The sequence below is a fragment of the Coloeus monedula genome (genome assembly GCF_965178545.1).
Source record: "Coloeus monedula genome assembly, chromosome: 6".
Classification (NCBI taxonomy): Eukaryota; Metazoa; Chordata; class Aves; order Passeriformes; family Corvidae; genus Coloeus; species Coloeus monedula.
In genome coordinates, this window is record NC_138786.1 from 58,267,728 (window position 1) to 58,511,498 (window position 243,771).

The 243,771-nt window shown below is 42.3% G+C and overlaps 4 protein-coding genes across 7 annotated transcripts; 3 read left to right on the forward strand and 1 right to left on the reverse strand.

Moving 5' to 3' along the window:
- The first annotated feature begins 654 nt into the window (after positions 1-654).
- Positions 655-17,643, forward strand: WDR89 (WD repeat domain 89). 2 transcript variants are annotated; one of them, XM_082283646.1, is made up of 3 exons: positions 655-689; positions 1,295-1,377; positions 16,027-17,643. In XM_082283646.1, the coding sequence occupies exon 3, from the start codon at positions 16,058-16,060 to the stop codon at positions 17,225-17,227; it is 1,170 nt and encodes a 389-aa protein (XP_082139772.1). In that variant the 5' UTR covers positions 655-689; positions 1,295-1,377; positions 16,027-16,057; the 3' UTR covers positions 17,228-17,643. The 2 variants fall into 2 exon arrangements, with proteins under 2 accessions (XP_082139772.1, XP_082139771.1); XM_082283645.1 differs by lacking the exon at positions 655-689 and adding an exon at positions 751-917.
- A 25,977-nt stretch (positions 17,644-43,620) lies between these two features.
- Positions 43,621-117,362, forward strand: PPP2R5E (protein phosphatase 2 regulatory subunit B'epsilon). Of its 3 annotated transcripts, none has more exons than XM_082283772.1 (14): positions 43,621-44,148; positions 46,781-46,944; positions 85,166-85,362; positions 97,578-97,679; positions 100,319-100,411; positions 104,416-104,546; positions 104,631-104,690; positions 105,319-105,427; positions 106,409-106,462; positions 106,561-106,611; positions 107,424-107,543; positions 108,650-108,777; positions 110,574-110,675; positions 113,288-117,362. In XM_082283772.1, the coding sequence occupies exons 2-14, from the start codon at positions 46,788-46,790 to the stop codon at positions 113,385-113,387; spliced, it is 1,404 nt and encodes a 467-aa protein (XP_082139898.1). In that variant the 5' UTR covers positions 43,621-44,148; positions 46,781-46,787; the 3' UTR covers positions 113,388-117,362. The 3 variants fall into 3 exon arrangements, with proteins under 3 accessions (XP_082139898.1, XP_082139896.1, XP_082139897.1); XM_082283770.1 differs by having other exon boundaries at positions 44,014-44,148; positions 46,784-46,944; XM_082283771.1 differs by having other exon boundaries at positions 44,015-44,148; positions 110,574-110,660.
- A 16,631-nt stretch (positions 117,363-133,993) lies between these two features.
- GPHB5 (glycoprotein hormone subunit beta 5) lies at positions 133,994-136,168 on the forward strand (the record flags this gene model as incomplete). Its single annotated transcript, XM_082283477.1, has 2 exons — positions 133,994-134,197; positions 135,980-136,168. 2 exons carry the CDS (start codon positions 133,994-133,996, stop codon positions 136,166-136,168), a joined length of 393 nt encoding a protein of 130 aa, XP_082139603.1.
- Positions 136,169-140,881: 4,713 nt separating this feature from the next.
- Positions 140,882-201,506, reverse strand: RHOJ (ras homolog family member J). Its single transcript, XM_082283397.1, has 5 exons — positions 200,876-201,506; positions 157,056-157,114; positions 151,577-151,741; positions 149,818-149,913; positions 140,882-148,526 (listed from the first exon to the last, which is right to left on the reverse strand). The coding sequence occupies exons 1-5, from the start codon at positions 201,051-201,053 to the stop codon at positions 148,380-148,382; spliced, it is 645 nt and encodes a 214-aa protein (XP_082139523.1). The 5' UTR covers positions 201,054-201,506; the 3' UTR covers positions 140,882-148,379.
- Between the last annotated feature and the right edge of the window lie 42,265 nt (positions 201,507-243,771).

Consider the following 243,771-nt stretch of genomic DNA (forward strand, 5'->3'; position numbering starts at 1 on the left):
GGAAATTTAATTGGAAAATCTAACAGCAAGCTCAAGGAAAAGGAAACCTAATTAACCTTCTTGTCTTTCTTAGTGTTTGGGTCCCTCCTAGGAAATAATCCTCTGTGTTCCTGCTTTCCTGGGGGATGCAGCTCCGTGTGCCACCCCTGCCCAGCTCCACATCCCAGCTGCCCAGCGCAGGGTGCCAGCCCGCACCCTGGAGCGCGTTCCCGTTTCCCTGCGCCCCGTTCCCTCGGCGAGGCTCCCGCCGCCCCCGAGCCCGCGCCACGTCCGCGCGCAGCCGCGCCGGCGGCCCCGGGGCGGGGCTTCCCTGCCCCAGCCAATCAAACAGCGGCGCTTCCCGGCCGGTCCCGCCCCCTCCGCCCTTTGCACCAATCCCCTTCCCGTGCGTCGCTTCCTTCCCCCGCCTCTATGGCCGGAAGATGGCGGCCGCAGCAGCCAATGGGGCGGCGGGAAAGGGCGCGGGGGCGGGGCTGGCAGGGGCAGCGCGGCGCGCACGCGGCGGCGGCCGGGGCGGCCGGGCTGGGAGGGACCGGGACAGGGATCCCATGGAGCGGCCGGGATAAGCATCCCGGGTAAGGAACACTGGCAGGGACAGGGATCCCATGGAGCGGCCGGGATAAGCATCCCGGGTAAGGAACACTGGCAGGGACAGGGATCCCATGGAGCGGCCGGGATAAGCATCCCGGGTAAGGAACACTGGCAGGGACAGGGATCCCATGGAGCGGCCGGGATAAGCAGCCGGGGTAAGGAACACCGGCAGGGGTTAGGGGTAAGGATCCCGGGTAAGGCACACCGGTAGGGACAGGGATTCCTGGAGCGGCCGGGATAAGGAACCCGGGCAAGGAACTCCTTGGGCGGCCGGAACAAGAATACGGGATAAGGAACCCCTGGCGGAACCGGTGTAAGGATCCTGGGTAAGGAAACCTGGGGGAGCTGAGACAGGAACCCCGGGTGAGGAACACTGGGGGCGCCGGGATGAGGACCCGGGGTGAGGAACACTGCGGGGCCCGGACCAGGCCGAGGGAGGTCTGGGCTGAGGCCGAGCCGCGGGCGCTGCTGTGGGGAGGGCGCGGGCGCTGTGCCCCTGAGGGCCCGTCTGTGGGGGATCCCGGGCAGGGCTGTGAGGGGCGGGCGGGGGTCCTGTGCCGGGGGTTGACCCTGTGCGGTTTGTGGTGGGGCAGAAAGGGGTTTGGGCCGGGAGAGCAGCGGCCCGGACGAGCTCCTGGACATCGGGGCTGGGCTTCTGTGGCTGTGCTGCCCTCCCTCACCGCTGCCTTTCTGCTCCCGTTAGGCTGAACTGAAGCGGCGCTGGCTTTGCTGAGAAGCTGCGCTGTGTCGCTGGCGAGATGTGAACCAGGACGCTCGACTTGCGCTGTGAGTTTATCCCATCCCTCAGCACAGCCTGGGAGCTTCGTTCCCACTCTGGGCAGGGGCACCTTAATGATTGTGTGATTCAATAAAATGTATGTATTAGGAAGTTATGCTGGTAAGCACCAGCTGACCTCATCTAGGTTTGGTGCAGATGGGGATCTTTCTTAATAATAGTAACAGTCTAAAACAAACAAAAAGCCCTGCACCCAAACAAATCTGGAAAAGGTCAGAAGAAGAAATGAAAGCTGCGGTTTGGGTTTTTTTGTTTGGTTGTTTTACTCCCTTGGGAAAAAAGGAAAAGAAACTTTTCTGTGGTTTTGAATAAAAAAGTAGTTGCAGAAACTACTGTCAAAGCTGTGATATCCATATCCTTAAATTATATTTTATATAATCAGCAGATATTTCAAAATATGCTATGTTGCAGAATTAACTTTTTCCTACAAGGTACAGGGAGTAGAATTATCAGTTCTGTGTTGTGTTACTGACTCATATTGGTTATAATCCTGTAATTCTAATTTTTCCTAGAAATGTGTTACATATTTGAAAGAATGCAGAAGCACAAGCTCTTTCTTAGTGTGCTGGGTTTTAGGTCTGTAAAAACTTTGTTCTCAGAACAAAGGTATGTTAATGGCTTTTATTTCCTAATATTGTCAGTATTTCCAAATATTTTCTGTTTGAGAGTATAGTCAGATTCAGTGAAGTGTGTGTGCAGAGCAGCTCCTTGCAGATAATTGTCCCTGTCTGCAGAGTAACTGAACAGGTTTGTGTTCATGTGTATCCCATGGTTTCTAGGTGCTAATTTTACATGGTGCTTGTTTAAAGTTTGCATCTTGGTTTCTGTTTGTTTAGAGTTAAAGACTGGTGGAGCTGTTTGTGTTTTCCCCCAAATATCTTTTTATGGTGTTAAGGAACAGCCCTCTAGGGAAAGGTGGGCCCAGAACTCCTGGGCAGCCTCTCCATGCATTGACATGACCTGGGGCCTGCCTGTTTCCTCTGTGGTCTCAGACCTCTTGGAAAGAATTATCTATTTTTTTTTCCACATAAGAGTTCCTCTGTGCATGGGATGATCGATGACGTTCAGGTGGCTTTTTAAATGTTTTTTAAAAAAGATCATAGAACTATAGAATGGTTTGGGTTGAAAGGGATCTTAAAATCTTGTTCCAACCCTCTGCCATGGCAGGGACACCTTCCATCAGACCAGGTTACTCCAAGCCCCATCCAGTCTGGCCTTGAACACTCCCAGGGATGGGGCAGCCACAGCTGCTCTGGGCAACCTGTGCCAGGGTGTCCCCACCCTCACAGTTAAGAATTTCTTCCTGCCCTCTCTCAGTTTGAATCCATTCCTCCTTGTCCTGTCACTCCAGGCTCTTGTAAATAGTCTCTCTCCATCTTTCTTGCAGGCTCCCTTCAGGTACTGAAAGGCAGCAGTTAGGTCACCCTAAAGCCATCTCTTCTCCAGGCTGAATAATCCCAATTCTCTCAACCTTTCCAGATGTTTTTTTTTAATGTTTTTTCTTTCACTGCATCAGTTTTGCTAGGCAAACCTTGGGGTCTGGTCTGTACTTGACAGCATGGGAGGTCTCCTGAGAGACCAGATGGTTGTTACCTGCTGGCAGCATTTCCCAGCTGGGTTCTGCAGCTTTGTTGTGCTTTTTACTGGAAGTATAAAAATAATGGTATTTCCGAGCTTTTCTGGGGAAAAAAAGAAAAAACGGCAAAACAGAAGGAAATCAGCACTACCATGCAGCATGCTCAGGTGTGTTGATACCAAGCTGCCTCTGCAGACAGTCTAAGGCTTGGGTTTATTTGGTGAGTAAAAAGATGATTTTTATGGGGCTCAGCTTCTCTCCTGTGTGAGGACAAACCCATTAGTGGCTTTCACACCACACATTAAAAAAAAAGGTGTTGAGAATTGTGGATCAGAGACTTGGCAAGGTTTTGGAGTGTGCTTTGGGACTTGGGAACAGTTCAGGTGCAAGATGGGCAATGGAAGATGTAAGAAAGGCAGAAAAAGAGCATATTTGCCCAATCCCATGGGGGTTAGAAAGTTCAACCTCAAACATGCCTTTGCCATCCTCAGACTTCAACCTGACCCACTACCCCCTTCTCCCTGAGCTCTTCCCCTTCTCATGTCCCTGCAACTGTCTCTTTTCCTTTAACAGAGAAGTTAAACACTAAATAATTACATAAATTCTTGCTGGTGCATTTTCCTGTCTTATTTCCTCCTGCATTTAATTTAGGGCTGGTTAGTTAAGTATATACCATGTCCTGCACGTGACTGAGAGAGTGGTTTTTTGGCTTCTAAAATGAATGGGAGGTGGAGGGACTGGGAAACGGGATGGAGATGGGTGCTTTGGTAAATAAAGCTTTAGACTGGGAGTGAAGGATGTCTGATGCCAAAATACTGCCTTGGTTGAATTGTTTCTGTGATTTATTTTTGCCTTAGCTGACACTTTGGTGCAAGTTTTAACAAAGTATTTCAGTGAGAACAAAGCAGTGGAAATGGGGGTGGGGAAGAAGCAGCTAAGCCAGTGTACAGGACTGTAAAAATCACACTCAAATTGCAGGACAAACACTGGTAATTCCATTAGGCTGTTCTGATTTTTCTGTCCTGTTTCTAGGTCTTACAGGATGAGTCTTTTCAATGGTCAAAGTAATTTAGAAGTATTGGCAGGAAGCAAACTTTGCAGCTGTCCATTTTAACAAGTTCATATTATCCTATAAAGTCTTCAGTCTGATAAATTTTTTTCTGTTTATGTCAGGTGTTAAAGCCCAGAAGATCTGTTACATTATCATTATTCTTGTTTGTAACATAAACCATCTGTGCTGTCATTTATACCCTTTACAGACTTTATCACCCCTTTTCACATGAGTCTGAAAGCACTTCTTGCAGATTATTAATATTATCAGGGCTTTGTATTATTTTTTATCACACTGTTGGTATTGCTAAAAATGTTTTGACATGACCTTAATGTTTAGTTTGAGACTTTTGCAGCAGATAGAGGAATGCAAGTATTTCAAAACTTGTTAGCTCCTATTGTTTTCCTCTTTGAAACTTGTTTTATATAAGAAGGTACTGTGGCCTTGAAAGGGCACTTGGTATTTTTTTTTTTTTTAATTCTGTAGTTTTCCAGCTAAATGAAAACCTAATAAAAAAATCAAAAAGAAAGGCTTCTTTGTTTAATATGGCAACTGAATCTTATCTGTGAAAAAGCATTAAATCACTCCTAGTTCATATGCTGAACTAAATTAAATTATGCAAATCCAAGATCAGTTTTAAAGTAAAACAATTGTTTTGCTGTATTGTTCATAATCTTCCTTGCAATTTCCTTTTTTCTTCAGCAGAATCTTGATTTTTTTTTTGTATTTTTAATTGATTAACAACTTTTCACTTGCATCTCTCTCTGCACCGTGCCATAACTACCAAGATCTCTTTTTTTCCCTTGTCTGTTATTTCAAGGCAAAAGCATTGCTCAGCTTCTCATTAAAATAAGATGCAGAAGTGCTGTACAATTGGTGAGCAGTTAAATTGGTGAAAAGACAATGCAACATTTAACTAAAATTGGCAAACTGGAGTTGTATGCTGGCACTACCTGGAATAGGGAACTTCAGATATTGTTTACTTTGCAGTAATTTGAGGATCTTTTCATAATAATAATCTGTGTATCCTTGTTGCTATGGGAATGCGTGGTAAAGCTGGAATTAAGTGTTATGGCTCCTTTGTGCAATCAGAAGGGACAGGCAGATAGCTGAGAAAGCAAAAATTCTTGTTTAGAAACATGCAGCTCCTCTACTAGCACTTCTAACTTACTTGAGTGTTTATGTGGTTTATGATGGAGTTTTTTGAGGTGAGAGAATTTGATTTTAGTTTATTCAACGTCTGTCAGGATACCTAAGGAAATACATGACTCAGTTTTGAAAGGGAGGAAAACAGATTTAAAGAAAGAAAGGTTAATTCTAGTGGTTTAATGTCTTGGGCAACTATTATTTTGCATGTGCATTGAACACTCCTGCTTCAGGAATGTTTGTGGGAGATAGATATGAGTGTAACAGATTGAGAGAGGAAGGGTTTGTAGTTGCTGGGTCTGGTTTGTTCATCCCTCTTCCCTGAAAAATTTGAGTGATGGGTGTTTCTGGACTCAGCATTTGCTGGATGCTAAAAGAGCAAATACAAGTGCACACCAGTCAGTCATTCCCTGTATGTTTATGTGTGGATTGCATGGACATAGGAGTCTCATCTCACATTATTATGAAGTCCGAATGATCAAAATCTCTGAATTGAAGTCACCAAATGAGACTTTATTAAGAACATGAGTATATTTTTAACTTCTGATGGTTCAGAAAGAAAAGTTGTGGCATAGTTGAATTTGGTTTTTTTCCCTTCAGTTTTTCGTGCTAGACAGTTGTAAGTGAAGCATGTCATTTTTGATTAATGGTCTGATTTGAAGAACGGAGGCTTTTAAAAAGAAGAAAAAATACTGGTACTTTATTAATGCTCTTGGGATCACATAAATCATGACGCCCTCTCTGAGCTGCTCTGGGGCGGTCACTGGCGACATCCGGTGGCCGAGTGCGGAATAACAGCCTCTGGCAGTCTGTCCCGAACTCCTTGGGATTCTCCAGCCAACAGCCTCTGGCAGTCTGTCCCGAACTCCTTGGGATTCTCCAGCCAACAGCCTCGGCATTAGATGTGGCCGGGTGGAGGGGCACGCTCAAGTCCTTAGGCTGCTGTCCCGACGGTCCCAGCGGCGTGGAGAGGAGGTCACGTTAAGCTGGAAGCTGCGTGCTCTCTCTGCACGTACATGCCCTCTTACTAAGGTCTTAATGCTGCTTTTGGAACTATGGACTGAGCAAATATTGTGTCTTGCTGTTGTCTGCCTGGCAACGTGGTATCTTCCAGAAAGGAATGATGAGCCAGCTTATCTCAGAGTTGCTTGTTTCTCAGTCTGACTTCCCATTTGGGTTCTTTGCTGTGCAAGGACAGTGCTGGGTGCCAGGCTGGCGAGGTTATAAAAGCAGATGAAGACAGTTAAAGTTTTTACCCCCACTGTTATAATTGGGAAGTATTTTGTGAGATAAACTTTATGATTTCTGTTCCATATTTTATTTATGGTCAGTTTATACTCTTAAACTCTTGTGCCAGTATTGTTCTTGAGTAGCTCCCCTCCCTCCTCAGCATTTATTCCTTTGATGTATTTGTAGATAGTAATCGTATCCCTGCTCAGTCTCTGTCTTTGCCAAGCTACACAAGGCAAAGCATCCAGCGGCTTCTTGTGAAATAAACAGTCCATTACCTGCATCATCTAACCCTTCCTTCTCTGACTTGATTATGGCTTAATTATCAAGACATTGGCCTCAGCAAAAAGCACTGCTGAGAGCCTGCTATGACCCTGTGAAATATAGGTTCACTTAAGCATTGTGGACAAACGTGGCTTGAGAGCAGGGTTATTAAAATGCATAAAGCTCTTGACTTTGCTTTTTATCCCTGTCTTATTTTGGGGCAACAGGCTGCTGAAGACATTGGAAAGGTGTTTGTGGGTCTCAGAAAAATAAGTTCCCCACCCAGGGGTTCATGGGTGCTAACAAAAACATAGAGTTGTGTTGTGATTTGCCAGCAGGGATTGTCTGTGTTGCTGGTTACAGCAGATCTCTTGATCAGAATGTCTGGAGTGGGAATTCCTGCATACTTTCTCCTTTGTCCTTCCCTTTCATTATTTTATTTCTTATGACTGAGTCCTAAATTACTTAGAGTGAAAAAACAGTTAAACATGAGGTTCCAGAGGAGTATGGAAAAATCACTGTGCATTTGGGTATCATGGAAAGGAAAAGCTGATTTATTTTTTAATTTTTATCTTTTATGGCATTGGTGAAGCTGCTGCTGGAGTTCCATGTATAGTTCAAGAGTAAGCACTGTCTAAAGGCTCCTGGAAACGAAGAGCTAAAGAGAGTGCCTTGCATGGGTTCAATGTCCACATCCTTGGTGCCTTAGCATCTTTCATGGAGACTCAAAAGTAAATTTTCCTATATGGGATAGAGCCAACATAGCTTTGAAACCCTTTATTTCAGCCTCTTCTATCCTCCTGTTGTCACTTAGATGACATCTTTTCCTTTTGTCTGCTACAAAACATTGAAAATTGAGCTTAGGGCATGATAAAGATTCAGCAGAGCCTCCAGCTGTCAGACTGCACAAAGAGCATGTTTTGGAAACTGATAGTCTGTGAACTGTCACGGGCACACAGGGATCTCAAGTTTCTCTTGTGGCTTTGAAACTGGAGAGGGTCTGACAAATTACCTTGACGTGGGGATGTTCTGGAGTAGCTAAATATAAAAAAATGGATATTGTGGGATGTGACTAGCGAAGACATGTTAGTGATCTGCATGTTCTGGGGAAGCAGGTGAGGAAAATGAGGAGAAGTTTTCCCTGCTTAGGCTTGGTAGATGTTTGTGCCTGTGCAATACATCTGGAACTTCAGAGAATTGCTTAGGCAGTGATGTTAGAGTTGGGGCTTAGAATTACCAAGCACACAAATGTTGTGTGTCTTGTATTCCCCTATATCTGCACATGTAGGGGATTATCTTCTTACCTGTTCACCAGCAACTGATTTAAGCTTGGGTTGTTAAGAAGAGAGTCTTGAAAACATAATAGTTCTGTGTTTTGAAGAATGAGCTCTGATAATGAAGTGTACTTGAAGTAAATTACTGTTGTGAAAGAATTTCTAAAATATTCCAGTAAATAAAACATCGATTTTATGTCATTGTAGGTATTTTGGCACCAGTGTGTGGTAGTAGAAGCTCTTTTTCCAGTTATAGCAAAGTTTCTTCATATCCTTTTATTATGGTTGCTGCTGAATTCAGGCTGAAATTTCCCAGACTTCCTGTGGTTTAGAAATAAATTCTTTGGAAGAATTTCAGCAAATTTTATTAATCTTTGGGAAGACTTCTTACTTATTTCCAGGTTTCTTCTATATGAGGATGCTGGTAGTAAGTGGCAATGTCTAAATTGAAGGAATTAAATGGTGTTATTTCAGAGTCACTAAATTATTAATGCAGTTGTGTAAGTAATTTTTTCCTTTCACCTTTCTCTGTAGGGTGGATCATTGGTGTTGCCTGTTCATGTGGTGTTTTGCTCAGCTTAAAATGGCCCTGAAAATTGTCACTCTTGGAGTCCTTTCTTGTAATCCCAAACTTGAAAGGGCATCAGAGCACTTTTTGATTGTGGAATTTGCAGGTGCACCACAGTGTCACAGTGACTTTTGCATTGTATCTTGTAGTGTAGACATTCAGAACAAGGCTTTTTCTGTGAAAGTCTGCTGCTGACTGTACTTACTAATGTTTGTGTGCCCAAGGATTGTGAGTTGGGCAAATACTGTCCTTGTTTCATTGATTGAGAAAGTGATGAGTGACTGTTGCCCCTTGCTGGGAATTATTCAGCAAGCTGTGCTGTCACAGTCAGGACTAGAAAGTGTTTGTAGGCCAGGTTCTTGTTCAAATCCACTTGGATAAATACTTTATTTCTGTCTTATTTGAGATAACCATCTCGGGGCATAGCTCTAGTGCCAAGTCAGACAGCAAAGCTGTTGGACCTCTTCACAAAAGAAAATGCTGTTAGCGAGCATGAACCTCCTCTGAGCTGCTTGTGGCTGTTGTGTTGAAATGGGAATGGATCAAAACTGAATACTACATGCAGGTGACCATTGTAACCTCCATGTTTGATTTGCAGCAGCTGTTGGCTGTGTGTTATTTGAGAGGCTGATTAGTTCTGTATCTTCTTTCCTATGTTTGTGGTTGCAAGAAGTCATCTCAATATGTTGGGTTCAGTGGGAGGTGCTCACAGGAGAAAGGAAATGACTTCTCTGTTGTCGCTGTGGTCTGATGAGATAAGCACAAGTGCAGAAGGCTGAGACTTGGATTCTCTTCAAGGTTTGCAGCAGACTGGCTGGATAGCTGTGGTTCCATTATAGGCAACAGGCACAAACCTCATCTTTGACCCCCATGGCAGAGCCTTGCTCAGTGCAAAAGCCAGAGCCCAGCACTGGGACAGTTTTCCTGTCCTCTAGAATCCACCTGAGGACGCAGCATTTGTTGTTTAGCTGTTCAGAGGCTTCTGAGAGTGCAATTTCAGCATAGATTAGCTTTCAGAGTGTTTTCAAATACAGTGTTCTTTGCCAGAAAAAAAAAAAAAAGAAAACATAATATATAGAATTTAGAATACAAATAGCCCAATTACAATATCACTTTCTGTAGTTTACCTTTTGCCTGGGACTCTTTCAGATCTGCCTTTATAAAATAGGATTGCTTCTGCTGCAACTTCTGTCAGCTTGATCTGAGAATAGCCATGAGAGTAAAATAGAGCATCTCTTATCCTCTTATTACTCCTTTATTGGATGACCACCTCATCCACACCTTGATGCAGTCACATCCTCTACCTGGTGATGTCAGTACAAGGAAAGCTCCCCCTCACAAGGAAGTTCTTGGTTGGGTCCAGCTGCTCATGGCAGAGTGGGATTTGGGGGACAGTTTCCTTTGTGGCTCCTCTGTTAGTAGGTCTTTGTCACCAGCATGGAATTGGATGAAAAGAGAAGATTGAAAAGGGGTATTCTCAAATGTGTTTGAAATATTATTTTACACAGTTTATTAGAATATTTAGAAACTATGTTTCCCATGTTTATGCCAGGGTCTTCTAAATTGTTCTAAGAAAGTAGGTTAGCAATCTGAGCATCATATTTTAAAATATTTGCCTTAATTTAGAAGCCAAAATTTGTGATTTGGCATTTTTATAATTTTGTATAGTGCTTTCTAGCTTGAGTTTTATAATTGTACATTGGATTATTCTACACTTTTTCAATTGGCCATCTGGTCTTTTGCAGCTCTTTACCATCTCTTTGGTTCATGAATTTCTGTCAATAGGCTTTCAGTTACTCAAGTTTGAATGTTAATTCATTGCACTTTGGACCTGAAGGCATGCCTGAATGTTCTAGATCTCACCTGTCTCCACCATATTTTCTAGTGTTCGATGCAAAATCAGGCTAGGTCTTTCTAGTTTGAATGCAGAATCTTACACCAAAAAAGAAACCAACCTGAAAGTTTTCTTTTGATGAAAATAGTCACTGTATGGTTTTTATGATTTATGCATTTAAAGCTATGCTTGATCCAATCCAGGAGTTGTTTTTGCATTCTCTTTCTATGGATGTGCAGTATAATATTCTAAACAGGTTTTGTTTCTGAATTGCTGTGAAGACCTGCTTATGTCCCCAAAAGATGAGTTCACAAAAGTGGTAGTTTCCATTTTTAAATTTTTTTTTAAATTATTGAACCCCAAAGCACTGAGCAGCTGGGCCTTTTTCCCTTTATTCTCTCTGAGTCTTATTTTTTCCCTCCAACCAATACTGTTTAAGGCCATTTCCTTGGTTCTGTCTCCCACCTACAGCTCCTCTTTCCATTGCTAAACAGGATTGTACCCTGAAGCTCAGTCCTGGTGGGAGGGCAGGAATTGATTTCATAAAAGGCAAGTAGCTTGGTAGACGTAATTTTTTTGATCTTCCCATAGACTTTGTGTTTTATCTTTTTCCTCCTTTCTATTCTACTGATACCATTTTCTCTGTGCTGCAAATGAAGAATTACATGGAGCTTCTTTCTGACTGTGCTTTACATTTGGAAGCGAGATGTAGCTGATATGAGAGGATGAAATAATTCTCTTGGCAGTTACATCTTGTCTCTGCACTTTAGTGTAGCCTCTCGTGCATTTTATTCCCTTCCTGCCTGATGACTTAAATGCTCTTGTCTTTGCCTTCAGCAGGCTTTGTGGGAATGCTGGAAAAACCCCTTCTCCCTCTGCTTGGGTAAAACAACAAAACCAGCTATGGGAGCGTGTGTCCTGGAGAAACTCTGCATTCCTGAGGGGTGCTCTGTGCTTCCCCTCAGTGCCCAGATGATTTGTTGATCCATCTTCTGCTGGGGAGTGGTGCCAGTGAGGAGAGGTCTCTGCAGGCTCCTGCATCAGGGAAGTGCAGCACTGATGTGTTCTCCCTGCCTTGGCAGCTCTGCTTTCAAATGCAAACCACATGTCCTGTGCATGCATGAGCTGCTTCCCGCTGCCCAGAGCTCCACATTTGTTCTCAGCTTGTTCTTGAACTTTTAATAATGGTGAAAATAAAGGGAGGGTCTGTTTGTATTGTTTATAGTAGGAAAGAACAGTGCAAGATTTCATCTACTGCTGCTCAGATCCCTTGCTATTTTTGGTATTTGACCTCTGCAGAGAAGACTGCCAGAACTACAGGTCATTTTCATTATGTATTTCTACCCTCCTATTCCTAAGTTACTCTTACATTAGTGATTAAATCTTTGAGAATGTGCTGTTTTTCCACATTTTCACTGTATTTTTCAAAGGAAAATTTGTAGTTCTATATATTTTTGAGCTAACATTCCCTTTTGGAAAAGGGAACTATGCAACTTGGCAGCATCTTCTGTACACCACTCAAAGGAAAAGGGAAATAACTTATGATTTGCTGGTTTATCCTTTGAAAAACGTTCTGGATTGAAGAGGACTGATGAGCCTGTTGGCTTGAACTGAGGCTGCACAAACAGCACAGCAGTATGTGCTGGGACAATGCTAAGTGCTTAGTTTCTGCAGATAGGTACTTGCTTTTCATTTCTCCACCATTGGAAAGGGCTGCTTTTGGCACAACTGTTTGCTTCCAGTCCTGCTGTGTGGTTGTTTCTACACTCCACCAGTGAAAAACACGTAACAAAGGCATCTGAAAATCCTGTCCTGCCTCTTTGGCATCACTTCCACTTCGTGCCTTCTATTCTAAACATTGAGTTTATTTCTTTTTTAAAGGAGCCTTGTAGGATGCCCTGGAGGTCAAAATATTTCAGAGAACTGTATTTATTCTGAGTTCCCAAGATGTAATGAGTTTTGAGTATTCTTCCAGGAGCTTATTGTTTTTGGTAGTTGTGATATCCAGGAGATGTGCAGGGGTTGCATGTAACTGTGTACTTAATTCATTCACGAGTATAGTTCCAGAAGTCTAGCTATAATAACACAAAAGTTTCAAGTTTAATTTATAGAAGGTGGCTTTTCCTGGCTCGGAGGCTGCAGGTGTGAATGCAGCTGAAAGATTCAGCTGTTCCACATAAGGAATGGTGATCCCTAGGGATGGGATTGCACCTCTGTTTCAAAGACAAGTGACTGGCCAGAGCCAGACACCTTCAGCCAGGTACTAATGTGTCATCCCAGTGGTGGTGGTTTCCTGGCACCTTGACATCACCTGGATTTTGTCAGTATTGAGACTACAGATCCAGACTGTGGGCCACTGTGAGCTGGAGAAAGTGAAAAACCTGAATTAATTGAACTACCTCACATTCTGAGCAGAGGAGGAACCATGGGGAAAGAAGAGCTTTTGGCCAGTGACCTCTGTGATTTCTTCTGAGACTGGAGCAGTCCAAGAGCAAGCTGTCAGTGCCCTACAAAGTCTTTGTGTCAGAGAGTTTGTCACATGAACATGAGCAGTTCTCCTCGCTGATCATCACAACTGGCTGTTGTGCTTTATCCACAGTATGTCACGTTTCAAAGACTCTGATTTTGCCAAAGGATTCTTTGGAAAACAGATACCTCTGTTGTTGAACTTAAGGAACTAAAAGTGCTTCAGTGCAGAGGACCATGTGCTCTGTATGTGGCTGTACTCCAGTGCTTAGTTATCTTCTATTGTGCTTGGAAGACCATTGTTTCCTATTTGTCTCATAAATTTAACACAGATCCTATTCCTGCCATTTAAACTTTCCCATCAAAATACAACAGTGACTTCCCTTTCTGAAAAGGAAGGGCTGGCAGCTACACCCTGAAGTTTGAGCATGAATTGTTTATATAACCTTCAATCACAATTTCATAATAGTCTTTCTTACCAAGGCAGACATTTTACTGGGTTTTTAGCAAAAACCTGGCTGCCATTGAACACAATTTTAAGGCTTCTTAGTTGTTGTAGTGGAAATAGAATTGAAAACTGAACCCTTCACCTTCCTGATGGTAGAAATTGCAATTCTGTCTGAAAACATGAACAGCGTTTTGTGGTATTTCAGAATAGCTGTACTTAAGTCATTCTGGGCAAAAGTTTAAGAGTTGTCTTGAGCTAATTTTATTTCCCAGAAAATATTATTAAAACTGAATGAACCTGCTTTTGCAGACTCTGGCTTTTTACAACTTCTGGGTATTTGTAGACTTCCCTCACCTTCCCCAGCAGTAAAAGCTCTGACATGAGTGTTGTAGAAACTGCTTATTGAAAGATATTCTCTATCACAGTCAGTAATATTTAAACAACTGCAGCTTGCCTTCCAAATGGATGACATTTGTCAGGAACATGTCTGTTTGAGTTTACTTGGCCTTTTGAGTAGACAAAGTCTGAATATTTAGAGCTTAAAATTCAGGTCAGCTTGGAAAACTACATTTTTCTTACAAGACATTTACAGAGAGAACCTGATTTTTTTAGTAACCATAGCACTGCAGGAGAGCTGGTTTGCAAAAACTCCGTTCTCCACCCTCAAGCATGTGTGTTTGAAACTCTCTTTAAATAGAAGCTTCCAATGTAATTCTCCAGTAAATTGAATTAAGTAGTTTTCCTAATTAATAATGTTAAAATATTTTATTTCTTCAGTTTATATTATTAATTTGCATGGATGTTTAACAGTTTTGTGTTTAAGCAGTGTGGCAAACAGCATTTGAGAACAGTTGGCTTTATGTAATAGTTCTAGTAAAAGCTTGTTTCATTTGAGGACGTACCCAGAAAAGTAAGTAAGGAACAAGTTCAGTGGGTAGGTTGTACACAGGGTAATCCCAGAAAACACGCTGAACTCCTTTGCTTCAGAGGGGAAAGGAGTTTCCACAGGATGTCTGCATTTTATGGCAAAAATGACTGGTAGATGTTCTCTGAAAGGTTGCTTTGATGTAGAAGATTAACCTGGGGACCTCATTGTCCGGATACTAGTGAGGCAAATCGCTTAGGGAGATTACTTGTGACTTGGGAATTAAGTTTTTATGTGTGCCTACTTAAGCTGTTTTTTAAGAATTTGCTTGTTTGTCACATGGTGGTGTGAATATTTGTGTGTACCAAACCAGAGGAGGAGGGAAAGCAAAACCCTGAAACCACAAACAGCACCAAGAACAAAAAAAGCAGAATGCAGCTTTGTCATAGCAACTTTTCCTTTGTTTTTGGTCTCTCATGGGCCATTAAAATAATTATGGCTAAAGCAAGTAATACATGGAAACTTGCACATTCTGCCCCTAAAAATCCAGCCTGAAGAATTTGCAGAAAAATTGATGATAAAACAGCTGGGAAGGCATGAGAATATTTTCTTGCATTCTGTGTCTGCCTGATTTTTACTCCATTTCTGTTTGGATTTCTTTTTTAAAGGGTCGTTTCGTGCATGTGGTACCTTGGATTGGCTGCTGGCCCAGACCTTAAGGAAATATCAGTACCAGTGAGAAATCACTGGAGTGTTGACCCCTTAAAACCTGCTGTGATTCCCTCAATGTTTGGGTTTTGATTCTTTTTAAACACAGAATAGTGGTCTAATTGAATGTGTGTTTTTAACAGAAGTGGATGACTGTATTAACATACCTGCATCTTCTTTAAAAAATGGCTGTAGTTTGTGAACCACTAAAACCATTGCAAATATCTCTTTAAAATGTAAATACTGCTGTGCTTTTTCTGACTCTGAATTGATGGTATCTTTACTGCAATTACAGAATAGAATTTTCTGGTGTGTTATAGAAAGGAAAACTGTATTTTTCCTTTTAGAGCATATTTTAGAAGTGAATCTATGAGAGGATCAGGAGAAATTTGTTTAATTTTGGTTTTGCTGGGTAAAGTTTGCATTTGTGTGCATCACTGAAATAGTTTGGGTTTCTAGGGAGGTTCAGCAGTGCCAGAGAGGAATTGCCTCTGAAGGGAAGATTTTTATCAGCTTCACTAAACATCAGTGTTCTGTGGTTTTACCGGAGGCTCAGAAAGCGTTGAGGTGCTTAATTGCAGTGAATTCCACGTCACGTAGCCCGTTTAGGTGGTCCATGATACGCTGGCAGGTGTTTCTGTGCGTCATTGGGCACCTAAATACTTGTAAAATTACCTCACCAGGCCATTTCAGGCTGTAGTGCTGTGTAATTTTGGTCTTGTTCTCTGCCTCCCCTGTGCACGTCCCTCAGCACAGAAGTTCACTTAAGAAGTCTCCTGCAGTCGTACTGTTGCAGCTGTTTGTGGGCTGTGCTTCCTAGAACAAAACTTACTCCTCCTCAGGTAGAGGGGGTGACTTAATTTTGTTTCCACTTGTGGAGAACATCACCTTACTTTATAAAAATAATAAAGCAAATTTAGCTAAGTGACTCTCCCAGGATTCCCAGATAGACTGTTTAATCTGTTAAGGGGATTATCTGGTGTAGTGCTTACAGATGTGAGAGATTGAACTCCTTGAATCAGGGAGCCCTTTCCTGTTCTGTGTTCCTGTGAATGAAGTTGTGGTGGGCAGGACATTGGGATAATTGAATTTTAGCTCCACGCATCACTTCTGCACGAGATGCTTTCTCATACGTGATACGTGTACTTAAAGCTAACACTGTTTAAGAATGCTGTAGTTAAAACTCTCCTTTTCTTTTATTTATTCCAGGTTTCTGGCAAGGCTGCGGAGAGCGTTTGAGATGACGGCAGTGGAGAAGGTGGAGGAGCAGCTGGCGGGTCTGCGCATAGCCAGGCGCTGTGTGCCCAGCGAGGAGCCCGCCTACCTGCTGGACATTGACACCTCCACAGCTGCCCAGCCCGGGAGCAGCCGCTTCGTGGCAGTTTCCTGTTCCAATAAATCCATCAGGGTGTACGACAGGGAGACGCTGCACTTCCTGCGGGAGTACAGCGGCCATCCCGGGATCCTCAGCGGGGTCAGGTTTGCACATGTGTGTGACAGTGTGGTGTTCTCAGCCTGCAGTGAGGGCACAGTGAAGTGCTGGGATGTTCGCTCAGCCACGCAGAAGCCTGTGCAGGTGTTCAGTGGCTATCCTTCCAATGTCTTCATCAGCTTTGATGTCAGCTGCAGTGACCTCATTGTTTGTGCCGGCACGGAAAAAGTTGATAAGGACACGTTTCTGGTGTTTTGGGATGCAAGAGGCATTACAGACTGTGCCAGCACAACTAAAGAACCCTTGGGAGTCTACTCTGAAAGCCACAATGATGACATCACTAAAATCTGTTTCCATCCTATCCAACCCAATTTGGTAGTGTCTGGGTCAACTGATGGCTTGGTGAATGTGTTTGACATCAACAAGGATAATGAAGATGATGCTTTGATATCAACTTGCAATTCAGATTCATCAGTGAGTTCTCTTGGCTGGTCTGGGGAAGATTACAAACAGGTCTATTGCATGACACACGATGAGGGGTTCTGCTGGTGGGACATGGCTCAGCTGGACACCGAAGAACCAATAACCCTGCTGCATGTTCTGGATGTCAGAGAGTCAGTCTGTGCTGAAAACCACGGCCTGCATTACCTGGTGGGTGGCTTGTACCACGAAAAGGCAGGGAAACTCTTCCTGATCGGGGGAACCTCCACAGGAAACATCCATGTGATCAGCTGCAGCAGCGATGGCCTGAGCCTGGTGGGGACCCTGTGTGGTGGACACTCGGCCACCGTCCGCTCCTTCTGCTGGAGCCCGACGGATGAGTCTCTGCTGACGGGTGGAGAGGATGCTCAGCTGTTGCTATGGAAACCTGGAGCTGTGGAAAGGTCCCTCACAAAGAAAGCATCTCTGAAGGTCTCTTCTTCTGTGCAGAAGAGAGTGAGAGTTCACAACACCTCCCTCAAAAGCAGGAAAAAGTAAATTGCCTAAAGTGGGAATCTCTGCTGTGTAGAGCTTTCCTGGTGTTTAATCTCTAGGCAATACTTGGCCATGTTTTGTTTGGAGGTTTTCTGTGGAAAGAGCTGTGGTGCTTGAATTCCCCCTGGGAATGTATTTCAGTCATCAGAAGAATGCCTTTTATTTTTTTTTTAAGTTGCTAATATTAATCAGAAAAGAGTAAACATTTTCTCCTGAGTTCTTGAACAACCAATGTTAAATCATATTATATAAAACTGTTTCTGTGGTTATTTCATGTCTCAGACAATGTTTAAAATACATAAGACAGGCCTGTGGCTTGCATAGTTTGTTACCTTTTCAATGATATTCCCTGGCACATTTTAAAAGCTTTTGTATTCCATGCTGTATTTTGCTTTCTTCACAGAAAACTTAATGAAATTGCTCAATTTAGTAAAAGATTTTATGTCACATCTTAATGCCTGAAGGAATTACTTCTTGATGAAACAGAAAATAAGTAGTTTTGCACTGTCATGTCACTGGTTTAGAACAAGCTCATAAAGAAGCAGCTGATAGAGCCATATTTTTCATAGCAGATATGAATGTATTCAACCAAACAGCAGCTAATTTGTATGAGTATGAGAACTGTTAAACTGGCATTATTTCCTGCATGAAAATACCCAAGAATTTTGCAAGCAGCTTCATTCTCTCCCCCTAATTGCTCCTGGAAGACTGGGGAGATCTTTGGTGAGTTGGAGAAACTGGTGGGTGTAATTACACTAGTGGTGCTTAAAATCCCAAACCCTGACTTGAAAGAAACTAGTATCACATGCCAGGTGGGGATGCTGAAACCCAAAAATGAACACTGCCTTCAGAGACTACTTAATGGAGGAACAGACTGATATGAGGAGACTCTAACAAAATATTTTAGAGGTCAGCCTGCGTCCTTTAAGAAATGTTTCTCTCTGCAGAGAGGTTTTATGTTTGGACATCTCCCCAGGAGAGCTTTGTTTTATTATTTCATCGAATACCCATTGCATGGTGCAAAAACAGCCCTGTACTTGTAAAATGGGTGAGACTTTATGCTTATTCTTCTTTGCTGGCAGACTCCAACCTGTGCCCCTGGCTCTTCATGCACACTCACCTCCAGCCTTTCCAGGACCACTGCAGGTAAATGGTGGTGGTATTTAGGCTGTAGTTACACATGTGCACTACAACTGAAACCAGCACCAGAGTGTTATGAATTGCTCTGTTACAGATTAGCTGGCAAAGGATTTAAGAGGGGTTGGTTTATTTTTTTTTCCCTTGAGAGTGGATAGGTAATTCTTTCAGAACAAGTCCTGAACATCAGGTTTAGAGGATTATCCTGGAGTTTAGAGACAGTTTCTGAGGTACAGAAGATACTCTAGTGTACTCTAGGTTACAGCTGTGCTGAAGATGCCTGAATCATCTCCGGAATTGAATCCTTTTCAACCACAAGTATCGAGTTTCCACATGATGTTTCACAAACTGTTAATACCCTTTAGCCACAACTGTGAATCCATAGTTGGTTTGGGTTTGCCTCTTGGTGATAAGTAAGATGATTCACTTGGTTTTGTTACTGCTGGTTATTTAAAAGTGCAGCTTCAATTTAAAATCGCAGTTCTCTACACTTTTTTTTTCATTACTTGTGTTAAATTCATATTGTTCCCAATGTCCTTATCTGTTGCTTTCCAAATAACATTTTGCTATTTTGAGATGAGGTGGGTAGTGAGTGTCAGGGCTGTGATGCACCTGGATCATGTGTACTCCCAAGATTTATTATCCCAGGTCCCTGTTTTTTGCCTATTGTGTAACCGAGTGGACCAAAAGCTTCAGGCCCCTCTGAATTCACTGTAAAGCCCTCGTGGGTCTGACTTGGTTCAGTGCCAAATTGGGGGTGGGGGACTGAAGGATGATTTCTGAGACCTATTTCATTGCAGGTACAGTGTATAACTTGCTTTTTAGATGTTTATCCACTCTTTTCCTGGTATCTTGACACATTCAGTGGAGTAAAGTCATTGGGTCTGTCTCCTGCTTGATTTCTTGAAGACCAGTTTGTGTGCACATAGAGAAGTGTACAGAGAAGGGAGCTTGTGGTTGCCTCCACTTGCTTTTAAGTGTCTGCTGAGTGAAATTCCAGTGTGCTCTGCCAGCTGCCTCTGAATTAAAGCAGCAGAGGTGGGAGTTGTGGGACTGAAGAGTTTGCAGTATGCAACCTGTGTCTGTTATCTTGTTTCTGAATTACAGGGATATCGATTTGTTCTGTATCAGTTACAGCCATGATTTTCCCTGAGAAGCTGGTTTCTCCCTTTTACGTGCATAACAGAAATAGCAGCAGAAGGGGAAAAATGTGTGTCTGTATCTTAAAATTCTGCAAAGGCACAGCAGCTGTCACGAGACTCAGGCTTGTGTTGCCTCTGAAAATACTCAATTTTGTTGTTTTTCTTTTGTGTTGACTTAATTTCAGGTTAATACCCATAAAATAAACATAGATGGAAACCACATGTTAACAAGTAATTAGCACTGCTTGCTTCTGCAAGCTGCAAACACTATTTCATAGACCACAGAGCACAGGCAGAATCCTTGTGTGATCACATAAATAATAATAGACTCGAAATCAGGTTAACTTTGTCTGACTGTATTTAATCTCTTAGGTTAGTTTTAACATCTGTAGATTGGCTTCAGCATTGGTAAGAAACTCTGAATCATGGAATCACAGAATGGTTCGAGTTAGAAGGCACCTTTAAAGGCGATTTAGTCCAACTCCCCTGCAAGGAGAAGGGACATCTTCAACTCAACCAGGTTGCTCAGAGCCCCGTCCAACAGGCCTTGAGTGTTTCCAGGGATGGGGCATCCACCGCCTCTCTGGGAAACCTGTGCCAGTGTTTCACCACCCTCCAATTCAGAAGCATGCAGTAGGGGACTGTGTCAAAGGCCTTGCAGGAATCCCGACCTGACCTTTATAAAACTTACATAATTGGAAGTATGTGCAAGTAACTTTCGGAAATCATCACTGTGTGAATTGTTTAACCCCAAGGGAAGCTTTAATTCCGGAAGCGGTATCAGATTTGTTCCAGTAAATGAAAAGCAGAAATCCAGATAGCCTACTTAAATGCAAAAAACAGTGTCCGTCTTTATTCAGAGTTTATAGTCAACCTGTTGTATGATGTATCTGAGCAGAAGATTATCCTGCTGTAAACACGTGAAAATTAACTTACTTGCAGTTCACACATTCTGAAATTTACTCTTTGTTTCTTTTTCTTTTCTCTGTAATTAAAATGCAATACTTGCATGCTCGACACTGTTTTTCAAAAAAAAAAAAGATGTATGAAGATAACATCCCACAGTTGGTGGACAACTTCAGCAATTACTTGAGTGTAGGAATTTTACCCACACTTTGGGGTTGAGGTGGAAATTTATTTGACAAATCTAAAGTTGTGAATTCATTTCTGGGTGGAAGTTATTTGGACAGTTGCCAGCCATAAGTTATTCTGTGGCCAGATTGTATATGGAATGTGTCCTATGTATTCAAACCATATATCTACATTCAAATATCCCTTAGCAGAGAACCTGATACAGTAAAACATTTTAAAGACATGAAGTGCAAGCTTTATACTGTTTCAAATGACAGCTTTCTCTTGGCTTCTAGTGTGCTGTGGCTCTGTAGGTCAGAGTGTTTTGTGAAGCAATACATTTTGTCATGGGAAGTGCTGACTCGGCCCCTGCACACTCCTGGAGCTATATCTTGTGTTGTACAGGATCCCAGACTGGTTGGGGTTGGAAGGGACCTCTGGAGATCATCTGGTCCAACCCCCCGCTCAAGCAGGTTCACCTAGAGTAGGTTGCACAGGATTGTGTTCACGCAAGGTTTGAATATCTCCAAGGAAGGAGACTCCACAGCCTCTCTGGGCAGCTGTTCCAGTGCTGTGCCACCCTCACAATAAACAAGTTTTTCCTCATATTCTGATGGAACTTCCTGTGCATCAGTTTCTTCCTGTTGCCCCTGTCCTGTCACTGAAAAGAGCCTGGTCTCATCCTCTTGGCACTCACCCTTAAATATTTGGGTTTTGGGGAGGGTCCCTTCTGTCAGGAAGGGGTTGGGTATGGATGCCGTTAATTGCAGTGCAGTTTATTAGCAAAGCTTTTGTACTCTTGAAAGAACTTGCCCATCTCCTAAAGCTCGTCTGCATTTGCCGTGGTTAATTTGGAATTGTTTCTCTCCACCGCTTCAAAATGATCTTCTGTTGTTTGGCTTCTTGGTCTCTTTTTGGATGGGGTGGTAGTGAGTTGTGGTGGTACCTGCTTTTCTGAAGAGATGAGTCCTGTTCCTTTCCTCTGGGAGCTCTCCTGCCCTGTGCATGGGCTGCTGGACTCTGCACTTCCATACCACACCAAATGGAGGGTGGGAAACGGAGGGAAGAAAAAGGGGAGGTTGGCCCCAGCTGACCCTCTGACAGGGCATCTCTCCAGGGAAGCTTGATAAGGAGCTGGACCCTCTAACTTTTGAAATACATGTGAGAATTTGTTCTTGAGCTTGATGTAAGCTGGATAGGACCTCAAATAAATTATGCAAGACATAAACACCCTTCAAGCATAAAAGCCAGTTCCTGTTTGTCTGTGAGATGAACAATTTGGCAGTGAAGCGTGTGAGAGGCAGAAGGTGTTCACTCACCCAGGCTGGGTGTTCTTTACTCCAGCAGCAGTGAGCACAGCCACTGGTTGAGCCACTCTTGCTCTCCCTGCTCTGCAGGAACCAATGGATTTGGGGATTCCAGGTGCCATGAAAAAACAGGAGGGCAGGAGTCAGTGTGGAGATGACAGCTAAAGGCAGCAATTCAGTCTGTGAACTTGCTGCTGTTGGGTGATTACACAGTTCCCTGATTCCTTATCAGTGTTATTTGCTGATAACCTATCAACCAGTTCTGAGGATCTTTGATAACTTCTTGGTTTCTGTTTCCTTTTTCTGCACCAGTTTGTGACCTGGTATGGCTGAGGGGAGAGGGGTTACCTGCAGTTACTGCCACTGCCTGGGTGGCCTCAGCTTCCTGACAGGCTGTTCTTTCCTGCTGGGATTTCTACACGTGTATTTTCTTCCAGCCTTCCTCCTCATGCCTTTGGATACTTTGAAATCTATATTTTGGATGTTATCTACTTTTCTGGAAATAGAATGTCAGAAAATACTATTCTGTATACTCTTCCTGCAATCTTGGCACCAGTGTTTTTAAGGAAATAGATTACATTTTCAATAGCAATTTCAGTCTTACTCGCTTGTGCTCTGACTAAAGATTTGATGGTGCTCTAAGTCCCATAAAGGTGGTACTTGAGCAGCCTGTGGCTGCAAGAACTCAGAACTGGCAGTGAGAAATGCTGGGAGGAGTTCAGGAGAGCTCTCAGTACTGATTTAAAATGATCATTTTGAGAAATGTCCTGAAAGTGGGGAAAAAGAAGGTCCAATAACTCAAAATACACAGTAGGGCACTGAAGGACTGCTGCATCCCAGGTAATATATTTAATATTACTGATTTGGAGAGTATATTAGATAAAAGCTGAAGCACTTTTAGAGACTGAGAGTCCACTTTTCTGGATGTTTTTAATACAGGAGTTCTTGATTACTAAAGGAATTGAATACTTGGAAGTACAATGTCTGTCAGCCCTCTCTACTTCAGGTCCAAATTAAAATATTGAATATGCACACAGCAGGCCAAAGAGCTGGAAGTGGCTCCCTTAACTTTTACTGGGACTTCTGGAGAGCAATGCCCATAAACCAAGCACAGTGGTTCTGATTTATGTCGTTGATTTCAGTAATGCAGATATATGAAAAATGAAGGCAGAAAGGCAGGCTGGTAAAATGTTTGTAACGGTGTCTTAGATGTTATGTGAGCTGATGACCCTGTCTTGAAAAAACTGAGGCTGACACACTTTGCTTTTGGGAACTCTGACTGGCACATGGAGATCTCAAAGGTTCCTTTAAAAGTTTTTCCTCAGACACTTAGAGTGCATTGTTTTCTAGCAGTAATTTGGGCATCATTTGAAGAAAGGATGCTCAGGGCTTCACCCTAGCAATGATCTGGGTGATATGTCTCAGTTTAGGACTGATACATGAGGGATCAGGATAAACAGGAGGATGTTCCTTGGATCAACTAGGATGGTGGTATGCTTCACACCCCAAAAATCAAAGACTGGCTGAGACCAGCACTGCACAACCTAGTGTTCATTAGAAATGAATGAGCATTTAATAAAACAGTCTTGTTTTGATAAATGAAGACACATAATGCTGTATGGGTCAGAAGGATACCTCTAGATAGCAACCCATCAACAAGGCAGTAATAAAGATCTTGTGTAGCTTTCTAGATGCGTGTGGTATTAGAGCCACAGGTACATTAAATGATTGTTGGAATTAATTTTTATAGTTGGGTTGAATTTATGGAGTCCTAACTGTTGCAAACAGGAGAAAGTATGAAGGCAAGTCAGGAATGGAGTAATAGGAGCACACAGGCATCCCACCAGCTGCCAAGGAATGAATAGTGGTGCTTTGTTAAAACATTTTGGCTAAAATAAGTCCAAATCCTTATTTATTCTTAATAGTGTTATTATTTTAACATTTCTGTTGTGGTTTATTGCCTGGATGCCTAGACAGTGAGTGAGCTGTAACTCAGTTGTTCCAAGCGAGCTCAGGGCCACGTGCAGGGGGTGAGAGCTGCTCTTCCCTCTCTGTCCCCACCTGCCAGCCAGGACACTCCTGTCTCCCAGGTTTCACCTCACTTTTATTTTAGATGTTCTAAGTCTGCAGATTTATTCTATTTCATAGAAGAATTTGCTCCCATTTGTTTTCCAAACTGTTACAATGCCCCAAGACTGCATGTAAATGGGACATAGCTGAAGTATTTGTGGTTTCTTCCAGGGGTGTGCATTAGACCCATTTGCTGATTTATTATTAGGCACATTTAATAGATTTACTAGTTAGCACCTGGAGAATTACCTATTTATGCATTAATACAGCAGTTTTAACTGACTTGTCAATACTCTTTAAATACATACACACAAAAAATCTCCTGAGACTTGATTATAGTTGACAATTTCTGTAGGTGGGGGTGTTTTTAGAGAGTTTTGTTGATGAAACAATTCTGAAAAGCTCCACAGTATCTTGTAAATGAAGAGCCAGTGTTTTCCAGATGGCTCTATAAATAAATTTGGTAGATGCAGAAGTGAAGGTATTTCAAGAGCTCCAGGCGTGTTTTTGCACACAGTGCTATGGTGAGCTAATAGAGGAAATGAACTTCCTTTTGTTTGCAAAATACAAAACCCCTCCAGTTCTTAACGTTTTTTCCACCCCGCCGGGCGAGTTCAGCCCCGGCGCAGCTTTTCCGTGTGGATCCTGGGTTTCCACCTGTACCACGGTCAGGAACCTGGGGGAGAGGCCACAGGGAGCTCTACCCAGCTCATGTGGGTGCAAACCAGAGCATTCTGCTGGGTCAGAATCCAAGGTCTGGGAGAGTAAAGCCTGCACGTGTGCCTGGCCTAGTGAAGCAAGAGCTGAGAGCAGTTGCTGCTGCTTGTGTCCTGCCGTTCTTTTCCCTATTTTTTTTAAACATTAACTTCCAATGCAAGCTGGTGTTACTGAGAGGGTTACTGAACTAACACTTGAGACAGGAGAATCCAGGTAGCCAAGAAGGCCAGTGGCACCTGGCCTTTGTCAGGGCAGTGATCATCCCCTTTGTGCTGGGCACTGGTGAGGCCACACCTCACATCCTGTGTTCAGTTCTGGCCCCTCAGTTCAAGATACATCAAGGGGCTGGAGTGTATCCAGAGAAGGGAAGGGAGCTGGGGAAGGGTCTGGAGCACAAGTCTGATGAGGAGCAGCTGAGGGAGCTGGAGGGGTTCAGCCTGGACAAAAGGAGACTCAGGGGAGATGTTCCCACAGCTCCTTGACAGGAGGGTGCAGCCAGGTGGGGATCAGGCTCTTCTGCCAGGTAACAAGGGACAGGATAAGATGAAATGGCCTCACACTGGACCAGGCAAGGTTTAGATGGAACATTAGGAAAAATTTCTTCATGGAAAAGATTATCAAGCATTGGAACAGGCTGCCCAGGGCAGTGGGGGAGTCACCATCCCTGGAGGGCTTTAAAAGGTGTAGATGTGGCACTTGGGGACGTGGTTTAGTGGTGGCCTTGGCAGTGCTGGGTTAATGTCGGACTCAATATTAGAGGTCTCTTCCAGCCTTAGTGATTCTGTGGTTCTGTGATTGTCTAAGAACCTCCTGTTCCCTGCCTTGCTCTGCTTGATCTCAAACAATTTCTGTTCTTTAGGCAAAGGTGAACTTGACAGTTAACAGGAAAATTCCAACTCTCTGTCTCACCACACAAGCACTGGGACAACACCGAAGAAACAGGAAACATGCTGTTCTAAAGTAAGTACTTGTAATCCCAAACTGCAAGCCTGTTACTAAGTGCTCTAAGAGCACTCTCTTGCTTGCTGATGTTTTGGGCTGTGGGGCTTTGTGCAGGATATTGAAAGAAGAGTGGGAAGTGCAGGGCATTGTGCCCACCTGCCCTGTTACCTGTTGGAATGTGCAGAGGGATCAGGTGTGTGCACCCCTGCTCAAATGGTGGTCTGAGAGACACTTTGCTCCACTTTGTGGAGCTGGGAATTGCTTATGAATGCAATCAGCTATCAGAAAGGTTTTAATAGGGTTGATACTAAAGCAACTGTGTAAATGGAATAGTCTAAAATATATACTTGGAATAATAAGCTTTTGCTAATCTCCTGGAAGGAAATGGCGTTCTGTCACTCAAAAGATTATTTTCCCCAGATTTTAGACCAGATTTAAGCTGGGTTCTGCACCCCCCCCCCCCCCCCATTATCTCCAGTATAATTAAAATGAGCCAGCTAATTTTTAAAGGTATGTTACATAGTTATTGTCAAGCAGTGAAATTTAAAAAACCTCTACACTGTAGAACCCAAGTGGAATCTAAGTTTCTGAAAGCACAGATTTTTTTTTTTTTTTAACATAAAAAACACACATTTTTTTCCATCAGGAGGGTTTAATTACTATATATTTCATGAGCAGAATGGTCTTGAAACCCATTAATAAAAAATGGTACAAAACAACATCTCCCTTTAGCTTCTTTGAGAAACTCTTCTCTGAGTGCCACCAACTTTTGTCTGACGTGTTCCCACCTGCTCGTGGTATTCATTGTGACCAGCAGAGCCCAAGGTTTTCCTGCACGGATGAACAGCTCCGTACATGCTGCATGTGGTGTTTCATGGATAAACAGTGGATTGTCCTGCCAGAGAGTTTGTCCTTTGAGTGTCTCAAACAGGGAGTGGATGTTGTATTTTTCATTTTAGAGAGGGAAAGTGAGGCAAAAACCTCCCCAGCTGCATGTGCCAGAGCTGATCAGAGTCAAGAACTCCAGCCTCTCTCCCATTCCTCTGCTGCTCGAGGCTGCTGCTGCTTTGGCCTCTTGTGGAGTCCGTAATGTCACCACCAGGGGTAATTAATTTTCTTAATTTAAAGATTTGAAGCTTGAGGTCTGGAACCCCAGAAGGCAGAGGGACAAGAAGCTCACAGCCCAGGTACCCAGGGAATAAACCACTTAAGGAAGGCGACATCAAACCAGAAACCCCAAACCCCATCATGGACATCAAACCAGAAACCCCAAACCTTTCCCCAGCCCCTTCCCAATTTCTGTCAAGCTTTTGTGGACCAGGTGGCAGGGAGGTGAATGAACACATGACTTTAAAGAATTCTTGAAAGAGAATAAAGCAATGGCTTGGTGTTCCCCTGAGAGCCCCTGGGAAGAGTGAGGAGGGGCAGCAGGGGGGAGAGCAGGAAAACATTCATTTGGAAGTCAGACAAAGAGGTGATAAAACTCCTCCAAGATGTGTATCAGGCAGGAGTAAGACAGGTGTAACCCGTGTGGCCTGTCCTGTGCTCCATCAATGCTAAATTCCAAACTCAAAGGCTTCTGTAGGGATGGCAAGGGGCCTCTGAGGCCCCGGAGTCCTGTTTTCCTAAAGAAGAAAGCCTCAGAGAGCTTGTGTGGCTCCAAAATGTGCTGGAGATGCAGCGAGGCTCCTGTTGGTGTGAGGCTGCAGGGCACTGACAGATAATGATAAGCCTTCAAAAAACCCAGTGGGCAAATGTTTGGAGAGAGGAGGAAGAGTCAGGATAGCTGTGACCGAGATGTGCGAGAGGGGCTCGGCACAGCACAGCCAGTGTTTGGGAACCAGCTGAGCTGTCACCCATGGCATTTTATGATGATGCCCTGCAACGTGATCTCTGTTTACATTTTAATAGATCCATTAAGCAAACGCAGTGCTGGGATTGCTGCCAGCTCTGTTTTCCTTGCTAATGAGCGTGAGGGGAAGGGAAACACAGGCAGGGAACCGCTTGTGCCAGTCCTGCAGGAGCTGGGCCTGGGGCTGAGGGGAGTGGGGCTGAAGTTTGTGCTTAGCCCAACTCCTCTCCCCGAGCAAGGACTTTTACCAAGCTCTGCCCTCTGAAAAGTCCAGGCTGTGATCCTCTGTAGCCTCAAGATAAAGCTGAATGGAGGCTTTTTGCCATGGGTGGCACTACAGCAATCGATTGGTGTTTTCTTTTGTGTGTTTTGTCCCTAAGGAGCTGGATGGGAGAACAAGAGCAGTGAGGCTGAGGCTGATATGGAGGAGATGGTGTGAGAGGCCATGGGGCACACAGGGACTGTTGCCTTCTGCCCTCTGCTGCAGTGGCTTGACTTGCCTGCTGTTGCTCCTGAGTGGATTTTAGAAATTGTGGGAGCTCTTAACACCACACACACTTGGGATACAGCATGAAGTGTGTGCAGAAGCCTGTCTGTGCTTAGTGCCATTGTGCATTATGTAGGAAGAGATGATAAACCAACTCTGTTTCGTTTCACTTTAGTCTGAAAAACCCATGAGTCTCTCCTGCAGCTCTGCTTGGTTACCAACACTTTAGCAGTGTTGTATTTACTGCCCTAAGGGCACTGACAATCCCTTTAAAATCATCACTCTTGGAAACCAGGACAGGTCTGAAATGGCTGTGAGTGTTCACAGCCAGCCTCCACCACGGGAAGGCTGAAGATGTTTTTTGTACTGTGCTGGGTCTGGCTGGGATGGTGTTAATTATCCCCACAGCAGCCCTCACAGGGCTGTGCTGTGTGGTGGTAGCTGGGAAGGTGTTGATAAATAACACACCAGTGTTTCGGCTGCTGCTGCCCAGCACTCCACAGCATCAAGCTGCCTCTCCAGCATCCTCCCCTCACCAGGAGGCTGGGGGTGGACAAGGATTTGGGAGGGGGCACAGCCAGGACAGCTGACCCCAACTGACCAAAACCATTATTGATGGCCGGTCATCAATAAAAGCTGAGACAGGAGAAGGAGGGAGGGCATTCTGTCCTTACCCCTGCTCCATGCTGAAGCACTTCCCGGGAAGTGGCTGGACCCTGCCTGCTGGTGAGAAGTAGGGAATAAATACATTGTTTTCCTTTGCTTCCATGCATGGCCTTTGCTTTTGCTTTATTTAACTATCTTGACCCATGAGGTTTTTTCCATCTTAGCTCCCCATCCTGCTGAAGGAGGGGACTCACAGACTGGCTTGGTGGGCACCTGGTTTCAGCCCACCACAAGGAATTGTCCTTTCTCTAAGAGCTGTAACTCGAGTACAGTGTTTAATAGAGCCTGTGTGCCACTGAGATCTGTTTACATGTGAGAAACATCCAGACTTCAGCCATGTTTAAAATTTCTTTTGCAACAGAGCCTTCTGTGAAGACATCACAATTAGTGGTAAAATTAAATAACAGTCAAGAATACAAGTATCTAATCCTGCCACACACCTGTGAGAACTGCTGAATTCAGATTTGGTGGGATGACTACACAGAGTGGGATGCTTAATCTCATCAATAATTTTCTTGCAGAGGTCACAATGTACAGGGAAAAAAAAGCAACCCCCAAAAGTACAAGCCTGGCTTCAGGACCTCTCCTCCACTGACCCTGCAGTCCTTCCCCTGTCCTGGGCTGGCAAAACCACAGGAGAGAAAACAGAAGGTTTTAAGAGCTGCTTATCCTGCTTGAAACAGCCTGTGAGCACTGCAAACTCTGATCTTCAGTTTCCATATAGGAATAAATAATGACAATATTTATTACAGTAATCAACATATGACAGGGTGAATGCCTGGGAGCCAAAACTGGACATAATTAGAAATCAGGTACATTATAATGGCAGAGACCAAAATTAACCATTCAGCAACTTGCCTTCACCCATACAAGACCACAGCACAGGAAATACTAAAATTAAGATTGGGTTTCCTTCACAAGAGATGACAACTCCTCATTTACTAAAGTATCATAAAATATTTTCATACTCATATATACTTTTCATATATTTCATATATTTGAAACTTTCATATACTTATAAAATTTTCTTTTTTTTTCTCCTCAAAATAATTTCCCTGACAAATTGCAGAATGGATCTTTCAGCTCTTTAGCCAGGAGTATTAACTTCCATTGAATTCTTCTCATTTCTTTCCCTCCCAGCTAAGAAATTGTCACTCTTGTTAATTAAATTTAATAATTCTCTGAAAGGATCATGCCCTCTTGCACTCCCATAAATTCTTGGCTTTTTTCTATTTGTTTAGCTCAGATGTGTCATTTACCAATTTTCAGGAAAAAGCTGCAGTAACTTGGTGCATCCTTGAACAAGGGGATTACCAGAAGCCACTAAAGGACAATCAGGGGACAGTTCTGTCATTCTTAGAATGATGCCTAAATACCCTGAAGCCTTTTAACTTGAATTTGTAACACAGATGAGAGCAGCAGGAATGAAGATATATTCAAATACATACTTATGTATTTCATAGTTGTATTTGAATGGTGTTAAAGAACAACAAAGTTATGAGAGAAAATTATCCTGAGAAAGAAAGAAAAGCAATAAGCAATTCACAGGAATAGAAGTAGGAGATGGGAGAAACTTGCCTGATAAATTCTGTATTGTGAGGCATTGAGTGGTTTTATAGTCTCATACATGTGTGTTTGACCATGGTATTTTTGCCCCAATTTCCCCACAGGTTAAAAGCTGCAAAGAAATCATCCTGGTTAAGCTAAAAATAATGGAGAAATGGGTGGTATTTCTAGAGGAGAGGTATTTTTCACTTACTGGGAAGGTCTGAGAATTCTGCTTGCAACACGACTGGCCCTGGTTCATCTCTCTTGTTTATATTTTGAATTTTCAAGTCACATACTGAATTATGCCAAGTGACAGAAGGGAAAATGTCTGTGTGGAGCAGAGTCATGCCCCCACAAGGAATTGGCTTCCTTGGCACATCAGTGTTTTCAGGCACTGGTGACCCTCTGAGTGAGAAATGGAAAGAGGAATGATGAGCCAGATTTTCAGACAGGCACGCACAATTAAACACATTTGAATGTGCCTTATTTGTGCTTGTGGGGAGTTACTTGTATTTCTCTCCTGAACAGCTTGAGCCTACTGTTACCTTCTTTAATTACCACACAGGTCACTGCCCTCCTCAAGGGCTTGATGAGCTGGACCTTGTTGTTCTCTGTGGCAGTGCTGGAGCCCCTGACTGGGTAGAAGATATTTTGGGCAGTGTAAGGCACCCACAGCAGTTACAGGGGGAAAACCATGAGTTGGATGTAGGATATACATTGGGTGTGGGATGAGTACGGAGCAGGAAGGTGAGAAGCTGAGTGTGTTTAACAAAGGCTTCTGGCTGAGTGTGTTTGAGGCTGTGACTCTGATCATGATTTTCATAGGAAGCTTCTCTCCCACTTAAAATTTGCAAGGCTGTGCACATGGCCCTTTGCTTCTGATTATAGCAAACATCAATAGAAACGGATCAACAGAATGGTTTGGGCTGGAAGAGACCTGAAACCTCGTTCCAAGCCCCTGCCATGGGCAGGGACACCTTCCACCAGGACAGGTTGCTCAAAGCCACATCCAAGCTGGCCTTAAACACTTCCAGGGATGGGGCAGCCACAGCTTCTCTGGGCAGCCTGTGCCAGGGCCTCACCCTCACATTGAAGATTTTTTTTTACTAATATCCAATCTAAACCTACTGTATTTTGAAGCCATTCCCCCTTGTCCTGTCACTCCAGGCTCTTGTAAAAAGTCCCTCTCCATCTTTCTTGTAGGCTCCCTTCAGGTACTTACACTTGATTCCAGCTTTCTTGTTGAGCACTAACTGATTTTGATGCCTTGTTTGACCACTGGTATCATTTACGATGATTTTACTCAAGCCCACCTGTGCCAGAACCATAAACTTTTGTAGAGGTGGAAAAGTATTAAGAAAAATTTCTTCACTGAAAGGGTTGACAGCCACTGGAACAGGCTGCTCAGGGAAGTGGTAGAGTCACCATCCCTGCAAGCATTCAAAAAATGTGTAGATGTGGCACTTGGGGACATGCTTTAGTGGTGGGCTTGGCATGTTGGATTAGTGGTTGCAATCAGTGATCTTAGAGGGCTTTTCCAACCAAAATGATTCTATGACTTTAAGCTTGTCTCATTTTGCATTGTTTATACTGTTGTCCCTCTTCCCAGATGCACAACCACGTGGCTCACTGCAGCAGGCAAAATGGTTCACAGATGCTTTTTTACGTTAGAAAAACTCAGTGGAAAAGCCCAAGAGGCACTGATGTGGGGAAAAACTGCAAGAAAAAGGGCAAGAAATAGATACAGCTTTGTGGTTCATACTTTATTTACAAACACCTTTGAGTGGGTCAGTACAACCAGTTGTAAAATCTTTTTTCTTGATTAAAGAACCAAAACAAGAGCAGAAATATTGCAATTCGCAAAATATACTCAATTATTGGCAGAATTCCATGGCTGCAGGTTATCCCCCTGATTTCAGTGCCCATCCTTCTGTGCCCAGGATACATAATAGAATAAAGCAAATGGAAACTCCTCTCTTCATAAGGGGAAATGTTGATAGGTTGCTTTTTTCTGTAATATTGATTTTTCTGAGCACAACCCTTTGTAACAAAAAAACATCTCAAGAAAGTCTTTGGCTGCACACCCCAGTCAATGAGACTTAGTCCCATTAGTGGGAAAAAAGACATAACCATCTAGGCAGTGTCTCTTCAAGTACAGAAGCAGCTGTTGGAAGACAGGATCAACAATCTCATCTCTTACTCCAACTAGTCAGAGGTTTTGACCAACAGTGTGTTGGGCTTAACAACAGTTTGTTTAAAAAACCCCAATGAATTGTAAAGGAAATTGGAACTGTGAATAACTTCGATTTAGGAAATAAAGAAGACCATTTCGGACTGTGACTGTGACTGAATCCTTAATGGAAATATGCACTCAGGAGCCACTGGGAGCTTTCTACATTGGCATGATGGAGGAAAATATCCCATGATATACATTAATTGTGTATTGGGTTTGCATGACCAGAGAGGTTCTGGCTGATGAAGGCACACAAGGATAGTTAATGCTAGACTGGATTGCACTCAGACATTTTTGTAATCAGTATATTTGGAGGAGAAACATCAGAAATGTCTTAATTCTTCAAAATTACTTCCTGGATTTGATGATCTTGGAGGTATTTTCCAGCCCTAATGATTCTATGATTCTAAACAAATGGCATCATTTTTAGGGCCTCTGAATGCAACAGAACAGATGTGTAGCTCATTGAAGATCATCCATGCAAAGAAATCAGTACACAAGTTGTAGAAGAATGCAGGTGTTCTTTCAAAAGCCTTCTCCTTTGATGCTAAATACTCTAACATGTGATGGAAAGTGGGCACAAATGGCTCAGACTGAGCCTGTTGCTCAGTGGAGAAAAATTTTAAGCAAGAAAAGATGAAGCCCCCTCCCAAAATGCCCTTTCCTCAGAACACAACATCCTCAGCAGACCTAGCAGAGACTATTTGCCTGGACTTCCAGCCCAAAAAAAACTCCTTTGTTGCCTCCTTTTAGGAAAAAAATGAGTGGGAATGGGTTCCTGAACACACCACACACAGGCAGGGTCAAGTTTCAGGCTGAGAAAGGTTGCCCAGAGAAGTTGTGGATGCCCCATCCCTGGTCAGGCCCAGGCTGGATGATCCTTGGAGCAACCTGGTCCAGTCAAAGGTGCTCCCGTCCACAGCAGGGGGTTGGATGAGATGATCTTTGAGGTCTCTCCCAACCCATTCCAGGATTCTGTGATTCCTGCTAATTCACCCAGGCATTGAAGTGCCCCTGATGCCAGACCTGGGGTTAAGCACAGACACATCAGGGTACTGCTGCTGCAGGGAACCAGGGTAAGGACATTTGTCTGTGGCACATGTCCCCTGAGTGTTACCTGAGGTAGAGAAAATATGCATCACCTCCTGCAGATCCTGCCAGGATCGTGAGCAGGGACTGGCTCTGAGCATCAAGGAAACCCAGTCATTCCAAAAAACACCATTTATCTCCCCAAGACACTTAATCACAGGGAGAAAAAATAAACCTACGCAGACTCTAACAAACAGAAGTATTGCACAAAGAATCCTTTAGTATTGCACAAAGGTCCTTCAGGCTTGGTATTTAAAGACTTCCACGTGGAAGCTGTTACCAGCCCACCTGCAGCTTTGGCTGGGTCAGCCCCACTGTACATCCATCCCAAAAAGCAAGAGGGGCTGAGCTATGGAGAGTCACCACACAGGACTGATTTGGGCTAAACTGCTTTGTGGCTGGATCCATGTTCCCACCTTCTGGAAGTATACTGGATTTGGATTCCAGAAATAAGTCTACTGCATGGGAAATGTGATCCATCCTATTCTGCATGGTTTGCCGAAGCAGCAGCCATCTGCTGGGGTTTAGAGAAGGCTGAGGAACACAGGATGTTTGCTTTCGTTCAGAGGTGCCGTGGATGTGCCTCGTGTGAGCAGACTTGTCACAATCCTAATAGAACAACTGGGACATCACACTCAAGAGGAAAGCTTGCCTTACGGGGTAAAATTAAACTTGAGCAAGATGGAAAGCACTACAAATATACATGCACACATGCATATACATAACCATTTAAATAAAGGTCAGCAGAAAACAGGCCAGACAGAAATTCCAAGCAAATGCAGCACTAACTTGGAGACTGAATTAAATGCTTTCTGAGGTGTTTTATGGAAACCAAAGAAAGAATCTACAAAAGGTAAGATAAAGAATGGTCCAGTTGCAAAATAAATGTACATGGCAAAATTACAAGATGAGATTAATTCAGATAAACTCTCCCACGGGGGATTTGGGATTACTGACAGAACTGAAACGTGGGTGTGGATTCACAGCGTGAATCCAAGACTTCCGAGGACGAGACAAGAGGCATTCCCTTATCACTGGCAGTGATCATCAAGGCCACATAAGAGACTTGAGAGGGAACTGGGCTCAGGTGTCTGCAGCTGCAGGAAAATGTCATCCCCAATGAGAGTAACTCCGAGCTGCTGTGAATGTTAGCCACAAAGGGGAAACATTCCCACGGGAGTGCAGAGGATGCAAACAGCATTCTGCAAATGCAGGAGGAGAACGAATCCAAGGAGTAACCAAAGATGCAGATGGAGATGCTGGCAAACAGCACGAGCAGCAGCTAAGGTTGTTTTTGCCAACAAGGGAAAAAGTTAAGTATAGTAAATCAAATAAAATTAAACATGCAGCAACAATGGATGCCCCACTTTTCTCTGCAAACGTCTTTTACCCTTTTTTCCCCAGGAGGTAATGAGGATTTCTGTAAATCTCTGTTGAAAGCAGACAACCTTGCTTATATTTCTGTCTAGTGGCTTGAGAAAGTAGAGAATATTTCAGGTAGCAAATATTTTTGCAACTAAAATAAAACGAAAATTTCTACATACATGGCACTGAGGTTGAAATATCCTGTAGATGATCACCAGCAGGACTAACACTACTGGTATTTTTTGTAAAGAAACAATTTGAATGGGATGATAGGCACTGCATGAAAGCTTGGGTGAGTGTATTTGTCAGAATTCTGTCAATTTTTCTAAAGCAAAGCAGTGAGTTGCAGTGGGGAACAGGGGACAAGTTAAATTGCTTACATGGATGGATTAAACCAGTTTGCTGAGTTGCAATGGTACCAGGAATTATGAAAAAAGTCTCCCAAGTGTATTCACTGTCGTGTATTAGAATGGTAGTGTGTAACTTCCTGTAACATCCCAAAAAAAAATCACTGGGTCACACTGGGAGAAGGCCTGAGGTGGGTTTCAGTGGGGGTGGAATTCCATTGGATGCGATCGGAACAGTTTGAATGAAATTCTGGATCAAAACCAGTGTACTTTGGAGGAAAGTTGAGTAACTCAGAAAGGATGCTTTATGTAGAAGATGAAAAAAACCTATTTTCACATCTTCCAGGATGTGACTTACATAATATTTTAAGATCCTGAATGAAGCTGCAGTGAGTTTTCAAGAAGGAACCCAAGATCGTAATATGAATTTGACCTAGGTATAAATCAGAGAAAAGACAAAAACCTACATTTCAGAATTGTACTCAAGCGGGCATTAAACAGCATTTCCCTGGAGTATCTCACACACATGCTACAAGATGGTGATAAAATTTCAAGAACAAAAGGCTCTACAGAGATTATGGAACTAAAAAAATGTCTTAACAGCCTGTCATTAAAACCCAGTAATTGCAAGAAACTATAATTATTCTAAAACAAACTTGCTGGGAAGTGCTTGTCTGAAGGGCTCTCATTAGCCATTTGTGTACTAAAAGCTTTTAGTATTTCAGTGTCTAGTGCATTTTTGATGGACTTTAGCACACGAAGTACAGGTGCACCCCTGTAGAATTGCAGTTAGAAATGAGTCTGCTCCAAGGTAGGAGCTCACCTAGAAAGGCACATACTAGAACTAAACATGACTCAGAAGCACACAACTCTCTAAAACACTTCTTTATTTATCTGTATTTGAGCTGAAATGGCTCATGTGGGAGCTACAATTTATTTGGATGTACTAAATATAGCCTAAGACGAATTTTCCAGGTGTCCTTCTGGTGCTACTTGGTGCCCCAGCAAACTGGTTTTAGCTTCTCCTTGCTTCTTCTTAAAAAGGGAAATCTCAACTCTGTTTTTGATCAGCTCTTACTCAGTCCTTGGCTATTGATTCTTGCTATAAATTCTTCCAGGTCCCACCTGACACTGGATAATGTTGAAAATTCCCCAAGTGTGGGGACTGCACAGCATGCCAAAGAAGCCACCCAATAATGGTAATATGCCAAATATTACCACATCACAGATTTTATATTGGCTCAAATTCTTCTGTATTTACTGAGCTATCTTACCCTAAATCTGGTGTCTAGACTTCTCTATAGAGCAGATTTTTAAAGCTGATAGTGGTGCATTTTTATTATTAGACTGGCTTCTCCACTCATTAATGTGTTGTATGTGTCATGTATGTTGTAATTAAGGCAGTCTATTAAAGAACAAGGACAATTTAATCTCCTTGGTGCCCTTGAGCATTTGGTTTTTAAAATTTTGCTTTATTGAACCTGTTCAAACCTTTTGCCTCTCTAACAGGATGCGGAAGCTTGCAATATTCCATCTTGCCAGGTAACACAAAAACAAATAATACAAAGCAGTTTTCATAAATAAGTCACTCATTCACCAATGGAGCAGTGCCGGCTCCACTGAAGACCTTGACAAACCTCTGTTAAATTCAGCATGAAGTTTTTTAAATTCTGAGATCAAGACCACCAGGGTGTGAATCCCCTCCTTCTGTAGGGATTGTACCAAGCCATCTTATTTCTTGGTTTTCTCTAAATGACACAGAGTTAAAGATAAGGAAGGATGCACAGTGGATTTGTACAGTGGTATAAGGATATTTCCTGTTTATTTGCTATTCTTTTCCTAACCTTGGCATCCTCATCTCTTTTGGCCATCAGGAACAGGGGAGGCTTTAATGCTGTTCCTTTTCAGTGCTTCCTAAAAATCAGTTCTATCAGTGTGCTCCTTTAAAGTGAGACAGCCTCATCTCTTCAACCAAGTTTTTAAACTTCCAGCACTTGCACAGAACACCAGTTTTGTTCTTGTTCCAGTTATCTATTTTTGTGTGGTCTGCTTAGTCAGGAGATTATTTAGGTGTTTCTTTGCTATGTTCTGTCTAAATCGAATCAATTTCTGCCTTTTTCTAGGATTTATAGCTTTTGGATTTCAGCTCCAGTTCCTGTCTCACATGAAGTCAGTTCTTACTGGTCATTTATAGGGTATCTGAAATTCCTGTACAGGGTCATGACAGAACTACAACCTCCTTATTCACGTAATTTTTCTCAGGCAAGATTATCCTATTTGTTTAATCCTGACAGTGGATGACGGAAGACTCTAGAAAATGCTCTTATAACCTTTATTTTTCCATCCTTCCCATTTTGGCAGTATTCCTACATATCTATTCATTCCTACTGCAAAACTTGGAATGCATTCAGACTTGTATTTTAAACTTAAGGGCTGCTAGACCCCCTCTGATGTTAAGCATTCTTTACAATGCTGAGCTGAGCAACTGACTATAGAACACTTTCATTTGCCTTAATTTGAAAAATTAAAAAGGATCTAATAGGTTAAAACTGTACCACAAATTAGAGATAAAGCAGGTTAAAAAAATACAACATGAATATTTGTTTTTCTCTTTTACAACAAAGAGAACAAGATTATCTGTCTCAGCCTCGTCCATCCTCAGGGTCTCTCTGCTTGCAGAAAAATCCAAGAGTTTTATCAACTGCTGCTGTGATCACGAGAGATGCACCAAGCTTGGGAGGGAGCTGGTAGTTCTTCAATGGAGACTGGGAAGTGCTACAGTTCACACACTTTCTGGGCACCTTCACCACACACACACACACACACACACACAGAGGTATTTTACTCATCTGTTCTCTCCAGGGTGTGCAGTGGCAGGTAGGAAGCTGGGCCACAGCAGAAGGTGCTCACCTGAAGAGGATGGTTTTATGGCAGTGTATATATTAGTTTGTAACGCATTAAATGCAGAGATAACTGAGGAGACAGAACCAAGGAATGGGTTGGGTTGAGAGAGACCTGAAAGATCATCTTGTTCCAACCCACCCTGCCATGGGCAGGGACACCTTCCACTAGGCCAGGTTGTTCCAAGCCCCATCCAACTTGGCCTTGAACACTCCCAGGGATGGGGCATCCACAGCTTCTCTGGGCAACCTGTGCCAGCACCCTCACAGTAAAGGATTTTTTCGCAATACGTAATCTCAACGTACTCTCAGTTTGAAGCCATTCCCCCTCGTCCTGCCACTACACGCTCTTCAAAAAATTCCTCTCCATCTTTCTTGTAGGCTCCCTTCAGGTACTTGAAGGAGACTTGATCACAAAGCAAGGAGCAGAAGCCGAGCTCATTTCACTTGGGACTCAGACATCCCCCATTGGCACAGGGGACCACGTAACACATGTGGCTGTTTCCAGGCAGTTTCAGGTGCCAGAGGCTGCTCTGTGGGTGCTGCCCTGGGAAAAGGGGGAGCACCAGAACCTTCTGAGGCAGTTGTAGGTGACAGTTGAGGTGGGCAGGGACAGCTGGGGAGGGGAGTTGGCCCAGCAGTGCAGCGCAAAGCCCAAGGAGGGCAAGAGGTAAACAGGCAGCGAAGGAAAGCGAACAAAGAATTCAGAAAACTTGGCTTAAAGGAGTGCCCGGGGCCTGGAGGCAAGTTAAGACGCTGGGGGAGGGGAACAAAGAAGGAACAAACCCATGAATTGGGGAATAAGTGAGAGCAGTGTTGTGCTGGAGGAGGCAGCTAGCCAGCTGCCGAGGCAAGCAAGCTCCTACTTATCTTGCCATGTTGACTACAGAAACAGACTTCAAATGACGCAGTGTCTATAAACAGAGAGGAAGAATTAGTTCCCATTCTGGTAGTTGTGTCTATGACCCTAAAACGCTTACCCCACACGCACCAGGAATTCAGTTCCTAAGGGCACTGACAGTGCCATCTCACAGCGGATACAAGGAGGAGCAGGAGGAAGGAGTAACAAGCACTTGCTTATTATTAGAGAAACTTGGTATGGCAATTGCAAACACTGCCTAAAAGCCACACCATTCCCCCCCAAAACCAAAAACATGAATCAGGAGTCAACTGCAGGGTAAAGAGACTTAAGTAGAATGCTTTCTTGTTACATGTGAATTGGATTCAAAAGTAAACAAAAAAAAAATCTCAGATTGTACCCTTTCAATCACAGTGATGGAGCAGGACAGTTACTTTGATGTGGCATTCCACTGTGTTCATTTTTGTTAAAAGATGCACCAGAAAAGCCTTGTTCACATGCTGATTTGCCTCTTCAAACAGCTCTGCTGCTTCCTCCATAACAGTTGTTCTTGCTGGTCTTTTTCCTGATGGTCTGAATAATTAGTTCTCTGGGGAGATCAAGTGTTTTCTTGCTTCCTAGTATTGGAACAGGGAATATCTGGACTAATCCCATGGTACTCTGATAATGCTCCTTTTGACATACAGGAGATCCTTTATGGAGCATTACGTGATCTTTCCTGTAGACAAACACGTCACATGTGCCAGGTGAAACAAGCTCCAGCTAGATCCATTTATGTTTATCACTCTATACAGCAGGACTTCCACAGTGGTATCTCTGCAGCAATCCTGTTTGATAAGCTGCTCTGCAAAGAGCAGAATGCCAATGTGGATGAGAGCTCCGTATTCCTGCCTGGGTGGCCATAACAGATGGTCTATAGTGGAACTCCAATCACACAAAAAAAAGTGAAGTGGCACAAATCTGAGTCACTGGTACAAAAATCTCTGTTCTGGAGGGCTCTTGACTGCTGTTCCGACTGTCTGGGTGCTAAAAAGCAGAGCTGAACTGGTGAGGAGCTGGCCCTGAAAATTCCTTTCCAGCTATTTTTAAAAAGCCCTTTTGTAGGAGAGTGAGGCAGTGTAACTTTTTAAAAGGATAGGCTTGTCTTGTACCTTTGATAGAAATGGAGAAATACTGGTTAAAAGAATTTATTGTTGTCTGTAGATCTTTAGGATGGACTGCAGGTACTGAATGTGCACATAGATGCTCACACACTTGCATGGGAAATGTTGGTCATGTGAACTTTTATCTGACAAAAATTAATTTTTATTCTTGCAAATTGGTATTACATGTATTTATACAAACACATACATAAACATATACAGATACACATCTATGTAAAACACTTGTAGTACTCAGTTCTTCTCCATCTCTGCTTGGGATTCACGTAACCATTTTCAAAGTAGCAATTTTTACAAAATACAGGCGAAACAGAGAATGGGAGAAGGACAAGTAACAGTGCCCCTTTGAAACATCAGCAGTTTTACATTCATATCTTATGTTGTGCTCTGAAATCTCATCACAGATGAGGACTTCACAGATTAAAGTAGAAAAAAGAAAGCGACCAGGCGATAAATGGGAAGCCTACTCCATAAAATCTGATGGCCATGGGATAAAGAAAAGGTAAGATTTCTGTTTATTCCCTGATAAAGCCTGTATTTTTTCTTGAATTGTTACTGTCCAAACATTACCCGATATAAAACACACCATAAAAATGCTTTACACAGCCAAAATGGACCAAACAGACCACATGATGACCATCTAAGAAACGAATTAGCTGAATGCATTATTTACCAGCTTGTTCAGCTGTACTGAAGAACTAATTCTGTAGCTATTACACAAAGTCACACTGAAGAGTAAAAACATCTGTGTGCACTGGACAGTGGACTTGGACAGCAGTATTGATTTTTATCCCTTCTATGGCAGTTATTTTAATAGATACCTACATCACAGGCTTCAGTTCTAGATTTTTTAGTGTTTTACAAAGATGGATTAGTCCCATACTAGGAAAACTGAAGTACAATCATGTAAAATTATTTGCTCAACTGCACCTAGAGTGCCAGTGTAGCCATCAGGCTGTGCTAGAACCTCCCTTCTGCAGAGTGTGCTGCCAGTACCTCTATAAGCTGCTCATTGCACTGTTCAGATCAAAAGCAGCACACAGGACAGTGAATAGAACTGAGGAATTCTGAGCTAACAGAATTAAGCACAGGTAACAGCAAAACATATACAGATACAGCTTCTGTCCCTCACTAATGGGAAGTTACACTGTTTTTGCCAAATTTTACCTTATACTGGTATAACCCCAACCTACATTCTTTGTTATCCACCCTTGTTTGCATTTAGATTATTTTAGCTGGCTTGGTTTAAGCAAATTTAAAGTGTCTACAAATACATACAAATCTCTCTTCTAAATTTAGAGTTACACAACCCTTCTGTAACCGTGGCACAGTTCAATCTTAGCTTTGCTTTTTAAAATACAATTCTTCCGAGAAGTACAATCGATTTACAAAGGATGACAAATTCTACAGTTCTCTGACTTAACATCATGTGGAATTTCATTTTAAAAGATGTCTTGACTGCTTGATTATAAAATAAAAATGAAGGCATAGCATTAGGGCTGTTGCAGGAAATAATTTCTCAAGCAGCATTACTGTCTACTTGAGGGAGAAATAACTGGCTTGGGAGGTCAGCAGAAATGGATGCGGGGGTAAAACAGGTCAGCAAGATTGTGAATAGATCAGACTGACTCAAAAGCATTTGTACTGGCACGTGTAAATAGGAATGGGATCTGTGACAGGCAGCACAGCAGATGCTGGCGTTGTTGAGGCCTTAATTGTAGTAATGTCCAGTCTTGGGTGCTACAGTTTAAAAAAAAAGATGTGAATGATTTTGAGATGACACAGGGAGAAGAAATAAGCATCTTAAAAGGTTTAAAACTATGCCACACCAGGAAGGATTGAAAGGAAGTGAAATTGCTTTGACTATAGGTAAATAAAAAATAGGGGAGACATATATCTTAAGATACGAAGAGGCATTTTGAGAGATGAGAGGCAAAACCGCTCACATCCATTACAGTTATACTGCAGTGGCCAAGAGTTTTTAACCAGTGTTCCAGGTTCCTCAGTGGGAGCTGGACCAGGGAACTGGCTGAAAATTAGCAATTTTGAAAGTAGTTTGACAACAGCTTAAATCACTTTAAATCAAGTCTGACACAGTCTCACTTCCTCTGTTATGCCAAAAGCTGAGTCAGGAAGCTGAGTGGGACAACAACTAGATATCGTTTGCAGGGTTAGTAATGTTGAGAGGATTCAGTACCTGCACAAACAGGAGGGATGTGACTGACCCACCAAAGCAACGAGCTTTCAAACTGCCTTTGAGCTCATTTCCCAAAAAAACGTCAGAGGGACTTGGTCGTATCCACACAGGAGGGCTGCTGCTCATAGACGTCAACTTTTTTTTCCTGCCAGAAATACAGGTTAAGCGGTGGAGCCTATTTTAAAGCATAACATTCATATTAACACCATTTACAGAATCACACAATCAGTTATGTTGGAAGAGACCTCTGAGATAAAATCCAACCTATGACTCCACACCACCTCGTCAACCAGACCATGGCACATCCAGTCTTTCCTTGAACACCTCCAGGGAGAGTAACTCCACCACCTCCGTGGGCAGCCTGTTCCAATGTCTAATCACCCTTCCTGTGCAGGAATTCTTTCTAATATCCAACCTAAACCTTCCCTGACTCAGCAGGGATGTTCCCTGACATCCCATACTGTGTCCCTTCATCCTGTCACTTTTCTGAGAGAGAACAAACCAAGCCCTGGCTACAGCCTCCTTTCAGGGATTTGCAGAGCACTAAAATCACCCCTGAGCCTCCTCTTCTCCAGACAAAACATCCCCTGCTCCCTCAGCTGCTCCTCATAGGACTTGTGTGCTCCAGACCCTTTCCCAGCTTCATTACCCTGTAGCCATTAGATGTATTTTGGGAAAACCTCCAACAAAACCAAACAAACCAAAACCAACAAACACCAAGCCATCGGGTAGATAAGTTTAAACAAAATTTATGGTATTTAACCATACTATCTACAAGCAGTCGTTGAGCTGGTCCCTGATTCCAAGTATATATAAATATGTTTGGGGGATGAAAAAAAAAGGTGATGCAGACAGCGATCACACACTGGGCTAAGAAACCCAAGGGTGCAGCAGGGAAGAGCGAGGGGCTGCAGCCGCCGCTTCCCAAAGGAGGGAACTGCCAGGTCGGTCCCTCCGGCTGCACCCAGCGCGGCCCCTCGACCACAGCCCGCCCCGGGAAGCGGCTCGGTGCCCCCCGAGAGGCTCCGACAGGGCTTTACCTCAGCCTGAGCGCGGTTTTCCCTCAGCAGCGCCGGGTTTCACAGCTCAGCCGACGGGCCCCGCCGCTCTCCCGGGCGAGGGATGCGAGCGACGCGCGGGCGAGAGAAGCGAGGGATGCGCGGGGCTGCGGGGCCGCGCTGCCGGGGGAGGGGGCGGCCCTTTCCCGGCGGTCCCGGCGGCCAAGGCGGCTCCGGGCGCCACTGAGGCGGCGCGTCCCGGCGGCGGCTCCGGTGGGCGGTCGGGGGCGGTCCGCGGGCGGGGGGCGGTGGCAGCAGCGCGCTCGGTTGTGAGCGAGAGCGAGTGCGTGCGAGCGAGTGCCATGGCTGGAGCCCGCTGAGAGCCACAATAGGAGCGAGACCCCGACGCCCACCGGGACCCCCCGCTCTCTCTCCCCCGCGCCAGCCGCCGGCGGAACAGCAGCGCTCCCCGCCCTGCCCGGCACTGCCCCCCTCCGCGCCCGCCGCTCCCCCTCGGCTCGGCTCGGCTCCCTCCCGCCTCGCAGGGCCCTTCTCCGGGAATGTGAAGAGGCAGCAGCACCGCAGGCAGCGGGGAGTGCACGGGACTGAGCGGAGCCGCCCGCGCCTGAACCCGCCGCCGACGCCGCCCTGCGCCGGGGAGGCCGCGCTGCCGCCGCCGCCGAGGCCGAGGCCTACAGGGCTCCTGCGCCGCCGCGGCAGCGACCGAGCCCGGCGAGAACCGCACTCGGGCCGCCGCCGCCGCCAGGCATCGGCCGCGCTCCGCCAAGGCCGCCGCCGCCTCCCTCCGTCTCCGGCTTCTCTACCAGGAGCGTCAAGGTAACTCCATCGCCGGCCCGGCGGTGCGGGAGGAGGCGCGGGGGGCTGCGGGAGGACATGTTCCAGCTGCGGAGATCCCGTCTGGAAATGACAGCCGAGAGCGGATAATTGCGCCTCTGCTCCCTTCCCCGCCGATATCCGTCGGTATTTTCAGTTCACCCCCCCCACCCCCGCCCCCGGGACCGGCGGATCTGATGAGCGTGGCTTCGTATTTACCAAAATACTCGGGGAATGGAGCGGAGGAAGCAGGGAGCGGTGGCCGGGTTTGCAGCTTTCCCCCTCGCACACAATAAATAATCTCGGGCTTTATTCCCCCCGCCCCCCCTCCCCCCCACTGTTGGTGGAAACAGAGTATTTCCCTATGATAGTGTATGCAGGGCAGCGAATGTTCATTTGGAGAGACGAAAAAAAGATCAGTGTTTACTGTAAGGTTGTTAGGCTGGATGTAGTCTTGTTGAATTAGAATTAGATTTTAATAATTTATAAAGCAGGTTAGGGAAACTGTTACTAAATTTACAGCAGAGAAGTGTCAGTAAAGCGCCTTGCTGACACAATGATCCTGCAGTTTAAGTGATCTACTTTAGTCGCTGTCCATTATTATTATTTTTTTTTTTTGCAATTTAATTTGGAGAGAGCATGCAAACATTTCTGCAGGAATGGTTACACTTTAATGATGCACACGATGAGAAGGGGAAGCTTTCTGATGAGATGAAATAGGGCCAAACCGATTCAGGTTTAGGGAATATATTTTTGCTGATATTTTCGGAATTTGGTTTATGTAACAGGTAACTTTGTGTGTTTTTTGGCGGACTGTTGAAATCTTAGAAGTGGGTTACTAAAGTACAAGGCATTCTATTCCAGTTTATCTCACTTTTTTATTTATTAATCTTTGCTGGGGCCTGAATGCCCTGGTGATGGTGGCATTTTTTTTTTTCGCCCGGATGATAAACAGGACCAGTTTAAGGTACGGGTTCATGTTGCTGATAGTATATTATATTTAGAAAGCCTAAGCCGGTAGTGAAAGAATACCTCAGGAGAAATCAAAAAGATGGAATAAGGGTTTTTCATTATTGTAATGCCAGCTGCACAGTTCAGCTTCTGGGTGCTGCACATGCTTCCTTGAAGAAGCTATGGAGTTTATTCTCCATTTTTGATAGATTTAGTGTACCTATATGTAATTTTGCATTAAATAGTTCTTATCTTCTGGAGCTTGTTTACACTGTTGCAACAAAGCATGCTTTCGAAAGCTTTTCTTACAAAAGACAAACCCAAATAATGCCTGTTTCAGTGGATTTAGTAACCTATGAAGCACATGAGTAACCAGATATTTCAGTAAAAATAATAAGTACTCGAAAGTGTTCTGTATGTTGTGGAATCAACTTCTTGTAGCACACGAGTCACTTTGGTAATTGAAGTCAACAGACATTGGGGATGAGTAATGCTTTCCAAGGACATGTTCTAAGACCCTGATCCTGCACATGCTTACGCCGATGCTTAACTCTGCACGAGTGTCTGTCCTGGCCGAAATCAACAGGGCTGCTCTCGTTAATGGTCATGTCATTAATGCAGATGAGGCTGCTGATTTCAGTGGAGCTGCACATGCTGGTGAAGTTAACTGTGCACCGAGCTGCTTGTAACGTGTAGGCCTGAATTCCTCCTGTCTCCTTTCCCTTGAGTATTACTCATGTATTTCGTCAAGCTCTGATGGGCCTTTTTAACAGACAGGACCAGACTGGTAAATAAATTAGCTGGGTGCATTAATTCAGTGTTTGCTAGTGGTACAGGATCAGCTACAGGAGTACCACCAAGGCAGGTTTTGTAGGAAGAAGCAATGCCTATTGCTTAGGCCAGCTGAAGTTGGGAAACACACAAACTTTTGCTTGCAGAAGCCTTTTTTGGCTCTCTGCCTCTCCTTGCAAACCTTGCCTGTCTCATGCCCTTAGAGCAGTTACCACACTGCTAGTCGTCCAGAAATGCCAGGACATGGAATAACTACATATAAAGGGACTCACAGGAAGATAACTGAGGATTTCTGAATGGAGAATAAAGAAGTAATATGTACAATTTGTCAGTGTTAGTGAAATTGTGAAACATAGCAGTGCTTTTTACTATACTTTATTGAATTTCTATAAAATCCTGTATGTAGGTGTGGCCAATAAATGGAATTTTTGTTCTGTCTTGTGTTTTTTGTCCTGTGCATGTGAGTGACCTTAATACCAAAAAACCATCTGTACCTTTTTGTGTATCCATTCTTTAGCGTGCCTGGTCCTTTGCAGAGTGAGTTGAAATGACTTCATCCCAAAGAATACATAATTTAAAGTTACAGCCAGGTCTACAGGTGTACGAAGTTCTGTTCTGACAAAGTTTTGAATGCAGTGATGTCAGCATTAAGTCCGAAATTTTTGGCAAATGGGAGACACAGATGAAAAAGTAGGCAAGAGGAATTACTGCCCTAATAATTAAGTTCCATTAAGTTTATTCCATCCGTAAGATGGGTTAGATCTCTTAACAGTTTATCTGTGTGAGTTGTCAACAGGAGAGTAGTGCAGAAAGAAGATATTTGGAAAATTTGGGTTAATCTTTACCTGTTTCACTCAGTTGGAATACATTTCTAACTTGTGCTTTCCTTCAGTAGGGATATGTCCTCAGCACCAACTACTCCTCCATCAGTGGATAAAGTAGACGGATTTTCTCGGAAGTCCGTCAGAAAAGCCAGACAGAAGAGGTCACAAAGCTCCTCCCAGTTTAGGTCTCAGGGCAAGCCTATCGAGTTAACTCCCCTGCCTCTGCTAAAAGGTAAGATCAAACACTTTTTTTTAATAAATAAAACAATTTTTGCTCTACAGCCAATTTCTAAAATCCAAGAATTCTGTCATCAGAAATTGCAGGGAAATTTCGCCAGCATTGAGAAATGTTTCATGCCAAAAATATATGTATTTAAACTCTACAAAATATTTTATCTGTGACTTGAGGGTGTGGTAATTGTTTGCAATACTTTTGAAAGTTTTAAATGCTGATGTTAACCTGTACCATGACTTGAATCTTCAAGGCACTCAGGCTTTGCTTGAGAGTGTTTTGGTTTGTGATTCCTCAGCAGCTGACATAAATCAGCAGTAATTTTGGTAAGGGTAAATGGACTCGTGAGCAGAAGGAAGCTGGTTTTTAGTATCTTTCCTCAGCCCCCACAGCAAGAGAGGAGGTGGGATCCCCTCTCATACCATTTGTGCATGGATAGCTCCCAGGTCCTGCCTTCTGCTGGATTTTGAAATGGAAAGGTCCCATGAGCTGCAGCCTCCTGGGGAAAAGATGCTGCCAATCTGGTCTTAGGCAAGGCCCTACTGTTTTGAGAGCTTGCATATCCCAACTCTGGTACAGTTTCTCCTGGCATATTTAACCTCTAATTTGAGAGGGAAAATAATGATCCAGCATACTACTCTTAAAAGGATGCCAATATCTCTGTGATATCTTGAATGCTTCCCCTGAATTCTAGTTGTCACTGGATTTCGGTACAAATCCAGGGGTCAAAAGCACCTCTCAGAATGTCTGTCTGGTGAGGAAGGGGAAATTACCTTTCAGAAGTATTCAACACTAGCTTCTCAAATGATTTATTCTGTGTATTTTTTTCATTGCTATTCTTCATTTCTGCTGTAAGTAGTGAAAATAGGCATGGCTGGTGCTGATAATCCTGGAAAATAGGAAGTTTAATAGGTTTAATCCTCTGTCCCTTTTCTTCCTTTTTGGGCAAGTATATTTTCCATATTCTCTCATCTACCTTGTTTGACAAATTTGTTAATCAGAGTATTGAAATATGTAATAAATGTGGAACTGCACTTTGGTTAGTTCTCAACCCCACTTCATAAGGATACAATAGTTGCAAAAAAACACCCCCCAAAAACCCTAAACCAGCCTCCCCAAAAATCTCTCACCTTAATGTGTGTCTTTTAATTAAAAGTAGGATTCCAGTATTAGTTCTAGTGGAATTGTCATTAAAATATTGTGGGCTTCTTTCTGTGGGCTCCCTGTAAGAATGCACAAATGGAATATCCTGAGTCAAAGGAAAGGTGCACCCAGCCCCCCTGCACTGTGCCTGGTGGGGACTGACTTGGATTCAGTATTGTTCAGTTTAGGGTTGGTTGGTGCCACTGGATTTGACTTTGTAGCCTGCAGTGAATATTCTTTGTGATTCTTTGGGTGATCCTGTGCACGGCCAGGAGTTGGACTTCAAGGATCCCGTGGGTTCCTTTCAACTCAGGATATTCTATGATTCTATGAATTTTTTTTTTCTCTTTGTTGTTGAACTCTTTGTTGTTTTGTGACAATATGATAAAGTAACAAATACTTCTTTGTAATAATTTTAAAGCTCAGTTTTACACTTTCCCAGGTAATTTTCGATACGCAGGTTATTTTATACCAGTTGCTGCGCTTCAGAAGGTGACTGGAGTTTATCCTTTGGCTTAAGTGATGGGATTAGTGCAAAACATTGAGATTTATATTTGTACAAATGAAGAAATTGATGTAATTATTTCACTCTTATTTTGTAGTCCCATTCAGGGAGTAAACCAGGCATGGGCACAAGCATAAGTAAAACAGTGAGAACCTGGAGTTGCAGAAACACAGGCGTGTCCAGGTGCTTAATTTGACTACTGTAGCCAGTCCTGAGGATTGAGATATAAAACTATAATACAACAAACAGATGGGGAGCAGAGTGTGTTGGTGAGACATTTATGATTAGTGTCATAATAAGTTATAGTGGTCCAGCTTCAAATTAAGAATCAAATCCTACAAGTTAGTTTTCCCTCTTTGCCTTAATGCGGATTCCCAGAGGCGCGGGGATCTACCTGTGCAGATTAATTTGTAGGATTTGGGCCTAACAGTCTATCTAAACAGCAGTGGCATGAAGAGACACTGGCAGCTAAAAATCATGCTGCTGTTTGGAAATATTCTTGACCTACATTAATATTTGTAACATTGAGGATTGTTAAGTCTGGAAGAAGCGAGGAAATTATTTTCTCCTGTGTTTTTCATACTTTCCTCGACCAATTTAATGAAAGTCCTGATATTTTTTTAACTCTTAGGTTTACACTTGCCTTTAAACAAGTGACCAGTCCTATTACTTCTGTCCACTAGCCATATGATTTCCAGTTTTATCCTGGAAAATTTTGTCTTTTAAACCAAGATAGAGAAGAGATACCAGCAAAATAGCTTTTTAAAGTCTCACAAAACTGAACTTAGTTTGGAGATGTACAATTGATAAGCTTCCTGGTTTGGGTAAGTTTCAAGTTTAATTAAGCCTCTTCAGAACCATTTCAGTATGGGAAATTTTTCGAGGACAGACCTCAAATTCATATTCATCAGGTGTATTTCATATTCATGGTGGAGCGGTTTTGCTTACAAAAACATAACATGCTATGCTCCCTTCTGTTTTGTTTTGTTTTGTTGGTTTTTTATGAATATATTGCATACTGACATTGGCAGTCTGCCTTATCTCAAACAGCACTTTACGGCCTTCAGTATCTTCTGTGATTACAAGAATCAAGTATGCAGAAAACTGGGTAACTGCTTGGTCCATTCCTTGCAAGTTTTTATACTCTGCCTGTCACCATAATGATTTGAGCACCTTCCAGTAGTGTATTAAGTGACGTGACTACACATCTGTCACATCTTATCTGTTCTCCTTCCTTTCCCTGGGGGCAGAGTCACATATAGTGAAATGGCTTGTTTTGGTAGTGTTTTAATGCAGTCTGTTGCCTTCTGTGAGCGTACAAGCCTGTATTGCAAAAACAGATAGATAAGTCAGCCTTGTTGTTGTTCATTTGGCAATAAAAATATTTTGGGAAAGAAAAACAGAAGAGATGCTATGTTTTGATGCTGTGTGCAAGTCTGAAGGATAAGCTGCTTTTTAGGAAATGTTGTAAGAACAACTGGAATTTTCAGTATTGCTCATTTCAGAAGAAAAATAGAGGAATGAAGTTGTTGCTCTTGTATTTTTTAAAAAAAGTGTGTGTATGGCATCAGTTTGTAAACAAACATTTAATGTATTTAGAAAGTAAGGTGTTCTTTCTGAGGCTCTGCTGGGCTGAGTTCAGGCTTTCAAAAGGCACAAGTCAAAAAACTGCCTAGAGTAAAGACTTAAATTTTTAGATGGTTTCATTGTATTTTTTTATTGCGTTGTGACTAAATCTCACTTGAAGTTATCTTTGTAAATATGGCTCATATATATAGTATCCAATATAATGCTTTAAACCCAGTGTTTTCTCCTTTGTTTCAAGCGTAGAGGAATGGGATGAGAAGTGCACACGGGAGTTGTGATACAACTGTGTTTTGCATAGGTGTGCTCTTCTGTATGTTTCTCACATGCATTTTTTGGAAGGTTGCATGTTTTTCCCTGCTGTATCTTGCAGTGCATGATGGATTTTGGCTTTACTTTGAAGAAGCTGTTGATATCACCCAGGCTGACAGGTGCCTTGAGTAACTGGCTTGTGGCAGAGCAGTCCTGGTGAAGGGTCCTTTTGTGGGATTGAGCACTTCCATCTGAGTGCCCTAGTCAGATCCTTCCTAGGTTTGCTAACCAGGTTTGTGGTGTGCCTGAAATCGTGTTTGTTCTGTAGAGGAAAATAGGATTGTAGATACATTGGATAGGTGTATTATTTATTGGAGGGCTATTTTGCTTTCATTTTGTATAGCTGCTCTTTTTACTTAGAAGTCTCTAGAGGTGGATCAGCAGGAGTGCAATGTTAGAAAGCATTTGGCTGGAAAAAGAGTATATTGTAGTGCTGGACATATGAAACAGAGCAATTTCAGTATTACCTGCAAAAGGGGGAAGGGGAGTTCATTTGTGTTTCTGCCTGGTGTCTGTAGAGGTAGAGGAGTGTTCAGAGGATGAAAACATACATATAGATGATTAAAAACATCATGGGCCTTATGAATGCACATTTAGCATCCTGAGAAATGGCACAGAAAGCTTGCATGTAACCCACAGCATCACACCACCCCTCTTGCCCTCGTTACAAATACAGAAGTTAGGCAAAGCAAACCATACAAAAGCGAGACTGTTAATTGTTAAATCATTTGTATCCCATTTTTGTAATTCAAGGTGTGTTTTCTTTCCCGTCATCCTTCCACATTTTCCAGTGATTTAATATAATTAGTGTAGGTTACTTTCATGTTCTCTGCAACTATTGTATGTTTTTGTTGAAAACATTTCAAAGTATGATTTTTATTTTTAGATTATTTTTCCTCCTTAAAATAGGCGCTCAGAGCAGAAGTTCTCTGTCAACAATACCAATTGCTTTGCTACCTCGGTATTATGAAGTTTATTGAGCTTCTAATACATTTATCAGATAGTTTCCATGGCATTAAAGAATTGGTGTAGTGGCAACAAAAGAGCATTGCATAGTCAAAAAAGGAAAAATCTCTTTCCACTTGCTATTTGCTTTTGATCATTAAATTATTTCCCTATAGCTGAGATTTTATTATAAGCTTTTCTTATGAGTCTTATCTATAGGTCAAATGTTGAAGTTCCTAAATAGTAAAAAATCCAAACAATTTGAAAAGACTCTTGACTGAGAACTGCAAGATGTGCACCTTCTTGTTCAAATGCAGTTACTTTTGAATTTTTAAAATATTCCTTTATCCTAACAAAGTCTGGCCTTTTCAGACCTATAGATGCCACCTAAAACTGTTAATATGGCAGATAGTTATGATTTGAATTGTAGAAGAAGAAAGAGCTTCTGTTTTCTGTGGGCTTCTATGGGAGCTGCCTGTTTATCTTGTCTATGCTGCTCTTCATTTGAGAAATTTGGAATGTTTTACAGATATCAGTTATAGAAATATCAGTAAACTGCTAATAAGATCACTAAGCTAAATGCTTTCTCCTAGTATATAAACAGGAATTTAGGGTCATAGTGGTTATGATTTCCCAAAATAAAATTCAGCTTTATTTACAGAATTAGAAATAGATCTTAGGACTCCTAATTTATTGCATGGAAGAAACACTGGAACTTGGTTTGTGCTGCACGTACATAATCGGTGATGAATCTTGGAACTACTTCTAGGAATTTTGTGCCCATTCTGGTTGATATAAATCTGGACTTAATAGGCCATCTCTGTATAAGATTTGGGAACAGGGCCACAATCTCAAAAGGAAGGACTTAGCCCATTTAGTATTTCTCTTATGAATATGTACGATGTTGTAGTCATAAGTAATAAATTTCTTCACTTTCTTTGTGCTCTTGTCAGTAGGTTTTTGACTATACACTTTCATTTTAATTTGTTAACATTCGTTGGTTGTAGAGTATTTTTTTTCCAGTAATCTTCAAGGTTTCTGGTTGTTTCTAAAAAGTATTTGTTTGATGGTGTTTTAGAAAGGCCAATACACTAATTACATTCTGGCCTTTTTTTTTTTTTTTTTTTTTTTTTTTTTTTTTGGTTGCTTGTTACTGTCTCCAGCATTTGGAAGAATGTAGTTTTGTGGGGCAACATTTGTAGAGAATGGGCAGGCTTAGAACTGCTGACTTCAAGTTAAGTGAAAGAAATACCCTCCCATCTTAACTTTCTTTAACTTAACTATCTTTCCTTGAGTGAAAAGTGTAGTTGGTGAGGAATTCTCTCAGCTTTACCCCCTATCTTCAAATGTTTCCAGTCAGTGCTCTGCATTCATTTCTGAGTCTCTCCAGGACTGGCAATTTTCCTATGGTCAGGATAGTGGCGGGTTATTTTTTCTTTTTTGGGGGAAGGTTGTTTTGTTTTGTTTTGCTTTGCTTTTGAAGCCTCCAGTGTAATTGTTTTACTTCCGGAATTTCTCAGTCTGGCTTCTGGAAGTGTTCAATGATGATGATTCCCACCTTTTCCTTTTCTTTCTTTTTTTTTTTTTTTTTTTTAATAATTTTTAAAGTGAAGTAATTTGTAATGACATAAAACGTCTTTCTGTATTATTCACAAGACTGAGTCTAAAACTTGATAATTTTCTGCAGGATGTTTAGACTTTATCATAGAATCACAGAGTCACAGAATGGTTTGGGTTGGAAGGGACCTTAAAGATCATCTCATTCCAACCCCCTGCCATGGACAGGGACACCTTCCACAGACCAGGTTGCTCAAAGCCCCATCCAACCTGGCCATAATCTTGAAAAACTTTTGGTTTCGGTCTACTTGTACAGTATGTCTTTATAACATTTCCCATTAATACTTATCTCTCTAATAATATTGCCATTTTCCTTTCTGTGCCCAAGTGTAACCCTATGGGTCTGTAATAAAACCTCCTGTTTCTGTAATAAGTACCTCCTTTGTATTCCTTTCCTGAGGTACCTTCAACAAATACAAGTTCTGGTTCAGCCAAGCAATTATTTCTGTATAGTGCACATGATTGTTGAAGTATAGTGCTGCCTTTATAATTGATTATGTTATGGAGCTTTACTGTTGGGAAAGAGCACATTTTCCATATCTCTGGAATTATGTGTGTATTTATCTGTGTTTGTGTATAGTACATGTGTAGAATATATCTGTATATATAAATAAGCTATAGATATATTTAATGTCTTATATAAAGTTTACATTTTGAGTTTATTTAATTTTCTCTTCTGTTTTTAAAATGGGATATTGCTTCTACTGGTAGAGCTTTATAGTAAGGCAGCAGTCCTTTCACATTCATCCATTGTAAGCTACTGCCTCCTTGAGAAAAGAGCACTTTCATTAATGCTTTCTGGGGAGTGGGAGGAGGACACACAGCTATTTTTAGGTTCAGGGTAACTTCCTTTCACCTACAGTTTTTTCATTCAAGTTATTACTGTTTCTTTGGCTTAATCAGGCAAAAATCCTTAGTAACAGAGGAGAGGACTTGGGGAGTTCAGTGAGTTTTGGTAGGGTGGGTATTTATGGATTACTGTGATCTTGGTAACTGTATAATTCACAAGCATCAGCAAATGGGCACACTTTGCTTCATAAAAGGTTAAGGTAAATCCATTAGAAAAATTCTAGAATCTTCTTCCAGCAGGATCTGATTCCTCTTCCTTTGAAACCTCCCTGGTTGTGTCAGTCTGGTTGCAGGTGCAGTGACAGGAGGGTTTTTTCGGTGGCAAAACTTCTTTGAGAAGTTCTCGAGCCAAGTGCAGCCTCTCATCTGCTGAGACAAGTGTCTGTGGGGCCACAGTGTAAAACAGATTGTTAGAAACATTCCACCTCCTTCTGATTTTAGTGATGTGCTTGATCCTGTGTCCTCTCAAACAGTAATTCAGCAGATCTGAAATGCTGGTGGATATTCATGTAGGGTTGATAGTTTCTGTGTCTGTGGTTTTCTGCTTAAAGTGAAAAATAGTGCAGCTACAGTCTGAGGATCTTTATCAAGCATTTCGAAAGATAAGGCAGCTGTCCAAAGAATCAGTGTAAAATACTTTTCTGCCCTTAGTTATTGTAAACTTTGTCTGTTTTCAACAAAGTCTTGAAGTCAGACTAAAAGGGGATCAGGAATAATAATCATCCACGGTTATGGAAGGTTTTTCAGCAGTAATTTTTTCTAATTGTTATATTAAACAAATCTAAGAGTATGTACATTTTCAAAATTATACGTCAGTATTCGTGTATTTTTGAATTTCCTGTATGAAGTTTATTTTTCAAGTCACAATATGTCTGATATTAACCATTTTTTTTGCTTGAAAACAAAGTATATAAGATTTTATTTTAAAACACTTTAACATTTTTAATGCATTTTATTAAAAAGGATCATTATTTTGTATTTATTCCCTTTATTGGTGTTCACCGCTGTCTTCCTTTCCAATATTATGACAGATTCTTAACTGTGGTATTTTCCTTGTGTGTGAAGTGCAGGGTCCTTCCTGTAGCATCTGCAAGAATCTGAGGCAGAGAAGGAAGATAACGTAGCAGAGTTGCTGTAACTGGTTAAATGGGCAGAAAGCAAAGAAGTGAAATGGATCATTTCTGGGTAGCTTCCTAAAAGAAAAATTAGAATATCAGATTGCTGTAAAGTCTGTTTTACGTTGTTGGACATGATGCCAGCTCTTCTGTAACAGCAGCTTCTTGTGTTCCCCGAGCTGAAGAGCTTGTTTTAATACCTTAATGTTGGACTTCAGAACTGACTGAGTTAGAAGAGATGTGGAGACAAGCAGTCTGCTGTTAGGATTACAAAAGTTTGTGCATAATTAGGGTGTTTCTAAAGCTTTTTATGAATTGAAAAAGGTGTATCTCTTGCAAATCATGAATTGCAGATTCAGCTGTCCTTACTTGATGGTATTTTGTAGGAGCTGAAGTAAGCCATCAGTAGTATCTCAGAGGTGATGAATAAATGCTGACTCCTGTGTGCCCCTGCTGGTAAAAGTACCAGTTTGAGAACTTGACTGCCAGTAGGAGATACGATAAAGTACTCAGTTACAGCAATTTTTATTCTGAAAAATCAGGTACCATCATGAAGAATAAGGTTAAGTTGAAATTGTGTGTTGTCTGGAGAAGTTCTTTGCTGTCAGATTTTGATTAAAACAATGAAATAAATGTAAGTTGCATGGTTATCCATTTTATGCTTTTCATTGTGAAGGGTGGCTGGGCATGAATGTAGTTCAGGTAATGGAGGAAGCATTTCTTTGAATATTCTTTTATCATAAGGTTAAGGAGATCTGTCATTAGAATTGTTAATGAGTTTCTAACTCTTTGAGGAGTATCAGAAAAAATGTTTAGTGTCATTAAGAAGAAGTATCTGTAGTTTGTGTTGGATGTGGTCTGTAGTTTTCTGTGGGATTCCTGGAAGGTTTTCAGGAAGCTTTAGGGATACCTTGTGTGTAATGTATCTTTTCATAGTGCTCATGATACATCTGCCTAGTCTGAGTTGTGCTTTTGTTTTTTGGGATTTCTGTGCTTCTTTGCAGTGTCATGAGTTTAGTGTTGTTATGACTTCCTTGGTTTTTTTTTTTTGCATGTGCTTGTACTGAAGTTGTATTTTCAAGTTTTACAATTTAGGTGATAACGAATTTGTTTGTTGCTTTCAGTGCTTTCGTCATATAGATTATGTTGCAAAGGAAATCTACTGCAAGTTAAATTTCTCATATTACACATTGATACCGTGGATAATCAGAAACTGAGGGAAGGATGATTTCAGATTTTAGAGGAATTAAATGTTTTTATTTTTCCTTTATGTTGCCCAGTAGGATGTACTGTGAATGCATAAACTTTTGTTAGTTTTCTTGGCATGTTTCACTCACGTGCTCTCCACTTTCACATTCCAACAGCAGGACATAGATGTTATATGCAGTCTCCGTATAAATTAAAAAGCCTATTTAGTGTTTAGTTTTCTGATTTCACGTAAGGTTAACTGCTCAAAACTGTTTATAGAGAATATGTTTTCCCATCTATGTGGAAACAAAAATGCAAAAGATGGTGATTACAGCTGAGACAGTACTTGAATCAAAGCTGTAGAGAACAAAACTTACTTGTTGAATATTGTCAGTGTTACCAAGGGAGAGTAAATTTGGCAGCTTGCTCTCTTGGTGTTTTCAAATAACATTTTTGGGATAGCTTTTTGAAGAAGTTGAGGTGGTACTGTGTCATCTTGGTTCTCCTTTACTTTCCCTTTTTTTCAGCCAGCCCATACTTCTCCTGTTTTCTTCTTTGCTTGTTCCTTATCACTGCCTTCCTTACTCCCACTTCTTTTTCTTCTTGCACCCTCTGATGGCTATGATTATGTATTTTTCCACAAGAAGGTGATAAAACTCACATGTGTCCCAGGTGGAGGGGATTGCAGAGGTTGTTGACAAACTCAATAAAATAAAATTAGCTGTATTTATACAGAAAAATATAGTCTGCTCATCTTCAGCTCCATCCATGTGTTACAGTGGTTGGTTGTGTGCACTTCTGGAGACAAGACTAGACCTGTCAGGGCTGAGATCCACCCTGGGAAGAACACACTAGCTCCATCCTGCCTCTGTTGCAGTAATCAGACTTTGTTGCAAGACAGTCTTTCATAGCTGTTATTCATGCAATATTTTTCCTTTTCCTTTCTTCCCCATGCACTCTCGTGAGTATTTCTTGCTTCCCCCCCCCCCCCCCCCCCTCCTGCTTGTTAGGAAACAAAACCTTCATCTTCACTGGTCCTAAGAAACTGCAGTGGTTGAAATTTCTACTCATCTTCAAAAAGTGCAGAAGGGATGAAAAGGTGAGGCAGAGAGAGAGAAAAATAGCCACTGCTGTGATTTGTGTTTAATAGAGAATCTTAGTAAAAATCTCTATCTGTTTTTGACTGAACCCAGACTTGTAAAAGTATTTTACTCAGGACTAGATGCTGCTCCAGTTTCTCTTTTTAGGACTAGGAAGGATGATGGAAATAAGTGGTTATTAGTCCCTCTGACAAGAGCAGCTCCAAAATTGTGTGCCTTAAGTGATGGAGACTGTTACTAGAGTTCTGGCACCTGGGCTTGGCTCTTGGAACAGCAGTATGGTGTGGTTGGATGACAAAGATATGGGAGCCAGATCCATTATATATGTGGGAGAGGGTTGGGATGCAGGGCTTTTTAGAAGATCTTCAAGAAGTCAGCATTTCAAGGTGGTTGTTAGCCTATATTTTGGATACCATAATCTCAGAAGAAGTGTCCATTGCTGTAAATTGCTTTAGTATATGGTCTGAGCTGCCAGATTAAATCTCTTTAGTCACAAATAAAAAGAGCTGCTGTGAGTCTCCTAATATTAGAGAAATGAGCAAATGAGTTCTATACTGTGGGTTAGGCATAAGCCAGGCAGTGAAAATGCTCCTGGAAAAATTCTAAACACTTCATTGCCATGAGTCAGCGGGAATCATGGCAAGGAAGGAGAGAGGAGCAAAGTACTTGAGGTTATGTTTACTCCATTCTCCCATTAACTGTGAAATTCCAGGTCACAAAGTGAAATTTCTCACTCTTCTTTAATTTCAGGAAGAACAAACATGTGTCCCAAGTAATAAATAAAACAGATTCTGTCTTTTTCTTAAAAGCCACAGAATCAATGATCTTGTCAGAATCTCTCTTTTAGTATTTTGTCTCTTTTTAACTGTAGGAGATTCCAGTGGCAAGAGAAATGTGTTGAATTTCTCAGGACAAGTCTGTCCCTCTTCCTGTTGTTTTACTGTCCTGTTTGTCCCTAAACTACCACATCCATAATGTGCACAGTCAAGTTCAACAAACAGCATTTGAAGCTCTTGCTTCATGGGCAAGAAGGGCTGAGTTTAAGCTTTGGTTCAGGTATCCCATAATCTCAAGTGGGACAGAATCTTCCAGTTAACGCTCCTGATGGGAACATCCCCACACTCACAGCAGAAAAAGCAACCTACAAACCCAGATAATACCTAGAATTTCTGTATATGCTTCTGAGCTGATTCTGAGGGAGTGTAAGGGAATTGGGGATATTCTAATTTCCATTAGCAATGTAAAACTATTTTTCTTAAGTTTTTGGGATGTTCTTATAATGAAAAATGCCATAATATCTGGAAAAACAGGTAAATGGCTAGAAGCAGGTTTTGAAGTATCCCTAAGCAAGTTTCTCTTACTTCCTCCTTGGTAAGGAACAATCATTCCTGTTGCAGAAACTACTAATCAAGGACTTTGCAGAGAGGAGGATTGCCATTCCCTTCATATAGATTCTGAGATGACCTCATTTGACTCGAGTGCAGTGTTGGTTTGTCTTCCCTTGTTTTGTACAGTTGTTCCCAATGTGAACAGGCATTGCACTATGGCAAAAATTCATTTGAGAGCCAAAATCGTCAAAGTAATTTCAGTTGTGGTGAGATGTGCCAAAACTTCATGGTCAATAAAAAGCAAATGGTTTGGAAATGAGCATATTTTCATGTTTATTTGCTTTTGGAGAAGTATTATACTTCTGGATTAAAGAGCTCCGATATATCAAATATAACAAAAAAGCTCTATAGAGCTTATACAATATATATAATATAGAGCATATACAACATATATAATATAGAGCATATACAATAAAAAATTCAGAGTCTTTTTTTTTTGTTTGTAGTTGGTCTTTTAAGCTAAAGCACTCAGTACTTGATAGTATTTTTTGCCCCTGTAGTTTTAAATATCTCAGGGAACAGGACCTATCTCATGTCCAGAGCTGCAGCCAAGAGTGGAACAGAGCATCCAGCCCCGTGTACTTCATTTTGGGAGAGCTGTCAAATGGGTGAATGGAAGTAATTCAGCCTTTCCCCCATTACTAGATTCAGTGGCTGGACAGATGCTCCCTCCCTCTCTTTGTTTTTTTTTGCTCTTGTTGCATTTGTGGTTAATGCAGTTTTTTCTGCATTGTTGTTTCCCAGGTTTCTTGTCCATATTGAATATCTATATTTGGGATTATTTTTCCCAGATGTATTAGCTGATGTTTTTCCACACTGAACCTCACATTATTTTCTGGCTGTGTAAGGAATTTGCTTAGGTTCCTTTGTATTATTTCTGACTTCACTGCTACTCAAAGTTCTCTATTTAATATCCTCAGAAGATGTTATCTATATGCTATTTTAATCATTGGATCATTAAGGAAGTTATTAATGTCTGGACTAAATTGATTCTTATATCTCACTGGCATTTCTTTCCAGTTGGATACTTGGAGATTTTTATCCTTTTATTTCTAGACTTTTTGGCAGCACTGTGTGTGTCAGCCTCTTCTATCCAAAAAAATTGGAATCCGTTTTGAACGTAGGACTTTGAGGGAAAACTGAAGTGTGATTCATGCTGGAATAGAGTAAACTTTGTAAATCCAATCACAATTGAAATTGAAGCTGTGTTGTAATCATTGCATATATATCTTCACGTGGATTTCGATATGCTGTCTTTTGTACTTTCATTTGTACAGTAGTAGTTCGTAAATGATAAATTATTAAGTAAATATTTTCCTAGTGGAATGTGCTTTCTATTTTTGTATATCATCTCGAGAACAGAATGTGATTCCTTTCTGGAGGGTCAGCTATTTGAAATACTTGCCCGTGTTTGTTCTAACTGCATAATCTATAATCCTCAATATGTCTTTAATCCACTTTCTCTCCTATAGAACTAAATCTTTGGAATAGGGAAGAATATAGTGTGATAGATAGCATCTAAGGTTATAAAGTTTGGGAAGATTAAATTTGCTTCTGAGGTTGGTATTGCTAGATTTTGGCAAATAACAGATAAAAGAAATGACTAGTTAAAAAAATAAACACTACTCATATTTTCATGCCTATGGAATGAACAAATAATAAGTAACAAAGAGGTTTTGTAGCATTTCATCTCTAGAAATAAGATAAAGATGAAATTTCCCACTTGGCTAATCTTAAACATGTACTGTAGTATTAAGCAAAAGGAATTGATTTATTTTCTCTTAATTCTTTATTGTTCTTGTGTGAAGTTGAATTGAACTTCAAAATGTTTACCTTTGTGTGCATGACTAAGGCAGAAACCAGAGTGCACATTTCTCAGCACTGACCACTTGGGAGTGAGTGGATGCATTAACGTGAGCAAATTTAGCCTTGGGTTCAAGGAGGGGGTGTGTGCATTCACACACGTGTCTTGAAGCCTGTCCTGAGAGAAATGAGCGTGTCCTGGGATTGTTTAGTGTGGCTTTGACACTTTGGGATGCTGGTTTTCTCAAGGATTGCACAAAGAGCTTCTGTGGGATTGCTTCCTTAGAGTAATGGAAGGAGAACGCCCCCTGAAAAAAACTGTCTGTAGTCTACATGTATTAATAGGCAAAATTAACAAAATTATTCGGGGTCGGACTTTTGATGGACTTGATAAACTATATATTTTAAGGTAGGAGAATAGGGAAGACCAGTCATCAGCGGTCAGATATCAAAAGTCTCAGGAGCTGTTTGATTTTTGTATGGTTTTTGTTTTATTTATTTAACCACAGACTGGTTGTTTTTGTGTGCGAATTTTGGATAGAGTATTAGGTACTGGAGTGTTAGATGTAAATACAGCTGATCATTTCCCCCCCCCCCCCCCCCCCCCCCATAAGTGTTGCTTTTGTATGTTTTGGTAAATGACAGCACTTGAAGATCCTTAAATAAAACAAATTATCAAAGGTCAGGTGTCTGTGTTTGTCTAATAAAGGTATTAGGTACCATTTGTTAGAGGATGATGGATTTGTCATTTCACCTAGTGATAAATAATCTGATTTTATAAGGTGTTTGGGGAGTGAGGGTAATTATCATTTCAAATGGCAGGCTTGCACAGAGCAGTCTTTTTTTTAATGAAGCCACACTGCATAGCAGGCCTGGGTTCAAAGTCCACAAGTATTTCTGAGTCTTTTGGTTGTTTTGTTTTAAGTAGTTGGCATTAAACACAAATATTCCTGGTTTCATATTTTAGAAGAAGCAAGATGATCTGCAATATTAAGTAAATCCAGCTCATCAGTCCCAATGTTTGTTCTTACAACAACATGCATAATACTGAAAAAACCCACATTCTTCTAATACTAAACAGAAGAAAAAAGTTAGTGTGGAATTTCAGTATAATATATGTGTAAAATTTAGGAGAATCCTGTGAGGAGATGTAAATTGCAGGGAAGCTTATTTGCCTGAGTAGAGATTTCCTTTATAGGGGAAAAAAAAAAGGTACCATGTAAAACATGGCCCTGTCTGGTACAGGCCCTTAAAAATTATTCCATCTGATCCATTCCTGGGAAGGGATGGGAACTGGCTGACAGGGCTGTGATTCTGAACACTGAAATGTCTGTTTTGCCACCTGCATTTACCACTGTGATGGCATCCATATGGCTGCAGGGAGGGAGGGCCTGCATTTTATTTTTTCCAGTGAGGAAGTAAGTGGGATTTCACTTTTTTTTTTTTTTTTCCTTTCAGGCAACAAGAAGTTTTCTCCCAGCTTCACTGCTTAGATTCATATTGTGCTCTCTGTGCTGCCATACCATTTTCAGTAAAAGAGCAGTTGCATGGAGACAAAGAGGCTGCTGATTTAAGTCTCAATAGAGAAGTCTGTTAGGCTTCAACTGTGGGAGGATGCTAAATGTAGCTCAGAGGTTGGCAGATGCTACCTGGACCAAAACTACTTGAAAATATTAAGCAGCTGTTTAGTAGGTTTGCCTGAAAAAAAGAGACATTTAATGACTGGAAGAATTACTGGGACAAATACAACAGAGGTCGTTCAGTTTAAAAATGTACTTACTGTCTGGATGTGATTTGCTGCTCATGTTGAGTAAAAAAAAAGTCAGAGTTCACCTACAAATATTTTGCTAATCTTGATGGGAGAGCAAAAGAAATCCAACCCCAAGCCCTACTTTGTCTTCCCACCTGTCTTAAATTTTTTTTTGGTTTTTTTTATGCCAGTTTATGCAACATTTTGAACTTGGTTTTCAAAGAGAGCAATACCGTTTCTGATTATGATTATGTAAATTAAGCTGAAAGCTGTGGAGTGTTGTTTTCTGAAGTTTTCAGAAAACTCAGGGTTACTACTAATGTTTTTCAAGGCTATAACACAATGAAAATTTACCTAAAGGCTTTATTTTGTGCTGCAGCCTTTGGGAGCACCATAACTGAGGTGGTAGGACTGGGCCTGGATTTCTCTTGGGTGTGTGTAGTGCTCCCTGGGTGATCCAAAGAGGGGAAGTTTTCTTCATCCTTGCACAAGCCTCCTCTGCAGGTTGGATAGTCCTGGGAGCTGCTCTGGTTTCTCACCTTGTTGCTGAGCCAGAGTTTAAAAGTTCTTTAGCTGTTTCATTTCTGACCTGTGAGATGCTATGTGGGACACATGAAATGAGCTATCCTGGCTTTTTTTTTTTTGGTTTTTTTTTTGTTTTTTTTTTTCTCTTTTAGCGATGGAGAGGGGAGATAAAAGTTGTGAGAAGCTGTTGTGCAGCCTGAGTGAAACAGAGAAAAGGCCTAAGGAATCCATTGCTCAGGACCAGGGTAGTTGATTTAAACAGGGAGTATGAACTTCAAATTAATTTCTAAGTGGGGCTGCCTTTATGACCTGTTCCATGGGGAGAGTTGATGAGAGGATCTCTGTGTCAGGTTACTAAATAGTTAACTTCAAGGGAGATAGGTTTCCTTCAGAAGCAGAGGTTTGTGCACGTGTGGGTAACAAAGCATTTCCAGTAGAGCACATTTGATACTTAACCTGAAAAATGTCAAAAGAGGTGATTAATGTTTTGTACCTTTGGAATAGGTTTGATTTTGTGTGCCTGAAGCTTCTAGCAGGTGCTATAGAAACCAGGGAAAAACATTATCTTTTCAGCATGTCGCACTCAAAGTTCACATTGAGCCACAAAATAATATTCAAATGAATGACAATCTCTTGTTTGAATCTAAATGGAAAATTGACTTTTCCATGGCCTACTTATTCTAGAAATGATCATTTCATTGTAGGCAAATTTAACTAAAACCTAGGAGACTTCTTCAAAATTACATGAAAGGAAAAAAAATATTATTCACTTTTAAGGTGAGGCAAAGAAGTGACAAGAGATTTTTCAGAGGGTCTGTGTTGATCTATCTTGCCTGCTAGTTCTGCTTCTGAGAGAAAGCAGTTTTCAATTTTCACAAATACATTCTTGGTTGTTGGCTTACTTTTTTCTTTTGCTACTGTACTATACAGTAATGTGACTAAAATTGCTGTATACAGTTTCTTAAATTTCAGGGGTTTTTTTCAGAATTTTTAAAAATCTATTTCTAAAAGTGTGCATGTTTGCCCACATGAACTGGTTGCTTTAGAACTCCCCTAGTGGTCCCATGCTGTTTGTCAGGGGTAGTGTTTGTGCCCTAGGTCAGCTTTTTGCTTTGTCTGTGAACACCAGCCCAAATTAGGCTGAGTTCTGAGACAGCAGAAGATTACTGTGTGTAACAGCTAGATAGGGTTATCATAATTAAGAATGATCAGGCATTTTAGCATCTGTTATTAACCAGAGTGTACATGTGTCATTCTCACGGAGCAGATGAGGGTGATTTGTTTCCTCTGAGGTGTGATGGAGGCATCGTTGTTAGTTCTGGCTGGGGCTCTGGTAAAATCAATATGAGGATGCATCATAGCCATACTTGCAGGAGCAGTAGGAGGATAAGAGAGATGCAGACCCATTAAATGATCGAAGACCCAGAGAAGATGCCTTATGCAATACAAAAATCAGTTTGAATAGTTTATTAAAAGGCTTATGGACAGATATGGTCATAGTGTCATATGGGGAGAAAATACTGGTTAAATAGAAGAACTGATGCTGTCAGCTAAGGCAGGAACCATGTGGTTTTAATAGTGAGGAAAAGTCTGTGCTGGCAGGAGCTGTTGAAATGGATGATAAATTCTCTGTGAGTTTCCTGAAAGTCGTGACTTGATTTGGAAAGTTACATTGTAGCTGAGCACACATTACCAGATTAATTCGTGGAGGGTTGCTTCTGTAGGATATCTTAGGGACTGTTTTCCTTCAGGTTAGACTGCCTGCTTTTGTAGCCCCTTTCAGCTTGCAGTTTCCTAAATCTGCAGCTCTAAGACCCTAGCTTTTCCCACTTTAGAAGCTGTGAAAGTTATTGGAAAGGCAGTAAGGAATTTGGGAAGAAAAGTGAGGCTTTCATGAGTTAGACTAGTGGGATGTTTCCTTGGAGGAATTAGCCTTTGCTGTTTCCTCTGCTCTGTGTATGTTGGGTGAATCGCTGCTAGTTGTTGAGAACTGCTCGCTTGCTGCTTTTGCTGCTCAGCCTGAGACACGGGGTGGTGAATTACAGAATGGATGATGACTCAAAGTGCAAGTGAACTTGGTGGGAGCTAGTCCTAAACACCACCCAGCACTAAGTAAACATTCAGAAAAATTGGGATGTCTCCAGCTGGGCATTGAGAATTAATGGATGCTTTTAATCTGACTCTTTTTATTTCTCAGCATTCCTTTAAATTGGTATCTTGTGAGTAATACAGCATAAAAATGACAGTCTTAAAAAAAATTACTATTGTCAGGTTTGTGGAAAAACAAGATAAAAATTACAACATTATGCAAACTCTTTAAGATTCACTGCTTTTATTACAGCTAAGTAACTGAAAGATTGCTCTAATTTTATTTTAATAGAAACAAATCTGATTGAATAATTTCTGTTTTTTCTTTTCAAAAATGAGACTATCACAAACATTTAAAAAGGTCTTGATTAGAGGTGATGAAGTGCCTAGTGAAATTTAAGTATCCAGACTGGAGCAGTGTTGCTTCATTGGTTTGTCTTTAGCATGAAGTCTTGCTTTTCAATCAGATTCTAATTTTTTTTTAGGAATAAAATTTTAAAATTAATTATTCTGGGTTTTAATATATTACAGTAATTCCTGATGTCATTATGCAAAATTAATTTTTTCTCCTAAGAGTAGTGTACTTTGAGTTTTTTTAAAGACTTTTAACTGAAATCCATAGTTCATTTTGTTGCTTCACCAGATCTTTTTTCTTCTCTTAGCACATTTTAGCAAGCCTCCCCAGGTTAAAGAAAGGCCATAGAGTTAAAATAATTTTAAACTGTGATCCTGCTTAAGCTCTTCTATTTTCTCACTTCCTGACTGAGTACAGCTATCTTTGCCTGCCCTTTCTCCCCTCTTTTGTTTACTGCTGAGGACAGGGCTGATACCACATGCATTGGAGATCCTCATTGCCAGCTGAAAGGAGTTCAGGAGCAAATGCCTTGTCTTAGGGAGTATTGAACAACACATCCCTACACTGGGAAGTGATCTTTTATGGCATCAAAAAGTTCATCTGTGTGGGCTTTCAGTGTTTATTGTACTAATTTGGTAGTGTGGCATGCAGTAATTTATTGTCATATGTTACCTATTCGTACATCCAAAAAAAAAGGAAAGCAAATTAAGGTTTCCTGCCTGTTTTATTATTTTATATGACCTCCTTAAATCTTGCTTTTTGATTAACCTTTCAATAAGTTTGTAAAAATGAAACAGTTTGCTGATGAATCTGGAATTTATGGAGATTTGATATGTATATCTATCTGTATCTATTCTTAAATACATGAAATGTTTATATCGGTGAATCGTTGTTCAATATATCTTGTTGAAAAATGGTTATGCTCTTGTTCTCTGAAAATACAGGCTTCTAATTTGAGTCTGCCTTTTTAAGAGTTTCCTCCAACGTTGTCTCAAGGTAGAGTTTGAAAAAGGAAGCAATTTGTAAACTGCCGAAATACAGCTCAGTGTCGAAGCAACCTAAGAATAAAATGACTCAAAAAAAATAGTTGCTCTTATTTTGAAAGTGAGTCGGAGTGGAGGAGCTTGCTTTGTGCACAGCTGCTATTGGCTGCACAAACCCTTCGTTTCTGTGGTTAACACTAGATAGGAATATTAATAATACAACTCACGCCTTGTCGTATTTTGCTGCTTAATCATCTTGTTTGGCACACCCCCGGTCATGTTCTGTGTGGCCATAATTCAGGAAAGAAAACTCACTGGGGCACTGGTATTACAGTGCAGCAATCAAGGAGGCTGGGATTATGCAGATGATGAAAGGACTGGCCGGCGTGTGTTTATCCAGGAAAACTGGAGTGAAGTTTTAGCCAGCGAGGAGCTGCCGAGCCGCCTCCCGTGCCGGACCATGGCCGTGGCTCCCGTGTCACGGCTGCCTTGAGGATCCAGGGTGGGTAAGCAGAAATCAGGAGCACTGCCAGGCTCAGAGATTGTGTCAGCAGGATTGCTGCAAGGTTCTGCCACCAAAAAACTCCAGTTCTTACAAGTCCTTCATAATGTTGTCTTCCCTGTGCTGTTGCTGCTGTCAGAAGTGGTGTGTCAAGGAGGCTGATAATATTTTGTTGGGAAATACTTGATTACGTTAACATAGTTTGGAAAGATAAAGAGGGGCTCTAGCATGAATCTGAATTCCAGTGGAAGGGAAAAGCAGTACTTTTTTTTTTTGTTTCATTTTAATTTTTTTTTTTTTTTTTACAACTACAGTTTTAAAATCTAAACCTAACATTTCCTCAGAGGCTAGAACTGACCCCTGTAAATTGCTTATAATTCAAAGTGTCGCTATATTAGTCTGGATAACTTCTGAAAAAAATGTGGAATAGAAAACAAATGTTTGGCTTGAACCTAAAGGTGGTTTAGTTGAGGGGTGCTGTAAAGGATAAAATGATGAGAGGATAAAAGGAAGTATCTAAAACAAATCAAAGGGAAACTAAATTTGATTGGGTTTTGTTTGGTTAGGGTTTTTTGGTTGTTGTTTTTTTCTCTTTATTTTGTTTTTAAAAATCAAGAAGCTCTGTCCCTCTCTTGGTTTTTAAGTAGTTTGATCTTTAAATAATGTAGGTTCTTCCAAGAGACCCATGATTTTTTGTGAAGTGGCTTCCATGCTTTTGTCAATGCATGAATAAGAAATAGTAGAATGGGTGGGGAGGAAGTTGATTGTAATTTGACTTAAAAGCATGAATGTTTTGACCTCAGCGATTGGCAGTTTGAAAAGAATGATTTGCTGTGCTGTTTGTGTGAGCGTTGGGTTGTTTAGTGTTAATCACCATCCAGTTATGAATATAATTCACTCGTTAGACAAGTGAATTAGACTGTAGGCTGGTGCTGGACTTCTAAACATACCTTCAGTAAACACTCAGGTTAAAAGGAAGGATGTTATTTGAAGTGCCGTGTTGATGGAAATTTCGTATTCATCTTGTGGAAATATCTTGTGGATGTAATGAAGGTAACACTTGTCAAGCTGGAGAGGTCTGTAAAAATAAGAAATTTTTATTACAGTTTCTTATATAGTTAAAAGGTGTATTTTCTGAGATACAGTTTTGAGTGACTAATTGTGAAATTTTCATTCCTAAACAAGGGATAAGGTGTTAGGGTTTCCTTTTTGGTGGGGTGTTTTTCTTTGCTTTTTCTAGTGACCTATGTTTAGGCTCTTAAGTTTCAAGTAGGATCCTTTTTGGTTTGGTTTATAACTTAAGTTGACTACTTAAGCAACTGACACCATTTACCATAGACCATATCAGAATATTTTGTCTGTGCTTGCTGTAACAAAGCAGTGGAGTCAGAGGAAAGCTGATTCTTATTTTTTTAAATGATGCTTTTGTTGCTGGATTTTAGAGCTTTGAACCAGTGGGTGGAAATCAGATCAACATACAACCTGATCCTATCTGCAGAGTTCTTCTAGGCTTGAGAGGCCCAAAATTTGAAGAAGCGTAGGATCAGTCCCCATGTTGTAACAGTTTTTCTTGCATTTCAGAATTAAGATCAGGTTTTGTGATGCTCAGAAATAATTCTCATTTGATTATATTAGCACTTTGCCTGATTAAGTAAGGATTGCTGAATCAGGTTCAGTGTTTGAGAGGTGAAGGGAGATGAGTGTTAGTGTTTGTGGTACTTTGGCTGGTGTGTTTTGTGGTAACATTTTAATAAAAGCAAGGGCTGATTGCTGTGTTGAAGGATGTTCAGAAGGACTGTATTTGTATTCTAATTCAAAAGAGATTTTCAGTTTATTTTTTGCCCATCTTTTTGCTGAAGTTAAGACAAGTTTTGAAGTCGCCATTGAACATGCCAGGGCCTGAGTTGGTTCTCCTCCAGCTACAGGTAGGGAATTATGCTCAGAATAAAGGTAAAATTTACTTTTAAAACCAAACTAGAATTACAGTTTTCAAAGTTTATATGTGAAAGTTATAAATCCAGAAGTTTTTGTACCAGTAATGTTCTTAAATATTTTCATAGGAGTGAAATACTGTGTTTCAGTTTGGTTTAAGAAAGGACATCAGCATTGCTTGTTAGGCATAATAAAAAAGTAGCTTAGTTTTGAAATACCAGTCCAGTGGGAATTTCATACACCTCCTGTGTATTCTCCCCCATGGACATTCAGAAAACATTAGGAGTTTCAGGTACTGTAAGTCAGACATTTACTGTGGTCACAGTTTTGTTTTGTTTTGTTTTTCTTTTGTCCCCCCTAAACATTTTCAAGTAGTTATAAACTTCTTCCTACAGATTTCAATGAGTTCATTACATACAGTGAGAAAATAAACTTCCTGTTTTTTGTTGTTCTTGTTTTTTGGTGGGTTGCTTTTTGTTTCTTTTAGGAGCTCAGGAAGCCCAAAACCAGAAAATGACCAATGATTGTTGTCTTAGACCTACCTGAAAGTTAAGGGTTAATGGCAGCTCTCGAGCTGGTGCCAAGGAAAGGTGGGATGATCAGGGAAGGGGGAAAACTGAGGGAAGTTTGTTGCTCAGTCACAGAATGAGGAGGCAGGGAGGAACTGGCCAGACCTGTTGTATAAGAGGAGCTGTATCAGGTTCGGGGCAGGGAACTGGAGCTCCCTGATACCGGCACGAGTCGGGTCCAGCACAGAGGAGCGGAGGGAGCTCTGCTCCAGCCCATTTATCCTGCAGGGGAGAGGGGGGAAGTGCTACTGCTGGCAAACTGCAGTGGCTGAGCTTGCTCTGAGAGCTCAACTTTTCCCTCAGCCTTTCAAACTCTCAGCACTTTGTAACATTGGAAACAGAAGAAAATTCAAGGCTTACTTGATCTGCTGTTCCATGGACATGGAGAAATAATAATAAAATTTTATTCCTGAACAGATAAAAATACACTATTGTACAATAATACAATTGTGTTTGCCTTACAATGACTTTAATCAAAACACTGATGCATAAGGCTACATCTGTCTACAAACTAGTTGAATTTTGGAATAATTTGATTTTTTTCTCAGATATCTGAGCTATTGAAGGGAGGGCCAAGAGTAAATACTTGCCCCATGAGTGCCCTTAGGTGGTGCTGATGCCTCAAGGAAGGATTATCTCAGAATGGGAAGAGTAATGCCCAAAGCAGAAGAACCTGTCATTTTCCTCTTCATTACACAAGCAGCCTTTTTAATTTCCTCTGCCTTGCTGAATCCTGATTGAAACCTTGCATTAGGCCAGGGCAGCCTGGGTGCCCAGGTAGGGCTGTGTGCAGTGAGAGAGGATGTCTGCCTCAGATACTGGATGAGAGGAGTCTCCTGTAAAACCATCAGGCCTTTGCCTGGGCAAAAACTACTTGGGTACACCTGAACCAATTCTTGGAGAGTTGGAGTGTGTAACTAGGAGTAACCATGTCTGTCCCATCAGAGTTGTGTCCAGAGCTAGAAACTCCCAAACACTTTTTCCAACGTTTTGGATGAGCCACCACAAGGTTTGGGAGTTGAAGTGAGAGGGATGCTGTTGAGCTGGGTTCTAGGGCCCAGGTTGCCTGGTGCTCTTGTGATGGGCTCTGTGTCCCCTGTGGGGTCTTGTTCTCCTTCTGCTCGCTCCTTGCTCTCTCCAGGCACTGGATGTCCCTCACAGTGCTGTGTCGTGGGAAGCAGGGATTCCCCGGTGGTTTTGAGGTACCATGTGTTTGAACCCAAAGAGATGTGCACACCTGTTCTGTAATTAACTTGAGTCCTCAGTCAGGACCAAGGTTGTACACAGCCACATGGAAATGTCTCTTTAAAAAGAGAAAGAACCCCAGCCAAACCACACTAATGTGAGAGTGGGAAGTAGGGATGTGCCAGCTAATGGTGGTGGTGGTGGTTTGTTGGGCAAGGATTTTGCAGTCTGTTGTATGTGTTCTTTCTTTTTAGCAGAATCACATTTAAAGCAGATCCTTTTAGCCTTCATTTGAAGTGAAAAGAAGTTCCTTTCTCAGCAAAACAGACCATCATAGAAGCATTCAATTTCTCATTTGCAGAACAAATGATTTTAAGTTCTCTCAAGTCCAGCATGCAAAAAGTACTCCATCGTTTTACTGGATGCTGTGTTCTCCAAAACATCCCTTTTTTTAAATGGCTGTTTCTTAATGATCCACAGCTGAAGGTTCTTTCCTTTACTCTTGGCAGCCTGAGCTGTCTTCATAAGGTGGAACAGGATCTCTCTTCCGTCCTAGGAAATAGTATTAATCCTGCCAGTCTTGAACTGAATCCAGAATTACTAATCTGTCAAAACACTACTTTTAGTTATTACAGATGGTATTCACGATATTTGAGAGTTGCATTCATGTTGTCAAAAACACATGATGTGTTTGTCTGTGGTAACCTCAGAATTTCTAGAAGGGATTCGTTATATTACTATTAAATAACTGCAGTCTTTATTAGTAAAAATGAGTCAAGTTCTCTTAATAAAATGGTAATTTTCTAATTACATACTGTATTTCTAAAGTAATGGCTTTTAAATACCAAGTATTTAAATTTGGCTTTTTAGTGGAATAATAAAGTATTACAAAGGCTGTCAAGTAATTTAGGATTAATTCAGATCATTTAGTTATTTTTCTCAGTGTTTTCCTAGTATAAGATGCCTAACTAGTCTGTCTTTCTCATGATCTGTTTTTCCTGTTTGTATAAATTTGGTTGATAACTATACAGAAGCAGAATAGTTGGGAGGAAATTCCAAGATGTTTCAGCTTTTCATTAGCAAAGTGATTGAGAAACAAGGAGGGTTCACTGAGATGTCTGAAACATCATTTTGTAGCTGTGTAGCAAGCTGGGCTGTGTCATGCTCATGAGAAAGAAATCTGTGTGGAAAAGCACCCTCTCCAGAATGGGTTGCTTTTATGTGTGTATTGTCTTTGCTTGTTTCAGTCTTTAAAAATCTAAATTTACATGGGTTTTCTGTCATTTCTTTTGAGTAATCCTTGCATGTTTGCATGTTGGTGTAGGTAATATGTTGGGGGAAAAAAAGGCTGGTGAATAGATAGGGTACCGTTGATCTCTAGTGCTGCAGTTATCTCCTGTTTGATATGGTGCTTTCTTGCAGGATTTAGAACTTTAAATGTCTTGTGCAGGAAGGCCATTACTTAAAAAAACCAGCACGTATGAGGGAAACTGCTGTAAAATCTTAGAAGCTAAATTCCGGTTAATTTGTGTTAAACCCTGGAACAAATTTACTGGAAGCTTCCTTGTCTGAATGAATGTGAGACATACAGATTCCTCAATGCAGCAGCTCAGAAAGAGTTACTCAACCAGGTTACTTTTCCAGTTGTGACTAAGGGGCCAATTAGCAGCATCCGGAATGAGACGGCAGCGCCTAGGTAAAAATAGATGGCATTTGGAGAAGCTGGGGGCTGGCTTGGAGGAGGTCTTCAGCTGTAGACTGAGAGAAACAAGAGAAAGAGGCACCCTTCAGAAAGGAGTGTTATAGGAGTGTGTGTGTGTGTGTGTGAGAAATTCCATCAACAAGCAAAGATACAAGCAGCCCAGAGGAATAGCAAAAAGCAATACCAAGCTAGACCCTCAAACCAACAGGCCTCTGCTGCCAAAGGAATTCCTGAGCTGGGCTCTTACTCCCATCTGACAAGAGCGATAAGGCTGGCATTGATGTGAAAATGAAACAAGCTGTAGCATCCTCTGAAAATGACAGGAACCAGAGGTGTGGGTGTACAGCTCGCTAGATTGTTAGCTCTTATGTTCAGGATTGATACATTAGTGCCTCTGTCAGAGGCAGGAGTAAGTCACACACGAGTGATGCTTCAGTTGATTTGCTTGAAGGCAATTAGTTGACTACTGCTGGCATCTCTGAGACTAAATAATTAACATGCAAGGTACAGGGAGGAGAACTGGATGGGCTGGGATTTTGCTTTCTAGCCTTTACAGTTACAACTTAGTCCTGTGACCACAACAGCTTCAATGGTCCTTCTCTGCCGTTTTCATAGGATACTGAAGCTGCTGGATTAGTATAGTTAAAAACTCTTTTGTTGCTCACTGACCTACTTTGGCTGTGCGTTAGCTCTTGGATTGGGAAAGGGCCATCTGTATACATGCCCGTTGGTACAGCCTGAGTGTAAAGAGAACATAGGATGCTGTCTGCTTCTCTTGATAAACCTCAGTCCAGTGGAAGCAATTACTTAAAATACTCGATTTTATTGTGAGTGGCTTGCTTCACTCGGCATTTAATAATGTATTAGTGAATTCGATGGAAGAAAGAGAAGGCATGAGGGATGCACCTGAAGTCCTATCTTTAAATACAAAGGATGTGTGTAAGTTAAAGACTTTTTACTAGTGGTCCAGTAATGAGCTGGCTGCTTCTTAAAAAGTATAGGCAAGCCAGGGAAGGTGTGATCTGTGTATTCCCTTGGACAGATACAAAGCATGTTTGCTGATCTGTACCTGCAAAGGCTCTATAAAAATGCTTTCAGAATGTTACACTAATTCACTGGTAGTGTGTTTAGATCACCTCACTTTTAGAGTTATCTGTATTTGTATAAATCTGCAAACCACAAACTTTTCCTGCTGAGTTTTTCTCCATTAATTTTTTGTGGAATACGTAACTAATGAGACTGCTCTTCCTTTTTATTTTTTCATTAGTAAGCAATGAGCTTTCTGCCAATTGGAGCAAAGGTGTAATCACAGTTGTAATGAACCAGAGTAACACTTCTTGACTTCAGTTTGGCCAGGGTGCCACTTCAAGATGAAGTTTGTGACCTCAGCACAGCTGGGGATAAATATTGCTGGAAATCTAATTTCAGTTTATCATCTTCAACAGAGAAGCAGCTTAACTAATGAGTAGCTTGGAAGAGGTAGAGAGGGTAGCAGTTGATGAGGAAGGGCATTGTTTGGTAACCACAGAGGAAATGTTTTAATGATATTTAATGCCCAAACTGTTATGTCTGGTTAATGTTTGTAACAGTCCAAATTGAGAAGGCTTTGCAAAGTGACTCAAAGCCCAGCAGAGCTATACCTTTGGTTATGTTACTTGCATGACATAACCGTGTCTGTATAGTTTCTAATTTTCCCAGACTTGTTCTTGAGAACTTAATAGAGAACTTTTAATTTGTTATGGGTCAAATATTTATTTTTAAAAGCAATATGCTGTTGTAGACTGATAGTAATATTGCAGAGGGTCTAAGTAATTTCTAGAGAAATTCAGGTGCCAACTCCCAGTGGCCATCAGATATATTTGTCTGTCCAGGAGCAGACAGCGTTTCTGAAGAACAAAAACCCCAATAATGGATTTGCACACAAGCAGGTAGATAATATTCTGCCTTAAAAACCCTGCATTATTTTATTCAGTGTTTTTGAAGAGGTTAGAGGTAAAGATCTTCTGAAAAAAAGTCTATGTACCTTATGCTAGTGTGAGGTTATGATAAAAGTTGTTCTTTAGACAATTATAAGTATTCTGAAATTAGGTCTTTGGTCTCTAGAACCATGTTAGGGAGATAAAATGCCTACCCCATTTAGGGTTCAAGAAGCATAATAAAAAGTTTCTGTTCAAAAGAGAAAAGTGGCCTAATATTCTGTCAGTCAATTTTACGAGTTTTAGCAAAAATACCTGGTTTAGGTATAACAGAGCAATAGACTCTAGAGGTGGGTAATTACTAGTAGATGAGTTTCTCATTTACGCTGCTTTGAGCTGAGCTTATTCTGTGATGGACAAGATCCTATTTCTAAAGGAATAGCTGTTATTTTTGCATAGACATATATAATGATAATACATAATAACATAAAATACCCAGCATAACACATATTAACTTGACAGGTTACAGACGAGTATTATATAAATGTCATGGTTTTGCCTTCTATTGCTGAGTTGTTCCAGATCCTGAATAATCTGAAGATTAAAAAGTTGCTGTAGAAGTGGTATAGAATGACAATGTGTTTCTGTGCACCTAGGAATGTGAGCAAGCTCTACGGTAATTACAAAAGCAAAATAAAGTAGATTTATATATTTATTTCCTGTCATTTAGACATATGTACTGGGCTTGGCAATGTGAAAAAGGGTGTTCCCTTAACTACCGGCTTGGCTGATTGGAGTTATTGTCACAAGGTGTTGAATAACAGAGTGTGAGCCTCAGAAATGACTGTGTCTCAGGACGGCTGGTGGAGCCTGAGCGCTGGAACGCCTTTTGCAAGGAGTGTACGTGGAAGGAGGGGCTGGTGTTGTAACCGCCCTTCTTGACAAGGAAACCACATGGATTGTTTGTGGATGCAGAGTCCTCACGTAGCATCTTCTGAGTAATGCTGTTGAGTTTCTTAGCTGGCAAGGAGCTGTTATCCCAGTGTGCAGATCAGGATTACCTTCAGGTTTTCCTGTGTTTTCCCGTGGCTGGGACGTAGCAGGAATTATGGTCTTGTGCTCAGGAAACACAGTGGCTGGTTCCCTGAGGGACTTGCTGCTGCAGATGGAGCATCCCCTGCAACCCCAGCTTGCTTTTGGCATAACATTAAATCCAACTTGAGGTGTTGGTTCTCATCTTGGACATCTCAGTGGGCTGAAACTAGTATTTAAAAAACTAAATTAATAATGAAAGCCAAACCCCATAATTTTGTTGTTGTGTCATGCTGGACCTCATGCAGGAAAGAGGAGAGAGGAATAAGAATGTATAAGAAGTTGAGCCTTCAGTGTGTCCATTTGGGGACTTTCAGATGAATTCCCAGCTTATTTCTGCATCTTCTGTCATAACTTTGGGGTATGTTTACTAAATACTGGGGTTTTTTTCTTACACAAACATAGTATCTTAAACATGTGCAGTTCCATAAAGTCCTTACTTCATTACACACGTTGGCCCCTCTGTGGAGGGAGTGAGAGAGCAAACAGTTGGATTGTGTAGCACGTTACTGGAAAATGTTGGGAGACTATTGTGGTAAATTAGCATAAAGTATAATGTGTTGCTGACTGAATTCATACTGCCAGATGAGAAGGGAATGGAAGTTGTGTTTTCAGGGTTCAATAAACTCTTCTCAATGTATAAACAGGGCTATAGAAATGTATATTTTATATGTATGTATATTATTTAAGCTAATAAATGTGAATATTTTAAAGTATAAACCTGATCTCTTAGACAGTGGGTTATATATGTAGAACAGCTCTCACATAATTATTTGTTTCACTTGAGAATGAAGTATTCCTGTGACTTCTGGGATAAATTAGTGGGTCAGTATCAAGCAAAGTAGCAATTCTGGCACTTGCTCTGAGCCTGCTTGGATAAGAGTTATGTTTTGGGTTTCCTGTGCTCTTGGTTCAAGCTTTTTTGCAAGTGTCTGAGAATTTCTTTATAAATTTCACAGAGCAGCTCTGTAGTTGGAGCAAAATGAATATTGCATATTTTATTTGGACAGATGGCAGTTTCAGAGCTCTTACTAAGCAAGATACAATTTCTGCATTCTTACAGGAAGCGTGTACAGATATATAATTTTATCATTATTTCATTATGTACTTAATGCATTGAAGAAATGAATTGCAATGCAAATCCTGGACTGCCTTGTGACTGCATTTAAAGTGGAAGGTAACAGTAAGATTGCTGTGACGTGTTTGTGTTCTTATGTTTAATGATCATTACAGAGCACAGGCCTCTCATGTCATGCAAAAAAAAAATTGTGATCTGGTAAGAATCTTATCAAAAGAAAGACAATAATCCTCTTAAGGATTCTTCTGTCTTAGGTCAGGAGGACATCATGGGGTTTTTTGCAAAGGTGTTTCTTAGTGTCCTGGAAGTTGTAAACACTTTTTTAGATTTTTCTGCCATCCAAGGAACCTGGAAACAATGTACTGTTCAGTATAAATGGTTGGTCTTGCCTGATATCGCCATCAATTTACAATGCAAAAAATAAATTAAATTGTACACGTTGTAGCAAGATAAAGCTGAGGCTGCAATGTAATCCATCATTCTCTCTAAAATTAACAGAAAACAAGTATGATATAAAAGAGATTTGAGCATAGCATGACCAAGTTGAAATAACGAGCTGAGACTTGGTGTCTATTGATGTTTTGAGTTCCAGTGCTCTCCTAAGAATTTGTGAATGGAAGGAGGATGGCGGGGTCCTAGAGACCAGCCAGGCAATTAAAAATACACTACCAAGCACCCTGAAGAACTGTTAGAGATTTTAAAGGAAACGAAGGCAGCAGTAGGGTGATCTCCATAGAGCATTAAGCTACCATTGTGCAGCTTTGCTCTATATTGGGTGTTTGAGAAATCCCTTGGAGAACAAGGTGGCTTTGTTTATATGGTGTTCTTGCCTCTGGTCTTTGGGATGTAATTTAGAGTACAGGAGCTGAGCACATAGGTAAGTTCAGCTTGCTTTCCATTTGCTCTACGTGTAGCTGCTTTTGCTATTCAAATGTCTACAGAAAAACCTGACTAATTCTGGTGTGCAACTCCTCCTGGTAAGGGCTAAAAGGAGCTGGTGGAGGGCTCTGCACTGGAGGCATTACCAGCTAGAACTGAGCAAAATTGTAAGGAGTAACACTTAGTGACTAAACCTGGGGTCTCATGAAACCCAGCTGCAAGGATTTTTAATGTAAAGTCAGTCTTGTGTTTGTAACGGAGCATGACGCTAAAATTTGGGAGATCTTTTAAGTTTGTGGATATTTTGATTCTTACACTGAGAATGTTCTAACAGCTCTGGGAGTTGCGAAGCATGAGCTGATTGTACTGCGTTTTAGTGTTGTCTCCCAGGTTTGTTTGGTTTTTTTTTTTTAATACAACTGGGTAAATTAACAGGTTTATGTCAGAAAAGAGACAGAAACAATAAACTGTCCAACAAACAAACAAAAAACCAAAGTGGAGAGGTGCTTATGGTTATCTAAATGTACAAATTAGAAAACAAAGAATGGGGATTTTTTTTTTGTCTTTTTCTTTCTTTTTATAGAGAACATTTACAATCCATTGCTTTTTTTTTTTTCCTTCTTGGAGAAGACTTGAAAAGTAACAATTAAGTGTTTCATATGTAATGCTAGATGGTGTTAGGCAGAAAGTATGTGGCAAAAGTATCCTGATAACTTCTTCACAGGTCAGTGTTTTCAAGTGGCAGGACAGAAAGCTCTCTTTAGTGACTGCTCAGCAAACTCAGTGACTTCAGCATGTACTTTGAAAGTGCCATTCAGTAAAAACCTACTTAAAACAACTGGCATGAGCTTTCTGAACCAGCATAAAAGAAACTTGAGTCACTCCCAAGAAATTGGCCATAGTAACTCTGTGTTTCAGCAAAGTATGTTTGTCTTATTTTGGGACTTTTTGCCATGTGTTTAATTTAGGGAATTGAAATAGTACTTATGTGTATTTTTGCCAGCTTTCTTGCTTCCCTGAAAAAAAAGAGAAATCACCAATAATTGTTTCTGAAATATTAGTAAAAATTGGGTGGAGGGAGCGAAAGTAACCTACAAAACCTTTGATTAGCCTGGGGCTAAAATATAAGTGTTAATTTGATGTCTAGGCAAACTCACCGTAAGTAATGTAATTGGATACATTAACATGTCAGTGTCAAGAACCTCCAGATATGTGGCTGCTTAATCAAATCTAGCCCCTAACCTCTAACTCTTTCGTTCTTGTTTTGCTTAAACACTTTGAGCTACTACTTCTTTTCCTTTTAAAATATTCTGCTATTTTCATTGTGTTCATATTCTCCAAACAGTTTTTTCTCTGTCTTCCAAGTCTCGTGCTCTGCCTCATCCTCTCTCTTTTGGTCTTTTAATAATTTTTTACATTGTTTCCCTGTCTCTTTTAGTTTCCCACTGTGTACCCTTCTCATAATATTCACAGCTACTTTGCTGTTCCTCCGTATCTAGTGAAATGTTTTGTTACATTTATCTACCTGCTCTTTTTCTATAAATTTTGCTCTAAAATCTTGTCATTTGAATCCTTTTCCTTACCTTCTTTTTTACCTCCTTTAACCTGGATCGTTTTTGGCTTGAATGTGCTTGCAGGTAGAATGGGTAAACTTTGACTGTCTTGGGGTTATTTCATTAAACTCATCCCATTTCTTGAAGAACTAATGTGGAAGTGTTTAAAATTTTGTCAATTTTACCTAAGCAAGAAGGTATTGCTGGTTGATTATGAAGAGACACTGTTCTGCTGAGTGGTGATTATCAGTCCAAGCATAAGGGATGCTATATAGGCCAAATATGTCACGAGTCTGTCTTTTTGTGGGACAGCAATCAGTGTACCAAAATAACCTGGCAATCGTCTTCCATTAATTGCTCGGGAATTCTCACTATCCTCCGTGTATTTCCTTGATTACATATTATCCAAGACGTTTGATGTAACTGTTTCATAACAGATTCCTTGTGTAGGTCAGTGAGTAGTGAGAGTGCCCAAACTTATAAAACCTAGGGCACCCTGGAAGCTCTCCCCTCAGTTGAGGGTGCACATCATCAATGCCAGTTTGCACTAATATAGAGCCTTTTCAGCAAGTATTCATGTAACAATGTTTTGTTATGGCTCATAAATAGCTTTGACAACCAGACTTGTGGTCTTGGTTCCCTTCCAAGTTGAAAGATGCTCACAGCACAGACATCACTAGGGAGAATGTGCAAGTGTTGGTCACAGATTAACAAAGCGTAGCCTAAAGGAGGACTGCCGTGGCTCTGGATTGAGCTGTATGAAAATAAAGAGATTTAAATTATTGCGTGCACTATGCCTGCAGTGGAAGTAGGCAAAAGGTTCAAGTGAAACTTCATAAAGTGTAAAAGTATAGTTTCTAAAAATATGGTTTATTACATTATTTTTATTGTCAATTTTTAGCCCTTCATCCATTTATTATTCTATTCAGGGGCTGAAACTCGAGCTACTACTACTATATGAGTAAAAGCAGAATTTTGATTAATACAGCTACATTACAAATTTTGGCAGTTTATGTGACTAAGAATACATCTATTAAGGAGTACTCCATGTTGTTTGTAATGCTGCCCCATCTGCACTCAAGGCACTCAAATGACACGTTAGAGGTACACTGAGTTTAGAATACCCACCCTAGTAAATGATGTTTGTTGAATATCTGTGAGATGATTGGGGGGTGTTGTAAGGAGTGGAGGGATTTGCAGATCCAGGATCCCTGTGGAACTACCCAGGAGACTCCCACTTGGTGAGAATTTGCTCAGTTTGATTCGGGGCAAATTTATGGCCAGGGAAATAATTCTCAGTTTTGTGACAGATTATTTGAAGAGACACTGATTATCAGGAAATTGGTGGATTATGTCCTGTGTTGCACTTCTAATCATGCAGTTTGAACGTGCTGGAAATAATATGTTAATGTTGTGCTTTTTCTTTCTGCGTGTGTTCACTCAGGAGAGTCAGCTTGAGTTTGTCCCACTGTATTTATTGCTGTGTGAATAATTGTACTAGTTAGGTTTTACATATTTGGAACGCAGTGCCTAACTGCTGCCCTGCCTGTATAATTATTAAGTCTAGAGAATGGGTTGGGGAAACAGCTTTGAGAAAAGCACCTCTTATAAATGAATGATTACTGACTTGGCAAAGCATTCATAATATTGACAGCCAGTTAGGAAAATTAAATCAATGCAATCAGGATAGTGATTATTTTTCTTGGGAAGTGTATGTGTAAGAAAGAGAGCAAACATTTGTACTTCTTGGAATGTTAACACCAGTATTCTACTGTGAAAAGTGAACTGTAGAAACATGGTTGTTCTGTATTTCAGGACTATAAGTTAGGGAAAGTTTTGAGCTGGGTGTTGCTAGACCTTCTCTTGAAGTGAACTTCTCAAAGAAAACCAAAAAGCTTTCAATTTCAAATTTGCAAGTTTTATTGGAATGAAAGGTAACTTCTTCCAAAATAAAATCATCATAGTGATTTGTGAGAGTTAGATGTAAGAGGTTTATGCACCACTGCCTGCTTTGTGCAGGTGTGTCTTTGATGCAGTACTTGGTTATATTCAATGTTATTTGGTGACTGGCAGCAAAGCATGAGCAGTTTGGGGTTTGGGAGCTTTTTATATCACAGGGAGATCTTACTTAAATAGAAAAATAATTGTCCTAGGTTTACTTAGAAACTGGAAGATATGAAAACTAAAGAAGAATTGAGGAATTATTTTGCCCTTAAGTCTAAAGGGAAAGTTGAAATTTTGCGGTTTAGTTGAAAGAGGAAACAATCTCAGAGGTGGAGTGAATGCAGAGTTCTCAGATGTTGGGACATTATAAGGAAGTTCTTAAAATTAATGTGAGTGAAAATGTTATTAGTCTCTCGTCCCCATTTCAGATTTACATTGGTTTTAGTATGTGTTTTTATTTTTCATGTTTAGTGTGGTGTTCGCTTTTACTGTCGTACAAGAAGATGATGCTAATTCTCCATGCAAATGTCATCTTCAAGCTAATGAATACCAGTGATGTATATACTGGAAGCAATAGTTATTCTGAGAGCATTTTGATTTTAGTGATTCATAAACGTTCTGATAGTGCCTGTGTGGGTGAAGGGTAGCATGTGCGAGCATACTCTAGTTCTGCTTAATACTTCATATGTTATTACATCTTTTGTCTTGTTTTATTCTGATTTTGGGCCCTATACTGCCCTGTATCGGCAATCCCTTGGCTTTCCTCACAGTTGCCATGCTGCTTTAAGCAGCTCAATCCCTCCCTTCATCTTCACTTCTTCACTTCCCAGCATTGTATCCTTCATTGTGGAAGGACAGGCAGGAGTGGATCAGGGAACTGATCCACGTGCTCCCCCTTCCTGGTTGTTCACTTGCCAGGGAGAGGAGAGCCATAGCTCACTTCTCTGGATGCAGTTTCTCTGGTGCATGGTTTGTTTCCTATAATCGAAAATGAGTTACTTGTAAATTACTTTAATTGAAACGTGAATGTAGTATAAAGATTAATATGTTTTTATCGATGTTAGAGACTTGAAATAAAAGTGTGCTATCAGATTTTTTGTCTTTAGTTGATAAAAGGATGCAGAGTCAGAGACTGATGAGAAGGGATGGGCTGGTTGGATTAGGATTATTTTGGGAAAAGGCTATTAAGAGAGAAACAGAATTGCTTTAGCCATTTAGGAATTAGTATTTCAGTTCTTGCAGTAACAATTGTTGGTCCATGTCTAATAAAAATTATAGTACTTTCTGTCAGTTTTTCTGATAACTTTATAAAAACTTGACTTCAAGGCTCTGATTCTGTCTTGATTGTGAGCATTCAGATGTAGTAGTGCTTGCTTTCACTAAGCCGATTTCTTTTGAATCTGTGAATACTCACTGTATTTCAAAAGCTCTGTACAGTTTTGAATGGCTAAAGAGAAAACTGACAAGCCTGAAAATTAAATTGTAGCAAAGACCTGAAAATGAGGAGAGTTCTCACAGTCATCTAGACAGTAACTTACCGTGCTTTAAATTTTGGTTTTAATAAATGTATACTCCTCTGTGCATTTGACAGAAAGCATGCATACCACTTAATAGTGTCACTTTGATTTTATTTTATGGTTATTAAAGTATTAGGTGTATTTACACAGATTTATTAGAGCAGTTGCTAAATTTTCAGTTCTTTTATGTGAAAGTAGATACAATGGTAATATTGTAGGTTATTAAATTTTGGGACCTAAATGTTTGGCTGTGTGTTAGCATAGGAGTAAAATTCATTGAAAGCTCTTGAGTATCAGCTGAGAAGAAAAGGGTTTGCTGTCTTTCATCAGCCAGCTGTGAAAATCTGTAAGGAACTGTGTGTTTCATTCCAAGTTGTTGCATTCAGGAGTTCTGCTGTGGGGTCTGTAGGTCTGTGTCCCAAATACCAGAAAAAGAACCTCCCCACCCCAAAATTTCAAACCGGCTAATGCCATGGTCTGTGTGGGAAGGCTGGGAACGTGGAATACTGATTTTGTTTATTTATACTGCCCTTTTCTTATCTTAGGACTGCCTAATTTTTCAAGTATATTTACTCTCATACACTTTTCCTGTTTCCAAGTACAAAAAACCTCTGGTATTATGTGTTACCCTGTTCCCAAGGCACCCCAAATTCCCAGGAACATTGAGAAAAATTACTGAGCGGAACTTCTTAAGAGCTGTGTTCCCTAGTGTGAGTGGCAACTTGCTCAATAAAGAAAAGCAGATATGACCTGAACAATTAGTTTGTGGGGTTTTATTCTGTGGGGCTTTAAGGTTCTTTTGTTGTTTGTAGGTTTTTTGGTTGGCTGTGGTTTGTGTTTTCTTAGCTTGCCCCTATGGTTCATATGGCCTGTTGATGTAGTCAGACTGGCATGAATTTCACGTAGTGTTTTAGAGTGGTTTTTCTTGAGAAGAACTTAATTATATTTTTTGTTTTGTTCCCACACCTCCAGATATTTAACTGGAGAAAAGAAAACAAACTTCTATGACTTATTTTAATGCTTTAGTAATTTTAAAATTTTTATTTAATACAAACCCTGCTTAAAATTAGTGTAATCTTGAGTCATATATATGAGTCTGGTTTTAACTTGTGCTGAATTGTATCTTAATGGATTCCCACTTGATTTCAGCCTGTTTTTCTTTGACTGTAATGTCCTTGTTGGTCAAAGCAAACATGTAAAAGTCATGTAGAACAGTGCAACCAAAACCCCATTATAGTAATGTAACAACATAGATTGTATTGATACCTTTTAAATATTTTCAAGGTTGGTGGTGAATTATAGGTAGTATAAGAAGGAGTGGAAGTTTTAAAAATAATACTTTTGAAAAGTAACCAACTGCACTTTTTATTTTTGTTTTCTTTTTCTCAGCCTGTATATAAGGCTGTCTTTGGAAGAAATTTTTCATCATTTGACTGTTTCCTGCTTGTTCATAACAGTGAATTCTGAAGTCCATTCTCATTCTCTATGATTTGAAGGCAGGTAGTCAAGAAAGCAGTCACAGAACTCTGCTTCCCCAGGCCCTTTATGTCCTGTAGGGCTGTAACCTTAGAAAGGTCGTGTATAGAAATGATCTTTTTTGTAATGGGTGAAGGCTAATGAGTCTGTGTCTCCTTGGCTCATCTTAGGTTTCAGCTCTGCCTGCTCTGAGGTGTTTGAATGTGTGAGAGAGACCTGGCCAGTGGAATAGTTTTAGGGTGCCTGGTTTTGGGACTGTCAGTATTCCAGAGATGTTTGGGGAGGATTCTTCTCCCGTGTAGATTCCCTTTTGAATTCTGTCACTACTTTAGTGCTGTAAACAGAAACAGGTTGAATAAATGGCTGCATCTTTATTTGTACTGCAATCCATGTTTATTCTTTTTAGTGTTTAAGCACTGGTTTTAATTAAATTGAAGCACTGTGTTTAAGCAAAACAGATTCATGGTACTTAAGCCTTAAAACTACGTAAACTACCACACAATTACTAACAGCTTCCAGCATTTGCCAAGTATTCCTTACTAGGACTTATTCTTGTGTCAGTAATAAGAAGTTCCATCTTAAATTGGCCTTTTAGAAGTCCAGGTTTTAAGAAATAAACATAAATTCTTTACTATTAAAGTTTTTTTAAGGGAGATCAGGAAGGTTAACCAATGGATTTTGGTGCTGAGGCAGGCATTGGTGCATTAAATAAAACAAGGTAGCTCAAAGGAGGTGAAGTGCTCACTAGTCTGAGGGCAGACTTTCAGAATAAAAATGTGGATTTCATTTCTGCAACTTTCACTATTGATATCCTATTGTGTACATGAATATTGGATAAATGAAGCTGTCTGTGTATTCTTTCGATGCATTTGGTAAAGTAACCAACAACTAAGAAGTTGAAATTCCTTTTATTATTATAGTAAGTCTTTTTGTTTGCTGAGAATTAAGCAAACAGAGCAAAAGTAGTGAGTTCTGCTTACTTTATTGGTCAAGCACATATTATTTTTTGTGAAAATGTTCCAGTTAATGCATGTTATGTGTTCATAGTGCAGCAAAAAAATCCTCACTGTATTTCAGTGAAATTGATTTTGCTGTGGGGAGTGTCAACATGAAGGTAATGATTGAAACTCAAAAGTTGCTTATGGAATTGTGGTCTTGCTGTGTATTCATATGTATGTATTAATGTATATTCATGCAGGGTTATAAATGACACAGTGTTTCTAGAAATATAAATTAATCAAGCTCAATGTGTTTGACAGTTTTTTCATCCTTCTTTGGAGTGTAAGTTAACAATGGTGAATACCAGCCTCCAGTCAAAGTAGTGGTTTATTGTAAAATTAAGTCTTGAATGCTGGTATTTTTCCATTCTTTACTTCAGCCTGGACATTCTTGGTGAACTTTATTTTCTTAATAGCAGGTGATGATTAAATTCCTTCTACAATACGTTCAAGATCTCAAACACACAATAGTAATACAGTTCCTATAAGTGGTTCATTTGTTAATCTGAGCTCTGTTCTACAAGATTTGTATGAATGCTGCTTTCCTTTGAAATTGATCTTCAAAAAGAAATCCTGTTTTGTATAATAAGATGCCAGACTCACGAAGATTTCCTTTCTTGTTTCATAGACGTTCCATCTTCAGAGCAGCCTGAACTGTTCCTAAAGAAACTTCAACAGTGCTGTGTCATTTTTGACTTCATGGACACGCTTTCAGACCTTAAAATGAAAGAATACAAGCGCTCCACTCTTAATGAACTGGTGGACTACATTACAATAAGCAGAGGCTGTTTGACAGAGCAGACTTACCCTGAAGTAGTTAGAATGGTGAGTTCCTTCTTTCTCATGGTATCTCTTTAAATACACTTGCAATTCCAGTTACACACTGTGGGCGAAATTGAACCCTGGAGTAGGTGGATTAAATTATGCCTTTGGCTTGTATTTGCTAATACACATCGCTTGGGGATAATTCTTTAAAGACAAAAAGATTAATTTTTATATATTTTTAATTAAAGTCAAGTAGATTTTGGTTATTATAGTGTCACAAATGTATGGAAGGAAACCTGGATTGTTTCCCGATGGAGAAAGACAGCAGCCATAAAATCAGAGTCCCTCATGTTTCCTGCAATCTACCTTGCCTCTCCTCCCCAGTGTAAATAATGGAATAATTTTTGCAAGTTTCTTATCTTTCATTGAACTTTCTCCAAGCTCTTGGGTGTCTACTTTAGGTGGAGATAGCTTAAAGTATGCATGGGTAATAATTTAAAAATAATAAATGCTAAAGATGTATAGAATTGTTGGGAACATTTCCTGGTTGCGTTATGTGGATTCGTAGCAGGTGCTGTTAGAGTGAGCAAGATTGCTCAACAATAAAGCCATACCTTGTATATATAAATGGTCAAATAATAGCATTTTCAATGTAAAAATGGAAACAGTACCAGATGCTGCATGGTGAGGAATGTTCATTGCAACTGGCAAAATCAATCACTGCTATAAAATGTTTGTTCTGGACTACTGTACAGAACCCTTAAACCTGTTCTCTAAATGAGAAAACAATTAAATATAGATTTGGGGATGTCAGTTTCCTAATGATACTGTGTGATTGTGGAATCCATGGCCTATGTGCTGGAAGAAGAACATGAATAGCTTTTGCATTGCATTGTGTATGTTTCTCACTTCTTTTCTGACACACAGATACATGCTGTGTTGCTTGTCTGTAATACTTAAAAATAGCTGTAAATTGTGACAGCACCATCAAGCAGTTAATCATGAAGGAAAAAACCAGAATTAAGTGTGTATGAAAAAATCCTAATACGGCTTCTTTGTGTGTATGCATTGTCAGAAATCCTTCTCCCTCTCTCTATCCCCCTTCTGCACTGGACCAGTCTTGTGAATGAGCTGCTTGCTGTGTTATTTCTTCAGTATGTTATTTCATGCACCATTCAAATACCAGGCTGAATACAGAATGACTTTTTTTTTTTTTTCCCTCAATTTTTCTGCTGGTGCTGCACTGTAGTTCTAAATGGTTTGCAAATGTTAGTTTAATCTAATGTGTACCCCTTGTGATGAACAAAGTGTATCATACCCTTTGCATGGAAAGGATGTTGATGCACAGATAACTTCAATAAAATGGGGGGCTTCTTCTGTGTGTAGCAGATGCCTCCAAACTCACCCCTCAGAGAACTTGATAATTTTTTTTAGCATTTTTGTTACTGAGGTTGTATTCTTGTGTCGACTTCGGTTATAGTTGTTTACTGCAGCAATATCTTGTGAATAAAAACTCTGCAAGTTAGTCTTGCCTTTGCTTGGGCCCTAAGAAACAAGAAGAATTTGATTGGTAATTGCTTATGAAGTTCAATTTGAATCATAAATCAAAGTCTATGAAACAAGGTGATCTTGAGCTATGGAAGATGTGCAAAACCCCTTTGGCATCACGTCCTAGTGTCCCCACAGTCACTTGTGTTGATTCACACAACAGTTTTTATCTTAAGGAAATTATGTATTGCCTAAAGAGTTTAAAAAGCATGGTTTTAAATAATTTCTCTAAATACAGTCTGTATCTATGATATGGAGGAGTTATTGGAAAGAAAGACACAGCTTGAATCTTTCCAGTGGATTTCGTAGAGGTTTACTAATGGAGCTTAAGAAATTCCAGTTTCAGCCTAGCTCCTTTTTCATAGAAAACTGTTGTCTCATCTTTTCCTTTCATTGCATCATGCCCTTCTTTATTCTACTTTCTTCTACTTTCCATTTGTGTTGTTGAACCCAGGCTGTTTTCAGTGCCGGGGTATTGAAGCAGGGGAGGACTGTGAATACTCTCATATCCTGTGTGTTTGGCTACCCAGTGCCCCCTGACTGTCCAAACCTGGATTTTTTTATAAATAAAAAGATGCCCAAGTATTTAGGGAAGTGAACATGATTTTTTTTCCTAAAGAATTTCCGTAGAAAATAGTATTACTTAGATTTTGGATGAACTCTAGCCTGCAACAGCCACCTCAGCTTTGGGGAAGGTGCAAGCAGTTGAAAGCTGGAGTCTCCTAACTGTGCCTGTCACAGCCAGCGGCGTTCTTGGTGCATGTGCTGCTGGAAAAGCACTTTGGAGGTTGTATTCCATGGGAGCAGCATGCAGTGCTCTGCTATCGAATTTGTGTGAGTGAATCCATAGCAAATGCATGAATGATTCTGTCGATCGTCCCAACAAATGCTGTTGCAGTGTTTCTGCTAAACCACATCGCCAGGGCTTTTGAAGCTTGCAGGTATTTTGTTTTTTGCACATAGGCTATCTGGAAAAAATGCTTTTTTTTCCTCCTGGTCTTTGCCTATAAAAGCAAGACATCTTCACCACTTTGAGCACAGTTACAAAGGCCCTAGAGGGAAAGGTAGTTCCTCTAATATTACATAGAATAAGTTTTCAGCACCTACTGCCTGGTGAAGAGATGGCATTAGTTACTTTGTGTGAAGCACTGTTTTTGCTGTAACTTGTTCTTCACAGTAAGTGCAAGTTCTTTTTTGAAGCAGTTTTCTGCCCATAATCATACACCAAGACAGACTTAAATGTGCACAGTTGACTTCATGAGCACAGCTACCACCTTCATGTGCCCTTGGGGATTTCACCAAGGTCTCCAGCTGTGTTCACAAGGGAGCTGTCATGTTGACAGTCTCAGACCTGTCATAATAGTGAAGAAAACAGCAGTATCTGTGTCCTGACCGAATTAGCATCCCCACTGCCTGCCTGCCACAATTGTCATGGGAGTGTTTCCACTGAAAGACCGGGATCTTAAAACTGATCAAAACAGAGCCCGGGTGTTCTTTGTCCCTTTGAACGGTGTCTTCCCTGTTATGTTTAGTGTTTATCAATCTAGGAGTTAATATTTCCTGCTTTTCCCTTTGGGCTACTGTGATTTGGAGGTGAAGGGGAAAAAAAGTTGTTCTTTTGTGAGTTTTAGCAGGAAACTTTTTCCAGGAGCAGGAAAAAAAAAGGTGCACCAGTCTAAAACTGGTATTTTTAAAGTTACTAATAGAGAAGAATTAATACCTAAAGTGTTTTCTCATCTTAATCATCTAAAATGTTCAAAAAAGAGCATCTGTGGAGGAGACTTTTTTTGTTTTAAGGTTTTATAATGTGTGTGTATGTTAATGATCTCTGTGACCCTAAATACTGGGCTAGGAAAAGGTTGCCAGTAGAATTCTTCAGAAGAGCTGAGATTTTAAATTGCTTCTAAAATATAAGGGTTTGAAAAAGTAATTTGTGGTAGCCAGATAACTTACAGATGTTTTTTATGCCAACCATGTAAAATTTATGCCATTAAAAGCTTTATGCATGCTTGTAATATCACATGTTTTCATCTTCTTCTCTTGAGCATGTGATATGATGTTGTATATAGCTAAATGTGAAACCACTTGGCTGTTTGTCAACCTGCGTGCAAATCTGCTTCCTTAAACCACTCTCTGGCTTGATACAGTGTTTGGCATGTTATTTGTTATTTTAAAAAATAAAAGGAATTTACTAATGGCCACCAAAGCAAGTTGCAGAGGGTTCATCCCTGTCATCAATACCAGTTGATGGGAAGAGTGATTGGGATTTGCATTAATGGCCATGAGCTGAACAGATTTATTCAGGAGGGTATTGCTCAGCGTGCTTCCCCTGCAGTTTGATGTGTTGTTCAGAAGGGCAGATGACATTCTTTAGAATTAGGCAAGTGCTAGGAAAAATGGCCTTGCCAATTAAGCCACACTCTGCTAAGGAGGAAATGCCAGTAATAGGACTTTATGAGCCAATAATTGGACACTTAATCTAAAATTTATTCCTGTCTGAGCAAAATGTGGAGGCTTAAACTAATGATACTGATTTTGCTGGTAGATTAAGCAGTGGTAGTTGAATGAAATAAATGTTTGTTATTATCTGTGGTATCCTAAAGGGTGTATGTGGTAGAGCTGTTTGTGTTTTATGGGTGTTAAGACATAGATTGAGGAACCTGATCTATTTCATTAAAAAAATGGATGAAAAAATTGACAAGCTGTAAACTGAGAAGTCTGGATGAATCTTTGTTGGTGAGCAACCTCTCAGCTCTCCTGCTTGCTTCTTTAGAAATTGTAAACCCAGGCCCTCACGTTTACGTAACAGCAGTGTGTGTTTGCCAGCCCACAGGAGATGGCTAATGAAACTCTCTTCAGATACATCTTTTAGAATGGAATAGTGATACTTTGTTCTCTTTTCCAAGTGCTGAAATGCCTCTGGCTTCCCATTGTCATCTTTATCTTTTCTGTAATGGCAAATCAAGTAAAATAAGACTGTAATTTCTATATAGCCAAAGTGAAACATCATAGGAGATGTCATGTGGCATAGAAGCTGTGTTGAGCAACACAGGGAAAAGAAACTTGGTTAGAGCAATACCCAAATAAGCTCAAAAAATGCATTTTAAAGGTCAGATTCTGGTTTGGGTTTGTTTGGTTTTTTTCCCCCTCCCTCTCTTCTTTCTACTGACATAAATCTAGAGAGATTGCATTCCTTTTTACTGCAGGTTTGTCTCAACAGATGTGAAGGCAGAGTCTGTTCAGGAGTTTGTTTGTGACAGACCTGTTAAACATAAAGAATATCTTGCTAAGCCATGATTTTTTTAGTATGTTGAGGAACCTATTTTTAGGAAGTGTTCTAGCTGTTAGACTTCATAGGCATCATGGTTTTTATATTTTCTATAGCTTTAGCTGTGTCTTATGACTAAGTACGACATTTTTGAGTTTCTGTATTAAAATGTTCTTGGATAGAGATTTTTCTACAGGTCCACCTATATTCAGTCTTACCTTTTGATTTAACAAAAACCCTGTATGTATGTTTCTGTTGCTTCTTGTATTAGATTTCAAAATGTAATACTGAATGTCATTTTGAGTTTAAGGGAAATAAATGAAATCATATACTCTCACAAGAATTGACAAATTGCATCCCTTTCTAATGCGAATTTTATATAAGTTCAGGAATTTTGTAAAATATTAGGAATTAATCTTGAACTTAACTTGAATAAGTGGAAGTGGAACAGATTGTTTTGAAGCCATCTGAAATGCTGAAAGGAAAATGCAGTGTCCTTTGACCACCCCCCCAAATGTTTTTTGATTGAAAATTGTCATGTAGGTGCAGCCATAATGGAGCAAGCATGCTATTGTTAAAAAAATACGTAAAAATCCCATCATATTTTAAATTCTGTTCTTCTTTCTTTAATGTGAGGGTTATCAGTTCTGTAGAAGCAAGAAAAGAGTCTAACTTTGATTTCTTTTATGCATTATTTCCAAATACTTTTGTCAGATATTTTTGTTATTCACATTCTTTATACACCTAGCTTGTATTAAACGTACAATGCTTATTAAAAGAAGAGACTCTGATGATCTGTGCTCCTCTCAGAAAGTCAGTTGGAGGCAGCTCCTCTTGCAGCAGTTGTCCCTAATAATTTTTCTGGACAGTCTGTAATTACATTTACCCGTATCCATTATTCCTGCAGTTGGTTACATACGCCTTGCATCTGTCAGACCTTACCTGCATAACAGTTCAGTGACTAGGTCTAAAGCAAAGAAATAAACTGGAAAAACAGTTTCTTGTTCCAAGAAGCACTTGTGTAGACCACAGCTGTCTTTATTTATTTATTTATTTTCTGAAAGGACCTTTACATCTCCACACCCTGTTTTGGCTGTGTCATCCTCTTAAGTACCTTTCAAGTATTTTGTCTACAGACAAGCACAGTGTCAATCTTTTTCTGAGGGATTGTCTTCCTGGGTTCTGAATTGTATGTTTTGTTCTTCATTGTGGAGTCCAAGACAGCATGAGTTTTGTAATGCTGTCTAGAGTGCAAGTTCATGCATTGGCAGGCTTTCACGTGATCTGGTGCCTGCTCTAGACGTGAAGGGCTCTTTCTGCTGGTACTGTGCTTTAATTTGTCCAAGATCCTTGAGCTACTGCTATGATTTTTCAGACTGTATTATAGAATTGCCTGGGCACACATTAAATAAGTAATTGTTCTATTGAATCATCTCAAAACTTAGTTACAGGGAAGCAGTGAATGGGGTTACTAGTAGGGTGCCCAGATATAGTTCAGGTCTAGGTGATCTAGAGTGGAATTGCAGAGCTCCAGTTTCCAGCAGTGAGAAGGTTGTACCCTGGGCTGCTGCCTGGGCTGGGGTCTGGGCTAACTCTTAAGTGTCATAATCCACCTTGATTCTTGTTATAGTGAACAAGGTTAGAACAAGGGGTAATTGCTTTAAACTGAAAGGGGAGGACAAAGCGTAATGGCTTGAAATTGGAAGAGGACAGGGACAGATTACATGTTAGGATGGAATTCTTGACTGAGGTTGGTGAGCCACTGGCACAGGTTGCTCAGAGAAGCTGTGGCTGCCCCATCCCTGGGAGTGTTCAAAGCCAGGTTGGATGGGGCTTGGAGTGACCAGGGGTAGTGGAAAGTGTTTCTGCCCGTGGCAGGGTGGGTTGGAATTAGATATCTATAGAGTCCATTCCAACCCAAGCCATTCTGTGGTTCTATGAGAAGTCTCAGGGTTTGTAAATTGGGTTTCTTTTGGGCAAAACATCTACTGCAGGAGTACAGCTACTGCTTTTTTCAGTGTAAGAGATGACTAGAAAGAAACTCCTCCCTCTAAACACACATGGTGCGGACATTGCACCTGAGCACCAGCTGTTTTGTCCTACAAACCCCCTCTTGTTGCAGTTCCTGCCAAGAGAAGCATTACCCAAGGATCTCAGGTTTGTTGCTTCCTCATCTATATGGGTGGAAGTTCCTACCACCACTGAAGTGGGTGCTGGTAATATAACAAGTTTAGGAGCCCTGATCCAGAGCTAAATTCTTGCAGGTTGTTGATTGAATTTTTAGGAGACTTAAAAGTCAAGGGAAAATGAGAAGGATTGTTTTCCCCCCAGCCTGTGGTCTGGGTTGTTGACTGTGTTCACAATCCAATGTAGTTCATTTTGATGCAACCAAGTCAAAAGCAATGCTGCTGGGCAAAAGAAGGCATATAATATTAAGCCCTGAAAGAGTGTATTCAGGCAAGCAGTGGTGCAGAAGAGAACCTTAGCATTGTGGATTGCTATCGTGAGTATCTTAATATGAATTTCTGGTACAGTGCACTGTTCAAAGAAGTGAATGTCGATAAATTAATACCACAACATGCAGGAAAAAAGAGGGAGATGGTCTGGCTTTTTATGTATACCCCAGTGCACTTGTGCACAGGTGGGAGGTCAAAGGAAGGAAGCAAAAATAATCACAGGATTAAAAAGAAACAGAGAAACCAACAACTGCCCGGGTTTAGGAGCTTTGTTTTTCCATTTAACGACACAGAGGTTGAGAAGTGTCATGTCTATGTAAAAATACCTGTATATAGATAGACACATACTGCATATGCAAATAGATCTACGGGTGTGAAAGTGATCTGGTGGTTTAACGAGAACCAGCGGGGAATCAGGCAGATTCAACCTTGAGTTCAGAAGGACTGCTGTAGTTAAATTAGTAGTAAAACTTCAGGAGAAGAGAGCTAGTGGAATAGTTTGTAATCTTTTAAGATAAAATTAGATACTACATTTTGTAAAATGTTCTTTAGTCAAACTTCTGGGAACAATTTAGTGGGTTTTATGGAGAGATTATAGCTGAGTGACTGCAGTAGTTGCTTCAGGCTCTAGAAATGTAAATCTGTAAACAATATTTAAAAACTCCACATTTGCAGATATGTTTCAGAAGGACAGGTCCAATGTCTTTTCCAGGGGCCAGTGTTGTTTCCACGTTAGCATGGCTTCATGTTATGACTTAATTACATTTTATTGCTGCTCTATGTTGTTATTGTGCACAGCAGTTAAACATTGTGAGCTGAGATACTGGGTTTCAATTTCATATGTACATGGGATTTATTTGGATGATTCTCCACGTATTTTTAATTGAAGAACAGGTGTTCCCTGTAAGCTAAATGGGTATCCACTTACCCTGGTTTTACATCAAGAATATATTAAACTTTGCAGTGTGTGTGTTTGTTTTCATTTCAGGTTTCATTCAGGAAGAATATTACTGATAAAAATCTTTGTTTCAAGCAGCACAGAGGAGAAGTGCTCAGCTGCAATTGAATTTGTGAAGTGTTTCTGTTACAGTTTTGTCACTTTTATAGCACTCCAGTGAGGGACAAAGAGAGCACTTCTCCTAATATACATTTTGACTTCAGACTTGAGCCTCTATCTTCTTTTCTAAAAGTTGTTTCAGATATAAATGTGGTGATAAAGTTTCTTGAAGCTTGATGCTTTTAGCTGTATATTCATAATTTTGTAGTTCTGCATTGCCAAGTACCAGCCATCAGATCTGTTCAGAAATTGCAGCTCACTCTCTGGGGGGGGTACAGAGCAGCCTTCCCTGTCTTGTTTGTTTTTAATGAATTGATGCTGACTTGTAATTGCCTGGGAGAGTTTTTGTTTTGCTTCTGGTTGGAGTTAGATGTTAGATCAGACCTTAAGAAGAAATTCGTTATTAAGAGGGCAAGTGAAGCACTGGCACATGTTGCCCAGAGAAGCTGTGATTGCCCCATCCCTGGAAGCCCTGGAAGCCAGGCTGGACAGGGCTTGGAGCAGCCTGGTCTAGGGACTGGCATCCCTGCCCATGGCAGGGCATTGGAATGAGATGGCCTTTAAGGTCCTTTCCAACCCAAACCATTCTGTGATATTGTGAGTTGTGCCTGACTGACACAGTGACACAGAACTCGGAGATTTTTGGGCAGCTCCAGTCTAAAAATCTGTTGCTTCAGCATTTCCAGTTTGATCTTGGATGTTTTCGATTCAGTGCCAATGGGTAGATTTATCTGCTTTCTTAAATTGATTTCTGGCTCTTGGGTGTTCAGATTCTGTGTGGTGGAGGAGCTGTGGTGGGCTTTTGTACACCCAGTTTGGTGTGTGCTTCTGAAAGGTACAGCCATGGAGAGGAGGGTGCAGGTGTTTTTGAGGACGTAGAGGGGACATCTGTCTTAATACAACTTTCTAGAATATAGGAGTTCTAGTTTGCCTTCCAAAAATATCATTTGGGCTTGGAGGCATTCCGAATTAGTGGCAGACGGAAGTCAGTATTGATCCATAGTCATTCGTGTTGGCTTTGGGAGAGGAATCATTGGGGACTGTGTTTGCAGGCTGGCAAGGATGTTCTTTGGCTTGATGATCCAAGAGAGGTCAGAAGAGAAGTGATTCAGCTATCCAGCTGAAGGAATTTTGGCATGCTGCTTGGGCCCAGGGATAAATCCTAAATAGCTACCTTATGCCTGTCTGAGAAAAAGTTTCCAGATCTGATGTAGCGTATTCCTGTCTTAATGTGGTGGCTGTCAGAGTCTCCAGCATACAGCTGGGCAGTTCATGCATGGAAGGACTTGTTGCCTTCAGTTCTCCCTTAGAGGCTTATAAACATTAACTACCCAGAGGCTACTGATTTAGATAAGCATGCTATAAATTGACATGGCATGTAAATGAGCTATCATGCTGTGTTGTGGTGATTAATGTAACTGTAATGGCACACATTATCTCCTAAAGTTATGATAACCTGGGGAAATCACTTAAAGATAACCTGTTCTGTCTGTTCTCCTCAGGAAAATATCTGCATTTTGGCTCCACATAGTTTATCTTTACTCCTAATGCAAAACAGAAAATTAAAGAGAGCAAACTGCATACTAGGACCATATTCTAGCTTGCACTGCATTTACTCCTGCATGTTCATTTTCTTATGCAAAAAACTTGCTTTTGAGTTGCCTTGAGACTGGCATTTTTTAATTGGTACTCTCCAGAAATCATACTAATTTTGTCCCAAGCTTAAGATCCAGGTGTCAGTGCTGGCACTTCACTAATTGTTGCTGAACCTCTCATACTTCTGTCATGCTGCTAAGGCCCTGGCACTAACTGCTTGAGGCTTGGTTTGACTTAAATTAATTCTTACAGGAATTTGTCTTTGTTTAGCTTTTCATTCTGAAAGTATGTACTTTCCCTTGCAGGTTTTGCTTGTGCCATAATTCAGTATTTGTTCCTGTTTCTAAACAGAACAGCTGATGAGTGATCTGTAGGTACAAGTTTCAATAATGCATGTATAGTTAAATTTGCAGAAAATTTTCTTTCTTGTTTCAAATGAAGTTTAAAGCAGAAAAGGAAAAACAAAAACTGCCTTTGGTTTTCTTAGTTTCTTATTTTGATCCAAATCCTGAGAGAGCTTGGATTTTTGACTGTGAAGCATTAACAAAAAACGCTTGGGTTTTATTTTAGAATCCCAGATGTTTGGATTCAAGGTACATTTCCCAATTTTTACTTTGGAATCCTTTGGGCTGTCTACCCTCTTTTGCATTCTGCCACAGAAACTCTGTCTTGCTAATTCTGATCACTCTCTTCCTCTCCCTGCGTTTTTGTATCAGGGATAATAGAAGGAGGAACTCAGGAATCCTTGAGGAAAGACAAACTGTAACATGTGTGTATTCCTGGAATAGTTATTTGACCTCTCATGAGATTAGAAATGTCTTTTTGTGAAGGGGCTCTTGAGAGAAGTGAATGAGTTGGGGAGGAGGCTGGAGGAAGGAGAAAGAGATCTTCTCCTAATGAATGCTGGCAGTCACTTGGCAGGTGTGGGTACAGGGCAGGAGGAGGAGTTCAGTATCCATCAGCACAGGCTGGAGTAAGTGCTGTGTCTTTCCAGGCTGAAAGCAATGCCGAGCTTTAGAGAGTGGGGCTTCTGGAAAGCCTGCAGGACTGGAACTGCAGTGGCACACACCCTCTTGTGGCAGGAAGGGACAAGTCCCAGCACAAACCAGTGTGGCCTCTTGTTTTTTGTGCTCAGTGGTTTGCCTTGCTTACTCTTTTGTGTTCACTGAACATCCCTCATTCGGGTGCACCACATGTGCTTTCTTGCACTTACCTCTTTCATCTTTCTCTTTATGCAGTGCTTGAATCTGTTCTGTTTATCTTGCAAATTCTAAAACTTCACCCTATTTCAATCTGGTTTTATCAGTATTTGGATTGTATTTAAACTCTGGGCTTCACAGTGCCCTGTCTCACTAAGTTGCCAACATATTGAAAATATGTCTTACAGACTAAAACATTTACAGGGGCAAAAAAGCTGGAAAAATAAACAAGGATGCTGAAGAACACAATGGTTTTGTTTCTTAAATGGCTTAAGTTAGTCTGAACTACTATGAAGGGGTCATGTATAGATTAGGGGATAACATGCTGCTTTTCCCAGCTGTTTGATTAACCAGCTTAGAGATGGGTCAAATGCGCAGGAGCAGAGCACAAGGAAGGCACATCATCACCTTCTAAGTGCAGAAAGGGCCCTATAGCATGTATGCAGTTTATCAGATTTGCTGCATAATAAGCTGTATGCTCCATTCAGCACTCTAATTAACCCAGGAAAGCTCTCTGGCTCAGTCTTTGCTGATAGCATGAACCTCACAAAGCCAGGCAGTCTCACCAAAGTACCTCTAAATAAGATTAAGCAGAGCGAGTCAACCATGAAATAAAATGTAGGCTAAGTGTCGAGCAAATACTATTATTTGCTTTCATTTAGTACCAAGTTCTGTACTTGGCATGAGGTGTCGAGGCATTTAGTGTGTGAGTAGTACTGGCAACTCCTAGCAAGTGCTGACAGATGAGACCTTAATCATTAATGTTTCTCTGTACAGACAAAAATAACCAAGAGTTGTATGACAACACTTACAACAAGTTGATGGTATTTGCTACAACTTTTAAGCAGTCCTGGCTCCCGCTGATGCCCATCAGGATTGGAAATTACATGTTGGTGGGCTCCTCTGGAACATGGTGGCAGACTGGGTAATGCTGAGATACCAGAGGAAAGAAAAAAAGCCAAGTCTGGTGGCAGGTTTGTAAAATGACAGGTTCCTTAGCCCTGTGCTGTTGCTGAAGATCCTTGTCAGACAGCGGGAAAAGGAAATAGTGTTTAGGTTATGGAGGCTAGAGCAGGTACAGAAATACAGAGTCCTGGAATCTATTACCTGTTCGAAAAATGGATCTCATCCTCCTTTCTTTCCCTTTTCAGGTATCTTGCAATATCTTCAGAACTCTCCCACCTAGTGACAGCAATGAATTTGATCCAGAAGAAGATGAGCCCACCTTGGAGGCATCGTGGCCGCATTTACAGGTTCTTGATTATTTACCTCAGAAGATATTCTTGTCATTGCTTAGTGTATCTAATAATTTTCTCAGCTTTTTTTTAAACCTGTGAATCAGAACTAGTCTGTGAGGCACTAACATTTATTAATACCGTTTATGATTCTAATATAGTTCGTACAGAGATGGGAGAGAACTTCGTGATATTTGCAAAATGTTAGAGCTTTCTTTCAAAATTATATTGATGGTGTCCCTCATATTCCTGTTTTCCTTCATTGATTTAAAAATTATTTTGCTTTCCCAACTGCTTTGATGCACAAGTGTTCTTCAACAACTTCAGCAAGAGCATTGTGAGGATGACACTGCTGGCAGTTTTTCTTTACTGAGGATGGTTAATATTCATACGAAAGTGGACAGGTGTTGGCAGCTGATCAGAAAAATGAATGAGAAGCTGCATCCCTATCTAAGTTCTCCTTCGTCTCCCCGAGTCAAGTTTTGCTTCCAGGTGTTTGTAGCAGGATGCATGCTCACTCAGTAGCATCCCTTCCTCTGTATTTCAGTTGTTAGAACAAGGGATTTTGAGACCCCCATGTGGAGTAACACTGCATCCAGATGTGGAGTTACGAGCACAAGATAATTGTGGACCTGTTAGAGTGTGTCCAGTGAGGAGGGCACAAAGATGATCAGAAGGCTGGAGCACCTGTCCTGTGAGCACAGGCTGAGAGACCAGGGGTTGCTCATCCAGGAGAAGAAAAGGCTCCAGGGAAACCTCGTTGCAGCCTTCCAGCCCTTGTGAAAGGGAGCGCATAAAAAATCGGGGGAGACTGACTTTTTACATGGTTGGATAGTGATAGGGCAAGGAGAGGTTGAGATTACACTTTAGTAAGAAGTTCTTAACTGTGGGGCTGCTGAGGCCCTGGCACAGGTTGCCCGGAGAAGCTGTGGCTGCCCCATCCCTGAGAGTGTTAAAGGCCAGGTTGGATGGGGTCCTGGTTAGATGAGCTACATGGTCTAGTGAAAGGTGTCCCTGCCCATGGCTGTGGGGTGAAATGAGATGATCTCTAAGGTCCCTTCCAGTCCAGACCATTCCATTGTTCTATGATTTTGAACGAAGAACATAAGCTAATACTGGAGAAAGCATCATTGATACTAATGCAGTAAATTTCTTTATAGAAAATATAGATGAAGATCCTGTGCGTATTAGTCAGGATAATGACTCACACCACTGGTATATTTGCAAGAAGTTTGCTTGAGTAACAGTTTGTGGAGTTTGGGAGTTCTTGTGAGCAAAGGAGCACAATTGATCTCAGCCTGAAATGAGGATTTTATTTTACAGCTGCATGCACAATCCTGTGAGCGGTTTGTTTCACTCTTTTGTGCTCTCTAATTCAGAATCTGTTGAAATGTAGGTTCACCCCCATTTATATTTAAATTTCACAAAAAATAAGAATCTTCAAAACTTCAAGGCAGCTCTGAGGAGCTGTGTCTGCCTGGAAACAGCACATTCAATGACACTGGTGCTGTAGTTCAAAAAGTCACTACTTGCATGGAAATGATGGAATTTCTTATCCAGTGGATGACTTACCATTGTCAAGAAGAAATTCACTGAAGTATTTGTGAGAAGTCGATGGAATTGATTTCCTGATGATTTAGTGTTAGCATTATGTAAGCTGTCACTTTGCCCACAACTTATTTCTAAACCTCTCTCCTGCTTTTTGATTTCCCGTTGCTTCCTTTGAGAAGTCCGAGATCACTGACGTAAAGTAGCAGCAGCAGTTTTGCAGCATATTGCTGTCATGGAAAAGTTTAAAATGATTTTAAAATGTAATTTTTACGCTTCCTTTCTCCTTTCAGTATCAATATTCATACTCACTAAAGACAAAAAGGAAAAAGTTTTCAATGGCTGCTCTTTATGAAAAGGTTCTGCAAAGAGAATGGCTGGCTGGTAGCTCATTATCAGTGACAGATCAGAGTTGCTGTCTTATGAGGCCGCAGCAGTCTCTGTTTCACTTCACTTCTTCATTCCCTGGTTTTTATACTCTTCTTTTTCTCCACTAAATGAAAAGTCTTGCTGTCCCACTGAATAGTTTAGGTAGAGATGGAATTGCATGAAAATAAGCAGATTTTCTCCAGCCCGGAGGCTAATCTTTACAGTGAGTTAGGAACTTCTGAATAAATTCTGGTTTGTATTCTTCTTCTGTGTTTCAAGTTGTACTAGAACACTACTCTAAGCAGTTTCTAATTTAATTTAAATATTTCCAGCTGTTTCACCAACCCTTTCAGAATTGTAATGTCTGTATTTGATGTGACTTCAGCAGTTCAGAGGGCAGTTTAAATGTGCTTCCCAATTACTCTAGGAAACTTTACAAGATGATAACAAGCATTACAAGATGGCAGTGCCTGTTCTTGGTGATGAAATGTCTTTGACTGGAGTTAAATAAGCAAAGGCAGCTTAAAAACTCATGTAATTAATTCTAACTAAAAGGTGGCAATTGCATAAAGGAGAAAAATATTTTCCATTATTTTAACCCTTGGTTAAAATAAGGAATTTTCCCTTGGGGAAAAATAAGCATTTAATCTAGCAAAATAACTTAGGGAAACACTAAAAATATAAAGAGCAACTAAGTCATAAACTACAAACCCATTTTTTGTTTATTTTTTCTTTTGCAGCTTGTATATGAGTTTTTCATACGATTTTTGGAAAGCCAGGAATTTCAGCCCAGCATTGCCAAAAAGTACATAGATCAGAAATTTGTATTGCAGGTAAGCCAGTGTGTTTTCTTTAAAGGCTTAGTGTTGCTCTTGAAAAAAAAAATCCTTTAAAAAGGTTTTGTTCAGAAGTTGAAAGTATAACTTTATTTGCAACAGAAAAAGGCTAAACCAGCACCTACAATGAAAGTTTTCAATCTGTGGAGATAGTGGAAAAAGGTGTGTGTGTGTGTGTTTATGTGTCAGTCTCTGTTGCTATAGATACATAAAATAGATGGTTTGGATCCAGTTTTGATACCTCAGTCAAAATATTTGACTTTCTGGTTTTGAGAGAGAACTGAAACAGTAATTGAAAAATGAAAAGTTTGCTATCAAGTAGTTTGAAAATGCTGCTCTCTCTATCTAGAGAGACTACTTAAACACCAGTTTTAATGTGTCTTACTTAATATTGGTTATATATACGGAGGTGGTTGAAGGAAGTTGTTTTCTGGGATAAGCCAGGACACTCCACAGATACATTTTTTGTCTTCAGATTTGACAACAGGCCTGTCTTAGGGTTTCTTTTCCCTTCATCAATTTTTGTATAACTGCAAAGTCAGAAAGAACTTTGTGCTTGCTGCTGTCTATAGCTTGCTTTTGAAATCAGGGGAGTTTAGAAAGATTCCTACTTAGTTAGAAAAAGGAATTCCTTGCAGGCTGACAGTTGAATGAGAAACAAACTAGAGTTGGCAGGAGATACTCAGCATTTCTGAAGACCTTTCTCTTGCCCCGTATCACTTGTGGAGCTTTTATTTTCCCCTCTAGTTCTCAGGCAATAAAAGTTGTGCTTTTACTGTTAATGTATGTTGTTTGGATGAAGAATACCTGAAAAACGTAGTGAAAAGAGCAATTTCTGTCCTAACATTCAAAGTTTCGAAGAAAGGACTTCAGTTTCCTTCTCAGTATCACAAGGCCACCTTCACCCTATGAAAGCAATAGGATATAGTTACGTTTTTATTTTATCCACCTCCTAAATACAAGAGAATTTTTCATCTGGATCAAACTTCTGGTGGTTTCCTTTTTGTTCATCTCAGTAGTGATTTGAACAAGGAGGTGCACCAATGTGTTCATCCAGTACCTGGTGGAGATAAAAGAATATGCATGGTAAATCATTCCTGACAGGTTTTTGCAGGCCTGTTTTAGTTTGATTAGATAGAGCACGATTGCATCAGGATGAATGCATGTGCTCTCCTTCAAAATCTAGTAAAAATAATTCTCAGATGCTCCTGTTCTGTGCTGCTGAACTTGGTCATGACTGGCAACATCCCACTCACACCCTTTTAAGACTTTCAAAACTGTCAGTTTGGCACAGGAGAATAGGTCTAAACCAAGGATCTTAATTTTTTTTTTTTTTAATCCTGCTGGTTTTCATTAAATCTACTAAATGGAAGAATAATATCTACTGAAAGAGATGAACATGAGATTTTAAAACCTACGTATAAGAAAATGTATGATACGACAATTAAGAGGTCAAAGGAGTTCTAAGGGTTCCTATGTTCTTGCCATGTGGTTTGCTGATGCACGTTTTTACATCGCTGTGCACAGTGTGTCAATTTAAGATGCCCATTTTTCTATAAAAAGTTCTATTCAGCCATATATAGAGATGTAGATATATACACACACAAGCAAGTAGATATAGTTCCATGTGTGTAAATACTTTGTGGTGAGCTGTAGGAACTGGGGTGGCCTTCCACTTCCTGTTGTTATTTGTTGTGTGTCAGGAGTAACTCCTGAGTATTTGCAACTAAGACCACTTACACAGGAAAGCGATTTAAGACTTAAGAAAATTAAGTATTTTGGTGTCTCATGACACTGACAGCCCAAATGGGACAGTATTTGGAATCAGCTTTTTCTCAAAACTGATTTTTTAATTTTTTTTTTTAATTTTAATGAAGTGTTTCTTGGCAGTAAGGATGCCTTTATGGAAAAAAAATACAAAAAAAGATACAGTTTTTTTAATGGACTTTTTTCAAACTTTTTTGCTTGTTTACTTGCTTTTTGCATTTGTTTTTTTAAGTATATCTGTGTTTCTGGCTTTCAGCTGTGTGTTTTAATAAAATACTGTATTTACCAGTGTAGCTGTTCATTTCTAAAGCCTGCTTATGTACAGTTTGAAATGGTTGGCAGTGGTTGCTAAGAGACATACAATTCAAATATATCCACAAGTCTCTGTGTTATGTAGGTTGCTATTTTGGAAAATTAATTTCCCTTTTCTATGTATGTTTAGAATAGTCAACATAAATTATAGAAGTCTTGCAGCTTATCCATAAAAATAAGACTTTACTGTTGAAACCTGATAACAAATTGGACATAGCAGAATAACTGTCTTATTTATTTATTTTTTTTTAATGAGACACTGAGTCTTAGTTTAGCAGTGTTTTCAGAGAGGATCTGCATAAGAGAACTGGAAATATAAATACTTTTCAATCCAGTAAGAAAACGAAAAACCTAAGTGCTTCCAGCTGTTTGCTGTCTTAGGGTGAAATGTGCTATTTGGGGAAGGATGAGATGACTATTTATTTATTTAACTCTAGAACTAATTGAACAAAGTAATGTGTTTATAACCTCTGGAGGGCAGCTGACAAACCTCATACTTTCCTCATGAAATTCCCACCACAGATTCTTACTGCAAGGAAAATACAGTGAGGTCTCATTGCAAGCCACAGAAATGTTCAAAACAATGAGGAAGAATGTGTGCATCAATCTTAGACCTGGATGTTAGAAAGTAAAATCCCAGACAGTGTAACAACTTTTAATCATATTTTTTCTTATCTTTTTCACCTCCTCAAAGTTGTGTAGCAGTTTAACAGAGATCAGGTGTAGCATACATACACTGACATATCTACTTGTAATAGGTATTTATAATTTATCTGTTTGGGAACCTAAAATAATCTTGTTTTCTGCCACTCCTGTAATGATTTTCTGACAGCATCTTACCCATTTGTAAGACCTGTTTGACAAACTGTCTTTATTTCTCCTGCAAGACAGGCACTGCTTGACAGTTAGTTTCTTTTTCATGCAGGACAGATAGGGTTGCTTATAATTACTAAAAATTATCTAAAATTCCCTGTTTTCTGCATGTTTGTGGCAGTTGGTTGGGCTTTTTGCTTTTAAGTAAAGTTTGCCTCTGAATTTATTCCATCCACCAGAATAGCCAATGTTGTGGTGTCACAAAAAATGAAGAAGGTGGCTAAGGGAAAGCTTATCTTTCGTGGCACAGGATTCAAGGGGAACAAAACAAAGATCTGCAGGTGATATTCCTGCTGCTCATTTCATGCAGCTTCAGGTGTCAGTGTTTGGGATATATATACAATACCAGACACTGGAACACCTCTCTTGACTGAGTCTCACATAACTATTTTGCAGTTTATTTAAGAGCTACTTAGTAAATGTGGGTTTTCTGTTGTTGGGTTTTTTTCTTTGTTCATTGTTTTGGTTTGTTTTTTTTTAATTGGCATTGATAATGAAATCACCGTTTTGTTCAAAGTGAAGGATTAATTCCCTCTGATGCTTTTGATTTGTGTCAATTGGTGGAGATCCTGTAACAGCAGATCCAGTGCTGGCATGGACTTCCCTGTTGAGTCTTTCCACAGTGTGAAGGCCATGCAATCACTAGGAAGGCTTAAGAGCTCATCATATAAATTACAAGCAATTAGAAAAATGTGACCTTGACACAATGTTGTAGAACAAAGTATTAGAGCAAATGAGGATCTTTTGGTTCTGCGGAGTCAGGGAATGGTGGATTGTAAAAGGCAAACTGTCTTATCATGTTTATTTTTGGGGAGAAGGAAGGCGGCATTTGGGAGCCAGTTAATCACAAATTTATTATTCTGAGTTTTGTGATGTTGTACTGAGGTTCCAGCAGATTTTTTTTTAATACTGGATATCTACTCTTTGGGTACCATGGATGTCAAATTCTTTCATTCACGAGTTTTCATGAATTCAGTTTCATACAGAAGCCTGTGTGCCGTACTTGTCAAATGTCTCCTGTTTCAGTTCTCTTTTTCCTTTAAACGCAGCTGTTGGAGCTGTTTGACAGCGAAGACCCTCGAGAACGAGACTACCTAAAAACAGTCTTGCACAGAATTTATGGCAAGTTCCTGGGTCTTAGAGCATTTATCCGAAAACAGATTAATAATATTTTTCTACGGTAAGTTGTGGAAGAAGGTGCTTTTCGCTTATGATCACTTTAGGAAACTGATATATCGCTTATATTTAACTTTTCTTTTTTTAGATTTGTTTATGAAACTGAACACTTCAATGGCGTAGCTGAACTGTTGGAAATTTTAGGAAGGTAAATGGGTCTTTATTTATTATCTAACTCGACTTCCCTTGTGGACACGTCAGGATAGTGTCAGATTCAGAAGAAGTATTACGATAATCCCTGATTCTGAAAACAGATGTGTGCACATGCTCATCTTTAAGCCCATGTGCAAATCTCTGTCACATCTTTGCCAAGAATATATAACTGTATGCAAGTTATAGCCAAAGTGTTGGATTGATTTTATGTGTATGAGTGCATTAATTATGGCACACTTCATCCTTACATGCTGTAGGATTATTTTCTTCTGAGCACACTTAGCAGAGTGAATATTTTGAGTGAATCTAATTTTGGTAGGTTAATTACTCAAGACCACCTTGCTTACATGAATTTACAGACCACATAGACAAGGTCTTATCTGTTTGGCAACAGGTTTGTGCAGCTGTTTATGTGATTATTTCTAATGGGAGCTGGATTGCTACCTAGGTATGTAGTGCCCTGCTAATATACAGCAGGACCAAAGTCAGCACCTGTTTACAAATAGCATTTGTAAACAGGTGCTGACTGCTAAATATATTTTAATCTAGGAAGTGCTTGTTCAGACCTCAGTATTGCTTTCTGTGATGATGACACTAACAAATATTTCTTTTCTGATTTTCAGTATTATCAATGGTTTTGCTTTACCTCTCAAGGCAGAGCATAAACAGTTTCTGGTGAAGGTGCTGATCCCTTTACACACTGTCAGGAGTTTATCACTCTTCCATGCACAGGTAGAAATTACAGAAATATTTTTTTGCTCAGTAAGAATTATATGTATATTTTTTAAGGTTGCTTTGTGAATTTCATTACCTGCACATAAAAAGTGGGGGGAAGTTCTGAAATGTGGAAAAAAATACAATAGATTTTTTTAAAATTCATTCAATATACATTGTATGATAAATATCTAGCTTCTCTTCTGATGAGATAATTAAAAGCATAACATACATCTGTAATATTTTGGAAATTTTATTTAGTGGTTAAGCTCTCTCACTAGGTTTTCCTCTCTACTCTTTTCTTATTCTCACAAGTGTGCCTTTCCCATCCTCTCTCCCAAGAGGATGTTTGGGTTTCCTTAGTCTTGTGCTGTCAAGGCTCTTCTTCAACCTGGCAGCCTTCTGAATACTAATACCCACATTTTTGCATTTAATATTCTCCCTCACAGATTCCTTAATACTGCATTTATGCTCTCATACATCTTTTTATACCTCCAGCTTTCATGACGTAATTTTCCCTTTGATAACTGCTACCTGTTGCCTTTCTCTCTGATTTTCAGGTAGTGCAGTATTTCTTATGGTGATAAAGCTCTGCTTTCTAAAGATGTTATTCCAGGTTTTAGCTGTGTCCACTCATCTTGCAAGAATTCTCATGACTTTGCTGTATAAAATTAGTAAAAAGACGCAGTTAAAGAGAATAGCAGAAGCTTCAAAACATTGCCTGTATGACTGTATTTAGAATTCCAGGTTGTTCTGATTTTTATTTTATATGTTACTTTGTCACTAATTGTTTTTGCAAAGTGTTCTGTTGTTTCTTATAAACTGAACTTTGAGTGGATTTGCACAGTGCAAACTGCATCTCAGTTTAAAATTTGATGCAGTTTGAGAAAGCTGAATAGCATCTTGCCTTAAGTGTCTCTTTTTCAAAGAATTAGGGTTTCGTGGTTTCTTTATAGAAGTGTTCTAATTTTGTTCTCTTAAATTCTTACCTCTTTACAGCTGGCGTATTGCATAGTACAGTTTCTGGAGAAAGACCCCTCACTCACAGAACCAGTAAATATTTCTTTCATACTTCTTTTTTTTCCACTATGAATGGTTTACCCTGTTGAGAGTAAAGTAAAAAATCTAACTTCTTTTTCCTTCTAATTTAGGTCATTAGAGGTTTAATGAAATTCTGGCCAAAAACCTGCAGTCAGAAAGAGGTAAGTGATATGCTAGTATTTAAAAAAAAAGTTATTTTGCTCTAGAACATAATAAGCAGGGAATCTTTAAATATTTCCTCATTGATAGCACATGCTGAAGTGAATCTTGGTATTATTTCTTGTTACAATTTTTCTATACTTTAATTCTGTTTTTGTGAACAATTTTGACTTTGAAAAGTTTGATAACTGTGGTTTCTATTCACAAAATAAGTACTGGTATTTCTGCAGAGAATTTTTTAGAAAGGAGAATGTAAACACAGATGAGGATAGGTTGGAAAACTGTTAGATTTGGAATTATTTATATGAGAAGGTAGTGTTTTTCCAGTGAGGATGAAAGATACTTTGTGGTGTTTACCTACTAAACATGTAAAAGATGCAGTTAAACATGTGCATTTTTGTTTCAGGTGCATATCAGTTTCCCTAATGAGGTTTTGTGGAATAGCAAAACTGTTATTTTGAATATTGCTCTCAAAAATGAAGTAAAATTAGGAGAATCTCCTTAGTTATTAAAGTTTAAGCCTTGGACAGATCTTTGTATGAGACAAGGTTTTCAGCATGGATATATATACTGGTGCAATTCTGAATTTCGTTGTAAAAAACCACTTTAAAAGCAGCACTTGAAGAAATGTTTTAAGGGACTGAGTCGAGAAGCTGCCAAAGGTAGAACAGGTGACGTTTTTTGAGAGAGGGTCTTACTGAGCTAGCGAGGTTTCCATTTCTCCCTGGAGCAGTAGAATTTGAAGGTTACCAGCATTCTGCAGAACAAGATGATTTGGAGGTTTTATACTCAATGCTTTCTTTTTTGTCTTTAGGTCATGTTCCTAGGAGAGCTGGAGGAAATCTTGGATGTAATTGAACCATCACAATTTGTCAAAATCCAGGAACCTTTGTTTAAACAAATTGCCAAGTGTGTCTCTAGCCCTCATTTTCAGGTCAGTGGCAGAGGTTATTGTTTGTATAGGAATGTATAGTCTTCAGTTTCAAACATAACACCCCCCAAATGTAAATATTATGTTATGTTATGTTTTTACATACTTGTCTTCTGTCGAAGAGGATATGTTGGGGTGGAAGGTTAAGTCTGAGCTCCTTGAAGACTTGTTAGAAGTGTTTGGGGTTACAGCACAGAACTTGTCCTTCTGAGCCCCTCACAAATCCTTAACATGTGTCCAGGCAGACTTTGAGCCCTTCTCACTGTGAGTGACTGGTCCTGGCCATATAGACCATGGAGGATGTATTTGCTGCGTGGTTTTGGTGCAATATTATGCAGTTCTTGTTTTCTGACTTGCTTCCTTCTGACCACGTAACCACATGTCTGGTTAGAGGTGACAGAACCTGTAGCCTGTTTTAATCACATTGTATAATGGGAAGAAGGGGAATGAATGAGAGGTAAATGGATATTGAAGAGGATAAGAGTTCATGGCCTGTAGTGTCTCCATATTAAGCCTGGTGATCTGTCCTGGCACAAAGACAGATGTGACTTTTCAGCTCTTCCTTGGACTATATCTTTTTTGTCATAATTTAGATCAGCATCCTCCTTCCTACCCCCCAGCTCCTCTCCAGGGTAATTACTGTCCTTAGGACCTTCCCCACACCTAAAGTTTCTCCTCTCTTATCCAGCCCAGCTGCTGGGCTTTTCCCTGTCTCCTTCCTCTGGTATCCCAGCACTGCTGCACTACCAGAGGAAGGAGAACTGCACTCTTCCTGATTTTCAGGGAGAGGGGCAATGGGAAGTCTCTCTGCTCTCCCTTTCCCTCTCCATCTGCAGCACTAATGCTGTGTCTGCACCCAGTTTTTGGTGAGCAATATAACACATTGCTCAGGAAATAGAGAGTGGGTGCTGTGGGATCAGAACAACAGGATAAAAACTTAGTTCCATTAATGTGTGTTATGCTACTGATTAGAGTTGTTTAATTCCAAAAGTAATGACTCCTGTTAGCTGATCTTTGTGAAGTTTCTCTGTGATTAGTTTTTCCTTCAGAAAATCACAAAATTACAGGTATCTGAATTCCTGTTAATATTTTATTTCTTTGACTCAAAGGTGGCTGAAAGAGCGCTGTATTATTGGAATAATGAATACATCATGAGTTTGATAGAGGAGAACTCAAATGTTATACTTCCCATCATGTTTTCCAGCCTTTACAGGATTTCTAAAGAACACTGGAATCCGTAAGTTTGTGCATTTATGCTTTATGTCACCGTTTGACATCCCACTGATAAACTTAGGGAATGTCTGCTGAAGAACATCTGAATGGGAGAGATCCAGGCCCAAAGCTGCTTTGAGCAAGTGCAGCTCTGTTAATGCCAGTATATATTAGTCTGCACTTGAGTTTGTCTCAGTGTTTTTAATTAACTGTTATGTGTACAAAAATGGTTACCTTGTGGGATAAAAATAGACTTTCTCACAAGTTGGAAACAAGAAGAAATTAAATGTTACATTGTTATCGAAGGAAAAATGTTGCTCATCAAGTGTTTCTCCTACTCATTTTTTTTTTTATAAATGGGTTGGCTCTGATTGTAAATTGTCTAGAAGATGATCACTTGGCATTAATAAACTTTGTGGCTGTATCATGGACTGATACCTCTGGGAGACTTTTGGTGTTGGCATTTTTTTAAACATTCATGAAACATACAGACATCAGTATATTCTTAGGTTGGGTTGTTTTTTCTAAATTTGTTTAAATACAGCTGTTCTCTATTACAATAATTGAGCAGTTACTTTATAGTGATATCCTGATAATTAGGTATTTTTATTTTAAACTGAATGACCTAATTGTTTTCATGAAAAATTCTCTTACAGTTAGATGACATATATCCTATATTTTAGTTAGAAAGTTTTTCTAATTCAAGATGGTTACCATTTAGTAAACACAGGATTTTTAATGAGCTGTGCTATGTTCAGGTCCCAGTTGCTTTGAGACCTTACTGTAAAATATTTCATCTTTTCAAACATTGGTCTTTTTGTTTTGTACCTAGTCAAACTCTCAAGTTTGTGTGCTTACAGGACAAATCTAATGCTGCTGGAAAGCTTCTGTAACTTAACACTGATCACAAAAGAGCACTTTCCATGGCACAGTATTCCAGTACCAGTCTCCAACCTTTTATATTAGGCACTGGGATGCTTCTGGTAATGAGAATATTCCAGTATCTCAGTTCACAGAGTTTTCATACCCATAGAAATTTTGTTACACGAACAGGTAAAGATGCATCGAAAATAAAGGAGATATTTAAAGAATTTTTATATTTGTAAGAAAATTTTTCACGTAGGCAACAAAAATGAAAGTTTATTTAAAGAGATGAGAGAGACAGGGGTGCGTGGGAAATGGCACATAGTTTATGTGCTGTAAGGATTAGCTCCAAAGGTTCCTGGCACTTGTACTGTTGATTCACTGCCTCTTGGCTAAAGAGCTGTTTCTTAAGCAGCCCTGGGTCTGAATATGGCAGCCAGAGTAGTGGATCAGGAACTGTGAAAGGGAAAATGGATATGAACTGTATGAGCACAAGGAAATCACTCTTGAAATACAGCTTTGTATTTTGCATAGATGCACTGAATATTCAGCTTCATAGAAGAGTCATAAGGAAATATGAATCACTCTCATTTTGTGTTTGAATTCTATTCCTTCTGCCAGCGTTGATGATTTGAATCTCTGAAGTTGCATTCAGAATTGCTCCACAGCATGAGGGAAGAGTCTGTAGTTATATGTAATAGCTTTCTGTTGTTGCCTTTCACCCTAGAGTTTTGGCCTGCTCCATTTCAGTAGTAAGCAGGGACATGAAAGCTGATTCTCACCTTTAAGTATGTTAATCAAAAGTAGTTTCACTGAAATCGAAGAATTTACATAACCATACTTGCAGGAACAGAATTGGTCACAGAAAAGCTGGGAAGAGAAGACATTTTTATTTCACGTTTGATTTCACCTGAAACTAATGGATTCCTTTCTTTCTTCTTCTTCCATGTTTCACAGGGCTATTGTGGCTTTAGTCTACAATGTGTTGAAGGCATTTATGGAAATGAACAGCACCATGTTTGATGAGCTGACAGCCACTTACAAGTCAGATCGTCAGCGGTAACTTTTTAAAGCTTTTTTTTGCCAGCTGTGCATACAGCCTGCAGTTTAGTTCTCCCCTTACACTCAGGTGCAATTGCATAATCTCACACATAATAGACACTGTCCCATTTTTGTCCTTGCCTGCTCGTTAGGCTTCCCACTGCAGGATGTGAGATTGTGTGCAGGTTGTTCTTTAGCCTTTATTAAATACAGGATCCATTGCGTTGCTTGGGAATCCACATTCCTCATGCAATTCCTTTTTGACTCCACATTCCAAAAGATGTAGGTGTATCAAGAGCTTCAATAATAAAAGAAGAACAAGGGTTTAAAGATAAGACTTTGCTTAAAGACTTTAAAAAAAAAAAGTTACACTGAGGTTTGGAAAGAGACATGAGGGAAACCCCAAAGATTTGATTTTCCAAACTGCTGTTTGTAGGCTGGATGTGGTCTTAAAGCAAAGAGACATCTCTCAGCCTTTATGTTCTTATTCAGAGGTTCTGCTGTATCTGAGTCTTTCAGCATGCAAGATCCATTAAATACACCACTCATAGAGGCATTAGTTCAACTCCAGTGGCTCCTTGTCTTTTCTCCTACTTTCCTTAATCTTTATTTCTCAGTTACAGTGCAACATCTTTTCTCAAAAGTTTCACCTTATGCAAAGATTAGGTGGAAAAAAAGGAGGAATTTTCAGGACCTTTGAACAGTTTGCAGCTTCATTTAAGTCATACCTTTGCTGTGACTCACAGTTCCCCCAAGCAGTGCAAAGGACACTGCATGTCAGCAGAGGTTTTTTAGGTAGTCCAACCTTGAAAGTCTCTTGGCTGTTGCAGTTATTAGATTTGTGTGACTGGAGTCACACTGGCTTTTCATTCCACTTTGTTCTATACCCCAAAAAATCTGCACATAACAGGCTAGTTCATTAATACGGTGTTTTACTTTTAGAGGCTTGTTTAGAGATATATTTAAACTAAGCCAGATATTCTTAATATGTATTGATAAATAAGTGCCAAACTTCTAGTGCAGTTGAGACAACACCGTGTGGTTTCCTAGTGAAAAGGCAGAGAGTTTTTAGGACTGATGGTCTAATCCAGCTGTTCACTGAGGCAGCTTGGTGACCTAAATCGATTTGTGGTTGCACTTTGCCCCTTAAGATGAGGAATTTTGCTCTGAACAGGACCAGACACTGCAGTGGTGTGTCTCATGTCTGGATAATGGGGGAGGTTTAGTGGCTGAACTGCATGAAGAATTTATTTTGCACCTGCTGACATTATTTCCTACCAAGGCTGGTGCTAACCATTTATCCATTTTTATTTACTTCTTATAATTTTAAAACCTGAATGTATAAACTTTTCTACCTTACTGTTTCCAGAAAATTTTTAGCATTTAATAAAACCACATTTCAAAAGGATAGCTTTGATACCACTACAAGCTTGAGGAGAAATATGTTCAGTATTACTGGCTAGGATAGGTCAAATAGGTAAGTGGGGTGAGGTGATCATCCTCTAACAGGCCTTTAGGTAAGCAGGCATGTATTTCCTAGTGATTAGAAGATAAATATTGGTAAGTAGCCTGAAAATGTAAGGCTATTTCACTTATTTTTGTATTTAATTTAAAATACTTTCTCGTAACAATAGGCTCATTTTTTTTTTCTTTACTGTTCTTCAGGGATTTATCTGAAAGTTGTTTGTATTTTTTTACATGTTCAAAATCCTCTTGGGAAATCAAAATCCCAAACAAATGAGCCAGATGTTGGCATTTTGACTGAAGCAAAATGTGTAGGAATGTTTCTAATCCACTGAAATACTTTTCAAGACTTGTGTAATGTGACTGGCAGAGAATCTGTGTATCTGTCATTGTTAGATTTCCATTTCATCTAAACCTACAAGGTGATGTAATAGAACTTGAAAGCATTTTGTGCCTTGCAGTATCAAGGAGATTTATTAACAGTAAGCTATGGCAGAGACAGGAAATTTAGGAAGCAAACAATGCAGGTAAAGTAAATGTTAGGTTTGCTGTTTAATTTCCTCAAATCAACCACTGAAGTCTGTTGTTAAAGCAAATGCTACATAGATCTTGCAGGAATTTGGTGTGGAAAAAAGAGTAACTCACTGAACAAAAGACACATCTTGTAGGTTGAACTTTGCCTTGGTTGGTGCCTAAGCTATAGGGAAGCCAGCAGTCAATGTAAGTAAAAGCAGTGATTCTAAAAGAGTCAGGGAATGCTTTCCAGAAAGTGGCTGTGATTTATAAAATTATTTATATGCTTAAATAAATATAAAAATAATTAAATAACTTAGTCCAAAATGTTAATTTTTATAATTTTGACAGATCAATTCTGTAATAAAAGTCCACTGGGTTTTTTAATTTCTCATTGCAAATTAATGTCTTTGAACACTGTCACTTTGCTCAGCTAATATTTTAAGCTCTTCTCATACTACTTTGTTTAGTTATATTTATGTAGGTAACAATGAAAAAAAAAGAAAATATAAAAAATAATTAAGTATGTTAGGAAAATTGCAGTTGTGTTCAAGAAAATTAGTGCAGCTAATTAATGTCAACTGTATGTTTTTTAACATAAATATTATACAGTCTTCTCTCCTGCTAACTCTTTGTTTTATTTCATCTGTCAGTGAGAAGAAGAAAGAGAAAGAGCGTGAAGAACTGTGGAAAAAACTGGAGGATTTGGAATTAAAGAGAGGTCTTAGACGTGATGGAATAATTCCAACTTAACAAAAAAACAAAACAGCATTATTAACCTGTGGAGTCACACATTTATGTAGTAGAAGATGGAGCAACAGTTTTCTGTATTGTGCAACTTTACAGTAGATTTCACATTTGTTTCATTATTACAACAGCACTGTATATACCTGTCTCTAAGTAAAGGAAAAAAATAAGGACTTTAATCCAAAGTTTGGACAACAGATGGACTTCTCAGAACTTTGCAAACATAATCATTGTTTTAACCCTTCTTTAAAACCAGTCTTCAAAGATCTGTTGATGAAAATTGCAATGTCAGATTCCATTGTCAGGACCTGTTCCTTATTTATCGTTAGCAGAGAGTATAATACGACTTTCAAATGTGAACAATCTTAAAATTTAGCTTGTCTTTCTGCTAAACTGTTACGTGTATTTATAGTAAAAGAGAAAAAAGACTGTCATTTCCTTATGAGTTTGTGTAACATCCTCCTTCTCTGGATAACTTTACTGTAATTTGACTTTCTTTTCCTTTTGCACATCTTCATAAGTTGAATGTCCATTCAGATCAGGGCCATGAAAAACAGTGGTCCTGAATAAAAGTTTTGTTTACTGGTGTGAGCATTTTTTTAGTACCAGGCTGTCTCTGGTGCTTCCTTAATTTGAACATTAGGAGTTAAAAAACAAGTAGGTGATAAACATAGTAGGAAAGGGAGCTTTGGATTTGTGCACCTATTTATTGCAAATCCAAATTAGTGTCCACAATCCTTGGGAAAAAAGACGGGCAATGGTAACACCCTGGACTTCAATACCTAACCAGTATTAGTGATGCAGCATTGGACAGACGTACCAGAGTTGGTTTAAAAACACTAATGGCTAAATTATTACAGTATGTTCTTACTGGACCATTTAGGAGGAATAAAGACACATGCTAAACCACCCAAGTGTGAAATTGATCTCCAATGGTCATGGATCTAATTGGAAGTTGAGTTGAGATTGCAGTTTGGATAGTTTGGAGTTGTTGCCTTACTTTTTAAAATGTATTTATAAAGTGTTCCAGCAAAAGAGGATGTAGCCTCTAAGAAACATACTCTAGTGTTTTTGTGGTTCTAGTACTATTACTCATCACAGTACCAGCCCTATGGTCTTAGCTGGAAAGGATTCTGGATAATACACTTCTGCATTCTCACCTGGATGCTCATTCCTAACTACTGTATTTGTTACCAAAAGTGGTTCTACAAATGCTACTGAAAAAAAATTCTGGAAATCCTAATGTTCTGAGTATTAATAATAAAGTTTAAAATGCTTTTATATCAAAGGTGCATTGTGACCAAATTGTTTAAAACAAAAGAGAAAAAAAAATACAAAAACAAAGAAGAGGGCTGTATTATAAGTATACATTATTGGCTATCTGCTTTGTATTTGAAAGTGGAATCTTACATCTTTGGTAGGTAAAATGCTGATAAGACTTATGTACAGTATATATTTAGCTAATGCAGTTGCATTATTCTATACCGGAAGGTATGTGTTTCAGGATTTTTCTCCAGGATGCTTTTGAACTGTTATAGACATATGACAACGGTGAATTGATAATCCTAAACCATCAATCCAGCAGTATTTACAGTATAAAAATGAATTGGTGTTCATGAGTCTTTGTGATAGTTGCAAACATGAATTTATGACCTGTTGCCATTGATAGAAATACAGTATAAATACAAGCTTGTATATTTTTCTTCCTACCATTTAAATATACAGTAGAATTTGAAGTTTTCTTGTTTTCAGGCACAGAAAAGAGGTAAAAAAGAATTCCCTCCTAGACTACTGACTGTTTCAGGATTATCAGGTCACAGTTTGTACTCCTGGGTCTGCACACACAAATGTTGTAAACTCAAGGTTTTGTAAGAACTTGACACTGTTAATTCTGGGGGAAAAAAAAAAAAAGTGGAACTAGTCATATGCAACACCAAACACACCATGATTTTATGGGATTAATATGAGCTTCTTTTAAGAACATTGACTGGGACGCAATGTAAATTAGGCAGTTACTGTCATAGTTGAAACATTTTATTTTAAAGTGCTGAAGCAAAGGTGCAAGCTGAAATACTGAAGATTAAATAAATTTATAACAAATCATGTCCCTTAGCCCATTGATTTTGACAGTCTTTTATTTCTGTTACAAAAAAACCCCAACAACTTGCTAGTGTGATTTCTGTGTGAAATGATCATTTCGCAGTACAAGAGTGTGGACTATGTTCCATTGTGAAAAACTGAGAAAGAATGGAGGAATAAAACTTCATGTTTTTCACCTGGTGGAGTAAAACACAACAATGTAAAATTAGAAAAAGCACCTTGTCCTGTACTTAGAGTTTAGGTGAGTGTTGTTTGTTCATAACTCTTTTTGGTTTTGCCATGTCATTCTGCTCTTGGTCATACAAAACTGATGAGAACCCGTTGGGTTGCAATATTTCATTACCTCTGCCACGGGGACAGTGGGGAGTGTCTGAGGTTTCCAGATGATTTATCACTTCTGAGAAGGGATGTTCCTTTAAGGAGGAGGAGATGATGTGCTGTTGTTCTGAAGTCACTTGACTCTAAAGGCTGGCTGCTGCACCTGAAGAAGCACTTGCTGCCAGGATCCCCCGTGTGCCGCCCTCCCAGCGCGATGTCCAGCCCCGCAGGGCTCCCACTGCTCCCGCTGGAGCTGCACAAGGAAGAGGAAGGCAGCCCATGGGCCTAAGTGTGATCAGTGTATCATAAATTATACTTTTGTTTGCTTCTTGAGTTCCACAAACCACCTTTGTTTGTGTCAATGTTGTTCTTGACTGCTCGTCCGGCAGGCATTGGGTTGGTCCTGCGTGTCCTGGGCCATATTGGTCTCAGGGGGAAGGGTTGAGTGCTGTCTGCTCACAGGAGAGAGCTGCGAGGGCATTGGGTCATGGGGATGTAACAACTGTACAAGTAAAGTTCCTCTCATACCCTCTGAATTGACCACACGTTGCTTTCTTCATCTTGCACGTCTCCCTTACTGTTTTCCTTTCATGGCTTTCGAATGTTTTTTGTCTCTCTTCCAAAGGATGGCATGCTTTAAATAAAAGTATTCTAATGCTATTGGAGGGTTTGCTAGCAGGGTTACAGTAAATTTAATCTTGGTTTTGTTAGCATAAGTAAAAGGGTTTAATTTATTTTTTTATCTGTTCTCATATATGGAAAAATCAAGGGTGTTGGAGCCAAGAATTGCTTGAGTAAGAAATGCAGCAGCTGTACTTACATTATATGTGCATAAGTACAGCCTTAGGCTGTCTCACTCGATGGAAAAGAAAATAGATTAGGAGCTCTAAAAAGCTGTTTTGTGAGGAGTGCAGAAGATGAGATCCTTCTCCCTCCAAGTAAAACTAACCTAACTTCCTTTGAGTTCTGTCTTTGAAAACAAAGATGCTCTTTTCTCTTATTTGTGTGACACCACTCTCTCCCAAAGCAGTCGCCCTAAAAGAAGACAAAGGTGACGATGCTCGAGATTGGAGAATGTTTTTATTTACATGTGGCTTTTTTATTTTGCCTCATGTGCTCCCCTTAGCAGCTCTGGAGTGAGCCATGAATTAGTTTTTCCTAGTTGGTATGTGCAGCAGATTTTATGTAGCCCAGTTTTCCAGTTTTCCATTTTGAAGTCTATGAAACAGCATCTTGAAACAGAATGGAACTAATTTTGATTGAAAACTTTTATCCAAGTGTTGCTTCCCATCCACAGAAGCGTGCACTTTGTATCACGACCTCTCTTAAGAGTTTTTGTTACTTGGATCACCTGCTGTAAATATGTTGTATTCATAACCTCATGGAGCCACGAGGAGTTTTCAAATATAAATAGTACTGATACATTTCTTGTTGTCCTATTTTTGATTGTAGTATAGTGAATGACCTGTCATGCTTTTTGTTTCAAGGTTAGCATTAGATCCATAGATCTTAATATTTTAGCATTTCATTGTTTAAGCAGGAGAGGGCAGCAGAAGTTCGTTTTTCCCCATAGGAATGCTCTGGTCCCAGTACTGTTTTTAAACTTAGATGCATCTAACTATTTGTGGGTAAGGGGGAAAAATGAAACATTTTTTATATATATTAAAAGGTGCATATGAAAATATAAAGACTGGTCCAACCAGACTGTGAAAATGTCTTCTACTCTACATCCAAGTAATAATAAAAATATCTTCCACCTCTAGATAAAGTACAAGCAGGTCTTAAGCTCTTGGATTCAAATGTCATTCTTTGGAAACAGTTTACTTTCTTAAAAATGGTATCAAAGAAACTCAAACTCAATGGTGCTCCCAGCTATAAATGTGTAATCTTCCTCTTTTGCACATGCTCAAGAGGCTCTGTACTGTGGGTGCATCTAAATAAAGAAGCAATGAAGTGTTTTCCAGGTGCTTGGCTTTTTTTTCCACCTCCTCCCATGTAAACTTCATGAGCCTTTTCAGCAGTGAGCTTGGAATAATCAGGTACCCATCCGTGTATATTCAATGTAAGGACTCTTGTCTGGAGAAAAAAAAAAAAACAAAAAGAAAAACCAAGCAATGAGGTGGTAATTTAAATTTCAGCCGGAATTACCATAGTAAACACTCGGTTTTTATTAAGTTAATTTTTTTCAGAGGTCCTCTGATGATGGTGAGTATCCTTGTACCTCACATAACTCCCCCTGTGACGGAGGTCAGGAGCAGTGGATGCAGGAAAGGCATTAAAGCCACACAATGTTTTTTAGGAGCCCTCTGAGCCTCACACTTTGCAGTTGGTGAAGGAATTTGTTCTTCTACTGTTTCAGTCCTCGTGCTGTTCTGCCTTGCAGTTTGGAGGCGAAGGGAAAGGCTGAAGATGGTGCATGGGGGAAACCCTCTGGAGAACCATGGATAGAGCCTGGAAAGGGGCACTGCCAGTGAATGGCTTAGCAGCAGTGTAGGAGAGCTGGTTGCTTCAATAAAATGAGAAAATATTTATTAAACACCTGATTTTTAAATACCACGTTTTTAAAATGAGTTACTCCAATAGTCTAATCCTTAATTCTTTCCATTTTTTTTTTTTCCAACTTAAATTTTCAGCTGTTGGATCTTGCCTGTCTTTGTTAGAAGAGCTCATTATCACAAATCTCTTTAAATACTTGTAAGACAATATTCAGATCACTTAACAACTCCACGTCTCTCTACTTTCTTGTTGCAAGGCAAGTATTTTCTAAAGGAGTTAAAAAAAAAAAAAAGAGCATGCAGTAAGTTGGCCTCCAGAGTAGGATTTGTCTTCTTGCTTGCAAGTTGGAAATCAACCTTTACAGGATTGGAATTAACAACTTAAATTAGTTTCCTACTTTTGGTAAGGATAATTGCTTTGCTAATTTTTCATCTTGGTCTTTCCTTCTCAGGGATGTTTTGGTTCCTCATACAGCAGCAGAATGTCTGGTTTATCCTGCATGAAGTTTGGATCTCAGACCACAAGTGTGTAGCCTACAAAAGTAATTTCGTGTGCAGGTAAAGGCTGTTCCCAAGGCTGCATTAATTAGTGCCTCAAGGTACAGTGAAGGAATAGCTCAGGAGTTTAACTGGAAACTGATACAAGGTCTCAAATTATGGTCTCTGTTTTTTTTAAAGATTAAACACAAGCTGAAGCAAATATCCTGAATTTGTTAGTAAATACCTTGAAAATAAATGTACTAGGCCACTGTGAGCAGTGACCACAGGCTTTTCTGGGAATTTCCATGACATGAAAAATGGTCATACAGAAACTTGATCTTGCGCTATTTTTATGATTGATTGGTTTTGTTTCCCCCCCTTGTCCATCTTGTCTGTTCAGTATTAGCCCCCTTGAAGTCACTGAAGGTGTGAGAAGTTGCCGGGGTCACTTGGGAAGGATGAAAAGCTTGAGATGCATTTAAAGAAATGTCTATTTTTATACAGTGGTTCATACTTTGATACACACTTGAAAGTGTCTGGGAACTTGGCATTATCCCTGGATCTGGGAAGGGCTTCCAAGAAGAGAATGAGAAAGGAATATTCTACACAACACCTGAACCTTGTCAAAACTTTTACTTTGCAAGCTTCCCCTTGTGTAAGAAGCCTCTGCATTTCCCTGACAGGGGAAGCAGTGACCCTGCAGTGAGTATTCCTGGAGCCCCTGGGCAGCAGAGGATCCTGGGGCATAATGGCTCTGAGAGCAGGAAAGAAAGATCTTGTGTTTGCATGAGGATTTGTGCAGCCCTTCAGCAGTAAAGGCAGAGGTTACCTGCAAACCTTTTGTGAATTGAGCAGACTCGGGTCAGGTTAGAATCTTTGCCTTTTGAACCTTCAGCACACATGGCTGAGCTGTGTGAGCAAACTGGACAAATGATCCAGCTCAGTTTTTGGTTTTAGTATTAATTCTGCAAAGTGTACTGAGTAGGATTACAGCTTATGCTCGTCTGTCATCCCAAAGGCTGTGCAGCGACTCCCCTGCTTTTTTAGATATTTGGCAATGGATACGATGTGCATGAGTGGAAAATCACTGTATATATAACTGTCTCCAACCAATATGGGCACCTGCATTACATAATCTTCCATTTCAGGCATCTTGGAGGCACCAGGTTCAAGTCTGCAGGTGACAGATCTTGAAGTAAACTGCAACTTGGCGAAGGACGCTCTAGATTTCTGGAGCAGGGAAATGTGGAATTCAGACAGTGGTAATTAGTTTGTTAGTCCACAGACTGTTTCACAAGCACAAGGGGATATTATTGCTATTTGCTCTCCATGACACTCATCAGACAGTAATTGTCACGGTTAGTGGTTATGCACATTTCAAACATCAGTTTTGGCCAGACAGAAATGACTCAGGAATACAAAGAAAAGAGTATTTCCTACTGCAGTGTGGTACCCCCAGCCCCTCTTTCTCCTGTGCTGCACTGAGTCTCTGCAAACACAAGTGTGAGGACTTGCAATGGGCTGAATTTAAGCAAAATGTGCTGTTCTAGTCGAGATTGTCAGAAGGAAAACATAACTACAGACCAGGGGGCGTTTCAGCCTTTTCCAAGCAAATGCCTTTCCACGTGGACAGCAAAAGAACTGGGAGATTTTTAGAGGTCCTTCCGCTAGACCAGGTTGTTCCTAGCCCCATCCAACCTGGCCTTGAACACTCCCAGGGATGGGGCAGCCACAGCTTCTCTGGGCAACCTGTGCCAGGGCCTCAGCACCCTCACAATAAACAATTTCTTCCTAATACCCCATCTAACCCTGCCCTGCACCAGTTTGAAGCCATTCCCCCTTCTCCTCTCACTATGCACCGTTGTAAAAATCCCTCTCTGATCAATATCTGCAAAGATCCAAAGCTCACAATGTGCACAAGCCTTATGCATTCTTCTGCTGATACAATTTAGACAGGCCAAGCACGTGCAAGAGTTCTTGCTTGCTTGGAGTTTTTTATCTGAATTTGGGAGAGCAGAGGTGGCCGCTTGTCCCATGGAATTTTAGTCCCTTAACTTTCAACTTTTTCAGCTTCTTTTTTTCCCTGAAGTTTTCATCTGGTTTTCTTGCAGTGGGTGTGTGTTAGTGACTTTCTCAGCCGTTCAAATGCAGTCTAGTAACAAAGATCCCCTTGGTTTGCATCAAGTGCTTCAGACTTGACCAAAACGAGAAGGGGCCCTGGCATTCAGGTGCAAGAGAACTTTCTTCCAGCAAGAATCAGGTGTGCCCAGAATGTACCCTTTACCCTATGGTTTCAGTTGCTTGGAAAAGAGATTAACTAAGTTGGACTGTTAAAATACACACACACACACACACACACACACACACACACACACACACTCTTCCTCTCCCCTTCCAGTAATAATTATATAATTTATATCACTGCTAAATCCACCATCATTAAACTGCTTCTCATTTCCTATTCTAATTTACCAGCCCTTCTAAAATAATTAGCATGATATGAATGCTGTATGTAACTTCATGGGACAATATCCAATCTATTAGTGGGATTTGAAATCTAATAATTAAATTTATATGCTTGAATTCATTGTCTAGGTAAACAGAATCTATAAATAAGCCATTTAATGTCATAGTGTTTTTTTTTTTAAATTTGGTTGTCTATTAGTCACTGATGTAGAATATCCTATTTTGATTTCATCATCACTGCAGCAGGGAGTGTGGGCATGGAATCCAGATCTTGCAGCAATAAATAAAACTTGGTTTCTAATGCTTAAGCTGTTGCTTCAACGTAAGCTTGATTTCATGGTGTTGCTGTTGGGCCAACCTTCATTCATTGTGGCAGGACAGTTCAAAGCAGAAACGGATTCAGTTTTATATCCCACTCCTTTATTGACCAGAAACAGAAAAATCAGATGAAAGGAAAGCATTTTTATCACAACAATCTTTTTCAGTAGCCAGGGTGGGCAAAATACAGGTAAGGCTTAGGAGCAGTGATTTCAGGCTTGCTATGGAAATACTGGTAGTCAGTTAAACTTCCATGACCTTACTTCCACACTGGCTTGTCTCCTTCTGTGCTGCCTGACTTGGCAGCAGAGGAACTCCCTAAAACACATCACTAGAACGTGTTTTCCTTTACTGTAACCTTGAATTGTTTTCCATGTGTTCACATTCTCTCATTCCCATCCATTACCCTCATCAGTCTGTTCATGCTAGCACGTTTTCCAAGTAGGGTCTCACCTTCTGGAAGTGTCTCTCTCCAGAGCTGGGGCTGTTACCTCTTTGCCTTCAAAACAAGGACTGAGAAGGTGAGAGGAGGAGGAGGAGGAGGAGGAGGAGGAGAAGGATTTCTGGCATCCCTGTGCCAGTGGGATGGGAATGTGAGATTCAGGGAGGACATCCCTGCTCCATACGTGGTTCCTCCCTTCCCTGGGGAGGGAGGGCTGTGGGGTAACCCTCACCCACTCTCCATTGGATCCCCAGTCCTTAGGTTTTCCATCCCACAACACACTTCCCTGAGTTCTTCACTTCCCAAAGAATCAGATGCCAGGAGGGGAGGTTATGCAGAAAAAAGATTTGTGTTAGTCCAGAATAGAGTTTTTCCCTCTGCAGAAGAGGATTTTGTTTAAATCCCAAAGATAAATCAGGTGTTTTTCTATCCATGGATAAGGTTTGGGGTTTTTTTAAAGAACATTGTATTATTTTAACCATGACTGCACTCATATGAGCTTGAATGATGGAGATCTTGCCTTTTCCAAGTACGGAAACACGACGAGACAGATTAAGTACAGCTCTTCTGTAAACTGCAGGACTTAATTCTCTTCCTGCCAGAGTCAATGATGGAAGTCCTGCTGCTGTCACCAAAAGTAAAATAAAGATCTGTGAGGAGATTGGACAAATCTGCTGTGTCTGTGTGGGAAAGTGGTCGGCACTAACAGGGGTGATGTGGACTCATTTCCTCTTCCTGCAGTAAATTGATCCTATTAATATCATCTACTATTGTATGTACATTATCTGCGTGACCTCTGGAAAGCTTTTATGGATCTGAGCTTCAGAGGGAATGTGTGATCCCGGTGTGCTTCCTGCCTGTTTTACAATGACACCCATCAGCTCCAGAGAAAAATGGAATAAGTCTCTGCTGCATTATTTGTGATCAGTACCTGAGCACCCAGGTAAACACTTCAGCACATGCAGCGAGCCCCAGCCCTGGGGTGTTAAGTGAGGCAGTTTTTCTGAGGCTGTCTAGACACAATGTCTGCTGACAAAAGAATTTGGTTATGAACAGGGCAGCATTGTTCAGAAGATGTTATTCTGCTACTGGGGAAATGGAAAGGATTTTTTTTTCTTTCAGGAGAAGGGAACTGCCCTTTCCTGGTGCAGTTGTCATTTCATTACCAATGTTGCTAAAACTTTTCTCCTCTGAGACTCTCCATTATTATGAATTACATAAAACATGCTGTCTTGAGAAAGAAACTGCTCCCCTATTCTTTGACATGAGAAAAAAGTGGAAAGTAGGAAGTATAACTTCTCTTTCTTTGTTTGGGGAATATCAAATACATCCAGGAGAGGTATTTTGTATGGACTGCAGTAAATGTCACTGTGATGCTGAGAAACAAAGTGTGTACCATCTGTTTTGGCACCCTGTAATGGAAGTGGACCAGCACTTTGCAGACCATGGAAAAGGGGAGCTTGTGTGGAGTGGTCTGCTCTGACCCAGACCTGAGAGGAGAGGGCACACTGGGGAAAAATGTGAGTTTGGGATGAAGTTTTATAGCTATAGCTGTGAGGTGAAAAGACCAGTCAAAATCTGTTCAATCATTTATCTGCCTTGAAAGATGATCAGATGTTTAAGGAACTAAGGAGGCAAGGCATTTTTGAACATGTCACATGTGTCTTATGTCCAGGAAAACACTTCTACTGCCCAGTGTATCAGGATATGGTTGTCTCAGCCATGTCACTCAGTGTGGATCTCATGCTCTGACTGCCTGGGAGTGCTGGTCACCAGTGGCTGAACATGAGCCAGGTGTGCCCAGGTGGCCAAAAAGGCCAGTGGCACCTGGCCTGCATCAGCAAAAGTGTGACCAGCAGGAGCAGGGCAGTGACTGTCCCCCTGTGCTGGACACTGGCAAGGCCTCACCTTGAGTCCTGGGTCCAGTTGGGCCCCTCACTACAAGAAAGACATAGAGGGGTTGGAGCAGGTCCAGAGAGGGACAGCAGAGCTGGGGAAGGATCTGGAGCACAAGTCCTGTGAGGAGCAGCTGAGGCACCTGGGGGGGCTCAGCCTGGAGAAAAGGAGACTCAGGAGAGACCTCATAACTCTCTACAGCTCTCTGAAAGGAAGCTGCAGCCAGGTGGGAGTTGGTCTGTTTTCCCAAGTAACAAGGAGTAGGACAAGAGAAACACCTCAAGTTGTGCCAGAGGACATTTAGATTGGGTATTAGGAAAAATTTCTTCACCAAAAGGGTGGTCAAGCACTGGCAGAGGCTGCTTGGGAAAATGAAATCACCATTCCTGGAGGTATTTAAAAGATTTGCAGATGTGGCACCTGGGGACATGGTTTAGTGGTGGGCTTGGCAGTGCTGGGTTAACAGCTGGACTCAGTGGTCTTAAAAGTATTTTCCAACCTTAATGATTCCATGGTTTTACCTGTCCTTGTATGTGACTATTTAGTCTGAGCTCTGTGTGGGGTTGAGAGGGGTTGTTGTCCATCTCTTCAGTGCTGAGCAGAGAGTAACAGGAAGAATGGGGAGCTGTATTTGGTGCCTCCAGTAATTTCCTGTTTGCATGTGCCAAACAGGTTTGGCAGAGGAGAGATTCTGGATAACACCATGTCTGGATGAAACACCCCAAGCCTTTTTTAAACATGTATGAAAATTCAGTGTCCAATGGCTTCGGTGATAAAAACCCCATGACAATGATGGCAAGAAGACCAGACCAGACCAAGCAAGGTTCCTTGGACCATGGTTTGAAGTTCCCACTTTCCTGTGACATGGAGAGTCCTTCTCATTCCAGAGTTCCCCTTGGGTCAGGTAAAATCTGTATTGCTCAGCTGCAGCCACTGTCTGTTTCTTATGTATTAATTAGGTTTGGAAAACCTTTGCCTGGACACAGTCCTGTGCATGCACTCCAACAACTGAAATGGGGGAAGAGAGCAGATTAGCCAATTGTGATCTATCTGTCAACACTCTGGCTCCTTGGATTAAAAAAAATAAGGTGATTTCTCAGTTGAAAAAGGCTGTGCAACCGTGATGTCCAGAAGCTGTCATTGGTACCAATCTCTTTAGAGACACATTATAGAGCTCTCCATGCTGTGCAGGGAATGTCACCCAAAGCAGGAAAATCAGTAAATGTTGGGCTGTGGCCCTGCAGGTTGTTCTATTGCTTTTTGGCACCCTGTGGCCAATCTCTGTGAGGAGGGTTTTCCAAAGGAAGTACAGACCAGCAGTTTTCCCCTTTCAGTGTCAGTGGAGATTTGGCCATTGCTAACCCTTGTAAATTTAACCTACAGTACTTGTTGCTCTTGGGTGATGCTAAAGTGTTCAGTGACTGGAGCCTGCAGGACAACTGATCCCTGATGCTAATTAAAGAGGCAAATCTTAAACTTAATTTTCTGGTTTTATGTTTCAAGTCAAACCCAGAACTTTATTATCTTTCCAGCTTAATCTGTGAGTCATTTGTAATGCATTTTCCTTGTAAAGCAACATCTGTATATTGTATTCTTTACATGTCCAAGAAGTTCGGAGTCTTTCAGTGCTTTGAGTTGAGTGGGAATCCCTGGGGTACAGTTTGGCACACACCTCTGCAAACATACCTTTTACTCATTTTACTGCTGGGTTAAAACTTAAATGAAGGATCGAGGATTTAAGCAGCTGGATTTCAACATCCATTTGCCACATGCCAGCTGCAAGCAAAGCAAGAAATTATTATACTCAGCTGTGATTTACATATTTGACCTTTGAACATCAGAGGATATAGCTGACATTGTCAGAGTAAAATACTGTGTGAAGCTCTGTGAAACACAAAACTTGTCTTGTTAGACTGTCCGATCTTTATAAATTAATGTCTGGTTTGAAAGTGTCTTTAAATGACAGAAATGTTTTGTTTTAATCACGATTTATCTGTCTGATCTAATTAAGGCAGACATAGCTTACAAAGACTGCAGAATAGAAAGCATGCTTGAAGCCAGGCAGAGGTGTGTAGCATTAGCACCATAAAACTGAATTTGTGGTACTCTTTTCAGTTAATCTCTATTGATTAATCCATATGCAGGAGGGAACAGACTCTGACCTGAGCTTTCAGCTCAGGCATGAAATCATTACTACTGTGATATCAGAATTTGTAATTAAGATGTAAGCTATAATGAGTGATGTTAATTAGGAAGAAATTCTTCCCTGAGAGGGTGGTGAGACAGTCACAGTGTGATGTGCCTGTGGCAGTGATGCTCAGAGGTGAAAGATGGATCTTTGTTATCTCTCACTCTTCTTGTGTCCCTTCCCTGGTGATTCTTCAGTTGCTGATAGGTTGATGACTTGAGATAGCAGAAACCTGGCCACCCTCTGGTACCTCAGCTCTCTCTGTATGGTGGTGGGGTTTGCTTCTGGCCTGCTGGAACCTGTTTTTCTTCCTGGTCTCTGTGAGCCCTGCTGGTCCCATGACATGGGATGACTCTGCGCCCACAAGGAACTTGTTAAAATCAGTGGGAACAGGGTGAAGAACTTAAACTGGAAATGGTCTGAGGACTCAAAGTGTTGAGTAAGATCCACATTTCCCTAGAGGGTAAAAGGAGTTCAGGCTGGAAGATTTGGTTCTGTCTGCTGCTGACACTTCTTGCCTGTTACTGTCTGGGTCAATGCTGTGCCGAGGTTTGATTTGGCCAAGTGCCTCTCTGGGGTTTGGGACTCTCATCATGTTTGTTTTCCTGGCTGGATTTTGATTAGTTCAGTAGTTCTATGAGTTTATTCTGTCAGGATTCACAGGAAGAGACAGTAGCTTTGTTTCAGGAGACTTAATTTCCAGCTTTGCCTAATTTGTAAACTTCACTCAAAGCGAAGGCAATGTTAAAAAGGGAGCATTAGCACTGGGGGTGATGTGAGTTGAGACAAGGGGTCTGTTTTCCAGTGCACTGGCCATGAACAGTAGGGAAATTATTGAATTAAGGTAATGTGTCTTTGAACTTCTCTACTTTTGATCAAGAAGCTTCATCTTCAAATTCTGAGCCCTGAGCAGCTGTGTCATTGCTCACTAGTCTGTCCTAAAAGACTAAAATGTCTTTTCAAAAAAGACTATTAGAGGAAAGCTATGGAGTGCAGAAGTGATTTGAGTTAAAGTGCTTATTGTCAGCCACATAAAATTTGCATAGCATCTGTATTTATTAGAAAAATATTTTCCACACTGCAATGAACTCAAATCAAATCTCCAGGAAATTCCCTGGTGTACAATTAGAGAGCCCAGTTCTTGCTCACATCAATATTCAGCCAATTCCATTGGATTTGAATTCTTGGATTCAGATTCTGGACTGAATGTGATCAGCATCATCACCATAAGGGGACAGTTTAAAAGACAAGAAAATGTGGCTGTGGTTGACGACAGTGTAAGGGTGCACACGCTTCCAAAGTGCCAGTGAAAACTGAGAAGAATGTTGCCAACGTGGAGAAGTGGCGTTTGCTTGCTTACATTAGGAGCTATGCTTGACAAATACACCTTTGTGTATTTGCAAGGATGTGGCAGCCTTAAGAAATGAGCCTCCTTACTTTCCTAAGGACCATGACAAAGGAGTTCCACAGCCTGGGCTCAGTGTTGTGCCTTTCCTCTCCTCCTCATCCATTCTGGATAGGTGTTTTTCTGGTTTTCCCCTTACCATTGCATGTATCACAACCCCTAAACCTTCAGGGAACTCCCCAGGAGTGCCCCTGCTGCCGGTAAATTCTTCCTGCCAGTCAGTCTTTGAGAAATGTGTCTTCAGCAGTTCTTAATCTTTGCAACATGTAACTTACTGCCACAGTAAAGTAGGACTCTGGAATCAATATTTGTGCTAGTCAGACTGGGACAGATATGAGACAAACATCACCTCTTTTATTTTAAATTTTGCTATCCTTTACCATTGGGTCAGGATGAATTTTGTTGGAAGTTCTTTCTTGACCATGGAGAGTCTTCACTTCCCTTTTGCCTTTATATTTTTCCTTCTGATTTCTGCTTGCAGAGCATTTTGCTCAAAGTTTAAGGTTTGAGAAATTAGCTTTTCTGAGGTACCCTGTATATAAACACCTAAAAAAGGAATTTTAGTAAATGCGTTCAAACTATAGGAGAGAGCTTTTGTCCATATAGTATCAAATCAGGTTATGATCAGGTTCTAAACTGAACCTGCAGTTCTCCTATGGATTTATCTTTATTGGAATTACCTTGTTTTGGGTGCAATACATATATGTTAGAAATTCTCACTACCAAATTTTAGAATCTTTCAGCTCTTCTAGTGTCTGTAGGACCTTCATTAGTTCTCTTCTGGATTGAATCCATCATAGCTACAGGCCTTTTTTAGCAAAGAGTGTTATCTCACCAGGATAGATGTGCCTCAAGCAAACGGTGGATTAGAGTTTTTTGTTGCTGTTAAGCCTCACCCTTGGACTTCATTTTCCAAGTCTGATGGAAAAGGAAGAGAAGAATAGTGTCTGACAGCTTCCTTGTGACAGCCCTGCCGGTGAGGCAGTGTCTGTGCAGAAGCAGCTGCGATACTGCTGCAGTCAGCACAGAGCTTTCCACAGCACTTCAGATCTGCAGGGCTGCATTTTACAGATGTGTTCATTGGGCTGTTCTGCCATTCGTAACACAGGTACCCCCACAAGCTGCAAGAAGTGTTCATCTCCTGTGTAAGATGGGTCGTTCCCCCCAGTACTGAGTGTGGGCTGAGTTACTGCTACAGCAGCCTCAAGAAATCCTCTTTCCCGACTGCATTCTTCTCCCCCTAATGCTCATTCAGCCGGTGCCAGCTCGCGTGGTGTTAAGCCCAGGAAGCAAATGATCAGAAAGTCTTTTAAAGCAGAAGGGGCTTTGTGTGCCCGAGACCTTCAGCAAGGACTGGTGTCCCATTGTTCGCAGGGAGAGCCCAGGTTTATCCAATTCCCGCCCGGGAACACATTTCCTGACGGCTGCATTGTGCTCCCTGGGCTGGCACTTGGCAGGGCTTCTGTCAGAGCCTTTCGAGGAGCTTTACTTGCTGCCTTTGATTTTCATTTCCAGATCAGCCGTGCCCTCTCAAGGTTAAACCTGCTTTGTCTGTCCCTTTGCAAACCAGCTCTCTGCGTTCTTTCGAAATGTAGAAAATGACGGAGAGTCGCTCCAAGACAAACACACAGCAGCTACGGGGATGGATTAAATAATCTCAATGTGCTTGTTTGAAATGCTGTTTTCAGGACATAAGGTTATCTTTTTTTGCAAAACTACCAGCAAAGAGTAAACCACCTATTGAGAGAAAGTCCAATATTAACTTGTATAGAGAAAAGTGATTCTGGTGTTATTTTTTTTTCAGTGAGTTCATCCAATTACCTCTAACATTTATAGCCATGTGTCCTGCCTGATAGTTTAATGACTCACTCAGTTCTAAACTGAATCCTAACCTCTCTTGGATGCCACCTCCTGTGAACTTGGCCAGCTATCCCATACCACCTTGATTCCTCACCCATTTCTCCTTTTGTCTTACTTTTGAGCTAACACCCACCCTTCCAAACCCCTCTCGTGTGCAGTGCATTAAATATCTCCTGTCCAGTCACTCTCTTTGCTTGCCTGAATGGTTACCACGTTCTTTTGGCCTGCCACTGCCTATGATGCCTTAGGTTTTAACTTTTATATTTTTCAAATCCTGTACTGCCTGGTATGTAACTCTGAAACCCAATATAGCCTGTTAGCTACTGTTCTCTCGTGCTGGTTAGACGTAACAAACCCTCTCTGGGCCTGAACTCAAGGACACTTTGTTGTCCCAGGCCCCAAAGTATGTAAACTAAAGCAGTAATTACATCACTACATGAAATTAAAATTGGAGAATTAACTCTAATATGCAAATGGACCAAATTTATAAAACTGTGAAAAACCCGTGACCCAGGATCCATCTTGGTTGGAGCCCCTTGGAGGCTTTTGACTGCCCTTTTTGAAGGTCCTTCAAATAAACACATGCCTTTATTCTCTTAATCTTGTCTAGCCTCTGTTTTCAGGTAGCCACTTCAAGGCATCACCTACATGGCTCTCTGCAGTGCTTATTGTGTGCAGCCACTCAGCAATGTTATTTCCTTTGGTCTGTCTCATTAAACAGCACATCTCAGCTCCTTTCTCATGAGCAACCCAATCTGAGATCCTAGTGGTACATTTATCGATTAACTTAAATAAGATAAACTCACAGAACAGTAAGACAACAAAACTCTGCGTGGGAAAAAGCCAGCACTCAGGCCTGTCACTCAAAACAATGCAAATCCTTCAGGAATTGGTGTCTGTCCCACAGACAGGATTTTCTAAAGACACAATAAGTGAGAGTCTGCAATTTCTCTTTTGTTTTACTCTAAGAGGCTGTTCAGTACAAATGGAGATGAGAGAACAGGATCATAGTTAGCTGAAGCCACTGAAACCAAGCTGAATTACAGAAAAACTCCAGCACCTGGTTTTTTAATCCATAGAAGAAGAGGGCTCTGTCAAAGCTGGTTCATCTGCCATCTGGCATGCATTTCCTGTACCTGCCTCTAATCTTGGGCTGATTTTTGTTGGCACATTTCCAGAATTGAATAAAGGAGACTTAAGATCAGTATTTTCACTTTTTCATGCTTTCCCCGTAAGTTGGGAACTTTTAAACTGTGTATTACAAAAAGAAACTTTAAAAGTTTATTTTCTAGCTTTATTTTTGGTCAGTGAAAATTGCAGAAGAGTAGTTTTAGGGTTATTTTGGTGGAAAGTTGCTGATTGTTTTAGAGCAGTGACAAGACTTTGGCTGATCTGTGATCTCATTTGTCTTTGAATTTCCTGCTTTTCCCTCTTGGTTTCAGTGGGGGAAAAAGGTGTCTAGAACAATATTTGGTGATCTGATGGAGACATTTACAACACCTCCATTCAATATTCCTCCTCCAGCATCTCACCTGATCACCCTTCACTTGAACGTGGAGTCCTTTACTGCCAGGGAGACTGGGAATAATAATGAGTGAGAATACTGGGGTAGATTTTAAACACCCCCTCCCTCCTAACTTCAGGACAGTTTTCAAATTTTTATTAAAAAATCTGCTCCTTTTTTTATTTTGGTTTCTTTTCTGTTAAGTGAATCAATTATTTGAAGCAGTTGTTTCCCGTGTCATGATGGCAATAGGCAACAGCACTAAATGCCTGCTGCTTTGCTGTTTTTCAGACAATCCTTTCTCTCTTTCACTTGTTCCAGTCACTATTTCCTAATTTAGATGGAAAAGGTAGACCTTGAGAGTAAATAACCAGCCTTGTGTGGCTGCTGCAAGCTGAATAATGAAACACAGCAAGTGCTCTGGGCTTCCCAGGGGCTTGAGCACAAGTGTGAGCCCTGATGCTGCACCAAATGTGGGCTGCTGACCTTGGCAGTGAAACAAGGACCTCGAGCCATGGGTTATTCACCCTGACAAAGGGAGAGCACCGATGTGATGTGGCTCATTGGGTCCTGAATGGTTCAGTGTCGCATTTCCTCAATGGTGATTTGTTGTTTTCTGTAGCTCATACTGCAGCAAGCCTGAATGCAATCCATCAGAAGTATGTATTGGATATTTGTAAGGTAAATTAACAAGCTGATAACAATCACTGCTTCGTATTTAATAAAATGCATGTTCTGGACATCAACAGATGCTGTTTTACTTGTTGTTTTTTTGGTTCTTTTCCTCTACTCATTTTTTGCCCTCTACTCGTTTTGTTTTTCACTCTGAAACGCTGTTGCATGGGTTTTATTTGAATTAAGGTTTCCTCTGTGTTTTCTGTTCTCTGGGCTGGGTTGTATTGCTGTGGCTGCCTTTGACAGCATCATCCTGAAGGGTCCAAAATCCCTGACACTTGCCCTGCCTTTTCTGGATTTGCCTGGGTACTGGAGCTGGGAAGTCACTGTCCATCCATGGTGGAAAGGAAGGGAGATGACTTTTCCCAGTCACTGTGTGAGCATATGGCTGCACTTCTCTCTCCCATGCATCTTCTAAGACCTCACTGACCAGCAAGTTCTCCACAGAACCAAATTCCTCAGCTGCTCCCTGTCCTGTGAATAGCTGAAAATTTGGTTTGCAGAGTGAAGGCAGAGGACATGATTTCTAAATTTCCTTTCACAGTGGTTTCAGCTGCCTGGCTTGCCAGGAGAACACTTTCTTTCCTTGCAAGCTCACACCTCCTCTCTCCATCCCTTGCCCTTGCTTGTACGGAGCAATTGAGTAAAAAAAAGATCTTCTGCAGTTGACAAAAATCCAGGCAGTTATTTTGTAGAAATATCCAAAAAGTGTCCCTTGAGGATGTTTACATAGGGCTTGTTAATTAAAGGAGTAATGATAATTTCAGAGCCAACTTCCAATTCCTTTACAGAGGTGTTGATATTCCATTATGGAAAAGAAGATCCTTTTTGCCCCAGTGCATGCTCATAATTTCACTCACCGAGATACTCCTTTTTTGATCAGGTTATGAAACAATAACCTGCAAAAACAATCATTCCCTTGAAGCTAATCACTGCTGGAAAGGGGAGCCTTGCTTTACAGTCAATGACTTTGATGCCTTGGGTAGTTCAAGTAAGGATCTGCCTTGATTGACAAGACCCTTTATATAAATTTGAGCAATTAGACATCCCAGTAGCAGCTGCTGGGGAGATCTACTGATCACAAAGCTGACAGAGATTGCAGTGCAGGTCTCCTGCTGCTCCCTCTGACATCCTGAAACACCACCTGCAATTTAAAACTGCAAAAGGAATTCTGACTCCAACGAGTTAGGTGAGTGCATGTCTGTGTTTGCTCCCTGTCATGGCTCTGGCTCATGAATAAGGCAGCAGGATTTGCTAAAGTGGCAAAGGATAAATATTTGATTTGTTCTAAAGTTTGTCTATTTTGCTCTCATACATCTTCTTTTAAAAATAAGGAATTTTAGCTATTTTTTTACCCTGTTGAAGGTTATCTATAAATATATTCTCTTTAATGACGTGTAAGATTCCAGTGTGCACACAGTGACATATGTGATGCAAACATCATGTGCTGATCTAAAGCTCTGATTTAGCAAATTTAAATAATTTTGTTTAACAGGAGCTTACAGACTGAAGCATCATCCAGGCAAAAGGCAGTCCCAGCTCACTTAATTTTGGTCTGTCCAGCTGAGAACAGACCCCAGCACACACCAGTCTGTGCCCTGTGTAGTTGCTGACTTTCTCAAAATTGTGTGAAATCTCGGGTTTCTAAGATGGATGTATTTGAATGCAGTGAGAGTATGTAAATTGTAAAATGGACCTTGTGGCTTAGAGCTACTTTCCAGCTCTCTCTTTTTTGACAGAGCAGCTGTTCCAGAGATGCTGATTGCTTTCCTTACCAAGACAGAAGGTCAACAGGTATCAGAGGGTCTTGGTGGATGCTGGGCTGCTCAGGTGTGAGGATGTCAGGGTTCCTCTGGTCACCTTGGCCATGTCCCCCCTTGTCTGACCAGCTCTGACCACTGGCTTGGCAGCCTGGGTTGGGTCTGAGGTGGCTGTAGGGCAGTGTGTGCTGAAGGGACAGCCAGCCCCTCTGGCTGCAGCCCTGGGAGAGGAACAGCACAAGTCCAGTGCACAGGGTGTTGGTACTGGCAACTCCAGTAACACCTGGGGGAGATGCTGAGATTATAGCACAGTTTCAGGGATACTTGGCTCCCAGCTCTGCAGCTATTGGCTTTGTGTGAGTGCAGGGCAACCCAAAAGGGGTGCTAGAAAGGCACATGCTGCAAAACAAATCTGCAGTATGGAGATTTCAGTGGGGCTGAGGTATAAGCTGGTGACTTTATCTCTTCCAGGCAAACTCCCACTGCTGCATTCTGTGACAGAGCTTTTTACTGAGATTTTCCACTTCTGGGAGTAGGTGACCACTCATTCCTCCACCTGCCCCTCTTCTCTCAGGCTGAGTGAGGATGTGTTTGAAGGGAGGAAGGGCTACCCCTGCCTCAGCTAAGCCCGTCCACTTGCACTTCTTGCCTGCTGGGCTGTGCTGGCTCTCCCAACCCTCCCCTCCTCTCCCTTCTGCCTTCAGCATGAAGCTCCACTGCCTGATCCTGGGAGCTCTCCTTGTCCTGCTGCTGTCCGGCTGCGGCGCTGCCACCAAGGCCTCGGCCATCGACCTGCGGACGTTCGTGGGCTGTGCCGTGCGGGAATTCACCTTCCTGGCCAGGAAACCCGGCTGCCGTGGGCTCAGGGTGACCACAGACGCCTGCTGGGGACGCTGCGAGACCTGGGAGGTGAGGCTGTGAGCTGGGGACATCCCTGGCTGGTACTTGCCCCCCAGGAAAAGCCCTCTAAAGACACCCACCCAGTGTCCTGCTCCATGACCCCCTGGCTATCGCTGCCAGCGTTTGCTGTTGGTTGTCCCCTCCCTCCTCCCCCTGCCCCAGAGGGGATGGAAGCCATGTGATGATATTAATGAAGCACTTATGTAATGCTCTTACTACGCAATCTGAAAGCCTCTTACAGCTTGAACACTTAAGGAGAGGAGGACTTTATTACTTCGCTTGAAATAAAGAAGTCCTTTGAGATTAAGATGGAGCTCCCAATTGATGGGTAATATATGTTGTTCCAAAAAGCAAATCCCAAAAGGTAGCGTCTGTTTCTAATTTGGTCCCGTTTTAAGTCACAGCCCTGTATAAATATGAAGTACTTAGGTTTTAGGGGTGTACAGAGGGAGAAAGAAAGAGCGTAAGTACATCCACACACGTCAGAGAACAAATTTCTGACTGTCTTTGCCTTTCTGCAGCTGGAAGGCTCAAGGGGCCAATCCTAGTTTAATTTATTTGGGAAATCTTGAGTGACTCAGAGGGGTTTGTCCACATGAAGACAAGGACTCCACATAAGTGACCAGAGGAGGAGCCAGGGTCTGTGTGCCAGCTCTGACTCCCTTTCTTCATGACTTGGTGGGATGAGGGGAAAGGTCACCAGTGGCCATATTCCACGCTGGGATAAGGTTCCTTTGAGGGACCTCTTGACTCCTCGTTCCCCCTACTCCCAGGCTTCTCCGGCAGCTCAGACCTTGCAGCCTCTCTTGCTGTATTGCAGTACCCCTGGGGTGTAGTTCAGCTGAACCCACCTGGCTGTGGGTTCAACAGCTTCCAGAAGGCACCACGAGGTGTTTGGATGGGGGCTTTGCAAAAGTGAGGGTGTCTGCACATGTTGCTGAAATGTTGCATCTGTTCTCTCCCCTGCCATCCTTCTTGGTTCCCAGGGAGGGCTCTTTGCACAGAACAGAGGGAAAGAAAGAAATTAAAATGTCTTTTGGCTGTGTTACCTTAGGCAGTGGGCTCCCATGCCTGTGTGTGCTGCCCATTCCTGGAGTCTTTGGAAAATGGGTGTCTCTGTTGAGGAAAAACTGATTTTTCTGCAAAACCAATGCCCCTGTGATACCACGTGGCAGAGTGGGTTTCAACGCCTTCAGGCTCCCACCATCTCCTGATAGCTGAGGTCTCTGGCCAAGCTGATTTTCTCAGGAGGAACTGCAGACTTCTATGCTGGCTGCTGTGCCGAGAGCTTTCCCCACAGTGTACAGCCATTGGGATTTGTGGGAAGTGCAGCCTGACAGGGAAGACGGGTCTGGCTGAGAAAAAACCCCAGCCTTTGGCACCTGGATGCACCCCTGCTCTTAGGCAGCTTGTGCACATGAAGGGTTTCCAGCAGAATATGTTTAATGGAAAAGCAATGCTTTTGGAAGAAGGCAGCTGCTTTTGGCAGCATTTGGTCGAAACACTCATACTCTGCTGCAAACCAGCTTTTGGGATAATCTTGTCTTCCTTCAAGCAGGTTTTAATTGGAGCTTTATGCTTTAAACAAACTGAAACACATCTATGAGCCCACTCCCCTCCATGGCAGGGCTCCAACAGGCAAGTGTTGAAGGATATAGCCTAAAACTTATTTCCATGGCCCCTTCCACCTGATCCAGTAGCTCTTCTATTTACACTAAATCCCCTTGAGGAAACTGAGGCTCCAGATGTTTGTCTCGCTTCCTGCCTGAGGCCAGCATTTCCCCCCCGCAGAAGCCGATCCTGGAGCCGCCCTACATCGAGTCCCACCACCGGATCTGCACCTACAACGAGACCAGGATGGTGACGGTGAAGCTGCCCAAGTGTGCCCCCGACGTGGACCCCTTCTACACGTACCCGGTGGCCATCCGCTGCGACTGTGACATCTGCTCCACTGCCACCACCGAGTGTGAGACTTACTGACCTCCCACCCCAACCCAGCCGAGGAGGGGCCGAGTTCTCCCCCGGCTTCATACCCTCGGTACCTCCAGCGTTCTGGAGGGTGTAAATCAGCCCAGAATTTGATCTCGCCCTGTAATTCTCCTAATCACTGACTTTTCTGGGCAGATGAGGCTTAATCCCCCCTCCTCATGCTGCTCAAAGCATGATTGCTGTAGAAACCCAGTGCACAGCCTCACAATAGCAAACCCCGTGGTAAAAAGAAATGATGTGGTTTCCCTTCCTCCTCATGAGCTTTTCACTCCGTGTGACCTTTTTCCCTGCACAGAGCGCCCATGGACTGAACAGCCACTGGGGTGTGGAAACACCCCACAAAGGCATTGCCTCCTCCATAACAGCCTGACTCATCTGGGGTTTAGCTTCTTCCCAGTAATGTAAGTGCAGTTACCAACACTTCCACCACCTCCCCCTCTCCCCTCCATCAGTTAATCTTACCCTGCAGTCATTCAGGAATAACAGTTAAAGAAGAAGGTCTCAAGGCCAACGAAATGGAAATAAGTATTCAGATCACTACCTTGAAATTAGGGGGGATGCATACTCAGCCCTGACTCAGCCAAGGACTTAAGCTCCTGATTAAGTGTTTTGCTTAATATCAGTGCACTTTTACAGTTAAGCACGTATTTCAGTGCTTTGCTTAATTGGGGCTATTTCATTGAAAAAAAAATCTTGTCTCACAAGGGACAATTCCTGAAAAAAAAGAATAGGAGAGAAACACATTAAATGTGCAGAACCATCTGCTTTTGTCCAGGGATTGGAGGGGAAATGGCTTCACGTGGAACCAGTGAGACTCTGCAGAGCCCAAGGCATCTCTCCTGACAATTTCCACTGTCAGAGTGACCAAGCCAAAATGCAACGATCACAGTTTGGTTTCAGCGGGCCCCTGGCTGAGGTGGTGGGAAAGAGGGGGCTTGTAAAGGTGTTCCCTGAGCTGCTAAGCTCCATGGAGACCTGCTGCTCTGAGGGTGCACACAGAGCTGGGGGACAGCCAGATGTGCTTGCAGGAAAGCTGTGGAGTGTCCAGTAGTGGTGGGTGAGACAAGTCCAGCACAAGAAAGAGAGCAGATATTCCAAAGGACAGTTCACACCTCCTCGGACCTGCTCTTTACAAACCAGGGGGACACCTGAGGGCTGCCACAAGAGCCCCCTGTGACCACAGCCACACAAGTGCCTTCGTTCACTGGTTCCCACCTGCAGGAGGACACATTCACATTCATCCCTCATTCCTCCCCTGAGCAAAATGGGCGGTTAGGTGAAAGCAGGAAGATTTGCCAAGTGGGAGAGGCCCACAGGAGCTCACAAAACAAAGACACCTTCTCAGATAGCCATTAGGAGAGAATTGCTGCTGAGAGTAATACCTGCACCTGTCTTCCCTCACTCAGTGCCTTGTCTCCTGGATGCAGTAACAGGCATGCATGCTTGAAACTTCCCCAGGTGTCCTGACCACATTGAGACATTTAGTTTAACCTGTAATTTATTAGTTGATATAATTTTTTTTATCTGTAAAAGCTGCACTGTGACTGAGTAGGAAGAAGGTGATTTTATCACCTGCCTTCTGTAATTCTGAATAGAGACTTCTGTGCCCAACAGCACCAGGAGCAGTTTTTTGCTGATGGAGAGTTTAACTACCCTTTAAAAAGTCCTCATGTTTTGCTAGAAATTGCACATCACGATCCCTCTGATATTGTCAGCTGGTGTTACAGTTATTATGGGGAACCTGCAAATTGTTCTGTGTCCTTAATAAACCTCAAAACTGCAGTATGAAAGCAATTTAAAGCAACGTGTCCCACTTCTTCTGCGTGTAGAGATTTCTCATGTAGAATATGTATAAGCTCCCACAAACTCTTTGCCAGAGCTATGAACACCTGCAAAACATCTTCTTGGTGTGAAGTCATTTCCTTCGCTGAATTTATCTGATGGAGTCTGGCTGTGCTGCAGTCTCAGGATTAGAGGTAGGGTTAGAAAGTGGCAAACTTCCTTCCTTTGCAGCCAGCAGGAAATCAGGGCTGTACCCAGACACGGTGAGACAGTAGAAACCTCAGCGAGTGATCAGAACAGAACACTGCAGGGTGGGAAAAGGGTTTTGACTGATGCAGCCAGACCAGGGAGCAGAAGGCGGAGGTGGGAAGGATGTACTGACTGAAACCAAGTCAGCAAGAGGCCACTTTGAGATGATCTTTCAAGGAAGAGAGCAAAAGAGATGCTGTGGATTTGCCCTGAGGGACAAAAGTCCAGCCACCACCAGAGCTCACCAACTCATTTGGCAGGGAAGTGGTGGAGTCGCCATTACTGGACGTATTTAAAAGACATGTAGATGTGGCACTTGGGGACATGGTGGACCTGGCAGCGCTGGGTTAATGGTTGAACTCAATGTTCTTAAAGGTCTTTTCCAACAAAAATGGTTCCAAAGTTCTATGATTTGACTGGTGCACATCCATCTTTTACAGGCGTTGCTGGGTTCCCACGAGTAGGCACACAGCACTGACTTAATAACAAGGAACCAATTTCATTTCTGGTCCTGGTAATTGCAAATCTGGAACTTTTCCCCAGAAGTAATTATACTAGTAGGTCTTAGTTCTGTCAAATTCCCATCGATTTTCATACTTAAAGTCACAGAACAGTTTGAGTTGTTTCTAGACCAGCCCACCTGCAAGGAGCAGGGGCATCTTCCACTAGACCAGGTTGCTTCGAGCCCTATCCACCCTCATCCAGAATGTTTCCAGGGATGGGGCATCCACCACATCTCTGGTCAGTGTTCCACCATCCTCACTGTAAAAAACTTCTTGTCTAAATCAACCCTCTTTTAGTTCAAAAATTACTCCTTGTCCTGTCACAACTTGTGAGCAGGTCTTTAGTTTTCACATCCTTTATGCTGTAGCTGGGGGGATGTGTCCTGCTCAGAATTTGCAGGCAGTCAGCACAGCCCACACATTTCAGAGCATGAGGAGCTTCTTCCCAGGCAAACTTCACCTCCTTGGGAGCATTTTAATGCTCTTTAAAGCCACGGATTTAGATGTCATCACTCAACCTGTCCAAAGCAGTTAAACAGCCTGTCTGTCTTTGGTGTGTGTTTGCAAAGAGTGTTTGTCACAAAGGCTGTGACACCTCAGGTATTCTCTCTCCCATGAAAAGCAGTGGATTTCTTTGTGCCTCAGTTTCCCTTTTGGACACTGGCAATGATGCTACAGATGACTTTTCCTCTCTACAGTGTGTTTTGTAGTGTACAGGCTTTAAGGCCCCTTGTGACCAGTCACATCTGTACCCTGCAGTGCACTCAGTGCCTCAAGGTTATTGTAGCTCATTTAACAGAACAGCAATTGTCACTGCCATGCAGTGCTTTGATTTGCCAAAATACCCTCCTGTTCTATGACAGCTGCAATAGTCCACTGGCCCTGGAAGCTCAGCTCCCCTGCAGTTGGTGTGCCCAGCCCTGATGACCATGACAGAAGTCAGAGTATTTTACCTCACCTTCAGACCTGAGTTGCCATAAGAAGGAGGGCAGGAGGCCTTCCTGGATGGGTGTTCCCTGCACTGACTGGATTTCTCTTTGGGAGGCAGGACAAGCAGCTCCCTCCTGCTCTCACTGTACTCACATGAAAACACCAGAACCGGTGCCCTGGGTCAGAGCAAAGCCTGTCACTCCCAGCATCCTGCCAGGGAGTGTAGCCAGCCGTGGGTATTGAGGGAAATGTGAAAGCATCAGGGCTGCGTGGAGATATCCTTCCCTGGCTATATCCACCCAGCCTTATCCAGCAGCAATTTACGAAGTTTTCTGCTCTGGGGGATACCTTTGGCACCTTGCTGTTAACTCCAGACGTGTGGGTCCTCTGTGTTACTTCTTCCCAGATAGAGTCATGTCATGGAAAGTCTGGTGAGTAATACCATCTGCCTCTGGGGGAAGGTGAATAAAATATATTCCAGGCTGTATGCTGTGCCCTCCTGGATTGTCCTGGCTCTTCTGAGGATGTATCCATTGATAGCATACAGAGATTTGGGCTGCAGCACCTGTTTATTAGGAATAAACCCTGATATGCTTTGTCTTTGCTCTGCAAGTGCTCCAGGCAGGACTGGTTAAACCTGCTGAGGTTCATGAGCTGCAGGAAAATGAAAAGAGCCTTCCTCTGGTGAAACTTTCTTTGGCTCAGTCAATGTGAGGGATGTTGTTCAGGAATGGTGGGGTTTCTAGGCTTAACTTGAAGGCCGGACCAGCTGGTCAGTGAGATTGCTTCTGGTCTTGAAACCAATTGTAATAAACAGCTGGGTAAGAAAGGCATTTTGGCACTTTTTAAAAAAATTAATTTTGTTTTTTTTTAAAAACAAGACCCACATCTCTGCACTGAATCCCTGGAAGACTGGAGCCGGTCATATTCTTGTTTCCAGTCCAGCAGGGCTGTCTTTCCTCATGTAACTACTTCATCACTGTAAGCCTTTCACTGTCCCGCCCGACTCTACCTGCCCTGGCTTCTGGACCACAGGTTGCACAGCTCATCATCTTCCTTGCCAAAATGTTGGTAGGTGTTTTTCCTACCTGAAACATCCTGCAAGGTGCATGTGATTAGCAGCTGGGAAAATAAACACAACAGCACACGTCCCCAGATGGATGCTGTCAAAATACTTCGTAATACATTTATTTTGTTAAAATAAACTATGTACAATAAACGATATTAATGTGCATTACAATATACAGTAATTACATGTTTAAAAGATGATAAACTAAAGAGTACAGAATTATGTGCTGTAAATAGGAAATTAATAGTGTTTACATGATTTTTAAACTATGAAGAACATATTTGCTTGAAAACTGAATTGGCCTTGGTTTGAAATTGTATTGTTTTGAATTCTGAAGATTTTGTTAATCTTGGAAAAAAAGGCATACCACCCAAAAGTCAGACATACTGTTTTAGTGCCCATCCTTTGGTTTCACCAGCCCCACATTCCAGCAATATTGCACACAGCAACTTTTAAGAGAGAAAAATTCAGTTGCTCACATCAAGTAAGTGACTCTTTCTCCTAACTGGCTAAGACCTGACTGGTGATGAGTTAGATCCTGATTTGTGCTGAGGCCATTACATTTGCTTCACAGACTCAATCAGAACAACTTGTTGAACTGTAAGTTTTAAGCATTTCTAAAGAAATAATTGTAAGTAGTACTATTAAGTAAGCACAAGAAGAAAGGAATGAAATGTGTTTGTCCTTGTGTTCTCAGGGGAGCAGAGAATCTCTTTGCAGTGAAATGCTTGTATTTGCCAAGTGCATCAACATCATGACACATTGAACTGGATTCAGTTATCCTGGCACTCCATCTCCCTGCTCCTCTCTGCAGCCTTCTCTGAAGTCCTCCCAGTCTCGAGGTGCTGCTGAGCCCCAGGTAGCCAGGTGTGACTCCACAGAGGCACCTCCCAGCCCATTCACCACCCTCAATCCATATTTTTTGGGTCAGCAGGGTCACCATGCTGTGCTTTGCTCTGTAGCATTTCCCACCTGGCACCCTGGGCTCACCACCTTGGATCACTTCTGCTCATGAGTGAAGAAGAATTTGCAAGTGTCTTTCCCCTCTCGTATAACTTTTTGTTATTAGTTATTAATGAATTAATATCTACAAGCTTGGGGAGAGTTTGGGCTCATTTACACCTTGCTGACAGTGCCTGCTAGGTCTGTAATGCAGTTAGAGCAGCTGCCTGTTTTGGGCATAAGTACTGGGAGAGATGACATGATGGTTACACTCTGGATATGATTTGCACCCAAACTACTTTGACAGACATCAGACAAATTTTTCTACATGTTATCAATAAAAACAAATGTTGTGTTGGAAGATCTGGAAACTGTGGACTGGTGACAGCAGTTTACTCTGAATTCATTAACCTCCAATCAAAGTCAAAATTCACCAGAGTTGGTATCAGTGAGAGCTCAAACTGATCTTCACCAAAACCACATTGAACCTGGTGTCCTGAATGGGACGAGACGAAATTAAGTGACAGCAATGAGTTTAGGGTCTTTAAGCAAAGAAAATCATATGTCTTGAATATTACACTGTTAATGTAACCACTTTCATCTTCAGCCTCAGTAGTGGTTGAACCAAGGCTTTTCAGATCCAGCCTCCAAACGTGAGATCAGCAAAGTCTTTGGATGCCCTAACTCCTTTCAGGAGTCCTCAACCAGCAGCCAGAAGGTATAAAAGACTCTTAGGCCTGGCTCAGTACATGTATATAACAAGCTCAAAGCTTGTTCAGCCAAAATAAAATGTCAGGAAAGGAGGAAATATAAAGACTCTCAAAACATTTTCCACATTAGTCATGTGTGGATCCCACTGAAATTTTCCATTGCCTTCATGAGAATTTAAATGAAGCCAACATAGATCATCTTTGAAAATCCCACCCTACCATTATAGTTAGAAGCAGCCAAACACTGCATTATGGTCTGTACAATCTGGAAAAGGATAGGGATCCATATTTTCAAAGTTAAAGAGACTTTTCACCACTGACAGCAATTCACATGAGTTTTGCTTGTTGCTCTGGGTTTCTGAACTAATTTTCCTCTTACAATGAGCTTCTCACTCTTTTTGCTGTCCTGGTGTGGTTTCTGGAATGCACCAGGAAAATCGATTCTTGTTCCTGTGTTTCTGAAAGCTTTAACTGAAACAAAGCAAAGAGAATTTGAAGATTTTTTTTTTTTTTCGATCTAGTTATGGGCGTCCCCTTAACATCTTAAAATGAAATTTAAGGTTTAGGATCAAACTGACTAATTGTGGCTCTGGGCCCTGATTTTGCAGCTCTCCCCTGAAGCAGAAGTGATTCTGTTGCATTCATGGCTTCTAATAGGTGATTTTGTCCTGACTTTTTGATGCAAAAATATTTCTATTCCTGTTTTGTTTTGATAGGTGAAGACAGCTGAGATCACAAGCCACTACCGAAATCAGTGGGAGGCTTTTTCCTGCTTTCAGATGGTCTTTATTCATGGAGAGGAAAATAAACATTCATAGTGGAAATTTGTCTTCATTTTTGCAAAGAGCTAGAAGTCATCTGACGTAGGTCACTCCATGCTCACCTCCTGTCACAGCAGATGCTCCTCCAGTCCTACAGAGTTGTGAACCAACAAAATGTTCTGTTATTTCCAGATTTTCCTTTTTTAATGTAGGATAAAACACATCACAGATCCTCCTCAGGGAAAAAGAAAATACATGGAGAAAGGCATGTGCAGCCAGATTCCTGCATTCTACCTCTTTGTTTAACAAATGGTCCCTGGGCCAATGTGAGCATATGGATTGCTTTGTTGGAGAAGACAAATGTGCTTTTAGACAATCCTGGCCTAGGACAGACTGATGCCACAGAGAATTATTTTTAATCCAGATGAGGTTTCTGTATGGTGAGTCAAGAGGTATTTGCTAGGCCACCTGGGGAAAAAAGGTACAGGAAAAGGTCATGGGCTCTAAGCAAGGTATGAAAGCAGATGGGTATCTTTCATATATGAATTCAAGGGAGAGATAGGCTGCCCAGGGAAGTGAATGAGTCACCATTCCTGGAGGTATTTAAAAGAGCACAGGCCACCAACACTAGAACAGCTGGAAGAGGTTTCCTTGTAATTAAACTACAGGGACAGATTACCAGTGGCCATATTCAGCTTCCCTCACGACCTGAGTGGTGCCAGTGGGATTGAATGAGACATGAGCAAGTTGGAGACAGTTCCTTGTGAAGTGAGATTCTCTTCAGTATGAAGAAGACTGCCAAAATCTGTCCCTTTAATAAAAGTATTTGGAATAACTTTATTTCATATTAAAATGCAGGGCTATATTTAATTCTGTGTCTGTTTTGAATGGATGCAGTGCTTCAAAAGAGAAAAAAGCTGAGAAATAACAATGTCAGCTGCTGAAATGATAGTTTTGATTGTTATACTGGACTTGGGGAGAGTTCTGTAACTACACAGGGCGTATATCCAGTTGAACAAATGAGGATGGACCTGAGTGGGTTTAGAGCCTCGTTTCTGCCTTCTCCCCAACTTTTCAGAGTTCTGGGAGGCACAGGACAAACTGTGGGAGTCTTTGTGGGACCTCCTTCAAGTCATGCTGGAAGTGGCTGAACTGTCCTCATTCCACTGTCCTGGTGTTTACACAGGGCTCTGAAGGGCAGAGGCATCTGTAGGTTGTTTTAATGTGATAGCAACTCTCTGATGACTGGAGATCTCTCTCAAATACCTCTAATATCTTCTTGCAGGAGTTCTCATGAAAATACTTTGGGAACTCTGCTTGAAACTGCAGATTCAGGTTAAGAACTCCTGGTAGAACATGAAGGTTTTGGAAGAGGCCAAAGGACATGGGTTTTTTTGGATCCAACAAGCTTCCTGTAAGTTGTGAGTGCTTTTGAAATGACAGCAGACTATTAGCAAAGGCAGGTCTGTCAGGAAAGACTTTGACATCAGCTGCATTAAGGGGACATTGTCAAATAAGTTCCAGGGATGGTTTCTAACCTTTGTGACTCTTCTTGACAGTTTTCCTTTTAAGGTGAAATTGGGATCTGATTTCTAGCTCCTCTCACAGTGAGTAAACCTATCTCCTTTCACCTGGCAGTCCTTTATTGATTTTCTTTCCTTATTATTAACAGTTCTCGAAAATAACTTGAAGTTTATATCTGTGGCCTTATGCCTGCACTTGCACCATGTCTGGTGTTGTGGTTTTGCTGGAAATAAGCTTTGCTGCCTGTTCACACACCATCTGCTGCTTTTAAAAAAGGCATTAGGTATGACTTGCCAGATAGTCAATGACTCTCCTTGCATCTGCCTACAATCCCTTTCTAGAGCCTGTTGGCCTGTGCTGTCCCTGCCTCCCCAAAATAATAGTGTAACAGGGCAGATCCTTGAGTAAGTGCCACATTTCATGGACAGGTGTGTGTACATAACCTAACACAGGAATAATGTTTATGGGACCTGCATTAAACATGGCTTATTAATTTTTTTTTTTCTGGAAGAAAAATTAAAATAAATGGAGTTGCAGAGGCCATTTCTCAGTGGATTGTGACCAATCTCCCTCTCTTGCAGCTCCCAGAATTCAAATTTTGGTCAAAATCAGTTTGAAAAACTTGAAATTTTACTGCCTCACAAGCTCAATGTGCTCAATTTTGTAAGTGCAAAGAAACCCCTGCTTAGCCTTAACATTTCTTGTATCTATATCAACACTTTTCTATCTGCTTCATCTATGCAAGGATTTGTTCAGGGTCCTGCAGTTTAACACATTAGGGCAGCAGCATTTTAGCCTCTCCATCACCACTTGCTTTGCAGTTAATTTCCCTCAAACCACTGTAGTTACATTAAGGCTACAACTTCCCACTTGATTTTTGATTTTATTGCCAATCCTATGCTATTCCATTAAGATTAATAACCACCCCTGGTACTCAGTGGCACACAAAAATTTGATTTGATTATTTGTGGCTTTCCCTGATGCATGCCAGGGTGCTACATCTCACTTTTCCAGTGTGCTCATTATGTTAGGATGAGCTCACCTGTCACTTTTTTTGAAGCTCTAAGAATACCAGGGAACTCCAACCTGAGCATTTGCATTGTGCTTCAGCTAAACCAGACTTCACCTACTTCCACCAGAGAAGTGGTGAAGTGATACATCGCTCTCCAGCAACCTACGTGAGCTAAAACAATCATCCTTATTAATTTCCACTGAAGTAAAAGGCAGCACAGTGCAGATATAATTTTCCCTGAAATCTGCTAAAGGCTTTTTTTTTTTTTTGTTGCTGTTTCAGAGGACTTCTAGTCATGTTGTAAGCCTAAATATTATTTAATTCATGCCTAGTTCTCCTCATACTCCTCTAATATCTTTTACATGTTCTAGTTCAGCTGATAGGCAGTGTCCTGGTGAGGTGAACACTCACTGCTCTGCCTGGGGATGGACACAAACTCTGAAGCATGGAATGGACCCCTGCTCCTCAGTCTGAGCTGTGCTTTAGCAGCCAGGCCATCTGAAGTAAATGCCTGGGACATAATAAAATCAAACAGAAAATATGCACAAAAAGTTGCCAGCAGTGAGGAGAACTTTCTTTTGTCTGTCTCAGGTGTGGCACTACTGTGTTTTCATCCATGTAGGTATGCAGCAAGGAAGGGATGGTGAGTGGAAGCCACAGGGTAACAACAGCAAAGCATTTGCTTGGAGTCTGATGGCTGTTGTCAGAGAGAACTGTTGATTTCTACCTGGAAATGTTTTGGGGTGTCAGAGCTGGTTTCTGTAGGTGTCCATGCTAAATGGGGGGGTGGAATTAGATGATCTTTGAGGTCCCTTCCAACCGAAACCATTCTACAATTGTATGAAATTGAATTTGTGCTAAAGGAAGAGCTCAGATCCATAAGGCTGGTCCTGATGCAGGACTGGAAACTGCACCAAGCTTGGTCCCTTCCATGTGCCTTGGGTGCCGTTCCCATTGTCCTGCTGCGGTCACTCATTGCTCCTGGCAACACCAGGTCTGGAGTTCCCTGGTTTGTCTGGTGACAGGTGTGTTGTCAGTCAGGACACTGTGCTTCCCAAGAGGAGAGGGCTGCCAGTCTCTTGGAATGGGGTGCAGAGGGGAACAGGGCCCATGTCCCTGGGCTGGGAGGACACACTGCTGTCACTTGCTCCCTCCTGGCACTTCTGGACACGCTGGCTACAGACACGGCTTTTGCAAGGAGTTACATCTTCAAACCTCTGTGTGCTGGCGCTGTGGTTTCCTGCTTGGGGAATGAAATCCATAACAAGACAGTCTCGTGGCACTGCCAGGATACCCAAAGGCAGCTGCAAGTAACAAGATGCCCTTCGAGTTCACCTCTGAGTGTCTGTGTTGCTGCGATGTGCAAAATTGTAGGATCCTGGGAGAGACTTCAGTGAAAAGGCACAATTTCTCCAGCAGAAAAGGGAGCTCACAGGCAGCTTCCCTTCCCTTAGGGGCTGGAATTCCCATCTCCATGCTGTTGGCTGCCGTCCATCATCTGCCACTTGTGGAAAAGTCCACTCCTGAGGACTGCAGCCACGCTGCAACTCCAACAGCACTCGCATGAAGATGGAAAAATGGGAGCAGAGAGAGAAGCAATGAATGGGAGGAGGGAGGCTGCAATAAGTCAACAAGTTCACAACTCCACTTTGATGAGGTTTTTTACAGAAATACTTCATAAGAAAAGGATAATTTTAAGGCAATTGGATCACCTCAAAGAACTTGAAGTCAGTATGACCTTTGGTTTTATTATTTTTTTTTTCTATTCTTGGCTGTTGGGTGAGATGTAGAAATCCAGCTGATCTATAAGGTAAATTCTCAGTTGCCATGACAATGTGTCTCATTCTTGTTCTCAGCTGGAAGAGAGATTGTTCTGTGCTGCTATTTCGTGTCTAGGGCAATATTCTTTGGTGCCAGAGTTTCTTTGTTTCAGTACATTAATGCTACAACTCTGTACTTCCTTTCCTAGCTTTTGGAAACATGGCTCAGCCTGAACATTCCTCTATAAAAATACAGTTATTTGCATTTTTTTTGTTGTAAGAACATTCCTTAAGTCTGGAGGTAAATGTTGATCCATATTGATAGCTTGGGTGCAGCAACATCCTGACGCTGTGAAGTTTCACCATTAAGTGAAAACAAACTGGAATCACTTCACCTTTGCTTCCATGTGGTTTGAACAAACTTAAGTATCTCCTGAACTAGCAAGTCTTATAAAAGAAAAGCAATTTAAAAGTACATCCTACCTATAGTGTATATCTTACATATTAGATTTCTACAGATCTCCATGTGCTTTCAGTCAATTCAGATTCAATTCCTAAGGACTGCGAATTCCTAATTTTGATCAATTTTTACTTAAGGCCACAAATTGAGTTTCTCCTGTGTCTTTGTCCATCTTTAGTTCTTTGTTTTGTCACATGCCACCTTCACCTTATTCCTAAGGCGGGGAGCCAAGCAGGAGCAGGCCTCCTGGCTTCTGTTGGTGCAGTCTGCAGCAGTGGGAACAGGCTACAAAACAGCTCTGGAGGGTTAGGAAAGCACAGAGACAGGAGTTGGCCAAGGGTGATACAGCTTGGAGGTTTCACAGAACGGAGAGCTCCCATATTTGGGTAAGAAGGACCCTTTTCTCATCATGTTCCCCGTTTCAGTCGCACGTGACCTTCATTGCCTTTCTAACCTGCTTGGTTTCACTGAACTCAGCTCGCTCTGCTTCCCAGGGGACGTCACACAAGGGTGCAGCATCTGTGGCACTTTGCACAGCGCTTCTTCTTCTTCTTGGGGTGGAAAATGGTCATGATTGCCTCATCAAAGACAGTCTTAAGGCCTTTCTGTGTGAGTGCTGAGCACTCCAGATAGCACTGGGCTCCGATCTGAAAGAGAAGAGAGAAAATGTGAGTGAGTATCCACTGATGGGAGAGACAGAGTGATGCTGTTCCAGCGTCTTTCTACGTTTAGAAGGGAGGTGAGGAGATTACCCTGTTCTGTGTCTGGCTGCCTATGGGATGAAAGGAGCTCAGGTGGTCATCCTGAGAAGGGAGCAGGAATCAGCAACAACATAAGTGTCTCACCACATGTGGGTGAACGGGGAGGGGGAATTCCCTGCACGACCCTCCAGAGAGAGGGGGGCTGCACCCACATTCAAATGCTGGACCAGGAGCTTGGCCTCCTGCCTGTGCAGCTGGGGAGGCTTTCAAGGAAATGCTGGGTTGTACCTGAACTCCTTCATACACTTGGCTCTTCTCCCCTGAACTGTCCCTCTTGTGTCCTGTCTCCTGCAATGCCAGGGAGCTGCTACCTGGGGAGGGCTTCCAGCTGGTTTCTGGGAATGGGGAAGCACCATTTTGAGATGGGAGTCTCACAAACACAAACACACACAGAGGCCTGGGAAAGAAGCCTCAGCTTATTAAGCAACACCGTGGCTTATATTATCAGCTTGTTCTGCTAATGGATGTTCTTGTTTTGAGGGCCAGGGACAACAGCAGCACCTGCAGCATATGAAGCAGACAAGGCCAGTCCAGAATCCTGCATCCCAGGGCTTGGGAAGTGCTTCTATCCCCCTACCTTCCCAGGAGAAATGTACAATACTACAGAAACTTTGAGAGCACCTTCTCTGTTGCTTGAAGTGCAATGGATAAGTGAGCATCAAGTTGTCTGTGCTTTTGTAAGGGATAGGGAGGAGTTTGACAGGAGGTGACTGCAGAGATGGGTTTGCCACATGCACCTTGCAGCAGAACCCTGAGCAAGAAACACTTGACTTAGGTGAAATAGGCAGTAAAATCTCTTTTGATACCCATTTTCTACCTGCTGCCCTGGGCTCACAGATGCTTTGCTTAGACCTTGGCCATGGCACCTGCCAGAGATCAAGAAGCATTGGGACAATTCTCTCTGAGGTGTGATTTTTGGGGTTGTCCAATGACCAGGAGTTGGACTTGTTGACCCTTTGGGGTCCCTTCCCACTCAGGATATTCTATGTTTCTGTGATTCAACTGGGAATTGCAGCAGAAGTGCAGGCTCAGGGGTCACAATGTGTGCCCAGCCTGTTTGAACAGAGACTTTAATCTCTGTCTGGGACCAATGGGCCTTGGAGGAGCCTTGAATGAAAGAAACCCAGTGGAAAGCTGTGACCAGTGGGCTTGATGGGACCTCAGAAGAAGCTGTTACCTCCTTTGCCAGCTTGACTCCGTGCTCATAGGTGAGTGGTTTCTCCTTCATGTAAAGCAGCCGCGCCAAAGTCTTGGGATCATCCCGGAGATCAATCTAGTAGAAAGTACACAAACTCTGTAATTCCTGAGGCAGATATTTACCACAGGGGGTCCGATGCTGGTCAGCACCAGTGTGCCACGACCTTCCTAGAGAGAGCATCCTGCAAGGAGCAACTCTTCCAGGGGCAGTGGCCGGCCTCCCTGGGCAGCAGGGGATTCCAGCAAGTGTAGTGATTTCCCAGCTACAAGTGATTCCAGCTCTTGTGATTCAGCTTTGTGAAATCACCCAAGGCGAACTCGGGGACAGAGAGACAGGAGCCTCATTTAGCAATTCCACAGAGGTGGCTTTTATTGTCCAGCAGCCCCTGTGAAGGGAGGACCAGGGACAAAATCTCCCTGGTCAGGGGCAGAAACAGGGGCCTTTTATGGGAAAGGCAGGGTGTGGGATAGAAACCAATTAGCCAGCTGGGTACGGGCTATTACCATATAGAAACAAGGCGTGCTGGCATGCTGGAGGTGGCTCACTTTGCCACCATGACCCCGAGGAAGGTTGCTTGTCTCTGGGGAAAGTCTCTTTGGCCCCAGGCCTGTGTCCTCCAAGGGAGTGCAGAGGGCTCTTGTGCCAAGGGCTCACAGCCCTCCACAGATACTCATGGCTTTACAGACCCACATCAGGGCATCTGTATCACTCCTCAACTCTGGTGATACTTCAGAAACAAATTGCACATTTACTTTCTTTTTCACCTTTTTTCCCCTCAGTTTACCATGAATTATTTCTGCTTTGCAGGTTATTGGGCCACAGTTCAGATGGGTATGGTACAGCAAAGAGCCCCACTGGAAGGGGAGGCTGCTGCAACCCTGCACTGCACCACCCAAATTCCACCCTGACAAGCCAGACACGGCTCAGTCTGTCTAACTTGAAACAAAATCCTTTATTTCCATGGAAAACATCAAAGTGAAGTATTCTGGCACTTCAAACCTGTCCATTTTCAGACTGAATGGTCTAAAGGATAATGCTTTTATTTTTAAATGGGTGGTTTAGATCATTCCGGTGTAGAAAACAAAGCCAGTGTTTGAATGATTTGCCTTTCCTATGGCATGAAGATTTTGGTTTTGACCAGAATTTGATCTGTTTCTCTAATTTGACTTAGGTTACTGTCCAGTGTTCTGTTTTTTTCCGTGTGGTTGTATCACTAACCTCACAGTCTCTATCCACTCTGTGTCTTGGTAGTAAACCTATGTTTAAGGCATTTTTATTTGATTGACAGATTCATAGATTTGAAGGCCAAAATAAAGGGGTTTGATCATTCAGTCTGACAATCACTGTAACACAAGCAGGATGGTGAGTCACCAGTTGTGATGTTGATGTAAAAGCATGAAGGGAAGTTACTTCCTTCCCATGTCATTTGGCTTATTATTCCCATTCTTAAAACTTAGTTTGAAGTTTAGCTTCAGCTTCTAGCCACGAACTTTGATGTTTTGGTTTTTTTCTCCTACATTAGAGACCTGTAAGAAAACTTTTCTCCCTGTAGGTGTTTATACCTTGTTGTCTCATTAATAAACATTTGAATAAAAAGATGGTATGAGCTTTGCCAGTCTGGACATCTTCACATTGGCTTCCATTCCCATGCCCTGAGTTTTCCTCTAATGGGAAAATCTGGCTGAATTTCCCATGAGTTAAATAGGAAACCTTTCCAGGTGCTCAGGAGAAGCTTTACCTGTGTTCCTATGAGGACATAAGGCACGTTGGGCATGCAGACTTTCAGCTCAGGCACCCACTCCTCCTGCACGTTGTGGTAGGAGGCAGGATTCACCACTGAGAAGCAGATCAGGAACACGTCTGTGTTGGGGTAGGACAAGGGTCTCAGCTGATTGTAGTCCTCCTGCCAGGGGAGAACAGCAAGAGTGTTAAGAAGGGAGGATGATGGCAAGTGGGGGAATCAGGGTGGATTTTGATGAAGTAGTCAACACTGTCCATACTCATTCACACTTCTAAACTCCAGGGGACTGCTGGAGAGGGGGGGAACCACCCCTCACAGGCCAAGGGTGCTGATTTGTCAGCACTTTTATCCAAAAGAGCTAAGATGCCCCATCTCTGGAAGTGTTCAAAGCCATGTTGGATGGAGCTGTGATCAACCAGGTCTAGTGAAAGATGTCACTATATCTGGCAGGGGCAGGGTTGGAATTAGATGATTTTGAAGCTCCCTTCCCCCTCAATAATCCTGTGATTGTGTGAACACATTTTGTTTGTGTGTGTGCTATCTGTGGAGATGTTGGTGCAGAGGGTGATGCTCAGCAGTCCTGCACAGTGCACAGCAGTGTGCCAGTCAGCAGAAGACACTCCTGAAAGCAGAAAGCAGATCAAATCCAGCCTGCAGTGCCTATGTGCATCACTGTGGGTGATTTAATGTTTCCACAGGCCCTGGACAGCAGAAGGAGAGATGTTTTCTCCATGGGTTAGTGGTGAAGAGGGTGAGTTTTCAAACACTCCAATCACAGCTGTGACATGTCATGAGCTGGCTTTGATAGCTGAGTTTCAAGGACGAATTTGGGTCGGTTTCAGGCTTGAGAAGCTGAGAGTGAGCAGAAGTTTTGCAAACCATGTGGAAGGGATAGCCTGGCTCTTTCTGACAGTGAGAGCATTTGTAGCTGTGTCTGAAGGGTACTGTCCAATGAAACCTGTTAGAAAACTTCAGTGCAATGGAACAGATGCTTTTTAGAGGGGATACATCTGTTCCAAAGGCTTTTATTGGGGGGGTCCAGAATTAAAAAAGGGGAAAGGAACACAAAGCTGGAGTGTAGGAAACAATAGTACATGCTGCAGTCAAGCCTGACTGTGATGTAGATCTGCAGTTTATAGTTTCTGCATTCTGGACAAGTCTCAAATCTCTGCAGTCTGGCCGCTTTTGGTTATAACTGTGTGAAAATTCAACTGGTGTGGATTTGCTTTGCAGATACTGACTGGTTAATAAAAGGAAATAAGGCTAATAAAAGAGGGAAAAAAGGCACCTGGGTGCTGTTTCTCAGACTCGAGAACATTTATTTTAGGCAGGGAAAACCCACATTAGGGGCAGGAGCAATTCAAGCTGCTGCCTGTCCTGCAGGAGAAAGTGATGCAGGACTGTATCACTGTGTGTCAGATTAGATGGTGATTTAGTTCAGCCTTACTTCTGCCTTGCTTTGGTTGGGTCAACAAATGAGAGGGCTTAGTTGTGAATTGAGACTGGTAAATCACCTTTCTGAAGTCTCTTTTTCACTGACTATATCCTAATAAGTTGACACAGACTCCTTCTGAATCAACACTATTTTCCAAAATATACTAATGAATTACTTAAAAAAAGTTTGCACCAACTTCTTCTAAAAAAAATCCCCAACATTTAAGTTATTTATTCTGAAAGGAAGCATGAGCCCAAATTTAGCTCTGTCTCATGAAAGAGAAGTTTAAAAAAGCATCCTAAAGCACAAACAAAATGGTTTTTTTTTTATCTAACTGGATGTTCATTGTCCCAAGTCCACTTTGACAGGAAGAATAAATTCTATTAGTACCTCCAGCCCTCACAGCCACAGTATTTGGGATAAAACCAGAGTATTTTCCAACGGATATAATGATGTCTTTCCAATGGCATAGAAAGTGTGGATCTGGATTTACAAGAGGAGATGTTTGGATATATCCCCTCCCAAGAAAGTGGATTCTCTACATTCAAGGAATAGCAGGAAAAAAACCCTAAGAGATGTTTATGGGTACATCAGTGGTGCAGTTCATGAAGAAGCAAAGTCGGTGACAGGAGATTTATCCAAGGCTCTGGAGATGTCAGCCAGCTCCCAGCAGAGGAGTTAATAGAGGCAGAGTGGACGCCAAGGCGATGGGATCAGAGGAGAAATTGCATGGTAGAGATAGTTTTATGTGGACGCTGTGGGCTAGGAAAGCCTGGCCTGATTACGGGACATTGTTTTAACCCAGAACATCAAGCCTGAGATCAAGATTGTTTGTGGCAGAGGCACCACGGGCTGATACCTAGTGCTTGGCCAAGGCCCTTTCTGTGTTTTTGGTTCAACTGCTGCAAGTCGGTCTCCTGAACCAGCCACGTGGTGGCAGCAAGCCTCAAGGAATCCTCATCCAGGCGTTTTGGGACGAAATTGGCTAAATATAGCCAGTTTCAATATTCCAGACGTGCCTATTTAGAGGGGCTGGGACTTACTGTACCATTAAAATTACAGATGAAAGCCATGAGCGCTCTGCCTGGCTGTGACAGCTACAGGAGCATGCATTTAATTTTATTTTCCTTGTTCCTTTCCGAATCCCTAGAAAATCCTTTTTCAGGAAGAGCATTCCTGGTTTGAGCTATTAGCACAGAGCATTATATAAGCTGTAAGCAGGGACAGCCATGCATCTCATAGTAGAGGTCTCACCTCCCACCAGGACACATGGGATTTTTCACAGACAGGTTAGAACACAAATATCATGGATTAGAATTGATCTGGGCTCTTGTTCATGTACAGGAGACTCCAAACCACATCAGACAAGGACCTTCTCTCTGTTCATGCTCTCCAGAAGGCTTTAAAGCTTTGCAATGGACCTTTAGGAAAGACAGCCCTACAGGGTCCTTTCTCATTTGGAGATGGCTGAAGTCAAGCAAACAAATAATATAGAAAAGGGAGTGAACATTTGCACGGGTGTGGGGCGTATCCAGGGGTGCTGCAGCGAGTGACAGTCATGTTTGGGAAGGGACACGAGCCCTTGTGGGCTTGGGCTGTGGCTGATCAATAATTCATTTTCCCAGCTCGTGTTAGCACTGTGCTGCCTGCTATTTATGGAGCATGAGGCTTCCCAGTTAACAATGCCTGGCCACTGGCTTGGCATGGAAATGCCAGTGCCAGACCTGGCCTTCCTGAATTATCTACCTGTGACTTGCCAGGACCAAGATCAGCTGGTGCTGCTCCCTCCCCTCTATCTCTGCCATCAGCTCAGCAGTGTTTGGGCCCCACAAAGGCAGAAAAACTGGCTTTTATTTTTGTTTTTACGTTATTGCTGTGCTGCTCTCTTGTACACTCTGCTAAAGCATTTCGCACCTGAGTCCAACACAGCAAAAAGACCACAGTTTTTTTCCTCCTAGGACTGTTAATGCCAGGGATACAGAAAGCCAGATACCTAAAATCTGGGGTCTCTGCCAGCTCTCCCTTCAGGCTGACAGAGGGTCCTGCTGCAGGAGTACATTTTCCAATTGTTATTTCATTAGCATATGTTTTATAGCATCGCAGTGTCAAGGGCTATTTCTGGCTATGACTTCACACTTTGCCTTTGGAAAGCCACACAGCACAAGGAGAAGGAGGGAGGAAGCAACCCAGATGATCTGTTGTTATAACTGGAGCATGTGGGAAGCATCATCCCTCCAGCCTCCACAGAGACAATCTAGTCATCAAGGGGTGATTCACGCTCTGAGTTCTGGCTGGATGGCCACATCCTCTGGACCAGGGTCTGGAAGGGACATGAGCTTGGGGAGTTAGAGAAAAGGCTTGGAGGCAGGTGGTGAACTGTCTAGTTTGAAGCAGGGGATGGCAAAATGATGTGGAGGAATGGATGGAGAGGTGAGGCTTGTCAAAGAGACAGCTGAGTGTTCCTTCTGGCTCAGGAGGACAAATGAGAGGAGGTGTTGCTGCGGAAATGGGCGGCAGGTGGAACTGTCAGCCCTACAAAACAAGTAGAAATATTAAGGCACTGGGTGAAAATTGACTGGCAACTGAATATAACTCCAGTTTGGCTTGCAAAGGCTTGCAGGGCTGATGGAGCGTGACACAGGCTCTGAGCTCTGTGTTTGTAAGCACAGAATAGAAGATTGAACAGGCTTTGGACATGGGGCAAGGACTTGGGTCATAGTTTGGGACTGGCTTTTGGATCATCATGTGAATAGGCAGGATGTGTGGTCTGTGAGGGCCACCAAACCAGCTAAGACTGCTGCTGCCTACAGAAACATGGTAAGAATAAAATTAGTGAAACCCAAAGCATCAAAGCCCCAGTCCTGCTGAGAGCAGGTTTTTCTGGAAGTGACAGTCTGTTCTGGTGTGGGTTTTTTGATCTCCCTGCATAGTGCTGCAAAGTATATTCTGCACGAAGTGAACTTTTGCAGACAGGAGGGTCTCCTCCTGCACTGTTTGTGCCTTTCATAGCAGTCAGTCATGGCCAAAACTGGTACAGCCAAGAAGAGCTCCTGGTGAAAGCAAAGCCCTGCATCCAGGGCTGCTGGAACCCAGAGAGAGTAAAGCAAGTTCCTCAATCTGCTTTCTCTCCTGCTGGCTCTGGTGTCAGCTGCGACTGGAGGAGCTGGTGGATGTGGATTGCAACATTCCCAGGCTGTAAGGAACCTGGAACCTGCTCCCTCTGCTCTCAGCAGATTAATTTTTGCAATGTTTCTGTGCAGACTATGTCCCTTTCTTTATTTTGTCAGTCACTGGCATTTGGAGTCAGGAGAGGAAAATTTCACCACAAAAAAAGTCTTGCTCCCTGTACTTTCTTCTGCCCTTCTGCTGGCAGAGAAAAGCAGTGAGAAATAATTTCTCCTGCTCTCCAGGGGGTGAAATTATCCTGCAAGCTTTGAGTACAATCACACAGTATCAGACTGTGGACAGTGGAAACAGTAAAAGCATTCTAAGTGTAAGTAAGCCTGGGATACAGACTCCCTTGTAAGGGACACTCTTGTCCTGGGAGAAGAATGTTGGGATGGATGCAAATCTGGCTGGGTTACCACTTAAAAAGTCAATAGCTAGTGACTGATAGGCTGGTGTTATATTATACCTGTTTTCTGATCTTGAAAATGGGAATTCTTCTCTGTCTCTTCAATGCCACCATGTGGTAAAGGTAAGAAAACACTGACTACACAAACATCGTCTTTGCAGTAGGAGGTGGATGTATGGGGGGCTGCACAGCCTCATCAGGCTTTGTTTTTTTGATTAGGCAAAACACAATTAGGGATGAGTGCATTTGTGTGTGTTTTACTGCTGAAACAGAATGAAAACAAAAGGAAGAGAGTCAGCATCAGTTCATCCATTCAATGAATCAGTTCAACCATTACAACTGATTGTTATTATTTGTAAAAAAGCCCCAACAAACTCCACAAACATCATGAACAACAAACCCCAGTGTATGATAGTAACAGACAAACCATGGGAAAGGAAAATGATAAATGTTTTGCAGTCCTTTACCTGCCCTGCCGTGTCATAAAGCCCCAGCAAATGTTGTTGTCCTCCCACAGTCACGGTTACTGGAAGAGAGAAACAAGAAATGTTGTTTGTGCACAAGCCAGTGGCCTCATTTTGATGTGTTTTAATCCCAAATGCCAATAGACACATTAGCACGTGTCCTACATTAGGCATCCTGAACCAAGCACATCTATTCAACCCAAACTGAAGGCAACCTAAGTCACAACAAAAGCAAATCCTTTATGCCAAGGTCTTATTTCTATACAGCCAGCCAAGGATGAAGAGCTGCACACACTGCTGGCATCACAGTCCCAGGGACAGGGGGACATTTGCCTCTCTCTGCAGCCACCAACTGCACATCCCGGACTTGAAAGCACAGGATTCCTCCTTCCTCACCACAGGCATTGGGGTGGGCTTGTCATGGATCACTGGGAGGGTTTTTTATTATTTTATTTCTTCCAGGCTGTGGAATGATGAAGCATTCAGCAGTGGCTGGTGTTTGGTGGGTCTTACTGGAGGTGCAGCTGTCCTGCCCTGTGCCATCACAGGTGAAGTGGCAGTGCTCAGTACCTGGGGCTCTGTGGTGGATGCTTTGAAGGACTGGAAGGAAGAAGAGCTTGAGTATTTTCAGGGATGTTGACCACATTCTGTCACAAATGAAGGAAAGCATGGCTTAGTTTATTGATCACACCCAGCATATTTACTCCTTTAGCAGAATTCACTTTGAACTTCATTTTAAGCCTGTTGGCAAATTTTGAGCCCACTGGTGTTGACAAAAATGTTTTCTCATTGCCTTTGGATGAACCCCATTATTATCTGATTCCTGTAACCAGTGTTATTTCGTGTAAAGGACATGATCTGGGTTAATGGCATTCAGTTAACCAGTTAATCTGCTTAAATCATTACTACTCAACTGCAAAGAAAGGGGGGCAGTCCAGTTCCACCCATTAGTCAACAGGAAGCCTTCAAACATTTGTCAGGAAGGTTGCTTAAAATAATGATATTGTTACAGCATATGGACTAGCAATTTTTTAAAACATGAGGAAAAGTGGCTGAACATAGGAATGAACATGGGGAGCTGTGTCAGGGATGGGAGAAGAGGCTCAGACTGCTGCCCATCAGGTGATCAAAACTCGCAATTAATGAGGGCTGGGAATGAACAATAGTTATTTTGGACAAAAAAAGAGACTTGAAAACATCATGCAGGATCTTTATGTTTTTGATATTTTTTTTTTTTTTTTTTTGGTGATAAAAATTTTGTAGTAGAAAAGCAGCTATGAATTTATGGAATTTAATAGCTCCTGCACTGGGGAACAATGTCCTGTTTGAAATCTCTTAGACTGAAAGTCTCTGCCAGTGTGACTGGACAGGCTGATTATTCAGCAGCTTTACTTGCTTGCAAAGAAACACTGTAATGTTGTCAGCACATGAACAGAGCAAACCTGACATCCTGGAAGTACAAAGGCTCAGTGAGGACCAGAGCTGCTGATGAGAGCAGGATGGGCTGCACTCACCCACTGCTGGGGCTGCTCTGTGATGTGCACTGGAAGAGGAGATGGGGAAGGGGAGAGAGCTCTCTCTCCTCATTTCAGGAGGTAGCTCCTGCACTGTGCAGCTCCCAGGGGAACTCATGGACATTGGGCATGGATGCCCAAGGGTGGAGGAGCCTGGGGAAGAAGCACAAGAGTGGGGAGATGGGCACCAACACAGACAGGAGACAGCCCAGATGCCTCACCCCTTCCTTCAACCTGACTTGAATAAAACAATTCAATATAATCCTCCCTGGTGCCATAGTTTTCAACTTCTTGTGGTGTAGGGAGTCCCAGAATGTCCCAGCAGAAGTATGAACTGTGTAAGTTACTGGCAACACTCCTGCTTTTCTCAGCTGCCTTCTCAGAAGCAGTGGGGGTTACAGGTGGTCCGGCACAGCTCATGGGAGGCAATGGGAAATGTGCTTTGTGCTTTTTTCCCTCCCAGTTGCAACCTTGGCAAGCCTCCAATCCACCCTTGTGCCAAGAAATGCAGGAGCCAGACCTGCTCTGCAGATTTTACTCTGCTCAAGGACCAGCTGTGGGAAGATGTACCCTTCAGCTGAAGGCAATCTTCCAGCTGCAATGCACAGCTGGCCAAGGTGGTGTTTAGGAGGACATGTGGTTTCTAGGACTGCAAACAACAGTTGCACTGTCTGTCCTTGGTGGAATTTGCATGGAGCCTTCAGAGCTCCTCCGAATCAGGATGCTCTTAGGAGAGCTGGGTGGCTGTGAGGCACATGGAGGTGCAGGTCAGCTGATATTTCTGGTGAATATGAAGAGACATGTGCCATACATCAGTGCTGACAGAGTTGTCCAGCTCTGCCTCTCCTGCTGGCTCACCCTGAGCACAGGCAAACTGGGCTGGGTCCTGCCTGCAAAGATCAGCTCAGGTCTTCAGTGTTTTAAAAACTTAAAAGCTGCACTGAAATTTACTCTGTGGTGAAGCTTTGTTGGCCCATCTCTTTCTTGGTGGCACCTGACTGAGAGAGCCGCACTGGCAAAAAGCCCTAGTGCAGATACAAATTGCTGCTGTGTTCCAGTAATTAATATGGTTTGGAGATAAGCTGTTTGGATAGAGGATCAGTCCATCTCGAGTGTGCTGTGCTTTGCCAGAAGGATATAATTCCTAAACTCTTATCTGTGCTTTGTGGTCCATGAAGTCACGGTGGATGTTTTGCAGCAGGTCTGTGGAGCCACACACTGAGCAGTGATTGATGGTTTGTGCAGCTCAGTTTGGCTCTTGGTCACCTCTGGGAAATGCTGAGAGGGAATGAAGAGATTGGTGGCGTCCTACCATTACTCTCCCCCCACACAGGGATAAGAAGTGAAAGGGCTTTTGGAAAAATACATCCCAAGTCTACCCAGCTTGCATATCACATTTTAATTCTCCTTGTAGCATCTTGCCTATTATGGGTCCTGCTGTGAATTTCTGCACGGCACCAGTCCTAGATTTTTACTTTTTCTCTTTTTCTCTGTTTCTTTTTCTCCTTTTCTTCCTTTTTTCCCCCCCTCTCCTGCTTTTTCTTTTGCCCATCAACCTTTATATTTTCTTTCTTCCTGTCGACTGTTCTAACCCGTCTCACCATCAGAAGATATTCTTCCTGCCCACATCACCTCTCTGAGTTTGCAGCTACCACCCCAGCAAAACTGCCTTGTTGGCTAAACCTCAGCAATGGGCAGAGTGTTGTCTTTGGATTCCTGGTTCTGAATGCAGTGGGGACAAAACGGGTCACACTGGCAAATCAAATGATCCCTGGCTCTTGAAGCAGGGATGTCTAGATTAATGTATTGGTGCTAAAATTTCCACCACACTTTCAAGCAAGCAAAACAGATGTGAAAATAAATGGCTTTTGCCTGTGAAAACTTCATGGTGTTTTTATACCAAGAGTTTATCAGGCTGCCTCTGACAGGGAAAAGGCTGTTCAGAGTATCCACTTGGTGGGTCGTATTTATGAGCTGAGATTGCCCTGCTAGATTTGTAGGCCTTACTTTTGGCTTTATTCCAGTTTACTCTTACTTACCCTGTTATTATCTTTTCCTGTTCTCTCAGTGGACAGGCCTATGGGAAGCCAATGCGGAATTCCTTCCCAGCCACTGGGGTAATGCAGGCTCCTCTATGGGATTGTAAACTCAACTTTATGAGCAGTCTTGGAGTAACACAACAAATATGAACTCTCCTTGTCATTTACTGACTATATTGATATATTGATTAAGCACTGAAACAACCTGGCCTTGAACACTGAGTGCAGCAGGGACTGCAGTAAAATGAGGCTGAATATTTGCACAGTCCTGACCCTTATTTCTCTCCAGTCTGGCTTGCACCAGATGAAACAGCAGGGCAGATGTTCCCCTCCCTTCACTAGGTGGTTTTAATCAAGTGCAGAATGTGTAAAATGCTGCTTTTAAAATGGTAGCTAGGTAATAAATTAGCTGGGTATTGCTTACTAGAGTTTGAATAACTATTTTGGGTCACTTCCAAGGCTTTGTCGCCTGTCTGTGTGTCTGGAGCTCTGCTAATGGACTTCAACAGAGAGCTTGAACACCACAGCAGAAGGGCAAGGTGTAGATGGATATTGTGAGGGATGGACCTGGTGTGTAGACTATGAACCAGTCTGAGCTGGGAGCTCTGTTTTCACATCTGTGCTTAGTTTGTGTTTCTGGGGACGATGTGACAATTTTCATTGATGTTCTTGATGCCCAAATTGCCCCAAATCCACCTGTCTGTGGCCAATCTTTGTCAAATCCTTCTCCCATTGTGCTTGTGACTTCATGGGACTGAACTGCACCCGTGGAAGAGCCCTTCAGCCAGACAGCAGCAATGTTCATGGCCTGCACTGACAGAAATGGGACATAAATTGTCTGCTGAACTCTCAAAACATCTTATGTTTGATGAATGGAGCAAAGCAGCACATAAATCTTTGGTATGACACCAAACTAGGATGCAATATCTCAGCCACGCTTAGCTGTGGCACAGGAGAGTGGATTTGCACATCAGGGGGAATTTTTCCATGCCAGTGAAGAAGTGCTTGTAGAACCCAAAGCCTGTGAAACCACCAGCCAGAATACACACAACAGCTAAGCAGCATCTGATGGGACATCAGACAGGAAAAGTCATCTATTTATTCTAGCGCCTTCCTGCCAACAAATTAAGGTCCAGCTGCTTCAGAGAAAGATGCCAGGAACCTGTGAGCAAGCAGAGATGGTGGCACCTGCCTGGGAGGAAAGACTTTCTCATGCTTTTGGGCAAATTAGTTGGCTTCTAGCTTCAAACTTTCACAAGGGCCATCTTCTGCCCTAGCCATCAGGCTCTGAGTGTTAGTTGTGCATTTTTCTGTTCACTACTGTTTTATGTACCAGATGAATGTTACTTAACACAGACTAATCATAGAATGATAAAATAGTTGGGATGAAAGACAATCTAGTTCCAAGGCCCCTGCCATGGGCAGGGATATCTGGCACTAGACCAGGTCGCTCAATGCCCCCTCCCTCCTGGCCTTGAACACTTCCAGGGATGGCCACCAGTATAAGAACAACTGTAGTTCTGGTTGACCTGCTGGTACTAGAAATGCCCAGGTCTGTTTCTTTTTCAGCTGGGGAAGAAAATAAAATCAGAAGATGGGCAAAAGGACAGATCTTGGTCAGCAAGTTCCTTCTAAGGCACCTTTCAGAGTAATTTCTGTGATGTGAAGTTACCAATACAGTGGATGTGGTCTGTTCTCCAGCAGCTGATGTCCCTGGGGATACTGACTGTATCTTTGCTCACTGGGTAACATTTTCCTTCCTTCCTAAATGCAGTTTCTTGAAATCTCTTGTAATGAACTGAGAATTAATTCCCCTCCACTCTACAGATGTCTTTTGCTGTCTGGAGCTTACCCCAGACAGGACAGAAGTGTTCTGGTAGGAGTTTGTTTGAAGAAGAGTGATTTTAAAAATCTGTTTTATAAATTGTCTTCTTTTTGTAGCACATAGCTCCCAAATAAGGGTCTCAGTGGCTGGAATTTGAGGATCCCAGTCCCAGCTAGGGACTGAAACTCAAAGGCATTTAGATCAAAGACATTCAGATCTCTAATTTCCTTTGGTTCCTTTTGTTCAGGCATCTGAGTAACTGAACTGGAACTACATAACCCGGGTTTTAAGAAATAGCAGCTTTGAATAGCCCATCAGAAAACAAAGTGAATATGGGCTGTGCATTTTTATAGTACCTTGTAAGTGCCTTGTATGCATTGCTTAATCCCATTTGGAGTCATATTTTTCATCAGAATATCTTTCTTCTGCTAATCCAGGTGAAGAAAAAACTGACAGGGAATAGGTGTCACAAACTGCTTTGATTTAGTTTGGGTCACTGTCTGGGGACTTAATTTCAGTTGCTGTGGACCACCCTTCAGAAGATGTTGCACTGCTGCAGCTGAAGCTGGGAATGCTCTGGAAACTGCAAATCAAAGCCCCGAGGATGCTACAATCCAGCAGCAATCCAAAAGAAGACAGTCAAAAAAAAGAGTAAGAAAGATCTTAAGGACATACACCTAGGCCAATCCATAAAAATCAACTCAGCTGAGCTCTGTGACTGGTTTCCACTTTAGCCAGGAGTCTCTTTTGCATTGCTGCTCCTTGAGAATACCCCCTTTTGCTCTGGCTGAAAGGCAATCCTGCAATATTTTGTGGCCAACACACCCAGGACAGGTAAGAGCTGATGTTACAGGACCCTTGGCTCACCAGGGGTCTTCCAGTGCCCTGTGACTCAAGCCTGGGCCTTTCTTCACTTCCAGGCATAAGGGTCATCTCCAGGAATTTGAGTGACTTGATGCTCAAGGAATGTTTCCCCACTCCCTCCTTCATGACAAACAAGATTTGATTACAGCCAAATCAATGTTCTACCCCAAACTTATGCTGCAGCTCAGCTACACTCTTCTGAAAAGAAAATCAAAAGCATGCTATTTTGCCCTGTAATTGGCCTAAATACCTCACTTTATATGTAAATTCTACAAAATGCTTTTAATTGCTCCTGTAATCATCAACCAGCAGTCACACACAGACCTCTGAGAGCCAATGTTTTCCAAAAGACGGGTTCTGAATAAACCTCACCATTTTCTGTCACCTCATCCATGCATGAGATCTATGTTCTGCTGAGCAAATACTTCTGCCCATCTGATATTTACAATATCTGAAACACATTTCCAGTCTGCTCCCCGTGGTGGGAGCACAGAGAGGCCTCCAGGGCTGGGATTCAGCTGATTTCGCTCCATGTAGCTCTTGGTCTAATGAGGTGGTGAGGAATTCGCTGCTTTGTCTTTAGGCCACAGACATTTACTGATTCTAAAGCCAGATAGGATTCATAGCATCATTTATTCTGCTCTAAATAGCTTATCTAGTGTCTTCCTACAAGGCATATTTTCTTGTTCTTGTATCATTCTTGCAGCTGTTTTCCAAATCTTTTGTTGAGAAGTTGCTGTGACCAGACAGTGTGGTCTAGCAATGGTTTCATTAATGATCTAGCCAGAGGTAACATGACTTTCCTATTCCTACCTGTCATCTCCCAATGGCTCATCTAAAGCTCTCATTGGTTGATTATCCTCATTATTTAATGAGTCTTGCAGTGCTTTATTCCTTTCTTAAGGCTAAAGTCTGGTCATTCTTGGTTTTTGTATTTGCAAACCTCTTTATTACATTCTTTTTTAACTCTGTGTCTGAAAATCTGGAGAATCTATAGCTCAAACACCCACTGAAGGCATCTCATAGAAGTGGAGGAGAACAGCCACGCTTCTGCAATGCAACCAGAGCATGGAAGTCAATGCTAAAGGATTTTGGAAGTCTGGGATTGTCTATGCAGTGACAAGCTTTTTCAACAGAATGTTTCAGGTCAGAGAAACGATCTCTAAACACTATTCCATGTTTCCTGTCCAGACATCTCTCCACTTTCTCTAGGGACTGCTCTTCATCTTGGGCTTTTATCTCCCCCACGTGGCAAGGGGCACCACTTCCCCTCTTCCTTTTCCATACAGGTTTGAAGATTCCAGTGGAATTAGTGGGAAAATGCCCAGTCCTGGCTCCTGTTGCAGCCTCACTGGGAAAGGAAAGTGGCACCAGATGGCAACTCTATTGTCCCACTCTGCAACAGCAATAGATTCGTGTAGATGGTGCCATCCTAGAGGAGGATTCACGACTTGTGTTGTGTGGTTTTTTGGAACCTGAGAGGAAAAACGATGCAGCTCTTCACAGCTGGGTATTTGCTACTCAGAGACAGCAAACAGAGGAGATGCACCAGTCCACCAATCATTTTTAAACAAGCAGCTCAAATAAAATGTTCTAAATCTTTCAAAACGCATTGAGAAGTCAGACTTCAGTGTTGGCCAGCATACATGACACAGAACACAAAAGCAGTGGAGGTTGATTAGGAAAACGAAACAGAATGCATTTGGTCCAGAAATGGATGAAAGAGAATGGAAATTCCCAAAGCTTTCAGAACAAGCACAACACTACAACATGAGCCAGCTTCTTCCCAGTCCGGAACATTACTTATTTATAGACAGCATGAATGAAGTTGATTTATCGGAATCATCGACCTCATTGTTTGTAAAATCAGCACTGGAGGATTTCCCCTGCATCTCCATGAATTATTGCTGTGCTAATCAATCCTTGAACAAATTCAGCTCCACTGATAGCAGAGTCCAGGGAACGCTGGGGTCTCTGTTTGCAAGAAAACCGTGCCCAGTTTCTCCAGTGACACAGTGTGGAGGGAGCTCTTGGGACCTCAAGGTTGTGCAAAGCCGTGCTGGATGGAAAAGGCAAACATGATTACAGTGCTTGGGGAATTGAAGAACAATTGACATTGTGTCCAAGAGAGTGTTTTGTTAGATTCTCTTCTGTCTTAAATGGAGAGCTGAGCACTGCTGCAGACTGGGAGGTGCTTCCTGAGTGTTTCAGCTCCCTGTGCACCTCAGCTGTCCTCATGGAAGGCAGTTCTGCTCCTGTTTAGAAACTAATAATAACTCACCAGATAAATGCAATGAATTTGCACTCAAATAGGCTCTGATGTGTGAATTTCAATGGTAATCTAATTGAAGGTCTTTTTGCTCTTTACTGAAAGTTACAGCACTAAATCCAACCAAATGCGAGACAGAGTAACAGCTGCAGAATTGAGCAATATTAATAAATAGAACCTGATCATATTTTTTAAAAAAATGTGGTTGTTCCTAAACAATGAGGGATACTGGATAGTATCTTAATCCTGATGGAGGGGAAGTGCCCTTTCTGAGATCATGTGATTGTCTGTGGCATTGACATGAGTGAAAGAACAAAATTTTGGCTGTAGTGTTAACCTATTAAAAAAGAAAAAAAAAGCAACCTGTAGATTACTTTTTATATTTTTAGCTCTACTAAATATTTTTGAAGTTTCCATAACTCTAGCACAATATTTAAGATTATCTGTTTTTTGAAGCTGGGTTTATAACTCAAGTCAATAGCAAAGACAGTAAAGCTCTGAGATTATTAAAGTGTAACTGATAATTGGAGTATCTTTATTGGTATTTTAACTAGCTGTGCTGACCTGACCTGTAAAATACCAGATACTACGGTATTTTCTGTTTCTTTTAACACAGATAAAGTCAGTAAGGACTCTTTAGTAAAATCTTGAAACCTAACAGTGAAGGATGTATTTGGAGTTTCCTAACAATGATGCTGAGCTCATGGTAAGCAGAGAAAGGAGTGGGAATTTCCTGCCAAAGACAAAAAGTGCAAATAAAGGGAGAAAAATACAGGAATGAAGAGAGTTTTTGACCATTTTCCTGTCTCCTTTCTGCTGTCCATGTGAGGCAAAAGTCATTCCTCTAACTCAACTAAATGCTGGGGAAAAGAATATCCCCAAAGTTATGTCAGGCATCTGGTTATCAAGGGAACATGAGACTTGGTAAATAGCATCAGAATAAACGGGAGATTAGTGGCAAAATGAGACAAATTGCACTGAAATGTATCCAGGCAATACACAGGGTGTTTCCCAGAGCATGGGAGGACAAGTCACTCTGTGTGGTTGGGGGGAATCAAGGCAGCTCATCCCTACACTTCTTGCACTGTTCAAATGTCAGATTTAGGGGGATTTTTTTCCTTGGAAATGAGAGGAATGCAGCCTGGAGAGGCAGTGCTGCCTTACAGTGCTGGCTCTGCCCTAGGTGTCCTTCTAAAGCTTGTGGTGATCTGCCTTGATCTGGGTTAGATGACAGTGGGAGCAGATAATGTTGATGGAAAGGCACAGGAAGTCAGCTCTGCAGTGGGTGGGTTGTCCCCACTGTGGGCTGGACCTTCTGATGATGGAGTGACTCTATCCCAGTGACTTACAGAAGGCCCTATCAATACTGGCAGAGCACTATGGCACATCCTACCTCTGCCAGGTGTGATTCATGGGGAAAAAATGGCTTTTCTGCTTACCAGCATCTTCAACAAAAAGTACAGATACCAAAGCTCGAAAGGAAGAAAAATTTGTCAGCGATATACACAGATGGGGACAAGAGTGTGTTTTCTATAAGGGCCTGATATTAAGGGAAATATGATTTATAATATAATATAGAAGTATAAACCAGGAACCAGCCACAGCTTGGCTGCTGTTTGTGCAAAGAGCCTGGGACTCCTCTTCCTCACACTTAATGCCAGGTAAGCTGGGCAGACCTGCCCTGAGCTGGCTGTGGTACCTAAAGCCAAGACATGTCTAGTGCCAGGCTGAGGTGTTTTGGGTGCTGTGTTTGGGCACAGACCTGCAGGACACATGTGTGTGTGTCCCTGGCTTTGCCATGAGCACTCGAGCAAGACCTCTGCAGTCAAACCCCCTCCCTGGCTCAGCAAGCACAGCGATGCCTCGGGCATCATTCCAGAGTTCGGGCAGCGTAACTTAAAATAGCATCTGATGACTCTGGGTAGTGTGACTTAAAATAACATCTGATCCTCTGAGCTGTGAACTGATGGGGCAGGGACACATTTGGCACACTGAACTGAATCCAGCAGGCTCCAGTGTAATGCTGAGGTCAGTGTGAGAGCTCAGGAGCATCAGGTTTGCCCAAACTCCAGCGCTTCTGTAGCTGACATTTTACATGCCATCAGTCCTGATTTGGGCACGGGGAAGATTAAATGGTATTTTGCAGCTGCTTCCAACACCAGCCTCTCTGATGCTTAGCTTGCATCTCGTTTAAGTCTGACCTTAATGCTGGTTTTTCTCATGCACTTTTTCCCATGAGGGATTGCTTGAGAGGCCTGAAAGCGAAATACCTGTTGCTGAACCTAAGGAGGACCGGGACAGAAACTCTGCTTTGCTTTTCCCAGAGAGAAAATCAGACCCATTGTCCTCAGCACCAGCACCAAACCTCAGCTGCTATTTACCCTGCAGCTTCCAGAGATTAGCCAAACATTTGGGCAGCAGCTCTAAGCCTATATGACTTAAGAAGCAGAAATGTTAAACACTGTAAACAAAAGTCTTGAAAATATTTAAACTTTCTGATAAGAAAATCTGAAGTTAGGAATTATTATTTTTTTCTTGGCTACCACAAAGGTCTCAAATGCTGCTAATGCTTTCTCTACACCCTGCTGAGGATCTTTCTGCTTTCCTGTCCAATGTGGCAGCCGCTGCAGACAATGAAGTGATTGTAATATTGGAAAAGCAACAGATGGAGATGGATGAATGGTCTTAACCTTCACTGTGTTTTTGTGTGCCTGTGAAAGGGAGAGGTGAGAGCAAACCTGAGCTCTGGACACCCTTACCCTTTTTTCCAGCACGGTTGCACTCACATGAAGCAGAGGGTGATATCCCATGATCCCAGAAGTGTAATTTCTAGGAATGATTTGGTGGCCCTTTCAGAACAGAACTGGGTCTTGCAGCCTCCTCTTGGGAGAGCAAGAGGCTGCAGGTTGGCTGCAGCCCAGGGTGTACAGAAGAGGTGCTGAAGTGCCTGGTTGAGCTGAGGCCAGAGGATTTTTCCTTTGAACAGAAAAAATAAATCCAAATTCCTCTGTAGAGCTGGAGAGGAATTTTCAGCTATAAAATGTGATTTCTACAGAATCCGAAGTTTCCATGGGAAGCTATCGCTTTCAACAGAGGAGTTCAGCTGTTTCCACTGGGAGAAATGAGGTGAAATGATGTGAATTAACTGACCCTGATCTGAACTGTTCCCTCTGTTCAAACGACCTGAGCCAGTTTAAGTAAAGCTCTTTCCCTGACAGTGACAGTAACTCCTGTACCTGGGGCAGTGACCCTCAACGGGAACACAGCCCTGGGATGCCAGGGAGGCACCATGGGCACTGGGGCAGTCGGTGGCTTCCTGGGCAACCAGCAATGCAGCCTGGACTGGGAGCAAACACAAATAACCAGATCTGGTCCTCCAGCTGTCATGGAGTGCTCTACACAAAGGTGAAAACGAGGTTTAGCACAGAGTCCAGATTTTTCAGCCTGTTGGAAATGCATTAAACTGCTGGTGTGGATAGGCATGACCCTCACCTCGATTTAAAAGTTTTGAAGTGAAAACTATTGAGTTTTTTTCAACAGATCCATTTATTTACCTTTTTTTTATTTGCAGAAAGTTTGTTCTTATGAAAATGTTATAATTTTAAACCTTTCATTCACACGCACAATGAAAATGAATTCTGAAATGCGTAGCTCTTCCAAGTGACAGGAATTTGTGATGGGTTTCTGCTCTAACCAAAGCTCTTTAAACTTCTAACTCTCATGTTAGGATTAAATAATTTAACTGTTCTGTTAATCATTCCATGCTTGAATACAATTTCTGAATCCAGTGTTCTAATTCAGTGGTATTTCCAGGAATTAATTGTACTGCCTGTTAGCTGTAACTCCATTTAGACTGTATTTACTCTTGAAAAGATTTATTAGGTTTAATTCACCTTCTCTGCTGCCTTGTGAACAACAGAGGCAGCTCTGCTGAGCTCAGAGGAGTTACTTTTGTTTGGGAGAAACATCAATCACGTAGCTGAAAAAAAAGTGAACTACTTTTGAAACAAGCAGCGTATATTTTAATGTAAATTGCTGTTAAAATGTTATGATCTTAAAATGGAATGGTCACTAGGTGCAGAGAGCAGAAATTTATGAGGAAATGATTATTTTTATAGCATTTAATCTTTTGCCTTAGGTGAGAAAGGAACAAAGTCAGAAAAATATAGGATAGCAGCAAATAGCTCAATTAAAAAATCAAAATATTAGCCTGTATGAAATTGGGCATCTCTCCAACTTATTCTTTTACCTGGCATAAATATTATTTCTTTTATACCTAGCTTTATTTAAGGATGTATTTGCTTAAGGGCTGGCTGAAATACACAGCTCTTAAGCATTCTGAGAGAGTGTCTTAAACATCATGCCTGGTAATTTTTCTATTTCCCACTGCTCTCCTGAGAGCCCAACAGTTCATTCCCTCTTGTTTTCTGGAGCTTTAATCTATATTAGAAAATGTTGACACACTTCTTCAGCTACATGAAAGTGCCACTAATGGGGATCCCATCTGACTTTAGAGGAAAGGGACTTTGAAGAAAAATCACAGAAAACTGCAAATAAAGGAGAAATGAATCAAGGTAAAAAATCCACAGCTACTTCCTGCAATTGATTACCAAGTATGATGTGAATTTTGCCTTTGATTTGAGTTGCTGCTTAGCACAGTGAATGGATTTTAAGCAGCGTATTTTACACAATGAGATACATGAAAAGTCTTGTTTTGAAGAGAGACATTGTTCACCGTTTCTATTTTTGCAGTGGCAACACATCGGATTATGACTCCATTGTACGAGGCTGGTGCAAACAGGCCAAGAGAGGCCCTGCAGAGCAAACACACCAACAATGAAGGTGGAGAAAGGAAATTTCCTGTTTTACAGCGAGGGAAACAAGGTGCACAGAGGAGATGTGGTTCTTCAGGGCCACGCTGGGCAGCTATGGTACAAAACCCTGAGCCTCAGTCTGTGGCTTCACCTCACCACAGAGGTTGGGTTTGGCCATCCTTGCAGGCAGGACATTCTGCTGAGTGATCACAGAATCACAGCAACAACTGGGTTGGAAAAGACCTCTGGGATCAGTGAGTTCAACCTATGGCCGAACACCACCTTATGGACCAGACCATGGCACTGAATGCCCCATCCAGTCTGTCGTTAAAAACCTCCAGGGACAGTGATTCCAACACCTCCCTGGGCAGCCTATTCCACTGTCTGATCACCCTTTATGTCAAGAAAGTCCTCCTGATGTCCAACCTAAACCTCCCCTGGCTCAGTTTGAGGCTTTGTCCTCTTGTCCTGTCGCTGGCTGCCTGGGAGAAGAACGCGACCCTCACCTGGCTCCAGCCTCCTGTCAGGGAGTTGCAAAGTAATAAAGTCCCCCTGAGCCTCCTCTACTCCAGGCTAAACAGCCCCAGATCCCTCTGTTGCTCCTCACAGGACTCGTGCTCCAGACCCTTCACCAGCTTTGTTGCCCTTCTCTGAACCTGTTCCAGCACCTCAGTGTCCTTCCTGAACTGAGGGGCCCAGAACTGGACACAGGACTGGAAGTGTGGCCTCAGAGCCTGGCCATTGTGTCCTGCTCATCCCTGCAGGATGGTCCCAGGTCACAGAACCATAGAACCATAGAATCATAGAACCATTAAGGCTGGAAAAGATCTCCAAGATCATCAAGTCCACCCTTTTACCCATGCCACCACACTAAACCATATGTCAGGTTCCATGTCTACTTGTTTCATGAACACTTTGCTCTCTGTGCAGGGAGAAGCAGAGAACAGGGTGCATTGCCCATGTGTGCTTTTGGAAAGTGAAAGTCCCTGCAATATTTTATTTGAGCTGATTTCCCTGACAACATGATTAGAGTGGCGAAGCATCGCTGCTGCTGGAAATTGAAATTGAACAACAGCAAGGCATGTGTTTGTCTCAGCCACAGCTGCCAGGCAGGGCTTGCTTCTCTGTAGTCACTGGGATGTTGCTGAGTTTTCAGGCATTCTTCAATTTTCTATTGATTTTTAATGAAACAGTGCTGATGCTTGTATAAAAAAGCACCTCAGGGTCTCTTGCTGACTTTCTCCAGAGCTGAACTTATCAGATAACATTTTTTCCTAGTTCCTGCCCTGTCAGAGCAAAGTGTCTGACAGGCACACAGAAATCCATTCAGAAAGTACATCCTCAAAGAAATCAGGCTGCCAGATTAAGTAAAACAGATATTAACTCAGACACCTCTGAGCTCAGCTGAAGTGTACTTCTCTGCACAGAGAAAAGCAGAGTTGTTTGCTTTTATTCTCATTTAAAAGGGTTTTGAGCATTTTTGTGCATTCTCATAGCAACAGCTTTAGAAAAGACTGAGAAACTCTCACCTCTGCTTTGGTGTCACAAAATTGGAGTGAATGGAATAGTCTGCAGCATTTTAACCAAGCCCAGAGACATTTCAGATGGCACATCACTGGAAGTGTTCAAGGTCAGGCTGGACGGGGCTTTGACCAACGTGGTCTGGTAGAAATTGCCTGAGGCAGGGGGATCAGAACTAGATAATCTTTAAGGTCACTTCCAACCCAAATGATTCTATGATTCTTGGATGGGTTTAGCCATTTTGTTCCACACTCTTGCTCGTGCCAGTGGTGTGAGTGAGCTCTGGGGTGGAGCACTGGTTTAGGAAGGCTGCAGGGGTGGGAACTCAAGAGTTGCACAGGTTATAGTGGGGCCAGGGCTCTCATGTATCAATGCCAGGTTGCATTTTGAAGATCTTTGTTGCTGCCACAGACTGGAATTATTAAGGATATCCCTTTGGCTGCTTTCTAACCCATCCATATAAGGAGAGCTGCCACCGAGCTGCATCGGGAGAGAAATTCAAGGGGGAGGATGCTGCTGGTTTTAAACCCTCTCTGACGCTGCCTGCATGAGTTGGAGGCAGCACCCTGGACATCTGGGATGTGTAAATCTGTCTGCCCAGCTGCCAGCTAATGCTCTGATGCACTGGGAACTCTGCTCTGCAGTCAGTGACCACATTGTGTGCTCAGTCACAGCTTGGGGAGAAACAAAGTGGAAGGGGAGATGAAGCAAGTGTGGACCACAGAGCTGTGTTCAAAAGCCCGAAGGCACTGCTAAAGTATAATGAAAGGAATAATTTTTGTTTAAATTTCTGATATTTCTAGTGCTCTGAGCAAAACATCTTTCCTATTTTCCTTCTGCCTGTGTTTTTCTGTTCTTGTTCCACCCAACATTTCTCACAGGGAGGCAGGGCATAAGTGAAATGCAGAAGGCAGAAGGAACTCAGTTGCTTTCACCTAGTGCACTTTATCTGTCTGTCTTTTTCTTTGATCCCAGGGTTATCCAGAGCTCTTACATCAAAGAAGAAACAGGACAAAATCTGTGTATAAAAGGGTTGGCTGTAGATGTTACACAACCAGGGAGGGAGCAGAGGCAAGGGAAGGGCTGTGCAATGTCGACCACGTGGAGCTGGAAGCAGGAGAGTGAGGAAAATGCTGCTTGGGGTGGTGTGTTTATTCCAGCCTCAGCCTCGCAGCCCCCCACTCCCTGCACTGCTGCCCCTCTTCCAGCTCTCATGGCAGCAACACCAGCTTCAGGGCTCCCCATCAGCTAGAGCCCCTCTGCAGGTCAGGGAAACAGCTCTGCTGTACCTGAATTGACCCAGCCCTGATGAAATACGGATGCTTTACATGTCCTTCTGAGAGGCCATGATGCAGTGCAGACCCCAGAGGACCCTTTCCCAGCAGAAAGCTCTGTGTGCGTGCGCAGCGTTTGCTTTCGTGTGACGTGCCCCTCTGCCAAGTGACATTTTCCACAGATGCTGGCTGGGATCAGTCTGCACCTGCCCATGTGTGTGTAACTGAGGCTGTGATTAGCCCATTTGTTTGAACAACTGTGGTCTCAGCTCTTTTTTCTTTTTTTTTTCCTTCGCTATGCTCACAGCTCCCCTTTCTTACAATCTGATCTCCTGTATGCACCAAACCTGTGCTGCAAATAGATGCACTGCAGTTACTGCCCTTTCCTACCACACAAAGTGAACTTGCTGTTCCTCTCTTTCTCCTCTGCCAAACAGCCACTTTGTTGTTTATTTTCAAAGCATTTAGCATCATAGCTGAAAAGTGAGCTGCAATATCTGGGGGCTCTACCTACATTATTAAATAAGACTGAAAATATTAATGGAGAACAGGGTTTTCTCTGGTTTAACACACATACTTTCATATCAGAGCGACAGGTTTCATAGAATCACAGAGTAATTAAGGTTGGAACATAAGATCATCAAGTCCAGCCATTAAACCCATCACTGCCGTGTTGCCACTAAACAATGGCATGTCCCCAAGTGCCACATCCACATGTCTTTTGAACACTTCTAGGGATGGTGATTCCACCACTTGCCTGGGCAGCCTGTTCCAGTGCCTGACCACGCTTGCAGTTTGCTATGGTTCTTAGAGAGATGCTAGAGGAAATGGGCAGCTCTTTCAGTGGATATAAATATGGCAGCATTGAAAGGCTTCCTGGTCTTCATGGAGAGCAACCATTTGGAGACAGAAAATTGGGAGTGACTTCCTGGCTTGTTTCAGCCTTGGAGACAACTTAGATTGGAGAGAGTGGTAGCCATGTAAAGTAGTCGACTTAGTGACTGTTGAAATATGTAAGGATTAGGGATCCTTTGTAAGTCAGAACCAGGATTTGGAGGAGGATGGAAAAGAGAGCACAGGCATAACTGCAGCCTTCTCTCATTGCAGGATTTCTCCCTGCACCACATGGCATCAGTTTAAAACCAATACAAGAGCTGTGAATCAGAATCTGTGGTGGAAATCCCTCTGCCTGAACCCAGTGGAGCCACAGCTCTGTGACAGAGGGATGTGATGCAGAAGCCTGGCATGGGGGCAGGATGGATGGATGGAGTCCCTCCGTCTGAGGTGCACAGCACTATTTTTGGCAATTTAACTACACGGTCAGTGATGAGTCTGGTCTGATGCAAGCTAGCAGGCTTCACTGCTGAGGCTCAGATGGCAAGCACTGCTGCTTGGTGCATATTCTTGAGTAATTTCCCTTTCATCTTGCCATACTTCTGTCTTCTCCGGCTGTTTTGAAATGTGCCTCTAGTCCACATGCACGGAGTTGTCTGCAAGGCAGTGCTGTCTGTGCCACCAGGAAGGAACAGCACCTCGCCCTAGATACTGAAATATCAGTACACCCTTGCCATCCTAAAGATTTATGCAGCAGTTCTTCCTGGAGAGCAGGAGACTGCTGTTCCCCTGTGTGTCTGGATAGGCTGGTTAGATATTCTGGTCCTGGTTTTACACACTCTATTTTTAAGAAACTTCCACCACAGTGTCTTTTCCCCTGACTAATGTAAAAAGGCAAGCCACCTCTAATCTGGTTATTAGAAGATCATCCAGCTCCACAGGTCAATGAAGAGTCAAAAACATCATTTAATTCTTGAACTTTGCTGCTGGCCCCTGGCCGTGGCTGGTGCTTGCCGGGAATCCAAAGCAGCTGCACAGAGAGGAATCATGACGTGTCTGTGCAAAGGCAGCCCAGGGCCAGAGGCCAACTGCTTCCCTGAGTCGGTGGCATTTTTTTCTTCCTGGAATTTTGCTGCATTGTGACTTGCAGATCATCTTTCTCTTGGCCAGGGAAAGAGGCTGACACCGGTCCCACCTTGCTCAAAAGGGCTGATCTTACGATGTGGGTACAAAGGAGGAGGGGGACGCACTTCCACAGGGTTTATTCCCAGTTCAATACACTGCCAGGAAAGGCCTGATAAATCGCTTCTGAGGATGTTCTCTCAAATGCTGGTGTCTCATTTCCCCCTTTCCCCACAAGGTCATCACTGGCATTAATCTTGCTCTGGTGGTTCATGCTGCCCTGTCCTGCAGCCCTCCCCACTGGGGGAGAGACTTCCTGCCTCTGAGTCAGTCCGGCAGCAGGACCAGAGCGAGCAGATGGAAACAGGGATGGGCTCTGCTCATGCACTGCACCCTCCCTCTGCACTCTGACAAGGAGAGCAGCGTCCTCCCCACACACACCAACATGGAGCAAAGCTCTGCCCTGCTCTGCCATGCCGTGCTCACCCCACAGAAACCCAGACTTTTACAACCACTGCTGGCTTGCAGGCCCAAGACTTGTGTTTAGGGAACAGCAGGCTCACTTCCAGCACGGGGATCTGTAGGACTCATATTACAGTGCTTAGGAAATACCCATAAAATATCAGCTCATTAGACACACTCAGTGGAAATTAGACACACTCGGCATTGGAGGTACATCAACAATGAGTCAGAGTTGCTGTTTGTCACTGCAGCTCATGGCTGAAGTGCTCTGAACAGCGGTGGGGCTCCCTCGGCTGCGCTGTGTACAATGGAGAGAGGAAACCAGGGAGGTGCTTACTGTGCTTATGGCTTGATCTAATGTGGTCCACTTCAAACAATTCATCTTCTGAAGTCACAGAATCATGGTATCATAGAATCATAAAATGATTTGGGCTGGAAGGGACATTAAAAATCATCCCCCTGGACCAACAAGGTGCCTGGAGTGTTAAAACTAACTTCACCAATGAATGTAAAAAAAGAATATTTCCCTGTGTCCTATGCTGGCTTTTAATAATACGTTCATTTAAAAGAATGGCCATTTCCTAAGAAATTTCCTTTTAAATTAAAGTCTATATAAGGAAATATTTGTCTATGAAAGGTGAAACTGATTACTTTTCTCTAAAGACAGCTTAAGTGGGAGCTGTAGGTGTTTCTTTGGAAAATATTGAATTGAATAAAATTATAGGGAGGAAGAAAGGAAGCTTGGTTTTAATTAGTTCTGTTTAGAATTGTGGCCAGCACAACATAGCTCAAAGAAGATACGGATGCCCCACCCCTGGGAGTGTTCAAGGCGAGGCTGCAGGGGGCTCTAAGAAATCTGATCTAGAGGACAGTGTCACTGTCAGGGACGAGGAGGTTGGAATGAGATGATCTTAAAGGTTCCTTTCCATCCAAACCATTCCACTGTTCTATGATATCTTTTATCCACACCTCAGAAGGAAAGAAGAACACCTTTTGGATCTGGATAGAAAACATACAATTTTTCTTCTTCCTGTATCACAGGTTTTGAGTGTTGTCCACATTCACCTCACCGTCCAACTGCTTCTGTGCATGTAAACTTTAAAACTATTCTTAGGAAGGTTACTTTACGTGTGGACTTGCAAACAAGTGACAGTTGTGCTGACAGCAGAGTTAAAAGACAGGGAAATGCATCTGACAGGCACGTGCTTTCCTTGCAGAGGACTGAGGAGATGGTAGCATTCATCCGAGTGGATACGGTGCTTGCGTCTCTGGACTTGCGTGGTTATGCTACAGACTTCAGAGTTGCGTGACTGCCTCTGTTGCTCTGTGTGTGAAAAGATCTTTTGTCCCTTTAAATGTCACTTGCTGTCAGATTGAGGAAAAGCTTCGAAGCCAGTGTTGACATTTATGCAAACAGATCTAAAAAAACTTTCTGGTGAGGTTCCACTGATAAACACTTTGGCCGTGATCTTGTGGTTGGATGTGTGTGGGCAGATGCGTGTGTTCCAGCAGAGCCTCTGACTGCTCAGAGAGGACACATATTTTAAAGTCAGCTATTTGCCTTAAGCTTTTTGCTGGACATGGTTTTAGCAAGGAGTTTTGAGAGGGAGATGAATGACAGAAGAGCACAAAGCCACCAATTCTCACTGAAGTGAAGTTCTTTTGAAATTCTAAAGTTGCTTTATTATTTAAGAAATATTGTCTAAATCTTTCTAATTTTCCATTTCCCTCCTCCAGACATTTACACTTTTCTATACTGTTAAGTTCTACCTTGTTACCAGTCATGAGGGCCTGAATTTTGCCCTCAGCTGTTCATGCAAACCCCTCATGTTCAATTAATTAGACACCAACCAGGTAAAGGATTATATTAGCCTTGCATGGAAACACACAGAGATCCATGGGGTTTGCATGGGCATGCTGCATATGCAGTGATTCCTGGAGAATGCAGAATCATTAAATTGTCTAAAAACAAAATTATATTCTAAGCGAATCTTGGTTTTTACTCAAATCTTTTTGATGACAAGCCAGCAGGCATTAAAATCACAGCCAAACACTTAGTTTCAGATATTAGGACCTGGGTTTTGTGAGTGCACCCAAGTTTCTCCATGGCAGTAATGAAATGGAGAGAACACAGCTCCTGTAAGGTTTGTGACAGTGAATTTTAAGTGAGAACACACCACTTCTGTCTTTCTGTCTTTCTGTCTTTCTGCTGCTAGAAACTGTCCCAGAAGTTGGTCCTGCCAAGGCAGCTGTTTGTTTGTCTGTCAGTGACACAGTCTCAAGTTTGTCTGAAGAGCATTTAGGAGCTGTGCTCTCAAGAGATGTCTGCTCCTAAAAGATGTCTTCCCTTCTAGGCTTCCCAAGGTCATGCTTCACCATGAGACTTGAATATCTTACATGACAGCAAATGACAATCTGGTAAGTACACTCAGAGGCTGAGTAAGTTGTCTTTTTTTCTATTGCTGTGTAAGCTTAAAGACATAGAGAAACTCCATCAACTATGCTACCAAACTTGGTGTTCTTCAGCCTGCTCTTCTGCTGTTGTAGTGACTTTTGTGTAGATGCCCAGAGCCCCCCGCCTATCAACTTGGTTATGTTTTCTGTTCTTTGGTATTTCAGCATTTCTGATGTCTCTCTGGGGTTGAATCCCAGTGAGCCAATGGAAAAGTTGTTTTGATAGTATTCAAAACAGGAACTGGCTCTTAAGAGCCTCTTCCTAATCTGACCTTGACACTAACTGCAATTCACAACATATGAAACTACAAGGGTAATAGTAGCCCAGGAATAAAGATTAACTGTCACCCTTAAAAGTGAAATCACTATGCAAAGCGGATACTTGTGTTTACCCCTCTGTACTCATTATGCTCTGGTCTCAGAGATCCTTCTTTAAGATAGTAGTGATCATTGGCACAGGAGGTTTAAGAGCTGTCACTTTAAATATGAAAAAAGAAAATCATGAGCCTTGTCAGATGGTTTAAGCTGGTGCTCAAGACCAGCCAAACCACAAGAAAATGGTCATTTGGAGTTGTGTCCCATTAATAAATCACAGGAGATTTACACCTGATATGATGCTCCTCCCACTGCTCTATGGAAATCAGCTCTCAAGCAGCACAGGGCTGGTATGATCCAACACCAAATGACAGCTGAAGTTTAGGGCACTGCTTTAGACTCCCAGATCACCCAGGAGAGCTTGCCCTTGCTCTGAAAGCAAGCTCATGGACTGCAAGTAATGATGAAAAAGGATGATTGCAGCTGACCTTGTCGGCTGTAATACTCTGCTGGCTTCAGCCCAGACACAAGAGATGTTGCTCATGTCATATACATATTTGGACTAAGAAAGTAGGGGAAAGGAAGAACAAAATACTTCAGGAAGAAGCTTGCAGAAGCACCAAGTCCTGAAGAAAGTGAAGACTCATTTTCACTTCAGAAGAGAGGCGACTCTGGATCATTTGCTGTACACAGATGTGTGTGTGTGCAGCATCTGGAACACAACGGGGTCTCCATCTGCTGGGAGTAGTGAGGCTGAACTCTGCACAACATGAAAACCAGCCAATGCCTCCACTGTATGCAACGAGAATGGCTCTGTTGTACCCAGCTTTCTATAGTAAATGAAAGAGCCTGCATTGTCCTTTCCAGGCACAGCCTGAATGCAAATCCATAAATATGGTTAATATTGCTGTTCTGCTTTAACAAGTTTGTTCCTACAGTCTCTACTTACTAAAATGTTAAGTCCTTAATCGAAATTCCACCTCCAGTGGAACAGCCCTCCATCAGCTGTCCCTGGGAAAATAGAGCAATGACAGCAAAAGCATTGTGATGAGCTTTTCTATCCTCTCCTGGTGTTTTTCGAAAATTTTCCATTATTTTGGCGAAGAGGTCAGAACTGGTCTGGACACTAAGTTGTGCTTTTGATTCTCTATTATTGAGCAAAACATAACATAATTTAAAACAACTACCGAAATCAGAAACCAGTCCTTGCGTAGCTTGGGAAGGGCCTGCTTTAATAATTTTTTTTCCAGTGATCCTGTGACTCAAGCAGCACTGAGTTACCATACCCATCTGGCTGTATATATTTAGATATAAATGATTTTTCACAGCAGAGAATGTTTACACATAATTTTACATAAAGGGGTGAAAGTTGTCGTAGTTTTCTTGTCCTCCTCTCTCTCTCTTCCTTGTCTCTTTAGATTTAATTATTGCTTTTTGTCCTTGTTCCTTTGGCAAGTAACCTTTAACAGAAAGCTCTCAGCTCACGCAACACAGATCTCCAAAAAAAATTATGTGAGGCTTGAAGATACTACAGGCATGTCCATGAGAAGGGATAGGGTAGAAATAGGGTCCCAGGAAAACTCCTGACTACATTTTTACCTGCCAGTCCAAGGCAAGCCACTGGAAACAGGAAATGGCAGATAGCAGGAAAAAACCAGATGGCAGATATCTCCCGGAGCTCCTGACAGGTAACTCAGTGTAATTTTGCACACATATAACATCTCATGAAGATATGTTAAAAATGGCAAAACAGAATCTGCCATAGGCTTTACTATGGATCTGGTTATCCTTGTACTCAGTTGACATTCCTAGGGGACTCGTTTACACCAATAATTAGTATTTTAAAATGAACTGGTGTTTGTAGGCACATGTTTACACACACACATGCACTCACATTTACATTTAGAAAGACTTTCAGATGGACATTGCAGATTTAAAGCACTCTCTTGGCATCACTTGCCATGAACTGGCTTCAACCCCTTCTCTGACCAGGAGACTCCCTCACTGTTTGAAGAGATCCACCTCCCCCAGGTTTGACTTTGGTGGAGTTGCTCCTGGTTTCCACAGTTTGAGGCAGGCAGTGATATTTTGTAGCTCTGAAATTGACTGGGAAGAAGAGAAGAGAGGAAGAAAACACAAAAGCAGAGGGGCAGGAGATAGGCAATACATCAGACAATGTGGATTGTTTCCCAGCATCATTTAATGACTGCTTTGAATGGCTGAGAAATGACACCAGAAGCCTTACAAAGGCAGAATATCTGTTTCAATCTATAATTATATGGTTATATTGTAGTCATAAGGATAATCATCACAATTAAAAAAACCCCAATCATTAATCTGTGCTCTGTCTTTTCTGTTGTGTTTCTGCATTACAGCTATTTCATGCATCATAAAGTATTATCCACTGCAGGATTTGAAAATTACTTGTTTTATGTTGTTGTGGTTTTATTTTGCATCAATCTCTACATGTTGTCACTGCTTATTTCTTGAGAACAATTCACTGGCAAATAATACTGCTGAGGACCAAAATATCTCTAACCAAATTCTGATGCACATACTGCCTGCAAATGCTATCCCAGGTGGCTCAGGCTGTCAGGATCTGACCCAGTCCACAGCATTTCCTTCACTGATTGGCAATCTCTCACCTGATCCATGTGGGCATTTTATGGAGCAAAGTCCTAAATTTCAAGCCTTATAACTTGCACATACGTTCCTGCCACCCACAGTGGGCTAGTAATATTTCAGTTCAAACAGGCTCTCTTGATTTTGCTTGCCTTGCACATGATACATGAGCATGCTTGTTTATGTGAAATTTGGGAGAACAAAGGCTAATTTGATCCCACCCTTCCAATAGGTTATATGTTTTTTCAACCCTGAAGCAAAATTCTATGTCTGTATGTTTTGGCTTTTAAACTCAATAACCTGCAGGCCTCAACCACGTCAGAAAAGAAATGGAAATCTCATTATTACACAGAAGGTTTAAAACTTAAAACCAGAGGCTATATCAACAGCAAATGGGACACCACAGACATGCCCTTCTCCTTGGGACTTCCACTGGATTGAGACTGGAGTGATGCTGTGAAGGTTGTTTTACTTTGCCTGTGCACTCTTCAACCATCACAGTATGTTGAGAGTACAATGGCTTTTTTTGGATATTACTGTTGATTCTTATTTGGCCAGATAAAACAGCACAAGAGCAGACGGTGTGACTTTTGAAGGTGAAGATGTGATGTTGGGCCATGTGAACGAGTGTTCACTCCCTGCCCACTCTTCCTCCGGACTGCATTTCTGCAATGACTGTGCCACAGGAATTTCCCTGGGCAGTTGAATTTTAGTAAAAAACATTTATTTTAAATTTTGGGCTGTTGAAGGTCATTTAGGCTATTCTGTATGTATGAACTCTGTTGAAAAAAGAGGATCCTTTTGCCCTGAGCTTCCTATTCTCTCTTTCTCCCTGCTCACTCTGGACTTTTACGTTTCTGCTCTGTATTACTTTTTCCACACAGTCCCTGGCTTTGATGTCTGTAGTGCTGGAATTTTTTTTTCCTTTACACACCTTATTTTCTAAACCTTCTATTATTTTTGTGAACTTTTGGGATACTTTCCATTTCAAGAACATTCTTTGCAAGACAGACTTTGCATAGAGAGAAATAATCGCAACTTGGTCTTACAGGACATGTTTTTGCACCCCGTTAGAGTGTGTTTTTAACCCTGCAGTGTCTTACCCCATGTTCCCCCAGGTGCTGTGCACAGCTCCAGTTTGCACCCACGGGAGTGTGGAGCTTTCCCAGAGCTGTGTGGGTTGCTGTATTGATGGGGAAGGCTGTCTCTGGAGGATGCTGCCACCAAAAGCAAAATGCCTCTGTCTGCCATCCAACTGTTTCCACACAACCAACAGTTTTAAGGCTTTATCTGCACGTCTATCCCCTGAAGGGAGTCTCTGGTATCCTGCACTGTTGGCTTCCTAAGAGGAAGAAAAAAAATACCTGCTTGGAGCAGACCCTTTGAGGGATTCAAAGTTCCCTGGAGGAATGTGGCCCTGAACCAAAGGCGTCAGGTGCAGCTGATCTCAGGAAAGCTCAGGGCTTACGAGGGGCTGAGTTTGCCACGGAGGGTGGAAGGAAGGATTTCTGGCTGGAACACAAGGCCAGGCAGCTGCAGATTTACAGCACTGCTCTATCTGCCCTGATTTCTTGGATGTGGAACAGTCACTGAGGTGTGTGGAGGGCGGTCGGGGACTTGGCTGGTTAAACACAAACCGCAGGTTTAAAATCAGAATTGCAGCAAGGAATCGTGGCTTTTCAGCTGCTGGATATGCAGGAACCTATATCCTGCTGGGCTGGGATATACAGGAACCTCCAACATTTTACATTATCTCTGTGTGTTCTGCACATGATGCTGTTTTTCCAAAGGCAAGCCCTAGAAAGGGTGGCTGGCTGATGTGGCTGCCAAAGCTCTGCCACACGGGCTTTGCTTGTCAGAAGTGAAAAACACGGCCGGTGCTTAAGGCACTCCCAGAGTAAACACCAGCAACAGTCCCTTCAGTTTTGGGACAGGCAGTTGTATTTAAAAATGCTTCAGTCCTAGTGAGAGAGGCTGTGGGTCAGGGGACTGTTTCCCAGGGTTTGTTTTTAACCCTGTGGATATTTTTTAGGGACTGCATGTGCTCTCCTGAAGTTTCCAGTTTGGCTCTGCTGGGGCCAATGATGCTGGCTGGTGTCTGAGCCTACGCAGCGGAGACAATGCTGGATTGTTACAAATGAAACTGGTACTAAACAGCATAGAGGCTTTGCATCATCTGCTAAATACCAGGAATTAAATTATTTTTCGCTTCCACCCTACTGAAGAAAACTTACATCTAAACCTTCAGCCCATGGTAGTCTTGGTGAGACAACCCTGTATAATTTATGCAAAACCAAAGCAGGAAGATGATCATTCCCACTCCCTATAGGCTGGCAGACAAAATTATTTGGATCACTTTAGTAGGCCCTTATGAGACACAGGAACAGCATCATTTCATCTGTGCCTGAGTCCTTCAGCACAGACACAACACTGAATTGATAGCAAAAGTGTGTGGCAGCAATTACTGCCGTGGAGTTGCTCTGGAAAGAAACACAAAAAATTCATTTAACTCCCGCACTCACCACTGTAAGGTAATTTGGACATGCTATATTCCCAGCACAGTTGTAAATTTAAAAATAAGCACAGCCAGGGCTGTAGTTGGAGAGGGACTGGATGGTGCAACTGATCAAAATGTGCTCCAGAACACACTGGAGTAGAGTTTACAAAAAGCTGCCTTTTAAATCTTATGCCTACGATCTATTTCTTTCTGGAACAAAATACGGTGCTTCCAGCCCACAATATGAAGTGAGTCATAGTATTGCCATTCGGCTCCCAGCACAACTGGAGCATACCTAGGGTATGAAGTGGGAGAAATATTTGGCCCAGAAGAAAGCTCCAGAATGTTTTTTTTTATGTACTGTCAAGACACGCTTAATAAATGGAGAGTATTCTTTCCATATTGCGTAATTCTGACTTCCCTCATCCTGGGTTTTTTCAGCAGAACATGCAAGTGTGTGCTTATCTTTAATGAGTGTTTAGCCCAGATGAGTGTAAACGTGCATATGGGAAGGACTTTCCTTGCCAAGCACGGAGGCAAATGTGTAATTACACCTGCACAGGGACTGAATGAATGTATGGATGGTGGCTGTTAGAGACAGAAAGCACAAGAACTTCCTGTGGTCCTTAGTCCCTTACTCTGTATTTCTGCTGTTCCCCTCAGGACAGATTTCAGTGATCACCAACATCACTCGTGTGGGCATGGACTCAACAGCACTGGGAGAAACAGCCTGAAGGGCAGTAAAGGGAAAGCCTTGTTGCCTAGCAGAAAGGCTATGGGGCAGAGGGTGAAATCCCTGTCCTGGCCATGCCAACGAGAATATTGCCTTCAGCAGAGTGATTTCACTCTGTGTGTATGAACAGACACCAAAACAGAGAAGAAATCACGATGAGCTTGCCAGCTGGGAACTGCTTTGGCAAAGCAAACAGGGTTTAAACCTCGAACTCTTCCAGGGGAAAAATAAAGGCGGGAGCAACTTTTGTGCACACGGCAGGGGCAGGCGGGGCGGGGCGGGTTGTGGGTAAGGCTTTGGTCCATGACACAGATGATTTGGCCATGATTCCTGCCCTGCAGCTGTGTGACCCTCCCAAGCCAGTGTTTCCCTCCAAATAAAATGTGAATATTGACACAAACCTGCTTTTATGTATTGCTGTGCTTATACTAGAGATTGCTTAGGGGTTGAAGTTAATGTTTGCTTAATATATCCTACTCCTTGATGTTAAACACTGTTACTATTAACTGCTGTGATGCCTGCTGCCCACAGGGCTTTAATGATCAAGATCATCTAAAATAACAGTGGTTCATTTTGTTTTTAAGCATTCAATAGTGTGCAGTGAGTTGTTTAACATCAGGCAGCGTGTGCATTATTATGCTGCGCTCATATATGAAGTGTGTTTTTTGACCAAACAGCCCAGAAACCTTTCTTGCTCTTGGTAATGAGAGCTCCCAGAATCGGAGAGCCCGTGAACATTTGAACCCTCCAGAGTGTGAAATAATAATGGCCAGCTGGTGCCATTTCAGTGGGGAAAGCAGTGAGCAAATGGCAAAGTTATGAGAATTAAATCTTGTTTATACCACACCACTGAGGACCACTAAGAAACTGGTTTGGTTTGGTTTTAAGAGGATTTCAGAACAAAGGAGTTTCTCAAAGATCTCTGCCCTTTTAGAACATCAACATTTTTCTGTACACGCAGGATCTTTGGACTTTGAGTTGGGAGCATATTCTTGAATAAAAGATGGATTGACCACTACTGAGACCCTCTGGAGAAATTAGGATGAGAAAGCTGTCAGGAAATGTATCCCTATATATCTCTTCAAACCTATCCTCTTCAGTTAAAAGGCTAAATTGTTGCTGCTATGTTCATAAGGCAGCCTGGGATGCCTGAGCAGACTCCCTAACATTTAACAAACGGATGGATGAAGTCAGACACTTCTCAGGTTAGTTCTACCTGGTCACTGATGGATTGGTGCCCAGAAAACCAGGGCTAGAGTAAGCTGGGGGTGAGTAATGGAAAAATTGTATCTTCTTGTAATCACAGGAATGCACCAGGGACAAATTAACTGAATCTTATGAATAATTTCATCACCATAACCTTCTGTTCACTTTGAAATTATAAGGTGAAACAAGGGCTGTATCCTTTTGAACTCAGGACCGCATCCTTTGTGCTGCCACGTTTGCCTATATTTGCTCACTTCAAAAAAGCTCTTTCTTTACCAGGGGTATGTAGATGATGGCAAACTGCAGAGGTTTTTTCCTAGCAAATTTGCTTTCCCTCTTGAACATTTTTCTCTGGAGTTTTTCCCACCCCTGTTCCTTCAGACATATTGATCTCCACAGTCTCACTTCTTCCTGGTATAAGATCTGTTTTCTTTTAAGACAGCTACAAGTCTGGGAAACACACACCCTGCTGTCCAAGAGGGCAGAGGGAGGTATTTCTAGAAATAGCTAGATGACAAACAAACCACTAGAAGTTCTAGTCTTGGCTACCTTACTGTAAACTCAGCCCATAGATATTTTTTTTTCAGAACTGAGGTTTCCCATCTGCCAATGGGTGAATATAAATTCCAGTAGATGTTAGAGACATCTGGAGTGTATCCACTGCACTCCTTGTGTCAGTGATCATCTCCCAGTTACTCTGTATTTTTGCTGAGCTAAGGGAATTTGTAGCCTTCCCCCTGACTGGGTGGCTGCAGAAATTGTGATGTCAAACATCCTCTGCTACAGCTACCAAGAGTCTCTGATACTGAGACTCCTGCTTAGCACTTGTGTTTCCACAGCCAAGGGTTTAACAAGCCCCCAGAATGAGGCATTCTATAAACTAATGCAGTGGGTGCTAAGGGTGGGCTTGCTGCTGGCCTGCTGGGAGGACTCTGATGTCTGTGATAGGACTCTTGGCCATGGAGGAGCTGGGAACCTTCAGCAGCTCAGGAAACTGAAGGAGGGGATTTGAACTTCTTGGGAATCAAAATGAGGGGAGAGGATTTCCCAAGGAACCCAAAATGTCTGTTTCCAAGCTGAATTTCAAGGGGCTCTCCAGCTGTACAAGATGGCTTCAAAAACCCTGACCTGATTTTCCATAAGAGGTAGATGTATTTTTCATCTTCTCACATCTGGCCATGGCCTGAGGTGCCCAGGCAAGAGAGAAAACTTTTCCAGCCAACTACATATTTTTCTACCCTGGGAACAACTCCATTGTACAGCATGAATGCCAAAGTCCAGTTTCCTTCTGGGCTCTGCAGGTTTTTTGAAGTTGATGTTTATTTTGCCTGATCTGCCCTGACTTTCTGGTTCCTGTTACTGTTCTCTCCTATTGTCACTGGTGAACTCTGGCCCTTACCAGGATTTTGGTGGGGTTGCTTTTCTCTGAGCAGGTACACAGGAGATTTCCCATGACTGGAGAAATGAATCTGTATTCCCCTGCTGATCAACCTCTTTTTCCTCTGTATATTACAAAACACAGAGAGAAATAAAGCTCATTAATGAGCCCCTGTAATTAACAGGGGGTGCATCGGTGAAATGGCGAGGGACATAAGAACTGTTGTCTTTGCTTAGCAAAAGGCATCTGTTAAATGATTTTGGGGAAAATTCCCTGAAATGGAAACTATAGGTACTTCTCTAACTGTTTATACAAATTAATACAACAAGGAAAGAAATTGGGGAAAAATCCCCAAACATATGGCTTCTTTGTAGTCTAATTCTTTGACAAAAATAAAGCATAGAATTATCAATATATGAATGTTTCCCCGCATGTTCTGCAATATATATAAGGGGAAAACTGATACTTCCTTCTTGAGAAATTATCTCCTGCGTGTCATAAATATCTTTATTCTGATTTCTTGGGAACTTAGAATTTTGCACAGAAATGCGCTAACTAGAATACCTGCTTCTTTGTCTTATTTTATTCACCTATTGTCAGCTTTTTATCATATATCACACATGCCTTCACTTTAAGGATTTCCTGACTTAGATTTGCTTGGCCCCAGATCTTTGAGCCTTCCAAAACCAGATGAACCCAACAGTCTTGTGTGAGCATAGCCAGCCTTGAAAAGGATTGCCTAAAAATCTATTACTTCTTCCTTCTTCAATCTGAAAATGTATTTACCACAATTTCTTCATACTGAAGATCGTCAGACTAAAAGCCATTTATTATGGCAACAGGCATAAATATTTACAACTAATAGAGGCTATATCTAATTTTAGGCACCCACACCCACCACGCTGACTGGGAAAGGAAACCAGTCTCTTTCAGGTTATGCTTCCAGCTCTTCTAAGGAAGAAAATCCATTAGGCACCATCAGTAGTGACTTCTCACTACTTCTGTTGGCTCTGTTTTATTTCTTGCTTGACAGCTCACAGCAGGAACACATTCAAAAGGGTTGCCCATATAGGAAATCTGAAATTCAGTGGTCCTCAGGCACTCCAAATGAACTTCCTTAGGTCAGATGTAATTCATATTTTTGACAGGATTTTGAGCCCTCCCTGGAGAAGCTCCTGGGAAGGACGGACTGTTTTAGCTCCAGGCTTATGGAATGAATCCCTCCTATCAAACAGAAGTGCCTTGGTTTGTTAACATGACAGACAACAGAAATGCAGATATATGGGAGGGATCCTGGAGCTGATGGGTCAGAAATGGGAATATAGGTTGAATTTCAAGTTCAAACTGATTGCACACAACCCAATTCCCCTAACTGTAATGGTGTCCTTCCTAAACGAGCATGGCATGAGCTCTCAGTCAGGTCCTTTACTGTATATTTCCTCCATCATTTACAAGCAGCATTTATAGAATGTGGCCACAGACACCTCTCTCCATGTCCACTGGGCATCACAGCTGAAGTCCTTGTTCCAGTGTCATGAACTTTGGGGACCCCTCACTGGAGCAATATTATGTCTGGCAGAGTGTAGATGTCCTTTGAAAACCTTTGAGAGTGTTTGGGCTAACTTTCTTCCTCTGGGAATCAAATACATATGATATTACAAATCAGAAATGTGGGTTTATTGGACATTTATGTGATGACAGAAGTCATCAAAAGAGAAGAGGAAAGAACCCCTCTGCAGTAGCCTGTACCAGAGAGAGTCAAAGGCACAATGAGCAACACTCAGCTCAAAGACTGTTTTCCCTTCTCCTAAGCACTTGCCTGGTTTTGCCATCAGGTTTGCCAAGGCTTGTGAGGTTTGCCAACCTCTTCCTGCAACCACTGCAGCTCTTCATGCTGAGAGAGCTTAAAACCACACCTGAACTCATGCTATTTGAAGCATTTTCCTTGGAAATTTTTGTCTTTGCTGCACAAATATTTCATTTAGAGGAAGCCTGCCCTTGGATAATAACAATTGCAATACAGTAACTGTAAAAACGATAATAACAGCAACCAACTAGAACTGGCCAGGGGATGATAACTCAGCTTTGTGACAACTTCTGAGGTTTTACAATTTGTTTTCATTTTACAATGGAATGAAAACAAAACCTTCAGATATTATGTTTTCAATTTGGGTCTTTTTTGCTGCACTGTCAGAAATAACCAGAGGGCCCTGGACCTCAAGAATTTGTCCTTTCAAGTATTTTAAAAATGCTTCAGCTTTCATGAATCAGCATCTTCTCTTGGTGGGACAGTTCATCAAAAATGCTCTGGCCAGAACTTTTGCTAACCCCAAAAGTTCAAAACTATGAATCATATCCCCCAAAACATAGTTGTTACAAATCACTTGTTTTACAATTTATGGACCTCTTTTGGACTGTCTGGTCTTAAACATACCTTTCCCCTCCATCCTGTAAGGATGTACATTTCTTTCCCACAATTCTCCACTTCTTCTCTCCCACTTACTTGGGCATATTTTGGTTCTCATGCAGCTCCTTGGCTCATTTGACCTTCTGTAGCTTATGCACAAGAGGCAACGCTGAGATAATATTTTTATGGAATGCTGTGGCAGGGGCTTGCCAGGAAAGAGGTGGCTGCTGGAATGGATAGTGGTCACTGTGGGGTGGTCCCACTACCATCCTGCAAAGCCCTGTCTGGCTGCTTGCTGGTTCTCACTCATCTCAGATGACATTTTCCATGAGGCAGAGCTGACATCTGTCAGGAGGCAGAACATCTGCTCTCGTGCCCTTGGCCCTGGCCAGCTCAGCAGCACTGGAGGGAATCAGAAGAGACACCCGGTAATAATTAGCACCCAGGGCTTGTGGAGCAGCCGCTATGTGTGCAATGTCTGTGGTTTGGTTTTGGACCCAGCTGGCTCAGAGGTGGCTCTGCAGGATCCATAGCTGGTTCTGGCCAGCTCCATGGCCTATGCTGTACCCAGGAAAGCTTTGGGAAGACAATCTGTCTTTCTTCTTCTTTAACATTTCAGGTGGGAAGACCCTGCTCACGAGAAAAAAAAAAGCAGTGTGGAAAATAAATACCAAGAAAAGGAAATTCTGAAAGCTGGAGGGAGCAGCAGAAAGGAGATCAGGACCTGGAAAGACTTTATGTGATGGAAAGTACAAGGTGCTCTCTAGTTAGGAGGTCTTTGTAAGAACTGTCTCATGCACCTCACCAAGACGTACTGTGAATGCATTTGGTCAGGGACAAGACTCTCTTGTGTCCTCAGGATTTTCCACCCTGTTGGGCACAGACTCAAAATACTATTTTCCTTGCAAAATCATTGCAAGACTTGTATTATTATTTTTCTTCTCCTAATCTCTCATGTTCATGCATTTAAATAGAAGGCAGGGGGAGAGAAACCCAGTTGGGAGCACCATATGGAGAGAATGTAAGTTATTGCTGTTCCCCCATTATCTTGGCACAGATTTCCTTTGTCAAACATTACTTCAGATTTGGGACCTCATTTTGTATTCACACTCCCCGTTGCTTCTTCCTTCCTTGGAAGCATCAGGAGGGACTTATGGTATTGCTACAAGGAGCTCTTTACAGGAAAGGAAATAAATTGGGCAATGTGATTCAAATAATGGAAGAATGAATTATTTCACCATTTTAGCAGTTTCCCGTGAGGGACACTTGGGGGAGAAAATGCACTTAACACTCTAAAATATTAAAATAAAAGAACCACAGCAACCTCACTCCTCTGGACTTGAACCAAACCGAATGGTTTAGGTAAGTGCCCAGCAGATCTTCAAGTGGCACAACGCATGAGAGACTATTTCTATGCATGGCAAGGAAAATTCTCCATATTAATGATATCATGAACTGGCTCAGCTAATTTGGACTTCATCCATAAGGCCTGGTTTCTGGCAGATCAGCTGAATTTTTTTTTTTTTTTTTGCGTATGAACTCCTCTTTTAATGTTGAGTTTCATCCTGTTTTCATGGCTGATATTCCTGGAAAATTATTTTCTTAAAGCTGTACTTCCCATATATTTTTTTTAATGAGAGATGTTGCTCCCTTGTATTCTTGGAACAGGCTTAAAATATCCTGAGCAGTAACTGGAAGGTAACGAGATGAAGAGAATTGTGCTGGATTTTGGCAATTCACTGGTACATTACTGGCTACCTAGGACAAAGCAGAGCTGTACTGTGGACGTAAAGGGCCTTTCTAGGAGCTGGAATAACAGCATCCAAATGGCCTCCTAGAAGTCGTTCACCCTTTTGCTGAAAATTTTAATGCAAAGTTTTCAATGAGCAAACAAGCTATTCTACAGTCTCCTTTGTGTTCTTGACACAGCTGAAAAGGTCTATGTGTAGCTCTAACTAAACAAAAATAAAGATGCAGCTTCAAACCACCTCTCTAGAGCAATTTTGTGATTTATATGCAGATACACCACGAGCCCTCAGTGAAGTTTGTGTGCCCATGTGGAGCCATTTGGGAAGTAGGATCATACAGCCCAAACTGTCACTAGCAGTGCTCTCATCCCAGCTGGAATGGACATGAAGTCCTGGGCATTACTGCCACAAGCCATTGCTTGATATAGACAGCATAAAATAGATGGTCTCAGGAGGCATTTTCAGTGTGAGTTTGTGCCAGAGCTGAGATTCTCTAGTGGAAAGGCCTCAAATTTTAAATAAAAAATGAAATCTCTGCATTTCTGCTGCTCGTGGACAGAGTCTCTAGCAACTGGGCTCCCAAAATTAGACATATATATTGACTTTACACCTAGAAAACCAGTTCTGAAATGGAGCTGGGGGATTGCTCAGAAATCAAATGTGTCCTAGATGGGGAGGGTCTGGCCTGTGAGGACACAGCAGCTGGATGGCTTCCAGCTCTGGAGGCAGAGCATGAGACAGTTTGTGAACTTAAAACACATTTCCCAACCCTATGGGATTTTCCTTTAAGCCCGTTCTCAGCAGAGCAGCATATTATTGCAAATAGATGCTCTTTTGGTCCCATCTCCCAGGGGATAGAAACTAATGTTATGTTTGAACATGTATGTTTTCCCACTCATTGCTGAAGCTGTGCTTTTCCTTAAAGTCTGCAGAAAGCCGAGCATGAGTAGATACTGTTAATGCCATTACTTCAAAGTTAGAGCTGGAGTCAGTGCCAGAGAGTCTTTAGCAAGCAACGTGGCCTCTGTTTGCAGGGGTTGGAAAGTAGTTCCAGTGAGTCATCTCAGGCATCCTCCTGCACTGTGGCAGGACCTTTCTGTGCAGCCCCTCTGCACAGTCCTCTTTAACTCTTTCATGTGCCTAAGTGTTGGCTCCTGTGCTCATCCCTGGGCCTGCTGTTTCCATGAGACACTTGCATGCTGTCCTGAAACAGGAGTGAGGATGCTGCTACAGCACTGTGCTGCTTTTTCTCTCTTGCTCCAATGCCATCACCCTCCTGACTGTGCCTCCTGTGCCACTGTGCTTGGGAATATTTTTACAGCTGTCCATCTCCCTCCTTTGGGAAGTTTTTTGGGTTTTTTTCCCAGTGCTTCTCCTGTCAGTGAAAGTTTTTTTCCAGCCTTTTCTTCCCCTGAGGGTGGTTGGCGTATTTATGGATTCATTGCTGTGCCAGTTCCCGAGGTAAAAAGGCAACTCTGGGGCAACCCCACTGATGGCTTTGCTGCTCCACTGGGCACACACTGAATCTGGAGAACTGTGTTAGCCAAAATAACAAGATCTCATGGCCTTTCATGCCTTCCCCTTCCCTGGGACCCCAAACACATTACTTTGGATATGAGGACTGGCAAGGGGACAACAACTCCCAGAAAGTGACCATGTCCCCCAGGACCCAAATCATCTTGCCTCACACATGACTTTCCAATTAAGAAGAGGGTTTTGCTCATGGACCTAAATCTGTGAAGGTGAGAGACCTCTCAGTTTGAATGCAAATAATGTCAGATATTAAATAAGGTAAATCAACATTTTTTGTAATCTTTTAATTATTAGACATTACCTTAAACCTCATTTTTCCTGGTACTATTTGGGGGGAAAAGGGATATGAATACTAGTTAAATAACCCAGTTAAGAATTCATTCATTCACTGCCCCTTGGCATAAAACATGGGATGACAATTCGTAAAACTTACATTCTTTAGTAACATATTCCCTGGCTTAGGTGGAAGACCATAGGTTGAGGTACAAGAACAATATAACTGGGGAATGGCAAATGGTCACTCTTAAAAGCAAACAAAAAATATAATAACTTGGATTTTTTCATTGCAAAGATAAATAATAATTTGACAGGAGATGTCATTACTGTTTAATGACTTTGTCTGAACAGAACAATTGAAGGAAATATGTTTGCTCTTCCTCATCCCTCGCCATTTCCATGATGTCATTAGGTCTGGCCTTAACAACTGGAAAGTTAGAACATAGGAAAGACACTGCCTGCATGGCAAAATAAACTCAGTGATGCAGAGCAGCCACAATGTGTATCAGTAGTGCAGACATCAAAGTATCAACGTTTATCAAGAGAGCAGAAAATGAGAAGCAAGTTTTAGTGGAGGTACTTTGCATTGGTTTAATCAGTAACAGCCATTGCAATGATGACTTAATGAAAACACTGCCACATCTGGCAGAAATGAAGTTCTTACATGTCTGGGAATTTGGGTTGCTTAGACTTGTCCGCTAAATTTTTGTTTTTCTTTCCTGCATGTGGGGCATCTTCTGCTGTGAAGCATCTGCTTGGCTGCCTGGTCTGGCACCACCCATAAAGTGGCTTTGCCCCCTCATGTGGGTGGCTTGGCCACACGTACTCAGTCAATTATTGATTTTGAGATAGTGGATGTGATTTAGTTCAAGCTGTAGAGATTGTCCTTCAAGGGCCAGAGGCCACAGTTTCATTTTTGGTCTTTTCAGCTGATGTTACCTCCTGCAATGCTACACAGATGACAAAGGGAGGGAAAGATCAGACCTGACTGTCTTGGAGTAGTGGAGAAGAAAAGGGTCATTTTTTCAAATCCCTCCATGTCTCTTTGCAGCAGCCCATTGCTGCGTAAGCAAAATTTCAAAATCAGTTTGCCCATCCATGTATCAGAATAATCACTCCAAAAAGCTCTTTTCTAAAGCTCTGAGCACAAGGGTGCTAGGTTGGGCCAAACTCACAAACCAGTGTCTTCATCTCTGACACAGCAGTGAGCAACTTTAAGATAATATGCCATTCACCAGAGCAAATTTAGGTCTTGCCCTGACCTCTAACAGAAGGGTGTGCCAGCTCATTTCTTGCAGAAGTCTTTTTCATTAGCTTATGACAGCACTCAACCACCCTCATACATGGTTCAACCCCCTTTTTTGCAAACCTTGTTAAAATTTTGTCCTCAAGAACTTTTATACAGTGATAAGTTCCCTGGGTTAATCACATACCATGCAAAGAAATATTTCTTTTTAAGCCATTTGACTTTTCCATCTTTCCAATCCATTCCCTCAGGCCTGTGGCTGACCTTAAGAAAAATCCCATCATTGTACATCCAAACCACCAACACACATTCAAATGGTCTAACTCCTTGTTTAGTATTCTTCATGATTCCTCTTGCCCTTCAAGCACCACATATCTAATACAAAAGAATAGACAGTGGGGCTTAGGTGGAATTTAGGCTGGATAAATCTGGATAAAGCAACATGGCTGCTTCATCTACTCCTCTAATTCCTGGCACTGTCCTTCATGACGTGCACTGTAGTTTGCTTACTCTCTACACCCAGCTTTCAGACTGCCAGTGTCATTCATGGTGCAGTGTTGTCCCCTGCTGTGCTTGATGCACAAGGACATCCGCTGGCTACTGACACGGGCTGGAGGAATCAGCTCTCTGAATTGAGCTGCTGCAGCTCCTGGGCTGTGTAAAATCAAACCAGGAGTGGCAGCAGTACTAAGAGAAGCTGCATAACAGAGCCAGAGACAAAGGTAAGAAGCAGCTCAGGTGCTGCAGGCTCATCTCCAGTCACAGCTGTAGGGGCAGGGGACAATGGGGACTTTGTCACCACAGCACTCAGAGCACTGCTGCAGAAACCATCTGCCCTGAGAAACAGAAAGCCAAAGCACACACCTCTGTCTCCATGGGCTTCAAGTGGATTGTGCAGCCACAGGACAATACAGGGATGTGTGTGAGGAAGAGATAGCAGCGATAGTTATCTCGGGTCTTTGCATACTGAAAACACCTTCAGAAGGAAAAAGCCCTAAGATGCTTAGGGGTGTATGTGGAGCCTCTCAAATGAGTGTGGAATAACTATGGTGATTCAGGCAAAAGGCATCTTTTTGGTATAAAGACTATTCAGGCTTCCTGGATGTGAAAAAGCCTGAGGATCACTACACCACCTCTGACTTATGTGACTCAGGACACAGAATTAAATCTCTTCTGTGGGGAGACTGAGAATTAGTGGTTCTGTAAAATTCATCCTCAAAAAATCCAGCCGTGAAAACCTTTGAATTGCACTGGTGGGTTCCTGTTGTGTTGTCATGCCTTGAACATTTCATTGAGATCCCTGGTTTATTCTGGATGAGGCCAGGAAGATTGGCAGAGAAGTCTTTTTAGCTCCTGAGAGGCAAAATGAACATAACTGTTCAGTGGCTGCCAGTTTAAAGAGCCAGATCTTAGAAGAGTCAATGGTTTCTTGTCTCAAGGATAAAGTTCAAATCTGTGTGATCAAAATTGGATGAACATTAAAAGGAAAAAAACCCCACTGCAAATATCCATGCAAATAAACATTACAGCTCTCTTTCAGTGCTATTTATATCTATTTCAGTTTAATGACCCCAAACATTGTATGAAGGGTTTCTCTAATGTGCTACCAAGACTGTTTATAGGAGACAACTGTCTCAAGAATGTGGTAGTGTGAAGACTCCCACGGCAGCACCCATGCAGAAATTGCAAATCTGCTTGGGCAGTCTCTTCCTGTTGGAGTTTCCACAGGGAAAAAAAAAGTGATGCTCTGGGGCTTAAGTTATCACTTATACAGGGTGGCAAGCAAGGATGGGTTGAAACCAGTATGCATTAGCAATCAATTAAAAATGGCTAGCACACCAAAAGTGTGGACAGATGTCCTCTCATGCCTGTAGCTGGAGAAATTTGGGATGTTAGGGTTCCCACTGGCTTTCTGCCATGTCTTGGCTGGTGGCTCCTGCCCTGTGGGGAGAGGCTGCAAGGCAGAGCTGCCTGGTGCTTGGCCTGTCTCCCTTGGGTGCTCCTGCCTGCCCCAGGACAAAGAGCAACCAGCCATGGGCAGTCCCAGGATCACTGATAGCCCACTTCCAACTCCTCTCTTTCATGGGAGGACATGAGGAGCAGGGATTTGGGTCAGTGCTGTGACATACAGGCAGCCTATCTGCGGATTTGCACAGGTACAAGCTGCCTGCTCTGGGCAAGAGCAGTAGTACTGCTCCTATGCTACTAAAAATGCCAGAGCAGGAGACTCTCCCTTCTTGCATGGATTGTCTGGCCAGCACGGTTGGGATCACTGCTCCATCAGACTGGTGATGCTCCAGCCCACTTCAGTGCAAAGTCAGACGGATTACATTGAATCACCACTGAAGAGCAAAAAATGTGTCTCCTAACAGTAAGTAATGTCTCTCTTCTTCTATATTGCTTTTAATTTACAGAGCCCCAGCCAGGGCTGAGCTATTCTGTATGCTATTAATTAGCTGATCACATGCCAATGCTAATTTTTTTCAAATGGGTTCACTATTTATAAATGTTCACCAGTGTGTGCTGACACACAAAGGAGGGAGGGACATATTTACACCATCTACTTTTTGCAGATGCTTTGCAGCTCTCCATTGGAGGGATTGACCTCTCTCATTTACCAAAGATGCAACTTTGGCTCCTAAAGATGTTTGTATGGTATTCATCTCTGTTCTATGCCTGAACTAGAGTTGAGTTTGACTCACAACCCTCTTCCCCTCAGACTTCAGCCATCTAATGAGTCAAATCACCTCTGTCTGCACAGTGGGCCAAGTTAGTTGCATGCCATTGTTACTGCTCCTTAAGCATGGAGAGGTTTTTTTACTTACAAGAAATGCACTTTTGGAATGGAATGGAATGGAATAGAATAGAATAGAGTAGTTTCACTTAGATGGGGCTTACAGTGATCATCTTGACCATTTCAGGGCTGACCAAAAATTACAGCACATCATTAAGGGCATTATGCAAATGCCTATTAAACACTGAGAGCCTGGGGGCATCCATCACCTCTCCAGGAAGCCTGAATATAAATTTTAGGGCGAATAAATTTCATGCTAAAAATTGCTGTGTTTTCAGGCTTCATGAATATAAAATTGGATGCTCAGTGGCTGCCTAAGTAACAAATAAACACTTTTTTCTTCTGTATTTCACAGAGCAAGCCAGCTAACTTTGGTACTATTAAACCAACTCTGCTAGTAGTTGAATTGAACTTTTTTGTTGGTCCAACCTCAGCCCTAAATAAACATTTGTAACCTCACATAGCTGGGCACAATACAAGTCACCCTGGCTGAGAGACCTTTGCTCACGGAAAACCAGCATTTGATGTTCAAAAGACGGAATGGAACCAGCATGTTAAAGCATCTACTCACTATCCAAACAGTCCCCATTGTTACAGTTATTGCCAGCAATATCCTGTTTGTCGCCGGGATAGCACTTTGGTTCTCCTGCCCTAGAAACAGCATTTGCCTTGTGGCTAAACACTTCCAGTAAAGGACTTGGAAATTCACCAAAGCAAGGAAATGTACTTAGGGCTCTGGCCTCCAGCAAAACCTCTTCAAAATGCCTTGAGAAATAACCAGACTCATAAACTTCAGGCATCCAACGAAAGAAACCATTTTCACATCCAAGAAACAAATTTGCCCTCCCCATCTGTCTGGCATTGCACTGATCCTACTCTACACCCATCACATCCCAACCCTGGCAACAGGCCCTGAAGAAATTCAGTTTTGTGGACTGTGGGTGAAATCTGTGGCAGAGTATTACTAGTGTGGAGCTAATAACTGGTCTGGACTTTTGTACAGTGCAGCTGCACACGTGGTGAGCCACCAAGAGCTTTTTGTGCCAGGCACCACCGCATACAAGTTGTAAATGCTGTGTGAGCTATCTGCAGGCATATCTGCTCCTTCCCTGGGTGACATTCAGCTACTGCCTTTGATTTTCTTAGAGGCAGGTTGGGCTGAACTTTTATAAAGTGGTTTCAAGCTCTTTCATGTGAAAGGCACTGAAATAAGCACTGTGCTGATCTAATTCTGCTGGAGCTCAGCTGTTTTCTTCCCCTGGATCACTCCTGTTTCTACATCCACCTGCTTCACCTGCTCCACGAGCAGCTGACCAGGGAAGGAAGGAAAGAGATGAGATGCAACAGGGCAAGTGCACAGAGCTGGTGCTTCAGGGCCATGAACAGTTAACGCCTTGGCCACGGCACTGGTGCAGCTGGAGCTTTTCCCAAAGCTGGGCTGGAGAGCATCACTGTCTCCCCCGAGTTGCTGGAGTCGTGGCAGTGAGAAACTGCTCTGAGATCACCACTGGAATCCTCGGGTTTTAATGCTTCCCCTCCCCACCCCCTACATTTTCCATTAGAAAGAAGTAAATTGGTAAATGCCCCGGGACTCACAACCAGGCTGTGACCTGGTGAGGCAAGAGGAAGCCCTTGCTAACACACCACTGCTGGTAATAATGCCTGGGTGGAAAACCTTCCATGGAAAGTGAAGCTTTACAAACATCTGCAGCAATTAATTGCTTTTGAGCATTTCCAGCACAGAAATGAACCATTGAATCTGATGTTTTCAGCTTGTTTTCAACTGTTGAAACAGTTGTTTTCAGCAGTGACAAGAGCAGGGGTAGACAAACCAGCTCCCTGGGGTAAATTCAAATGGCATTTTCCAGAGACTCCTACACCCTCCATGATCTGCCCATGTATGCAGCTTTCCCATCCCAGTGCTGTGCTGCCTGTGCTGTTGTTGGAACCCTGCAATTTTGTAGTGAAATCAGCTTAATAAATGATAGGATCCTCAAAAAACTGAAATTCCATTTTTGATCAATGCTAGTTTTGACCACTGCCGCTGGACAGGGATTGTCTCAGAATAGCATGTTCATATACAGAGCTATTTTTTCCCCCTTATCTTTATGACTTTTCTCATTGAAAATACTTTTAGTTTATATTTATGTGCTATAGTAGTTAAGAAGACAGATAAAAATAGCTGGAGATATTTTAGAGGCTAAATCTTCAAACCCTGAAAATGAGGCTCAATTTAAAAGTGCCTGCATACTCCTTTTACCCCAAGGAAATCAGGATTATGCTCCTTCATCTTCCCATCCTTCTATTAGCCCTCATATCCCCTCAGTAAATTTTGAGCCCACTGGCAATTTCCACCACTCTGACAGAGGAAAGGGAATCAAAGCAAGTCCCTGGGAGTCGCCTTTAGCTGGATAGGGAGGAGAAGCTCAGAGTAGTGCCCCCACCAAGTGCCAGCCTGCCTGGCTGGCATCAGTGCCCTTGTGTGTGCACAGCCCCCATGCACATGTGTGTGCCCCCAGGCTCACACCAAAACCACTAAGACTGATCCCCACGTGGTCTGGCACCAGCTGTTGGATGGCTTTTTCCATAGGCAGAGGTATTTGTGGGGCAAGGAAGAGAGTGGGAGAAGGGCAGGGGGCGCTGGGACCAGCATTTTGTGAGGGATGAGCAGATCTGAAGTTATCATGGGAAAGTGGGTGCTGTTGCAATATCAGGCAGCCCTTAGGGATTTTGGCTCATGGCAGTACATGTTTCCAACAGGCAATATTCTGCCCTGTATCTTGTCTGGGGAAATGTATTTTTCCAGAGTGATCACTCCATCTCTCTGCTGGGAAGGGAGGCGGAAAGTGAGAGCTCCTTGCATTAGAAGTGACGCTGCCCACTCTTGTGGAGGAAAAGGTCTTCACATTTCCATGGATCAGATTCTGCAATTACACAGCTTTCTTGTTTGGCCAGTTCATCTGCTAAACCTGACATGGAGCCAGAATGCAAACAGGGATTTTTCCCATTACAGAATACCAAATCTATGATAAGCTATGCCATGAAAATTCAGTTTTTAAGGAGGTGGGGAGAGAATGAGGGAAACTCCAACTGCTGCTGCAAGATAAGCAATGAGTTTTGCAGTGCTTCTAGAATCTGTGTGTCAGGGATCTTGTAAAAAAACCCCATAAGCCAAAGGAGCACTGTGAGAAGAAAAACAGTAGAATTTGGGATAGTAAAATTTAAGCAGATGTTTGAACACCAGTTTTAGCCTATGAAACATCTGCGTGATAACTTTGGACACAGCTGGATAAAGTCAGTAATTGCTATAGAAAGAGGCCTGTGAATATTGTAATAATCTGTAGGTCTGTTCTGTGCAGCAATGCAGAATATCATTGATGATCGTGATTATGTTTGTATTTTTTTCTTATACTACAGATACCCCTACTATAAAGTATTCAAATCAATCACCACTTCTGCGTTTCACTACCATCTAGTTGTAGTATTAAAATCTATTTATAGATGGAGTAACAAATGTCTCTGAAAGGAGAGTTACATACTGACAGTTTGGAAGACGACTATGCTGGTTTTCTCAAAGATCACTCCTTAAATAGGATATATTCTCAAAGATTATTCCTTAAATAGGATATAAATATTGTAATTTATGCATCATTTGCCACAAGGGACAAGATAGTGATAGCATATATTTTTATGTATACATATATATAGTCTTCCTAACTGCAGACTGCAAAGTTCAGAACTTCAAAAACTAACCAAGAATACAAATTGATAGAGGCTGAATTATATTTGTTGTCCCAAAACACAGTAGATTTAACTGCACCCCTAATGCTTTTTATTTGCCAAAAACAAGACAAAAATCAGAAGCAAACAAATAAGTTCTCTGAATAAATCCTGCATTGCCCCAGTTTTATGAGCTGCCATCTAAGCTGCCTGGCAACCATCCAGGCCTGAATGACACTCCTGGACGAGAAGTAACCCATGCATCCCTTTTGAACTGTCCTCTCCTCAAGCTTCCTTCACCTCCCACCTGGCTGTCCTGCAGCTCTCGATTAATTTCTTTTAAAGCACTTCCTTACCTGCATAGTGGTCAAACACAGTGGGGACATACTCCTCTGGGAAGGCATCATTGGCGTAGCTCATCAGCAAACAGGTTTTCCCAACTGCACCATCCCCAACCACCACGCATTTTAGCATCTTCTTGGTGTTACTCCTGCTCCCGTCAGTGCAGTTGTCATTTTCCTCCTTGCAGTTCATTCTTGCTGCTGCTGCCGCTGCTCTTGCTGCTCCCAGGACTTCCAAGTGCACATGAAGGAAAAATGAAGTGCGATTGTATTGACTTTTCCTGAGTTTGGAGAAGGAGGGGGGTGGGGGGGAGCAGCAAATCTCAAACTCAGGAAATCATACTAATGTTTCCAGGCTGTCACAGCCGCTTCTAACAGTTACCAGATCAGTCAAGAGGATCATCGAGGTGAATAAATTAAACACACGGAGAGGAATATCGTAAAATAAAAAGTGATCTGTCCTTTTTCGTTTGTCCCAGTCAGGAAATCCTCATCCTGCCCGACCGTTCTCAGTCTTTATTGCGACTTCAAAAATATCAGCAGCCTGCGGCTTCGATCCGCGTCTCCCTTCCTCCAGCCTGGCCGCAGGAATCGGGGACTCCTGTTAAATCCACTCCATTTTCCATTTCATTTCTAACATGGAGGAGAGTCTGGAGGTTTTTAATGGAGTTTTTCCTTTCTTTCTCCAGCTTGCTGTGTGTCAGGAAATCATGGGTTTCCTGCTGAATTCCATATTAGGATCAGTGGGCTTGTGAAGGGCTGCAAACAATGGGAGCTCTGTGTGTATTTGTACTTTGGAGGAACTCTGCCAGGACATGGAGAAAGGAAAACACTAGAGGTCCCCCTGCAGAATGAAGTTTTTTAGGCTCTCTGCTCCATCCCGCGCTCCAGCTGCTCTCCGGGCTGCCGGCACCGGGACCGGCGAGGAGGATTTGGGAGAATACGGAATACGGGAGTGTGGACACACACGGCCAGGCGGGGCACGGGGAGGCTGCGAGCTCTGCCCCTGTCCCAGAGATGTCTGCTGATCCCAGGCACGACCTCCTCTCATCTCAAATAGGTATTTTCTCCCAGTTGGGAAAGGGAAAGGGGGAGGTGGAGAAGCACAGAGGAGGTATAGTGGCTAGATAATGTCAACTTTTTATCTCTATAGCTCTTTAAAGCATTTGCTGTAAAGAATAAATAACTGATTTTTCAGTTCACACACTCAAAGTTTCTCTTGCATTTCCCCTCGTCCCCCCCTTTCCACCCTCCCCCCAAGAGAGACAGATTTCCCCCTCCTAATGTAAATACGTAAACACAGATAGAATAAAGTGGAATTAAGAGTTAGAGAAATTTAAAAATTAAACAAACAACCCCCTGCACAGTAGTCTGTGAAAAACTAGCTTTGAACTGCATGATTCCTGCCCCCTCCTCTGGTTTGTTCTGGTGCTTCACGTGCCTCCTAAGCCTTCTCCCCATTTAAATACACAACAATCTGCATGTACACGAAGAGCAAAACTTCCCGCTCCTTGCACAGGAAAGATTTTGCAATTTCCAGCAGAAACGAGCCAGACATTAACAGAAACCCCAGTGCAGCAGCCCAGCACATCCTGCTGGCTGCATTTCCCTTCCACGAGGCTCGAAGGCTTTGAGAGGGGGAAACACCCCCCTGCTGGCACTCCACTGGTGATAAACGCTTCCCCTGCCCTGCTCACACCTGGTGAGAGATAAATGCCCAAAAGTACACAGGCTTGGGGCAGTGCACACCTGGAAGTGCAAAGACCAACACAGCCTTAGAAAGGAAGTCTTTTAGCCCCAAACTGCATGAGTAAAGACAAACACAGTCATAATAATGAAACTCTGTGGTCCCAAAATGTGTGTCCTTTTCTTGTGGTGAAGGGGCATGGCAGACCCACCTGCAACCTCCCCTGGACAGGCTAGGAGTCTGTCAGAGCTCTTCAATGATCTGTACTGGATCAGCTCTGGACACCTTTCCCAGGACGTGGTAGAATTATAGAATCCTGTAACAGTTTGGGTCAGAAGGGTCCTCAAATATCATCTAGGTCTAATCCCCCTGCCATGGGACACCTTCCACTAGCCCAGCTTGCTCCCAGCACCATCCAGCCTGACCTTGAACACTCCCAGGAATGGGAAATGGATAAAACACATGAGCAAGGGTGAACAAGGTTTATCTGGAGAGCTCCAGGGAGCTCCTCTCTTTTTTGCTGTCTCTAAGCAGGAGTCTTAGTCATTCAGTAATTTGTGCCCCTTTATCTTCACCTTATTCATCCCCCCCTGCCTGCTGATAACAGAGATCTTATCAGGCAGTGTTAGGCCCAGCAGGACACCTGCTATCAGGGGCATCACTAAGGTGTTTCCCAGAGTTAGGAGATCAGGTGCATCCTCTTAGCTTCAAACTGCGGCCCAAGGCTGAGCTTCATCCAAGAAAACTTGTGAGCTCTGGGCATCAGAACCCCCATTCTCCAAGCATTAGCTCTGCTGATCATTTCCACCATCAGCAGCCTGGCTGGGTCATCCTGAGGTGCAGCACATGTTAAAGGGATTTATTCTTTAAGCTTATTTCTGGTTGTAATTGAGGTCAAACTCCAAGTCTGTGCTCTGTTTGGTGACTGTGCAGCTGAGTAGGTACCAGCACCCTGACACCCTCTGTGCATTTGCTTACCAGCCTGGTGACCCTGTGGGGAAAGTTTGCCAAATACGTAGGTGCATGCTGTTGCAAGGGAACTGCAGAGCCTGAGGAAGAAAAACATTCCACCAATTCATGGTTCAGCACCCCCCTGCCTCTATCAGACAAAAGCAAAAGCTATCTTGCTTCCTATTTTACACAGGCATAATCTATCTGCAAGCTTTTTCAACACCAGACAAACTCCAGTTAAGGCAAGATTTAATGCTACTTGGGCCACATTTAGGCCTGCAATAAAATCCCCGTGGATCAGTCCTCCCTGATCAAAAAGCTGGGCAAGACTCAGCAGGACTGTGCCTACCTCCACTTTTTTGCAGGAGGTTGAATGATGAAATTTCCTTGCTGTTTTTCTAGAGGGTTTAAGTGACTTTATTTGCTCTTCCCCTTTTTAAGAAGGATCTTCCAAAATGTAAAGGTTTTCTCATGCTATCAAGGGCTGAACTGGAGGATCATAGAATCAGAGAATCCCAGAATCATTAAGGTTGGAAAAACTGTCCAAGATCAAGTCCAACTTTTGCTTCATTATCACATGTCAACTAAATCTCAGCACTGAGTGCCACATCCAATCACTTCTTGAACACTTCCATGGGTGTTCCACCACCTCCCTGGGCAGCCCTTTCCAATGCTGCACTATCCTTTCAATGGAGAAATTCTTCCTGAATTTCTTAGGTCTTTGCAGACCCTCCCAATTCTGAGCTCTGATGCACAGGACACTTTGTGGGGAACCAGTTTTAGTTAAGATGCATCAGTAAGAGGCCTTACATCGCTCAGTGTGAGTAAGGGAAGTGCAGCCATGAAGCTAGAGCCTAACTGATGGATGGCCTGGAATAAACCAACAGGAGGAGTTTATCTTGAAGGTGAAGAAGGCTGACATCTGACCTGCAAAACTCAAACTCAGTGCTACAAGTTTGCTTTACCTGTACAGGTGATATGTGCAGCTTTAGAGGAGTTATGATAAAGTTATAAAATAAGAATTGTATCCAGACTAAAACCACATGTTTTTTTAATCTCATGACTTTAATTTAGTTTGGCACCATTTAGATCAGCTGGATCAAAACATTTTAAGAGCTGGTTTAGATTCAGTGAAGTTTGATCACATTGTTTTACACCACTTTACTCGGGGGACTGAGAGAGTGTTAACCCCTCTGCTACTCTGGGGTTGTATCTTTTACTTGTCAAGTTGGCTCTGGTTTTGCTGTGTGAATTAACAGGCCAGACCTCTCATCTGGCAAAGCTTGAGGCAATGCTATTGCATTTTACAGAAGATCTGTTGACCTGCAAATGGCAAGTGGCAATTCTATAAGTTAAACAGACCCTTCTGCACTGCTGTACAATTTCCAGCTCCTCTAAGAACACTTCTGAACAACAGAGCTGCCTTCAAGCCCCAGACTGGAAGTCACAGAGTTATTGGTAATCATTAGCAAAGGTCAGAAGGTCTAATGATTTAGTCTAGATCCAGGGCTTTTTTTTTGCTATTTCACTAATCAGGTTAGAATTGGTCAGATTTTTTCCTAAGATTTCAGTCATTACCATCTCACAAATCCACAAAAGTAAGAGCAGGCTGGTTACAAGCCACATTTTGGAAAGACATGGCTGAAGCAAAAAAAAAAAAAGGTAAAGCCAACAAGTCTGAACGCTTGGAAATCTTGTTTAAGTGTGTGTGGTTCTCAGTTTGTTTCCCACTGATTTTAAAAGCTTCTAGCCAAGGGCACCACGGCACAAACAGACAGGGGCAGGTGCTGTGAGCACTGTGGAGTGAAGATGTCACCTGAGGCACTTCCTAGCACAGTTTCTCAAGCAAACTCTGCTCTAGATGAAGTGCCTCTGACCTTTTGTTAATTAATGAATTTACTGGCAGCTGATCTATTCCTAAGACTGCAAGTATCTCCAACTCCCACGTGCTGTGGGGATACGTCAGCTTCATGTTCAGGTCAGACAGGGGGTGCCTGGCACTGCTTCCTTGGGGATTAGCAAGTTCAAGGCTGGTGCAAAAAAGTTAGGTGAGAAGATCTGCAGGACATAAAGTCCTTGCAGGACTTTTTAATTAGCTCTGCAATTAGCAGTATCTTGGCCAATTAATGCTATTCTGTATTTCTCTGCAGGCTTACAGGAGGAAAAAAGGGATATGATGCTCTGTCATGCTCTCCTTGCTCTCTTACCATGGCCAGCCTGCCATTCCCACATTTTTCCAGTGCCTTCTGAAATGCAGTGGTCTAACTTTGTGCAATCTGATGAGTTTAAAGCTTGACAGTCGGAGCAATGTTCTGCATTAACTATTTTCCTCACCAGACCTGACTGATTTTAAGGGGGTCTTACTCTTTCTAAGGTCTTGTTCTCCTAAACCCTCTCCTGGCCTAAACCAAGCAGATCTGTATCTACATTCTCACCCTTAAGAAGCTCCCCAGGGTGGGGGATTTTGAAGGTGACAACACTGCTGTGAAGCTTTTCTTCCCATGTCTTGCTGCTAGAAATAGACACATTCAGCCACTCTCCTTCCACCTACCAGTGTTGATGAAGAAATGAAGTTTCTGGCACTACTACTGAACTGTAAATTGATTTCAGGCAAATTTTCTCACATTTTTCTTATCCTTTGTCTAATCTGTTTAGATTTTGAGTTTTTTACAGCAGGGATTTTGTTGGTATTGGACTGAACATAGCAGAACTATATTAAGCTTAACTATCACTGTGCTGTTCAAAACCAAGTTTCCCTGGCCATCAAATTCAGGACCTTGCCTGGACTATGTTGTTGCAAGAGCCAGCCTTTTGCAGTAAAAAATATTTGGAACTTTAAGACATCCCCACAGTCACCATATCTCTCACCTCTAGTCTTAGATATTGGGGTGGCTCCTGTTTGTTCTAGGGTAGCCTGGATGGCCCTCCGCATTGTGCTAAGACTTAATTAAATGAGGGCATTTTATCCTTATTCCCTCCATCCTCTCTTCCCCTTTCTTTCTGTCCACCCCATTCATCAGCCTCCCACACCAGTGAAGTGCTCATTGAGACCTCAAGTGAATTTGATACATTGAAAAGCAGAAGCAGCAAATTCAGGAGAAAAAATAGGATAGTTTAACAGTGACCACAGGAGGGGTGGAAGTGCTCTGGTCTGTGTGAACCCTTTTTAGGGGCATCTTGCTGGTGGGCAGGTGCTGAGAGTCAGCTTTGGGGCTTGTTGAGAGAGAGCAAGCCTCTCTCCAGCCATCACACCCCACCAGGCAGCTGCTACCAGCACCACCACCAGCAGTGGGGGGTTCCCTGCTGCAAGCTGCTGCCATGGATGTAGTTGGTACCACTGGATTTCCCTTTGGAAAGATGAACTAATAAAACAAGCGACTTCTGGGAGAGGAGGTCAAGCAAAGGAAGTTTCGTGTGCTGTCCCTCAGAGAACCCTCTTGCTTCCCAGAGGGGGCTGCTGTAAAATGAGAACTGCACATGTTGTATTTGTGTGTTTGTGAATGGGGAGGGCAGTTTTCAATGAGATGGTGCTCCCTGTTACCTTACAGCTAATTCTGCATTGCTGACTGCAGACAGTGCTCTGTGTGTGTTACCCACCCCCACAGCTGGTGGAACTTATCCAGAGTCTGCATTTCCAGCTGTTTTCTGTTCATAGGTATTTGCATTTGGACTTTGAGGATGAGTTTTCCTTGGAGGTGTGAAAGTTCCCTCTGGATAGTGGAATACCTGCACCCTGTTTGCATCAGAGTTCTCTCATTTCCTTCCAGAAAATCACTGGCTGTCACCTCTGCCTTGTCTCCTTTCTGGTTTTGTTCTTGCATGGCTGTCTCATTCTTCTCTTCTCTTCTCTTCTCTTCTCTTCTCTTCTCTTCTCTTCTCTTCTCTTCTCTTCTCTTCTCTTCTCTTCTCTTCTCTTCTCTTCTCTTCTCTTCTCTTCTCTTCTCTTCTCTTCTCTTCTCTTCTCTTCTCTTCTCTTCTCCCTCTGTCTGACAAAAGCTGTTTACCTCTCCCTATCACAGTGGGGAGAAGTGGACTTAGGTAAGCATTCAGCCTGGGATTAGCATAGCAGAAAAAAACCGTCACTTCAGGCAATTTCTTTCTCCCTACCTACAGTGTTTTCCATAGAGATTTTTTTCCTAAATTACATTTATTTTATGTTGAGCAGTACAGCAGGAGGTTAAACAAAGAGAAACCTCATCTATGCCTCTTCTGCATCTCAAAATGGCATTTGCCTCTGCAGATGGTGGACTGCTGGGAATGTAAAAGGGCTGCAATCAGGAAATCAAGCAGCACTGAGGGCACCAACATTGTGATCAATTAACACCATGTGTGTGCATGTACTCAGTGAAGTCATTGCAGGGACAAATCTGTTTTGTTCACCTCTGAGTAATGCTTGGGACATAATTTGCAATTTCTTTAAAAGCAGAGAAACTTCCCCAAGTTAGATGAGTCCAAATGTAATGTTTCCAATGGGGGGAAGAGGTTCGTGTCTAAACACATGCCAGTTGGAATCTGTAGGTTTTCAGCTTCCCCCTTTCCAGCCCAAATTGCCAAGCTGGCTTTATCGTTGAAATGAACACACATCTGATTCATAAAACATTCATGCAGAGTTTTCACTCTCTTGGAAAGAAGGGAGCAGGCTGCTTCCAGGAAGGGAATGTGCTTTTTTGCTTCATGTGATCTTTCTGCCTCCGCTCAAAAATAAGCAGAAGGCTGCTGCTGCCTCCACATTCCAGGAGCAGGCAGACAGGAGAAGGACCAAGGTGGCAAGCAAAGGGATGTCACAGTTTTTATGCTGTGTCTCCTTGCTGTGCCTATTCTCAGCAGAGCCCTGTGCCAAAGCACTGCAGTGAGACGCGGGAGCACCACTTCCAAACCTACTGCTCAGACTGGCACAAGTGGAGTGAATCATCCAAGTAAAGCCCTTATCTCATGTGTAAAATAGGAATGAGGAATGCTTCCTTATTTCTGTCTACTTATACTACTGATCTTCAGGGCAGGAACCAGCTCCTGCCTTGTTTGAGGGGTATGGGCCCATGACACAGCTAAACCAATTTACTCGCTGATTGTCACCCAGCAAGTGCTTGGTCTAACCTGAAAACAAGCTTTTTAAAAGAGAAGATGCATAGGAAACTCTTCTGCTCTTGTTTTCCCCATTTGCATTGGTTTCCTTCAGGCTGACCTCTCCCAGCTTGCAATATGGACAGCTTGATTTTCCACAAGTGATGAGAATTATGGGAGAAGTGCTGGCAGCAGTGGGCTACTTGGCTCCTTTTGTAGGAATTGGAGGTTTTACTTGCACTGCCAAATCACCCTTTTGCTTTAAAGGTGTCTGGGTGTGGTGGTAAAACAAGTGAGGAATGGCTGTCAGTGTACCTGTGCTGGTGTGTGTGGTTTGCATGTGGCAGGAGCTGCAGTCACAGCCCTGCAGACACAGCATGGGGGTGCTCATGGTGCCCTCAGGCTGATTTAGAAACTCTTCACCCATCTGTGCCTCCTCTTTCTCATCACTGTCTGGCTCATTCCTTCTCTGAGAGGGTGCTGCCATCTCTCAGGAGGAAGCTCTGCATATTTAGCAGTGGCCTTTTGTGAAATTCAGGTATAATGTATCCTGGGGGATCTGTGGCTGCTGAATCCTGCGGTGTGGTGCTGTGCTCTGCACTGGACTACAATCAGCTGAGGCAGCCCCATGAAGCTTTCAAGGGTCAGGGCTCCCTTTTCCTGCTCCCCATTCTCCCACAGTGGGACATTTATGTAAAATGAGCCTGGCTGAACATTAGCCACCACCTCAGAGCTCTCTGGGTTTGCTCCCAGGGCCTGCCATTGAATGGCAGGAATCCCTGTGGGTTATTTTCCTTAGTTTAGAAGCACTGGAGACCACCCTGTCTTTACGGCAGTGTATTTTGCACTGGTGATACCTCCAGAAATTTAGTGGGCAAAACTGACTCCTAAGATTTTCCAATTTTGATTGACAAAACAAACATGATGTAGACAACAACTACAGTGAATAATGTGTGGACCCATTCCCAGTGAACTATTGTTGACTGAACTTAACTCCAACATAATTTTTCTACTGTCTTTGGGAGATATTTGGTAATAGTCAGATATAGGTTGCTGTTGTTACAGCAAATGTTTAGGAAGCGGTCAGGAAGATTCATTTTCTTTCTTGTTTCTCTGATTTGCATCCTGCAGGTATCAGACCTGATTATTTGGGTTGCTTTGGGATGAACTCTACATTTTCTGATATGCAGAGAGCACATATTTTCTCCTCCTTGCCTGTGATGATGGATTTTGGGCAGAGGCCTCTGTGTCCTCTCTCAGGAGGGGATCAGTACAGCATGGAGATGAACAGACATTTCAAAACAAGTGGGTTTATTTCACAAATGAAGCAAAATATTAGAGAAACTGACTTGAAGACAACAAGCAGCTGATGACCATCTGTAATTTACACTTCAGACTTCTTTGATGGATTTTGCTCATCACTGGTAGGAGCAGAACAGCCCTCAATTTTCCTGCAGGAGATCTGGAGACGCAGCCTGGTCTCAGTAGGCATCATCCAGTAGAACATTTTCTTGGAAAAGCTTTTCCCAAAGCCCACTGTGCTCATCTAAGCCTTGTGACCATGTGTTGACCTGGCTTTTACCAGGGTTCCCAGCTGTGAAGCCTTCCTTTTGTCACAGAAAGTTGTCTTTTTCCACCTGGACACCCAAGCAGCCTGAGATTACAGAGCTGCTGAAATCCCATTGTAGTCACACCCTCCAGAGCAATTCCTCTTTATCACCTGGGTCACAGAGCTTGTGATAATGGTGAAGAACAGTCAGGCTCCCACACTCAGTCCTGAGCCCACCAGCCTTCATCATCATCATCATCACCTGAGCCAGGAAACCCACATGGCAGGTGCTGTTCAGATGCACAAGAGCAAAGAAAGCAGTTGGCTCCAAGAGCATTTCAGTCCTTCCTGTCCTCTCTGCAGGTCTCTCAGGCATGTCTCAGCCCTATCTGAGGAGGGAGAGGGCTGGAATCCTGGAACATGCTGTGGCTTTCCCTCTGTCATGGGTGACAGCCCTATCTATTGTTTGCAAATGAACAGCAGGAATAAGAGGCTTCATTTCAGCCTGTCACTGTTACACTGTTTGAAATCCTCCAGTGGTTTTTAGTCCTTCCTGTAGCTCATCCTCAGAGCTTCATCCACTTTCAAAATGCTTATTGAGACCAATTTTCCTGTGTTAGTTAATGGTTAAACATTATAAATAATAATCCCCAGTTAAAGCCATTCATTAAATATCTGAATAATGGCATGGTGCTTACACACTTTTCTCCTCTTTTTAGATGTCTTGAGTACTGTTAATTTTTTTAATCAGGTTGGAAGTATGGCTTAGATTGATACCATTGCAATACCTCTTTCAATTTCACCAAGATAATTTTGGGCTATATTTTGATTTTTGGTAAGAAAAAAAAAAAGAATAAAAAAGAAAAAGAGAAATACAGAAATACACGGAATAATACAAATAAACTTACTTTATAGATTTTCCCAGAAAAGGAGCTGTCAAGCTCTTCAGAAATCTGTCCTCATGAGATTTCCCAACTTTTTTGACCAGGTTCTGTTAACAGCCCTTTTCCAAATTTGCACTGAGGTAAGGAGGACTGGAAAACAGTCCACTGGGAAATCATAAGAGAGTGGGTTCATGTGAGTTCATGTGACAGCTCTTTCTGCGACTTGTCATGCCGTGAATAGCAGAGCAACAGCCTTTCAGCACCCAGCTATGTCACTGCCTGCCTTGCTTTTGATGGAACTGGGGTGAGTGCGTGCTTGTGGAAACGAGGGAGAACTTAACTACTGCTTTTTATTTCCGTAAAAGGTCTGGTTTGCGTTCTCATTCAATGTTTGCATAATATCCTGATTTAATTGCCCTCCTGGCCCCTGCTCCAATGGCTCTGTGCTGGCACACTGGGTTTGCACCCAGTGCTTTGAAGATGGCAGTGGGAACACGCTCCTGTCACACCCAGAATTGTGCAGAGGGACAGGGACACTCAGCAGCTCCAGCCTCTTGCAGGCCAAAGGTGCAAGTGACAGTAGGGGAGCCAGAAGGGGAAGTGTTGTCCAGCTGAAGTGTGAGGTTCTGGGGTTGCCAGAAATAGCAGCCCATGCCCTTGACCCGTGACCACTGGTTATCTCCTGCTAAGATAAACGCCTTTGAGTCATGTGCTGTGCCTAAAGCCTTCGAGTCATGTGCTGTGCCTAAAGCAGGTTGCTCTGAGTGCAAACTGGGGGCTAGAGTAGCTGTTTATGGGATTTTCCTGCCATGGAACCTGCCACTCAACGGCACTTGGGAAGGACTGAGTGTAAGGTGCTAAAACTGACAGATATAGACCTGCTGGAGTGAGGCCAGGGGAGGCCATGAAGATGATCAGAGGGATGAAGCAGTTCTGCTATGAGGAAAGGCTGAGAGAGTTGGGGCTGTTCAGCCTGGAGAAAAAAAGGCTCTGAGTGACCATATTGTGACCTTTCAGCACCAAAACGGCCTCCAGGAGAGCTGGAGAGGAGCTGTTTATATGGGCAGAGCATAATAGGACAACGGGGAATGGCTTGAAAATGACAGAGGGCGGGTTCAGATTAGATGTTAGGAAGGAATTCTTAACTGTGAGGGTGGTGAGGCCCTGGCACAGGTTACCCAGAGAAGCTGTGGATTCCCCATCCCTGGAAGTGTTCAAGGCCAGGTTGGATGTGCCTTTGACCAGCCTGGTTTAGTGGAAGGTGCGATGGCAGGGAGGTTGGAGTTAGATGGTTTTTGAGGTCCCTTCCAACCCAAACCATTCTGTGACTCTGAAATCTGTGAAAACTGTCCTCCAGGTGCCACTCAAGCAGGGCAGATAGCTCTTGGGGCTCAGGTCAGGTCTCCTCTGCTTCTCTCTGTTACAGCAGAGATGTTTGCCTGGAAATGTCCTTTAGGAAAGTACACTCCCTCTCCCTACCCAGCTGTATCAAAGACTGTGAAGACATCAGCAGTGAACACCTGATGACACAGAGGCTTTTCCTTAGTTCAGCTCTTTCATCCTCCTCTTGCCTCTCCCTGTTGAGACCATCCCTGTTGACTGGGTTTGAATTTGTGCTTGAACTTGTTGGATCACACAACTCCTACCAGCTACTGCCATTCTGTCCCAAGAGGCAAAGTCCAAGTCTGGACACTTCCTGTGACTAAATTTCTTTGACTGGCAAGTGCCTTGGTTCCCAGCCAACACAAGTCAGTTTGGGAACCCACAAGCTGGCAAATTTTGGGTTTTCAGAAGAGTGGGCTCAAAACGGGCTTGCAATTCAAAAGGATATGACAATATAGCTATGAGATCTTCTCAGGTGCACAACCAGAGAGCAGAAACCACATTTACATCTGAGCAGGATGGATCTGATGGGGCAAAGAATTTCCCATAACCACAAGGTTACTTCTCACAACAGGCAGCTGCTCACAGCTTCTGTTTCCCGCTGTGGATACACACAGCTTTGCTGTAAAGATGCAGGGGGAGAGCTTGAGCTTTCAAACCCTAACAAGCTATTTGCTTCTCCTTCTCTCTCTCTTCCCACAGCTGACCTCTGTGTCCAGCCGTGAAGGCATTTTCTGGTTTACGAGTAGCGGTGAGCAGAGTGCCAGCAGGTGAAATCCCAGCCTCTCCTGCCTCTCTGTAATTAGCAGCCCCAAATATGGAGCAGTGTCTGACCCCGTGACATCTTTTCCTAAGGCTTTTATTAATTTGACACTGGTTTTCATAGCAACTCACCAGGGAGCTGTAACAAACACTCAGCTGTACCTGACAGAAAATGGGGGGTTTATCTGCTCAAAAGGTTATTCTGAGCATCAGAGGCCAACTGCGGTTTGGATCCTGGGGAACTGCTCCAACTGTTTGATGGAAAAACATGGAGCACTAAAGTGGGAACATTGCAGTTTAAAAGCAGGGTTTGTGTCACCTTGAGCTACTGAGCGCTGTTATTGTGGTCTATCAAAACTCCCACTCTGTGGAGCAGGTAGGTAGGGGACTTTTAACACCCTTAATGTCACTGTTCCTGAGGGGACACTGCCTTGTCACCTCCAAACTAATTTAAAATAAAGTTTTTGTTGTTTCATTCATTAGCTGATGGAGAATTTTTTCATTTTTCTGAAGTGGGCTTTTCTGTTGTTTCTACAAAAACCCTGTTCTCAGTGCTCTTGTGATCCCTTTGCTCCTGCTGTGCCCATTTCTGGTGGGAGCACACTGTTGCACAGTAATTCTTGGACACCTCAAATTGTCTGGTTTTGTTTGGCCAGACACTGTGATGATGGCCACAGTATGTGCAAGTTTTGAGTATTTTTTTTTCCAGTGGACTCAAACTTTTGGCTTCATGTGGTGTTTTGTCTCAGGTTCCTTTATCCTAATGAAATGTATGTGTATGCTCTACCAGATACTTCCTTTCATCCTTTCCTTGACAAACTTGAAGTGCTCTGTGGGAAGATACTTCTTCATTCATATGGAGTATCTTGTCCCATACTTCCAGTCATGATCTAGTTGCTACAATCAAGGACTCTGTCCTCCCCATATTGATACATCATTCTTCAGTAATTTACAGTCTGTTCTGTCTTTCCCCCTGTTTTTGTCCAACTTTCGAACATCCCCTTCAGGTATTGAGTACAAAGGCATCATTCAGTGCTCTCTGGTGGCTCAGAACATGGTTCAATGGAACAGGGTGCTGCTGGGTTCACAGCTGGACTCAGTGATCTCAGAGTTCTTTCCAACCTTAATGATTCTGTGATTATAGAACATTAACCAATTTGTTTCTTGTATCCCTTGCAAGGCTCATTTCTCCCAACACGAAGGTGGCTTTAAAGGTATCCATGGCATTACTGACATTTTCACCTGTTCTTAGCCTATACCTTCATTCTTCTGCCTAAGAGTTCCTCCTCCAGCATAAATGAAAATCTCTAATTCTTTTAGTGTTAGGCATGGGTCTGGGATGTTTGTCCTATGAGTCTTTTGTAATACCTGGATTGTTTCTGAAAAGATTTGAATGCACTGGACAGTTGAGTGACTGACCAGTCAGCTGTCAGTGTAGAATCAGAGAACCATAGAACAAGCTGAGTTGGAAGAGACCCACAAGGATCATTGAGTCCAACTCCTGGCCCTGCACAGAACACCCCAAGAATCACATCCTGTGTCTGAGAGCATTGCAAAAATGCTTCCTGAACTCTGTCAGGCTTGGTGCCATGACCACTTCCCTGGGGAGCCTGTTCAGTGCCCAATAACCCTCTGGGAGAAAAAAATTTTTCCTAAACCTCCCCCTAATCAGGTTCATCCCATTTCCTCTGTGTTTAAGCAGCACTGTAGTTGTTAATACTGCATTCGCCCTCTGCAGATTTAAGGAGGTAGCCCCAAACCTGTACATCCTAAATTTTATTGTTGTTAAAAAAATAAATCTGACATTTAAATTCCCTTGCAAACTCATTCTTTTCTGTCTGAGATCTCAGCAAAGCTTCCATAAAATGGCCTGTGATTGAGACAGGAGTTCTTTCCTCTCTTACCCTGTATGAGGGCAGCATATGTGATGATGTGTGCCTGTTAACTGCAGGTGAGGTGTTCAGCTCACTAACACCTGCTGCTAATTCTGCTGAGTAGGTAAATAGGCCCATGCTGTTGTTCTTCCTTAGCTGCTTCCATCTGCAGTGAGGTGAAATTTGAGGGACTGCACCTTGCATTCCTTTGCAAAGCAAAATCATTCCTAGGTGTAGGCAGTTTTGGGGAGAAGGAAAGGACAAAGAACATCCAGACATCACAAAGCAGCAATCTGTGTCCAAAGCATACCCCAATGCAGTTTCACAGCTGCCAGCAGAGAGGGGTAGCCAGCCATGCAGACAACAGCTGCATTGCCAAGGAACAAAATTACAGAGCCAGATGTTACTCTTGGAAGTACTTTACACTGAACTTGATAGATGAGTGCAGTAGCTGCCAAGTGCTTCTCTTATTTGGTCATAGGTAATGATCCCTCTATCAGGGAACGTGGAGGAAAAAGACCACACAGAATATCCTCATCAAAATGCTGTAGTTGAAACATTAACTTCTCTTGGACCAGAAAGATTTGGGAGCTCCATGGCAACCTTCACATCTTGTTTGAAGGATAATATTGTTTACTATCAGGCACGAAGTGAGAAACTTACAGCTACTGAAGCCAAATGCTTTCAAGGTATTTGCTACTGAAAGGTGACTAAGAGACAATTTTTATAGCAACCACAGTTGTTTGTGGGCGCTGTTGTAGTTCTCAGCTCAGACTGCAAGTGAGAAGGAGAGCTTCTGCTTCTGTCTCTAAAGCAAATATCAGGAGGTCGGGTTTCTGAGGACGTGTTTGTGCTGCAGCCACGTTCTCAGTGCAGACCCAGGCTAGGTTTAAAGAAGCCCGCTGGGTGTGAGTAGGGACTGGCCAAGGCAGTGCTGAGCACCTTCACCAGCTGTGTCTGTCTTCACAGGAAAATTGTGAAGCCTGCATTTCTGTCTAGAGCTAACACTGCGAGGGTCCATGGTGCTCTGCAAGGCAGCATTTAGGCACACAGGCTGAGATTCATGCCAGCCAGCTGAACAAAAGTGGCTGACTTGGGGCTTTTGGCTGCCCACCAGAAGAAGGATCGATGACTTTAGGGAGATTGACTTCCCCCCACAGACCCCAGGCATCCCTGTAAACACTTATCTAATGAGAATTTAGATGACTGAATCTTTGGAAGTAGGTAATACTGGCATCTCTGAGATAACTGGAGAGAAAATTCACATCTTGCATCTCTTCAGTCATCTTTCTTAAACTCTCTGAATTTGATCATTCTCTCCTAGGACTCACAAGTTGCAAACCCAGTTCTTTTTTTAAGTACCTTCCCAAAGAAATACACATTAGTCCAAGTCCCTCTGGCAAATAAATCTGTCAGTAAGGAACTCACCCCTAAAAATTACTTTGGCCCAACATTTCCTGTACATAATATTAAACTTACTCCTGCATCATCAACAAATTTAAGATTCGATATCTCAGGGATTGCAACAGAGTCCAGAAAAGCTACAGACCATAAATGAAATCTGCAGATCATACTGAAGAATTTTTTTTTTTTGCCTCTAATCACATGGAGTTCATGGCCCCACCACTCATCTGCAGCTGGGAAGGGAAGGAAAAGGTCAGGTTAAACACTGAGGGTTTGGAGCGAGAGCACACCGTGCAGCTTGCGTTTTCTCCACGGGATTTAAGGACAATAAGTTTCTCTCCCCACCTAGTGGTCACTGCAGATCCATTTTCTGATCTTCTCGTGCCAGCAGAGGGGGGAGATGGTTGCTCCCTTTGCTGAAGGTTATCTAGCTCAGATGAAAGTATAGACGAGGATCCCTGCAGGATTCCTTTTTTCCCCAATACGGCAAGGGTAAGAAACTGAACTGATGGTAGGAAATGACTGTGAACCAGTGACTGGGCTGTGGCCGCTGATTTTTCCTTCCTCTGTAATCCTCCTTCCATGGGTTTTGTGGTGAGTGAAAATGTGACAGGCACAGAAACATCTTCATTGCTCAACAGCGTGTTTGGCCTGGCTGTGGTTAATTCTTTCTGCAAATAGCATGGCATCGGGTGAGGGGAGAGGAATGTGAAATTAAAATGAATATGGATGTTAAGCAAAGCCGATGGTGACTTGCCTAAATCTGAATAAGGGAGTCAGGAGAGTAAGCAGTGAAAGCAAAGTTTGAATTCTTCCCATTCCAATGCCCTAAGGTGTTATCAGTAATATGAGAAAAATACATGTGAGGCAAAAACATGGTCATAGTACTAACACAAGACATTCCACTACCTGTCCTGAGACGACTCATCACACATATCCTGTGGGACTGCTAACTGGGGAGTGGTCCTTTTGGGGAAAGCAGGGGTTTTTTTGCTACCCCTCTGTTGGAGCGGGTCATGAGACACAGCACAGAGTCGAGCCCCAGTGGTACTTTGTTCTGACTCTGGGTTACCCAGGGTGTCTCCCTGCCTCAGAACCAGATGATCTCCTGCTGTGTTTCCCAGAACTTCACTGCAATTTTGTTAATCTGTAGTTGTGAAGTGAGGGTAATGATATTTTTCTTCCTGTGAATAAAACTTTGAAAATCAAAGGTGAAAAGTGTAAGTAAAGAATGCAGCTATCTCAAAAGTGCTGACAAAGGCTTATCATTTCCAGGGCACCTCGAGTGCCCTTTCCTCCAGCCAGACAGGTCCCAGGAAGACCCTGCCCTGTCCCACACGTGGAGGCAGGGCCAAGGCAGGGGTCCCAGCTCACTCTGACGTTTTTTCCCCCAACAGATAAACTTCCCAGAGGAATCTTGTAGAAAATCCCTGGAATTTAAGGCTGCACTGAACTCCTTGTCCCTTACCCTGAACGCAGATCCAGGCGAGCTGTGGGGACACTGAGTAGAGGAGGGACTCAGAGGTTTTTTGCTCATGGTTCTACTCCACCATCTCACCCTGGGATACCCAGTTCAGCAACTGCTGATGAGCTTTCCCCTCCTGCACACTGATAAAGTCTTTCAACTGCTCTAAGCTCTAGCAAATTGGGACAAGCTTCCCTGGAGAGGAGACAGACATCTCCCCTCAGGCTTCCCACTGATTGCCTCAGGTGTCAGACTGACTTTGTCTTTAATAAATACCTAAACCAGGAAGAGACTCTGAAAGCCATGGGCACCATGGGAAGGGACCAACTTATCATGTGGCTCAGGTGAGGAAGAGAATAAAGGTCTGGCAGAAGGTTTTCACATGTGACACCACATTTCTGAAAGGTATGGTGGGATCAGTTTGGGATGGAAGAATCGCAAGTCAAATTCCTTCTCATCTAAAACCTAGTTATTATTTTCTCCACTTGACTCTACAGAGACCCTCATGCTGTGCCTTACAGTGGTATAATAAAGCAGATGGAGAGAAATGTGCATCCTCCCTCTAGCTCTCTTATCAATACCTCTGCTCAACAGTAAATAACAGGGAAACGGAGCTCGCTTGTCAATGTTCACAGCTGCCGCTGCTTTCCTTAAACATACAGCCCGATATTTATTGCCAACTTCTCTGAGATATATAACAGCATGGGACAGGGCTGTGGACACATTTTCTTGCTTAAATAAGGTATTACTCACAGCCAATGTTAGATACCTTGGGGTTTTTTTTTGTTTCTATTCTCAGTAGATGTTTCCCTTGCAGAGGGTGCCAGAGAAGCTGTCAAGGCAGTGAAAGGTAGACAAAGTGACTAATTTCTAATTAGCCTACATTGACAGCTAACCCTAATTTACACTTTGAACACTTAAAAGTTGTGTTTGTAGGGGTATGTGGCTGCTGATGCACCACTGGTCTGGCACAGCTGTATAAGCACGGTGGGGGAGTGCATCCTCTTCCCCACCAGTGTCCTGTCTCTCAGCCCTGCCTGGTCACACCTGGTTCTGGTTTGTCTGTGGGCATGTCCTGCCCTCCTTGGTGGGTAGGACCCTCTTAACTGAGGCCACCTGCATGTTTCTGAAGCTTTACTTTGCATCATTAACAAGATGAATGGAAATACTGAGTGCAATTGAGCAGGACGGACCACTTCAGGAGCCCAGTGGTAATGTGTGCTCTCAGTCTGAGGACAGATTGTAGGGACACCTTTTTGCAGGCTCCTGGAAACCACACTTCCCTTGTTTCTCATCACTGAAATCAAGACATCCACCATCTACCACCTCCTGCTTTCCCACTCATCCTGTCAAAGAGGGAAATGAGTTTGGGTTGGGTACAACGTGTTCTTGACATTCACTCTAGCTTTTTAAAATCACTTTCTAGTTCTCCTGGTGTTTATGAACAGATTGTTTAATAATTTGTGCTATTGTCTTTCCAGACTGATGGTTTTATGGTTCCCCAGACCCTCATTTTCCACTTTTAAAAGTGAGAGGTACTCTGTTTACTCTCCTGGTGTGCAACACAAGTCATTTTATGCAAAGAAACAGCAAACTGATATTGCATTGTAGCAACTATTCTGAGTCATCCCAAGGATTAAACAGGAACAACAGCAGTGGTAAGACCTGAATGTTCAGAGAGATAATAAGGCAGCAGCAAAAGGCTGTGCCAGCAGCAGCATCCCACCTTTGCAGAGGGTGGGTGGAAGCAGTGGTGGCTCGGTCAGGACTGGCTGCAGGGAGAAAAGCATCTGCCAGACAAGAATTGCATACGCTGGAGCATCACCAGAATCCAAACATTTGGGTATTTGGTGCTGGTATTTTAGTATTTTGGGAGAGGGGCATTACTTGTACTGCTGTCCATCTCCCTGTGTGGAAAAGCCAAACCTTCCTTTTCTGGAATGCACTGATGGACTGAAAGAACTGACAGGCCACAATCGGACATGTAGCTTCTATCATATCCACATTAATCCCTGGTGTTAAAAAAAATGAAAGACCCCTGTAGTTTAATAAAAACTGAATTAAATTCCCAAACAGTTTGTTTTAAAAAAAGTTTCTTTTTCTTTGGCATTGCTTGATTGACCTATTTTGGTGGATTAGGTACTGGGACACAATGCTTATATAAACTTTCTTAATAAGCTATGCTAGACACAAACATCCCTTATGAAAACTATTATCTTCGTGCTGCTGACAACTGCATCCTTTTTGTTGTTCAGAACATAACACAAGGCAAAAGTACAGAGAATTCAGAAGACATTTGTATCATTAATAACTTCATAATTTTCCCTTTGCCCATCTTTGCATTAAGGAAAGTAAATGCTTAAATCCAAATGTACCATTGCTATCTTGGACCTGTGTTTGTAGTTTCTGTTCCTCACAGCTTAGAAAATGAAAGTTTGGGAAAATCCCATCATCCTGTCATAATGAATGTCAGTTTCTAACACTCTTGACGTCCACCATTGTGTGAAATACTTTTTTTATTTAACATGAAGCAGGAATTGTGATGGTATTGCAGTGGTTCCTGAGGTTCCCTCTTTACAGTGTAGGATTGTGGCTCAACCTTAGCCCCCTGCTATGAAATGTGAGTCCTGTGCATGGCCATACAAGTCAACACACTCAAGGAAGTAAAAGGGATGCTGGAATTCCTGAAAGTGAGGGAATATTTTAGCCCAAAAATGAACCCAGGATTTGAGGTGTGCCCTCACCAATGCCCAGTACAGGGGATCACTGCCCTGGTCCTGCTGGCCACAGTATTGCTGATACAGGCCAGGTGCCACTGGCCCCCTTGGCCACCTGGGCTCACACTGGCTCATGATAAAGGTTGCCAAATCAAGTCCCTCTTTGAGTTCTTTTCCTCATTATGTTCTTTCCTTCACACTACAAGTTTTCAGCAACCTTTGCTGATGGCAAGTAGCTTTCTCTTCCCAGTGCCTTTCTGCAGTGCTTTCCCATGTGACAGACAAAATCATTTTAAAGTGATTATTTTTTTCTTAATACTAAAGCAGCTGCATCATGTTCCCAAGTCAAATATCCTCATTATTTAAAACAGATCTCTTCTTCATTCCTTCAGTATTTGCTCAGAAGAAATTAAGTCAGCAGAAAAAATGGTCACAAAGCCCAGTTGCCAAATATTTCCACTACAGAGAGCTCTCCATCAGGTGTCTGCAGACATAATGAACAGAAACTGCAGCCAAGTTCACAGAGTATTGGGGACAATTTAATGGGAAGCTGACAGGACAGACTGCAGCTCACTTATGTAGGTGTACCCCTTTTCACCCTAAAGGAGTACTTACAATGTGGAAGATTTGACTGTAGGGTCACCAGAAGTATAAAGGGAAGTCCTTTGGAAAAACCTGTCAGTTTAGTGGTGTGCAATAAACACCTGAGATCAGCTGCAAAGTACACTCACCTTGGATCTTGGGGAACTGACACAAGGGTTGCTTAGGAAAATTAATCCTTTGCTTTCAGTGACATCAGAGGTACTGCCTTCAGCGCTCTTGTGTCCTCGTGTTCCCTGGCAATGGAGAAGCCCCTGGGACCCCATGGTTAGGAAGGACTGTGATCACAGCAAGACCTATTTTAACTTTTAACAAACCATAGCTGGGAAGTCATCTCACAAGACAAACACAGTCACTTTCTTCTTTCTTTTGTAGCTGACAAAATGGCCCTGACTAAGGGAACAACATCTTGCATGCAAAGAATATATCTAAATAAAAGTGAGGTGAAAATGGGCAGTGACAACAACGCTGCCCCAGCAGGACTGGTGTGACTGGGTATTTAGGAATACCCTGGAGGTGTTGAACAGCCTTTGGTGCAAACACTCCTCTCTTTTGGTAATAATCCCACTGATTTAGTGCTGCAACACTTCTAAAACAACTCAGGAGAGCATCTGTCCCTGTTAATAGGAAACATCAAATAAATAAATAGCAGAAATCAACCACAGGGTGTTACTTGAAGATGATTAATCTACACTGACTACCCAGAAAGAGCAGAGACTGAGAAAATTACACTTTATGAAACAGGGTGTTGATAAGAATACGTGTAATCTTTTCAAAATGATAGAGAATCTTGGCCCAGATCCTAAGTCAGTGAAAAGGACATGAGGAAAAGGTACACATTTCTTTTACTATTGGTTAATTGGCTGGCTTGCCCTATCCCATAGAGTTATCTTTTTAAATAAAACCTAGTCAAGTGATGTTTGAGCAGTCAGGCCATCCATAATTCAGGCTGGCAGGTTGCTGGCCCTCTGAAGCTGGCTCTGAAGGTACAGAGAATATAGCAGTGACAATCAGCTGAGGAAACAGGGGACATTTCTCTTTGGGTTTGGGGAAACAAAGAAATGCACAGCTCCACAATAATCTACAAAACACGTGAAAGCTGGAGCCTTCTCCTTTGCCAGGGGATGGAAGTCCATTAGATACCTCCTGAAGGCAGGCAGCAAGATATTTCCTAGGATTAAGATTTTGCTTCATTTCTGCTCCCTTGGAAAGAGCTGATGGTGCTGCAAAGACCAAGAGAGACAGTTGGATAGAGAAAAAAATTAAAAGGAAATTCTAGGATATATTTAAATGTTAAATAATGTTTAATGTGTGGTGTCTGAGATAGAATGTGCTTAATTAGAGGAAACAGGCAATCTGTCTAAGAAAATGAGTATTGACTGAAGAATTGAGGGGAGGGGACTGAACTGACCCAGGGTGTCATTTTTGTGTTGCTCTTGGGATGAGTTTGGCATAAATTCTATAAATGTCAAAAACAGGTAAAAAGATAATTGTTGATGTTATTTGCACTTAGCCTTGCTAGTAGTGGTTGCTGTTCACAGCTGAGTCTCCTGAGAGGATTAGTAATACAACTAATGAAGACTAATAATGCAGGTAAATTAGTTTGTATCTGATGTAATGGACTATTTTTGGAACCCTAATGATGTAACTGGGAAAGATGTACTCATTTTCAAGTTCCAGATGGTTTTAGAGCTAAGTCTGATTTTCTGAAAAAATGGCTCAGATGCATCATCTTCAGAACATCTGTATTTAAATTATGTCTGTCTTGTCCTATATGATGAGCAAGATATGAATTTTCCTCTACTTTTCCAGGAAATAGGATTCATGGTTTCATACTGTGCAGCAGGAATAGCAAAATGAGCAACTGAATTAAGTCAGGAAGAGGCAAGTTTGGGTGTTGTGCAGGGATGGGGTCCAGATTTGGTTAATTACTTCACACTGAAGGAATGACCACGTAAGAAGTGAAATCTCTGCCCCACATGTGATTTGGCAACTCTTCTAACAGCCAGCTCATACCCATAAACTGAACTCTTGACACTGCCTGTCCACCTATGACAGTACAGTGGGATTTTTTCCCCCCTCAGTCCCTGTTTTCCACATGCACATGGTGTTCTTGGCTGGTGTTTGGGAGCTTGGTAAGACTCAGGCTGAACTTGCTGCCAGTTGAGTTTGGATAGTTCATCCTCCTGGGAAGTGGGGGGTAGGTGAGCAGAGGAGATTGCATGGCAACACATCCTCATCTTCCTTCCTTCTTCATACCAAATCTGGGATTTGATATCAGGGGTTTGATATGGGGATAGGGAACATTCCCACATTGTTTTTCAAGAACAGGGTTATTTCAGCACTTTTCATAGACAGGTTCCTGGACTATTTTCTGTAGAAGTGCATTTAAATGCTCTGATATTAGTCTTATTCCCTTTCTACCATTTGTGACCCCTTAAAAATTAATCTGCAGGCCTTTGGCAGCAAAGTGAAAGCCACCAGCTGGAAGATATCCCATACCACATCTTGAAGCAGCCAACACAGTGTCTGCAAGCTTGGCACGTCCTTCCCTTCCCTGAGCACCTTGCAACAGCACAGCAAATAAACCAGCTCTTGAGTATGTTTAGATTGTGCTCTTGGCTTCTCTTTGGGTAGGAAAAGTGTGGGCAGAGCAGTGTTTTGTTTAGGTTGGGATTTTTTGAGTGTGTGCATGTGAGGTCTTTATGGAAAACTCTTCTCCAGCAGCCAGCAGCATGTGTGTGTGTGATACACATCCAGGAAAGGACTTGGAACAGATTTCCTGGAGCTCTTGCTCATGCCAGACACCCTGGTACTGAAAGAAGGGTTCAGTGGAAACTGCCTTGCAAAATTCCTTTATGTTTTTTTGCCCTCCTGACTTTAGTTCACAGGAAAGCTTGTCATGGCTCTCTGCAGCATTGGGAAGTTGTGTTGATTAATATGAGTTACCTGTGTGTTACCTCAAGTTTAATTTCCATCCCGGCTGAAAAACAGAACAAATTATTGCAAGGAAACTGGTGAACTCCTATGGTGTCACAGAACTGCAGCCAGCAGGTCACAGAGCTTTTAAAGACAAAGCTGTGATGATCAGAAGGTGAAACCTCAGGTGGAATTACAAGAAAAATTTCCCACTGGTGTGTTGTACCAGGCCTTTGAATAATCCATGGGATTTTTATCCATAAGGAGTGCCAAAAGCCCAGTAAAAAGAGTTATTTGGTGGGCAAGAGGAACCTTGGTGGGTGAGTGGGCACCAGGGACCAGCTGGGTACATGAAGCTGTAACATGGCTTGTATCCCTTTCCAGTGGCTGATTTTGTTTACGAACAATGACTACTGAACATCTTAATCTATTCTTAATTTTGGTTATTGTTAAATGTTTTCTTCTCTGTTGTTTCTCCAGGGAAATGTTAAATTATCTTTTTTTTTTTTTTTCTTCCCCATCTGTCTACTGGTGTTTATCTCTTCCTGGAAGAAATCCAAGTTTAGTAATTAAGGCACTAGGAACAGTCAGAGGTTTGATCAGTAGATAAAATGTAATTATAATAGATCTACGAATCTCTCTGCAGTAAATATTTTAACACCTTAGGCCAAGTCCTCCATGAACACAGAGTTATTGGAGATCACACTGTCTTACACCTACTGGGGATATGTGTAAAACTGCACTGACAGCTCCATTGTGGTTGTGTGGGAAAACTTAACCCAAAATTACCTCAGGAAGATGATGAGGTGCAATACCCTGCCCAACAGGCAGTTTGGATGAAATGTGTGGGTTTTTTCTCGCATCCTGTGTTTGCTTATCTTTGTCCCTTGGCAGTTTTCAAATATCCTGAAACAGAATTATGTCTGTATAGGTAAAATCTTCAGTTGCAGTGGTGAGCAGTTTGATTACATATATTAACTAGGCAAGGGGTGTAACTTATTCCCTAATTTGGGTGCTTAGGTGAGAGTTTGTGGTAGAAACATTTTACAGAGAATAAAAGCACAGGAAGATAATTTTGGAGAACAGCACCAAATTGCCTGAAAATTCCCCAAATCCCACCATTTCTGGGTACCTTGTTTACCCTTCTGCTGAAGTCTGGAGCAGGTTTCCATGCCATAGCTAGCAGCAGTCACTATTTCTGTCCTTCCTGACCTCAGAAAATGCTCTCATGGGACATTGGCCCCGAGGTCTTCCTCAGCTGTGAGCCCTGGGGAAACTGAGGTTGTGTTATCCACCGAACCTGGGAAGTGCCAGATGTTGTTCTGTCACCTCCTGGTGTGGATCAAAGGCTGCAGAGGGACACGTGGGAAGGTTGCTGGCCATGGACACGGCAAGAAAAGGACTTTTGGATGAACAACAGCTCCCTAGGTAATCAAAAATTTTCCAATAGACTGTATGGATGAACCATAACAAAAGATGAAAAATCAAAAGGAAAGTGAATATTAAGGCCATGGAAGCCTGACAGCAATTCCTGCTTGCCAAAACCGAGGGGCACAGGTCCTGTAGGAGCAAAGACAGCAGCAGTTAGATGAGAACAGACAGCTTATTGCATAATGAAAGCAATTGATCCTTCAATGTGTCTTCCTTCACAAGCAGGACCAATAACCTCATATCTTTCAAACAATGACAGCTTGACTAACACAATAGAGGATTTAAAGAAAGCATTCAATAAGAATGCAGCATTATTATAATATGAGGAAAAAACAGTCTCAATGAAAAGTTAGTTTCCTTTAACAAACAGAGGTTTCAGGGAGCTGAGTAACAGTTGAGTCTATAAATCTTCCTGTATTACTGTATAACATTGCATAACATAACACAAAGTATATCATAAGATAGTGAAATAATATAATAATATAAAATTAAAAAGGCATCTACTCTTCAAAACCAGGGTCCAAGGCTCATCTGGCCCTTCTGGGTGGCCTCTTTCCTTATGTGGAACTGATATTAAAACTCTTACCTCAAGCTTGTGTCTGCACTGAGTGTGTGATCAAAGACCAGACCGCAACGATCTTTACAGTCACCAGAAAGCTGCATGTCTATAAGAGACGTATCTCATTATGATTCAGAGATGCCAAAAGCATCTTTTCCCTTCAAGGTTTGCCAATTCATTTGAAACAAGACGCAAAGGATGCATCTGTGCAAAGGCTTGGAGTTATACAGCTGGAAAGGGGGAAACCAGTTGTTTATCCCTTCAGAAGTCCTGCATTTGCACAAGTAAACACTGCACAGGCTGCAAAGGATGTGTCCCACACCGTGTCTGTGTCGAGCCGTGAGTGCTCAGAGAGGAAAAGCTGTGCCTGGCTCTGACCAGAAGCTTTTGGAAGCAACAGTGAGCAAAGCTCGTGGCAGCACCAGCACATGGATAATACACAGTGATGTTCCCATAGAAATACGCCACTGTGGTTAAGTACAGACCAAGGGAAAATACGCCTCATGCAGATTTCTTGGTCAGTTGGTTTCTGTCAGGGGAAGGCAATTAGAAAGAGGAGTTTTCAGGCACAAATTAGTTTTTTTTTTGGGCTGAGCAGCATTTGTGAAGTAATAAATGCCCCAGCAATGGCAGATGCTTGGCTCTCTGTCCTTGGCTCTCTCACTGTATTTCGGTGTTAAAGTGACTGTCTCAGGAGGAGTCAGGAGTTGGGGGTTACCTCGGTTTTAGAGAACCACACCAAATTAAATCATTTTGGAAAAACATGTTTTGCAAACAGTGAATAAAGATCAGAACCCATGAAGTGACATTATATCCCTGAAACCTTCCTTTCTATGGGATATTCTTGTCCTCTGAAACAGAACTTGGTAGTGATGATTGAAATAGGGTGCTTTTTTGTTGTTGTTGAAACTAAAAAAAGCAAATACTGTCTGTAGTTAGAATTTTCAGTTTGGGTGGGGTTTTTTGGGTATTTGTTTTTTTCCCCAGTAAGCTTAAGGATGTTTATTGGAAATTACCAGGAGGAGCTACAAAAAATTGTCTTGTTATGTACAACTTGTCATTTACACATGTAAAAGTTAGCTCTTTGAGAAATGCTTGTTTAGGTCTGTTCATTTTGGTTGTGTTTTCCTGGAAGCCAAGTCCACAAATAAAGAATCACAGAATGGTTTGGGTAGGAAGGGACCTTAAAGATCATCTTGTTCCAACCCCCTGCCATGGACAGGGACACCTTCTACTAGAACAGCTTGTCCAAAACCCCATCCAACCTGGCCTTGAACACTTCCAGGGATGGAGAATCCACAGCTTCTCTGGGCAACCTGTGCCAGGGCCTCAGCACCCTCACAATCAAGAATTTATTCCTTATCTAAGCCTGCCCTCAGATTGCCCTGACCCATGTGCAGGCTGTCACACTTGGCCTTGTTGACTAATAAACCTTTGTGAGCTTCATTATTCTTTTTGTATGAGATTTTTCTTCCCTCAGAATCAGTCGTGATGGCAGCTGCTGCCCTCAGATTTCCTATAACAAACAAACAAAAAACCAGAACTTTTGGTTCAGATATTTGGCTCAGTGCTCAAAGAGCAGCTAGACAAACTCACGGAGGAAGAAGCTGTCTGTCAGTATTAAATGTAAAGGAAACACCTCTGCCTTAAGAAACTCCTGGAGTGCAAAAATTCAGTTTTGGAGACTAACCTTGGACTGTACCTTCATAGGACTGTCAGGTGCTTGTATTCCTTCCCATATGCCTGTTCTCAGTCAGTGCTGGAAACAGGACAATCAGTCTTTTATCTGCAGCAGTATCTCAGGTTTTTGTCCTCGTGTTTTTATTCTGTGCCATGAAACCACAAAAACTGTGTTGCTTCGAAAATGTTTCTCAGCAGCAACACACCTGGTTTTGGAGCTACTTTAGGTGCAGAACACAGCAGAAAATAAACCAGTTTGTTGATATGGTAATCTACATGACAAAGTTTGCATATGAAACAAAAAAAAATGGAGCATATTGAAACAGAAAGGTGCTGCAGTTAGATACACCCCAGGTGACTCTGGAAACTGTCACGTTTTGAAAGTAACCACTAAAAATTAAAAAGACATGTGACAAAACCTCATGAAAATCCCTTAAAAGCTTAATACTGGTTCACAAATTTAATTAAACAACAATCAGTTGTTTAACTGAGCAGTAAACTGTTTGTGGTTGGCTCTGGTCGTATGAGCTCATTTGTGGCTTGACTTTCTCTTGATGGAATTCTTTGTGAGAGCTGCTCTCAAAGGCAGGAAAAACAGCGGGTTAGTTTCATATATCTGATTTAATCAGATTGCCCAAATTATCGTTTTTCACTGCTGCCAGGGAATCAGAACCAACCCCATATCCTTCTCCTCATTCCCAGTCATTTTGGCATCCACAGTGTTCGGACCAGGGAAGTGTGAAAGAAGCACTTGGTAGCAGCAGTCCAGTGGGAAGTTTAAATAAATGGTTCAGGCCACTGCAGCACTTACATGGGGTCATCTGTCTGTAGAGGTCTTGGAGAACATTATATTAGAAATAATCAGTGGACCCCCAAAAGGTTGTGACCCCCAGCTGTGACTTCTCCAGCTCTTTGGTACAGCCACTGTCAGGACAAAGTGGGAGTTCTTCGATGGGTCAATTTGGCTAAAGAAGCACTGAGCTTTGTGTTAGGGAAGAAAAGGCTCTCTGCAGATGCCTAAATAATCTGGTTTAGCTGTGCTGAGAGGCTCTTGCCCTCACCTGATGCTATTTGGATTAGCTCTGGTCACACTGATGCACCTGGAGGGGTGTATTTGCACCCTGTCTTGTGGTAGCCTGCCTGGAAAATATCCCAGCTGTCAAAAATAAACCTATACATCATTCCCTTTTGGGTTTTTTTCCCCCCTGAATTTTATACTCAAGACTTCAAGTTTGATAAGTGAAAAACCATTTAATCAAAACATCTTTCAAAAAAGGAAACTACAAATTAAGAAGACACGTTGCCTTAACAAATGTCTTCCGTTAATTTGAACTGGACAGCTGCTTAAGGAATCCCAGAAGGACGTAACATAAGGCTGTGCCTATTTTTCACCAACAGCCTCCAGGAAAATTTACCAATTTTTCTATTATTTATTAAGGTCTTCTGTGTTCTTTTATAGAAATCTGCTCAGAAGGAAGCAGGACTCAGCTTCTGCCTCTGATGGCCCAGGCAGAATCGCGTGCTGTGTTTGACATGCTGGTCCCTCAGAGCCTGGGAAAAGCATGAAGAAATATGAGATGTCCTGCAGGAATGTAGAAGACATGTGCCTTGGAGCTTGGTGAATTTCCAGCAAAATTTACTTTTGCTCCAGATTCATATTAATTCCTCAAAATCTGCCATTTGAGATACTCTTAGCTAAGAAAACCGGAGGTAATGGAAAATCAGGGTGGACCAGAGTCACCCTTGCACACAGGGTCTGAGTTACTTGGAGAGAACAGATTCAGGTATCCCTGTGAACCTGGGGAAAATGTCCAGAACGCAAAGCAGCTGTGAAAAGCCAAGAACATTCTGGAAGCTGTGTTAACAAGGGAATAGGGAGTAATACAGAAAGTCCAGGGGCTTGACAAATTAATCAGAGCTGGGCAGCAGTTTAAGAAACCTCACAAGGATATAAACCAAAGCTGCTCAAATGATTTCCACCAAGAGCTGCTGGATTGATGTAAACACTGCAAGGGGTTGGGTCGTTTCACTTCCAGGGGGTTCTCGGGTTATACGGGAGCGCTGGGGAGAGGGAGTAGGATTTGCAGCACCGAAGGGGAACAAGGGGTGGTGCTCTGGGGAGGTGTGTGACACGGAGCTCCTGCATGCAGGGCACAGAGGGGATGGAGAGGGATCAGATCACGTGGGGAGATGGACAAGGGGGAACGGCTTTAAAATGAAGGAAGGTAGATTTAGATTTTGTATTAACTTCTTCCTTGTGAGGGTGGTGAAGCTCTGGCACAGGCTGCCCACAGAAGCTGTGGATGCCCCATCCCTGGAAGCGTCCAAGGCCAGGTTGGATGGGGTTTTGAGCAACCTGGTCTGGTGGAAGGTGTCCCTGTCCATGGCAGGGGATTGGAATTAAATATCTTTAAGGTCCCTTCCAGCCCAAACCCTTCAGTGATTCTGTGATTTATGGGGCTGAAACAGGATTCAGAACATAAGGGTAGCCTGAAGCTGCAAGATTTGAGAAATAAACTAGTAGATGGAGTAAGAAAGAACATAGAAGATTTGAATAAAAAGAATTTGATGCAATACTTTCTACACCGAGTCTCTGTTCAGACAATGCAATGTAGGATTAGTAAATCTTATACTTAAAAGCAGAATTCTGTTATTTAATGTCCAATTACTAGGTGTATTTCATCCTCCTAGGCAAAGGCAACGGAGTAACTGCAGACAGACCTGCTCATGCTGCAGATCAAGTTGCTTTAATCTCTTTTAAGGGTGTTCCTTACTGATGCAGCTCCTTGTTCCTCTGTCTGCTAATGCCAGCTCACAGATCACCACAATGTATTCACATTTCTAAAATACATAATGCTTTGCCTGAAACCTTCTTAAAATTGGCGATGGGTGAAGATCATCAGATCCTGATCACTATTACTCAGTATATGGAACATGAAAGAGGGGAATATTCTTTTCCCTTCGCAAAAACATCATATCCTTGTTTAAGCTTGGTGGTTCACTCAGTTGCAGTGCTGTTCTCTGAATCCATTGTGTTTATCCATTCTGAATCTGTTCCACCTCTGCAAGAGGCAGGTGGAGGAGATAAGTCCAAGAAGAGGAGTTTAAGAGGCAAGAGATCAGGGGTCTGGGTGATGAAAAGGAGCAAAATGGAGAGTGATGAGTAGAAGCATGAAGTGGAGGGAGACAGAGAAGGTGGCAAAAGGAGGGAAAGGCAAAGATAGTGTGATCTGGGAGGATGTGGGAGCCACTGGAGCTTGGTATAGGGTGCACTTGGCAGAGGGCCCAGCACTGAGCCTGAAATGCAGGGCACAGGGAATCTGCAGAGCCTGTGATCTGAACCATCACGTGCATCCACTGTCTTCTGCTCAGCTCATGGGACTGGGATTGGGCATCATCTGGAAGGAGGCTGAAATAATGGAAACACTTCAGTGTCAAGAATTGATGTAACCAGGACAAAAGAATGGTTTAGAAGAGGCAGGCTGTTTTGCTTTACAGCATAGATAATTCTGATTGTATTATGTTTTCTGGTTTTGTTGGCAAAAATCTGACAGCATTAAACAACAAATAGCTTTTAACTTATTGTTTTCTCTAAGAAAAGCATTATTTTTGAAAGATCTCCCCATTAAATCTGCATATACTTGGAGCCTGAAGGAAACAATCTGATGGAGCAAGGGGGAAGAAGGGGATAGAACAGCTGAAAATCTATTTGCTAAGTCCTGCAATGGAGAATATATATTTTAATGTGGAACAGTGATGACAAGGGAAGCTTTAGACAGCTGCAAAGCAAAAGCATCCAGGCAGGCAGTCCTGCAGGACCTCAAAACCTTGCATGGAGACAAAGCTTTTTGTACACCGGAGCTTGAAATTCAAATCAAGCAGAGAGCGAGCCAAGCCAACTTTGAGCATTTTGCATTTCACTTGATGTCCTTGAAGGCTGCAAGAGTTTCTTTATCTTTTGCTTGCATCACATGCCATTTTCTGCACTCTTTTGCAGGTGTTTCTTTGCTCCTTTTCTTCCAGTTTCATTGAGTGGTTACACAGATTTGTAGAGTATCACATGTGTTTTTTAAAGCTTTTGTTCAGTAGGATTCTCCTTCCCTCCCTTCAGCCTCAAAGGCAGATTTACAGGAATCTTTCAGAGATATGACACTGCATTTTTTTAAAAGCTTTGCTCTTCTTATCTTCATGGCCTTGGAGGTCACAAAGAACTACGTGTGAGGATAAGCATCAGGTTCCCCAGCATGGAATAAAGTCAGACTGGATTGCACAAAACACTTTAACACATAAATCCAGATACTCTTTGCAGTGTCTTGCCTCTCTCCTATCACTGATGAGATTTCTTGAATTTATCAAAAAAAAGACAGGAGGGGAGAGTGCCAGGAAGAACAAAAATATCCCCAAACCTCTATCAAAGGGATAACATTTTAATTCCATTCAAATAATGCTGGTTCAAGAGTGGCTCAGTAAAGATATTTTTATGTCAAAAGCAGCAACAGAAATTTGTTGCCTAACTACTGATAGGGTTTATATTTCACTAATGAATATCCCAAAAATCATCTAATGTAGGATGTTTTCAAATAAGGGCAGAGAGGAAATTACATTTGTTTTTTTTGAAGGAGCAACTGGATATTGGAAAATTGTTGCAGGCTTTGCTGGATTTGATTCAAAGGAATGCTTACAGCTTGGTTCTCCATTGCCCATGTTTTATACTGTAATTTCAGCCACGCCATCTTTCTCATGTGCTGCTGCAATGAAGGAACCTGGATGTCTTATAACTTACAGTTCTGGCTCAGCTCAGCTGTGCCAGAGATGGGGAATTGGGAGACCTTGGGTATGAAACTTGGCTTTGGCCAAATCCAGAGACAACTGAGGTGACTGGAGGGGTGGCACCCCAAATCTTGGCTCCCAAGGTGCAATATCAGAACCTGCACCAGCTGCCTCCCTGATCTTGGTAGGATGAGACCCAGGTGGTTGAATTAGCACCAACCCACCCTCCTCCTGGGACAAATAATACACATTGGAGAAATAAGCCTGGTTTTGCTGGTGACAGTTGTTACTCTGCAGGGCACCAAAGGGCTGGGGGGCTCATGGGCTCCCATCCTGGGTCCCCGGAGATTTCAGCACTCCTGCAGTGGATGGGTGCCACTTACAGCCTGGCAGGGAGTGAAGGGAATGGCTTGAGAAAAGCTGTGCCCAGCACAGGTAAGGGGTAGCTCTGCAAGCCAGGCATGGAGGGTTAAGGCAGGCAGCAAGAAATAGCTGTGGTGATTTAAGCAAGACAAGGCAGAGGTGCTGGTTTTGGCTGTGCCTCCTGCGGCTGAGGGAGATGAGGCTCATTTGGCCAGCAGTTACAGAATATCTCCTCGTGTTCCCCTGCATATAAATGTTCTGTCTTTTCACAGAGAATTCAGTTTGTCCCTCTCACTCCTGACCCTGATACCACTGGCATGCTTTTGATCTGAAGACAGAAATGAGGCTGCTCCCCAAGGAGAGGTAGCTACTCCTGGAGCTAAGGTAAAGGAATGAAGTGGGATTTAAGAGGCAATAGGTTCAAACTGAGAGAGGGCAGGCTTAGATGTTAGGAAGAACTTCTGGACTGTGAGGCTGCTGAGGCCCTGGCACAGGTTGCCCAGAGAAGCTGTGGCTGCCCCATGCCAGGGGAGCCCAAGGCCAGGCTGGATGGGGCTTGGAGCAACTGGGCCTGGTGGAAGGTGTCCCTGCCCATGGCAGGGGATTGGGAATAGGTGATCTTTAATGCCCCTTCCAGCCCAAACTGTTCTGTGATTCTATAACACTGACAGTCCCTCAGGCTCTGAGCAATTTCTCCATCTGTATGGCCCTAGGAGGAGGCTGGCATTGCAGATACCCAGCCCCGGGCTTCCTTTCTCTGATGACCCCCCGGAGCCTGTCACATCACAGGCTCACACAAGAAGGGATGGCACAGGAATCCTCACAAATGTAACAACTTTAATGGTGGCATTTGCAGTAAAATGTGAGAGGATGGTAATTCCCACTGTGTGCCTCCAATTCTGATGCTCTTTCTAGGTCAGGACAAAAGAATGGTCTTTGCATTTTGCTCTGCTGCATAGGTCTCAGCTATTTGTTGCTTCCACAACCTTAAAGGTTTTTTCCAGCTGAAATGGTTCTATGATTCCCTACTGAGTGGTGATTTTCTGAGGGACAAGGTGCTCAGCTAGCTATGGAGGACTGGTCCAGCATCTCCTCTGGGGAAGTGTCTGCCAGGTAGGAGGCACAGGGAGTGTTCAGCTGTGGCTGGCAGTGGTCCTTGCTGAAAGGCAAAGGTACAGAGAGGGGTACAAGCAGCCTCCTGTCACTCACAGAAGGGATTCCTGCCTCTGAAGATATTGGCTCTTACTGCTCCTGAGACTACAGGTAGCAGGAGTCTCTCCACATCTTCTGTGCAGAGCCAGGTGAACCACTGTGCTCAACATTCACTCAATAGAAAAAGTGCTATTAGTCAAAGAAATTTTGGTAAAAAAACCCCTTCACTTAATTTTGTATATTCTTGTTCAATTTTTCTTATGCCTTTTCTCAATAAAGGGCAATTACACATTTAGGTTAAACTGGCTACAGAATACACACCTAGCTGGAGATGCTGTTAGTTTTCAGTTTGGAGGTCTCCTCAGAAACTAGCAAAATGTGCTGTGGAAAAGCTAAAAATCCCAAGTAGGTTTCGTTTTAAACATCTGACCCACAGTTAACATTTTGGCTTATTCTAACAGGTAACACAAAGGCCCCAGGCTGTATGACTGCTGGTTGTTCAGTCTGGAGAACAGGAGGCTCAGGGGGACCTTGCTGTTCTCTGCAACTCCCTGAAAGGAGGCTGTGTCCAGGTGGGGGTTGGTCTCTTCTCCCAGGTAACAAGTGACAGGAGAAGAGGAAACAGCATCGAGGAGAGACAGGGGAAGTTTAGACTGGATGATAGGAAAAATTTCTTCAGTGAAGGGATGTCAAGCAATGGCACAGGCTGCCCAGGGCAGTGGTAGAGTCACCATCCCTGGAGGGATTTAAAAGATGTGTAAATGTGGCATTTGGGGACATGGTTTTGTGGTGGGCTTGGTAGTGCTGGTTAATTTCTGGGCTCAGTGATCCTAGAGGTGTTTTTTGACCCCAATGATTCCATGATTCCATTATTCTGCAATTTCCGTGTGCATTGATTGAGGACAGGATATTGCAGAGCACTCTGGTGGTATGGGCTGGCTTTATAGGCACAGAAGCATCTTACGTACCAGAATGTGGCTCTGTGCCTGTGAGGGAGGAGAGAAATTAATTCAGGTGATTCTGGAGCGTAATCTCTGTGCCCATGTAAAACCTTAAATGTTCTGTGGGATGCTTTAGTCAGCAGTAGGAGATGAGGAGTCCCTGTGTGCACAGGCGAGGGTTTAAGCTGTATATAACCAACAGGGGGCATTAGGTTTATGCTTATTAAATGTGTATTTCTATTCCTACCAGGGAAATATCTCTGAGTAGTTTGATTGAAAACAGCAGGATGTGAATCTCATACCCTGTAAAAGATGCAGGATTCAGTTGGGGTTTTTTTTTCCAGAAGATTTAGTAAGTGTATAAGTCTGCTTTTCTTTAGGTCTAGCCTGTGTCTATTCTGAGACAAAGATAAGTGAGATTGATGTAATTAACGATCAAATGATTTTTGCATAATTTGCAGCTCAAAAAGCACTTTAAAAAATGAGCGTTTCTGGTATCAATTTGTTTGTGTTGATAATTCCCAGTTTTCTAACCAGAAATTAATGTAAGGCTGTAATTATATCTTTCTGATGGAAATGAGATTCAGCAGTGCACAGCCAACTGCTGCCCTTCATTATGGAGAAATCGTTGCCCTGAATTATTTGATTACTGAATGCAAAGGACTTCAGTGAGGAGCTGCAGTACAAGCCCAAATTGTGGTCTTTGGAAAAGAAAGTAATATTTATTACAGAGATAATTATTATGGCTACAACCACTCATACTCCTGTACATGGCACTATTCATATACACATTCCTTTTATATTTACGTTTTGTATTCACAGTGCTGCCTGTAGGAGCAACTTTTTTCTCTTCACACACGAAGTGGAAAACTGTAGCCTGCTCTGCACTCCTGTCACAGCCCAGCAGCTGGAAAACTGTTTTAGGTGAAGTGATTTCTACAATCTGTAGTTAATTTGAGCTGCATTTGGAAACATGGAAATAGATTAAGGAATTCGGTGTCAAATAATTAGGTGATACAGCTGAGAACTGCTTTCATAAAACAATGTCAAATTATTGTCCCAAATGTTACTTAGGGTAAAATGGGTTTTGCACCACATAATAACTGCTCCCAAAGTAAACAGTTACAATTCTGAAATAAAGTAATGATCAACCTCCAGCAGTTGCAGAGTTTTTGCCTGTGATACTCCGAGCAACTCTCGGTCCCCCACTGTCAGAGAAGAGAGATTCTAATGGCTCAGTGGCACACACTAACTCCTCTCCCCTGAGCCCTCCAAACCCCTGTCATTAAAAAAACCAAAAAAACCCAACAAAGCAAGATGAGCTTGGTTAATTTTTATCCAGTAAGAAGTTGTTGGGGGGCGGTTGGATCCAATTAATCAGTGGCTTGACTCAGAGGGACACCTCAAGCTTTTTCCCACAGTCCAAAGGTGCTGCAGGCTGTCCAAGGTCTGTAGGCTTCAGGGTGGTCACCCACTGTAAACAGAAAAGTGTGTTTTATCTTATATTGCTTACCTGGCATGTTTGTAAACACAAGGGAAGGAACTGGATCACCTAGAAAGATTGGTTGGTTTTTTTTGAAAATTGCTTGGTCAATACCCTGGCACATCCTTCCTTCCCATGATGCAGAATTTAGTGTCCTTCAACACATAACTCAGGCTGAACAGCATTTTAAACAGGATTGCACCTGCTGGGCCAGTTTGTGTTAGTGAGGAGTTGTGTTACTCTGTGTGTCCAACAGAACAGCAAATGAGGGACACCTTTTCCACGCTAATCAATTAGTCATGTAAGATGTTACTGCTTTCCAAAGAAGTGCTGGAGTAGCATCTGTGTCACTTGTTGTGAAAGGTCTGTGTGTCAGCAGATTCTGCTTCTATGTTGTGTTTTTCTGCAGAGCCAGCAGCAAATCCTAATAAAACTTAATGTGAGAAAACATTGCTGGTGAGGTGATAGGTTGAGATTAACTGCACTAAAAAGAGGCAATTCCATGCTAAGTTTTTTAAACTTCTCTGAGGAGTCACTATTATAAACATACCAATTTAAGGGCTTCTTTCTGCTCCTGTGAAAATCAATATGAAAACTCACACAGAATTAATCTCAAAATGAAAAAGCAGCCAGCCAGCCAGCACTCATCCTAAACCTGGACAGCTAAACTTTCTGGCTTTTCAGTAGCACAAGTTCTAACAAGTATGTTTAAACTCAAAATTAGCCCCATGCTGAGTTCTAATGACAATTTCTAAAAAAAAAAAAAAAAAAAATGCAGTTGAGCTAAGGTCTGATGCAAGAAATTTCGTTCTCAAAGATAATTTTTATAATGAGTGTATATAAATAACTTTAAAATTGCAAAAAAAACCCCAACAACTTGTTCTTAACAGCATCACTGTTATTATAATATTTTCCCCCAAACATATAAAACACTTAGATTGCCTGCATTAGACGCAAAGGTTGTGTTTAATGCCATTTTCTGGTGTTTGGGTTTTCAAGTTCCAGGAGAAGTTAATGTCACCCACTTATATCCATCCTTCAGCTGCCAGAAAGTCTTGTGGTTTTCTAGTACACTTGAGGCATAGTCCTCAGGCTCTCAGAGGTATCCCTGTAACATAAAATGTGGTGAACATGGTGGACTTTTAGTTCCAGGGAAGGTTTTTTCTGTAGGTCCTACTGATTTCAGAAGAGACTCCAAAACTGGCATGGTTCTTATGTGGAGAAGGGTCCAGAAAAGGTGTCACCTGTGGGAATAACCTGTACCACCTCTGGGAAGGAAAATGAAGTGTCTCACTTTGCCACAGGCACCAGTGATGACTGACTGGTCTGGCCCTGCTCCTGCCAGTGCTGTGTTCCTGTCTGCTTCCCACGAGTGTGTGCTACCACCTGTGGAAGGACAAAAATGTTCATCCAAAAAAAAGAGCTGTGATCAGAACTAGAGCCCCAGATCCTTGAGTCATAGGACCAGAGACTCTCAGCCTGCCCCTCTTCAGCAAAGAAAAGTTTCTTTGCTTGGGATTCTCCCAAAAAGCCTAGCAACATGGTGAGATCACAGCCTATGAAGCAGTTTGTGTCTTGGAGTCTGCAGGAAGCCTGAAAAACAGCTCTGATGCAGAAAATGGCTCCATTCTCCAGCAGGGTGCTTGATCTCATCTCCCAAGAGTGGCCATGGCTCCAGAAGAAGAGTGGAGGTTATTTGCCACTGTTCCTTTCAAGCTCCCCCAGTTCCCCTCTGCTGGGATTGCAACCTTTGGGGTGCAAGGGGGGATATCATGCTGCTTGGGGCTTCTATCAGACTTAATCAAGACTATTATCCACTCTTGCCTGAAAAAATACCCCTTTCTGCTACCAGGATAGCATTTATTTCTGAGTTTCCTGCCCCTCTGGTGTCAAGGATTTATTGCTGGTTCAAGTAGTCCAAGGACTCCCCCAAATATGGAACCCTGGAGTCAAGAGCAGGGCTTTTTAAGTGTATTGCAAACTGTACCCAGGAATGACCTGTGACCCTATGCAGTCCTTGCCTCTGTCATGGATTTCCTCAGAGCATGCCTGCAAGGATGATTTTGGGGTAAAAATCTAGGATTAGTCAAACAGGCCAAGAGAAGCAGAATGTGCTTCTGTGATGTGTTCTTAGATGGACACTACTTTAAATGCAAAATGCTTCTTCTGAGATAAACCAGTGGATTGTTTTCTATTCTGAATATTTTCTGTGATGATTCAGCTATTGGCAAAAATAAGCTGAAGAGTATAATGTTGAAGCCCTCTCATCCCATCTTCACATGATTGTTATTTCAGGTATTACCTGATCTGAGTAAAAATATTTTCCCCTTTAAAAATAAAAAACAAACGCAAAAACAACAGCAAGAAGAGAAGGACACGAGTCCAATACAATTACTCTTCACATCTGACTGTGATTTACCCTTGTCCCAAGCATTGCTTCCTGGGCATCTGTAAGCTGCCATCCTGTGGTACTGATCACACTGGGGTTTTAGCTTAAATCAGAGGACTCTCCTCCTTTCCTTTCCAAGTAGGAGTCTGAGATTTCCACTTCTTCTCTCCTGAAAGTTTCAAAGACATTAAAACTTTCACTTTTATCCCTGTATGCTTCCCTACCCACAAATGTGCTGCAGCGTGTGTCATGATTTCCCTTCAGAGCTAGAATGATGAGCTCTGTACCCTTGAAAAGGAGGGTTTTCCCTTCTTCCAAGGAGAAAGTACACACGAGTTTTGGTTTGGACCTTTCAGCACCTGCCTGATGCTGTGATAATGGACTTTGAAAGTTTTGATGCTCTTCAATTCAAGGTGCTATTTTAGGTCATTTCAGAAGCTTTAATGGCTCCCTGTGACTGCACAGCTGGACTCATGATAACTGAAGCACACACCTTGCAGATGAAGGAATAAGAAAAACAACGTTAATAAAATGATAATGTTTTAAAGGCCCTTTTCCCAAGTGTCTGATTCGGGCTTAAGAAAAGGCTGTGGAAAAGAAAAATTGGGTTTCTAAGCACTCCGAAGGGAGGCAATGGCCATATAATGGTTGGATTGCTTCTGCCCTTACATCTGTGCACTGCAACACAGTCTTCAGTCACACTCCCCACAATATTTCATATATGTGTGTGTATAAACCTCTCCCACTGACTTCTTCTGACTCGTGTGCAACTTTGGCTTGTAATATCTTTGGTGTGCTCGCTAGAGAAAATGAAAGCTATGAAACAACAAGGTGAGGGCTATAAGAAGTGTCATGTTAAAAGCAAGCAAGAGCTGTTATTGTTAAACCTCCTGTTAAACAGGGATCTTCCATGAAGCTGTGCAAGTCATTCAAACCTAGTGTCTCCCACTGCCTCTTCTTCCTATATTTTTCATAAGCTCATGGGGAATGGCCAGGCTATGATCTGGAGAAGTGCTTTGCTCTCACAGCTGTAACTGAAGCCTCCAGATACTGAATGCATAAACTTCTGCTGAACTGTGACTCCTCTGCTAAAGGATCCTGGATGTCTCAAGTTGGACACTCTGATTTCCCTGACCATTTTGACCTTAATCTCCCTGTGCCCCAGTTTCCGGTCTGATCCCGGTATGATAAGGTAAAATGCAGAAGATACTCAATGGTGCCTACAAAGCACCAGCAGATTAGGGATGAGCACCACGACAAAAAAAATTAATCATGCCATACTTGAGCAGAAGTTGGCTGGGGTCCCAGGAATGTGGCACAGGGCCACGTTGAATGAGAAGTGTAAAAGGGAAAGGCTTAGCCATTATCCATGCATTGAGCCATCCTGAGTGCATCCCAGGTGCTCCATACACTGGGAGCTTTAATTCTTCCTAATTCCTGTGCATTTGACTCAGCTGAATGCTGTTGCCTCCCATACGTTCTGCATCCCTTTGCTTTGTACTGCCAGAGGAACTAAGGGGCAGCAGATCCATAACCTCCAGGTCTAGTTGTCCAGACTTAACTTGCCCAACACAACAGAGAATAAAGAATTCTCATCGGTGCCAAATTAGAATCCAGCGAGTACTTTGGGTCTGAGGTTTCATCAATACTTTCCATCAATTTTTATAACAAAAGCAGCAACTTTTGTCAAGTCTTTATTGATTTCCTGTCTGCCAAAGTGCTTTTTCAAATTTGTAATGGGGTAAGAAGCAAAACCCCCCAAAACAGGGAAGGAAAGAAACTGCAATTTTTTATTTTTAGGAAAGAAATGGCAATTTATTCCCTCCCCCCACCTATTTTTTGCCACTGAAGTATTTTTCCTGGTATTATCAGCTGCTGCCACGAGCAGAGGTATTTCCTGCTTTCTGAAGGCTACTGTCTGAAGGTGATGCAGAAATGCAGATCTGATGCTATCCCCTCAGCAACTTTCAAACTCAGATTCCACCTTTATGGTGAGCAGGATGGTGGGCTCCAAGAGGCTGCTTTGCTTCCTGCAGACTTCCGACAAACGCCCCCCACAGTTCTGGGGTAGCATTTTTGGAGCCAGTAAAACTAAAAATTGACCTTATAGTCCTCCCTGCTGAGGAGAAGAAAGTTGCAGTATGAGCTCCCCTGCTGTCCCACTGCAGTTTCTGACAACAGGTGTACTTCACTCATGGAGAAAGATTTATTAAGGGTCTCATGCCTCGTAGCAGAAAAGCCTCTTCTGTCACGTTCTTTGGTGCAGATTCTTTGGACTCTAAGGGGAAAACTCTACCTGTTTTTCCACCATTTAACATCTTTCAAATGTCTCTGGTGTCTGTTTCCTACTTGAGCTGTTGTTACAGCAATACCTGTAGGTCATTGGAAATCAAACATTGCTAATTTGGAGTTTGTATGTACAAATCACATTGTTTATAACCAAAGCTTGTGGTCATCTTGGTGATGGTTTTTAGAATGGGAAGTCTTCTGTGTGCACCTGGGGTAGAAAACAGCTCTGAGCCTTGCCAAGGGTATCCCATGACTCAGTTCTGCTTACTGTATTTTTAGACCTATGCGGGTGAGTCTTGTTGGGTGCCCAGGGTGGTCCCAGGGAACCTGACTCACCTTGTTACACACAGCACTGAAAGCAAAGGAAATGTGAATCTGTTCAGCAGCTTGGATATTCCAATGACTCAGGCTACTGGATTGGATCAGTGCCTGACCTGTTTATGCTAGTCTATGTCTCCCTCCTCTTCTAGGAGCCCTGGGAGTGATGATTCTTCAATTCATAAATCACGGAAGATACATTTAAAGCTCTGTGCTGTGAATCAGAACCAGTTCTGAAATGTTTAATAGCCCCTGAAGTAAAATAACCCTCTCCTGTAGGTTTAGGTTCCAAGGGTCAGCTCTTCACTACATGCAGCTGAACTTCATAGTGTGTGCTGTCTCCACTTGCTGTGGGAGTTCGGTGCTTGCCCACTGCCAGCTGGATTTGGGGTATTGTACCTTTTGCAGAAATACCAGAAAAGAGGTGAATCACCCTGAGCAGGTGCTTCAAATTTCAGAAGAAAAGAAATGGTGAAGCAGAAGAGGAAGGAATTGTGATTACATTAGTATAGCAATGTGCTCATTCCCTTTTTGCCTTTTTCCTTTCAGGAAAGGAAAGCTAGTTTCTTCCCTTAAAGAAATACAATTTGCAAGACAGGAGGAAAGAAGAATTAGGAATCCTCTGATCATCCATCAGGCATGGTTGTTCCATTTAGCTTAGACTTTTTTTTCTTTTTAATATTTTAACAATTAATTAATTCCTTAAAATTGAAACTGTTTTTACTTACCTATTCTGAGACAAAAAAAAAAAAAAAGAAAAGCATTTTGAATCACAGTGGATTTTCTGCCACATTTAAAAACAGCTGGTTGAGCCTGGGGTATTTCTGATGTAGAAAGAAGCTGCCTAGTTGCCTTTTTCCTACTTACACTGACCTCAAGCCTTTCTGACAGTTTCCTGCAGGGTGGCTCAATGCTGTTTCCAAGCACAATTCGAAGATTCCCAAAAGAAGACATGAGTCTCTTTGCAGTTCCCAGTTTGCTTTCTTTGTCAGACTCTTCTTTTCAAGGTTATCTTTAGCCTCATCCAGCATTCCAGGAAAAGAAAGAGGTGTCCTCTGGAGTTTTTTGCAACCTTGATATAGAAGCATCCCACCACATGTCCTGCCATTTCTACCTGCTGTCTGTGACATTTAAAGATATGTTTTTGGAGCTTGTCCCTCTCCATAACCTATTGTTTAATTAGTGCCACTGGAAATACAGCAATAGAAGTTAACAGAGGGATCTTGAGTACGATGGAGCAGGGAGGATGGAGTGACTCTTGGGCATGGCTGCCACACCAGAACAGAGAAGTTTAGTGGAAAAGGTGAACAAGAAGGGGTTTGATGAAAAGTTAATGAAAAGGGGCGTGGGAGGGCAAGTAGCAAGTCTAGGTTTCAAAACAAGGTTGGGAAATGAGTAGAAAAATTCAGATTGGTTGGGATGGAGGGAAGTGGGGAGCAGAAGTCCTGGCAACACTGTCCAGACAGATCAGTCACACGGTATTTGCCTGTGCACAGCTGGTTTAGGTGAGCTACAGCTCACTTGAAACAAAGGTGTTACCCTCCACCCTCCAATTACCGGGAGTAAGATTTCCCTGGAGCTTGGAGCAGCGCTCAGCAGGAGCATCTTTTAAACCTCACCACTCTAAAGAAAGCCCTGAAGATGCCAGACCTGGGGGGAAACAACGAATGCTTGACAGATGGGTGTGGTTCACCTTCCAAACGTGTCTTCTATCAGCATTCCCAAACTGATTGTAATTGAGCTGCTCCTGATTTGCGTTTGTTTAAATGCAGGGAAACCAGACGTTTTTTCAGGGACAGCAGTACTGGCACCTAGGAAAGAGCTGCTCCAGGAACAGCTCCTGGTGTGATAAAGATTTCAAACTTTAAGCAGTGGAGTGCAGGTGACCTCAGTGTAACTTGCCGGACCAAGACTTAAGCACAGGAATGAGCAGGTGCTGTAAGCAGGATGAAAAAATAAATACATTGATTTTTCCACAGTGGAATGATGTCCTCTGGGAGAAGCATTGCTGCTTGTGCCAACCAGGGCAGGAGTGTGCGGCACACCGGGATGTGCTCTGCAGAGCCCGCTCCTGCTCTGGATGAACACTGATTTTCCATCTCTTAGTCCCTTCTACGATCCTTTCCTGTCTGCAGCAGCATGCAAAATTAGCAGAAGCAGAAGCAATAGATGGAGAAATTCCTTCCAAGATTTTACTGTCCATAACTTCAAATGTACTGTCCTAATGAAGACACGGCTGGAGGGAGGACGGCGGCTGGGTCAGGAATAGGGCAGAGCTTA

What these genes read in the sequence shown, in the direction of transcription:
- WDR89 (XM_082283646.1), top strand. Translation starts at nt 16,058, where the DNA reads ATGACGGCAGTGGAGAAGGTGGAGGAGCAGCTGGCGGGTCTGCGCATA.
- PPP2R5E (XM_082283772.1), top strand. Translation starts at nt 46,788, where the DNA reads ATGTCCTCAGCACCAACTACTCCTCCATCAGTGGATAAAGTAGACGGA. An exon ending in ATCAGAAATTTGTATTGCAG is followed by an intron (nt 100,412 to 104,415) that starts GTAAGCCAGTGT and finishes CTTTAAACGCAG; the next exon opens with CTGTTGGAGCTGTTTGACAG. An exon ending in TCTAAAGAACACTGGAATCC is followed by an intron (nt 108,778 to 110,573) that starts GTAAGTTTGTGC and finishes CATGTTTCACAG; the next exon opens with GGCTATTGTGGCTTTAGTCT.
- RHOJ (XM_082283397.1), bottom strand. Translation starts at nt 201,053, where the DNA reads ATGAACTGCAAGGAGGAAAATGACAACTGCACTGACGGGAGCAGGAGT. An exon ending in ATGTCCTCATAGGAACACAG is followed by an intron (nt 149,914 to 151,576) that starts GTAAAGCTTCTC and finishes ACTTTCTACTAG; the next exon opens with ATTGATCTCCGGGATGATCC. An exon ending in GAGTCAAGCTGGCAAAGGAG is followed by an intron (nt 148,527 to 149,817) that starts GTAACAGCTTCT and finishes CTTCTCTTTCAG; the next exon opens with ATCGGAGCCCAGTGCTATCT.